The sequence below is a fragment of the Gopherus flavomarginatus genome, chromosome 4 (genome assembly GCF_025201925.1).
Source record: "Gopherus flavomarginatus isolate rGopFla2 chromosome 4, rGopFla2.mat.asm, whole genome shotgun sequence".
NCBI classification, from domain to species: Eukaryota; Metazoa; Chordata; order Testudines; family Testudinidae; genus Gopherus; species Gopherus flavomarginatus.
Window position 1 is genome coordinate 202,317,276 of NC_066620.1, and position 230,535 is coordinate 202,547,810.

General features: G+C 46.1%; 2 protein-coding genes and 1 non-coding gene across 8 annotated transcripts; 1 reads left to right on the plus strand and 2 right to left on the minus strand.

The window, feature by feature from the left end:
* The first annotated feature begins 86,929 nt into the window (after nt 1-86,929).
* Nucleotides 86,930-177,086, plus strand: ADGRF5 (adhesion G protein-coupled receptor F5). 6 transcript variants are annotated; one of them, XM_050950625.1, is made up of 19 exons: nt 86,930-87,147; nt 103,673-103,798; nt 127,520-127,649; nt 136,218-136,281; nt 139,812-139,982; nt 143,776-143,955; nt 144,375-144,587; nt 145,627-145,827; nt 150,815-150,976; nt 151,146-151,358; nt 152,470-152,682; nt 155,000-155,149; nt 156,197-156,402; nt 158,336-158,515; nt 159,649-161,046; nt 165,222-165,263; nt 165,363-165,422; nt 168,479-168,563; nt 175,080-177,086. In XM_050950625.1, exons 3-19 carry the CDS (start codon nt 127,545-127,547, stop codon nt 175,157-175,159), a joined length of 3,723 nt encoding a protein of 1,240 aa, XP_050806582.1. In that variant the 5' UTR covers nt 86,930-87,147; nt 103,673-103,798; nt 127,520-127,544; the 3' UTR covers nt 175,160-177,086. The 6 variants fall into 6 exon arrangements, 5 of the variants coding, with proteins under 5 accessions (XP_050806582.1, XP_050806584.1, XP_050806581.1 ...); XM_050950627.1 differs by lacking the exon at nt 86,930-87,147 and adding an exon at nt 98,085-98,121; XM_050950624.1 differs by lacking the exon at nt 86,930-87,147 and adding an exon at nt 103,448-103,578 and having other exon boundaries at nt 103,648-103,798.
* Nucleotides 177,087-194,934: 17,848 nt separating this feature from the next.
* Nucleotides 194,935-219,641, minus strand: MEP1A (meprin A subunit alpha). Its single transcript, XM_050950757.1, has 13 exons — nt 219,577-219,641; nt 219,416-219,469; nt 218,149-218,189; nt 217,963-218,038; nt 216,656-216,773; nt 210,735-210,910; nt 204,198-204,419; nt 203,353-203,502; nt 200,512-200,727; nt 198,033-198,506; nt 196,764-196,937; nt 195,748-195,952; nt 194,935-195,164 (listed from the first exon to the last, which is right to left on the minus strand). Exons 1-13 carry the CDS (start codon nt 219,620-219,622, stop codon nt 195,017-195,019), a joined length of 2,100 nt encoding a protein of 699 aa, XP_050806714.1. The 5' UTR covers nt 219,623-219,641; the 3' UTR covers nt 194,935-195,016.
* Nucleotides 214,070-214,189, minus strand: LOC127050404 (U5 spliceosomal RNA). Its single transcript, XR_007774216.1, has one exon. It is a non-coding gene; the product is annotated as a U5 spliceosomal RNA (small nuclear RNA).
* Nucleotides 219,642-230,535: the final 10,894 nt, after the last annotated feature.

Consider the following 230,535-nt stretch of genomic DNA (forward strand, 5'->3'; position numbering starts at 1 on the left):
TTCAGTTGGAGACACACTTAGTAGATCTTAATTATAGCACCATTTTACTTTATCACCTAAATTAGGTGCTCAGTATATACATGGAGTACTTTGAAAGCAGACTATCTGAGGACTTTCCCACAGTAAGATGAATGCTGGAAAACTGGGCATCTTTCCTTTCCAGTGGTATAAACCTCCCTATTTTTCTAACCTGACGAACCATAGGCCTGTCCAAAGTGCTGATCTGGTTATTTCCCAGCTCGACCAGTATAGGATCTCTGGGGAAATGGAACAAAGAGGAAACCCTTTTTTAGGCAGCCTTTTAAAAGTAGCTTAGAGCTGATCGAAGACTTGGATGGGTCAGTGGCCAGCGTAGACTTGTGGTAGGCAGTGTTCAATTTATCACACCATAGTGCGTGTGGGAGCTTCTGACTAAAACATCCCCAACTTTGTAGAGACAGTCTCAAGCAATTGGGTAGAACTGATTCGTTCATGACCTGGAGGCACACAGACCCCAAAATCCATATAAATGACACTGCCTGGCTGGAACTCTGTCATTTTATGGGGTACAGCTGATTCTGGGGCCTGTAAGTCAAGTACAGATATTTGGACATCAAAGGAGATGGGAAAGAAATCTGCTCACTGTTTCACTTAGAAATTTCACTACCCTGTATGGTCAAAGCTGTGGTTAAACCAGTGAAGCTTAGACAAAACTGAAATAGCAAAACAGCTGTCCGAAAACTGCTGCTGACAAGGAGAGCTTTGTGGCTTACCCCTCCCCGTTGATCTGCATCTGTACAAATTGAACAGGGTGGTTTTTACCAGAACAGAGGTGTGCATTTCAAATTGTGTTCCTTCCCTTTCACCCTTCAATCTTGAATTGCGTTACCTTAGTTGCCCAGTCTCTGTTGCATTTGAGATAGCACCAGGCCTGTACAGTGTAGTTATTCCTGTTGTGCCTACACATTTTGCCACTATTTTTCCTATTTAAAGTAACAGCCCAGGCGACAGCTTGTCAGTCTGCATGTACTCTTGATAGGTGTGTAATTTGTAATTGATACACCTGATCCGCTACTGAACACCACCCCCAGCAGAGGTAGGGGACACTGCCTCAGAGAAGCTAACAAACCAGTTGGGAGAATGCCCTGTTTGCAATCTAAGTGATGTAATTCTGTAGCTATGGCTACCAGCTTGATGAGGAATCTTTTAGGGGATCTTATGGGGGCAGGAGAGGGGGAATAAGGTGCATTCTAGTGCTGGATTGGTAGTCTTGGAGGCTGAAGCCCTCTGTCTAGCCACAGACCAGGTCCAAGGCACACAATGAGTGCAAACCTCCCTACACTGCTCTGCCAGTGGTGGTGGTATTTTGTGAAGGGTTGTGTACAGACTGAGGCCATGTCTACATCTAAAATTTTGCAGCGCTGTTTGTTACAGCTGTATTAGTACAGCTGTATAGGGCCAGCGCTGCAGAGTGGCCACACTTACAGCAACCAGCGCTGCAAGTGGTGTTAGATGTGGCCACACTGCAGCGCTGTTGGGCGGCTTCAAGGGGGGTTCGGGGAACGCGAGAGCAAACCGGGAAAGGAGACCAGCTTCGCCGCGGTTTGCTCTCGCGTTCCCCGAACCACCCTGCAAACCGCAGGGAAGGAGACCTGCTTGTTCGGGGAACGCGAGAGCAAACCGCGGCGAAGCTGGTCTCCTTTCCCGGTTTGCTCTCGCGTTCCCCGAACCACCCTGCAAACCGCAGGGAAGGAGACCTGCTTGCTCGGGGTTCGGGGAACGCGAGAGCAAACCGGGGAAGGAGACCAGCTTGATTACCAGAGGCTTCCTCAGGTATGCTGGGATACCTGCTTATTCCACGGAGGTCAAGAAAAGCGCTGGTAAGTGTCTATACTTGATTACCAGCGCTGGATCACCAGCGCTGGATCCTCTACACCCGAGACAAAACGGGAGTACGGCCAGCGCTGCAAACAGGGAGTTGCAGCGCTGGTGGTGCCCTGCAGATGTGTACACCTCCTAAGTTGCAGCGCTGTAACTCCCTCACCAGCGCTGCAACTTTCTGATGTAGACAAGCCCTGAGACTTAATGAGTCAATCAGGCCAACAGGGCCAGCTTTAGGAAGTGCAGTGCCCAATTCGAACAGTTTCGATGAGGCCCCAGCAGGGATGACTTTTTTAAAATAAAAAAAAACACGTGGGGCTTGTACTCACCGGGCAGTGTTCCGAGTCTTTGGCGGCACTTTGGCAGCGGGTCCTTCACTTACTCCAGGTCTTTGACAGCACTGAAGGACCCGCCGCCGAAGACCCAGAGCGAGCGAAGGACCTGCCGCTGAAGACCTGAAGCGCCGCCAGGTGAGTAAAAATTAAAAAGGTGCCCTTAGGCAGGGAGGGGATTCTCACTGGGCGCGAGGCCCTCTTAAGCATGGGGCCCGATTCAGGGGAATTGGTGGAGTGGGCCTAAAGCCTCATCTGAGACATCTAATTTGAAATGTTTGAACCACTTGCCTTGGGTAGGAAATCACCCTCCTAATAAATCCAGCCTTTAGGTTTCAGGCAGCTCCTACAACAGCTTTGCTTTCAAGTTAGTTGTCCTGTTGCCTTCCTCCCATCAAGTTCCATTAGTTTTTCCAAGTTCCTTAGGCCCTTTCCCTAGATGACTGACTCCACAGTTTAGGTGATGGGTATGATCTATATCGGGTTGGCAACCTTTCAGAAGTGCTGTGCCGAGTCTTCATTTATTCACTCTAATTTAAGGTTTCGTGTGCTAGTAATACATTTTAATGCTTTTAGAAGATCTTTCTACAAGTCTATAATATATAACCAAACTATTGTTGTATATAAAGTAAATTTTTTAAAATGTTTAGGAAGCTTCACTTAAAATTTAATGCAGAGCCCCCCCGACCAGTGGCAAGGACCCCAGGCAGTGTGAGTGCCACTGAAAATCAGCTCGCATGCTGCCTTCAGCACGTGTGCCATAGGTTGCCTACCCCTGATCTATGCCTTCACTTTCTCACTAGCTCAAGCTCTATTGGAGTTGTTTGTATTTACTTGGGCTGCCAGAAGCATTTATGGGAAACTCTTTGCTTCTGTATAGAGACTTCCATCAGAAGGTCTCTTAAGTATTTTTGCTTTTCCACTTAGTCCAGTAAACAAGACACCAAGAATTACAACTGAGCGTTTTAAAAAAAAAAAAAAAAAAAAAAAAATCTGAGCTGGTTGCACTAGGCAAGAGAGCAAGCAGCCTGTGAGCAGGATCATCCTCTGCTCACCTCCCATGATAAGGTTTTGCAGTCTGTAGCAGCCTTCTTGCCAGCCCACGCTATATACTTGTGTGACATTGTGGCTGGGTTATTGCATCACACCAAGCAGAGTTGGCAGCTCAACAGGTTAGGAGGCTGCAGTCGAAAGATATTCCAAACTGGTGATAACCTCACTGTTTGTTAGTGAAAACTGCTCTCCTAGTTTCAAGCCTCAGATAAGGACATTGACAAGTGGCCTTTTGTACCACACTAGTCTTTTGCAACAGTCCCACTGAAGATGGTGGTGCCTTGTGTACTGTCAGTCTTAGCACATCTGCCTCAGCCAATCAATGGGGTGTTGGTTTTGCTGGGATTTGATCTCCGGTAAAATTTTTAACAATGGCTAAGTGACTTCAAAGCCCGAGCTGGATTTTTAAAATGACTGAAGAGCCAAAGTCTCATTGAAAATCACTTAGGTGCTTTTGAAAACTTTACTCTCCAGATAGTTTTGCATCATCTGATTGTGAATTAGCTATGCCACAGTCTTGGGATACAGTGCAGAGTGTAGGGAGAACTATATATGGACAGTATTTGTGTGAATAATCCACTTGGCGATGAGCCTCTGATGTCACAAGACCATCTCTCGTCAAGCGGCACCAGAAGAGTCTCTGAACCATGAGCTCATATAGAACAATAGGGTACCCCAGATACCATCCTAATACAGGCCAACAGGCCACATCAGATGAGTATTGGATCTAGTTACATTCGGTTGTGGTTCAGATTAATCATCTGTGCAGTGCAATAGATGCCATTGGGCTAGTATCGGACACTGCTCACAGCTGGGGTACAGGATGTGCCAATTTTAGCCACTGTGATAAGTGCATCATTTATGACTCTCTCAAGGCCAGTCTTAGCTTCTTGATCATGTGCCATTTTCTGTTCTGTTTCTTTCTAGCTCCCCTGGCTTTGTATGAGAAACCCTGGGGCAACTGAAGCAGAACTGGGGTATCATCTGCAAGGTTTTAAAAGACAAATTCTGCTGCCAGGGTGTGGAAGGGCCATGGCAAGTTGGAGTAGGGAAGGCCTGAATTACTGTGAGGCTGACCAGCAATGAGGGGAACTCATTCTGGGCGAATTACTAGGACTGTTTAAATCAATCCCATTGAGTTGGTGCTCTGCTCAGGTTGTCCACTTGCTTGTTGATCATTGCTACCGTTGATGGCATAATGAGGGAGTTTCCAGGGTTACTGCTACCAAACGGGAAGGTGAAACACAAACAACAGAAGTCTAACAACTTAGTGATGTAAGAGCTGGTTAGTGGTGACAGCCTCTCTTTATAGTTACAGAACCAGGCTGGAGTACCAGGCTTTCCATTCACTTTCTTAAGAGAGAATTTGCACACACACACGTATGAAATCTGTTTACAATTTGTCTGACTATTGCCCTTGTATTTTCTTCCCTGCTTTAGGCCAGGTCTACGCTACAGAGTTAGGGTGACGTAAGGCAGCTTACATCAACCCAACTCTGTGAGCGTCTATACTACAATGTTGTGCCTGCCGCTGTAAGTTGCCCACTACGCTGACCTAATAACTCCCCCTCTGCAAGAGGCATAGCGCTTAGGTCGATGTATTTAGGGCGGCACACTCTGTCAGTGTAGACACTGCATTGACTGTTCTGGCTGTCCCGGGGCTGAGAATCCGGAGTTATGCCAGTGGGGCTAACAGCTGGGAGTTGTCAGCAGCTCCAGGCTGTCAGTGAACAATGCCCCACGCTGTCTGTTTAAAGTGGTGGAAGCGACCCTGGAGAGAATGTGCACTGCCCACGGAAGGAGCCTAGTGCAGCCATGAAAAATCAATTTTATTTTACTGCAGTGGCTGTGTCAACGTAACTTAAATGGACTTTATTTTTTAGTGTAGTATTGCCTTTAGTCACTCCAGGCCTTAATAATCATTGAGTGAAAGCTTCAAAAACATAAGTGATTTAGCTGCCAGATTTTTAAAAATATCTAGGTGCCTAAAGATGCAGGTAAGTGATGCAATGGGAGTTAAGTGTCCAGGCACATTTGAAAATCCCACTAGGGCCCAGATCTTCAAAGTTATTTAGGTGCCTAATTCCCATTCTCCTCTTGGAGCTGTTTCACTTCTTATAAATAAGTCCTTGGAGCAAGGACTTGAACTTGAATCTCCCACATCTCAGGTGAGTGCCCTAACCCCTGGGCTGAAAGTCACAAGGTGAGTGGAGCCTGCTGCTGCTGTTGTCATTTGTGAATTCAACCATTTTAAAATAATAAGGGGGGGAGAGAGAGATCCATTTCCAGTCAAATGGAACAGATTTTTTATTTCAATTGCCAAAACTTTGTTCGATGTTTGGGATTCAGTTCAACCGGAACCACATTTGTTTGTTTTTGGTTTTTTTCCCCTAGAGCTGGAAGCAAAATGGAAAATGGAAAAACAATCATTCACCCAGCTCTGTTGCCTTCTGTTAGGATATAGATATTCAGGCCTGTCTGCAAAGGCCTATACTTTAAGAATTTAGGTGTATTCTTATCAGAGGTATAAAAGAGAGAATCAAACTGACAGTCTGAGGCTTGGTTCTTCGGCTAAGCAGCAAAGGCAGCCATAAACTGGGAAGTGTATGGTCACATCCTCACATTCCAGACTAGTCACATTGAAATAAGGTGCTATTGGGGTGTTAGGAATATCAGGACAGGATTGTATTCCTATCACCTCCAGAGAAAGGGAAGAGCCTAGAAGATCTAAAAGGAAACTTAGGGTATGTCTACATCTACAATTTTGCAGCGCTGGTTGTTACAGCTGTATTAGTACAGCTGTATAGGGCCAGCGCTGCAGAGTGGCCACACTTACAGCAACCAGCGCTGCAAGTGGTGTTAGATGTGGCCACACTGCAGCGCTGTTGGGCGGCTTCAAGGGGGGTTCGGGGAACGCGAGAGCAAACCGCGGGCAAGCAGGTCTCCTTCCCCGGTTTGCTCCAGTGTTCCCCGAACCCCCGAGCAAGCAGGTCTCCTTCCCCGCGGTTTGCTCTCGCGTTCCCCGAACCTCCCTGCAAACCGCGGGGAAGGAGACCTGCTTGCTTGGGGGTTCGGGGAACGCAAGAGCAAACCGGGGAAGGAGACCTGCTTGCACGGGGGTTCGGGGAACGCGAGAGCAAACCGGGGAAGGAGACCTGCTTGCACGGGGGTTCGGGGAACGCGAGAGCAAACCGGGGAAGGAGACCTGCTTCCCCGCGGTTTGCTCTCGCGTTCCCCGAACCCCCCTGCAAACCGCAGGGAAGGAGACCTGCTTGCTCGGGGGTTCGGAGAACACCGGAGCAAACCGCGGGGAAGGAGACCTGCTTGATTACCAGAGAGGCTTCCTCAGGTATGCTGGGATACCTGCTTATTCCACGGAGGTCAAGAAAAGCGCTGGTAAGTGTCTACACTTGATTACCAGCGCTGGATCCTCTACACCCGAGACAAAACGGGAGTACGGCCAGCGCTGCAAACAAGGAGTTGCAGCGCTGGTGATGCCCTGCAGATGTGTACACCTCCTAAGTTGCAGCGCTGTAACCCCCTCACCAGCGCTGCAACTTTTTGATGTAGACAAGCCCTTAGTCTGATAGCATCCTGTCTGGCAAGAACTCACTTTATCAATAGACACAGCTGGAAAACGCTTATGTTTGTATAGATGTAGTTGTAAAATCCTCACTTCTGTATTGTTTTGTATGTTTATTTGCATGGTCTCTGTCTGGTTCTGTAATTGTTTCTGTCTGCTGTATAATTAATTTTGATAGGTGTAAACCAATGAAGGTAGTGGGATATAATTAGTTAAATAACCATGTTACAGTATGTTAGGATTGGTTAATTAAATTTCAGTAAAATGATTGGTTAAGGTATAGCTAAGCAAAACTCAGCTTTTACTATATAGTCTGCAGTCAATCAGGAAGTGTGGGGGTGGAGAAGTGGAATCATGTTTTGCTAAAGGGGGAAATGGGAACAGAAACAGGGACACAGACAAGGCTCTGTGGTGTCAGAGCTGGGAAGGGGAACACTAAGGAAGGGAACTGGAATCATGCTTGCTGGAAGTTCACCATAGTAAACATCGAATTGTTTGCGCCTTTGGACTTTGGGTATTGTTGCTCTCTGTTCATGCGAGAAGGACCAAGGAAATGAAAGGGTGAATAAGCCCCCTAACACCTTCTTTTCACTGCTCTCTGGCCACACCTGAGTGACTGATGAGTGACTGAGGATATGTCTATACTACCCGCCAGAGTGGCAGGCAGCAATCAATCTAGTGGGGCTCGATTTATCGCATCTAGTCTAGACGCAATAAATCAACCTCCAAACACTCTCCCGTCGACTCCTGTACTCCGCCACCATGAGAGCTGCAGAGAGTCGATGGGAGCGGCAGCAGTTGACTCACCACAGTGAAAACACCGCAGTGAGTAGATCTAAGTATGTCGACTTCAGCTATGTTATTCATGTAGCTGAAGTTAAGTAACTTAGATCGATCCCTCCCCCAGGGTAGACCAAGCCTCAGATGTTCAAAAAAGTGCCTGGGGAGCATGGCTCAGGGGAAGAGTGGAAGGCCATTTCTACATTGCCACTTACATCGGCAAAACTTATCTAGCTCAAGGGGGTGAAAAAAGCTACATCCCTGATCAACAAAAGTTTTACCAGCATAGGCACTCTTGTGCACAGTGCTATGTCGGTGGGCTGGTCCACACTGGGGGGGGAAATCGATCTTAGATACGCAACTTCAACTACGTGAATAACATAGCTGAAATCGAATATCTAAGATCGGATTACTCACCCATCCAGACGACGCGGGATCAATGTTCACGGCTCTCCGTGTCGATTCCGGAACTCCGTTGGGGTTGATGGAGTTCCGGAATCGATATAAGCACGCTCGGGGATCGATATATCGCGTCTAGATTAGACGTGATATATCGATCCCCGAGCAATCGATTTTAACCTGCCGATACGACGGGTAGTCTGGACGTACCCGGTGTGAGCTTCTACTGCTGACATAGCTACCGATGCTCGTTTACTGTGTCAACAGGAGAGCTCTCTCAGGTCAGCATGGAGTGGCTACGCGAGCGATCTTAGAGCAGCATAGCTGCACTGATACAGCTGTACCGCTGTAAGTTCGCTGGTGTAGACATAGTCTTAGGGTACGTCAACACTACCCGCCGGATTAGCGGGTAGTGATCAGTCTATCAGGGTTCAATTTTATTGCGTGAAGTATACCGCGATAAATCAATCTGCGATCGCTCTCCCCTCAACTGCTGAACTCCGGAAGCAAAGTCGACAGGGGAGCCGCGACCGTCGATCCCACGCTGTGAGGATGCGAAGTAAGTAATTCTAAGTCGATCTAAGATACATCAACTTCAGCTATGTGAATACATAGCTGAAGTTGCGTATCTTAGATCGATATCTCACACACACACACACACACACACACACACACACACACTGTAAACCAGGCCTTAGAGCTGGTACATAAGGTGCAGGAGCTAGACCTGATCCAAGGGGTTAGGCTGCATAATATAATAAAACAACCTTCAATCCCAGTCACTATCTTAAGGTAAATAACATTTGAAATGCGTCTGAGAGTTTAGAACCATGGGTCTCATTGATCCAAGTTTGGCTTGGAGCAGTTTAGCCTGAGAAGTGTGGTGATTTGTGTGTTTTTAATAGCGTTAGAGTTCTTTGTAACCGATTTGGTTTCACAATAATCAACAGCTCCCTAGGGCCTTGATTGCTGCCCTTTCATTCAGGCATGGGCTATAAAGCCAGTGTTCAGCCAACAGATTAATGTTTCGATGTCTTAAAGGCAAGGTGCACAGCAAAGCTGGAGCTCAGCTTTCTGTACTCCATGTTCTCACTGGCCAAGCGGTCGGAGCTATTCAACACAGCAATAAATCATTTACAAAAATGAAAGCTTAACCCTTTGTGAACTTGGTACTTTGTGTGACATCCAAATGCGTAATCTCCCATTGAACCCCATGCTACTTGTAATGTTACAGTGAACTTGGCCATACCAACAGAAATTCCGAGTGGATTTTAAAAAAGGATAGTTAGAACTTATTTTTCTGTTGAATGCCCTCTGATACATGGGTCTTTCAGCTGATAGTGGAAAAACCTGGATTTAACTCATGCTTGCTTTGCAGTTCTTCTTTAAAATGGAGCATTTTTAATACCTGGGGCCTGATATCCAGAATGGCTGAGCCCTTGTAGCTACATCTGGCTTCACTTGTCATTGTGGGTGCTCAGCACCTCAGAAAATCAGGCCCTGGGTTTCTAAAATCTCTTCTGTCATAGTCAAGGGGTTTTGGTGCCCCATCCTTGCCCTCCGTGGTGGCAAAATTGGAAGCACTCTAACAAGTCCTTGCTTGACTAAGGGTATGTCTACACTACCTGCCGGATCAGCGGTTAGTGATTGATCTACTGGGGATCGATGTATCGCCTCTCATCTAGACGCGATACATCGACCCCCGAACACGCTCCCCATTAACTCCGGAACTCCACCAGGGCGAGAGGCGGAAGCAAGTCAATCTAAGATACATCGACTTCAGCTAAGCTATTCTCGTAGCTGAAGTTGCATATCTTATATTGATTCCTCCTCCCCCTCCCTTCCAGTGTAGACCAGGCCTAATTGTCAAGGGTTTTACAAGGGAAATGAAACTCAACTTGACAGGAGTAGATCAGACTGGTAAGAGAGAGAGAGACTGTGGATGTGCTAATTAAGCAGGAAAGAGGAAGCATGGTTCTGAATCAGGAAGGCTGAGCAGGAAGAGAAAGACCAAGCAAGTAGTCATTCTTCTTCTAGTTACTGCTCATGTGTATTCCACAACAAGTGTGCGTGCTTGCCACGTGCACCGGTGCCGGAAGTTTTTCCCCTAGCAGTATCCATAGGGGAGTGCCCCTAGCAACCCTTGGAGTGACAGCTCCATGGTGTGGTATAAGGGGCACTGCGCACTCCCCCCAACCTCAGTTCCTTCTCACCCCCAGTGAAGGTGCATCGGAATTGCTCTGCTCCAACTTGTCTGCAGCTTTCCTCTTGAACTCTTTTTCGTTCATAGTTAGTAATACCTGTATTTGAAGTAGTTTAGATTAGCATTAGTTCAGTTTAGTGCGCCCAGGTCGGGGCGTGTCCCATGCCCCAGGCTTTGTCGTGTGACACTTGCAGGTGGCCAATGCCTGTGAGTGATCCACACACGGACTGTTTACACTGTCTGGGGGAAACGCATCTCAGCGATCGCTCAAGATTTGCAGATCTTTCAGGCATCAGACCAAGAAAGAAAGGGACATTTGGCTCTGAGCCATTCTGATGGAGTCGGTGTTGACCCTGACTCCGGTGCACCGCTCCGAGTCAGCACCGGGTACTGCGGTGTCAGTGCGTGGTGACTCTTTGGTGCCTTCCACCAGTCGGCACTGCTCCCCTCCGCGGGGCACACTAAGAAGGCTAAAACGAAGTCTTCTCCGCTGAGTCACTGGAGTAAGACCGGGGCAGAGACTAAACCCACGTTGGGCAGTTCTCAGTCCCTGAAGGCCTCCAGGCCTCCAACTCAGGTTGAACAGAGTAGCCCGGCACATTCGCTGCAGGCTTCCCCAGATGTCCGGGTGCCACACTGAAGGCCCTGCAAGCGGCCTGCGACATTGTCTCTGCAGGTGCCAGGGGCACTGCCACCGTTGGCTCCCCGGTCCAGAGGCAAGCCACTGCTTGGATCTCCGCAGTCGCATCCTGGTTGGTACCATTCACAGTCAAGGGAATGTTCCTGACACCATTCGTTGCTCAGCAACTGTTCCGTGTGTAGTCCACGCTGTTCACCGTCGACCCCCACCAGGTTGTCTGGATGGGTTCCAACTGACAGGGGTTCCAGGCACTATCGACCTCCCTTTCTCAGCCTCCCAGAAAGGAGTCGGTGAGCCACACCTCTTCGGTTCTGTGCCTGGAGGGTGACCAAGTGGGGGACCTCCGGTTCCAGTGCGTACGCAGAGTACCGCACCCACTTCCTCATCCTCCCCTGATGAGGCGATTATGGGCCCTCCTCCCTCTGTCCCGCAGGAGGACTCTAAAGCCCACCAGGAGCTATTGAAAAGCATGGCTTCAGGCCTCAACCTTCAGGCCAAGGAGGTGGTGGAACCCTTGGACTCCTTCTACGTCCTATCAGCCTCAGTACCAAGCAGGGTGGCCCTCCCACTCCACAAAGGGGTGGTAAAAATTTCAAACACCTTGTGGCAAACCCCGGCTTCCTTGCCACCCCATCTCTAAGAGGGCAGAATGGAAGTACTTTGTGCCCACCAAGGGGCATGAATACCTGTACACCCACCTTGCCCCCAGCTCCCTGGTGGTTGAGTCAGTCAACCACAGAGAGAGGCAGGGCCAACCAGCCCCTACTCTGAAAAATAAGTCCAGCCTCCTTGAGTCTATTTGAGAGAGAGAGGTTTATTCATCCTCGAGTTTCCAGTTAAGGGTGGGGAACTATCAGGCTCTCCTGGGTCAGTACGAGTTCAATTTGTGGGGCTCTCTACCCAAATTTGAGGACTACCTCCAGGAGCATGACAAGAAGGAGTTCAAAGCTCTGGTGGAGAAGGGTACAGCAGCTGCCAGGGCAACCCTGCAGGCAGTGTCAGATGCTGCAGGTACAGCTGCAAGGTCTATGGTCTTTGCAGTATCCATGAGGATCCATGGCTCCTGCTTTCAGGGCTGTGCAGTGAAGTGCAGAACTCATTGCAGGACCTCCCATTCGATGGCATGGATGTGAAATTGCATAGCCTGAAAGATTCCCGTATTGCACTTAAGACACTTAAGTCCAAGGCCAGGACCAAGTTTAAGCCTCAGCAGGCTCCCACCCAGGCCACCCACTCTAAATATGAGGCCTCTTATAAAAAGTCACTGGACTATAAGAAACACCCACAGAGGCAGTCCCAGTCTGCTCCCCAGCCTGGGTCCTCCAACGGTAAACGTCAGTTTTGAGGAGATGCCTGGGGGCAACCTACCAGTTCATACCAGGGATCCACCCTCAATAAAGCTTCCCTTCTCCAACTGGTTGTGTGCTTTATTCCTGGCATCGTTGCGGCTTACTTCAGACCGTTGGGTCCTCAACACCATCTTCTGGGGCTATCCCTTTCAATTTACCTCTACCCCGCCCAACCACCCTCCACCTCTTCCCCTCCTGGGGGACCCCTCTCACAAGGTCCTGCTCAAGCAGAAGGTGGGTGGCTCCTTGTCTTAGGAGCAGTAGAAGTGGTGCCAGTGGAGTCCTGCTATTTCTTTGTCCCGAAGGCCAAAGGGGGGCTCAGGCCCATCCTGGACATGTGAGGCCTGAACCAGTAAATGGTAAAGCTCAAGTTTTGCATGGTTTTTCTGGCCTCCATCATAGACTGTAAGACTCATAGACTTTAAGGTCAGAAGGGACCATTATGATCATCTAGTCTGAACCCCTTCCTGGATCCCGGAGACTGGTACGCTGCCCTTGATCTGGAGGATGTGTACTTCCACATTCACATATTCGAGGGTCACAGGTGCTTCCTCTGTTTCACGGTTGGGCAGGAGCACCACCAATTTACGGTCCTCCCATTTGGCCGGTCCACGGCTCCAAAGTGCATGTCTGTGGTGGCGGCCTACCTCAGATGTCGTGAGGTCCAGATCTTGCCCTATCTGGATGACTGGCTGGTCAAGGGCAGCTCCCTGTCACAAGTGTGGGATCACATGGTGCTCCTCCTGTCCACGTGCACCACTCTGGGCCTGTTGGTGAACGACACCAAGTCCCAGTACAGCACATAGAGTTTATTGGGGCAGTCCTGGATGTGACATTGGCCAGGGCCTCCCTCCCACTGGACAGATTTGAGACCCTGAAAGGGCTCATCAACACAGTCATAAGGTTTCCCGTGACCACAGCCAGAGTGTATCTCCAGCTCCTGGGTCACATGTTGGCGTGCACATACATGGTTTGCCACGCCAGACTCAGGATGAGGCCCCTGCAGCTCTGGTTGGCCTCGGTGTTTTCCCAGGCCAGAGACAGGATGGACAAAGTCCTCACTGTGCCCAAGACGGTGATCGCCTCCCCACAACGGTGGTCCTCCTGGGGAATATGCTCCGTGGGGTCCCGTTCGGGGCAGGCCCCCATCAGTGGAGCTGGTGTCCAAAGCATCTAACCTGGGATGGGGAGTGCATGTGGAGGACGTTCAGACCCAAGGTCTGTGGTCAGCGCAGGACCTTACCCTATATATAAACGTCAAGGAACTCAGGACGGTCCGGCTGGTGTGCATGGCCTTCTACTCGCACCTGGAGGGCAGAGTGGTCAGGGTTCTCATGGACAACAGAACCTCAACCTTTTACATCAATAGGTAATGTGGGGCCCACTCCTTGCCCTCTACCAGGAAGCTCTCAGGCTGTGGGACTTCTGTATAGCCCACAACATTTGCCTACAGGCCTACCACCTACCAGGCACCCAGAACTCGTGGACGGATTGCCTGAGCTGGGACTTCTCTCAGCACGAATGGTCTCTACACCCAGAGGTGCTGCACAGACTTTTCCAAATGTGGGGAATTCCCCAGGTGGACTGGTTCTCAACTCAGCAGAACTGGCGGTTTCCCCAGTTCTGCTATTGTGGGGGGCGGCTGGGAGTGGGCGCTATCTCCGATGCCTTCCTCCTATCCTGGTCGGGCCAGCTTCTCTATGCCTTCCCCCCAATCCCACCAATCGGCAAGGTCCTGGAAAAGATAAAGACAGACAGGGTCAGGTCCTCCTGATTGCCCCAGCGTGGCCCAGGCAACATTGGTATGGGATCCTCATGAGCATGGCAATCGCCCCGCCGTGGCCATTACCATCCTGCCTGGACCTGCTCTCCCAGGACCAGGGCCACCTCCTCCATCCCAACCTAGCAGCACTCCACTTCATGGCGTAGTTGCAAAGTGGTTAGGCTGGGAGGAAAGGACGCGCTCGGAAGCGGTTCAGCGCGTCCTCTTGGAAAACAGGCAATCCTCCACGCATTGAGCCTATGTGGCAAAGTGGTCTCAGTTTTCTTGGTGGGTGGCTGAGTGGGCATTTCCCTCGTGGCTGCCCTGATCCAGCTCATTTTAGACTACCTCCTTCACCTTAGAGCCCAAGGCCTGGTGTCCTTGTCCTTCAAGGTGCACTTGGCAGCCATATCAGCCTTTCACCCGCTGGCACTGAGGCACACGGTATTCTCCCATGCCATGACTGGCCTATTCCTTAAGAGACTAGATTGTCTCTTCCTGTACATTAGGCCCCCAGTCCTGCAGTGGGACCTGAACTTGGTGCTGGCCTGGTTGCTGGCTTCCCCCTTTGAGCTGCCAGCTACATGCTCCCGATCTCGTAGAAGGTAGCCTTCCTGGTGGCGATCATGTCAGCTAGACAGGTCTCAGAACTCAGGGCCCTGACCTCCGAGCCCCCATACACAGTGTGCCTTAAGGATAAAATCCAGCTCTGCCCACACCTTTCATTCCTCCCGAAGGTGGTCTTCACCTGCCACATGAGTCAGGACATTTTCCTGCCGGTCCTCTGCCCCAAAACTCCTCCGTCCAGTGAGGAGAGCCACCTCCACACTCTGGATGTGAGATGGGCTCTGGCCTTTTACCTGGAGCAGATTAAACCTTTCAGGAAGTCTTTGCAGCTGTTCATCGCCTCGGCCAAATGCATGAGGGATCGGCCGATCTCCACTCACTGGCTCTCCAACTGGACCACCTTGTGCATCCGTACCTGTTACGACCTAGCAGGATTCCCTCTGCTGTCAATTGTGAGGGTACACTCAACTAGAGCGCAAGACTTGTCGGCTGCCTTTTTAGCCCTTGTTCCCATTCAGGACATTCATAGAGCTGCCACGTGGTCTTTGGTTCACATGTTTACTTCGCATTATGTGATCGTCTCCCAGACCAGAGAAGACGCCGGGTTCGGCAGGGCTGTGCTCTGTCCCAAGAATTTGTGAACTCCTACCCACCTCCAAACAGGGCTGGCTTTAGCAAATGCGGGGCCCAATTCAAACATTTTCGGCGGGGCTCTGGCAGGGATGACTAAAAAAAAAAAAATGTAAAAAAAAGCCTTTCATTTCTTAGCAACTGGTTCCCTATAAAAAGTTCTGATTTAAGGGATGTACCACAGTATGTATTTTTTGTACCAATAGACTTACCATATGTCTGTATTTTCCTCCCCGATGGTGATTTAAGAACCAAAAAGCTTGACATGTCCAGGAAAATACGGATGTATGTTAACCCTACCTAAAGTTCTTTTTTAAAAAGATGGACCTGAACTAGAAATGAGCTCTGCTTCATGTGTGGGTCCCCGCCACTCCCTGGGGGTGTGCTAGGGTGACCAGATGTCCCGATTTTATAGGGACGTCCCGATTTTGGGGTCTTTTTCTTATATAGGATCCTATTACCCCCCACCCTCCATCCAGATTTTTCATACATGCTGTCTGGTCACCTTAGGGTGTGCACGTGTGTGGGTCCCAGCTGCTCCCTGCCCTCCTCATTGAAGCATGTGTGCAGGGTTACTGCCCTGGGAACTGCAGGGCACCAGGGGACATGGGGCTGGCTGGAAGCAGGGCAGGGGCTGACTGGAGGTAGGGTCTGGCTGCAGGCAGGGCAAGGAGTGCAGGGCTGGCTGGAGACAGGGGGGTGAGGGGTGGGGTGTCTGGCTTCAGGCAGGGCCACAGGGGGGTGCGGCATGGTTTGGCAGGGCTGGAGACAGAGGAGTGCGGGACTGGCTGGTTTCAGGCAAGGGCATGCAGCAGGGGTTGACTGGAGATAGGGCAGGGGGTGCAGCAGGGGCTGGCTGGAGACCGGTTGGTTGCAGACAGGGGGTGCGGGGCTGGCTGGAGATGAGCTGGTGTGGGCAAGGAAGGGAGTGCGGGGCTGGAAGCAGGGCAGGGGGTGTGGGGCTGGCTGGAGGCAGGGGTTGGCTGCGGGCATGGCAGACAGTGTGGGGCTAGCTGCAGGCAGGGGCTGATGCAGGCAGGGCAGGAAGTGCGGGGCTGGCTGGAGACGGGCTGGCTGTGGGCAGGGGGTGCAGGGCTGACTGCAGACAGGAGATGGTGCAGGTAGGGCAGGGGGTGCGGGGCTGGTGTGGGCAGGGGTGCAGGTACAGAGGGTACAGCCCACCCTGTATGGTCAGTGTCCCCTCCTCCTCCCTCCCCCACCAAGGTAGCAGCAGCAGCCTGGGGCTTGTGGGCTATTTAAAGGGCCTTGGACTCCCCTGCTTCTACCACCCTGGCCCTTTAAATAGCCGCAGGAGCGCTGGGGAAGCAGCGGGGCTCCAGTGGCTATTTAAAGGGCTGGGGCAGTAGAAGCAATGGGAGTCTCAGACTTTTTTCGTAGCCCCCAGAGCCCCACAGCCCTATCCCAGGGCTCCAGCAGTCGGGCTCTGGTGGCAATTTAAAGGGCCTGGGGCTCCACCCCCTGCTGGGAGCCCCAGGCCCTTTAAATTGCCCCCTGGGGAAGCTGGGCCACCCCGGTAGAGCGCACCAGCTCTTGCCGGTACACCGTAGTGGGGCTTGGGCGCAGAGCCCGATTCAGGGGAATTGGCTGAATTGGCCTAAAGCCAGCCCTGCTTCCAAAGATATAGCTTGGAATCACCTAGTGTTGAATACACATGAGCAATCACTCGAAGAAGAAAAAACACTTACCTTTTCCATAACTGGTGTTCTCAGAGATGTGTAGCTCATGTCTATTCCACATCCCGCCCCACTTCCCCTCTGTCGGAGTAGTCTGGCAAGAAGGAACTGAGGGTGAGGGAAGTGCGCAGCACCCCTTATACCATATCGTAGTGGTGACACTCCAGAGGTCGCTGGGGCACTCACCTACAAGTACTGCTAGGGGAAAAACTTCCGGCACCGGTGCACATGGCAGGCACGTACACCTGTTGTAGAATAGACATTAGCAACACATCTCGAACACCAGTTATGGAAAAGGGTAACTGTCTTTTTTGACAAGAGGTAAAGGAAACACTTTCTGTGCACATGAAGAATATGGTCAAGCTATCTGAACCTAAATCTGCATATATGGACTTGGAGACACATCACTAGGAATGACTGAACTCTTATGGAGACAAGTGTACTTTAATAGCATGCCTTCAGAGTTCTGTGCCAGGCGCTGTATGAAAACACATTGAGAGGCACACTTTACCCTGAAGACGTCACTCCCAAAATAAGACAGACACACACAAGGGAAGGGGAACAGAGGCACAGAGAGATCAAGTGAGTTGCTCGAAGTCACCCAGCAGGTCAGTGACTGAGCTGGGAATAGAACAGAATGGAATCCAGGTTTCCTAACTCACAGTCCAGTGCTCTACCCACTAGGATGCACTGCCAGTAGGCAGGGTCAATTGTACCTCCTAAGCAAGCTCCAAGAGAGAGAGTTACTTTTGGTTCCAATTTGTAAAGTCGCTTCTTTTTCCTTCTCTTGTGTGTTTGCCTTACATAACAAAGAGCATAAATGATTGAAAACAGACCTCCTTTGTGCCGTCACTGGAGATAAGGCAAACTGGTTTAACTGGGATAATGAAATCTGTGGCCTGGTAGAAAGAATAGCGTGAACATGACTGGAAGGAATGTGGCAACATGTGAGAGTTCTGGCCAGGTACAACTGCCTGAGGGTCGGTCATAGAGAGTTGAGGGCACAGACTGTCTTGGGAAACAAGTAGCATCCCTGCTGAACAGCGAACTCTTCCACTTTCTCCTTGAAACCGTAACATCTCTGCTGCCTTCTCATCATTCCCCAGGACTCTGAATGCTCTTGAATTAAGTGACACTTGCCCCGTGATAACCTTGTTCCAATTAAAAATCTCCAATTAGACATGGACCAGAGAAACAAGCTTTAGTCTGGGTCTGAGTGGCACCAAAGCACAGTGATTGCTGATTTGGGGCTTGAGGCCCAGTCTCTGATTTCAAGATGGTTGTGGTGAATAGTGTGTGCTTACTTCTTCTGTAATGATGTACAGATCATTCGCTGTCCTAATATACTTCCTGTATTTAAGCTCCCTCTCCAAGTTCCTTACATATGTGCAGGCATAAAAGAGCTGAGAACACACCTTTTATTGGACAAGCTCATGTTCTGTAGCTTTTTGGAGTTGTCTAATGTTCACTAGTGTCCTATGAACCCAGAGGCCAATGTAAAAACCTGTTAGTTTCGCAATCAGTAAAACAGCTGCTGACGTTCCATGGGAAACTGTGGTTTTAAAAACCTACCCTCACTGCTTCTTATATTGTCCCAAGGGGCCTTCCTCATTCTTCATTAATCAGGAGACTTGCATAAAGAAGAGGATGTTGGGTGTGGGGTGGGGAGGGGTGAGAAAATCTGTTGCTTATTCCCCACCCAAAGTCATAGATCTCTATGACATTGTCATAATCTCCACAGCAACTAATTGTGTTGTTACAAACAGGATTGTGATTTTGAGCAGGGAAACAGTGGTGAGGTGATGAATTCTTAACAAGGGCACTTGTTTCCATACAAGGCATTATCAGTTAAGCAAAAAGAAGAGAGAAACAATAGCTTCTCAACAGGATACTTGTGGACATTTGGAGAGCCATTGACTTGATGTTAATTTTATCAAGGCCCTGTGGCTAACAACTGGTATTAAAAATCCATCAGTAAGCCAATAGTAGTTCATAGGAAGATGGTCTTACATTTAAGGCATTGGACTGGGAGTCGGTAGATCAATGTTCAATTCCCTGGTCTGCCACAACCCACCTGTGGGAAATTGGGAAAATCACTTGATTTCTTTCTGCCTCCTTTGCCTATCTGTAAAATGGGGATAATTATACTTCCTTTCTTCTGCTCCTTGTCTGTTTATATTGTAAACTCTTCAGGGCAGGGTCTCTCTTACTGTATTTGTACAATGCACTGCACTTTAGGGTCCTGATCTCCACTGGGGTAGCTACGTGCTACTGTAATGCAAATAATAGTCATTAGTTTCAATTGCCATTATTGGGTAGGTACTAATGACTTTCAGTTATGTAACCATTCCACACAAGGGCTTAATTTTACAAGGTACTTAAGCCCACCCAGATCGTTTAGCACCTAGGGTGGTATTCACAAAGCTATTTAGGTGTCTTACTCCCATGGACTTCAATGGAAGTTAGGAGCTTAGATACCTTTAAGGATCTGGATCCCCACTCCCATTGAAATCAATCAGATTTAGGCACCAACTAGCTTAGAGGATCTGGGCCTGAGTGTCCCCAGTTTATGTTATCTTCATGTCTCTTTTTCTGTCCTCCTTGGCCTTCCTTGCTTTAGTGACATTGATGTGTGTGGAATGCAGGATGCTTAGCACCTTGCAGGACTGAACCCCAAGCATGTAAACTGGTTTTCATCCAGGCTGGTATTTGTCAGTAATTTACAAGATCTAGGGTATGTGTCCTCTACCCTGCATCTGGAGGTGCCGGTCCCTATACAGGCAGACAGACTTGTGCTAGCTCAGCGGGAGCGAGTGCATGAAAAACAGTGTGGGCATTGCAGCGTGGGCAGCAGGTCAGGCTAACTGCCTGTGCTGGGACCTGGGAAGTCAGGCAGACGTGGACTCAGGGCATGGCTACACTGGAGAGTTGCAGCACTGGTGATGGGGTTACAGCGCTGCAACTCACTCTGTGTCCACACTTGCAAAGCACGGCCAGCGCTGCAACTCCCTGGTTGCAGCACTGGCTGTACACCTGATTTGCTTGGGGTGCAGCGATTCCAGCGCTGCTGATGCAGCGCTGGTCATCTAGTGTAGCCGCCAACAGCGCTGTTATTGGCCTCCAGGGTATTAGGAGGTATCCCAGAATTCCTGTCCACAAAAAACCGGAATGGCTGAACTCCGATCTCCCCATAGCTACTTAGCTAAAAAACAAACACAGCTGCTCTTTGCTCCAGCGAGCGAGCGAGCGGAGGCAGGGGAATTGCTTTGGAATGTTCACAGCTGTTTGCTTGAGGAGAGAGTGGAGGGGTAGTGTTGAGCAGCTACTTATATGGTCTAAAGACTATTTAGGAGTGTATAATTTGCATTTAGTGAATAAGAGACAGGTGGGGGAAAGGTCAAAACTTTTAAAATGATTGAAGGTAGGCACTGTGTATCTTCCAGTCCTTAGAACTTGCAAGGCAGGGAGCTGAGAACAGTGTCAGCTCCAAAAATCCACTCTCTCTGTCTCCCCCACACTCCCTGTCACACTCCACCCCACCCCCCCCTCTTTTGAAAAACACGTTGCAGCCACTTGAACGCTGGGATAGCTGCCCACAATGCACCACTCCCAACAGCGCTGCAAATGCTGCAAATGTGGCCACACTGCAGCACTGGTAGCTATCAGTGTGGCCACACTGTAGCGCTTTCCCTACACAGCTGTAATTCCCAGCGCTGCACATCTCCAAGTGTAGCCTGACCTGTAGGGGAAAGACTTTGGTGTTAACATCTTAGGTGCACCATCTTGAAATGCCCAAACAACAACTGGGAATCCATCTTGGTGGCCCATCTTCCCCCTCCCCAGGTGTAGTTTCCTGCCCTTTCTACCGAAAGGCGGGAAACCAAGCAAGCCATGTGACCTATGATCTGCCCAGTAACAGTAGGGCATATAGGGGCCTGCACAGCAGAGGGTAGGGGCTGCCCTTCTGAGTGGCAGAGTCTGGAGGTGTTGCTGCTGCAACTGTTGGACAGCACAACAGACACCTCAGCTCTCTAGATTGCCTCAGAGGAGTACGCTGAGCATGCGTTCTTTCATCTGGTTGTGGAAAGGTGATTCTCACTTGCATGCAGAGAGTGTGTCACCGGCTGCCACTCTTCCACTGAGGACAAACACACCCACGACTCGCAGGGGGAGTACAAGCCGAGTCATCGCTGGGGTAGAGCTGTCATCACCTCATCCTCAGATCCACTCCTTACCTGCAGGTTCCTCCTCCTGGACAGAGTCCGGAGCTGTCCTGTCATCTTGAGTATCCCCAGAACTGCAAGACATTGTAGTGGTCCATTGATCCTCCATCCTCTTACCTGGGTCCCATCCTAGGGGAGGGAACTCACCCTCAGTCACAGTCAGCATACTGCCGGTCCTCTGCTTACCTTATATCACCTGTTGTGGGGGTCCTTGCCTTACCTGTGTTCTTTTTCACTTGCTTTACCTCTGGTTTACCTTGTTTAGAACTGTCAATGGCTTAATAAATACCTTGGTTGTTAACACCCACACATCCTAGTTGTTTGGTTTTTTTAAGGGACTAACAACAAACCCTGATGACAGATGTGGGTATGGGAACGTTCCTCTAGATTGGTTTCAACAGAGCCACTTCTTGTGCCAAGACAACCACCCTGCTATGTTTAGCATGCTCACGAGGCTGTCTACCCCAACTGGGAATCACACCTTTCAGCTGCAGTGTAGACATGCCCTGAGTGACCCACTCCCGCTAGGGGTGATCACTCCAGTAGTGGAGGAAGGGTCTGGGAATTGGCCAGAGAAGTATTTCTCAGGAGAAAGTGGAGCAAATGTTAGACAGTACGGGCTTCTTCTTATGCTGTCCTTAGCGCTGCTGAAATGTCGAAGTGAATGATGTAGGAAAATCATGTATCATTGCCACCTACACTAGGACAATGCAGGCCTTTGTCCCGTTCTAGTGGCTGATCCACACAAGAGGTTGGGGTCTAAAGCATCTAAATATCTTTGAGAGTCTAGGCCTTACTCCTTTAGTATTGAAGGTCCCAGGTGGGTTGGCCCACGCTGGGCTGATTTTACAGTCATGGTGGACAATGTCAAATTATGAAATTATGTTAAGGAATAAGGGGATCAGGCTCATTAGTTAGCCAGTGACTGTCCTTTCCCCGTCTCTGTGGTTCCTTGCCATTTCACTTGTCAAGTTTATATCCTTTGCAATGTCGGGTGAATTCACTGCTCCTGAGGCACTAATTTCATTAGCAGATGCAACTTCCAGTCACAGATCTGCTGATGGTCTTTGCTCCTGAACCACAAGCTTCCATTATGCCCGTCTGAGGGTGTCTTGCACAATCCTTGACTTGCCCTAAGCCGGTCTTCCCAGGCTTTTTGATGCAGACTTGAGCTGGTTGTGAATTTATCCATGAATCATCAAAATGCTTTTTCAGCTCCAGGAGATTTTTTTTTATATATATGTGCGAGAAAGAGACCAGCCTTAGAGCAGCCAATAGCCCAGTGGTTAGGGCAGTCATGTAAGATTTCAGAGAGGTGGGGTATCTGCAGTCATTCATCGAGTGTGAGGGCAATTTGAGTGGTTATACCAGAGCTAGCTTTAATTCAGATAGTGGAGTAGGTGAAGTGCAGCAGCACATGCTTCAGCATAGGCTACCCCCTTGAGTAATTACCCCGTGTTCCAGGTGGGATTGTGCAGCCCACCCTGAAGCACCTGCTGCTCCATTTTGGGTAGGTCTACATGAGCTTCAGTCCCACCTCTCACTTACAGTACAGACAGACCCCCAGGTTCGAGACCCTGCTCTGTGGATTCTCGCTGTACACCAGTGACTGTTTAATTATTTATGCCAAGTGGAACAGCTCCAACAGGGGAGAGGGAGAAAACGAGCCTGACTGATTTTATAGCCTGGTCGTTAGATTGTTTTTAGCCTTGAATGCCATTATGAGTCTGCTAATTATTCAATTTTGCTCTCTTTAAGCAAGTGAAAAGATGTGCTACTAAGGAAAATTATGGCTGCATACATGATGCTGCTGAGTCCCCTGGAAGCTTTAAGTGTGGGATCCACAACGGGACTAAGGCATAGCAATGCTCAGATACCTAGAAAATCACAGGCACAACGCTGCAATCCATAAAGCCCATTTAGGTGTGTAGGTTCCCTAGACAATGCACAAGGAGAGGTAGGTGCCTTCGAATCAGATCGCAAAAGGGAACCTATTAAGCTAGCCACTGGAAGAGGTCAATGAGAGGAGTGTGTTTTAACCCCAGCCCTCTCTGAGATAGGCACCTAGCTCTGCTTAACGAATAGCAACTCATGAACAGGCACCTGCTGCCTGACTCCATGGGGCTTAGGCATTTCTTGAGGGCCCCAGAGCACTCATGGAAAAAAAATAGGGGATGCTCATCATCCACCAGTAGCCCCATGGATCAGCTCCTGCCCCTCCTCCCCAGCAAGTCCCACCCCCCCAACGGATCAACTGTTTAGCAGCATGCAGGAGGTGCTGGGGGGAAGGGGCAGAGCGAGGGCGGGACGTGCTTGGGGGAGAGGGCAGAACAGCGCGGGAAGAGGCAGAGTGGGGGCAGGGGCTAGGGTGAAGTGGGTCAAGCAGCCTTGGGGAAATGAGAAAGTCAGCGCCTGTGCTTGAGGGAATGCGTTTGGTGCCTGCCTCATGCTACACAAAATTGGGGAGGGAGGGGCAGGCCCTTCCATCAGTTGAAGCCATTTCGCTGTGGATACATAATGAAAGCGTGATTGGAACAGAGGACAGGACCCTGGGTCTCCCACCTCCCAGAGGGGTGCCCTTACTGCCCTATCCACTGGACTACAGTCATTCCCACTCTCTTGCTCTTTTTCTCTAGCTCAATGGTTATTTAATGGTTTAGCCACAATGGAACAGCTGCAACAGGAGTGATCGAGCCCCTCCCCCTGCAACATCCCATAGTTTTCTGGTTAAAGGTCTCTCCTGAGAGGTAGGAGACCCTTGTTCAAACCCTTTCTTCCCCCTGTGGCAGAGAGGGGGGAGTTGAGACTCGGTCTCCCACATCTCAGGTGAGTGCTCTGACCACTGGGCTAACAGTTATAAGGCAGGCTCTGTCTCCAGCCAGAAATCAAATGGGGCCTGATCTGGTTGGTGTGCTCTGAAGCTTGAATGGCTATTCAACAGTCTCAATGTTGTGCTGATACAGTGGCTCTCAAAATTCTGTAATGGTGACCCCATTCACATAGTAAGCTTCTGAGTGTGACCCCTCCTTATAAATTAAAAACACATTTTTATATAGTTAACACCATTATAAATGCTGGAGGCAAAGCCTCGTTTGGGGTAGAGGCTGACAGCTCACGACCCCCCATGTAATAACTTCACGATCCCCTGAGGTGTCCCAACCCCCAGTATGAAAACCCCTGTGCTAATAGGTCTGGCAGGCTGAAAGCTTTTTCACTTTTAACTACTAGATTCTCTCCCAAGGAAGACTCACCAGGCTGCAGCAGCAGCAGCTGTGGGAGCCTGCAGGAAGGGTCAGAACAGAGATAGGAAAATCAGAAGGTTGGACACCAAGACCCAGTGGTGCCCCCACATTTTCAGGTGCCCTACGCAGTTTCCTACGTTGCCTATGCCTAAGGATGGCCCTGCCCCGCACATAAGACAGGCAGCTGAATGCCTGTCTTCCCCCGGTTCGTGATTCAGTCTGGGGCTAGGCGTCGGGACACCAAGAGGAAGGCATCAGTGCTCATGCTCAGAGGTTGAAACTTAGGCACTGAGTGAGTTTGGGCACCTACAAAGTTCAGCGGGAGATTTTTGGACCACAGCCAAAACTAGGACCTAGGTGCTTAAACCTGAGACTTACAAAAGCAGCAAAGAATCCTGTGGCATGCATCCGACAAAGTGGGTATTCACTCACGAAAGCTCATGCTCCAAAACATCTGTTAGTCTATAAGGTGCCACAGGACTCTTTGCTGCTTTTACAGATCCAGACTAATACGGCTACCCCTCTGATACTAAGACTTACAGTGTGTCTACACTGCAGTTAGACACCTGTGGCTGGCCTGGGCCAGCTGACTCAGGCTAAGGTGCTGTTTAATTGCAGTGTAGACATTTGGCTCGGGCTGCAGCCCAAACTCTGGGACCCCCGCATGGTCCTAGAGCAGAGGTGGGCAAACTATGGCCTGCAGGCCACATTCAGCCTGCGGGACCATCCTGTCAGCTCCTGGCCCAGGAGGCTCCCCCCGACCCCTCCCTTGCTGTCCCCCCCCAGCAGCTGCAGAGCCGGGCCTGACCCAGTGCTCTGTGCTGCGTGGCACAGCTGCCTGTCCTGGGGCAGGGGGTTGGATAGAGGGAAGGGGAGTTCGGGGTGGTGGTCAGGAGGAAGGCGTGTGCATAGGGGTCGGGGTGGTCAGAGGGCAAGGAACAGGGGGGTTGAATGGAAGCAGGGTTCGGGGGGGCAGTCAGAAAGGAGAGGAGGGGTTTGATGGGGTGTGGGTGTGCAGTTGGGGCAGAGGGTCTGGGAACGGTCAGGGAGAAGGGGTGGTTGGATGGGGCAGTGGTTCTGGGGGGGGCAGTCAGGAAGGAGGGAGGGTTGGATGGGGGGGAGGGTCCAGGAGCGGGCAATAGAGAGCAGGGGGGTTGGATGGGGCAGGGTTCCCCAGGGGGGTTAGATGGGGCAGGAGTCCCGGGGGGGCATCAGAAGGCTGGGCCATGCCTGGCTGTTTGGGAAGGCACAATCTTCTCTAACTGGCCCTCCACACAATTTCAGAAACCGGATGCGGCCCTTAGGCCAAAGAGTTTACCCGCCCCGTTCTAGAGCCCGGGCTTCAGTCTGAGCCCAAACATGTACCACTATTAAACAGCTCTGTAGCCTGAGCCCTGGGACCCTGAGCACGGGCCAGCTGCAGGTGTTTAATTGCTATGTAGACATACACCTTGGGTACCTTTATGGATCCCACCGCAAACTCTGTACCATTTGGGATACTTTAAAAGCATGCTCTGTCTTGCTCTTTTCCCCTGTCTTCCTGCCTTGCAAAAATGTTCTCCACAATGGGCAGCACAATTAAAATGGGATCCTCCTTAATGCAGCAGATTTGCTGGTGCAGTTGTCACCTACTGTAGTTAAAAATGTTTTCAGGCCACACTTGTCAGTAATTCATTGATTGCTGGAGGGCTTCTCAAGAAAAAAAAACAAAAACCACCCACCCCAAACAAACAACTCCCCCACTCCTCCCTAACTAGTCTTTCTTTTGTTCTTCTAAATTCAATTATTTAAAATGAAAAACACGAAGCCCAGAGCACAGCACAGACCCAGAACATTAAGAGATGTTTTTTAAAACTTGGCATCCCCTTTGGCGTCTGCAGTTTTACAAAAACAAATAATTACAGGATCAATCGACGGCCCTGATCCTACAAGCTGCTCCAGGCAGGTGGGGCCCAGTACCTCTCCGGTGCAGCTGTTTGCAGGGTCCAGGCCTTAGTTGTTGAAGCATCTAACAACCTGATAAGCAGGTAGGTTCAGGTGCTAAACATGGCTGCAAAATGACAAGCGCCAAAAGAGATTGAGATAAAGTGGGGTGAAAAACAAAGCTGTAGATATTAGAGATCATGTCAACCTTAGTAGCTTTTAAAATAGGCCAACCTTGAAAACTTCTATTTTTCTTTGCGGGTCTGAAGAGAACAGTTGTTTAGAGATAATTATTTTATTTTAAAAAACCAATTAATTGGTTCATCTGCGGTATCTGATGATCAGGCAAAGAACCACATCAATTCTCGTATTTGGGATGGTATTATAAAGCACCGGGGCCAAGATCCTCAAATATATTGATGTGCTGCTGGTTGATTTAAATGTGAGTCCCTTCAGTTCCCACTGAAGTCAATAAAACCCTCAGAACCACTGTTCTAATGTTCCCTTCTGGCCTTAAAATCCACGGCACTGCAAGTCTGTAAAGCAGGGGCAGACAAACTTTTTAGCCTGAGGGCCCCATCCAACCCCCCATCTCCTTCCTGACTGTGCCCCCAGGACCCCTGCCCCATCCAACCACTCCTTCTCCCTGTCCCCTGACTGCCCCCCGCTGCCCCATCCAACCCTCTCACTCCTTCCTGACTGCCCCCCCATTCAACCCCCCTGTTCCCTGCCCTCTGACCGCCCTGACCCCTATTCACACCGCTGCCCCCTGACCACGACCCTGAACTCCCCTGCCCTTTATCCAACCCCCTCTGCTCCCTGCCCCCTTACCGTACTGCCTGGAGCACCGGTAGCTGGCAGCGCTACAGCTGCGCCGCCCAGAGCAGCAGGACAGGCAGCCGCGCCACCTGGCTGGAGCCAGCCACACCACCGCGCAGCACAGAGCACCAGGTCAGGCCAGGGCTCTGCAGCTGCGCTGCCCCAGGAACTCACAGCCCCGCCACCCAGAGCATTGTGCCGGTGGTGGGGCGAGCTGAGGCTGCAGGGGAGAGGCTGAGGGCTAGCCTCCCAGGGCAGGAGCTCAGGGCTGGGCAGAAGGGGCCCACGGGCCGTAGTTTGCCCACCTCTGCTGTAAAGCCCTCAGACCTTGGGAGGTTCAATATGAGTGAACTAGGAATGGTTTGCTGCAGAGAAGAGGAATAGGTGCATCTGACATGTTAAGTAAGGCTAGGAGGGCAACAGTGCCTGGAGCAGAAACCCTGCTCAGCCCCAGTCTTGCGCTATCCCCATTATTTTCCATGTTCTTGCAGTTGTTGGGTTCTTGTAGGCAGGGCCGGTGCAAGGAATTTTCGCTCCCTAGGTGAAACTGGCACCTTGCACCCCACTCCCCCAAGCCCTGCGGCAGCTCCTCCCTGAGGCACCATTGAATCATAGAATCATAGGGTTGAAAGAGACCTCAGGAGATCATCAAGTCCAACCCCCTGCACAAAGCAGGACCAACACCAACTAAATCATCCCAGCCAGGGGTTTGTCAAGCTGGGCCCTAGAAACCTCTAAGGAAGAAGATTCCACCACCTCCCTAGGTAACCAATTCCAGTGCTTCACCACCCTCCTAGTGAAATAGTTTTTCCTAATATCCAACCTATACCTCCCCCACTGCAACTTGAGACCATTGCTTTGCGTTCTGTCATCTGCCACCATTGAGAACAGTCTAGCTCTAACGTCTTTGGAACCCCTTTCAGGTAGTTGAAGGCTACTATCAAATCCCCCCCTCACTCTTCTCTTCTCCAGACTAATTAAGCCCAGTTCCCTCAGCCTTTTCTTATAAGTCATGTGCTCCAGCCCCTAATCATTTTTGTTGCCCTCTGCTGAACTCTCTCCAATTTGTCCACATCCTTTCTGCAGTGGGGGGCCCAAAACTGGACACAGTACTCCAGATGTGGCCTCACCAGTGTTGAATAGAGGGGAATAATCACTTCCCTCGATCTGCTGGCAACACTCCTACTAATGCAGGCCAATATGCCGTTAGCCTTCTTGGCAACAAGGGCACACTGTTGACTCATGTCCTGCTTCTCATCCACTGTAATCCCCAGGTCCTTTTCTGCAGAACTGCTGTTTATCCAGTCAGTCCTCAGCCTGTAGCAGTGCATGGGATTCTTCCATCTGAAGTGCAGGACTTTGCACTTGTTCTTGTTGAACCTCATCAGATTTCTTTTGATCCAATCCTCCAATTTGTCTTGGTCACTCTTATTCCTACCCTCCAGCATATCTTCCTCTCCCCACAGCTTAGTATCATCTGTGAACTTGCTGAGGGTGCTGTCCATCCCATCATCCAGATCATTAATGAAGATGTTGAACAAAACTGGCTACAGGACCAACCCCTGGGGCACTCCACTTGATACCGGCTGCCAATTAGACAACAAGCCATTGATCACTACCCATTGAGCCTGACAATCTAGACAGCTTATAGTTCATTCATCCAATGCATACTTTTATAACTTGCTGGCAAGAATACTGTGGGAGACAGTATCAAAAGCTTTGCTAAAATCAAGATATATCACGTGCACCACTTTCTTCATATCCACAAAGCCAGTTATCTCATCATAGAAGTCAATCAGGTTGGTCAGGCATGACTTGCCCTTGGTGAATCCATGTTGACTGTTTCTGATCACCTTTCTCTCTTCCAAGTGCTTCAGAATGGATTCCTTGAGGACCTGCTCCATGATTTTTCCAGGGACTGAGGTGAGGCTGACCGGTCTGTAGTTCCCCGGATTCTTCTTCTTCCCTTTTTTAAAGATGGGCACTATATTCGCCTTTGTCCAATCATACGGGACCTCCCCTGATCACTACAAGTTTTCAAAGATAATGGCCAATGGCTCTGCAATCATATCAGCCAACTCCCTCAGCACCCTCAGCTGCATTAGATCCGGCCCCATGGACTTGCCCACATCCAGCTTTTCTAAATAGTCTTAACCTGTTCTTTCACCACTGAGGTCTGCTCACCTTCTCCCCATATTGTGCTGCCCAGTGCTTTCCCTTCATATTAGCCTCCCAGAGGATTCTGCCCATCAGTTCCCTGAGGGAGTCAAAGTCTGCTTTTCTGAAGTCCAGGGTCCGTATTCTGATGCTCTCCTTTCTTCCTTGTGTCAGGATCCTGAACTCGACCATCTCACGGTCACTCTTGCCCAGGTTGACAACCCCTTCTACTTTTCCTACCAATTTTTCCCTGTTTGTGAGCAGCAGGTCAAGAGGAGCACGGTCCCTAGTTGGTTCCTCCAGCACTTGCACCAGGAAGTTGTCCCGCACTCTCCAAAAACTTCCTGGATTGTCTCTGTACTGCTGTATTGCTCTCTCATCAGATGTCAGTCCCCCATGAGAACCAGGGCCTGCAATCTGGAAACTTCTGTTAGTTGTCCGCAGAAGGCCTCGTCTACCTCATCCTCCTGGTCTGGTGGTCTATAGCACACTCACCACATAACCCTTGTTGCTCTCACCTCCAAACTTAACCCAAAGACTCTCAACAGGCTTTTCTCCAGTTTCATACTGGAACTCTGAGCAATCATTCTGCTCTCTTACATACAGTGCAACTCCTCCACCTTTTCTCCCCAGCCTGTCCTTCCTGAACAGTTTAAACCCATCCATGACAGTGTTCTAGTCATGTGAGTTACTCCACCAAGTCTCTGTTATTCCAATCACATCATAGTTCTTTTACTGTGCTAGGCCTTCCAATTCTTCTTGCTTGTTTCCCAGGCTTCTTGCATTTGTGTACAGGCACCTAAGATAACTAGCTGATTGCCTTGCTTTCTCAGTATGAATCAGAAGGCTTCCCCTGTTGCACCCTCCTCCTTGTGTTTCCTCCCGGTATCCCACTTCCCACCAGGCTTAGGTCACCATCCCCCAGCAAACCTAGCTTAAAGCCCTCCTCGCTAGGTTAGCAAGCCTGTCTGCAAAGATGGTCTTCTCTCTCTTCATTAGGTGGATCTCATCTCTTCCTACAATCCTACCTCCTGGAACAAGATCCCATAGTGGAAGAATCCAAAGCCCTCTCTCTGATACCACCTCCGTAACCACGCATTTACCTCCACAATTTGATGCTCCCTACCCGACTGCAATTGGATTTCGAGGAGTTGTCCTTTAATGACATGTTTCAGAGTAGCAGCTGTGTTAGTCTGTATCCGCAAAAAGAACAGGAATACTTGTGGCACCTTAGAGACTAATGAATTTATTTGAGCATAAGCTTTCATGGGCTACAGCCCACGTCATCAGATGCAAGCAGTGGAAAATACAGGAGGAAGATATATATATATATATATATATACACACACACAGAGAGAACATTAAACAATGAGTGTTACCATACACACTCTAACGAGAGTGATCAGTTAAGGTGAGCTATTACCAGCAAGAGAGAAAAAAACTTTTTGTAGTGGTAATCAAAATGGTCCATTTGCAGCAGTTGACAAGAAGTTGTGAGGAACAGTGGGGGTGGGGGAGAATAAACATGGGGAAATAGTTTTACTTTGTGGTCCTTTAATGTGTCTTAAGGTGCACCTTGAAAAATGCAGACACACCAAATCAGGGTCCTCTCTTGACAATGTTGGCCTGAGTCCCACAACGAAATTCTGCAGCACACCTAGCTACAGAGCCCAGATCGCCTGACCATCCTGAGGCTTGTACTTTAGCTACAAGATCATCCTTCCTTGTAATCACTATCTTCTGCAGAGAAATCTCTCCCTCTTGCTATTCATTCCAGTTCTAAGTTCTTTTGGGCTCATGAGAGTTGATTTATTGCTGGTAGTTTTGATGGGAACCTACGGGTGGTTTGGAACTGAGTTTTCGTTAAAGAAAGATTGCAGGATCTTTAGCAGCTCCGCCTGTGAGCCTAGTCCTGCACTCCTTACAGAGGCCCTCATTGACTGCCTTGGGATGTTGCACCTGATTAAGGAACGCTGAGTGGATGGAGCCCTTTATGTTGAAATTTCCAACTTGGTCAACAAGTCCAACTTTGTCATCTTTTCCTACCTGGTAAAATCAATAGGATTTTCCTTCATAAATACCATTTAGCTCCCAGTGTCATTCATTCCTGCTGGGGCTCTGCAAATATATATCCAGGCAGCACTTTTGCAGGGCCACTTTTACTGCCTGTTTTGCAAGTAGGAAAACATTTTGTTGATTTGCCTCTGTTTTAGTTCACTTTCCCCCAAATCTAAAGCTGTTTTTTTTTAAATGAGGCCTTTAAGAAGTTCTAAGAGGTTTACAAATCCTAGCCATGTAAATATCGCAGGCAATACAATAATCATTACAACTTTGAGCTTTTGTTTAGAGAAACATTGTACAGTAATACAATCACTGGCTCTCTCTACTTAACCTGGGGCTGCTAATGGAGCAAAGTGTTTATGGTTTGTTTGTTCCAAAGTGGTGTTTGCACCCTTTTGGGGCATAGCTGTAAACACAATTAATACTTTGAGGATGGGGAACTAGGGTGAAAGTAACTCTGAAGACTTACCGGTCTGGGGCCACTGGTGGAAGGGGCAGGGTTGGGGGTCAGGGTCCCTCAGCCAACCCTTCCATGCTGCCTGGCCCACAGCACCTGGGGCACCAGCTGCCATTTAAAGGGCTCTTTTAAATCACCCAACTCAGGGCAGCTGCTCCTTTTGCTCCCGCCATCGGTGGCTGAGGGGGGCAAAAGGGGCAGCGATGTTAAAGCAGGTCCTTAAAGTGCAAATCAGCTGGGTACGGGGCCAGTACCGGCAGCCATTTTTTACTGGTATGCTGTACCGGCTCACTTTCACCCTTGGAGAATACACAAATCTTGCAACCACATGGAGATGACTTCAACACTGGGCAGAGTTGGAAGATAGAGATGACCCCCGCCCTCTCCTCCTCTCTTCCTCAGCACAATTTCAGATCTAGCTTAGGCAAGTTTGCAAAATGAAAGTGATTTATTTGGGGCAGCTCTCCATGTAACAGTGTTCTAGAGAGAAGCCTGAACTGCAGCATTAGAATCTAGTGTCTAGTCCAGTGCATGTCTGGGATCTCGGTCAGCTTGGGATAGAAACAAGAGCCAGATGCAAAGTTCAGTCCTGATCTGAACTGCCCAAAAGTCGGGAGGAGGTTTGACACGCAGGTGTTGCCATATTGGATCATACCCCCATATAGTCTAATATTCTCTCTGCGTCAATGACTAGTACCAGATGCTTTAGAGGAGGGTGCAAGAAATCCTTCAGCAGGCAGTTATGGGATTCTGGACTATGGCTTGGTTTGGTCCAATGGCTACATTCCAATTTTAAAGTCAGCAATAAGCCTGCTACCTGGGATCTTACTGTGCTAAGGATTTTTCACTGGAACTCCCCATTGAAATCAATGGGAGATTCTGCATAAAAATTGATAGTAGGATACAGCCCTGTGTAATTGTCATGACATTAACAGCGCTTACCAGGCAACTAAATGGCCATTTACCATGTAAGGAATATTGCTATGTGATATATGTTCCCTGTGTAACACAAAGCAATTGGCTTCTCTAATTAAGCAATAGCACTGGGTGATGCAGGCCATTTCCTGGGGATTAATGAGAGCAACTGTCAATTGCACAGCAGCTTAGCTTGTTTAATAGCAAAGGCAAAGATCTGCAGAGTCAAGTGCCAATGCTAAGCTGTTTCTGGGAGGAGCTGAGCAGTTCTCCTCAGATGCCTCCCGGTAGGAGCTGGATTCTCTGCAGGCTTGTTTAGTCCTTTCATCAATCATTCCACTAACAGGCAGTCAACCCGTGCACTGAGCCAAGCCAGCATCTGACAGCCCTCCTCAATTTGTTCAGCAAGCTTTTCTCAGAGCAATGGATGTGCAGTTGCTCTCGCTCCCTCCTGCACCATTATAATTAAAGATTTGGCACAGGGCCCTTCACTGGCCTTTCCCCAGAAAACACATCATGCTCTGTCTAGCAGTGAACGCTGAACTCAATTACTTTAATGCCCACAGTGCCTGCCCTGCTAAGATATTGGTCATTTGCTCCCCAGACAGCTGCGTGGGTAATGCCTGTCATATCTGGTGGCAGAGAGAATGTCTCGGTGGGAGATGGTTCTGGGAGATGGGAGTAATGATCTCAGGTTGCAGTGGGGGAGGTCTAGGTTGGATATTAGAAAACATTATTTCATTAGGAGGGTGGTGAAACTCTGGAATGGGTTATTTAGGGAGGTGGTAGAATCTCCTTCCTTAGGGGGTTTTAAGGTCAGGCTTGACGAAGCCCTGGCTGGGATGATTTAATTAGGGATTGGTCCAGCTTTGAGCAGGGGGTTGGACTAGATGACCTCCTGTGGTCTCTTCCAACCCCGATATTCTATGATTCTATAGCAAAGCACTCTCCACCCCAGCCCTGTGAACCTGGATGCTCCCTGCTGTGGCGTTATATGACTCAGCATAAAGTATGCTATTCCATTTTTATGATGATTAATCTTAGGCATCTGCTCAACACCAGATAGCACAGCCTCTGTGATGGAAAATATGAGAGAAACCTCTGACTCCCACTTCTATGCACACGGTCCCTGGACATTCCCTGGGAGGACGCAGACAGGTCAAATGAACAAGGGTTTGCCAGATTGTTGCATTTGCATCGCAGTAAATTCAGACCATTCCCACTAGCTTCACACTTTGCCTCGCCAAGATTTCAAAGGGGAACATCAGCTGCAGCCAAGGAAGCTTAAAAATCTCACCTGCTGCACAGCATAGATTCAGGGGATTAACATCACAGCCATGTACTTGTCAGACTGCAGGATTGCTGACCCCAAAATCAAGAGCTGGTTCCCATCCTAAATCATAAGATCAGTTAAAAAACATGCAGTTTAAAAAAAAAAATACATTGCGTCCTTGAAATTGACCTTCTGAGTTTTGAACCTTCAAAGGTCATGTCTTCAGGTTTTTCTTTGTAACCCCAAGTGCTAGGAAGTATTTTTATTTAATTGGAAGCTGAGAGTCTCATGAGATCACATGACATCAGAAGCTAGAGCAAGAAGGAAAACACCAGTTATCACAGGAGTGTCCAGTGCTGAGAGAGGGAGTTTTCTGAATAGTACAAAAACTTCGAAGTAGCAATTTGTTGAGCTTGACAAATGCATCTGACAGTCAGAGCCCTCACAGTGCTGTATAAAGGAGGATGTGTCTCACCATTCCCATTTGAACAGGTGGGGAAACTGAGAGGTGCAGTGACTTGCCCCCCAGCATCAGTGGGAGCCCTAGAAAAGAACGCCTGTCCTCTAACTCCCTGTACCCTGTCCGATGGGCCACACTGCAGGGTGGCTGGAACGCTCCAGCTCTGGGATTGTGTGGATTCCTGGCCTTTTGTAGATGGTAGGAAGAAGTCAATATTTTTCAGGGCAGCATTTGGAAACTATATGCACAGTGAAGATATAGTTTGTAGTAACTTCACTTCGAACTCCTGGTTGAGGTTGGCTAGGATGTTAGGGCCAGATTTGTAAAGGTTTTTTTAGGCCCAAGTTCCTAAGTCACTTTGAAAATGGGATGTAGCTATCTAAGGGCCTGTCTACACTTAAAAAGCTACAGCAGCACAGCTGCACTGCTGTAGCTTTTCATTGCAGACACTACCTATGCCAGAGGTGGGCAAGCTATGGCGGCCCGCGGGACCATCCTGCCTGGCCCCTGAGCTCCTGGCTGGGGAGGCTAGTCCCCGACCCCTCCTCCACTGTCCTCCCTCCCCCGCAGCCTCACCTCGCCACACCACCAGCGCTCTGGCCCGCCACGCCTGCTGGGCAGCACGGTTGGCCTGGCTGGCTCTGGCTGGGCGGTGGGGCTGCGAGCTTCTGCTGCTCTGAGCAGCATGGTAAGGGGGTGAGGGGTTCCGGGGAGCAGTCAGGGGACAGAAAGCATGGGGCGGTTGGATAGGGTGGAGGTCCTGGGGGGGCAGTCAGAGGACAGGGAGTGGGGGTGGATAAATGTGGGAGTCCTGGGGGAGCCAGTCTGAGGACAGGGATGTGGATAGGGGTCGGGGCAGTCAGGGGACGGGGAACAGGGGGGGTTGGATAGGCGTGGGAGTCCCAGGAGGGCTGTCAGGGGGTGTGGATAGGGGTCAGGGCAGTTAGGGGACAGGGAGTAGGGAAGTTGGATAGATGTGAGAGTCCTGAGGGGGCTGTCAGGGGGTAGGGGTGTGGATAGGGGTTAGGGCAGTCAGGGGACAGGGAGCGGGGGGTGGTTGGATAGGTGTGGGAGTCCCGGGGCAACCTGTCTGGGGGGGGTGGATGGAGTCAGGGAAGTCAGGGGACAGGGAGCAGGGTGGGTTGAATAGGGGGTGGGGTCTGGGGTGCAGAGGTCCCAGGAGGGGGCGGTCAGGGGACAAGGAGCAAGGGAGGTTGGATGGGTCAGGGGTTCTGAGGGGGGCAGTCAGGGGAAGGGAAGTGGGAGGGGGTGGAGAGGGGGCGGGGACCAGGCTGTTTGGGGAGGCACAGCCTTCCCTACCCGGCCCTCCATACAGTTTCCCAACGCCGATGTGGCCTTCAGGCCGAAAAGTTTGCCCACCCCTGACCTACGCCAACGGGATGGGTTCTGCCAGCGGCATAGGTAATCCACCTCCCCGAAAAGTAGTAGATAGATCGATGGAAGAATTCTTCCATCAAGCTAGCGTTGTCTACATGGGGATTTATGTTGGGTTAACAACGCTGCTCAAGGGTGTGGATTTTTCATGGCCCTGACCAGCATAGTTAAAATGACCTAATTTTCTAGTGTAGACCAAGCCTTGGTCACTTAGACCCAGATCCCTAATGGGAGTTAGGCACTGACATACCTTTGAGGATCTAGACTTTAGGCCTTTCCGTGCTGAGTGCTACAATCCCTAAATAACTTTAAAAATGTGAGCACTGGTGCCTGGTTCCTCCTGTTTTCCATATGACTCTGAGAAGTCCTTGTAGCTGAAATGTCAATTTCAGTCTCTGTTTCCAGCATGTATTTGATTAACCTCATTTTAACTGTACACGAAAGAAACTAATTACAATGTATTTTATTTTCCAAACCAGCCTTCCCACATAATGGCTTTTGCTAGAACCTTCAGACCTCAGTGGGGAAACCAGGAGGTTCCTGGACAAGATATTAATCTGACAGATTGGATTCCGCGGTGCTTGTACCTCTTTAGTAAGAGTGAGGTTGTCGTCCTTCAATATATTTTCATATGTAGGTGGGAACCTTCCATGGCCTAGTCTTCCCATTCCTTTTTATAAACAATAATAATACCTTGCTCTCATCATCACTAGAACTCAAAGTGTTTTACAAAAGAGACTGCTGTCATTATTCCCATTCTATAGATGGGACAACTGAGACCCAGAGAAGTGAAGTGACTTATCCAATGTCATACAGCTGGCTAGAGGTTAAGCTGGGAATAGAACCCTGATCATCTTAATCTCTAACCTCTCAACGTCACTGCCCCCCTTAGTAAAGCATAAAGGCCTTACCCAGCCTATGAAGCTATTAGTTGACTGTAGTTGAATGGGAGAGTGGTCTGGTGGCTACGGTACTGACTTAGGAGTCAAGAATCCTGAGCTCCTCTCCTGGTTCTGCTACAGACTCCCAGTATGAGACTTTAGGCAAGTAACTTACGCTCAAGAGCTGAGCTCCCCACCAGACACTATATGTGACAGATGGAAGCTGCTGGCTGCTAAGCGTGTTTTCAGGTATGGCCCTTTTTTAGGTCCCTAAATGGGAACTTAGATGCTTTGAAAATCTGGCCCCATTTGTGGGTCCTGAGCACTTGAAAATCTGCTCCTGAGTTCTTCTGAAAATCTGTCCCTTAACTGCTCCGTGCCTCAATTGCCCATCCATAAAATGGGGATTATACTGCCTTTCTCCACCTTTGTGTGTGTGTTGATTGTAAGCTCTTCAGGGCAGGGGCTCTTTCTCACTATGTTTATGTAGAGCACCTAGCACAATGGGGCCCCCATCTTGCTTGGGGCCTGTAGCTGGCACCAATAATATAAATAATGCACAATGGGCCAAATTTTCTTCCCACTTAAATTGGCAGTGATATCCAGGTAAGCCATTGGAGCTACATTAATACATAGCTGGTGTGAGAGAAGAATTGGACCCTATGGATCTAGTAGTCAGAAGGAAGCAGGATCAACCGAATTCTGGAACCTGGAAACAGACATTAGCTGTCCCTTCATTCATTGGGCACAGGTATAAGCTACAAAAGCAGCACCAATGTGACCCATGTACTAGACAGGAGCAGCTCTGTGCATAGCCCCTTCATGCAGTGTATCCCCCAAGTGCAGGAATATCTAGAACTGGTCAAAAATAGTTTTGGTTGTCTGGCCCTCCTCCCCTACTCCCCGGGAAATTTTGATTTTCAGGGAAATTTAACAAATGAAAAATTTTCTCTGAAAACTGAAATATTTTGATTTGGAAATACTGCTCTGATATCTTGTGGGAATTGTAGTTTGAGTGTCTTGTGCTCCCATTTTCCTCTATAGGCTGGACTCTGGCTCAGACTACATTTCCCATGATGCACCATGGTCTGCCCTTTGGAAGAGGGGAGATGTAGTCCAGCTGTGGAGCCCAGCCCATTGAGGAGAATTGGGACATAAGGCAACTGAACTACAATTACAACTCCCCTGAGGCACTTTATTTGCATGACTAAATCAAATATTTACCGTTTCAGGGCATTTCTTTTTTGAAAAGTAATCAACATTTTCCACAGAGAGAGACACTTTTTTACAAAAATTTTCATTTATTGAAAAACAATTTTGATGGAAAATTGGGGGCTTGAATAATTTTTTTTTTTTTTGGCAACCAGCCCAAGCAATGGCCTATGTTTGAATCAGCCTCTTTCCTGGATAACCTCCCTCCTTTCTTCTCATGCTACTTATTTCCCACAGCCTTCCATTGCTGATCTATGCTTTCTGCTCTCACTATAACACCTAGTCTTGTGTATCTCAGCCTTTAAATTCCTCAGGACATGGGGGCCCTTGTCTTCCTACATGAGTCTTTAAAGGGCCGTGCTCACTTATGGCATGAGATAATTAATGCCAGCAGCTCTAGTGTTTTTATGCTGCTGAGATCATATGTGCATGACCGTGCAGAATTTGGCTTGATCAGAATTTCTGATCACCTGCTCTGATGCATCTGAGACGCACTCCAGAGGCCCTGGACAGCACAAGATGCCAGATTTGTAAACTGAAACATAAGTATAGATGGCACATGCAGCAAAATCCAGTATCTGACCTAGATCCTCAGATAGTGTTCTCTGACACCGTTTCACTGACTTCTGTGGAACTCTACAGATTTACACCAGATGGGAACTTGGACCTCTGGCTTTTATTCAAAGCTTTGGATAAGAAAACACTTCCTTTGAGCAAGCTCCCATGAGGGTTAACCAGGCAGTGAACTGAGGTAGTAATCTTGAAAGTAAAAGCAAAACAAGGACTTTAGAGTTTCTGAAGAACACTTAGTTAATGATTGCTTCTGGGACTAATACACCTGGCATGTCACTGAATGAGACAACTGCATGGGAGTGTGATTACCAGGGAAGTTCCAGGAAACTGTAAAGAAAACAGAGGAGAGGAAGCTGCCTGAAACTCAGAGGAATGCCATTAGGAGGTACACAGAAAACCCCAGCTGCTGTCATGCTGTGCTGAGTGTTTATTTGCCAGACAGAAGATCGCACACTGGGGATGAGAATCTATGGCTAATCAGCCCTAGTGTGAAATAAAAGAAACAACACATGGGTCTACAACTTCAAATGTGACTTGTGATTTTTAAGTGTCTCTGTTTTTGAGTTTCACATCTCACCAGTCCTTTGAAAAACAAGACCCAATTAAGGGATCTCAGGTGGACCAGCCCAGGATGGAGGCACTCAAAATCACTCATTGCTTTTGAAAATCTTGACCTGGTGGGTTAGAAGCAAGTGCAGCCATGGATGATGGCAGTGTCCCCTGAATAATTCCCTCTGTGCTCTGTTCCTCTCTCTCTTTTAATTTAAATTGATGTAGGGCTGGTGACAGGTCATGGTTTGTGTAAATCCTGTGATGGTGAGTGGAGCCAACCAGACCGACCAAAGGCCTGTCCCCTCAGGAGAAGGAGGAGTCACAGATCCTGACAGCTCTTGGAGTTCAAGTCTCCTGCTTAGCCACAGCATAGGCTAAGACTGCTAGCTCTCCGAGCGAAGCCAGGCCCTATGCTCAACTCGATGGCATTTCTCTGCCTGTCAGTAACTTTGGAAAACCGCATCCAATCCATCTGGTGCCTCAGGATTCAGGCTGAGGCAGTGCCCCCCAGAAGCCTGGGGCAGGGGAGCAGAGTCACTGGATGTAAGGTTAGAGATTTGGGTTAGAGCGCCAGGCAGCTTCCTGGGCCTGCAGCACCGGATAGGCACTGTGTGGGCCCAATCTTAGTGCAAATCAGGCACTTGGAAGTCACTTCAGCTAGATCACCCCAGCTGAGCCCTCATCCCCCAACTCTGGCTGCTGCCCAACTCCAGTCTATCCCCTCCTGCCCCCAGACTGGCTCCCTCACTCCTCCCCAGCCAGCTCCTCCTCAGCCCGACTACTTCTCATCCCCCCCAGCTCCAGCAAGCCCTCTTGGCTAGGCCTCTCACCCCACTGCAGACAGGTGCTCTACAGCTGAGCTCCTCACTCCCTCCCTCATGCTAAGCCCTCACCCCCAACTCCAGCTGGGCCCTTCATCCCCCCCACACACATACAAAATGGATTTAGTGGAAATCAGGCTCTTCCAGTGTTCCAAGTTTCACCAAAATCAACAGGATTCGGACTGGAGGTGTGAGGCAAGGGTAGCGGGGGTGAGGGCCCGGCTGGCAGCACAACTCAGCCTGTGTAAGCAATGGAGCCTGCGATCCTCTATTAAAATACATTGTGGAGGAATAAAAAGCAGATGAGTGATTGAGAAAGACCTTTCACCTCGCTTAATAAAGCAGGTGGGGCAAGGGAAGTGAAAGATCCTGTTTGCAGGCGCAAATTGATGCCAAGTAATAAAAGTAACCACAAGTCTCTCCTCTGGCAGTGAGATTTTTTCCATAGCTGTTGCACCATAAAGGAGAGATTGTTTGCTTCTTAGGGTGAACCTGGCTGATGAGTCACCCAAAATAAATGAGCATTTGTTTGGTGGTTGCATTGGTGGTGCCTGGTTTACACATGACTAATGTTAAAGCATTTATTGCTGACAAAGCACCCTCTAATTATGGGAGGGGCAGCTCTGTTGATCAGCAATTATATTGTTCAGTCAAAGCACATGAAATCTTTGTACAAGCCTCACCTCTTGCATAACACTATAAAGCACATGGGATCCTGGGGCATCTGTTTGCTGGGGCCACATAAACACAGAGGCAAACTAGGTATGTGTCTAGGGCCCAAATTCATGGGGAGGGGCTCCCACATGAGTGGCACAGAGTTGGCAATGCCCGTTGGCCCCCTCACTTCTACAGTTCCAGCAGCCCTGGTCACAACCTCACTCACTCAAATTTGGCCTGGCTGCCTTTCTGCTGTGCCAGCAGGGAAGATGCTTTGCTCTTAAGCCACCCAGCTCTGGTCAGGGGGATGGGTCTGGGAGTCCCGCCCTTGCCCCTTTGTCATGTCCTGGCTCAATTCAGGTTCTCAAAGATGGGTGACCTGGCTCCCCCTGCTTAAAAAGTGTGTGTATGTGAGGGGAACTGGCCCTTTGGCTCCCCCGCATCCCCGGTGCCTATGGTTGTGACTCGGATGGGTTGGGCAGGGCAAGTTTGAGTGAGTGGGGTTGTAACCTGGTGCCCAGAGTCACAGTGCCTGTCATCTCAGAGGGGTGACTGGGCTTAACCTGAGTGGGCAATGCATTGGCCAACCCTCCTCTTCCTCACTGCTGCTGTGAGGCTGGCTCCAGCAGCAGGGCTGTGCCCCAGAGGCCTGCCCTGCTTGCCCCACTTCCAGCAGTCCCGTCCCCTCTGTTCTGCTCACAGGACTCTGCTCAGGGACAGCCTGAAGACCTGCTACACACAGGGAGAGCTGTAGTGAGTGCTTTCATGGGAGAGGTGGCCAGGAGAAGAGCAGCAGGGACAGTTCTGGGGCCAGATATGAAGGGGTTAATAGGGCAGTGTCCATGCAGCGAGAGCCTGTCACTGACTGACCTAGATCAGAGAGGGTTAACTAACTATATGCAACATCCCTACAGTGGTAGCTGAACTGCTTGGGTTGATAGATCACTAATGCAGCTGTGTCAGGCAGGTGTATTATAAATCCAGACCACAGCCGCATCTAATTTGGCAAGCCAGTAGAGGGGCCCAGAAGTGTATGTTTGCCTAGGGCCCAGTGACAGGTTTATCCAGCCTTGCAGTTCTCAACCTTGCAGATTAAACCACAAGGGAGCACACCAGATGCCATCATGTCATTGCTGGATATGACAGACAGCCATAGAAGTGGGACTTAAATGATGCATTTCACCCATGGGGAAGATCGTGAGTTACGATGCTGAGGAGAAGCTTGCATTGATTGTTTGCAGTGTTTTCAAGCAATGCTGCATATGCACTAGCATTTCAATCATGCTATGAATTTGCTTTCCAGTGCTACTAGGAGGTGTTCGGTGTTGATACTATAGCCTTTTTTGTAGCAGTGGTTTGCATGTGGTCTTTTCTGGGAAACATGCAGCTGAGAGATTGAAAAAATGTGCTTGGGACAGCTGGAGTTTCTCTGACCAACAAGATAAACCCAGCACAGTGCTAACTGGCAGTGTGTTCTATAGGTGTGACTCATTCATGTCATTCCCCAGCAAGTGTGTTAAGAGAAGGGAATGATTATCCAGGATCCCAGGGTAACTTTCCCTCGTGAAATCCCAGAATTTTAATTCTGAGATTTCAGGCAGCTGTTTTACATTTAAAGACACAATTTCAATATTCTTCTGAAAATGAAATGAGATATGTACTAGAGCCAATATAACCAGCCTTCTAAGTGCTTGTAGATTTCAAAAAGCTTTGTGGTCTAAATTCATTTGTCACCACTATAATCCTATATAGTTTAACCCTAGTCCTAATCAAACCACACTAAAAAAGACATTGGCAGCCTTGGTTTAAATTAAAATTGATCCCAAAGTTCTGGAATTGCTCTGAGACCTTATTACCTACAGCAAACACCAGCGATTCCCTAATTAAGACATAGACGTGATTATTGCAACCCAATTTACATAGCTTGACATCCGCTGTCAGAGCTCAGCTTGTGAACAGAAAGCCCACAGTTTGGATTCAATAAGATCTGAAGGAACTTTTGATCAGTTTCATGCAGGCAATTAGGAAAAAATTCTCTGAAGCTTTACTGTATTACAGACAAGCCCTGTTGTCAGTAAATGGTTTCAGTCTGACATGAGTCAGGCACTTTGCACGGTTGTGATTTGAAAATCATTAGCAGTAGTGAGCTGGAAATGTCTTGAGGATACGTCATCATGTGATGAACTAGCAAAGGTAGGTGACATTTTTAATGTCCCCTTTGATCCTGATGATTTGTGCAGAGACTTTCACTCAGTGTGAATTATAGCCCCACCAGCAATAACAAATGAGGACTATGACTCCCGTTTAGACACGAGTTGCTTTCTTCAGTGAGCTAATGCACAGAGTCTCCTGAAGCTAATGAAAGCTGGACTTGCTGTTTTAGCCAGGAACTTTTTTGTGGAACATATTTTCAGCCTTATAAAGCTTTTGGAATGAAGAATGTAATGAGCAAAAACAACAACAATCTTTCCCCAACTTGGGAAGGGAGAAGATCTGAAGATGTTATGAAACCTATTAGGGAGTTCATGATGATGATCTATTAACATGGAAGGTGCTCCGATACCATGATGATCGGTGTCAATACAAAGCCTGAAGACAGATAAGGCTGAGTCCTCTGGCACAGTGAGGAGTGAATTCTGTACTCATTAAACCTAGCTTATGCTTGTACAGATTTCTATGAGGAGATGGAGATCATCTCAAAGCACAGTCCTGAATGGAGTCCCTGCAGATCAGGTCTGAAGAACATTGTTGAGGCAGATGTATTCCTGGAGGTTTCATCACACAACATAATCTTTAGTCAAAGATTCATCTTTCATTCCTGTAAAAGCAGCAAAGAGTCCTGTGGCACCTTATAGACTAACAGACGTTTTGGAGCATGAGCTTTCGTGGATGAATACCCACTTCGTCAGATGCATGTAGTGGAAATTTCCAGGGGCAGGTATATATATATATATACAGGCAAACTAGAGATAATGAGGTAGTCCAGTCAGGGAGGATGAGGCCCTGTTCTAGCAGTTGAGGTGTGAAAACCAAGGGAGGAGAAACTGGTTCTGTAATTGGCAAGCCATTCACAGTCTTTGTTTAATCCTGAGCGGATGGTGTCAAATTTGCAGATGAACTGAAGCTCAGCAGTTTCTCTTTGAAGTCTGGTCCTGAAGTTTTTTTGCTGCAGGATGGCCACCTTAAGGTCTGCTATAGTGTGGCCAGGGAGGTGGAAGTGTTCTCCTACAGGTTTTTGTATATTGCCATTCCTAATATCTGATTTGTGTCCGTTTATCCTTTCCCGTAGTGAAAAGGATTTCATTCCTGGCGACTCTAGGACAATCCTGGAGCCACAGGCGCCGACTTTTCACACTGTCGGGGGGTGCTCGACTCCTGGCTCTGCCCGAGGCCCCACCCCCATTCCATCCCTTCTCCCAAGGCCCCACCCCCACTTGCCCCTTCCTGCCCTGTTCCACCCCCATCCCCGAGCAAGCCGAGTCCTTGATCCTCCCAGCCTCCCTGCATGCTGCGAAACAGCTGATGGCGGCAGGCTGTAGGCGCAGGGAGGGAGGGGAGAGGCACTGATCTGTGGGGCTGGCTGGCGGGCAGGAAGCACCTGGTGGGGAGGGGAAGCTGATAGGAGGCTCAGCACCCACCATTTTTTCCCCATGGGAGTTCCAGACCCAGGGCACCCACAGAGTCAGTACCTGTGCCTGGAGGATTGGCAGTGCTAGGCAGAGTGGAGAAGCTTGCATTGCTGTTACCTATGTCATAGCTGTTCTGTGGATAAAGAGGACATAATTTTCCATTGTCAGCCCCTTTGACCAGCACTAAATTTGGTTAATTAGTTTTTATGAAAAGTTTGATCTTTAATCAGTTTCCCTAGCCAGTTAGATGACAAGCTGCTGTTCTAATGCCCTCCAGTGCTATTTCATCCGTGGGAATAAAGTCCTGTTCTCTAGACAGTGACAAATTCTGGCATGAACATTTTGTTTCTTATTGTGAACCGATGACAGATGTTCCTTACTAGTGGTGTGTTGTTTTACAGCCTCTAGCATGCTTGTTGGCAATTTCAATGGAGAGGCCAGAGACTGACTAGGCCACACAGACTAAGCTAGCCTCCTTCCCTAGAAAAGGTCCTTCCAGATCAAGGAAAGATCAGGTACATCAAGAATGCAGCATGCTCTGCCCTGTTGTGTGGCCAGTTTCTAATGAGAACAGGCTGAGACACGGGATTTCCAGTTTGTGGGAGATTGCAACATTCCAGAATCTGGTTTTGTTCTGATTTGGGCTGAAACCACATTTTTCAAAATTGCCAACAAACTAGTAATAAATAAAAAATATATATATTTTTTTTAGAAACACGATGCATGGTGATTTGAAAACAAAATACACTCCCCAGGATAGGCTAGAGCGGGGTTCCCAGGGCCTCCGAGCTACATGGCAAGGATTCTGCAAGCCCTAGCAAAGTGGGGCTGCCCCTAAGCCACAGACCCTAGGGTCCCCAGCAGCCTGCCAGCCCCAGCAGCCTCAGGTTTCTGACAGAACCCTGCCTCTGATTTGATGAAAGTTCAGGTTCAATGAATTCCTGACCAGCTCTAATTCCAACATGTGCTGTTTTCTATGTCCCCTTACGCTATCTCGCACAGCCCCCTTCACTCGCATTACAGTTGCATTTTCCAGATTGCCAGGCCATTGAATCCCGAGAGGTCTATTGCACTCGGTGTGTGTAGTTTATGCAATAATTAGACAGATTTCAAGCTTCCATTCTAAACCCTTTTCTCAGATGCTCAGATCTTTTAAAAAGACAAATCTCTTTGAGGTTGAAATTTTTGCATGTTTGATCTCATCCCCATGCATGTGTGTGTAAACGCAGAGCAAAACACAACAGGTTTAATGGCCTGGTGAGCACAAAAAAAATCCATACATTCCTACTAGATGTTGTATCAGAAATTTTGCAGTCAGATCAGTTGTCTGAAGCTAGGAACTTAAAATTTGTCTTATGTTGTAGAGCTCCTTGAGACATGAAATTCAAAACAACTTTGCTACATATGCATTAGAAATTTTGTAATTTAAAAAAATGCCTGTCCAGGAAGAATATGTAAAAGATTCTCTCACGTAAGGATGGAATTTCTCTATATAAACATTAATCATTTTAAAGCTGCTATACCAATTTCATTCCGATGTGGCTCTATTTTGTAAATCTCTTTGAGATTTATAATTCAATCCTATGTGGAAAAAAGGCATTTTAGATTTAGAGTCAACAATGTTTAAATTCCACCAGTTGAAACTTACTTTATTTTTTAGATCAGTTCAAAGCTAGAGCAATTTCTAACGTTGAGTCGCTCTGAAGTGATTTAGCTTTTGAATTGATTTGAATTGGATCTGGATATTAAGTAGCTTAAACTGCTGTAAGGAGCTAGAGCGGGTTAAGCAGAATATTATGTTTCAGACTTTTGGTGAAGGACAACTGGATTCTGAGAGAATCAAGCTGAAGAGCTCTGTAGTAAGGAACTGACAAGCTTTGCTCTTCTTTCTAAACCCTTGGTTTTTTTCTCTTTTTCTGTTAAAAACACAAACAAACAAAACAGCAGGGAAATCAAATGCCCAAATCTAGTATTAATGCAACATTAAGGTTAAAAACAAACAAAAACCCCAGATCTCTCAGTGTTTAGAAAATCCCTAAAGACAAGCTTGCTCGGAAAACAACCTTGTTGCTTGTTGCTCTATAATACCTGATATTTTTGTTTTCCTTGTTCAGTATAAAACCCTTTAAATGACAGGTCTGCTCTGAAAACAAACTCTATACAAATTCCATATGGCTTCCTGGGTTCCTATGTTTTGATTATTTCAATATCAAATACACTCATGTTAAAACTGAAAAGATGAGTTTCTTTCTTCTGCCAAACCTGCAAACTCAGGCCTGGTCTACACACTGATTTGTACTGGTAGGGCTACATCAGTTAAGGATGTGATTTTTTTTTTTTTTCCCACTATAGTTATACTGGTACAAGCTGTAGTGTGGATATTATAGTGGTATCAAGGTCTCTTATACCAGTAGAGCTTATTTCCCTTCCAGAAGATCATTTATACCAGTACACCCTCATTCCACACTAAGCAGGATGTGCTGCAGCATAGTTAAAAGTTATACAACTTCTGTGTGTAGAGTAGACATAGCCTCAATCTGGAATTTGTCAAGCTTCTTTCCATCTTGTGCATGATCTCTGGTTTGGTATGGTTTAGTTTGCGGGTTTTTCAGGCTGAATTGGGCCCTCAGTTCCACCTGTGCAACTGCGTTGCCTTCAAAGGGTTTGCACAAGTGTAACAGATATTTCTGTAATTGGCACTAAGGCAGTGGTTCCCAAACTTAAACAACCTGTGAACACTTTGCACTAAAATGTCCAGTCTTTCAAATCCCCTCCTAAAAATGAATATTTCCAGGGATTTTCTCCTTTATCTGAGTATAAATTATAAAAGCAGTGATCTGGGAAATATAAAATTTGTTTTTATGACATGCATATTACACACTATTTATTAGTATTATTTATCATTACAGTACTTTTATTACATTATGAAAATGGCAACACTCTTCCAAGATCTCACTTTCGTAGCTTGTATTACTTTGAATAAGTCTGTTATAAGACAAGGCTCCTATCTTTCATAAAGGAGTAACAGACGTGAAACAGCATAAAGGTATTTAAGAAGCCAACTCAAAGAGTTCCTCCTACACAAGCATTCAGGTCTTGAGCAGTCCAGGCAAACAATGCACATTACAACAAAGCTTAAACTTGTTCTTCATAATAATTTTAAAAAACAATACTAGCTGCCTATTTAATTTTAAAAACAGGAAAAAATATCCCCCTCCCTTTCCATTTCTTATAAGGAGTCTTGAAGTTTAAATCTCCTCAGTGTGATACATATGCTTGCTTTGATCTGCTTAGCTCTTGGAGTCCAGGGGCTCTGGGCTGCTGGCCTTATGCTGCCCAGGATCCCTAGGGACAGCGCTGTCCGCAATTATGGAATTTTTTCCCAAGAACCCCTGGTAACATTTCACAAATCCCCAGGAGTTCACGAACCCCAGTTTGGGAACCACTGACCTAAGGGCTTGTCTACACTTGAAATGTTACGGCAGCGCCATTGCAGCACTATAGCTGCGCAGCTGTAGCACTTCAATGACAGGAGGTGTTCTCCCCTCGGCATAGGTAATCCACCTCCCTGAGAGACAGTAGCTAGGTCAACAGAAGAATTCCTCCATTGACCTACCCTTGTCTACGCTGGGGGTTATGTCGGCTTTACTGCTTTGCTCAGGGCTGTGGATTTTTCACATGGCTGCATCGACCTAACTTTTTAGTGTAGACCATGAGTAAACAATTCTGCTGGTGACAATGGTGGTGGAATACAGTCCCACTCTCTTTCTCTTAGGCCTGGTCCACATGGAAAAATTAGGTTGACACAGCTACAGTGCTCAGAAGTATGAACCCCCGCACTGCCCCCTGAGCGCTGGCAACCTAACTGCCAGGGTAGGTGCAGCTAGGTCGATGCTTCTGTCAATCTAATTACCTTTACTCAAGGAGGTGAGTTCCTACAGCGATGGCAAAACCCCTTCCATTGCTGCAGGCTGCATCTCCACTACATGGACATGCTCTGTAGCTATGGTGCTCTAGTCCCACTACTGCTAGCATGAGTAAAAAGCAGTGAGAATATCCGTTAATCACAAATGGGCTCAGTTTTGCCAGCTGTGATCACCCTGAAGCATAGTTAGCTGGGTGGTAATAGTAGGTCATCAACTTCGGTAGAATTGCTCACATAGGAATTGCTGTACTGGATCAGCAGTGCTCCGAATAGTCCAGGGGCTTGTCTCGGATACTCCAGAAGAAAGTTCCAGAACTCTATAGTGGACTGTAGTGTCTTGGCAGAATCAGGGCAATCATTCAACCAAAAATCTCAGGGGGCACACGATGGGATCCAATAAAAACTTCAAATTAATGATTTAATTAGCTGACAGAGTTCAGTGACAGCTGGGAATGTTTTTGTAGCACACTGGCTTAGTGCACGTGATTATATCGCCCTCTAGTGGAATGCAGTATCCCATGGTGTAGAACCTACCGTTTACACATGATGACGGAGTTACTCCTTTGGTTCAAATGCTGCTGCCTTCCGCTTTCAGTGCTGAAGATCTCAGGTCCCATCCCTTCAACACTGTATCTATATGTAAGTGTTAATGTCCCCCATTTATAAAGTCATGTCTTACTTCTCCCATCTCCCTCTTCCACTTCTACCACTTCCCTCATTCCCCAAAGAAAACCTGCCTTACTTCTCCTGGTCTCACTCCCCTCTCAATGTCTTCTCCTATGCAGGGTGCTCCCTCCTTAGCCCAGCGTGCAAGATTCCTAGTTTCTCTTCAAATCCCGCCCCAAACATTGCTTCTTCTGCAAAGCGCACCCAGAATCACCCGGGCCTTTATGCAGACATCATCCATCTCTTTCACTGTGGTTGCTGTTATTAACAGAGGGCCAAAGGTGGGAATCGGCCTGGACAATATGTTAAACACATTGAACAATCCATCTAAAGGCCTGATCCTGGAAGAGGCTGAGCTCCTGTTGATTTCCACAGAAACTGAGGGTGCCCATCATCTCCTAGAATCGGGCCTTCAAAGTGTAAATTGGCCCGGTGCAGAACAGAGCAGGGTATTATCTCATGGCTCAGGTGTTTTGTGGAACAGGCAGAGCTTGAAGAGTTTGTGGACAGAAGAAAAGGAAGCTGCTTGAGGAACATTAATTGGGAGGCTTTTACAAATACGAAAGGTGGCATGAAAGTAGGCACACACCGAACACAATACACCGGTGTTGTGAACAGATTCCAGTTTATTGAGGAGGCTGGTTCTGCAGCAATGAATTTGGTAGAAAGGAGGATGATGTCCGGCCAAAATTTTCCAAAGTAACCAAAGCTTTTGCATGCCTCAATTTTTGGGTGTCCAATCTGAGTAAGAGGCCTTGATTTTCAGAGGGCAGGTGATCAGCATTGTCTGAAAATCAGGTCTTTTAAATGTGCGCATCCAAAATTGAGGCATCCTCAGCCATTGAAAGTCTTGGCCTTAATTATGGGAATCCTAAGGCCTGATTTTCTGTGACTATGTACCTTGGGTGGACATTTACACCCACACATTCTGATCTGATAGCATTTTATGCCCACTTTGCACTGGTGTAATTGAAGACACAAAGCACAGGGCAATGGAGAAGTAGGCCCCTTTTTTCCTAAAGCAACTTACAAAGGAATGGTTTGTGTATGTTTAAATAAAAAAAGAATAATTTGAGTGTAAGAAACATGCTGGGCTTGACAGTATCACATACACAAATTCTGGCTTGCAAATCAGCTGCTGAGGAGATTGCATGAAAAGTTTACTTTCTGATTTTAGAACATGGTGCTTTTATCATTTTGAAAAAAGATGCTATTTAGGGAGATGGGGTAGATCTATGTCTAAATCATCAGGATGGAATATTTCATGTTCTCTCCATGTTCTTGGATGGGATTCATCCTTACTCAATTTTACTAGCCTCAGGTATAGTGTGACTGGGAGAGATGGTCAAATATTTAGTCACAGGAATAATCACAGAAGATGAACAATTGCAGAGAATTCCCTTCCCCGTTTTTTCCCCTGCTGCTTGGTAAACAACAGATCTGGCTTCAGCTTCACTGGTGTTTCTTTTTGTACCATTTTTTTGAAGGATCACTGCCCTCTGGAGGCTGAAACCAGAACAGCAAATGCACCAGAAAGAAAACAAGAGATGGACCAAAAGGCCAGTCCAGAATTTATTCATCTGAATTTTAGCATTTGTTTGTAAGTAACAGTTGAAATAAACAGAAATACAGATATCTTCTGGGTTCCAGAATGATTTCACTTTAAATGTTGCCATAGTGAGTGTCACGGAGTGTGGGGGAGTCCGGTCCGGCACCCCTGTTCCTGGGACCCACAGTGACTCTCAGCCAGCCAGTAAAACAGAAGGTTTATTGGACAACAGGAATGCAGGTTACAGCAGAGCTTGCAGGCACAGTCAGGACCCCTCAATCGAGTCCTTCTGGAGTTTCAGGGTGCTTGGGTCCAGCATAGGATCCCCTGAATTCCCCTCACCCAGCCCAAAACCGAAACTGAACTGCCCCTCCTCCAGCCAGCCGATTCCTTTGTCCAACTTCCCAGGCCAAGGTGCTAACCCCCTACCCCCTCCCTGGCTCAGGTTACAGGCTTAAAGATCCTGTCCCTCACCTAAAGACATCCCCAGCTCTCCCATCCCCCAGCTCTCCCATCCCCCACACTCCATCACATCTACTCCATCACATCTCTCCCCCCTTCGAGACTGAACTGGGCGGGGTCACTCTGCCCAGTGACCTGGGGAAGTTCAGGGCCCTCCTCTCCGGGACAACGCGTCCACTATCAGGTTGGCACTTCCCTTCACATGGACAACGTCCATGTCATAGTCCTGCAGGAGCAGGCTCCACCTCAGGAGCTTGGCGTTGGCTCCTTTCATCTGGTGCAGCCAGGTCAGGGGAGAGTGGTTGGTGTACATGGTGAAGCGTCGCCCAAAGAGATATGGCTCTAGCTTCTTAAGGGCCCACACCATGGCCAGGCATTCCTTCTCGATGGCCGCCTAGTTCTGCTCCCGGGGTAGCAACTTCTTGCTCAGGTACATGATGGGGTGTCTCTCCCCCTTTTCATCCTCCTGCATTAACACCGCCCCCAGTCCTGTGTCTGAGGCGTTGGTGAACACCGTAAAGGGCTTGTCAAAATCTGGGTTTGCCAGAACTGGGCCACTAACCAGAGCCTCCTTCAGCGCCCAGAGAGCCTGCTGGCACTGCTCAGTCCAGACCACCTTGTCTGGCTTCCCCCTCTTGCATAGCTCAGTGATGGGGGCGGCTATGGCACTAAAGTGGGGCACGAACCTTCAATAGTACCCCGCCATCACCTGCTTTTTGGTTTGGGGAGTGGGCCAGTCTCTGATCACCTCCACCTTGGCTGGTTCCGGCTTTAGGCAGCCGCTCCCCACCCGATGGCCCAGGTAAGATACTTCAGCCATCCCCACCTTGCACTTCTCAGCCTTTACGGTTAACCCAGCCTCCCGGAGTCGGTTCAGCACTTGTTTAACCTGGGACACGTGGTCCTCCCAGGTCTGGCTGAAGACGCAGATGTCGTCAATATATGCCACGGCAAAACTCTCCATCCCCCTCAGTAGCTGATCTACCAGGCGCTGGAAGGTGGCTGGCGCTCCCTTGAGGCCGAAGGGCAGGGTCAGAAACTCGTAGAGCCCCAGAGGGGTGATAAAGGCCGATTTCAGCCTGGCATCTGTGTCCAGCGGCACTTGCCAGTAGCCCTTTGTAAGATCCATAGTGGTGAGGTACAGAGCACCTCCCAGCTTGTCTAGGAGCTCGTCAGGCCTGGGCATGGGGTAGGCATCAGATACGGTGATGGCATTGAGCTTTTGATAGTCCACACAGAACCGGATTGACCCGTCCTTTTTGGGGACCAGCACCACTGGCGAGGCCCAAGGGCTGGAAGACGGCTGGATCACCCCCAAAGCCAGCATGTCCCTGATCTCTCTTTCTAGGTCCTGGGCAGTTTTCCCAGTGACCCGAAAAGGGGAGCATCTTATAGGAGGATGTGACCAGGTCTCCACCCGGTGGACAGTCAAATTAGTGCATCCAGGCTGGTTGGAAAACAGCTGTCGGTATAGATGCAGCACCCCTCTGATCTCAGCATGTTGGGCCAGGGTCAGCTGATCAAAGAGGGGAATCGCCTCCAGGGGGGAACCAGCTTTTGTCCCAGGGAATAGATCCACTAAGGGGTCATCTCTCTGCTCCTCCCAATGTCCACACACGGCCAACACCACATTCCCCCTGTCATAGTATGGCTTCATCATGTTCACATGGTACACCCGACGGTGATGTGCCCGGTTCGACAGCTTCACCACATAGTTTACCTCATTTAGTTGCTTGATAACCTTGACGGGCCCTTCCCAGGCAGCCTGGAGTTTGTTTTTCCTCACGGGGATGAGAACCATCACTTGATCCCCGGTGGTGAAGGCGCGGGCCCGTGCCGTGCGGTCATACCAGACCTTCTGCTTCCTCTGGGCTCGGGCCAGATTCTCCCTGGCCAGGCCCATGACCTCGGCCAGTCTTTCCCGGAAGGTCAGGACATACTCCACCACCGACTCTCCCTCAGGCGTGGCCTTCCCCTCCCATTCGTCTCTCATCAGGTCCAGGGGCCCCCTTACCCGCCTTCCATACCCGCCTTTCGAAAGGCAAAAACCCGGTAGATTCCTGGGGTACCTCCCTGTACACGAACAGCAGGTGAGGTAAGTACTTGTCCCAGTCCTGCGGGTGCTGGTTCATAAATGTTTTTAGCATCATCTTCAGCGATGATGGGGATGATACGCTGAGGCCCAGTTATGCCGGACCCCACATTTTTCCCACAAGCACCGGAGCAGGGCCGACATGAAGTTGGACCTCTGGTCCGTTAAGACTTCTTGGGGAACCCCACCCTGCTGAAAATTGTCAGCAGTGCATCTGCCATGGTGTCTGCTTCGATAGAGGACAAGGCCACCGCCTCGGGGTAGCGAGTGGCGAAATCCACCACCACCAGGATGTATTTCTTCCCCGACCGGGTCGTCTTGCTGCGGGGTCCCACTATGTCCATGGCCACCTTCTGGAAAGGTTCTTCAATGATGGGTAAAGGCCTCAAAGCCGCTTTCCCCTTGTCCCGGGCCTTGCCCATCCTCTGGCAGGGGTCACAGGATTGGCAGTACTGTCGGACATGGGTAAAGACCCCAGGCCAGTAAAAGTTCTGTAGCAGCCTCTGCCTGGTGTGCCGGATTCCCTGGTGCCCTGCGAGAGGGATGTCATGGGCCAGATACAGTAGTTGTGGCGAAACTTCTGGGGAACCACCAGCTGCCTCCTGATCCCCCATGACTCTACTTCCTGGGGTAGCCCATTCTCGGTACAGGAACCCCTTCTCCCACAGGAACCTCTCCTTGCAACCTCTCCTCATGGTCTGTACTGCACTGAGGTTAGCCCGGTCCCTGGGCTTCCGCAAGGAGGGATCTTTCTGCAACTCAGCCTGGAACTCAGCAGCTGGGACAGGGATGGGAACCTGCTCTCTCTCGCTGGCTGGGTCTGAGGCCGCAGCCTCTCTAAGCCGTGTCCCTGGGTGTTCCCCCCCACCAGGTTAGGGTCCTGCACCTCGGGCAGAATCCCTTCCCCGTTGTCGGGGCACAGTGCCCTTCGCTGACTCTGACTGCGAGTCACGACCAGGGCACTCTGGGTGTTACTTGGCCAGTCCTCGAGGTCCCCTCCCATTAACACGTCCATGGGCAAATGTGGGTGTACCCCCACGTCCATGGGGCCCTCCTTGGCCCCCCACTTCAGGTGTACCCTCGCCACAGGCACCTTGAATGGGGTCCCGCCCACGCCCATCAAGGTCAGGTAGGTGTCTGTCACCATCCCATCTGAGGCCACCACCTCGGGCCAGGCAAGCGTCACCTCTGCGCCCATGTCCCAGTACCCAGTGACCTTCCTCCCATCTACCTCCAGGGAAACAAGGCACTCTGTCCGGAGGGGAAGGCCTGCGCCCACCCTGTAAACCAAAAACCCAGAGCCTGGAGCATCCAGCTCCACAGAGGAGCTGACTTGGGGACCTCCTCTCTCCTTCACAGGTTGTACGCTGCTAGCCCCCCTTGACTGGGAACATTGCCCCTCCTCCGACTGGGTCTTTACCCAATCAACCCTCTGCGGGTTGGGTCTGCTCAGTCTGTCCCTGAGCTTGGGGCACTGGGCCCATATGTGGCCTCACTGGCCACAGTGATAGCAGCCCATGTCTCGTGGGTCCCCTCGAGTGGGTCGGGTGGACCTGACACTGGATGTTCCCCTTTGGTGGGGGTTCTCCATAGGCCCCCACTGGGAGGTCCCATGGTGACTCTCTCTCTGCGTTGAGGCAGGCCTACTCCTTCGAGACTCCTCCCTGTTGTCTCCTGCTCGACTGTCCACAAATTGGTCGGCCAGCTGGCCTGCGTGCTGTGGGTTCTCCGGCTTCTGGTCCATCAACCACAGCCTCAGGTCGGACGGGCACTGCTCATACAGGTGCTCTAGTATGAATAGGTCAAGCAGGTCCTCTTCAGTTTGGGCCCCAGCTGTCCACTTGCAGGCATACCTCTGCGCCCGGTTGACCAGTTGTAGGTATGTGACCTCACAGGTTTTACGCTGACTCCAGAACCTTTTCCAGTACATCTCAGGAGTCAGCCCAAACTCACGGAGCAGGGTCTGTTTGAACAGTTCGTAGTCCCCTGCCTCCGCCCCTTTCAGTCGGCTGTACACCTCCACGGCTGTAAGTCCAGTAAGGGAGTGAGAAATGAGATCCTGTCTGCAGGGTCAACCCTGTGCAGCTCGCAGGCATTCTCAAAGGCCGTCAGGAAGGTATCTGTGTCCTCCCCCTCCTTACGCCAGGCCAGCAAGCCTTTATCAAAGCTCTTTGTAGGCTTGGGTCTCCCCTCACTCACCGCAGCCGGGGCCCCACTGCTCGCCAGCCTTGCCAGCTCCAGCTCATGTTTATGCTGTTTCTCCTTCTCCTCCTGCTCAAGCTGGCGCTGGTTCACCTCATGTTTAAGCTGGATCTCCCGTTCCTTCAGTTCTTGCCTCCATAACTCGAGCTCTTCCCGTCTCAGCTTCCTGTCATATTCCAGCCGCATCCGCTCCACGGATGCCAAGCGCCACCGGGACGATCCCCTGCTGGGGGGTGAGCTTTGCTGGGAGGATCCCCTGCTGGCCAGGGGGGTCACGGTGCCCTCGGTATTTGCTGGGCTCCTCCCCGCCCTTCCCCTAGGCATAGGAAGGGGGGGTCTCGGGAAGCCCTCAGCCACCGGCTGACTACTCCCAGCTGGGACAGACACTGGTGCCTGCGCTGCATCTGCCCGGCTGCTTCCCTCAGAGACAGGGCTCCATTCATTCAAGGGGTCTCCCTCCTCCAGCCAAGCAATCAGCTGGTCTTTTGTGAGTCTCCCACTGCGCAGCCCCCTCTGCTTGCACAGCTCCACCAGGTTGCACTTGCGCCGCTTGGCATACATCTTCCTGCTGGCCACTCACAGGCAGGGGTGCTCGCCGCTCCCCACAGTTTCCAGGGAGACCTCCAGTGCACCAGCCCTTCTTGAGGTCACCATCTCTCTGCCAGGGTCGAGCTGCAGACTCCTCCGCCCCTGGGACCGCTCACTGCAATTCCCCGGGGGACCCTGTTACTGCAAAGTCCTGCTCACTGGGCACACACTCCCAGGGGTTAATCACCCCTACAATCGTTCCTTCGTTTTACTGCTCCCCAGTCACTTACTGCAGGAAGCACCGTCCACGGGGTGCAGTATCTCTCGCCGCTGCCACCAGTTGTCACGGAGTGTGGGGGAGTCCAGTCCGGCACCCTTCTTCCTGGGACCCACAGTGACTCTCAGCCAGCCAGTAAAACAGAAGGTTTATTGGACAACAGGAATGCAGGTTACAGCAGAGCTTGCAGGCACAGTCTGGACCCCTCAATCGAGTCCTTCTGGAGTTTCAGGGTGCTTGGGTCCAGGAATCCCCTGAATTCCCCTCACCCAGCCCCAAACCGAAACTGAACTGCCTCTCCTCCAGCTGGCCGATTCCTTTGTCCAGCTTCCCAGGCCCAGGTGCTAACCCCTCCCCCCTACCTGGCTCAGGTTACAGGCTTAAAGATCCTGTCCCTCACCTCAAGACATCCCCAGCTCTCCCATCCCCCACACAGACAGCCCCTACTCCATCACAGTGAGGTACTGTAACTGAGCAGAAAATAAACTGATTGACTCCTAGGAATACAGCTGTGCCCTTAGCGCAAATTTGTTCCCTGCTGAATATTCTCTAATCCAGTTATAAGTGAGGATCCTGGCACTTCCATTGGGAGGCAACTGCACTTGAAAAATGGCACTAAATGGACAGCAGTTCCTGAGTTTCTAGCTTTCTTCAGAATATGAAACTCCCTCTGTCATAAACAGATAGCTAAAGGTTAATGTTCTTTTACCTGTAAAGGGGTAACACCAGTAACCTGAAACCAGAGGACCAATCAGGAAACAAGACTTTTTCAAATCTGGGTGGAGGGAAGTTTGTGTGTGAGTTCTTTGTTCTTTGGCTTGTGTCTGTGCCCTCACAGCTATGAGAGTGATTTTTCTATTTCCAGCTTTCTAATCTTCTGTTTCCAAGTTGTAAGTACAAAGATAGTAAGACAATAAGGTTTATATTGTTTTCTTTTGTATTTACATGTGTATAGTTGCTGGAATGTGTTTAAATTGTATTCTTTTTTGGATAAGGCTGTTTATTCATTTTTTTCTTTTAAGCAAATGACCTGGTATTTGTCACCTTAATACAGAGAGACCATTTTTATGTATTTTTCTTTCTTTTATAAAGCTTTCTTTTTAAGACCTGTTGGAGTTTTTCTTTAGTGGGAACTCCAGGGAATTGAGTCTGCAGCTCACCAGGGAATTGGTGGGAGGAAGAAGTCAGGGGGAAAATCTCTTTGTGTTAGATTTACTAAGCCTGACTTTGCATACCCTCTGGGTAAGAGGGAAGGGAGATTAGCTATCTCGGTACTTGTGTTTTCCAGGACTGGAAACAGGGAGGGTGGAGTCCCTCTGTTTAGATTCATGAAGCTTGCTTCTGTATATCTCTCCAGGAACCCAGGGAGGGAACACCTGGAGGGGAGGAGAGGGAAGGGAAATGGTTTATTCCCCTCTGTTGTGAGACTCAAGGAATCTGAGTCTGGGGGTCCCCCAGGGAAGGTTTTGGGGAGACCACAGTGCGCCAGGCACTGTATAGATTCCTGGCTGGTGGCAGCTTTACCAGGTCCAAGCTGGTAACTAAGCTTGGAGGTTTTCATGCTAACACCCATATTTTGGACGCTAAGGTCCAGATCTGGGAAAAATGTTATGACACCCTCTCAAAATGATGAACTTGTTTGTAGAACTGGTTGGACAAATTCCACTGAAACCACAGTGGCATCAGAAGATGCAGGTCCAGCTAAACTGAAATGCTCTGTGGAGCAGGGCTGATTTTGTTGGATTTTTGTTTTGGAGGAAACCTGGGGGAAAAGCCCAATAATGTCAAACCACCTGTTTTGACATTTTTGGAACAAATTGTTTTGATTTTTGTTTTGAAGCCTTTTTCATTTTGCAGTTGATTTGATTTTGTGTTCGATAGTCAAATATAATTACAAAAATAAAAAGTTGACATTGAAAGGAAATGTTCGGAATGACCCAAATCTATTTTTTAGGGGAGCTTTTCTTTGTGGAAAATTTAGACATTTTCAGTTTTTTGTGTCTATTCATAAACAAAGCCAAATTCCCTGCAATCTTTTGGAAAATGGAACTTCTGTCCTCTGCACATCCTCACTCATTGTCTCACAAAATGGTTATTTTAATATTCAGATTCCCTTGTTGTTTGCAGTGTTATGCACACAGATGGAATGATGTTCTTATAGCCTCCTGTGTGACCTTTATGTGTTCATGTTAAGCAGAGCTGGGCCAGAGACGCAGCATTTAGATCTGGATTTGTTCTGATCCAGGGATTTGATCCAGGTGATTACAATTACAGAAATAACAGCTGTAATGAAAATGAGGTATGCAGTGATTTTTATTCCCCGGCTCGAGTCACCTCACCTGGGTCAGGATTATAAAGGTAAATGGTTCTAGTCGCTTCTGAGTGCAGTGGTAACTACTGCAGTGGCCAACTGTAACATTTGGATCTGGATCCTGGTTCTGATTTCAGTACCACTCCACACTGGGTCTGGCATTTTGTTTGAGACTCACATCAACCAAAATTATGTCCAAAGGTTCAGCAGTGGAGAAGGCTTCCTCCAATCAGGCAGTGACAAATGAGAGACTCACACAGCTGCTGCGGCTGCATCTCTGGCCTGGTGTTGTTTTATATGAATGAGCGCTGGTGAAAGAGAGGGGAACTCATTGCTTTGGTGCTGGGGCAAGTGGATGGTTCCTTGTCAAGACGAAATGTCCCTGAGCGTGGCACTCAGCAGATCCAGCTGGTGGAGGCTGAGGGGATCCCTTTCTATACGTTCTGATTGCTTGGGTTCACACCTTCTGAGAATTGTTTGATATGGCTCAAACCAGTAGTCCTCACCCCAAAGACCCCTGAACAGCAGGAAAGGCTGGATTTGGGTTTCCCTTGATTTAGTGTCAAAACCATAAATCATCCCAGGTTTGACTGCAAATTGGACTCAGCTCCATTCAAGAGGTTTTCAAGGTTCCCAGGAGCCTATCAGTGAGCCTGGCAGAGTTTTGAGTTTGTAACAAAGCTGAGTTCCACATGGTGCACAGGGCTTTACAGTATAGATTTTGCACAGCCCTAGACTAAGATACGCAGCTGATGTCTGCTTGTGAGCTGGGCACCAGCATGAACTTTGGTCTTCACCAACGGCAACTCAATTCACTTGCAGTGATCATACCATTGTGGCAGTTCAGGGGCTGGAGACTGGGAACGTGAGTGCCCATGCTGACTGTGCTCTATCATGGCTGGAGAGAGACGCTCCCAGCCTTCCAGGAACACAGATGTGCCAAAAGGGTCTGATACCTGGATATGCTCTGCTAGGGCAATTACAGCAGTTCTCTAAAGAAGACATAGTGGAAGGAGGCTAACTGGACACTCAGCTTCTTCCTCTGTGGAGGCTCAGGCCTGATCTGTATTACAAAGGTTGATGTAAGGCAGCTTACGTCAACCTAATGATGTCAGTGTACACACTACAGTCTTGCTCCCGCTGATGTAAGTGCCCTGTACCCCAGCATAATAACTCCACCTCCATAAGAGGCATAGGGCTTATGTTGGTGTAGTTAGGGGGACGCAGTGTCTGGTTAGACACTGTGAGTTACTTACCTCGGCTGTCATTCTTGTCAATTTCATGGCTTCCTGCTGGAGCCATGAAATTGACAAGAAAACTAGGTTCACAGCTTGGGCTGTCACTCTGGGGCAGATATGGGGGCTCCAGCTAGAGCCTGGCTTCCCCCTGGGCTTCCTGGTCCCAACTGGGCTGCTGCCTAGTCTCCTTGCTCTGAACCTGGCTGCCACCTGGGCTCCCCACTCCAAGCCAGGCTGCCACCCAGGCTCCTGGCTTCTGGCTCCAATCTGGGCTACTGTCTGGGCTCCTGGCTCCGCCAGGCTGCCACCAGGGCTCCCTGCCCCTTATGGAGAGCCCTGCTGCCCCCAGCATCTCGGATCCCTGCTTCCAGCCAGGCTGTTGCCTGGGCTCCCTGCTCTGATCCCGGCTGCCCCCAGTCTCCCGGCTCCCCCCGGGAGCCTGGCAGCTGCCTGGGCTCCAGATGCAGAGCTCCCCACCAGGAGCCCAAGGGACGTAGCCAGGCTCCCAGTGGGGAGCAGGGAGCCTGGGGGCAGCCGGGCTCCCAGCAGGCAACCGCACACCAAGCTGAGAGCCCATACTCTCAGCCCCACCCCCCCACCACTCTTAAGTTGGTGAAAGTGCTCCAGGTGAGGACACACCTCACTGAGAGAAGGAGGGTAGTGTGGACGTGAACCACCGCAGTAATTACTGCAGCGGCTGTAAGTCAATCTAACATAGGTCGAATTAAGTTAGATGGGTAGACATGCCTCTGAGCTGCCCAGTTCTCTGCTGCTCCTTGTGTGACGTTCCCTGCAAATTATTTAATGAATCTAATTAGCATAAAACCATGAACATCCATTAATGGACAAAAGCTCCTGCCTCAAGCCGTGGAAGGAGTAGGAGATGGTGCTGCATCTAACCTAGCAGCTGTGGTTAGAGTAAGTGGGAGAATGAGCTAAAATTCCCTAGGATATGTATGGGACCCTCCAGCAGCTGGGGCCAGATGGCCATCTCTTGAGAAAAATATACAGTGTTGGCAACTAAGCACCACATCACTTGCACAGGAGCCAGATTTGGTCCCATGAGGGGCATTTGCCTGTCTGGAACAGTTGGATTTGTCTAGGTACCTCCTGGCTTTCCCTTTCCTCTTTCCATTTCTTTTTTGTGCTCTGGTCAGTTCAGCTGAACTTTATGGCATGTCATCTGTCTCTCAGACAGCTCGTTCATCGCTGTTGCCATCTTGCAAAAAATACAAATAGTGCAAGATGTGCAAGGATCCTGCAAGGAACATGTCTGATTAAGGACATATCCTCTATAATGATCCTTTCATTATGAAGTCTCTGTGCATGAGTTTTCCAATCCCAGTATTATCCAGGCTTTTTTGCCACCATTATAGCCAATTCAAATAATAGATGTTAAGGCCAGAGAGGACCACCATGATCATCTTGTCTGACCTGCACAACACAAGCCATAGAACACCTGACCTATACAATACATGCATGCATAACACCTGACCTATACAATACAAGTCATAGAATTTCACCCCCTGATTTCTGCATTAAGCCCATAACCCAGGCTAGGCAGCTGGAGTTGCTTCAGCCTAGAAACACCTTGCCCTCCAAATGTCCAAGCAGCATAGAGATGCTTAGTTCCTTTGGCTTGTTTTTTTTTTTAATCCCCTCCTGCCATGCGCTTTGAGCTGCAAACTCTGCTGATGGGAGAAGTCCACTTTCATGACTCATCTTCACACTTAGGAGACCAGAACAATAAAAGTCCTTTTGTTGATGGTTTCTGAACCCAGATGTAGAGTGTTTCCAGCTGTAAGATGATCCAACGAGAGCTCGTCTGCTATCCATTGGTCTCCTCTGTTGGAAGGGGCATCACAATTTCTGTAGAAGAGCAGCTCTTCACACTGATTGATGTCTCTCTCCTGTATGGCGATTCATACAGTCATAGAGTCTCACAATAAAACCACTCAAATATTACATTACAATACAGAACACAGATGTTACAAGTATGATTAATGCATGCCTCATCTCAGAGCCATTCAATAGAGTCCAAACACTGCACATTTCTTATCATTCTAATACAGATTTTATTAATATTAATCCACAAACATGCCAGACAGATTCCAGCTATATGTTTGTCAGTGATCAGCTGAGATATGGGGACCTTGGCATGAGCTGGTGCCTGGTCTGCCAGCATCACATTCTGATTGACTTTTTAGAAAGTCCCCAATCTTGATTCATAGACTTCAGATGATGGAGAATTTCCTGCAAATTAAGCTAATTATTTCTTGTCCTCCCTTCTGTGGACATGGAGAACAATTAACCACAGTCCTCTTTATAACATCCCTTAACATATTGAAAGACTTATCAACCATATCAGTCTTATTTTCTCAAGACTAAACATGCCCAGTTTTTTTAACCTTGCCTCATAGGTCAGGTTTTCTAAACATTTTATCATTTTTGTTGCTCTTCTCTGGACTCTCTCCAATTTGTCCACTTCTTTCCTGAAGCGTGGTGCACAGAAATGGACACAGTACTCCAGCTGAGGCCTCATCAATGATGAGTAGAGTGGGACAATTCTGTGTCTTACATGCAACACTCCTGTTATGACACCCCTGAATGATATTAGCCCATTTTCCAACTCCACATTGTTGACTCATATTGACATTCTGATCCACTATCGCCTTCATCTTTTTCAGCAGTACTAGCCAGTTAAACCTCATTTTGTATTTGTGCATGTGACGGGGTGGACTAGGCCTAGGGACTCCTGCTGGAGTCCTCAGGGTCCTGCCACACCCTGTCCCAGAAAGGAGCAGAAGAGAAGTCCTCCAAGTGGCCTAGAGCAATTGCAAGGAAGTAGCCAATGAGAGAGGCTACAGACAGCGGCCAGTCAGGACCCAGCAGGGCCATATAAAAGGAGCTGCAGAACAGCACAGTAGTAGGCAGGGAATGGGGGAGCTAAGAGGGATGCTGGGACTGAGTAAGGACTGAGACCAGAGAGAACTGCAAGAAGACAGTGTCACCAGGGAAGAAGTCCTGGGGGTATGGACAAGTAAAAGATTATGCCCTGGAAGGGAGTTGTTCTGTTTTGCATATAGACAGTGTGTGTCTAGCCTGGAGGGCTGCGTCCTGAAAAAATCACCTGAGAAACCACTGGCAGGGCAACTATAAACTGAAAGACTGCAGACACATCTGACCAGAAGGGGGCACTTGTGAGAGGTGGGTGCCATGCTGTTACAGTGTATTTGATTTTTCCTTCCAAAGTATACTATTTTGTACTTTATTGAATTTCATCTTGTGAATTTCAGACTAATTTTCTAATTTGTTAAGGTTGTTTTGATTCTAATCCTGTCCTCCAAAGTGCTTGCAACTCCTCCTAGCTTGGTGTCACCCACAAATTTTATAAGCATACTCTCCACTCCATTATCCAAGTCATTAATAAAAATATTGAATAGTACTGGACTCAGGATGGATGCCTAAAGGACCCCAGTAGAGAGATCCTCCAATTTTGACAGTGAACTATTGATAACTAGACTTGAGTATGGTCTTTCAACCAATTATGTACCCCCTTATAGTAATTTCAGCTAGACCACATTTCCCTGGTTTGCTTATGAGAATGTCATGAGGGACATTCCTTACTAAGATATAGCTGAGTCATGTCTGCAGCTTTCCCCCATCCACTAGGCCAGTAACCCTATCAAAGAAGAAAATAAGTTTGGTTTGGCATTATTTGTTCTTGACAGATCCATGTTGGCTATTACTTAGTACCCTATTATCCTCAGGTGCTAACAAATTGATTGATTCATAATTTGTTGCTGTATCTTTCCAGGTATTGAAGTTAGGCTGACTGGTCTATAATTCCGTGTTTCCTCGTTGTTCCTATTTAAAGACAGGTATTATATTTGCCCTTCTCCAGTTCCGTGGAACCTCATCAGTCCTCCATGAGTTCTCAAAGATATTTGCTAAAGATTTCAAGATGGGTTCAGCTAGTTTCTTAAGTACCCTAGGTGAATTTCATCAGGCCCTGCGAGCTTGAATCCATGTAAATTATCTAAATATTCTTTAATGTATTCTTTCCCTGTTCTGGCTTGTGTTCTCTCCCCCTTGTCATATGAATTGTGCTAAGCATCTGGTTACTATTAATCAGTTTAGTGAAGTCTGGGACAGCCTTCTTGACATCACTTCTTACTAGCTCCCCTTCCCTGCTAAGTAGTGGACCTACACTTTTCTTAATCTTTCACTTGCTGCTAATGTATTTATAGAACTGCTTCTACTGTGCCTTTTATGTCTCTTGCTAGGTGTAAATCAGTTTGTGCTGATTTTGTGTTATTTTGTTTACCACACCCATTGGTGAATCTTGTGTCTATGACTATAGCTGGAAGGTCCAATGACAAGCTGGCCTAGTGGTCAGGTTATGGCCTTATGGGTTTTGCCAGACTAGTCAGGCTAGAGGGGGCCCTGGCTCCAGCCTCAATCATCCCTGCATGCTTCAGTTGCTCCCCCAGAGGTCCTGTCACTACAGAGAAGCTGGGGGTGGGGGTGACAAGTTTGGGGAACATAGGCCCACCAACTCCACTGGAACCTGACCCCAGGCTGCTTGGGGTTTATCAAAGCATCCGGTGCAGTTATAGAGCCACCGCAAACTATGTTTTCCCCAGGTCACTTCTTCCCAGTTCTGTAACTCTTATTGCGCAGTCTCTACATTTCTCTGGGTAATGGTCACAGGCCTGCTGGCACTTTCTGGATGTGCTCAGTTTCTATATGCTAGAACACTAAGTGTCTGGCCTGGGGGCGCTGAAAACAAGAGGGAAAAGTGCTGATGAGTTTGTCTAACTGCTGCCTCTGTTTGGGTTAGCCTTCCCCAACTGATATGGTCCCCAATTGGGGAACCATCGGGGCTGAGTTTGGGCTCAGGAGGGAACACAGACATCCCTCCCGTTCTTTCCATGCCTTCAGGCAGCTGATATGGTATATTTGGGTGGCTTTCCTAGTGGTGCTGGAACAATTTGTAGCATGGGGGTGCTGAGAGCCACTGAACAAAACTAAACCCTGTATATGATGGAAACCACTTCAAGCCAGGGGACGATGCCTCACCCCCAGTACCCTTAGTTCCAGCTCCCCTGGTCTTTTCTCTTTCTGGGCTGGTGAACTTTGTAATCTATTATTCCGACCTGTCTCACTATTTCAAAGGGCCCATGCCACTGGACCAACAGCTTGGATTCGGAGATAGGTGGAGCCCTGCAAATCTGCAGATAGCCACTTTACATCCGTGGTTATCCCGCATCCATGGGTGTGGTTGTACTGTTCACCATGTTTGCAGATCGCTGATTGCTTGCAGATATGAGATTCCTGCATCTACTTCAAAGAGACACAAAGCTTCCCTCCCGCAAAGAGAGAGAAGTGTGACACAGACCAACACACACAGCAAAGTCCACCTCCTCCCCATAGAAACTAAATATTCCCTCCCCCTCACCCCACTGTATACAGAGAAAGGAGAGGAGATAGATCAACATAGGCAGCAAAATCCCTCATGCTCTGATCACTGCTGTTCAAGCAGCCAAGCTATTTAGGAACCCTCTCCCAACTCTATTATGGCCATAATAGGTCAGTTGGAGAGGGAGGCAATGGTTTCTGCAGTCAGGAAGCCATAGCTGCAGACAGCTGCTTCCCTGCCTTCGAGCTCCTACTTCCAGAGAAAGTGGAAGTGCAAACAGTGAGCGTTGCATAACGAGAGGTATCTTGACACAGCTCTGCAACTGGGAACATATAACCTGGAAACCCATTTAATGGAGCAACTGTACCACGTCAGCCTAAGGGAAATGAAATCTCCATATAGCCCTGTGGTGCTTAATTTGTACTGAACAAGTGCTGAAGCTCAGTCCTGGCAAGTCCTGGCAAAAATTTAAGCCCTGGCTGGCTGGAAAGCCCCTTCACCCCCATCCTGCACCCCAATCCTATGTCCATGTGGGGAAACTGAGGTGGAGTCACAGAGCACCTGTTGCTACTTGCTCCCCCCTTTCCCCCACAGCCTTGCTAGCAGGATGCCCTGCCCTGCACTGTAGCCCTGCAATAGTACTCCCCTTGCATGCTTCTACAGGGAGAACAGACTCACTGTCCCTTGCACTATCTGGGCAATTTAGAATATCATCGGCTTCAGTTACCTCTTTATCAGCAGCTCACACTGGGTGATGCAGATAATCCCCTACCATAGGCAGGGGGGCTCTAATCAATTAAAAAACCCACGCAGCCTGCCAGAGAAACTATGGGAGAACAGCCACACTGGGTCAGGCCAAGGGTCCGTCTAGCCCAGTATCCTGTCTTCCGACAGTGGCCAGTGCCAGGTGCCCCAGAGGGAATGAACAAAACAGGTAATCATCAAGTGGTCCATCTCCTGTCACCTGCTTCCGGCAAACAGAGGCTAGTGACACCATGGGCATTAGTACTCAAGGCATTTTTTTTTCCTCAACATCATCAGTAACACATTGCACCACATGCAGCAGACAACTTTATTGATTGAGACCTCAGTGGGGCTTTAACTCAATGGAATATTGCAAACCACAACAGGAAGCATCGAGCAGGGAGACTGATAGTTACAGGACCAGGAGGTGAAGGCTCCCTTCTCAGCCCCTGACATCCCAGCTGTTGGGAAAAGACTGCAAACCCCGACTTGGGAGCACACGGCTAGTTTCTTCAACACACGAATTGCTACAGGGGAAAACCAACCCTCAGCCAAAGGGCTGGTGCAAAAAACCTGGGATTGCCGAGCACTAAGTGTGATGACTTTATAAGGCACAAGCAAACTAGGCAGCAGGCTTTTTTATTTTATAGATCAGTTTGTGACTTTTGAGCATTGACTTGAGACATTTATTTTATTATTATTGTATGTAAAAGGCTGTTTGTTCTGATGCCTGTTGTATAATCAGATAATAGCGTGTACATTTATTAAGCCGTATAGCTTTCTTATACTGTACACACACGCACACAGATAGATGCTCCTCCGGAGAGGCACAGTGAGGTAGCGTGCTGGTGCGGCCTGGATGCTGATACAGATAAGAGTTGGAGTGCAGATTACAGGTGGGATAGAAGTTGATTCTTGCAGATGCAGATTGGCTCAGAGTCCAAATTTTTGTATGCCTGCAGCGCTCCAGAGAGAGGTAGCAGGAGAAGTTCTCGGTCCCCCCACTGGAATTCTCAGACAGAGGTGTAACACCGACAGACCCCGGTTGCCAGCGGGCAGGATCGAACCTGGGACCTCTGGAGCTTAGTTCATGAGCATCTACCGCATGAGCTAAAAGCCAACTGCTGGTTAGCTAAGGCTGTAGAGCAGACCAGGGCCACCCAGAGGCTACAGGGGGTCTGGGGTCTTTGGCGGCAGGGGGCCCCCTCTTCGGCCGTAATTCAGAGGTGAGGGGTCCTTCCACTCTGGGACTTGCCACTGAAGTGCCCCAAAGACCCAGGGTGGGGGTCCCCCGCCGCCGAATTACCATCGAAGCAGGACCCGGCACTTCGGCAGTGAGTCCCGCTTTGGCAGTAATTCACCGGTGGGGGGGTCCTTCCGCCCCGGAGTGGAAGGACCCCCTGCCGCTGAATTGCTGCCGAAGACCCGGAGCAGAAGAAGCTCCGTGGGCCTGGGCCCCGCGAGAGTTTTCCGGGGCCCCTGGAGCAAGTGAAGGACCCCGCTCTGGGAGCCCCGAAAAACTCTCATGGGGGCCCCTGCGGGGACCAGGTCCTGGGGCAAATTGCCCCACTTGCTCCCCCCACCCCGCTTCTGGGCGGCCCTGGAGCAGACTCCTTAATCTCTCTAAGTGGTCTCAGATTCACTAGATGAGACAGAACACGACACCCAAGAGGAGTGCTGGTAACATAGGCATCCTTGTTCTAGTTCTTCTGTCACGTTGTGCCTTCAAGTTCTCCTTTGCAGACTTGCCCAGGGATTTTAGCTTCTCTCTGAATTGTAATACATACTGATTTGAGTTGTAGACTCCATTGCAGTGAGTGTGAAAATAGATGGAGCTCAGAATGATCTAGTACAGGGGTTCTCAAACTGGGGGTCGGTACCCCTCAAGGGGTCATGAGGTTATTACATGGGGAGTTGTGAGCTGTCACCCTCCACCCCAAACCCCACTTTGCCTCCAGCATTTATAATGGTGCTAAATATATTAAAAAGTGTGTTTAATTCATAAGGGGGGGTCGCACTCGGAGGCTTGCTATGTGAAAGGGGTCACCAGGATAAAAGTTTGAGAACCACTGATCTAGTAGCCAATAGCTGCAAATGGTGATCCATGTTTATCATTTTCTAGCATAGCACATTTGTACCACTAGGTGTCCCCTCCTGCCTATAGGACATGGATCAAACATGGGCACCAGCTTCATTATGATGAATGGCCCACCTTCCCCCCCTTAATTTTGAAGGCACTGAAGTATCACATTGTCCAATGATCAACTTGGAAGCTATGGAATTTGCATTCTGCTCATGCACAATTGTGGAAAAAGGGAGCAAGAGGTGAAATAATCCAATGGCAAAGTTGTGGGAAAACAGCAGAGAGTAGACGAGGAGTGGAGGGAGAGATTATGGGAAAATAGGTGCTCAGATGGGGGAGAGAAAGATTCTAATGAAAACATAAACACAGGTGGCCAGATTTTGGGGTCTTGGGTGTGTATAGCACAGAACACGAGAAGGAGGAAAGGCCCACTTTTGCCACCTTTACACTCCCTCACTCCAATCCTGTGGCTGTTTTAGCCCTTAGTGCAATTTAGAGTGACCTCAGGGCTGTTCAAAGTTGCACCCAGGTGCAACAGCCCCCAAGGGGCCAGTCCAGTAGCTGGAATGTCCCAGAATGCACTTCAGCCACACCCCTCATATTCTCTGCACAACTAAATAGGCTCAGAACCACGCAGGGATTTTCTTGACAGTTGTCCATGCCACCTTTTGGCAACCCCTAGCAGACAGAGGGGAGTAAAAGATCTGTCCCCAAATAGATACAACCCAGAAGACATTCAAGTCCTGTCTGTATTAGAGACATTTGCACTAGTGAAAGCTATTAGACCAGATCATTCTCACAATGTTTCATAGTGCAGATTACACGATAGCAGAGCAATGGCCTGTTTATCATGATCGCTGCTTACTACTGGCCTTACAGTAGTGCCCAGAGCTCCTGAGTGAGCCAGTGGGGCTCCTTTCTGCACTGTGCATGCTGAACAGAAGAAGCTATCACACAAGCCAACGGCTGGAAGCTGAAGCTAGACAAACTCAGCCTGGAAGTAGGGTGTAAATTTTTAACCATTGGAATCACTTCCCAAGGGGCATGGTGGATTCTCCATCACTGACAATTTTTAAATCAAGACTGGATGTTTTTCTAACAGAGCTGCTCTGGAAAATTAATCTGGGGAAGTTCTATGGCCTGTGTTATCCAGGAGGTCAGACTAGATCACTGGGGCCACTTCTGGCCTTGGTATCTATGAATCTGTGAACCTCCTCTCCCCGGTGCTCACTGGCTGTTTTGTGCAAACACCTCCACTCCGTTCCCCCATGGTCTCCAGCCCTCTCCTTGCCTTTGTCTTTCTAGCTAGCTAATCCCCTCCTAACATAACCACACCAAAAGAAGTTATATAGCTAGTCAAAAGCAACAACAACAAAAAAATCACACAACTCACATAGCCGTTTGCTGCCAACACTGATCTCTCTGCTTCCCCCCACTTTATATCTGTCTTGTCTGCATAGATTGTAAGTAATTCAGGCCAGGGTCTATCTCTCATTCTATGTTCGTGCAGTGCCTGGCACAGTGGAGTCCTGATCTCAGGTGGTCCCTCGTGCCCTGTAACCACATAACCCTCACTACAGACTCAGGTTCAGCTGAAGCTGCATCGGGCTTTATTCTGAGAGCACTACATAGCAGCTAGTGGTAAGGAGTCAGGCAGCCACTGCATTGAGCAGATACTGACTGGTACTTTCCGAGTTCTTATATAGTCAGCGTGGGCAGCCTCTGGTGGGAAACAACCAATGCGGGGAAGCTGTACTCATTCACTTGCAGGCTGCATGAATTCCTTGCACCTAGGCACCACTGTAATAAACCTGATGAATCATAATTGTGCTGCAACTGGATATATTCCTAGTGAGAAACAGTCTTTTCCCCAAAGAGCTGAGAATCTGAATAGACAAGACAGACCAAGGGCAGGAGAAGGGAAGTACTATTACCCCATTTCACAGACTGGGAATCTGAGGCACAGAAAGATTAGGTGCAGACATTCAGGTTCAGGCTGGAGTCCAGGTTCTAGGACCCTGCAAGGTGGAAGGATCCCAGAGCTCAGGCTGCAGCCCATGCCCAAATATCTACACCCCAATTAAACAACCTCTTAGCCTGAGGCCTGTGATTCTGAGTCAGCTGGCATGAGCAAGCTGCAGGTGTTTAATGGCAGTGTAGACCAACCCTAAGTGGCTTGCCTGAGGTCACACACAGAGTGCATGGCAGGTGGTTCTAAAGCTGATTTCAGATATGCCTGAGAAAGGAGGACTGGGGTCTGTCTAACCTGCAATTAAAAATGCAGAGCTGGCCTGTACCAGCTGACTCAGGCTCATGGAGCTCAGGCTAAGGGGCTGTTTAATTGCAGTGGGGATGTTTAGGCTCAGGCTGGACCAAGTCTCTAGGACCCTGTGAGCTGGGAGGATACCAGAGCCCAGGCTACAGCCCAAGAGGGAACATCTTCATTGCAGTTAAACAACCCCTTAGCCTGAGCCCCACAAGCCCAAGTCAGCTGACAAGAGTCAGCCATGAGTGTCTAATTGCAGTGTAGACAGCCTCTGTGGCTCAAATTCATCCCTGGTGTAGCTCTGTCTAAGTCTTACCCATATGCAAGTGTCAATATTAAATATGAACAGGTGTAAACATGAAATAGGAGACAAAATAGGAACAACGTAACTGTTGTATTGTTGCTGGAGATAGCCATATTGAAATCCACAAAATTCCAACTGGAAATAAGATGCAAATGATTAACAGTGAGTGTCACCAACCATTGGAGCAGACTTCCAAGGGATGTGGTAAATGTTCCATTACGTGGATTCTTTAAGCAGAACTGAATGTCTTGCTGCAAGAAATGCTCTTGCTCAATCTCAAATTTGTGGGCTCGATGATGGAATCCCTGATGGAAATTCTATGGGCTGTGCCATGTAAGAGGCCAGATCACAGGCTTCTGAATCTCTGAAAGTATTTTTGTCCATTCATGAATTGCCCATAAACATGGGTTTTGCTAATGTTTGATATCCAACATTGCTCGGCAAGTGGGTTTTTGACTAATCACAAACTCTTAGCAGCAAATGTGGCTCTGTAGAATAAGAGAATTTTCCCACTGAAAAAAATCATCCAAACCATCATTGGGAACTGCTGTAGAGAGCTGCATACAGGAAGTCTTTTGCATGACTAGTTTTATTGGTCCTAGAAAACCCAGGCACTATGCTACATATTCTTGAGTACCAGCAGATGCCACTCTAACTCTTGACAACTGTACAGCCACAGAGCACTCTCATAACAAATGTGCCCATTTTGTGACCCATATTCACGTGCAAGAATAAAGCTTTCCAAGCAAAGGAAGCAATGGAGCGGTGACTTCTGTGCACGGCAAACAGTGACAGGAGACAATTATCACCAGTGGAAAGTATCCTGGTCTGCTCCTTTATGGCTACAGAAAAGGGAGGAAAGGAGAACTCGTGGGTGCTAGAGCTGCTGGGGGGGGGGAATCAAATTTTATAACTTCACTTGTGAGGGGAAAGGTAACAAACTTCTCCTGCGAATGAGTGTGACAACTGTTTCCTGTTTTTCTAGCACGCCTAGTATGTGGTGCACAGCCACTGGCAGTGTCTGACATCCTCACTAACTGGAGCTAAAAGAAGCACACAGCACCGGCTTGTGTGCTTTTTCCAACACTGCTTCCGTAGTGGTGCTTGTCTGGAGTCATGGCTTGCTCATCCTCTAACCAGTTCACGTGACAGGATATCATGCAGATTCTCCCAAGTAGCAGTAATAAAATCCCTAGCTCTTATCTAGTGCTTAGCATCAGCAGACCTCAAAGCACTTTACAAAGGTTGTTACCCCCACGTTCCAGGGCACCCTCCTTTACCCAGTTTCTAGGGCTCAAGGCATAACCTGGTTGACTTAGGCATCTCCACCCTTTCCCAGTTCCTAGGGCTCAGGGCCACCCATACCATATTCCTAGGGCTCAGGGTGCAATCTGGTTCATTTAAGCACCCACCCTTACCCTTCCACGGGCTCCCTCAGGGTGTACTCTTCTACAGATTTGCAGGATCTTTTTACCAGTGAAAGAGCCTTACACAGTAATGTCCTTATCCTCTGTTTATTAATTACCAAGCAAAATACACAAACTGAGCATACAATGCTATGCTCGTCAATCCTGCTCACACAGGCACACTTCCCCTGTTCGCCAGAGGTCGGTCTTGTCTGGGTTCTGGTTGCTGCACATCATGGTCATGCAGAGGATTCTTAGCAGTTCTGATTTTAGGCTGTGTCTTGGGGTTGAGTTCTTCTTCCTTCAGGTCTTTCCTCCTTCTTCTTCTTCTTCTTCCCCCGTTAGGTCTCCTTTTTGGACCCCAGTTTAGACAGTGAAATTTGAGTCCTGCTTAGCTATATCTTAACCAATCATTTTACTAAAATATTCCAAAATAATTCTTTGGCCAATCCTAACATATTGCAAAATTCTTTAACCAATCATACCCCTCCATCTTAGTTGATTTGCATAACTAACAATCAAAGAACCAGAACAAGACCATACAGATGATCAATAGAGAAGCAGGAAGAATAAAGGCAAAACAATAGAAGTATCGATTTTACAAGCACAACTGTTAAGTGATTCTGTGCTAGCCAGCATGCCATCAAACCAAGTTTTCTTTAAACATCTTAAGAGATTCCTTGCTTATCTGGTGATGGTGGTTACTGTTAGGTGGAGCATCTTCTTGACAGGCCTGTATTGCATGGTTTTGATATAATTCAGAAGGAATCTGAGGATGTGACTTTCTGCTGCTTGGCTCATGGCTGCTGCTCTCCTAATATGGCTGCAGCAAAAGGCCTCAGACCTTCCAAGGTCAGTATCATTATTCCCATTTTACAGATGAGGACACAGAGCAGCAAAGTGACTTCCCCCGGTCAACCCGAAACAGTGCAGCAGAAATGGCATTAGAAACCCACACTGACACATTTCAGGAAATGGCCACTATTTCCTTGCTGACTTTCTGCCAGTAAAAACATGTCTGCTGATTGTGGGTCTATGGTCTGATATGGTACAGTTCAGCCTCTTAAGACTTTGGCAGTAACCTTTCTGCATTTGCTGTGGGCAGAGATGACCCATGCCTGCCGAGAACTGGGAGGAGAGAGTGAGGGCAGCCAGCTTCAGCAGTGTTACTGAGCATGCTCAGTCCATGTGAGCAGCAAACCTGGAGGGTGGGGCATGTGATCCCCACATGCCCCTTGGGGATTATGGGCCCCTGACTTGTGCTGATTAGTACCATTTCCTACATGGAGTTCCACTGGCTTCAGTGGGGTTACTCGAGGAGTAAAATATTGCCCTGTATGACAGCATCTGGCCCGCAGTCAATAGGAACAACTCCCTTCATTGCCAAAGCGTCTCTAATTTGCAAGTTCGTCATCGTCACAGCTGTAGATCCACAGAGCTCAGTTCTGCCATTAGCTCAACACGGCATCTCTGTGGCCTGATACTAGGGGTGAAATCCTCACCCCAGGGAAGCCAATAGCAAAACTCCCATAGGCATCAGCCACTGAGGCCAGGATTTCACTCTACAATTTCCTCTCTCTAGGGAGGATGAACAAATCCACCTGCAGGTCAGCTTTCAGGCACATAGGTCAGCTATATAGTCTCATCTTCTGAGCCAGCATGCGAGACAATAAGGAAGCCCTTCCACTATGGATTTTGGGGGGGAACAGACAGGAGAATGGAGGCGGGCAGGAGACAGGCTGGAAACAATGGAAAGGCAGTTGCTTTTTCACTGCTTTAAATGCCATTTGCTATGCAGATCTGCCTCATACACAAACTCACAAATGCATCACAGCCCTGGTGTATTTCTTATAGGGTTTGTTTACAAACACTGTGAAGCTGCCAGGGGTTAGGGACGTGATCTGATCATCTGAGTGCATGACAAGGATCCGGAAAGCCCTAGTTTCTGAGTCTGGCTTTCACACTGGTACCCTCTGTGCCACTGGGCAAGGCACTTAACCTTCCCGCCTCACTTCCCCATCTATAAATAAAATAATATAATAAAATAGTTATCTACCTGGTAGAAGGGTTGGGAGGATTATTTAGTTGATGGCCCTGATTCTCCTCTCACCAATTTGACACCAATGGCTGTCAAGGGACCTACTCCTGGTATAACTGAGAAGAGAATCAGGCCCATTTTCTGTGTAGCACTCTGAAGATGAACTATTTGGTATGATCATCACAACAGACCCCATTTGTTATTCATGGTCCTGTCCAGCATTAGTACTATTGGCTGAGTGTGAAGATATTGGATTCCCCTCTGTTTAGGTATTACTTGCTGTTAGCAAACTCAACAGTCAGTCCAGATGGCCAGCTATTATTCGCTAGTGGTTTATTCACTATATTTTCCCCCCCGACCAGCTGTTGACTAATGCCTCTGCAAATAGAATTTCGTCCATTTCCCCAGTTCTTTGTGCCATGTATTTATGATGATATGCAGACGCATAATGTTATTAACCCAAAGGAAAAAGAGGGAACGGGATAGAGACGGTAGATAGAGAAAAATGGGTGATGGGAAGCAAAGAAAATGGAAAAGAGAGGGGAAATTTATGGAAGAGTTCTATAGAATAAAACAATAAGTTTTCTATAGGTTTATTAACCACTCTATAGAACTGAATAGAAGATTTTATCCCTGATCTCTGATGATTTAAAAAAATGTATAAAAAGGATCTCATTTGCTATTAACTTGTGCTAGTTTTAAATGCAAATTCTAGAGGCACCTATACAATTCCTATCAAAACCCTCTTGGTTTTATCCCTATTAAGGTTGAGATTACCAAAGAAGCCAAAGAGAATTAAGTACTCATTCCAAATGGTTTTCTTTGAGATTTAGGCACCTCCCTCCATTAGAGCCCTCTGAAAAGCCCAGCCTAAATCCTCAAGGACTCAAGCATAAGGATGGAGACAGAGGAATAGTGATCACACCAAAGCTGGCACTCCATGTTCCTGCAGTGAAGATTCTAACCCCACCAGTATAACAGATTTAGCTATTTGCATTTGGGTATCTTGAAACCATGGACTACTAAGGTAGAGAGCAATTTGCTTCCCTCTGCCCGGTTCTTAAGGCCAGGTGGTGTGACAGCTCCTTGGTGTTTGACTTTTCATGGATTATGTCAATCAATCCACAATGTTAGAGACCGGTTGGCATCAAAATCCTCAAACATTCAGGGAACAGTCCCAGGGGATTTACATCATTCATCCCATAACCAGTTAGGGAAAGGACCATCACTCCAGAGCACCTGCTCCCTGATCTGTGGCCCCCGGGGAGAGAGAAATATCAACTGAGTAAGACAATGCTCGAACCTGGAAAAACATTTATTCTACAGGTCACATGATTTCTTGCTTTATAACCAGATATTTACATAGCCAAGTTCTTTGATGTCTTCTGCAGATTCTTCAGTGTCACAAAAGTCTGCAAAGGAGCCCGGTGATTCAAGCTTTAGGTATGTTGAATGGCCATTTACCTCCTCATAACAATCCCTACAATGATCTTTCCATCTTGGGTTTTTCCACAGTGCCATAATAAAGCCAGCATATGGGGTTCATTCTTACTTTTCTTTATAAAAAGTCAGTGTTGGGTAAAACTCTAGGAATTCGTACTTTCCACCACAAGGGGGCAGAGTCTCATCAAACTGGTATTCAGCTTTGGGGAGAGCTTTAAAATCACCAGGGTAAAAAAATGATCATTTATCCCACTGGTGAAACAGAAAAGAAAATGGTTGGTTGGTTTTATTTTGTTTTACCTGTAGCAGCTGGAATGACTATGATGGTGGGAGCTAGGGAGTTTTTGCTGGGTTCATGACAGTTTTGCAGGAGGTTAGTGACAGCCATTTGCTAGGAAGGCTTTCACCCCGTTGTAACTCTTTACACACAATAATAATTACTAATAACTGGACAGAAGGAAAGCAGCATGGAACGGTTGTGATAGAGAGGCTGCAAACACTGGAGCTATTAGCCTGTAAAGGAGAGCTGAATTGTGACTGACATAGTGAAAACTGAGCAGTGTTTCCTTTCATACTGACCCATTCTGTAAGAATAAGAAGTCATTTAGTGAAATTAATGATCAGTAAATATAAAACAAGGAAAAGAAATACTATTTCATGCAGCGTATGAATCAGGCCCTGGAATCCACTGCTGCTGGATTGGTTTAACAAGCCATATGGTAAGGTGGACAGTCATTTTATTATTAATGTTATTTTTAATATTTGTCTTATGCAGTCAGTACAGATGGCAGCATGATCCAGTGAATAAAGCCCAGGCCTGGGAGTCAGGCCACCTGCATTGTAGTCACCAGGTAAAGTGCTTATAACCAGGTCTTCAGAGGTGCTGACCTCCGCTGGTATCATAGGTCCTCAGAGCACCTCTGAAAGTTGGGCCACCAATTTCCTCCACTGGGAAAAGGAAAATAGTGATACAGTCCTTTGTGTTCTAAGCAAGTGCCAGAAAAACCATATTTCCTCTCACACAGAGGAAGAAATGGTTCCTGCTTACAATCTAAGGGCCCGCTCCAAAGGTCGTTGAAGTCAATGGGAGGCTTTCCATTGATTTCGGTGGCCTTTGTCTCCGACACTAAATTAGACACAGGTAACACAGTCCAAACTAGCATGAAACATAGGTTGGACATTACATTCCAAGTGGTGCAGGACCTTTATATAAAAGTGAATTCAGGCTGGAAAAGTTGATCTGGATCCAATTCTGAACACCCCAAGTCTGGGGTTGAGGGTGCATACCAGGTTTGGTGTAGGCCCATCTCTGCTCTCTAGTCACTTTGTTTTACCTAAGGGATGGATACACCCCACCACCAGTGACTCCACAAACTTTCCTTGCTCTGTAGAATAAACTTCAATGAACCACATTCAGGTTGTGAATATTTGGACTCCTCCCCATTTTCATGTGTCTGCACTTTTGGGTTCTGGCTGAGACCACAAATGAAAATGCTGAAATACAAAATCTCCAGACCAGTTTTGCAGGTTATGGTTGGATCAGATAGTTGCATATTGTTCAGGTAAGTGTCTGAAACGGTAGGAGTTTCCCAGCTGAATGCGGGCTCCCAGCCTCAGGAAAGTTGCCCGTCACTTTTTTTCTTTTTGGTTTTGGTTCTGGTTTTTTTCAAATTTGTTGCTTTCTCTTTCTTGTCAGTATGACCTACTAGTGAGTATCTGTTACAATTACTCAATTAGTGGTCACTCAATTACAGACCTCAAAGTCACAATACTCCAACAAAAAAACTTCAAAAACAGACTCCAGTGAGAAACTGCAGAATTGGAATTAATTTGCGAACTGGACACCATTAAATTAGGCTTGAATAAAGACTGGGAGTGGATGGCTCATTACACCAAGTAAAATCTATTTCCCCATGCTAATTTTTTCCCCTACTGTTACTCACACCTTCTTGTCAACTGTTGGAAATGGGCTATCCTGATTATCACTACAAAAGATTTTTTTTCTCCTGCTGATAATAGCCCATCTTAATTGATTACTCTTCTTACAGTTGGTATGGCAACACCCATTGTTTCATGGTGTGTGTGTGTGTGTGTGTGTGTGTGTGTGTATATATGTATACACACACACACAATGTATGTATATATCTTCCTACTGTATTTTCCACTCCATGCATCCAATGAAGTGGGTTTTAGCCCACGAAAGCTTATGCTCAAATAAATTTGTTAGTGTCTAAGGTGCCACAGGTACTCCTGTTCTTTATGCTGATACAGACTAACACAGCTGGTACTCTGAAGTCCTCCTCTGTGCCTGATCCACATAGGATGTGAATGTGCTATAGCATCAGCTGTGGTGTCCTGGCTCTTCAGCTCAAACCTTCATAGCTCGGCCTTTTCGTCCTTGAGGTTCCTGGTTCAATTCCCCCATGTGCTGGCCAACATGGTGGTCATCACATTAGCACATTCAAAGTTATTAGCCTTTTGTTCAATACCATCTGTATCTAGAAGAAAAGAAGTGGGGGAGCGGGACAAAAGCCAATGTACAGTACATATAAGGGCAGACGGCCAAAACTATTGGCATTGGCACCTGAAACCTTTCACTATTAGGGTCCAAACTCAGCCGGGACTCTGAGACTCGGTGCCTCAGGTTTTTTATTGCAGTGGAGACGTACCATTGTAGGCCATCTCCGCAAGGTGACCAAAGGCTGAATGGGTCCTAGAGAGTGAACTATAGACACCCTCTAGCCCTAGGTGCCTTCTCCAGGTTAACAGTGAAGGCTAGTGTGGGGGAAGCAAATGCTGCCACTGAGCGTGCTGACCCTATTCTGTGGCTAATCAGAGATCCATGCTGGTCTCAATCTGGCCCGTTTCACAGATCACTTTGCAAAACAATAACAATGTGTCTAGAGCAGAAAGCAAAGCTCCTTTGCGGGGGTATGGTTTGCATGACCCCTCTGATGGGCGACTGGCAGAGCTGTGATATGTGCCCTAGAATTATACAGCTGCATCCAATGAAGGTAAAATCAAGCAAGAGAGGTCAAGGAGGGTGTTGGGATTAAAAGCACCTTTGCTTATTCATTGTCTCTTGGTAATGAGACTTGAGGGAGAGTGTGTCTTCTTCTGTGTACGTAGAGCACAACAGCCAACGCGATATAAATAATAGCCAACATTATACAATGTAGAGAAATAAATTAAAAACCCAAGCTGGGCAGGGCAGTCAGTAGAGATGGGCCAGCAGAGTCATGCTCAGTTCTGCAGGGGCTGCCCGGAGTATGTGATTCGTGTGTGAGCCGCTCGTTACCTTTGCTATTGAAAATGAGGCCTGAATACATTGACAAGTTCTCTGTATTACTTATTCAGCATTCTGTACGATGGCTAGCTTGTTTCTGAGAAGCTCTGAAACTCGTTATGCTGCATATAGATGAATATGTTAAAGGAGCATCAGATGAAAAAGCCAAATTGGCTGAAAGCTTCACAGATGGGGACAATCAAAGGAAACGCGTGAGGTGGCTGCAGTTCCGCTTGGCAGAGGGAATTTCCATTACGGGATGTTTTGGCTTCTCAAGGTCAGAGGAAGGCCAGTTCACTAGATATTGGACATTGTTTGGCTCGGAATCAAAAATAAATACCAGGTTTTCTTCCAGCAAACATCCAGGGCCAGACACACCCTGTACTGTCCAGGCTGGGCACTGCTGAGACGAAGCAGAATCCCTTCTCCCAAAGTCACAGAAAGGCTGGGGAGCTGCTCCATAGTCTCCCTTCCAGCCTCATGGTGGCCAGGCCTGGTGTGACCACTAGACAGCCGCCTATGGCGCCAAGATTTGGGGGAGCCAAAAAGCAGCTGCTGCTTTCCTCTCACCCCCACCTGCTGCCGCTTCCGCTCTGCTCGGTGCGTAGCGTGTGGGGCAGGAGGAGGAGACAGCGGGTTCCTCCCCCAGCGGCCAGGCAGTCCAGGCTGACTGGACTCAGAAGACTAGAGGCAGCTTGTCCTGCTGGGGGTTTCTTGGTCCGTGCCTAGGTCAGGGCGGGGCACTCACTTGCACACCAGGACTCCCGGCGTGGAGCACTGGGGGCCAGGGCTGGGTCTCGGCAGGAAGCCAAGGGAAGAGGGGCGGGGCTTTGGCATTGGGAGACGGCAAGGTGCTGCGGAGGGGAGGTCCGTGCCCCACGGAGCTGGAGGGGGGCTGGCTGAGCTCCAACAGCTCAGGTCAGACTTCACACACGTGTGTCGGGCGCTGGTGGCATGTCTGGCTCCCCAGCCTGGCCCTTCTTACAGAAAAGATTCTGTAGGACTCCCTCGGGTGCTCTGCGGCCTCCATTGCCCTGGCACTGGTGGTTCCCTGGGGTGCTCCTGCTCTGCTGTTTAATTCTCAATATAGGGACGAACCACTAAAGCCCTGATCCTGCAAACACTTGAGCGCCTGCTTTATTTTAGACAGGAGAGTAAGTTTCCTGTCCTTGCCATCCATCACGGCACTGTTTGGGCTTTAAGTTAAGCATTAACATGTTTACAGCATCAAGGACCAGGTGAGGTTTGGAGAAATTGCTTTGTTCTAAAGCATTAAAGGAGAGTGGAGTGCTTCAGAGGAGCCAAATTAACTCCTTGTGTAACCTCATAGCTCGTAGTGTTGTACAATACTCAGTTTCTCAGCTCAAAGTCTCTTCTCCTTCTCCCCGTTTGTTTGTTTATTTCCTTGGATGCTGCCCCCCTCCTCTCCGCACCCCGGGAAAAAAGTACATTAATGAAATTGCTAACTGAAATAAAAGTCAAGAACAATTCCCATTGTGAGACGGTCACTTGCTCACATGTGGTATTTTGGATCACTCTTTGGGCAATTAAATATTTAACATCTTGGTTATAAGATCGGTACAATCTGGAACTATCATTTGCTGTTCAGTATTTTGCTTTTTTTCAAGAAAAACCCAAACTGATTTTTTTCCTTCTCACTAAAAAGTAATTTAAAATGAGATGAATTAGTTTTTTTCTGAAACCTTATGTTACTAATTTCATGGTCTTTGTATATTTTAAGCTTGCAACATTAATATTGCATTAAATATGAGTTTGCATGTTAATTTATGCTCCGGGGGGGCGCAAGGTGGAAGTTTAGCCTAGGGTGCAACAAATCCTTGCACCGGCCCTGATGGTGGCTGATGCCTCTGCCCACCCTATGTAGAAGGAAAACCTGAAGATTTCTGCGGTGAGACTTGTGGCTCTCTCACAGCTCACTCATTCCCATTATCCGCTCCCCACTGTGTGCGCCCAGGCAGTGAGCTTTTGGAGAGCTAAGTTACCAGCTGCACCGGGGTGCCCATCCCCACCCTTGGGTGGCCTCTAAAAATCTGTGCACAGATGACATCTAGAGTTGCTCCTCATTCACTCTGTGTGTGTGTGTGTGTGTGTGTGTGTGTGTGTGTGTGTGTGTGTGTAACAGTTCCATCGCCATAGGAAATGTTTTACCCTATGGTGCTACAGCAGCATGGCTGTGCCTCTGTAGTGCCGGTAGCGTAGAGGTGGCCTAGCTGTATCTTCACTTTATGTAAGAGCTACTCCATGTTGGAACCTATTTCCCATCATTTTTTCTGCAAGATCTGTGAGGCAGGGGCCTGTCTGATGGCTTTAGTTGTGTGGCCTCCATGCACTGTGGCAGTGTTGTACGAATATTATAGACACGATTGTGCGGCTCATGCTGGCGAGCCCTCGGACATAGTCCCTCGGAGTTTGCTCGTTTGAATAAGAGCTCGCGCTTGGAGCTAGATGAATGGTGTTCTGGGTTTTTGTTGTTTGCTGTTTTTTCAGGTTCGTGGCCAATCTAAAAAACTCAAAAAAGCATTGTTTCAAGTCAACCCAAAGTGACCATTTTTCCTCCCCAAAATGAAAAACCAAACACAAATTTTGTTCTGGGTTGAACGAAAATTTCATTCAGTTCAAAACAGTCTGAGTTTTGTTTTCAGGTGTCTCCAGGGGGTGTTTTGCTGGCATAGCCATGTCAGGGGTGTGCTTTTTTCACAGTGTTAGCCAATGTAGCTATGCCGGCACAACTTTGTGGTATAGACCTGACCTTAAAATGTCACCACATATGCCACCTGGCCACATAGGAATGACCTTTTTTCTACAGAACAGAGCAAATCAGATGCTTATTAAAATACAAATACATCCTTTTAAAAATAAAAGGCAACTTCATTGGGTTATAATGAGTGCTACAATCCCCCTGACTGACCCTGTAGCTCATTCCAACCAAGCTAATTCCAGCCATGTGTCTACCATGAAGATTTATTTCCAATACAGGGAAATCAGTTTGGTTACATAACAAAAATGACAGTGTTTTCTAAATGCAGAAGGAAGAAGGAAGCAAAAGAAATTCACAATAATGAAAGCAACCAAGCAGAAGGTTTAAGAGGATTAGTTGTCCATCAACCGGTAAATCAGCAGCTGTATGCAAAACTGAATTAAAAATAACTGCATGAGCTTCTTGTTTTCCAAAATGGTGTTTGCAATCTTCACGATATCTGCAATACAATAATGTCTGGAATCTGATGTCTGCTTAAAAATGTGAGGCACTTGCAACCCAGAGCAAATTGCCTCCTTGGCAACTCATTACATAAGAACCTAAGAACGGCCATCCTGGGTCAGACCAAAGGTCCATCTCTGTCTTCCAGCATCGGCCAATGCCAGGTGCCCCAGAGGGAATGAACAGAACAGGTAATCATCAAGTGATCCATCCCCTGTCGCTCATTCCCAGGTTCTGGTAAACAGAGCATAGGGACCCCACCCCTGCCCGTTTTGGCTAACTAAATAAGGCTGGATTAAAAAAAAAATTGGTAAAATTATTTTTAAGAGAAAATGGGATTTTTGACAAAACAACGGTAGCAAATGTATCCAACAACCAGTGATGGGACACTAGATGGGGAGGGCTCTGAATTGCTGAAGAAAATTGTTTCCCAGGTGTCTGGCTACTGGTTCTTGCCCACATGCTCAGGATCTAACTGATCACCATATTTGGGGTTGGGAGAAAGAATTTTCTGCCAGGTCAGATTGGCAGAGACGTTGGAGGTTCTTCACCTTCCTCTGCAGCATGGGACATGGGTCACTTGCAGGTTTAAACTAGTGTAAATGGTGGATTCTTAGTAACTTCAAGTCTTTTAAATCGTGATTTGAGGACATCAGTAACTTACCCAGAGGTTACGGGTCTATTACAGGAGTGGATGGGTGAGGCTCTGTGGCCTGCGATGTGCAGGAGGTCAGACTAAACGAGCATGATGGTCCCTTCTGGCCTCAAAGTCTATGATTCTGCTTTCCTCAAATTTTTTTGATGTTTTGTGTTGGAAAATGGAAAATTTTTCAGCCAACATTTTTCAGGTTTCAGCCAAAAATGTTCAGTTTTTTGAGTTTTTGAATTTTTGACAAATAGTTGAAATTTTCTGTTGAGCACTTGTTTTCATTGAAATTTTCCATAGTCAAAACCCCATTTTCTGAGCAGCTCTATTCTTGAAAACTGCTGTCCACTTGACTTAGTTTCCTGTTCTGTTCAAGTTTCACAGTGTAAGAACATTCAGAGCTCTGCGCACTTCAGAATGGCTGGCACTGTATTTAATTATGATTAGGGCCCCGTGTCTGTCACAGAGGTCAAGGAAGTCACGGATTCCATGACTTTCCATGACCTCTGACTTCTGCAGCGGCTGGTGTGGTTGAGCCCAGGGCCGCCCAAGCAGCTGGATCCTGCTGCTGCTGGAGTGGCCCCTGGTAGTAATCCTGGGGTGGCTGGAGCAGCCATAGTCCACTGGCGGCTGGCTGGCCAGGGCAGCCGTGGTCTGTGGCCCTCAGCAGTGGTCTCTGGGCTGCCAGTCGGAGCAACCACAGTACGTGTCCCCTGCCAGCTGGTGCTGCTGGCCCCGGGTGCCCCCAGCCCCTGGCACCTCCCCCCCACCCCAGCAGCCCTCCCCAGATATCCCCACCAGCAGCACCATGTTAAGAAAACACTTCAAGGAGAGCAAGGGAGACTTTGCCTGGCTTGCTCTGATTCCAGTACAGCCTGGTGTCAAGTGTCAGCGGGTAGCCATGTTAATCTGTATCTACAAAAACAGTGAGGAGTCTGGTGGCACCTTAAAGACTAACAGATTTATTTGGGCATAAGCTTTCATGGGTAAAAAACCCTACTTATTTTATACCCACAAAAGCTTATGCCCAAATAACTCTTGTTAGTCTTTAAGGTGCCACCAGACTCCTCATTGTTTCAATACAGCCTGATCTCTACTTACTACTGCAGATTGCAGCAGTGGAGCGAGTCAAAATGTTTTCACTGAAAGATGGTCCTGTTGGAATATGTGGTTTTGTCAAAATGGAGATTTTCCATGGGATTTCAGGAGCAACAACAAAATTCCATTTGGAAGAATCAAAACAAAAACTCAACTTTCGAATCAGTGTTTCAAAAAGGAAACAGAATTTGTTGTTTCAAAATGGTAAATTGTTTTCTTTAGATGGATGAACAGTTTCTGAACAGAAGGACATGATGGGAGCTGCAGTGTCCCACCACCTTCTGCCCATGGTGGCTAAGACCCCCACACTGCCCGTGGCAGCCGGGACATTGCTAGGTCCCACCATGGTGTCTGGGAGCTGCGGGGATTGGCGGGACCCTACAGCTCCCAGCTGCGGTGGGCTGAAGTCATGGAAATCTTTGGAAGTCACAGATTCCATGACTTCCATGACCTCAGTGACAAAATCATAGCTTTAGTTATCCTGAATCCCAAAGCAGTTCCCTTTTTTCTTTCCTAACAATCGTTTCTCTGGTAACTCCCTTTTGTTCCCTTAGAAGAGTGCAGATGCTTTAGGAAACTAAATGCAGATGCTGAGTGCCCAGGCATACATGGACAGGACTGAGAAGTGCACCAGGGTCACTCACCGGAATGCCATCTCAGCTACACACCTGACGTCAAATCCTAGCCCACTGAAGTCAATGGGAGTTTTGCCATTAACTTCAATGGGCTTGGATTTCACCTCAGTGTTGTAGACCTGGTAGAAAATTTTTCACACAAGAAACTTTGTCACAGTTTCTCATGCTGGCTGGAGTGGTCAGAGCCGTGAGTGTCAACTTCAGGGAAGACTGTCAAAAAGGCAAGGCAGTGACCCGAAATGGATTGTATAGTCTGTAATTAGATTTCATCAAACCAGTAACAAGTGTGAACTCTTCCAGCACTGTAACAGTTTTGCCATGGAGTCACAGACAGTCCCCTTAGGTACTCCGGTCTACCTTGCCACCCAGGCAAGCTGGGTTTAGTGAAAGCTGGTTGCTATACACCAAAGATCACCAAAAACTCAGGTTGCTTCCAGTCCCAAGAAACAGTCACTTACCTCAGGGTCAATTTGTACCTCAGATCTCACATCAAAGACAACACTTGCAGCCAATTCTATAGTAAATTAATAAAATTAACTAGGAAAAAGAAATAAGAGTTATTTACAGGTTAAAGCAGGCAGACATAGATATACTAATGAGTTACAGCCTATGGCTCCAAAAGGTGACAGAGTTGTAGCAATCTGTCAGCACTGAATGTCTCTTAGGGCTAAGCCAGGTTGACTTGGGGATCTCTGTTTCCTAGCTGCAGTCCTGTGACAGTCCAAAGAGCAAAGAGATGAAATGTCAGCTATTTTTATTTCCTTCTTTCAGAATTCAAGTTGATGAGGATAAGCTTTCTTGCACAGAGCACCTTTATGGGCGTGAGAGGGCCATTAACCAAGTCTTTGTATCATTATGTTAATTTTGATAGTCCTTCTTGATGGGTGGTTGACCATCCCTCCTGACTGGTTGACAGGTTCAGTGCAAGCAGTTTTATAGTTATAAAGCAAACTTACATATCACTTTATAGCATGGGGTACATCCATTACAAGGGAAATTGACCCATGCAGCAATTCACAAGCATTCCATAGAGTCATAAACACTGACATATTCGTAGAAGTCTAAAACCTTTCTTGAACAATGCTAACATACAGGTGAGCTGGCCTGGTTTCCAGCTATGAATTTGTCAGTGCTCAGCTGATACTTACAGCCTCGGCAAGGGCTGGCACTTGGTCTGCCAGCATCATACAGTTTTCTGCAGGAAAATGGTTGATTTCAAATGGAAAATTAAAAATGAATTTTTTCATTTTGAATTACCATTTTGAAACAAAACACAATTACTTCATTCGTCGCAACTTACAACAGTGTTTTGATTCAGTCTGTTTTTCCTTTTTTCAACTTTTGGATTTGGTTAGGGTCCCTCCCGCACCCACACTTTTTTCTCCCTTTTTAAAAACTCTTGCCCCAATTTTAACACTGGGGAAATTGGGGAGAAAGGGTTTTTCCTACTTTCATTTTTAAAAAACCTATTTACACACCCATTCTTACTGTTTTATAGCTTCTTCCCATTGGAAAACATTTTTAAAAGTATGAAAAGTGGGGTTTTCATTTTTTTAATCCTTTCTCCTCTTTTTTCCAGTGCAAACAGCCCAGCATGTGTACTGGATCAGGTCCTGCAAATTGAGCAGAGAAACTCTTCCCTTCCCCCTGTTTGTGCATTGCTCTAGGGCTTTGGCATCTGGACGCCTGGCATGAGGCTGCACTGTGCAAGCTCAGATGCAGGAATATAGGGAACTTTTACTGAAAAAAAATTTAAGGGCCAAGCAAGTTTAGGCACCTGCAGGGCCAGCTGAGGATGGGGGCTGTGAATCCCAGAGGGGCCTGATTTTGGGATTTAGGCCTCCAAAGTGGCAGTCAAGTGCCTGAGTCCTTTTGTGAATCTCGCCCTTGGGGTTGGTGATCATGCAAAGGACCCGTTCCTGTCAGGTGCTGAGCTCTGTAAGTGCCCAGCAAAGTCAGCAGGAACTGTTGATGCCGGGAGTACCAGTGGCTGAGTCCCAGACACAGCTTAATCAAATGGCCGAGTACCAAGTGCCGTTAACAGGGATTAAGCAAGCTGTTGTAGCTGTGTCAGTCCCGGGATATTAGCAAGACAAGGTGGGTGAGGTAACTTCGGTTGGTGAGAGAGACAAGCTTTCAAGCTTACCCAGAGCTCTTCTTGAGTTCTGGGGAACATATGCAGGCCACGTCAACACTATTAACTTATGTCCGTATAACTGTGTCACCCAGGGTATATGAAAAATCCATACCCTTGAGCGAGGCAGTTACACCAACCTAAGCCCTGGGGTGGACAGCACTATGTCGATGGGAGGGTGTCTTACCTCGACACAGCTACCACCACTCTCAGAAGGGTATTAACCACGCTGATGGGAGAAGCTCTTCCGCCAGCATAGTAGTGTCTTCACTGAGGGCTTCTCTCCACTTACCCGGGGATCCATGCGTGGCGATCGATCCACTGGCGGTTGATTTAGTGGGTCTAGTGAAGACCCACTAAACTGGCCACTGATCGTGCTCCCATCGACTCTGGTACTCCACCGGCACAAGAAACATAGGTTGACTCCAGCTACAGCTACGTTATTCACATAGCTGGAGTTGCATAACTTAGGTTGACTTAACCCTGTAGCATAGACCTGCCCTGAGGCGCTACAGCAGCTCAGCTGCAGCCTCGTAAGAGTAGATCTGACCTCAGGGTGTCACAGCTAAATGCAAGGTGGGATAGATTGTTTAGCATAAGTAGTTAACTCATTTCAAGGGACCACTCAAGGTAAAGTGACCTGCTAACACCCCTCCAGTCCGGGCAGAGAGGGGGAGGCTGCTGGGGGAATTGTTGGAGATTGTTGAGCGTGTCTGGAATCTCAAAGGGGGAGGGGCACAAATTCTTTTAATTATATAGAGATCAAGGTGATACATTCCTTCTAGTAAGTGCCTTGGGTGAAGGTGTTGGCATGTAAGCAGCCTGTGAAAGATTACTTCCCTCTCTCAATGGGAAACGAGCGAGACTTTGCCAAGTTGGCTAGGATTTCTGCAAACCAAACAACTCAGTGCTGCATTCCTAACCTCTCTTCTCCATCTGATTCTGCACCTCTGCCCCCAGCACCATTATCCAGGACGAGAGCAACCCTACAACAACAAAACAGCATGCACTCATGATGAAGAAGTGGGAAGGGGCGGTAAAATTCGGTGAAGAGCCTGTTTCAGTCAAAGGTGAGTAATACAAATAACAGTTTCAGAAAAAAATATACCTCAGCAGTTCCCCTATCAGGAAGGGCAGTTGGTAAAAAACATGTAGAGGAAATAGACACATTTCAGGAGCAGTGCAAGAAAGGAGGCAACGCAGTTTGCTCTGAGATGGATCTCGATTGACTCGTGTTTACGAAGGCCACAAAATCTCAGCCTCTCACACCTCCCTCCTCCCAGACTCTCCACCAAGCACTCCAAGGGTAATGTATGTGCTGCAGTCTGACACTCACGGCTGGCCTGTACCTGCTGACTCAGGCTCAAGGGGCTCAGGCTCTGGGGCTGTTTTAATTTGATGTATATGTTCAGAGTCAGGCTGCAGCCTGAGCTCTGGGACTCTCTCACCTCACAGAGTCCTCAGCCCAAGCCCTGTGAGCCTGAGTCAGCGGGCAAGGCCAGCCATGGGGGTCTAATGGCAGTGTAGACATACCTTAATAGGCACAGTCTGGCCCCCTAGAAGAAGGTGGCTTGGGTGAAGCTAAATCTAGATCAGGTCCACTTGAAGTTGACTCATGGTGTCTCTGGACAGTGCCAGTATCCAACAGAAAGCTAGAGCTGTGCACCTCCTGTCCTAGTGCAGACCTCCTCTCTGCCGAGGGGATGCAGGCTCCTATGTGTGTTCATACCAGTCACTGGGCTCAAAGGCGAATGGCCACTCTCTTTAACTCCACCTACTCCCACCCTGAATGTAAGTGAAGTCAATGGACCTGATTCTGCTCTCACTTGCACTAGTGTGTAAACGAGGAGTGAGTCCATTGCCTCCCATGGAATTACACTGGTGTGAAATTGGTGCCAATGAGAGAAGAATCAAGCCTCATGTTTTGAGAGTCCCGAAACCTCTTTTCAGGTAGATCTAGCAATGTTTTTAGCACTCCTTCTCCATGTCAGCTGATCCTGTTCAGCACAATTCCCCAAGCTGATAGCAGTGATTTTTATTTCATTGTACATAGCACCTTACTGATTTTTTTTCTTTCATTTTTGTGCTGATTATGAAGCAAGAAAGTCCGGTCTTGCACTAGTAAAATTGCCTGGTGTTCTGGTTCAATAATAACTGACCTAATGATTCAGCCCATAAACTGTATTTTCAGGCTATACTAATGTGATATGATATCAGGATTGTCAAGTCGTGTGTTCCCGTTTTTCTTGGAGGGCTTTGGGGATGTGCAGTTGGAACTTTTCATCTCTAGCTGTACTATAAATGGATTTTCTATAATCCTGCCAGATTGCCAGTCATCTGTCAAGTCTTCCAGGGCAGGCAAGATCAGAATTTCTATTGTAACAAACAAGTAAGAAAGATAACCCTGGAAAGCATACACACACTAATCCTGCAATGTGTAGCATGCCTGAGGAGTGCTGCACCTTCACAGTGACTCACTGGGGCAGAGCCTCAGCTGGTGTAAACCGTCAGAGCTCAATTAGAATCCATGGAGTTCTGACCATTTATATCAATTGAGGATCTGCTCTACTGACTTCAGCGCCAATGGCCCTGATCCTGCAAACCCTTATCCATGTGCTTAACTGTACTCCCAGGAACAGTCCTACAGACTTCCATGGAATTACTCCTGTGCAGAAAGTTAAGCACTTGTGTATGTGTTTGCAGGATTAGGCCCGATCCTCTACATTTCCAGCATTTTGCATACAGCATAATAAAGAAGAAAAGAATACCAGCCCGATATGTTTTTTTCCTCTGTCGGTCACCTCTAACTTTGCCCTTTAACCCAGTCCAGTCTTGCCAACTAAATGGCAGGTTTTAAATATTGACTTTTTGTTTTTGCTTCTCTTTGCCCTTCCTGGTGGTGGCTGGGGCCAAAAGTGTCAGAATACCATGTGAGAGGTGTTTGTTGTGCTATTTCCTGCCCAGTGAGATCTGCAAGATACTACCGTTCTCACAAAAGAGCCTCTGCTTGAGTGCCCCTTCCATTACCAGCTGCCAAACCTTCTCCCGCACTTGTGTCCAATCTCTCCTCAACCTCAAGGAAACAGGTGGTGAAGTGGATGGAGGCACTTAACTATCCTCCACAGGCAAAGAATCTATTCTCAGCTCTCAAGGAGGCTCACTGTGATACCTTGAGCAACTTAGGTCACTGCTCTGTGCCTCAGTTTCCCCATATGTAAAAGGAGTGTAAGCAGAGTCAGGATAAGCTCTACCCTGACATCTGGTGGAAAGAATGTCAGAGAGTGTATTTGCATAGGCACGCCTACCCTATCCCAGACTGCTGAGCGGTGGGACTGCTCGATGACAAATGACTCACCCTCAGTTGGGTGGTACTTGCTAGACAAGGGACATGGGTTCCAAAACCCAGTGAATGGAGAGAGGCTGGGGACAGGTGTCTGTGCCTGGTGGTGCAGTCTCCTTGTAGAGCCAGAAGCACCAGTTGCACCCCCTCCTCTCTCCACTGTGGAATGTCAGAGTTGATTTTTTTATTCCCTCAAGAATCTAAATACAGGTTCCTGAGCTGAATGCACTTTGGGCTAATGGTGCACTAGCAGTGGGGCTCCCTACTAAGAGCTGAGATCACTAAGAGTTGAAATCACAAAAAAGCTGAAATGACTGAGCTGAGAGCACTGTGCTAACTAGTGGGGGAGCCTGAAGATATGCTGTGGAACAGAGCAGCTGGCGGAGTGGAGCAGTTGCGGGGACGGCTGGAGTGGATCACGGGACAGCTGGTGGCAGCAGAGCGGCTAGCAGAGTGGAGTAGCTGTGGGACGGGTGGAGTGGCCCACAGAGTGAGCGGAGCCGAGCAGTTTTGCAGAGCAGCTCATGGAGCAGAGCAGCTGGTGGAGCGGAGCAGTTCCTGAGGACGGCTGGAGGAGCAGAGTGGAGCAGCTGGTAAAGCGGAGCAGTTCGTGGAGAAGGCGGAAGCCAAACCCACGGAGAGGCAGGGCAGTTGGCCCTGGACCACGTAAGGTGCCCCTTTCTACCCAGGCTGGGGGGAGGGACCTCTACAGATAGACTCTCGAACTCTGGGGTGGCATTGACCAGAGACTTTTGGGTTGTTGGACTTTGGGATGATTGGACTTAAAACCCTAAGCGGAAAAAGGACAGTGCCAAACGTACTTGGAGGTGGGTTTTTGTTTATGGTTTGTGTTATAACCCTGTTTGTGGTGTTTCTTCAATGGGATGCCGCATTGATTCCTTCCTTTATTAAAAAAGATTTTGCTACACTCAGACTCCGTGCTTGCGAGAGGGGAAGTATTGCCTCCTAGAGGCGCCCAGGGGGGTGTGGTATGTGAGTGTCCCAGGTCACTGGGTGGGGGCTCGAGCCAGTTATGCATTGTGTTACTGAAACGGAACCGCTGGATACTGAACCCGGCCCTTGTTGCTGCCAACTAGAGGGGCAGAAGGGTTACAGGAGGATCATGGTACTTAATTCATTTTGCAAGGCACGGAGGTACTCAGATATAAGGAATTATTTTTACTGGGGTCTAAAGCTCCCCCCCTCCGATTTTATAAATCATAACGATACAACCAATTTGGCATGCCCAAGAGATTTGAATAATTCGCTCCGAGATGCTTATTTCAGTGCAACCTTTTGTGGTTTAATGTATTGCTACTCTGCTTCCCGCAAGAAATGGACTGGAACCTGATGTGACTTGCCTCAGTGACAAAGCTGCTGTTCCTGTGAAGGGATTAAAACCAGTATAGTTGCATACCAATGGGCTGGTTTGGGTCCTGGTAGATGCTGGTGCTGACAGGCCTGCCGAAGAGAAATCATCTTTTTATTAAACTCATTGAGATATCCAAGCTAGTTATTGAGCTGATCCTTATCTGACCCTTTGCAATGCTGCCTGGGGAGGGCATTCAAAGTGCATCCTGCTCTTAAGGAAGTAAATGACTCCAACAGGAGCAGAACTTGTTACCTTCAGCAGTTCTACGCTCTGGAATGTAAATGAATACACAGATGTGTAGCTAAGGTCCTGTCTACATCATTACTTAGTGCATGGCAAGCTGCCTTGTTACTCTACAGCATACTAGCTTGCCACACATTTCTTCTTCTTGGACCTTGGTTACACTGGCGCTTTACAACCCTGCAACTTTCTCGTTCGGGGTGTGAAAAAACACACCCCTGAGCGCTGCAAGATACAGCGTTGTAAACCGCCAGTGTAAACAGTGCCGCAGAGCTGGGAGCGCGGCTCCCAGCGCTGCAAGCTAAACTCCATCAGGATGTGGAGTACATGCAGCGCTGGGAGAGCTCTCTCCCAACGCTGGCGCTGCAACCACACTCGCACTTCGAAGCGCTGCCACGGCAGCGCTTTAAAGTTTCAAGCATAGCCATACCCTCTGTGTATGTGCAATGTGCCTCAGGTAACACGTGACCAGGATTTATCACCAAATTTGGTCCGCTGGTTGGATCATTAGCTTCCCTGGCTGGGGCCAGTACTGACAGGGAGTGCAGCGTGAACACTGATCCATACCCCTGCAGATATCCAGGCACATAGCAGAACCTTTAATGCACAGTAGCAAGGTTCACTCAGCCAGTTAGTGTGTGTCAGGCTAGAGCAGTGCAGATTCACATCCCCGCTTACTGTTCACTCAGTCTTCATGTAGACAAGCCCTATCTCTCTTCTATAGTGTTTCCCTGGGGTGTACATAGTTAACACTACATGTAAGAACGGTAATACTGGGTCAGACCAATGGTCCATCTAGCCCAGTATCCTGTCTTCTGACAGTGGCCAATGCCAGGTGCTTCAGAGGGAATGAACAGAACAGGTACATCAAGTGATGCATCCCCTGTTGCCCATTCCCAGTTTCTGGCAAACAGAGGCTAGGGACACCATCCCTGCCCATCCTGGCTAATAGCCATTGATGGACCTCTCCTCCATGAACTTATCTAATTCTTTTTTGAACCCTATTATAGTCTTGGCCTTCACAACATCCTCTGGCAAGGAGTTCAACAGGTTGACTGTGCATCATGTGAAGAAATACTTCCTTTTGTTTGTTTTAAACCTGCTGCCTATTAATTTCATTCTTGTGTTATAAGAGAGTAAATAATACTTCCTTATTTATTTTCTCCACACCAGTCATGATTCTATAGACCTCAATCATATCCCCCCTTACTCATCTCTTTTCCAAGCTGAAGAGTCCCAGTCTTATTAATCTCTCCTCATACGGAAGCCATTCCATACCCCTAATAATTTTTATTGCCCTTTTCTGTACCTTTTCCATTCCAATATATCTTTTTTGAGATGGGGGCTACCAGAACTGCGCACAATATTCAAGATGTGGGCATACCATCATTTTATATGTATAGTTGAAGTTATGTTTTCCAATATGCATTGCTTTGTACTTAACACTGAATTTCGTTTGCCATTTTGTTGCCCAGTCACCCAGTTTTGTGAGATCCCTTTGTAAATCTTTGCAGTCAGCTTTGGACTTAACTATGCTGAATAGTTTTGTAGCATCTGAAAATTTTGCCATCTCAGTACTTACCCCTTTTTCCACATCATTTATGAATATGTTGAACAGTACTGGTCCCAGTACAGATGCCTCTCTATTCTGAAAACTGACCATTTATTCCTACCCTTTGTTTCCTATCTTTTAACCAGTTACCGACCCATGAAAGGACCTTCCCTTTTATCCCATGACTCCTTATTTTGCTTAAGAGCCTTTGATGAGGGACCTTGTCAAAGGCTTCCTGAAAATCTAAGTACAATATATCCACTGGATCACCATTGTCCACATGCTTGTTGACCTCCTCAAAGAATTCTAATATATTGGTGAGGCATGATTTCCATTTACAAAAACCATGTTGACTCTTCCCCAACAAATTGTGTTCATCTATGTGTCTGATAATTCTGTTCTTTACTATAGTTTCACCCAATTTGCCTGGTACTGAAGTTAGGTTTATTGGCCTGTAATTGCCAGGATCACCTGTGGAGTAGGTTGCCAGGCATCTGGTTTTCGACTGGAACACCTGGTTGAAAAGGGACCCTGGTGGCTCTGGTCGGCACTGCTGACTGGGCTGTTAGAAGTCCGGTCAGGAGTGCAGCGGGGACCTGGGGCTAAGGCAGGCTCCCTAACTGCCCTGGTTCCACGTGGCTCCTGGAAGCATCTGCCAGGTCCCTGTGACCCCTAGGCACAATGGCAGTCTGGGAGGCTCTGCATGCTGTCCCCACCCGAGTGCCAGGTCTGCAGCTCCCATTGGCCGGGCACTGTGACCAACGGGAGCTTCCGAGGGGGGGCACCTGCAGGTGCAAGGTCTGTGCATGGATCCTCCCTGGCTGCCTATGCACCTAGGGCCACAGGGACCTGTCGGCCACTCCTACGAGCAGTGGTAAGCATTGCTGGGACCCCACACCTCACACCCCATCCTGCACCTGAATCCTCTACCGATTATTAAGGTCCCTTCCAGTAACCAAATTCGCTCCCAGAGCCCACACCCCAACACCTGCCTCAGCTCTGAGATCTCTTCTCCACCCCAGAGCCCGTACCCCCAACTGGAGCCCTCACCCCCCACCCTGCACCCCAACTGCCCTCTCCTACATCCCAAATCCCTTATCCCTACCTAAGAGCCTGCACCCCCAGCCAAAGCCCTCACCCCTCTCCTGCATGCTAACCCCCTGCCCCAGCTCATTGAAAGTGAGTGAGGGTGGGGGGAGAGCAAGTGACAGAAGGAGGGGGGATGGAGGGGCGTGGGGCCTCGGAGAGGGAGCGGGGCAGGGACTGGGCCTCGGGGAAGGTGCGAGACGGGGGTGGGGCAAGGGTGTTCGGTTTTGTGCAATTAGAAAGTTGGCAACTCTATTGTGGAGCCTTTTTTAATAATCGGTGTTACATTAGCTATCTTCCAGTCATCTGCTCTAGAAGCTGATTTAAATGATAGGCTCATAGACTAAGGTCAGAAGGGACTGTTATGATCATCTAGTGTGACCTCCTGCACAATGCAGCCACAGAATCTCACCCATCCACTCCTGTAACAAACCCCTAACCTATGTCTGAGTTATTGAAGTCCTCAAATTGTGGTTTGAAGACCTCAAGCTGCACAGAATCCTCCAGCAAGTGATCCGTGCCCTATGCTGCAGAGGAAGGTGAAAAACCTCCAGGGCCTCTGCCAAACTACCCTGGAGGAAAATTCCTTCCCGACCCCAGATATGGCAATCAGTTAAACCTTGAGCTTGTGGGCAAGACTCTCCAGCCAGCACCCAGAAAAGAATTCTCTGTAGTAACTCAGATCCCACCCTATCTAACATCCCATCACAGACCACTGGGCATACTTATCTGCTGATAATCGAAGATCAATTGCTAAATTAATTGCCAAAAATTAGGCTATCCCATCATACCATCCCCTCCATAAATTTATCAAGCTTAGTCTTAAAACCAGATATGTCTTTTGCCCCCACTACTCCCCTTGGAAGGCTGTTCCAGAACTTCACTCCTCTAATGGTTTGAAACCTTTGTCTAATTTCAAGTCTAAACTTCCTAGTATCCAGTTTATATCTATTTGTTCTTGTGTCCAAGATAGGTCACATACCACAGTTAGTAGTTCTGCAATTTCACATTTGGGTTCCTTCAGAACTCTTGGGTGAATACCATCTCGTCCTGGTAAATTATAACTGTTTAATTTATCAATTTATTCTAAAAGCTCCACAATCAGGGACAGTTCCTCAGAATTGCTACCTAAAAAGAATGGCTCAGGTGTGGGCATCTCTCTCACATCCCCTGCAGTGAAGACTGCTGTGAAATATATCTTCTCCACAATGGCCTTATCCCCCGAGGATGAGGGGTTTCCTTGGGGCAGCAATAGTCTTAGAGTGATTCTATAGGTTGGTGATTAAGGCATTCATCTAGTCTCTGCTCTAATGAATATGAGGTAGGAGGCGGAGTACCTGGTTTGGGAATTGTGCTGGGGCTAAGGTGAGTTACATGCCAACTAGTTCAGTGTTATCAGGACCTGGGTACCTTTGTGCATGCCTGCAGGCAGAAATTTAGGGGACTTTGCCTGTGGAAACGTGGGCACCTACAGGATTACGCAGCAGTTGAGGGCCTTTTGAGGATCTAAATTTTGGACCTAGGCTACTAAAGTGGCAATATGGGACCTAAATCCCTTTTCTGGATCTAGCCCTTAGGATTCTAAATCCCATTGGCTTTCAGCACATTTGAGTTAAGTATGTTTGAAAATGTTGCCCCGGCAAAGGATGCCAAAACACTTTGCAAATATTTACTGGAGTACCTGAGGCCCAGTCTACACTGAGGGGGCGGGGCGGGAGGGAATCGATCTAAGATACTCAACTTCAGCTACGAGAATAGCATAGCTAAAGTCGACGTATTTCAGATCGACTTAGATTGATTGACTTCGCATCCTCCCAGCACTGGCTCGACGGCCACAGCTCCCTTGTCGACTCCACTTCCACCTCTCACCCTGGTGGAGTTCTGGAGTCGATGGGGAGTGTGTTTGATCTATCAGGGATCAATGTATCTTGTCTAGATGAGACACGATACATTGATCCCCAATAGATCAATCACTACCCGCTGATCCGGTGGGTAGTGTAGACATATCCTAAATCACTAAAATGCAGCCATATCTGGGCTGCAACACAGCTGTTAAACAGCACCTAGCAACACTTCAAGTTTCAAGTTTAATGCTAGGGCTAAGCAGCTGGACACCAGAGGTCCAAATATCCAAACGTATAAGGCGTGAATGATCACTGCAAGGTCACACAGATCACCCATATGAAAGATGTTGGTGTCGCGCTGCCTGTGCGACGTGTACACCAGTTCATTGCTGGCTGTCAGGGGAAGAACATCCACTTCTTCACTAGCTGCTGGATGGTGTTGTCTGCCTTGTTCAGAGGTACCTTCGTCATGGCAGATCCCCTCAGGATGAATGAAATATGGGGGATCTTCTGCCATGGTGCCAGTAGAGAGGAGTCAATCCTGGCCACATCTCATAGGATGTCCTCAATGATATCCTCAGGGTGTCTGCTGGATGCAGAAACCCCTGGGTGTGCTGAGATGTTGGTATGCTTGCCCCTCCTCAAGGAAGATTATGGGTCCATCTTAGATCTGAAACAGCATCATCTGGATCGAGTCACTTCTACTGCCATCAATATGCAGGCATGTGCACTTCCTAGCATTGAAGTGGAGTCCCATCCAGTTGGCAGCCTGGCTGATAATGTTGAGCATTTGTTGGAGACTCTCAGGGTTGTCTGCAATCAGGTCCAGATCATCTGCATAGGCCAGGATATTCACTCTATTGCTGTACAGGTCAAAATTACCTAGAGTGCTGGAGATAGCTCAAATGAGCAGCTCCATGGCTAAGTTGAAAATGATGGGGCTCAGGGGACAGCCTTGCTTCACACCACTATGGATAGGAATTTCAGACGTCTCTCCTTCCATGGAGCAGATGATGATGGTGCAGCCTTCATACAGTCCCGGATCAGTAGAAGGAAGTTTTCAGACATCCCATACTCTTGCAGGAATGCAAAAATTTGCTGGTGGGTCATGGATCCAAAAGCATTAGGCAGGTCGAGCAACACTATTGCACATTGCCTCAGTGCCCTCCTGGCCATGTGGATGGCAGGCTGAAGGACAAAAGTTGTGTTCATAGAATCCTTCGCATGACATGAAGCCCTTCTGGATGGAGCTGATGGCTCTTCTGTTCACCAACCAGTCTATAATCCTAGCCACAGGGCAGCTAGCATACAGTTTGTACATTGTGGAACAGAGAGAGATGGGTTTCCACTTGCTGGATGTCATAAACAGATAGCTAAGGGTTAATGTCTCTTTCACATGGAAAGGAGTAACCTGAAACACCTGACCAGAGGACCAATCAGGAAACAAGACTTTTTCAAATCTGGGGGGAAGGGAAGTTTGTGTGTGAGTTTTGTCCTTTGTCTGGTGTCTGACCCTCTCGGCTATGAGAGTGATTTTTCTGTCTCCTGCTTTCTAATCTTCTGTTTCCAAGTTGTGAGTACAAAGATCATAAAACAATAGGGGTTATTGTTTTTTTCTTTTGTATTTACATGTGTGTAGTTGCTGGAGTGTTTTGAATTTTGTTCTTTTGACTAAGGCTGTTTATTCATATTTCTTTTAAGCAATTGACCCTGTATTTGTCACCTTAATACAGAGAGACCATTTTTATGTATTTTTCTTTCTTTTACATAAAGATTTCTTTTTAAGACCTGTTGGAGTTTTTCTTTAGTGGGGAACTCCAGGGAATTGAGTCTGTAGCTCACCAGGGAATTGGTGGGAGGAAGAAGTCAGGGGGAAATCTGTGTGTGTTAGATTTACTAGCCTGACTTTGCATACCCTCTGGGTGAGGGAGGAAGAGGAGAGATTTGCTCTCGGTACTTGTGTTTTCCAGGACTGGAAATAGGGAGGGTGGAGTCCCTCTGTTTAGATTCACGGAGCTTGCTTCTGTATATCTCTCCAGGAACCCAGGGAGGGAACACCTGGAGGGGGGAAGGGAAATGGTTTATTCCCCTTTGTTGTGAGACTCAAGGAATTTGGGTCTTTGGGGTCCCCTGGGAAGGTTTTTGGGGGGACCAGAGTGCCCCAAAACACTCTAATTTTTTGGGTGGTGGCAGCTTTACCAGGTCCAAGCTGGTAACTAAGCTTGGAGGTTTTCATGCTAACACCCATATTTTGGACGCTAAGGTCCAAATCTGGGAATAAGTTATGACACTGGGGTTGTCCCCCTCACCCTTCTTGTAAACAAGCACCATCATAGACTTCTTCCAGGAGCTGGGAGTAAAGTGAAACTGTTTGCATTTGTTGAAAATGGCAGTTAACACCAGGCAACCCAGGTCTTGTTTTTTCAGGAAGTTATAGCGAATGCCATCTTTTCCTGGGGCTGTTGGTTTTGTCTTTTTAAGTCTGGTCATTACTTCCTGTGATGTAAAGTCTTGTTCCAGGTCCCCTGCATAGTCAACCTGGGGTAGAGGATGAAGGCATCCTGGACACTGCGCATCGTTCTGAGCTACACGGTCAAACACACCCTTGAAGTAAGAGAATAGTCTCAGATGGGATTGCGCAGTAATGTGAGGGCCTGTCGAGGATCTCTCTCATAGCCTTTGGGCGGTTTGACCAGTAGAGCTTCTGGATCCTGGGTGCTGCTGCTGGATCGTAACAATGACAGATATTGTTCTCCTGTCTTCTCTGATGCTGTTTTTGTTATGGCTCGATTCAGGAGTTATGTGAGCAGTCAGTGTGTTCTCCTGAGTTCCCTTCCTCCCAGATACAATTTCTGCAGATAGGTCCTTAGTGAGTCTGTCTACAAGGAGATCAAAGTCATCGGAGGCGACTGTCCTTGCCAACTCCTCCATCCAAGAGGCTTGCCATGGTGTGGCTGCCCTCACCGTTGGCTGCTGTGCTTCTGGCTGCTCAATCTCCACAGGCTCAGGCTCTAAAATTGCTGAAAATTGTCCTGTTGCCTCTTTTCTTCTTGGTGTTGAGAACTAAAGTGATTTGTAACCCAATACCAGCCAAAATGGATCACTTTGGCAACACAGCTGTGTTTGCTGTCTACCTCAGCAATGCAGGTGTGTTCATGTAAATACAGTTTTGTCCTGAAGTCTCTCCTTCCCCTTCCCTCCCCATCCCCAATCATCACTAGATGTCAGAGAATTCAAAAAAATTCCTTCTTATTGTCCTTGACTCTTCTGGCCATAAATTGTAGAAATTTGATAAGTGAAGCAAAGGACCACAATGCTGAGCTGCTAATTTATATTCATCACTATCAATTTCCCCTTTCTTCCATTTATGTATTAAGTTTTTATTTTTTTAAAGCTGCCTTGGTAATAGTAACCATAATATAATTAAATGTAATATCCCTGTGGCAGAAAAAACACCACAGCAGCCCAACACTGTAGCATTTAATTTCAGAAAGGGGAACTACACAAAAATGAGGAGGTTAGTTAAACAGAAATTAAAGGGTACAGTGCCAAAAGTTAATCTCTGCAAGCTGTATGGAAATTTTTACAGACACTATAATAGAGGCTCAACTTAAATGTATACTCCAAATTAAAAAAAACATAGTAAGAGAACCAAAAAAGAGCCACCATGGCTAAACAAAGTAAAAGAAGCAGTGAAAGGCAAAAAGGCCTCCTTTAAAAAGTGGAAGTTAAATCCTAGTGAGGAAAATAGAAAGGAGCATAAACACTGGCAAATGAAGAGTAAAAATATAGTTAGGAAGGACAAAAAAGAATTTGAGGAACAGTTAGCCAAAGATTCAAAAAGTAATAGCAAATTTGTTTTAAGTACATCAGAAGCAGGAAGCCTGCTAAACAGCTAGTGGGGCCACTGGGTGATCGAGGTGCTAAAGGAACACTCAAGGATAAGGCCATTGTGGAGAAACTAAATGAATTATTTGCATCAGTCTTCATGGCTGAGGATGTGAGGGAGATTCCCAAACCTGAGCCATTCTTTTTAGGTGACAGATCTGAGGAACTGTCCCAGATTGAGGTATCATTAGAGGAGGTTTTGGAAAAAAATTGATAAATTAACCAGCAATAAGTTACCAGGACCGGATAGTATTCACCCAAGAGTTCTGAAGGAACTCAAATGTGAAATTGCAGAACTACTAACTGTAGTCTGTAACCTATCATTTAAATCAGCTTCTGTACCAAATGACTGGAGGATAGCTAATAAGATGACAATTTTTAAAAAGGGCTCCAGAGGTGATCTCGGCAATTGCAGACCTGTAAGCCTGACTTCAGTACTGGGCAACTGATTGAAAATATAATAAAAAACAATATAGTCAGACATATATATATATGAACATAATTTGTTGAGGAAGAGTCAACATGGTTTTAGCAAAGGGAAATCATGCCTCACCAATCTACTAGAATTCTTTGAGGGGGTCAACAAGCATGTGGACATGAGGGATTCAGTGGATATAGTGTACTTAGATTTTCAGAAAGCCTTTGACAAGGTCCCTCACCAAAGGCTGTTATGCCAAGAAAGCTGCTACGGGATAAGAGGGAAGGTGCTCTCATGGATTTGTAACTGGTTAAAAGATAGGAAACAAAGAGTAGGTATAAATGGTCAGTTTTCAGAATGGAGAGAGGTAAATAGTGGTATCTCCCAGGGGTCTGTTCTGGGACCAGTCCTATTCAACATTCATAAATTATCTGGAAAAAAGGGTAAACAGTGAGGTGGCAAAATTTGCAACTACAAAATTACTAAAGATCATTAAGATCTAGGCAGACTGCGAAGAGCTACAAAAGGATCTCTCAAAAACTGGGTGACTGGGCAACAAAATGGCAGATGAAATTTAATGTTGATAAATGCAAAGTAATGCACATTGGAAAGCATAATCCCAACTATACATATAAAATGATGGGGTCTAAATTAGCTGTTACCACTCAAGGATGAGATCTTGGAGTCATTGTGGATAGTTTTCTGAAAACATCCACTCAAGGTGCAGCGTCAGTCAAAAAGGTGACCAGAATGTTGGGAAGAAAGGGATAGATAACAGGACAGGAAATATCATGTTGCCTCTATATAAATCCATGGTATGCCCACATTTTGAATACTGCATGCAGATGTGGTCGGCTATAGACAGCGGACTTACCCCTGCGGCGCCTCCTGCTGGTGACTTCTGGGAATTAGCTCATTCCAGCTCTGGAGCACCTTCTGCAGGATAGTGATCTGCCTGTCCTCTGGCCCCCATGTCCCTCATTGGACCTTGTGCCCTTTTACATGGGGTGCTGCCCCCTGGCAGTAACCCCTTTCTCTCTGGGTCTCCTGTCCCCAGGGAACCCGCACCCTCTATCCCCACCTTGCCTCAGTGTATGGCTACTGCCATTCATCATCTAGCCCCACGCCCTGGGGCAGACTGCAGTATCAGCCTACTCATCACTGGCAAGGAGGGTTTGGACCTGCTGCCTTGGCCTACCCCTGGGCTGCCCTCTGCAACCCCCAGTACCTATTAGCCCAATGCTAGGCCGCAGCCTGGGGCTTTCCAGGCTCAAGCTCCTCAGCTTCTCTGCCTTTCCCCAGCCCTGCTTCACTCAGGTACCTTATGTCCAGCTCCCTATAGCCAGGCCTATCTACCTCTATAGCTAGAGAGAGACTATTTAGGGCTTCTGGCTTCTCTGCCTCTTATAGGGGCTTGCTGGGCCTGATTGGAGCATGGCCACAGCTGAGTCTACTTTCCCCAATCAGCCCAGGCTTCTTACCCCACCCTGAAGGCTGCTTTCTCCAGCCACAGCTCCTTCCCAGGGCTGTTTTTAACCCCTTCAGTGCAGGAGCAGGGGTCCACCCTGCTACATCACCCCATCTCAAAAAGATATATTGGAATTGGAAAAGGTTCAGAAAAGTGCAACAAAAATTTGTAGGGGTATGGAATGGCTTCCGTATGAGGGGAGATTAATAAGGCTGGGACTTTTCAGCTTGGGAAAGATATGGCTAAGGGGAGATATGATTGAGGTCTAAAAAATCATGACTCGTGTAGAGAAAGTAGATAAAAAAGTGTTGTTTACTACTTCTCATAATACAAGAACTAGGGGTCACCAAATGAAATTAATAGACAGAAGGCTTAAAACAAATAAAAGGACGTATTTCTTCACACAACGCACAGTCAGCTTGTGGAACTGCTTGCCAGAGGATGTTGTGAAGGCCAAGCCAATAAGAGTTCAAAAAAGAAATAGATAAATTCATGGAGGATAGGTCCATCAATGGCTATTAGGGCTGATCTGCACTTAGGAGGAGGGTGTCGATGTAAGACACACAACTTCAGCTACGGGAACAGCGTAGCTGAAGTAGATGTATCTTATTTCGACTTGCCTCCCATCCTCACTGCGCGAGATCAATGGCCGCGGCTCCCCCGTCGACTCCGCTTCCGCCTCTCGCCCTGGTGGAGTTCCGGAGTTGACGGGAGCGAGTTCAGGGATCGATCGCTACCCACCGATCCAGCAGGTAGTCTGGACATACCCTTAGACAGGATGGGCAGGAATGGTGTCCTTAGCCTCTGTTTGCCAGAAGCTGGGAATGGGTGGCAGGGGATGGATCACTTGATGATGACCTGTTCTATGCATTCCCTCTGGGGCACCTGGCACTGGCCACTCTCAGAAGACAGGATACTGGGCTAGATGGACGCTTGGTCTGACTCAGTAGGGCCATTCTTATGTTCTTCTGCCTTCACTTCCCCTCTAAACCAGGTCATTTATTTTTAAGCCAGTACAGCCTTCTTCCTTGATTGTGGCTTTTGGAGAATCTAGTAAAGTGTTCTTAAATGATTCCCAATCATCATTCACATTTTTCTGATTATATTTTTCCTCCCAGCTGATTTGGCTTATAATTGTTTCCAGTTTTGTGCAATTGGCCCTATTAAAGCACTGTGTGTATCTATAGAGTTGGTCTGGACTTTATTCTGCTTGCAAATTATAAATGTGATCAAGTTATGATCACTTGTACCTAAGCTACCATTATTTTGTAGTCCTGTGATCAGTTCCTATCGATCTGTTAAGAGGGTAGAACAGCTTCAACAGGAAAGTTTGAGAGCTTCTCTCTCCTCCTCAGTCCAGAGTAGTTTACAGCCTGGTGGTTAGGGCACTCACTTACAAAGCAGGAGAGCTTGGTTCAAATCCCTAGTGCATATCAGATAGAGTAGGGATTTAAGCCCAGGTCTCCTTCATCATGGGTGAGTGTTCAACCACTGGGATTTTGGATGTAAGCAGGGCACCACTAGTGGCTAAAGAGCTGACCTGACTTAGGCGCTTGCCTCCAGGCAGGGGTTGCCAGCTGTGAAACCTGGGTGGAGGGAGGCATCTACCCCTGACTGACAGCTAGGCACCTATCTCAGTAGAGGGTGGGAATTATGCGACTCCCCCTCTCCTGCTCACAGGTGTCTCTCTCTCCCCTGGCATTCTAGGGGGTGCCCACCCCGGGAGCTGGGCATTCTACGAGGTAGCAGGATGCTCAAACATTTGGTGTTGCAACCCTGAGTCTAAGTCTCCTTTGGGGATGGAGGCCCCAAAGAGTCCAGGTCACATCTGACAATGGGGCTTTGTCTCCTAAGCCAGTCGCCTTTTCTATTTCATCCCCATAAACTATCAAAAAATGAAGCAACAGGTGAAATAGTGTTTGCTTTGTGTTGAAATTAAACCCTCCATCACTTCCATGGGGAACTCCCTGCTCCCCCTCCCCAGCCTCACATTTCCTCAAGCACAGGAAATCCCATGGAAAAGGTTTTCACTCTTACATTTCCCTGGGCTTCCTCCCTCTCTCCTGGCTAAATGCCATCTTAGTGTTTCAGACCAGCAGCAGCAGGAGAAGGCAACACACCTCTGCTCTCTAGACACCGTGAGAACTGAGACAGTGGGGAAAATCAGCCCTGCCCATATGGCAGAGAGCCAGTCAGTCCCGTGTGGTATTTACTGGAGTTCCACCCTGAAATATGAATGATGGGATAGATCCTCATTGGCCACAGAAAGGGGAAGTTGGGATCTTTGTTGGATGTTAGTTTGGTTTGTTCACTTAAATCCAAAGTCTCTTGCTCTGTGTGTGTCTCTGAAAATTGCGCTCAGGCTGTTCTATTATTTTTCCCAAAAGGTAAAAAACAGGTGTGTCTTCCTGATGTCGCTGAGCTATAGAGGATTCTGTGGGAAAACAAAGGACAGAGATTGAGGCTGAAGCTCACATTTGGCTCAGAGGAGCCTGTCACTTGCTTTCCTTCAGGTAAGGACTATTCATGTTGACTGTAACAACAGCCATTCCCCCTTATGCTGTGGAATCATTTGGTCAGGAAAGTTTTCAGGGCCTGACTCTAAGTTCATAGTGCAAACCTAAAATAACTCAGTCAGAGTCCATGGACCCTGTGCAGATTTACATTAGCATAACTGTCATAATAAATGTTTCATTTTAAGGTGATAAGATGACAGCTTCCAGCATGATATTTTCAGCTTGTGGAAGTGGGAACTACAGTATGTAACCTTCTGCTATGTCCTTTTGGGTAGGTTTTAACTGCGACTATGACTAAGCTAGATAAAATTCAGCGCATCAGAGATGGAGGTGATAGGAGGTGCTGTATTAAGGAGGCACTGGTTTTATGTAGGAAATAATATTAAACATGGTGCCTCTGAGAAACTGCAAGAACTATAAAAAGAGCTCGATTGTTCAGCCTGGTGATGACAAAATAATGTTCCCCTTGTGAAATCTCTCCTCTGGCTGGGGTTTGCAGTGTAGATAAATGTGACATATTCAATTCAGATTTATGCCATAATCATTTATTTTACACATGATCTCTTGCAGTCTGGCTCTGTCACTTTCACATTAGACCAAACAGGGTTTTAAAGGAGAAGGACCTTGGATATGAAGTGCAGTACAGGAGACCTTAGCATAGGACTTCCTTTGGGTTTCACAGTTATCTTTATTTCCCATCACTTTTTCTACCCTTTCTGAGTTTTTAGTAACTCATTTATCTGCCGTTAATTTGTATCCTGGCAAAGCAGCCATCACCTCTGTGTTGGCTTGTCATCAGTGTCAAGTTGTGAGTCAGTGGGAAAGCACAGATGCTTTCAGGGTAGATCACCTCCCTTTGACATGCACCTTGTGGAAGGATCTGATGATCCTGACTCCAACACTGTAGACTCATGTAAGCATTGATTCAGCAAAGATGAAACTCTCCGAGTGTGATTACATTTATGCAGCAGCATTATCTAGTGATTAGTCCAGGGGACTGGGAGTCAAAAGACGTGGATTTTATTCCTGGCTCTGTCACTGGGCTGTTATGTAACCCTGGGCATGTTGCAGCACCTCTGTGCCTCAGTTTCCTCATCAGTGAGAGAATAATGTTCAAGTATGTTTGTAAAGAGCATTTCAATTTTGGGAAGAAAGGTGACATATAACTGCAAAATATTATTATGAATTCTGTTTTTATCGTCATTTTAGCAGGTGAAACAAGTCTGTAACTATGGGAAAGCAGTGGGTCAGAACTATAAAGGAGATCAGTATTAATTTGTGGAAGGCTAGAATTTCTTTTGTTCTCTAGGTTACCTGTTGCTATTATACCCTAGAAGGTGCATTTTTCAATCCACAGATTTCCTGCTTAGCAAGAAACTTTTTCAACATTTTGTTCACTTTCATTATCTTGCAATGTTTTGTACCAAGCCCTGCAATGAAAAATGACATGAAGAAATTAGGGCCAGATCATCGGCTGGTGCAAATCAATGAAACTCCATTGAAGTGGACGGAGCAAAGCTGATTTAGCAGAGGACCTGGTCCTAGGAGTACAACTTACTGTGAATCTGGCATTTGTTGTTATCAAACTTCCCCAGATCTTATCCCCTGAGCTTGGCTCCTTTGATTCTGATAACAAATAAAAACCCCTTCTTGAAAAGGCTGAGCTGTAACTAAATATGTTTACCCTGGTCCCCTTACATTTGCTTATTGTTTTATCTTGTTATTTAAACACCCCTCCTCCTAGCTGAAAAAAGCAGTTTTTTAATGTCTGAATTAGAGGCTTGGGAAATTCCTCAATCAAGGCAGAGCTTCCTCTGATTGTTAAAAGCCTGAAGCTTTACTAGAGTACTCTGCACTCGTTAATCCATTCGCCTAGAGCAAGAAAAGCAGCCCAGCATCACGGCCTGTGGCTGACATCTCTGGTGCGCTGTAACCTAAGTGGATTGTAGTGAGGGAACATAGATGTGAAACATTTCAGTCAAAGCCACACCAGTATCTGGAACTATATTTCTCTTTGTAATGCAAAATTAAAATGATTGAAGGTAGTTCCTTGGCCTTAGGAGACCTCAGCACTTAGATTTAAGACCATAAGGGCCCATTATGATCATCTAGAGCAGTGGTCCCCAACCTTTTTGTGGCCAGTAGCACATTCGTGTTTTCAGAAGAGTGTGGCAGGCGTCAACAATTACTCACATACAGGGCCGGCTCCAGGCACCAGTAGAGCAAGCACGTGCCTGGGGCAGCACATGCTACGAGGAAGCATTCTGTCCATTCTGCAGGGTAGGAGCATTTTTATTTATTTTTAATTTTTTTAGCACCAGTTCTGGGCAGTGCGGAGAGAAGCCGAGAGGACAGAGAACACTGGCGCCCGCAGCCTGCAGCCCCAGAGTTCTCTGTCCCCAGTAGGCGCGGGGCCATGGCTTCTCTCCGCCTTAAGCCGCAGCCCCACACCTGCCAGGGACCAAGAACACCGGCACCTGCAGCCCCAGAGTTCTCTGTCCCCAGCAGACATGGGGCCCCGACTTCTCTCCCCTGCTGGGCACTAGGCAGATCCCGCACCTGCCAGGGACAGAGAACACCAGCACCCGCAACCTGCAGCCTGCAACCCCGGACTTCTCTGTCCCTGGCAGACGGGGGGCCGCAGCTTCTCTCCAGCTTAAGCCACAGCCCCCGTGCCTGCCGGGAACCAAGAACACCAACGCCTGCAGTCTGCAGCCCCAGAGAAGCCACAGCCCTGTGTCTGCCAGGGACCGACAACACCGGCACCCGCAGCCTGCAGCCCCGGAGTTCTCTGTCCCCAGCAGGCGCGGGGCTGCGGCTTCTCTCAGCTATGGAGAAAAGCCACGGCCCCGCGCCTGCCAGGGACAGAGAACACCGGTGCCCACAGCCTGTGGCCCCGGAGTTCTCTGTCTCCGGCAGGCGCTGGGCTGCAGATTCTCTCCCCTGCTGGGCACTAGGTGGGCGCACATAAATGCCCTGGCGGACGCAATGGTGCCCGCGGGCACTGCGTTGGGGACCACTGATCTAGAGTAACCTTCTGTACAGCACAGGAGATAGACGCTCACCCGGTTATCTCTGCATCAAGCCCATCACTCCTATTTGAGCTACAGCTGACCTGCCAACATCTGTAACAAATTCCTCCTCGAAGCCTTTCCCTGGCCCATCACAGCCACCATTTTACCAGCCGGAGAGATAGATCCCAGAGTGGTGCTGGGCCGCTGCTGAATAAGGAGAAGTGTTTTCTTCCACTCCCAGGCTCAGCTCGTTGCTTCCTTGTTTCACGTTAGCATGTTAAGGAATGTTCCTGTTAGGTAGAGCTTAAAGGTCACCTGGAGCTGGCAGTTCTCAGCATTCTCCCGCTCGGCTCTGTGTGGCACGGAAGTTGTAGCACATTGAGTTCCTGTCAGTCAGGTGCTTATATGGCCCCTGCAGGATCACAGTATGTGAGCGTCCAAACGTTGTGGGTTATCCTCCCGGCACCCCCTGTGAGCTGGGGACATACCAGTGCTCCCATTATGGATGAGGAACTGAGGGGCACCGAGAGAGTAGGTTGCCTGGCCACGGTCCCGCATGGAGGCTGTGGTGAAGCTGAGAATTGAAGATAGGTGCCCTGAGACCCCACCTAGGACTTCACCACAAAACCCTGTGTCTTCCCTTCTGCTAACCTAGCTCCCCGCAGAGGCGACTAATGCCAGCTCTGGCACAACAGCTCTGCGCTCTCGCATCCCACCGGGCAGTAACTTGAACTGCCAGGGGGGAAGAACCTCAGGAAGATGCCTGCTCTTTTTGCAAACACCTTTGTGCTAAATTGTGTCCCAGTCACGGCACTAGAGGGATGCACTCTCCGGGGCCCGGGGGAAGCAGATCTTGCCATACCTTTCAAAAAGTGCAATCCCCACCTCTGCAGCCATGCAGCTGCCAGCTGATGTGCAGGAAAGAACAAGGGCCATGGCCTTGCCCCTGAGCTAGTACACCCCTCCAGGGGTGGTTCCAGGCACCAGCATGCCAAACGAGTGCCTGGTGTGGCAAGCCACAGGGGGTGCGCTGCCGGTCGCCGCAAGGGCAGCAGGCAGGTTACCTTCGGCAGCATGCCTGCGTAGGGTCAGCTGGCCTTACGGCTTCAGTGGACCTCCCGCAGGCATGCCGCTGAATCCGCAGGACTGGGGCCCTCCTGCAGGCAAGCTGCCGAATGCAGCCTGCCTGCCGTGCTTGGGGCGGCAAAATACCTAGCGCCGCCCCTGCACCCCTCTCAGGCGGTAACCACTGCCAGCAGCACCAACTAGCTCCACATCCCTGCATGCTGCACCCAAATTGGCAGCGTACTGCATGGTGGATGCAGATGGGGTAAAAGAGCCTCCTGTCCTCCCTCCTCCCATTTGTGCAGCTGCACCAGACCAGTCAGTGATGAAAGCCCTGAGCTGTGACTCAGGAGAGCCAAGTTCCATATTTTGCCTCTGTCACAGAACTCTTGGGTACCCTTGGGCATGCCACTTCTCCTTTCTTTGCCTCAGCTCTCTGTCTGTGAAACCGCACTAAAGTTTCCTCCCTGCCACACATAGCTGGTGGTGGGAAGATAAATGAGTTCCTGTTTGGGAGGTGCTCTGTTCCTTTGCTGGGGAGGGTTGTATAAGTACCTTCTCCACAGAACCTCTTGCTAGCTGGATGGTTTTGCTTAATTTTTCTAGTTGCAGATGACATTGCCAGACCTGTCAATCGGCTTATAAGAGGGTTATGGAAGGTGGTAGGGGTGCAAGGCAAGTGCCAGGAACAGATCTCACTTCCCAATCTGCCTCTGGTGCTAAAACTTCTCTGGTTAGGAAGGGACAATTCTCCTGCTTAACCACTCAAATATATCCTGAGCTTCAAGACCAGAGAAGATCTTGTGGCACATTGGGTTTGCTGTAGCCCAGCAATGTCTGAGCTCCATTGATCCCCATTTAAATTTTACTGCAAAGCACTTATCTTAAAATACCTGCCAGAGAAGTTTAATAGAGTGGAATTCTAGTGTCCGATTTAGTATCCTAGGAAATTCTGCTGATAAAGCAGAGCTTCCTCTCATTGTTAAAATAGAAAGGAAAGACTTCACTGGCGTTCCTGCTTTAACTCAGTCCTACGGCACTAAATACAATAATAATATTTCACAAAGCTTCGCTACGTGCTTTATTGCAGGCTCTTCATTCAGCTGTCCCTTGCTTCTGAAATTGGCGTACGTGTCCTTCCGAGGCAAAGGAGCATCCTGTGGTTAAGCCATTGGACTATGATGCCAGAGCCTTGGATTCATTCCTGGCTCTGCCACAGCCTTCCTGTGTGGCCTTGGGCAAGTCATGAATCCCTGTGTGCCTCAGTTCCCTATCTGTGAAATAGAGCCAATAATGCTTTCTTTCCCATCTGTCCTGTCTTAGCTCTTTGGGAAAGGCACTGTCTCTTACTGTGTGTTTTTACAGTACCCAACACGCCATGGTCCTGATCTCAGTGTGGAGCCTTTACATGCATCTGTAATAGAGGAAAGAATCATTATTAGAGAAATGTATCACCAATGTCCCACTGCTGGTGACGCTGGCTGAGCTCCACCTGTGTTAGCTATTATTAATTATCAATAAGGCTGTGAGTTTGTCACGGAAATCACGGATTCTGTGACTTTCTATGACCTCTGTGACTTCTGCAGTGGCCGGTGCATCTGGCCCAGTGGTCGCCTGAGCAGCTCAGGCAGCCCCTGGAACAGTCGCACTGGTCGCTACTGGGCCAGTCTCAGACCACCGCACTGCCTCCCCACCCCCACCCAGCAGCAGCAGTAGGAGTTTGGGTGTGGGAGAGGGTGAGGGTTGGGGCACGGGTTGGGGTGAGGCAGGCTATGGGTGGTGCTTACCTCAGAGGGCTCCCCGGAAGTGGCGACATCCCCCATCCCTCAGCTCCTAGGCAGAGGCATGGCCAGACAACTCTGCCTGGGAACTGTGGCCAATGGGAGCTGCGGATCCGACCAGTGTGCACAGCTGCCTGGCCACACCTCTACCTAGCAGCTGAGGGAGGGGGATGTCACCCCTTCCAGGGAGGCGCAGAGACAGGTAGGGACCCTGCCATCCCTGCCAATTCTCTCACCTACCATTAGCAGCGGGTGGCCCGGGCTGCGCACCCCCACCCACTCCCACAGCACCAGCAGGGGGCCTGGGCCACCCCCTGAGCACCTGCAGCACCCCTGGGTTGCTCCTCCCGAGCACCCGCAGCACCCCTGGGCCATCCCCATCCCCAAGATTTAATCAGGGGTATATAGTACAAGTTACAGACAGGTCACGAGCCATGAATTTTTGTTTACTGCCCGTGACCCATCCATGACTTTTACTAAAAATACCCATGACTAAAACTTAGCCTTAATGATCATTATTACCGTAGCATGTAGGAGCCCCAGTCCCATTGTACTATGTGCTGTACTAACACTGAAGAAGATGGTCCCTGATCCAAGGACATTACAATCTAAGTATAAGACAAGAGAAAACAGATGGTGACCATGTGGGACAAGGAAACAATTGGACACTCTTGGGCAGCATGAGAGGCTGTGTCTCAACACAGCAACAGCCTGCTGGTGTCAAGTTTTTAGAGGAATTCCAGCAAAGGAGACTTTTAAGGAGGGTTTCAGAGGAGGAGACTGCACCAGCTTTGCAGATGCTTATGCGGCGCGTGAGAGGCAGCCAGGGCGAAAGCACATTGGTGTTTGGCTGAAAATTCTACAAGTGGATGGGGAGGCCGGCGTCATGGGCCAATAGGAGGCGGGAGCCAACCGCTCAGTACTGAATAAGAGACGATAACTAAAGTGGGGCTCCCTACTTAAGTGGCAGAGAAATCACACATTTTTCATGAGTTAGTCATGGCGTAAATAGCATATTTTGCAGATGTGATCATACAGTACATAAACAGCGTATTACTACTACGGTTACATTTGTAAGTCGCCCTGGATAAGGGAGTCTGCTGAATCAGGGGTTCTTAAACTTTTTTTTTTTGCTGGGATCCCCGTGGAAAATATTTCAGGCTGTCCCCCAAAAAGTGATGACCCCCCCCACGATACTACCCTTACTTCTTCAGAGCTGAGCGCCCAGACAGCTGCTGCCACTTTCTGGCTGCGCAGATCTGAAGGCAGGGCAGAAGTAAGGGTACCAATACCACCCCTCTACACACTTGGCTTGTGACCCCCCTTTTGGGTTGAGATCCCAAGTTTGAGAAACGCTGTGTACTTTTTAGGGCTGTCAATTAATCGCAGTTAACACCTGAGATTAACTGAAATCAAAATTAATGGTGAGGCAGGAGGTGTTGGCAGCAGGGGTGCAGGGGGGACTGAAGCTGCAGCCCTGCAGCTCTGGAGCAGCCCCAGTGCTCAGCTTCCAAGGTGGTGGGTGGGCTGGAGCCCCATTCACTAACCCTGAGAGCAGCTGGAGGCCTGCACCCCGATGGGGGCTGGAGCCCCGAGCCCCCAGCTCTGACCCTATGTTTGAAAATATAGAAAACCTCAAAATATTTAAATAAATGGTATTCAAATATTGTTTAACCATGGGATTAAAACTGCAATTAATCACAATTAAGTTTTTTAAACACTTGATGGCCTTAGTACTTTTGCATACTTTACCTCATTAGTATATAGGGTAAAAGCCCCCAGAACACCAGATTTCATGGGGGAGACCAGATTTGAGTCCATTTTTTACAGCCATGAATTTGATAGAGCCTTAGGAGGCCTTAGAATGAAGACAGGCAGCTTATGTCTGAAGTGCTGGAGGACTGGGAGCCAGTGGAGGGATGCAAAGAGTGAGGTGAGATGGGCAATGCGAGGACCCCTAGTGGTGCTGGACTATTGGCTCCCAGAACCGTTTTAAGCACTATGATCTTTAACCCTGTTCATAACCAGTCTAATTGCCGCCAGGCTTTACGTAGTGCCTACAGCCAGACGTCTGCGCCAGGGCTACCCAGTATCACTAACACAGGTGGAGTTGCACCAGTCTCAGCAGCAGGCAGCCTGAATGGAATGCTATCCCTTTACACCAGCGGAGGATCGAGCCCCACATAAGTGAAATGAGCAGTTCAGAGTCACTACTATGTTATTACAGTTTTACAACAGAGTAATGTCATTGGCTTGCTCTGTTCAGAGTCCAAGGACCCTGCTGACTTAAACCCTTTACAAAGAGCAAGTGTAACCCACTGGTGAGCATGTGTTAGAGGTCCCCACTCCACAGAGGACATGAATTGGTGTAGCCCCAGGTACAGCTGAAGCAGCTCTTGCATTTAGCTCTGGAGGTGCCTGGATCAATCATTGAGGTGATGGCCAAGATAATGATCTTCACACAAAAATGTTGCCTTTTGAACTCCTGCACTTTTACTGTCAACATGGTGCAGTAACGTGCGCTACAGGAGTGTGATTTCTAACACACACTAACATATTGAGCATTAATTGCTCCACCTAAACCCTGCTGGTGTGCACTAAACGTTCCCTAGTACTCCTTAATGTCATTCCTTTTCAAACAATATTACGTTAAAGAGCACTAGTGAAGGTTTAGTGCACACCAGCAGGGTCTACAGAGCCCAACTAGTGTCCAATATGTTAATGCACTTTAGAAATCCCACCACTGTAGCCCTCACCGCCATACTGTGTGGACATGCCTCATGTTCCGGAACCAGGGTTATTCTCTGTGGTGTTACTTTGGCATAAAATTAGAGTAACACAGTGGTGAATCACTAGCTAACCACCTTCCAAATGCCTATGACTAAAATGGAACCAACAGCTTTGATAGCATAAAAAGGTCATAAGAAAACAATAGCCTTGGCATAACCCACTGGAAATGCTGGGGCCGTATTCACCATATCCAAGATACTCTGTACTATTTCTGGCAGGACCTGAGTACGTGGAAGGCACTGAACGCTGTTTTGGACTTTTAATTCTGGTTGCTAGGTGTAACAGGCGGCTCCTTTGTGCAGGAATCTCCTTCACCTTCCAGAGTGGGTTATGTAAATACCAAGCCACTTCAGCCACTTCCTACAAAGCTAGCCAGAGGCAGCTGCATTTGTGTCATTTCAGCAGCTCCCGTGGCGATAACAGGAAAATAAATAGGAAGTTAAAAAGGCTCAACCAGCAGGAAGGATCCAGTCACTGGGCTTTCTAGGACTTCAATGTGTAGGAGTTGCTTGTGCCCGGACCACTATAGGGATGTGAGCCAACACCCATTGAAGTCAATGGACGTTTGACTTCAGTGGATGTTATGAGATTAGGGCCGTCGATGTGCACGTGATGGGAGAGAGTACGAGAGGTTCTCAAACTGCTTTGTGCTCATACACATGCTCCCAGTCTTTGCATGCCAGCCAACAGCTCTAGAAGCTCCAAAATGTTATAAGGAGGGGAAGAAAAAGTTCACGGTTGCATCTCTCCAATCACAATAGCCAGCAGAGAAGAGCCCGTGCCAAAGTAGGGTGACGTGCTCTTCTAGAGTGTTCCCAAACACATAGTGTTCAAATACCACGGTGAGGGGCAAGGTGTAAGAACCTCAGTAGGATAGAATAATGCCTGCCATTTCTCATCCTATTTTTGTTTGGTTTTCCCCCCCTTTGTTCCTTTTTTCACAGTCTCCTTCAGTGGAACATGAGCCCAATGACACAGACGTAGAGCTGCCTGGGAATTTTTCAACTAATTGTTTTTTCATCCAGAAATGCCAATTTGTCAAAATCAAAATTGTCTGTTGGAAAAGGTCAATTCTGATTAATTTCCTCTTGGGAGAAATTGAGAAAAAAGCTTCAGAATTGCCTAGATGGAAAGTTTTGACATTTTCCTAATGGAAAAGGTTTGGGTTTTGGATCAAAACTAATTTTATAGTTTAGAAATGTAAGGTAACTAATTTATAGTTAAAAATTAAAAAAAAATAAAAGTATCAAAATAAAATGTTTTGACAGCAAAATGAAATGGTTTACTAGGCCCAATCTGATTGCTGTATTTTTCAGTGTTGGCTCACTAACATTTTAAAGAATTTGACTTTTTCGCTTGATCTGGAATGGGAAATTTTGTCAGAAATCTCAAAAATCATTTCCTACCCAGCTCCATATGCAAGTTGAAGAGAAACTTTCCAAGCCACAGTATACACGCTGGGTTGAGAACTAGGCACACTCAGCTGCCTGTCCCTGCTAAGTAGCGCTATGAATACTGGGTCTGGGGAGCACCATGAATGGTCGTCATAGTCTTGTTTAATGGTCACCGTGCATATTCCTAAAGCACTGGGACCTGATTCCCCACTAGGTGTATAACAGCATAACTTCTCAGACTAAGGCCATTGTCTAAATTGCTGCTGTTCCACTGGCATAATTAACTAAATAACTAAATCATTTATAGTTCCACAGAGTTTAAGGCCAGAAGTGGTCTTAGATCATGTGGTCTGACTTCACAGGCCATTACATTTTACACTGGTATATGCCTATTAACCCCTATTAACTAGTGGAGATGCAATAAAATCGATCCCCAATCGCGCTCCCTGTCAACTCCGGAACTCCAGCTTGCAAGAGGTGGAAGCAGAGTCAACAGGGAAGTGGCAGCGGTTGACTCGCCGCCATCCTCACGGCCAGGTAGGTCAGCCTAAGATACACTGATTTCAGCTATGCTATTCACATAGCTGAAGTTGTGTATCTTAGGTCGACCCCTCCACCCTCCCCGCTAGTGTAGACCTGGGCTAAAGCATTTCAGACCTCAGGAGACAAAACTGTTCTGTGCCACAGGGAGAGACTGAGGTGCTGCCACTGTCCATGATCCGTGCAATGCCTGGGAATAGATTAGTTGAGCTATGCCCAGATGATCCCAGCAAAAGAACTGTGCTCCATGCTGCAGAGAAATACCGTAAGGTCCCTGCCAATCTGACCTTGGGCAAAATTCATTCAGACTGCTAGCAATCTGTCAGACTCTGAGCATGTGAGCAAGATGTACCAGCCAGGCATCTAGAAAGAGAATTCTCTGTGCCACCACAGAGCACTGGCCCACCCTGACCGGTGTCCCAGCTCCAGCTGGGGCAGCTCTGGGGCTTTAGAAGGGAGTGAAAACAAATCCAGCCCAATCCCCCTCCTACTCTACCCCACACACATAGGTTGTTGAATTTCTTCCAGAAACTGTGTTAAAGTAAATTATATCTAATCTCATCTTAAAACCTCCAAGTGATGATGACTCCACCTCCTTCTTGTTCAAATGTTTAATCTCTCTCACTGCTGAGCAACTGTGTCTTATTTCAAGGTTGAATTTATTTAACTTCAGCTTCCAGCTACTGTCTCTTGTTATGCCTTTGTCAACAGGGTTGAGATGCTCTTCTCCTCTGCCACCCCCACCCTGGCCCTGCCATCAGCTCTCTTTTCTATGTGTAAGAACCTACATATAGTGATCAAGTCACATCTCAGGCTTCTCATCAATGAGCTGAATGGCTTAAACTCCGTAAGCCTCACATGAAAAGCCTTGTTTTCCATCCCTCAGATCATTATTGTGGCCCTCCTTTGAACTTTTTCTAGTATTTCCACATCCTTCTTGAATTGTGGACACCAGGGCTGGCTACACTATTGTCTTATCAACAGTATATTGAGAGGCAAAGATCACTTCTCTACTTGGGTTACTAGGGAGGTAGTGGAATCTCCTTCCTTAGAGGTTTTTAAGGTCAGGCTTGACAAAGCCCTGGCTGAGATGATTTAGCTGAGGATTGGTCCTGCTTTGAGCAGGGGGTTGGACTAGATGACCTCCTGAGGTCCATTTCTGTACATCCAAGGATCACATTAGCCCTTTTTGTGACAGCATTGCGCTACAGAAGTGGTTCTCAAACTTTTGTACTGGTGACCCCTTTCACATAGCAAGCCTCTGAGTGCGACCCCCCTCCCCATAAATATATTAGATAGTGTTTTTTATTTAACGCCATTATAAATGCTGAAGGAAAAGCAGGGTTTGGGGTGGAGGCTGACAGCTCACAACCCCCCATGTAATAACCACACGAACCACTGAAGAGTCCCAACCCCCAGTTTGAGAACTCCTGAACTACAGGGCTGTGCAGACAACTTTCATTACACTGGCATAAAACTGAAAGAACAGAGGCATAATCAGATCCTGTATGCTCATTTTCAAAAAGTCAGAGCAGAAAAGTGCGTCACAGCCTGTTTTTTACCTCCTGAATCCTTATCACCAAGCGGTTGAGCCTGGAATCCTTGATTAATATTTGTTTACATTATGTTGGTCTCTAAAGTTATGAGATGCGTTATCTAAAGTCAGCACAGTTTCCCCCACCTACCCTTACAGAAAACTCACCCATAAATTATTGTTGTGCATGGGCGTGTTTCTTACGGTCATTGTGTGTTTTCTGTTTGAAACAAACATTGTCTGCTTACCAGTCATATTATACCCCTGTCAAAAGTCATGTTTTAGGTGATGAATAATCAAATGGAGGCAAAGCCAGTCCATATTGGCAGACAGGAAAGAACCGTAGACAGCAAAAGAAAGTTTGCACTTAAATTATGACTTTAGGCTCCAGAAATCTGGTCTCTTAGAACAAATGCACAGTTGATGCTGGTAGATTTAAAGACCTCAGACCAGATCCTAGTGTACCTCCACTGACACCAAATGACCTATGCAAAATTACACCAGCTATAAATCCGGTCCTTTAATCCAATGGCCAGTTACAGCAAGTGCTTGGCTACTAATCAATGTTTCAGTTCCCTGGCAAGTCCAAAATTAAAAAAAAAAAATTTGGGTCAACCTCAAACCAACATATTTTAAAAATTTTCAGTGAATAAAAAAATAGGAAGAAAATTCATTTCAGCTGAAATTTTTTGCCCCTCTCTAGTCACAATCCTTTGTGTAGTAAGGGCTAGATTTTAAAGGCATTTAGGTGCCTAGTGTGATTTTTTTAAATTAGCACCTCGGTGTCTAACTCCTCTTGATTTCAATTTCTAGGCGCGTTAGGTACCAAGGTATTGTTGAAACACCTTGTAGATGCCTATCTGAGGTTTAGGTACCTCGATGCCTTTAAAAAGCTGGACTTAATTCTCTAGCTTCTCCTAATTCCTCCCTCCCTGCTTTTCTTTCCTCTCAGGGGCTGGAACCATAGACTTTCCCGCATACATGGGAGAGAAAAAATAACTCAATAACTACCAGGGGCAATAGGCATGGCAGCCAATAGGCGCTTAGATACATGGTGATGAGTATCCCAGAAAATAAATGCACATCCTCATCGAAATCAGAACGTTGGCCACTGTTTGCATAGCTGAGACTGCTGGCGTAGGCGCAGAATGTTGGCAATCCCTACTGAAGTTGATGGGAGATGGATGAGGGCACTCGGTGCTTGTGGGAATGAGCTCATACGTTCCTGGGCTACTCAGACGCCACTAAAAACAATGAGGCATCCTGGTGGCACCTTAGAGTCTCACACGTTTATTTGGGCTTAAGCATTCGTGGGCTAAAACCCACTTCATCAGATGCATGGAGTGAAAAAAAACAGTAAGCAGAATATATATTATAACACATGATAAGATGGGAGTTGCCTTACCAAGTTGGGGGTCAGTACTAATGAGCCAATTCAATTCAGGTTGAAGTGGCTTGTTCTCAACAGTTGACAAGAAGGGGTGAATACCAAAGGAGGGGAAATTAGTTTTGTAGTGCTAACGAGGCCAATGCAGTCAAGGTGGCCCATTTCCAACAGCTGACAAGGAGGTGTGAGTATCAGCAGAGGGAAAATTACTTTTTCTAGTGACCCATCCACTCCCAGTTTTTATTCAGGCCCAATTTGATGGTGTTCAGTTTGCAAATTAATTCCAGCTATGCAGTTTCTTGTTGGAGTCTGTTTTGGAAGATTTTGTTGTTGAAGAATTGCCGCTTTTAAGTCTGTTATTGAGTGTCCAGGGAGATTGAAGTGTTCTTGGTGAGGAATAAGAGGTGGGGTAGGTCAGTGGGCTACACCCTCACTTTATCAGGTTATGATGGTCCACTGTGGGGATATAGGGTGTACGTGGAGGGGGTTCATGAAACAGTCACTCGCCACACAACCTCCACGTAAGCCCATCACAATCACAGTTCATGCATTCTTCTGGGTGCAAGGACTGCATGGAGTACTCCTGAAGGCATTCTGCATCCAAAAAAATAAAATTCTGTGCACAATATTTTAAAATTCTGCAAAATTTTGCAAAGTTTATTTGTCAAATGAATGTGGAGGCTCCAGCATGGCACTGGGGAGCACAGGCCATTGGCTGCACAAATGTGGGAGATCAGTCTGCAGCTCTACCCTGCTGGGACATGGAATCAGTGGTGAGGCTGCACCCAACCCTGACACAGTGCAAGGACTGGGCCTGCCCCAGAAACACCCCAGGGCCCTGCCCCTCTGTGCCAGATGCACCAGGAGTGGGCAGGCAGGCTCAGCAAGGCAGGATCCAAGTGTGGAGGGGCTTAGTGTGGGGGTATCCAGGTGTGGGTTGAAAGGGTTCTGTGTGGGGCAATCTGGATGCAGGAGGCTCAGTGGGTGATCCAGGTGCAGGGGAGAATCTGGATGCACAGGGGCTTGTTGGGGGGGTTTCTGGGTGCAAAGGTAATGGGACTCTGCAGGGGGGTCCAGGTGAAGGTGGTTGGGGCTCAGCAGGGTGGGGTCTGGATGTGGGGGGGATAGAGATCAGCAGGGGGCTCTGGTTGTGGGGAGTTCAGTGTGGGGGCTCTGGGTGTGGGACAAGTGGGGCTCAGTGGGGTGGGGATCCAGGTGCAGCTGGTTGAGACTCAGTGGGTTTGGGATCTGGGTGTGGATGGTTCATCAGGGTGGTCCAGGTGCAGGGGGAGTGGGGCTCATTGTGGGGGTGTCTGAATGCGGGGCAGGGTGAGACACGGTGGGAAGGTCTGAGTATGAGGGGTCTGAATGCATGGGAGTTGAGCAGATGGGGGTGCAGCTCCCTGTACAGGAATCCCTCCCCCTGAAGCTGAGGAGCGTTGGGTGCAGGAAACATGGGGGTGGGGGAAGTTTGCAGAGCTTCCCATAGCTGGGGGAGGAATCTGGGGGTGGGTCTGACCAGGTACTGGATGCTGTGCAGGGAAAGAGGAAGTCCCGTCCTCCCCAGCCCAGCCGGGACTGGCAGCTGAGTCTGGCACAGGGTACGAGCCACCAGCCAGGTCTTCCTCAGTCACACCTCCTCCCTCACAGAGATTTACCTCTCTGCCAGCTGCCCTGGGCACCCGAAACATACTGCTGGGGAGGGTCGCATGACCGCTCATGTGGCTTCCCTTTGTTTCCCCCTCAGAAAGTGGAGGGCCAAGCCCAGAGCCCCTCCCCGATTCTGCCCCTTATCCCACAGCCCTTCTCCCGTTCCAATCTCCATTCTGCCCCCACTCTGCCTCTTCTCCCAAGGCTCCGCCCCTTGCTCACTCCTTCCCCCTGCTCCGGTGCTGCGGCCCCGAGACCAGAAAAGCTCTGTGACCCCACCATATCCCTGGGGCTGCAGCAGGGAGCACGAGCTCCTCCAACCCTAGAGGCATGGTGAGGGAAGATTTTTCCAGGGGCCCCAAATCCTCCACTGCCCCTCCCCTCCTCCCCCACCCCCGTTGGCATGAGGTTTGAGGAGGCTTAGCCATTATGCACCACCCTTGGGGGCAAGCAATGGGGCGTCTCTCCCATGTATGGTACCCAAAGGTTCATGGGGAAAGCCATTCCCAACCTTACCAGTCTCTGGGCAACCACTTTGGCCAGTTCCTTAACTTCCTCTGCCCCGGCAACACTGCAGGCACAGTGGCCATGCTGCAATTCGCCCACCTGACCCTTCTGACTGGGCTCACAGAGCAGGCACGGCAGGTTACTATTGCTCCAGACAGTAAAACTGTCCCAGGTCTGCACAGTGGTGTAGGTAAGGGCTGTCAGCAGCACTATGTTCCCAAATGCCATGCTGAGCATTCGGTTCACTGTTAAGTCCCAACACCAGCAAACCATGAAACTAACACAGCTGGGCTCACCCGCTCCACACTGACTTGCTGCTATGTCACAGCCTCAGCCCCAGCCTTTCATCGGGCCTTCCATCGGGCCTTGCACCTTTTCAGTTTAAGCTCGTGAAGGCTGAGACTGCCACTTTATCTGTGTTTGTGCAGCACCCAGCACAACCGATTGTAATCTTTGGTCCTGTGACCCGTGCAGAAATGCTTACAGATAATACCAGCTGACTCAGAGACCAGGTTATCGCCTACTGACTTATTAACAACTCTTCCTGCAGCGCATAAAATTTCTGCTGGCTTCCTTCATCCAAATAGTGACCCAGCCAGATCTGTCTGAAGTTGTAAATTCTGGCATGATTACAGCCTCCGGTGATGCGATTGTAAATTATGAATGAGATGAGGAAAAAACACTTAGCAGTGTGATTAGGAGGCGTGGCTGGCCACCAGCCCTGACATTGTGTGTTGAATATGTACCCAATGCTTTGACATTGGATTTAACGGTGCAGTTTTTTCACAGGCGCTTATGAAATGAACTCGAAGTCCAGTTAACAAAGTTGCATTTTGTGTATACATTAGGCAGAGCTCTGTAAGCACCTGGCAGTTTGTTCCCTAAAAGCTTGAGCCCCTGAGAAGGCTGGGGTTAAACCATTGTTAAACTAGACTTTGACGACCGTGGTGCATCGCAACCTGCAATGATGTTGTGATATATCATGTACCTGTAAATATTCCTGTTACATATGGGGCTGCTTGAACTCTGTGAATCTCTGAAAAGCAACCAGCCTGCTGGCCTATCAGAGTAACTTTCATATTCTTTCCCCTTGGTGATTAAATCGAAGGCAGTAAATATCATTCCATTGCAATTTCATAAAGAAGAGCAGCCCGGGCCAGCTGGCCAGACCTCATTTTTGTCAGGTTAGTTACTACTTTCATGACACTTTGTTTAATCCAAACAAACAGTATGAGTAATGCTGGCAGAACAAGTTAAGCCACTTGCTGGACCAATGTGCAGAAAAGAGGCTGGAGACTTGGATCACGTGTAGGGAAAAAGTAATATACTTACTTGGTGAGAGGTAGCAGGAAACGACACCTTAAAATACCTAGCGTGTTGTCTCCTGTAACAGTGCCACTGAGGTTACTTTGAAAGGGAGTCCCAGCCACAAACCGCAGCCATTCTCCAGGCAGCAATGACAACCCGGCCAGTTCATTAAACATCCTGCATTGGGAGCAGGCAGTCAGCTAGTGGAAGAGAGAAAGACTTTTAAGATGGCATGAGTTGAATTCAGGGAGCTTTCCTCAGGGAAAATTGGGCAAATAAATGAGATTACACACCTGGGTTTCATTTACTGCCTTTTCATCTGCAAGAAACGTTAGGCTGGGTTTGTAAGAGGCACTTTAAAGACTCAGCGATGCTCTGAGAAACTCTCAGAAGTTGGGAATGAAGAAGAGCAGCTTTCAGCTCATGGAAAGCCAGACTATCCTCTCCCAGCTCAGGTTGGTTCCCCGGTGTATGTTTTCTACGGTTATTTTGTATCCTCGAGCCAAATTTGTTTTCAGCCAGTGATTTGACAGCAAACTCTCAAATGCTGTAGCGCAGGAGGCAGAGCTGGAAGCAAAGTTGGGTCTTTCTTGCTTTCTGAGCTGTTGCGGCTTAGAGATGTGTCGATGAAGGAGTACAGACACCTTGGAGTGAGGGCTGGCTGAATATTTCCCACTGAAACTTTTTTCAACCTAAAATTGGAGGTTTGCTCTAATGGGTGGAAACTGTCTGCTTTTCTTGAAAATGTTGGCTTATCGGTGGGGTGGTTGCTGAAAATCAAAAAAGAGCTCGGGTTTCTAGCTCTGGGTTTTGCAGTGAATAGCTGAAATGTTCTGCTGGGAATTCTGACAGAAGCAACTTTTTGGCTTGGCAGAAATTTTCTTCAGGAAAATAAGATCACTTTAGTTGCCTGCCTTCACAATCTGAGAAATGCAGAAAGAAAGTTTGTAGAGGAAGTAGGAAGGACTAGGGAATCCAAAATTAAAGTGATTAGAGATTGTTTAGAAGACCTTGCTTGAACTGCCTTTGGGGCAAAACTAAGCAGAGTTAGATCTAAACAACTCTGGGGGGTCAGGGACTGTCTGGGGTAGGGGAAAGAAGAAAGAAAGAAATTACTGATGTTTACCATGTTCTACCATCATGTTCTCAGTCTCCAAGGGTGTTAGTCTCTTTCACTATATTTGTCATGCTGACACAATGGCTCAGAAATATTTCATTACCTCTTTTCACTGTTTTTTTATAATGTCCATATAAAACACCATTGCTGCTGAGATAACTTAAAAGCTACCTTGAAACACAAACCTACAGGGGTATTACCAGAGACCCAACAGGCTGCTTGAGAGAGAAGCTTCATGTTCTGCAGAAATAATACTTTTGCGCTAAGTTTCATTTCATGCTATCTCAGCACAAAGGATCTGATGTGACAGGTGCCTTTTGCTGTAATAACCAATAGTGCAATTAACTTGCTTGTATACCATTTTCTTAATTTTTGCTTAATTTCAGATTTGGGTTAATCCCAGGAAATTTAGATCTATGTTTATTAATGACATGCTAGATAACGTAATGTATTGGAAGGAAACATTATAATAAAGAATATCAAAACAATGCATTCATTCAGCAGGAAAATAATCGTTCTTATTACTCATTCATATGCAAACAAGAAAGCATATGACAGTTCTTTGTACCATCCTGCTCTGAAACAAGATAAATTTAGAAACCTGTTTAGATATACTGTATAATTAAAATGTACACCTCAGTGTTTACCTAATACATAAATAAATATTTATGTTTTAGTAATAACACAATTAGTATCAGAGGGGTAGCCATGTTAGTCTGTATCCACAAAAACAATGAGGATTCCGGTGGCACCTTAAAGACGAACAGATTTATTTGGGCATAAGCTTTCGTGGGTAAACACTTCTTCAGATGCAATGCAATTAGTGCATGTCTCCTTTGGCCAACTACCAAAGGCACCTACTAAAGATACAGCTCATGGGACGTTTGCTCTGAGTTATGTGGCTGCCCCAATGATGTATTTGGGGAAAGAATCTGACCCATAGCGTTTGCAGTTACACACAAGATTGTGAATAGAGGAACGGGGAATGCAGAATTTCACAAGGCGCTGTCTATGCTCAGCGCAACCGCTATTTTTCATGATGGTCAGTATTGGTTCATTGTTTCCTCTCCCCATCTGTTTGCTTTATCCACCTATGGTTTGTTTCAACTGTAAGCTCTTCAGAGCACGGGATGTCTCTGTGTTATATGTTTCCATATCACATGGAGTCCTGACCTCTGGGTGCCACAACAATATAAATTATTAATTAGTAGTGGTAGTAGTAGTAATAATAGTAATAATAAATATTCTTCTCATCTATGCTTTGTGGATTTATGAATGTGCCTACAGTTAACGGCATAAATTTCCCCTATACTTCATAGATCTCAAAGAGTTTGGGCATATGGACTCATAGAATTTGCATGAAGACTACAGAGAGTCTTTCATAAAGTACCATAAAGCGTGCAAATATTTCCATGTGAATTTGTCTGGCCTGCAGCCACAGTGTGTGATGGGTCTGACAGTGGGAGATTACAAGCATTTTCCTAACATTTCATGAAGTGAGGTTTGTTAGTTAGCAAGGGGCACTCTTCCCCTGGAATCAGCATTGAACGGAGGTCCTGGCTTGGTATGAGGGATGCTGGTATCGGTGAACAGCATAAGGCACTGGGCTGTGCATTAATGATTTCCACAGGGTCTGGGGAGAAGGATCCACTCAGGACAGCAGCACCTCGCCATCCATAGGACAGAATGCCAAGTGGGTCCATATAATTGGGTATCACTGGCTCCACCTCTGTCTTACCAAAGTGCTCCCTTATGAGCTGTTCCAATAGAGTTACTCTGGATTTACACCAGCCTGACTGGCTCTCCTCCAACATCCATTTCCTCTGCGCCTGCCCTTACACGGAGGAGCATCTCAAGCAGAAATCCCATGACCAGCTTGACTTCCTACACTACAAATTCATTCTCTGCTCCTTCAGTTCTGCCATTTTCCTAGCTAAACAAGTCCACTTTGCCACCTTAATCAGATCTCATGCCTGCAATCCCAGCTGCCTTTTTACCATCTTTGACTCACTCCTCAAACCCTTTGTTCCTCCTGCCTCCACTTTCTCTCCACACAGGATCTCACCAATTTCTTCCACGAGAAAATGGGCAAAATAGGACACGATCTCCACCTCCCCTCACTTGCCCACCTTCCCCCTTCGCCTCCTACAACTCTTTCCTCTTTCTTCCCTGTTACAGACACAGAAGTTTCTTGGCTTTTCTCCTACTGTCCACGTGCCCCTGTGACCCCATCCCATCTCCTAATCTCCCCAATGCCCACTCATATCTGCTCCCATACTCTTTTCTGAAACTCTCACTCTTCCTTGGCTTTTCCCCTCCCCATACAAACATGCTGCAGTCCTCCCATCTTAACCCCTCTTGGCCCCCACTTGCCTCACCAACCACTTCCCCATCTCCCTTCTATCTCTGAGCTCATGGACTGCACTACTGGAGTTCTCCTCCAGTTCCATCCTAGACCCTCTCTAATGCAGCTTCTAACCCTAGCACTCCACTGAAACCGCTCTCACCAAAGGCTGTAATGACCTCTTCCTAGGTAAATCTCAGAACTAGTTCTCTACTCTCTTCCTCCTTGACCTGTCAGCCACTTCAACACAGTGGGCCATGGTCTTATTCTTGAAATCTTGTCCTCCTTTGGCTTTTGTGGCTCACACTTCGCTTAGTTCTCCTCTTACCTCTCTAATTGCTCCTTCAGCAAGTGCTTCAGAGGATCCCCCTCATCCTCCCCTCCAGCTTTCCTCAGGGCTCTGCCCTTGGTCCCTTATCTTCTCCATCTACAGCTTATATCTGAGCAATGTCATCCACAAACACAAACTGACCTGCCCTCTCTGTGCTGAAAACTCACAGATCTACCTCTGTACTTCAGGCCTGCCTCCTTCTGTCCAAACTAAAGCCTCAGCTAGTCTCTCTGACTTCTCCTCCTGGATGTCAGATCAAGCTCAACATGGCTAAAACAGAGCTCATAATCTTTCTCCCCAAACCCTCCCTCATCCTTCTTTCTCAAGCCCTATGGACAGCATCACTATCCTGCCTGTCATTCGGGCCCATCACTTGGGCCGCATCTTCAGTTCAGATCTCTGTCATGATACCCAGGCTATGTCTAAATCTTCTTTCTGCATAACATCACCAAGATACAGCCTGTCCTATCCATCCACACAGCTCACACTGTCCTCCAGGCTCTCGTCATCTGACACTGCAATTAGTGCCCCCTCCTTCCCTCTGGCCTTGACAAATGCAATCTTGCCCCTCTCACATCCACTCAGAAGGCTGCTACAAGGATCATTTGACCTGATACTTTGACCATGTCTCCCCTCTCTTTGCATCCTTCTGCTGGTTGGCCTTTTCTATTGGGTCAGACATAACCTACTTGACTTCACTTTCAGGGCTCCACCCTCACAGCCCGTCCTTACCCTACCAACCATCTCTCATTTGCTATGGAAATGTCAGCTCCCACTGCCAATCAGCCCATGATGCCAATGTCCATTGCCCACTTATTAAATTATCAAACAAGTGCCTTCGTACTTGCTCCCACGCTGCCTCTCCCACTTGGGAGAGGCGCCCTGTAAATGTCAGCAAAGCGATCTCATTATCTACCCTTAATTCGCTCCTCAAAAATCTCTTTTGCCATGATGCTAACAACGGCTAAACTGCTAGTGTGCAGAAACTCCTGCCTGTCATGCTAACTAGTGCTATCTCTTTGTTTCCTTGGGCTTCCCCATCGGGCTCTATGTATTTGTTGTCTCTTTTCTTATACTTTAGATTGCAAGTCCCTTGGAGACTGTCTTTTTGTTCTCTGTTTGTACAGGACTTTGCACAATGGGCCCCTGGTCCCTGACTGGGGTTCATAGGTACTACCAGCGGTGTATTAATGCCTAGGCTGACAAGGCCTAGGGTGGCAAATTTGAAGGAGTGGCAAATTTGAGCACCCGCGGAGAAGCTCCCCTGCTCCAGCTCGCCGCCTCTGCAAGCGTGCCGCCGCGTCCTGTTTCTCTCCCCTCCCTCCCAGCGCATGAGCCACGAAACAGCTGTTTCATGGAGAAGGGAGGGAGGGGGAAGGAGAGGGAACACGATGAACTGGGGGGAGAGGTGGGTCCAGGGCGGGGATTTGGGGAAGTGATCCAATAAGGGCAGGGACAGGGTGGAGCTGGGGCGGGACTTTGGGCAGGACATTGGGGAATGGGGGCGGGGAAAGGGTGGAGTCGGGGTGGGGCCCGGGGCAGGCAGGGAGACAATTATTTCAGGGCCTAGGAGTGGCAAAGTCATTAATCCGCCACTGGGTACTACAGTAATGCAAATAGTAAATAACAACAAAAAAGAGCAGAATTTGGCCCAATAGCTCCAAACGAGTTATGATTACACTGATTCTCCTCTTGCTTACTCCAGCGTAGAGCAGGAGTGACTTCAGTGGCGTTACTATAGATGTATACTGGTGTAAGCAAGAAAATAAGCTGCTCATTTTTTTTTCATAGAAAAGCTTTTTTTTCCCTTATGAAAAAGAGCCTTTAGAAGGAAACAAACATTTGTACAAAAAAAATTCCTCCACGTTTTCCAATGATTTGATTAAATGAACCCAACATACTTGGTGTTCGAAATCTGAAAAATTGCTGGGTTTTAATTTTTGTATCTTCATTCACCTCCTGTCCCTTTTTACTGGGAGTAAGTTTTGTTCCTGCCCCTCACAATGGCGTCCTTCTCTGTTTTACAAATGTGTATCCCCGTGGATAGCTTCTCCAGGAAAGCAGGCTCCTTTCCTCCTTGTCTAGGAAGAGGATCCGGAAACATGCCGCGTTGAAAGCGGTGCATTGGCCTTACATTCATCCTTTACACTAGCTTGAAGCCGACACCTTTTAGAAACTCTTCGCTGTTCCTGAACATTATTGTTACTATTAGAGTAATGCCTAGAGGCTCCATTGTGCTAGGTGCTGTACACACATACGCAGTAAGAAACAGTCTCTGCCCTGGTGAACTTACAGTCTAAATAAACAAGACAATGAGTGGGAGATGAAACGGAAGCAAAACAAGAGGTGAGGTGACTCAGTCAAGAGTGCACAGCAGAGTCAGGCATAGAACCCAGCACTCTTAAGTCCCACTCAACTGCCCTAGCCACGAGATTAGTCTAGTCTCAACAAGCTAGTAACTGCAATGCTGATCATGAGAATGGCACTCATAGCACATTGCTGGTAAAAACCAGACGCTCCGTCTTGTCCTGGGACTGAAACCTCTTTGGGGCAGGGACCATTGTGTACAGCACCTGCCAGTCCCTGAACGGCACCTCTAGGTGCTCCCGAGTATGTAGAACAGCAATGAAAGGAATCCTTTTCTCTCCCTTGGCAGGTAGCAGAGCTCACACATTTCAGGGGAAAGTACTACAAGCACACAAAAAAAGCCAGGAAGCCTTTTAGGACCAGGATACCCTGGGAAAGGGAGTTGAAGGACAAAGTCATGTGGTAGCAGAGAAAAAGAAAGTACATCATATAAATAAATATTTCCCCTTCATTGTGGCTTGTTGCTCACCTAGCACTACAGTGACCATAATTTGACTGAAAATAGTGCTTTTCAATGGGGTTTATTAATGATTTTCACTATATAAATCAATAGAAAAATTTCTAACCTTTTGCTATATTTTTCCTTCAGGTTCTGCAATAAAATATTGGGTGAAATGCCGTCCCTGGGCATGACAGTCTTCTGCTTTCTGCTTCTAATTGTCACCACATCTACCCATGCTTTGATGGAAGTTAATTTTGACCCATTCGTCTATCTCTCAGTAAGTAACTTTCAACTTTTATGGTGGTTTTCAGTTGGTTTATAATGACGCCTAACTCTACGATAACCAGATGTCTCGATTTTATAGGGACAGTCCTGATTTTGGGGGTCTTTTTCTTATATAGGCTCCTATTACCCCCCGACCTTGTCCCGATTTTTCACATTTGCTGTCTGGTCACCCTACCTAACTCTTATATAGCACTTTTCCTTCCATCAGCCTCAAAGGAGATCAGTGTCATTATGACTTGCCCAAAGTCAACCAGGAGACCCAGGATCTGAACATAGGTCTCCTATTGTGCCCTGTCCACTGGGTCAAATGAGAACAACTTGAGGAGCTGCTGGATTTTGCAATGTAGCCATCCTTTATAAATGCATAGACAGCTAAATGTCCTGCTCCACTGACTGCAGAAATAACCCACAGCAACCAGTAAGTGCAGCCGAAACTCAACGCATTCAGCGTAAACTGAGCAAGACGTCATATTTCCTGCCTTCTTACCATGTCAGGCTATTGGCGGCTTAGTTAGCTTGGTTTAAATGCTCGCCCTGTGGGCTATGCTTGGGTGGGAATTTTGTCAATAGTTGTGTGTGTGACGAGTTGGATCACAAAAAGCCTCTGGGAGCTGCCACCCGATGTGCGAAGACTACTTCCACCCGTGCCTTCCCTGCCAGTTCAGGACTCCAGCATCCTGTCTTGCTGAGCCAGACACTCCTGTCTGCTCCAACAAAGGCCCAGGGTCTGAATTACTTACCCCAAAGCTGCAGGTTTACCTGAAAGCAGCAAAAAGAAGTGTTCCTGTCTTTAATACTCAGATGCCCGACTCCCTATGGAGTCTAAACCCAAATAAATCCGTTTTACCCTGTATGAAGCTTATTTAATTAATAAGTAAAAAGTGATTTTATTAAATACAGAAAGTAGGATTTAAGTGGTTCCAAGTAGTAATAGACAGAACAAAGTAAGTCACCAAACAAAATAAAATAAAAAGCGAAAATCTGTGTCTAGTCAAACTGAATACAGATAATCTCACCCTTAGAAACGCTTCATTAATTTTTTACCTCAAACTGGACACCTTCCAGGCCTGGGCACAATTCTTTCCCCTGGCAAAGCTCTTGTTCCAGCTCAGGTAGTAGCTAGGGGATTCTTCATGATGGCTCCTCCACTTTGTTCTGTTCCACCCCTTTATATATCTTTTGCATAAGGCTGGAATCCTTTGTCCCCCTCCGGGTTCCCCCCCATCCTTCTCAATGGAAAGACACCAGGTTAAAGATGGATTCCAGTTCAGGTGACATGATCACATGTCGCTGCAAGACTTCATTGCCCACTTGCCAGCACACGGGTACACAGGAAGACTTACAGGTAAAACACAGCCATCTGCAGACAATTGTCCTGGTTAATGGAAGTCATCAAGATTCCAAACCACCATTAATGGCCCACACTTTGCATATTTACAATAGGCCCTCAGAGTTATATTTCATATTTCTAGTTTCAGATACAGGCATGGTACATTTATACAAATAGGATGATCACACTCAGTAGATTATAAGCTTTGTAATACCTTACAAGAACCCTATTGCATGAAGCATATTCCAGTTACATCATATTCACTCATTAGCATATTTTTATAAAACCATATAGACTGCAACGTCACAGTGTAGACAAAAATCTGGCTCCCAGTACCCTGAGAGCAGGCACTGGGGTAATGTCTGGACAAAAGCGTCAGCTGCTATGATAATGGCGTCTCCTGTTTAAAACAGAGCTGGGACTCAGATCTAGGTTCAATTTTCACCTCTTCCATCGTCTTCCTGTGCAAAATGTCTTTTCACTGTACCTCATTTCCCACCTGGCAAATAGGGATAATATTTATTATGGTAGCACCTACAGGCCCCCAGTGTGCTAAGTGCTGGACATACACGTGGTAGCAGACAGCCCCCACCCCGAAGGGCTTACAGTCTAAATAGACAAGACAAAGGGTGGGAGGAGAAACCGTGAAGTGAAAAGTCTTACCCCAGGTCCCACAACTGGTCAGTGTAGGGAGAAGGACTATAACCCATGTTTGCCAACTCCCAGTCCAGTATGCTAATCCTTAGACCTCGTAATACTTCCTTTCTTGTTTTTTGGCTGTAAGCTCTTTAAGGCAGACACTGCCTCTTGCTCTGTGTGTATCTACAGAGCCTAGAACAATGGGGTCCTGATCTCCACTGGGGCCTCAACATACAACTGCACTAGAAATAAATAATAAGATGAAGATAGCCTGCAGGGAGAAGTGGTTGTGGCCCCACTGTAGGGTTCTTGGGCAATAGACCCCACACACACACCTCGCAGCACACATTCTTGTGCAGATCCTCATCATGGAGCACAATTCAGCACCACACACAGGGCACAAAAGCCCCTTGTATCGGGCCTTAACTTCCAGATCTTCTACATGCAATGGGAACCTCGCATTCCCACTGTGTTTCGGAGTGTGAGTGCCTATAGAGAGGATTTGTTCTTCAGTGGAGCAGATTTAAGGAGGGAGAGAGAGCTCTCCACCCCCTTTGCACCACTGAGATGGACTTTGCACTAGTACTAAATACAATGGAGCAGAGAGGAACCTAGAGGAACAAGACAGAGGAGGGGCCAATGGCTAGAACCAGTGTTGGGGAATCTCTGCATAAAGCAGTTATCATAGGCAGCTGTTGGTGGACTGGGCTGGGACATCAATTTTCTCCCCCTTATTTCCCCACACTAAATCTGTTTACTTGGCCTTAGTGTGATGAGGAGTGATTTTCACCCTGTCTGTACTAGCGGCTTTACTGAGTTAATAGGTTGCCCAAGATCAGGAGCTAAAGGCATCAGCTCTCTCATTCCACCAGCACCTCACTTCCTACAACTGATGACTAACAGGGAGAAGGTACCTCTTTTTGTTTTGTTTTTGCAGGCTGTTACTTAACCACAATGCTTTGGGTGGAGAGCGTATATTGAACAAAAATATCTGATATCCTAGGTTATGTTCACAGCATACACACAAAGAAGATAGATAAAAACCATACAGTGTTCCTTCAGGAAGGTTGCGATGTAACACTGCTTTACTTTTTAGAATTCAGAACCCTAAGACAAGAACCTCAAAACAGAGAGAGACAAAACTGCCAGCTCCCTAAAGCAGAGAGGCCCAACTCAACTCACCTTGCTCCAGCCTGGCTTTCTGCATAGGACATAGATCACACACTTTCCTTGGGGGCAAGTAGGACCAGGCAACCCTTTAGGATTTAATGTGACAGCTTGTATTTTTTACCCTCTTTTAAATACATCACCTCTAACATTTATATAGTATCTACAATTCAGAAGGGTCCCAAAATGCTTTGCAAACAAACCAACTTCACCAGTTCCTGAATTGCAGCCACCTCTTGGTGCAACGTGGCAGTTGTTTAATAGTGCACAGCAAAACAACAATCGTTTCGGAGAAAAACTTAAGACTTCTTCCTACAGCTTCAAACTGAGGGAGGAAGTGGACTTAGGTAAGCATCATGTAACTGTTTAAGCAGAAATTTGGCCAGGAGAAAGGCTCACATCCCTACTTGTGCAGCAACATATGCACTGGGAATCTTTACAATGAGAACTGATGTAATCTGAGGAGGAAGCAGCTCTAATCACACACCACATGGTTCCTTTGTGTGATGAAGTGTCTTAAGGGGTGCCAAGCTATTCACCAGCTCTGTAAATAAAGGTTTGAATTAAGTTCCACAAACTGGCAAAGATGCAAACTTCCTGCCTCTGTATTGCCACTTTTTTTTTCGCCCATCACTAAGAATGGTGCCAGTGCATTCTAGGGTATGATATAAAAATAACACATGCTCTACTCTACTTGGCAGACCCCTGTATGAACTCGGCTGCTCTATGTCCCTTGTGCCATCATGCCCCTGTCTAAAGCATGCTAGTAATGGCCTGTGAAATAGGTGGCTGATCTGCTACCTAAACGGAAGCAAAGAGTTTTCAATTGACTGGGATGCCACCAGTCCTTCACCTGAGGGGGATCCAGAGAGAGCTGATAAAACCCTACACTCCTGCTATTGGGCTGGGGGAAACTGGACCCCCAGATTTAAAAAAAATTCAGCTAAGTGCCCATATCCTTAGCTCCAGTTCCCTCTCCCTGTCCCCCACTGGGCTCCTCAGACCGTGGCTGACATTCCTGTTTCAAGGCATGTCTACACTACAAAATTAAGTCAACTTAAGTCGACATACAGCCACCGCAGTAGTTAAATCAGTTGTGCGTGTTGGCACAGCATGTCCTCACTAGTAGCACTTCCATCAATGCTGAGAGCAGTGCACCCTGGGTAGCTATCCCACAGTGCAACTTGCCAGAATCTAGTACTGGGTGTTACGGGAAGGGCTTTCAGTGCCTCATGGGGGCAAAACATTCCTGCAGGGGTGACTGGGAACATGGAGTGAATGTCCCAGAATGCAGTTTTCTCTACATCCCGTAATATTTCATGCCTGTTTTCAAAAGCCTAATATAGCCATGCATCTGCCATCTCTGGACAAGCATGGATCCCGCACAGCTCTGCACTATTGTGGTGAGCGTGGCAAACACAACACACCTGATCCTGCAGTATTTCCAGAGCCACTACAGGAGCCGCCGCATGGAATATGGCAACTTCCTTTCAAGTAGCTGGAAGCCATGGAAACAAACAATTCCTGGTTGCTGTTGGCAGTCACAGAACAGAAGAACATGGTGGAGTGCCGTTTCTGGTCCTGAGAAACAAGCACTGACTGATGGGATTGCATCGTTGTGCAGGTATGGGCTGATGAGCAGTGGCTGCAGAACTTTTGTATGTGCCAGGCCAGTTTCCAGCAATTTTGGGAGGAGCTCTGCTTAGCCCTGCAGCACAGCGATACCAAAATAAGAGCTGCATCGACAGTGGAGAAGTGAGTGGCGATCGCTGTGTGGAAGCTGGCAACACCAGACTGCTACAGTTGAGTCGTGAATCAATTTGTAGTTGGGAAATCCACCTGGGGGGCTGCTTTGATCCAAGTCTGCAAGACAATTGATTGCCTTCTGCTAAGATTGCCTCCTGCAATCATTCTATGATTCTAAGAAGGACTCTGACTCTGGGCAATGTGCAGAAGATACTGGATGGTTTTGCGGCAATAGGGGTTCCTTAACTGCAGTGGTGCGCTAGATGGCATGCATATCCCTATCTTGGCACCAGACCACCTTGCCACAGAATACATAAACAGAAAAGGATACTTTTCTATGGTGTTGCAAGGATTGGTAGATCACTGGGGATGTTTTTACAGACATCAACATGGAATGGACCGGGAAGGTGCGTGATGCACGTATCTTTAAAAATACAGTCCTGTTCAGAAATCTGCAAGCAGACAGTTTCTTTCCAGACCACAAAAATCACCATTGGAAATGTTGAAATGCCCACGGTGATCCTGGGAGATCCAGCCTATCCCTGACTCTCATGGCTCATGAAGACACCTGCCCAGCAGCAAGAAACATTTCAATAATCAGCTCAGCAGGTGCAGAATGATGGTTGATGTGCCTTTGGCCATTTGAAGGGGCATTGGAGCAGTCTACTCACTAGGTTAGACTGCAGTGAAAAAAATATTCCCATGATTATAGCTGCCTGCTGTGTGCTTCATAATATCTGGGGAACAAAGGGAGAGAATTTTCCGCCGCATGGAGGGTGGAAGTGAATCAGCTGTCTGTTGATTTTGAGCAGCCAGATACCAGGACTATAAGAAGAACTTGACAGGGAGCTTACGGCTCAGGGAGGCTTTGAAAGACTGTTTTAATAATGCCCCCACCCCCAGCAATGTATGTTGCTTTCCTGTGTTGTGCCTGCCACTGTGTTTTTGGCACCCTGGTCTGAACCATGCTGTGAGTGGAGTAATGTAACCTTGCAAATGCACCACTTTCTATGATCTCTGAATGATATACCCCCCCAAACCTCTACAGGCCACTCCCTTCCTGGAGCCAGGGAGAGAACCTAGGAGTCCGAACTGACAGACACCCCCATTCTCTAAGCCCCATTCCCTTGCCAGAGCCAGACAAGTCTCTGTCCCCGCAAGCGGCATGAGTAGGCAGTGGGAGGGAGCTCACACTAGAGATGTTGCATGCTCCTGAGTTGCAGCCTCTGGGTGCTCAGTGCTGGTCTCCTCTGGCCTGACACAGCTCCTTGGCTTTCACCTGGCACTGCTGCAGGTCTCTCTTGCAGCCCTTCTCTTCCTGCAACCCAAGAGATCTGCTTGTAAATGTCCACATTTCTACAGCTAGATCTGAGCTGGGCCTGCTCAGGCTCTTATCCCCACAGACACGGGCGATTCACCACCTCCTGTGTACTCTAGGCTAGAGCGCATTTGGAGCATGGACCTGGCATGCTCAGTTGGTCAGTTGCTAGATGAGCTCTCCACACCAACCAAACAGGAAATGAAAATTAAAAAATTAGCAGTCCTGTAAGGAGGGAGAGGCTTGTTCCTGTGTACCTGGTTGCTGGGCAGAGGAGTTGAAAATGGCAACCAGAGCAGTCACAATGGATCATTGTGAGACGCCTCGTGGAGTGCACTTAAATCGATGCAAGCAATACAGTGTCTACTCTGCCATTGCTTTGACCTAACTACGTCGGCATAAATGCCATGCCTGTCACAGAGGTGGAGTTATTAAGGGTATGTCTACACTAGAAACATAAGCTGACCTATATTAGGTTGACTTACAGCCACTGCAGTAATTACTGCAATGGTGCTTGTGAACACTGCCCTCCTTGGGTCAGCGGAGCGCATCCTCTCCAGGGGCACTTCTGCCATCCTAAGAGGGACAATGTGGAGAGCTGAGTGGCTGGTCTCTCAGCTCTGTTGTCAGCCCCGCTGCCCAACAGGCTCACAGGCTCCCAGTGGACTGCCCCTCCTCCCTCACATTCCCTGCTGGGAGCAGGGAAAGCCACCCTGAGCTTCTCGCCCCCAGAAAGCATGGTTCAACTGCTCTGGCTACCCCTTGCCTCCCCACCTTCTCTCTGGGGAGCAGGGCAGCATTGGCAATTTCACAGCTTCGTTCCTTATGTTGACCTAACTGCATAGTGTAGACCAGCTCTCAGTCAGCATAGCAGGAGAGTTACAATGGCAGGAAGGACCTTGTAGTGTAGACCCTGACATTTTTAGGTCAACGTAGGCTGTCTTATGTCGACCTAATCTATAGTGTAGACCAGGCCTCAGAGGTCCTACAGCAAGGTCAGTCCTAGACCAAATCCACAGCCTTTGGGAGACTCAGGTGGGAGGACCTCACAGGCAGTGTCTTCTCGCTAGATCCACATGCTCCCCATCAGCTTAGACAAATGACTGTATGTGTGTCAAACGCTCTTGGCCAAATGTTGACGGGGCATGGAGCAAGAGATAGGGTGGTGCAGTGGTTAGGACTCGAGCCTGGGACTTGGGAGAAGCGGTATTCAGTTCCCTACTCTACCAGAGGCTTCCAGTGTGACCTTGTTTAAGTCACTTAGTGTCTCTGTGCCTCCACTCCCCACTGTTAAAATGCTGCTACCTTATGGGTTGTTGTGAAGAGAAATCCATTAAAGATTGGGCAGTGCTCAGATACCAGGGCCATAGAAGAACCTTAGATAGATAAGTGGTGTGGTTTATTTTGAAGTTCTGTATCTTTAGGTTGACATCTTTCATCCAATTTTGTCCCTAGAGTGTGAGTACAGCGTTCCCTGGTGTTCTGCTTTCACAGAGCTTCCAGGTGATGGACAGGAGCTGGTTTGAGCTGATCTGTAGAAAACATGAGGTGGGATTCTGTGGGTTGGTTTTCTCTCATTGTCTGACAGGCTGGAGGCTCTCAGGTTGCAAAACAACAACTGGTTACTCATAGTTGCAATATCCCTTTAATAAACATTTCCATTGATAGGGCACATATAATTATGAGCCCAATCCTCCTTGTAGTGAGGCCAACGAGTTTTTCCATCAATTTTAATGAGAGCGGGAGCAAGCCTACCCACATTGACCTTTTAATACACAGTATTACTTTGCTGTCAGAAATCATGATGACCAAAAATGATCTAAGATTTACCTACAAAAAATGGGTTAAATTATCATAAGAGTCAAATTAATGGAACCTTCAATATAATCACATAGTGAGTAACAGCATGATCTTATTACTGTAACCCTTGTCACTCCTTGCCCCATCTCCCCGATTGTGTCTTACTGTCATTGGTCACGTCATGTTTAAAATTAGATAGTGAACTCTTTGAGACGGATAATTTCCATGTATCCATTCTATAAAGTATGTAGGGTTCATTTGGACTCAGGCGGCTTAGAGGCTTTGTGCTGGGCCTCTGCGGAGGAGTGAATTTCACCCTGGGACACACTTACGGGGAGCGTACAAGTAATCAAGAAGAAGAAGAAGAAAATAAATAGATGTCAGTGCATTAGCATGAAATCATTGGCTGCTTTTGACCTGTGTAAGCATGTGGAAAAAGATGATGGACCAAACTCTTAGCTGTGCGATCTGGCGGAGTTCCATTGTCTTCTCAGTTTTCACCAGCTCAGGTATAATAAATAAATTAATGTAAAGCTTATACAACTGCTTTCTTTTTTCAGCCTGACGGTGAAAATGGAACAGAAGAGAACGTCCCAACAGAGCTGCACAGGCAGAAGCGACAGGGTATGTCAGCACTGGCATTACAGCAGGTTTCCTTCAGGTAGCAGGGGAACAGGTCTCTTGGGTCATTCCTAGACATAGCGAGTGGCAATGATCAAGCCTGTGAATCATTGTGGTGCAAACCTGTGGCCAATCACAGATGAAAGTGTCTGAACACATTTTACTATGTAGTTCCTCCCCCGAGGAATGGCTTATGCCACCTCCCTTTTCTATCCTTGGTCACTCAATGTATATCTCCACTGCACACTAAGGGTATGTCTATGCTACAGCCCTAAGTCGACTTATGTTAGGTTGACTTATAGCCACCACACTAATTAATTGATATCCACGTTCCCCTCCTCGTGTCGCTGGGCGTGTCCGCATTAGGAGCGTGTCCACCAACTGAAGAGAGGCAGTGTGGGGGGCTGAGAGCTCTCCGTGTAGTTCCTTGCCCGGAGCCCAGCTGCCCCCCTGGCTCTCAGCTCCCCACTGGTAGGGGTGGGAGGCAGTCGCCTAGGCTTCTCACCTCCCCACCCCCAGCTGCCACTGTGTCTCTGCCGATGCTTCTGTGTTGCTGCTACTTCAGTGCCACCACTGGCTATGTACTGTGTCTCTGCTGCCACTCTGCTGCCACTGCTGGCCACCATCTCTCTCTGACGTTTCTCTGCTGTCCCCAGCCACTGCCGCTGGCTACTCCTGCAACATCAGGTTCTGAGGTTCCACCACTTCACCCAGCTCTTAGAGACTGCAGCAGATAGAGGGGAGTCTCACAGCCACTGCAGTCTCTATGTTGTCTTTCATTGTCCCCACTCAGAGTATAAGGCTTAGGTTTTACACCGACTCAGACATGACATCAGCTCTAGGAATAACAGCCAGGAAGAAAGACTCTCCACTGAGCCTAATCTACTCTGTCATTAAATATTGAAGAGAGGCAGGTCCATTGGTGTCTAGATGTCCTTAGGCAGCCACTGCCCAACCAGATAGAACCAGCTGTCCCTATCTGCTCTCATTTTGTTACTGGGATTTGGCACCCCTAACCCACCCGCTTAGACAGTTCAGTTCAGTTTAGGGTGACTCCCTCTGTCAGTGCATGCTAAGCACAGTTCTGCAGCTCTTACTCATACAATAAGGATAATGATATTTCATTACTCTTGCATTACAATTTAAATTTTTTTTATTAAAGCTAATGTTAAAATTATCGAATACACAGATTATAGGGAAAGCGTCTGTACATCTGGATATAATGCTTACATTGTCAAAAAGTGCAAAGTTTGGTTTAAAAGTCATAAAATACATATAATACATAATCTGCAATATCCCAAATTTAGGTTAATACATTTAATAATACAGTTTAGATACTGTCTTAGCATCCAAATATTCGGGTAAATCATCCATAAAAGGTTATACTAAGAGTAGCTTATGAAAAGCAAATCTAGCAATGCGTGTAGATTGTGCCTCAGTAACTGAGAATTTAGGATAGGCTGTGTCATAACCTATTCCCAGATTTGGACCTTAGCGTCCAAAATATGGGGGTTAGCATGAAAACCTCCAAGCTTAGTTACCAGCTTGGACCTGGTAAAGCTGCCACCACCCAAAAAATTAGAGTGTTTTGGGGCACTCTGGTCCCCCCAAAAACCTTCCCTGGGGACCCCAAGACCCAAATTCCTTGAGTCTCACAACAAAGGGGAATTAACCATTTCCCTTCCCTTCTCCCTTCCAGGTGTTCTCTCCCTGGGTTCCTGGAGAGATACACAGAAGCAAGCTCCGTTCTCTGCTTAAAAGCCCCTAGCAGAGAAAAGAAAAATATAATATTCCTACTGGCTTCTGGATTCTATCTTTCCCACCGCTGCCACCATGTCATAACCTATTCCCAGATTTGGACCTTAGCGTCCAAAATATGGGGGTTAGCATGAAAACCTCCAAGCTTAGTTACCAGCTTGGACCTGGTAAAGATGCCACCACCCAAAAAATTAGAGTGTTTTGGGGCACTCTGGTCCCCCCAAAAACCTTCCCTGGGGACCCCAAGACCCAAATTCCTTGAGTCTCACAACAAAGGGGAATAAACCATTTCCCTTCCCTTCTCTCTTCCAGGTGTTCCCTCCCTGGGTTCCTGGAGAGATACACAGAAGCAAGCTCCGTGAATTTAAACAGAGGGATACCACCCTCTCTATTTCCAGTCCTGAAAAACACAAGCACCGAGAGAGAGCCAAGCTCCCCCCCCCAACCCTCCTCCTTCACCCAGAGGGAATGCAAAGTCAGGCTTGTAAATCTAACACACACAGATATCCCCCTGACTTCTTCCTCTGACCAATTCCCTGGTGAGCACAGACTCAATTCCCTGGAGTTCCCCACTAAAGAAAAACTCCCAACAGGTCTTAAAAAGAAAGCTTTATGTAAAAAGAAAGAAAAATACATAAAAATGGTCTCTCTGTATTAAGGTGACAAATACAGGGTCAATTGCTTAAAAAAAATATGAATAAACAGCCTTATTCAAAAAGAATACAATTTAAAACACTCCAGCAACTACACACATGTAAATACAAAATAAAAAAACATATAAATTACTGTCTTATCTTTTTTGTACTTACAACTGGGAAACAGAAGATTAGAAAAGCAGGAAACAGAAATCCTCTCATAGTCGAGAGAGAGACAGGCACAAGACCAGAACAAAGGACTCACACACAAACTTCCCTCCACCCAGATTTGAAAAAGTCTTGCTTCCTGATTGGTCCTCTGATCAGGTGTTTCAGGTTACTTCTTTCCAGGTGAAAGAGACATTAACCCTTAGCTATCTGTTTATGACAGGCTGTCCCTCAGTAACTACAACCCACCAGAGAGGTATTTCAGTTACTTTCCCAACTTCACTTCTCAGTAGTACTCCAGCTCTTCTCTCCTGGTATTGCTGATGTCTGGTGATGTGTTCTAAATAGATGTCTCTTGACCACCTGATGGTGTCCAATACCATGAGTCATATGATACTAGAGTGATTTGTAACCCCAAACCAACCAAAATTGATTGTTTTGGCAAAGCAGCACCATCGCACTGTGCATCTAGGCATGTCTTTGCAAACGCAGTCTGCTCTTGAAGTCTTTTCCCCCGGTGTGTCACTAGCTGTCAGGGAAGTGCTCATTCAGACCCTGCTTACACAACTATATAAGTCAAGTAAATGGTTTGAGAGAAAGAACGAACCCCTTTACAGATCTGGGCCAATGGATATTCAGCTGGGATGGATACGATTGTTGAGTCAAAGCGGAGAGACAGCTTTAACTCCCTTCACTCTGATAGATTTCAAACCACTGAGTGGGTTTCCTGTTACTCTCTCCTCCTTTGATTGCCCACTCAGAAGCAACGATTTGACCCTCTGTCAGAAGTGCAGGCAGATAGGACAGGCACATGGAACAGAGCTGCTGAGTAAGAAGGGCCAATATTACACTTATTTGCCTCAGTACAACCTCTCATTAGCTCTTGTTGAATAGCTATAGAAGCACAGATGCTAGTCTGGAACTCTTCAGTTATTATAATAATCCTAACACAACCATCCTTTTTCTTTTCAGTCGCTACATTTGGCCTTTCCCCTATGGAATACAAGATTGACATTGAGATCAGTTATACAGATCCATCTCTCTTGGAAGCCATCAAAGATTATTTCAAGAATCTTAGTTTTCCAGTCATAGTAAACACCTTAGATGCAGCAATGAACATTTCAAGCCTCAATGTTACTACAGGTGAGTCGGTTGCTCTTCTGATGTTCTGCACGATGCAGTGGCTTGTCAATAATTTGATTGATTGCTATGTGAAAGCAATGAACTCGTAATGTTGATAGACCCTGCTTGTCGGCAGGCGGGATTGAACCTGAGACCTCTGAAGCTTAGTATATGAGCCTCTTCTGCATGAACTGAAAGCCACATGGCTCTTAGCTGAGGCCGTAGCAGACTCATCAGTCTCTAGCTGTGCTAGTTGCCACTAGAGGGGGACAAAGCACCACACCAAGCAGGCCTGGATTACAAATCCAGGGCTGTCTCTGTTACCTAGGCTAGCATCAATTTCCAGAGTGTTGCACTGTGGGTAGCTATCCTATAGCTATCCCATAGTTCCTGCAGTCTCCCCCACCCATTGGAATTCTGGGTTGAGATCACAATGCATGATGGGGCAAAAGCAGTGTCGTGAGTGATTCTGGGTAAATGTCATCAGTCAATCCTTTCTCGGTGAAAGCAACAGCAGACAATCATTTCGCGCCCTTTTTCCCTGGATTGCACTGGCAGACGCCATAGCACAGCAACCATGGAGCCCGTTCAGGCTTTTTTCACAGTCACCATATGTCTACTGGATGCTGCTGATAGACGCAGTACTGCAGTGCTATACAGCAGTATCCCCTTGCCTTGGCAAGTTAGCAGAGATGGTTACCAGTCATATTATACTGTCTGCTGCGTTGCAAGTTGGCAGTGATGGTTACCAGTCATATTGTACCGTCTGCTGCTGCCATGGATGCTCCTGGCTGGCCTCGGTGAGGTTCGCCGGGGGCGCGTAGACAAAAATGGGAATGACTTCCCAGGTCATTCCCTTCTTTATGTTTTGTCTAAAGGTAGAGTCAGTCCTGCTTAGAATATCAGGCAAGTCTACTAAAGAACCAGAGAGGCAAACGGCTGCTCCAGGTCAGAGCCCCAGACATGCCACAGAAATTATGAGCTGCATGCCATTCTAGGGGGTGCCCGTGCAACAACCCCACCCGTTGCTTCCCTCCTCCCCCACCCATCCTAGGCTACCATTGCAGTTATCCTCCCATTTGTGAGATGAAGTAATAAAGAATGCAGGAATAAGAAACAACACTGACTTTATTGAGATAAAATAGGGGAGAGGCAGCCTCCAGCTGCTATGATAGTCCAGGCAGGATTAAATCTCCAGGAGACAAAGCTTAAAGAAGACTAGGAGTCATTCCCATTTTTGCCCAGGCCCCCCCAGCCAACCTCACCGAGGCTAGCCAGGAGCACTCACGGGATGATGATGATGACGGATACCAGTCATATTGTGCCATCTGCCATCAGGAAGGGAAGGCAATGGGATGCTGCTGTGTAACGCTGCAGCACCACGTCTGCCAGCAGCATCCAGTAGACATACGGTGACATTGAAAAAAGGTGAGAAATGATTTTTTTTCCCTTTTCTTTCATGGGGGGAAGGGAGGAGGATTGATGACATATACCCTGAACCACCCGCGACAATGTTTTTGACCCTTCAGGCATTGGGAGCTGAGCCAAGATGCAAATGGTTTTCATAGACTGTGGGAACTGTGGGATAGCTAAAGTCCTCAGTCCTCCCCTCCTTCCTCCGTGAGCGTCCATTTGATTCTTTGGCTTTCCGTTACACTTGTCACGCAGCACTGTGTTGAGTCCCTGCTGTGGCCTCTGTCTATCATAGCCTTGGAGATTTTTTCAAATGCTTTGGCATTTCATCTTTTGGAACAGAGTTCTGATAGAACAGATTCATCTCCCCATACAGAGATCAGCTTCAGTATCTCCTGCACGGTCCATGCTGGAGTTCTTTTTTCATTCTGGGACTGCATGGTCACCTGTGCTGATCAGTGCTCCATGCTGGGCAAACAGGAAATGAAATTCAAAAGTTCGCAGGGCTTTTTGTGTCTACCTGGCCAGTGCATCCGAGTTCAGATTGCTGTCCTGAGCGGTCACAATGGTGCACTGTGGGATAGCTCCCAGAGGCCAATACTGTCGAATTGCGGCCACACTAACCCTAATCCGAAATGGCAATACCGATTTCAGTGCTACTCCCTTCATCGAGGAGGAGTACAGATATAGGTATTAAGAGCCCTTTATATCGATATAAAGGGCTTCGTTGTGTGGACAGGTGCAGGGTTAATTTGGTTTAATACTGCTAAATTCGATATAAACTCGTAGTGTAGACCAGGTCTGAGTGGGAAGGATCCAGCAAGACAGAAAAATTCATAGATAACAGCACTTTCTGGTCTTTGCATTCCACACCTCTCCTTCTTACAAAACACTGACATTAGGAGAGGCCTGAATGCTCCTCTGTGCCGTAGGAAGAGAGGGAGCCTGAGAAACCCTGTGCTAAAACCTTCTGCTATGGCTTTAATACCACAATAATAATAGCAGTCTGATTTACTTTTATGTTTCAGAAAGCTGCAGCGCCAATTTTCAAAGTGTTTACTTCCCTCTAACGACATTTGGAACATAAATCACTCTGAGAGGCTATGCTTTGTCCCTAGCATGTGGACACACATTTCATGGGCTAATTTTCTTTCCAATGTGATTCCAAGGGACATTATTAAAGAGCAAAGAATTGAAGAACCTTTATTTTCCCACTAGTTGTTATACAAAATTGCAGCTATATAGTATTTTCAATAGTTAAAATATGAAACAAAATATAAACACCACGTGTATTTACAATAGTTCAGGACCTGATTTTTTTTTTATTTAAATCTCTGATCCAGGAGCAGTGGAATGCTGTGTGTACTGGTTCTAAACACGTATGTTCATCTTTCCAAGTGTTTGTCCATGAGCTAGTTTATTCAAAACATTTTGTCAATACTTCATGCTATGTCACTGAAAGTTAACTTTGATTTAGTCTCATAAACAGTAAGAAAATGGGTTTATGTTGTTCGAAAACTAAGACTTAAGATTTTAGATGATATGAAGTATATTTGTCTACAGCATTTTTCTGATAGTGCCCTTTGAAATGCCCTTGCATTCTAAAGTTCAAGGTAGAGATCAGAATCGTATCATTTTATGGTTCAATATCTCACTAGAAACAAACACTACAAAACGTTATTGAAACCAGTCTAGAAGATATACGGTGTTTGTTTTTAGCCCAGGTAGTTTGTGAAATATCTGACCATAAAACTATCATTGCTCTCATAGATGAGCAGGGCTATTTCAACACATTGATCCAAGACTAAACACAACAGATCCAAGAGTTTGGAACAGGGTAATTTTCAGTCCATGCTGTATATTTAAAAGAAAACTCTTAGGCTTGGTCTACGCTGGAGAGGATCGATCTAAGTCATGCAACTTCAGCTACATGAATAAGTCGATGTACTTAGAGCTACTCACCACTGTGAGTAGACAGCTGATGCCCTCCCGTCGACCCTGCCTGCACCTCTCTCTGCGGTGGAGTATCGGAGTCAACAGGAGAGTGCTCGGTGGTCGATTTATCACATCTAGACTAGACGCGATAAGTTGACCCCCTCTAGATCGATTGCTGTCCACCTATCCAGCAGGTAATATAGACAAGCCTTAGAGTAATGAATCAAACTTAGCGTGTAATGACCGTATCACCACCTCTTATTTAGCTGCTCATGATTCATATAACAGGATTCTCAGGGCATTAGATACTCAGGCTTATATCTTGCTAGCGAACATTTAAGATGCACAGCATATTATATACACTTTTGCATACACATCCAGTAGGGTAAATATACTTAAGGGAACCATGCTGTGCAAAATATTATGAATAACGCACCATTAACACAGACTTTTTATTTTACACTAGTATGCAGTCTCACCAGTAATAATGAGACCCATTGTTCTTGTGAAAGTGGGTACAGATGGCCAGCTGCAGCATGCAGTGCCAATTCAATCTGTCCTAGTACCATCCCAACACAAGAGGAGATCTGTGACTGTATCACACAGGTGCCTTCTCAAGGACTCTATTGTCAGCTTCAGTCTGAAGGTAAGTTGTGCTTAGTAGCATATAGTATGAAGTTTAATCGGGAGAGAGAGAGTGATCTTTACACATCAGTGGGGCTGGCTAAAATGTGATCCATGGACCAAGCACAATATGTTGGGGCCTACTGTAGCTGTTATTTTTAATAGGAAAGTGCGTCTTGCTAATTACATCTCCCAGCATGCAAAACTCCATCTTGATCCAAGTGGCCCCATTCAGATCATGGTGCAATCTTGCCAACACTCATGATTTTTTCATTAATCTCAGGCTGATGCCCTGCTCCCCAGAGGTGGCTGCATATCATTGACATTGAATGTGTATAATTTGTGAAATGCTTAGGATTCCTTTGAGATGGGAGGTACCAGGTAAACGTCAGCTGAAGTAATAAAATAAATAATACTGCAGGTTTCTCTTTGCCTTTCCAGATCAAACCAACTTCTCTGTGTCCCCTGAGGACATTTTCCAGGGGGATACAGTAAAAATGAAGTGTGTGATACAGTTGGATACAGGGAATGTGACCTGGTATCATTCTGGACATGTAATCTTGAATAGAGGCCGGCATTCAATATCTACAATAATTATAGAAAAAACTACAACGTCAATTCTGAAAATTACCAGTGTTACACAGGATGATACCGGTACGATTGAGTCTGTATATGCAAGTGTATTGTTTGTAATTGACAAAGGAACAAAGAAGAATGCAATGATTCTATTTATTTAAAACAGAAGGTCAAATGCACCTTTCCCCCTCATCATCTTTCTCTGACTTTCTTTAATGAATCAGCTTCTGAATGGTGATGCCAGCATAGTGTATTTATTATATTATAATAAAAAGTAACAGCTTAGAGTTCCATAGCAAATTAAATGTTTGGAGAGCCCTTTGAAATGAGGTGATATATTAGAGCTTAGTATTAAGGAGCCAGGTAACATGGACTGGACTGGGAGTTAAGAACCATGAGTTCTATTCCCAGCTCTGACACTGATCTACTATGTGACCTTGGTCAGGCAACTTCACATCATCTGTAAAAGGGGGTAATGTGAGATCTCTAGATGAAAACAGCCAAGTATTATTACACAGCACTTTATATCCGAGAGAAGGGAGGGGCTGGACCTAATCAGAGATACAGGCAATGCAGATGATTTTTGCAGCAGTAGTTTGGCTGGTGGGAGTTCAGGAAGCCAGAGAAGATGAGGTGTCAGTGGTTAAGGCAAGAGGTGTGTTGGGCTGATACAAAGGGCTTGGCAGTGGGAACAGTAGGGAGCAGGTAGATTTTGGAGAAGCAGCTGAGGAAAATACAGCACTATTTATTGGGGGAAAGGAGAGAAAGGAGTAAGATATGATGCCACGGCAGCAAGCTTGAAGGACACAGTGAGGAGTGAAATTGCCAGCAATGATAAAGAAAAGAGGCAGAGGGATAGGCTTGGGAGCACTGGTACTAGCTACATGGTATAAGAGGTACTTGCAGTACTTCATTGTTCTCCTTAAAGTGCCATTGTTCCAATGGGCCTATGACACATACCACCAGCAGTGGAACCATGACAGTGGCCAGCAAAAAAAGGGCTAAAGAGATTAAGCTATTACTGGGCTAGGGGTTGACTAGCTGAATTTATTTTTCATTGCTTTGGGGGATTAAGGCAGAATGAGTTCTCAGCAGTAATACTGTATTTCCTTTCCAGGTCCTTATACTTGCGTTTTCATAGACAGCAGTGTGAGCTCCACATTGGAATTTAAAGCAACACGCAATGTAACAGTAGCTCCAATAAACATCATGCAATCAGGAGACACTGAGGTTATATGTGATGGTACCAAAGTATCGCTGAGCTGCTGCATTGATGGAAATATACAATACTTTAATACTACCTGGAGACCAAATACAGGCCAGTTTTTTCTAAATTTCTCCTCCTAATTTGCAGGCATATGCAGCTGTTTCATGCACAAATGGGCCAGATCCTCAGGGACTCCCCAAATGCTTAGACCACAAGTCAGCGGGTGCTGTGCCAAGCCAAGATAAAATTCCCACTAGCACTGTCTTAGTGCTACTGTAGCCATTGCCATGCACTGTTAGAGCTGAGTGGGGGCTGCTCTAACTTCTGCCATCCCATAACTGCCACAGAGGGCTGGAAATCTATCCCAGGATCAGCACAGCATGCTGATATCTAGTCATCTTTCAGAAAGTGCATCTTCCCCTTTTCCTGCTTTGTTGATAGCAAGCTGAGTATGAGGTGTATAAGTCCCTATACTGGTCGTCCACAACTTCAGGGTAACCCTTATATTGAGAGTACCTTCCATGGGCCACGTACTCACCTTTGGTAAGTGAAATGTGTGGTCCAAAACAGCTGCAGCACAGCTAAAGATTGGGGCCAAAACCCCACATGCAAGTTTGAACTGTCCCATGCAAAATGAATCATGCTTGATATTAAAGTTCCATTTCAAATGGATTTATAAATAATGAATAGATGTATATAGCACATGCATGCTACAGACATCAGCAGAACATGGTAGAGTTTTTATAAGCACATCAGTAGATGGTGTTATAGATGGTTGTAAGTCTTAAGCAACCAGTTGCCCTTTTGGACTCTATAACAACCTATAGCAAAGGAGTAACTACTTATTAAAACACCTATTAAACATTTACTAGCCTTTTATTAACTGTATATAAATGGAACTTTAATATGAAGTATGACTGCAAACTGAGTAACTGCACAAAGGTACATAAGAACAGCCATACTGGGTCAGACCAAAGATCCATCTAGCCCACTATCCTGTCTTCCAACAGTTGCAAATGCCAAGTGCCCCAGAGGGAATGAACAGAACAGGTAATCATCAAGTGATCCATCCCGTCACCCATTCCCAGCTTCTGGCAAACAGAGGCTAGGGACACCATCCCCACCCATCCTGGCTAATAGCCATTGATGGACCTATCCTACATGAATTTATCTAGTTCTTTTTTTTTCTTAACCCTGTTATAGTCTTTGCCTTCACAACATCCTCTGGCAAGGAGTTCCAAAGGTTGACTGTGCATTGTGTGAAAAAATACTTCCTTTCGTTTGTTTTAAACCTGCTGCCTGTTAATTTCATTTGGTGACCCCTAGTTCTTGTGTTATGAGAAGGAGTAAATACAGTGGCATAGCCAGGTGGAGGGAATGGGGAGCAATCAGAAAAAAAGGCACCACCCGCTATGGCGCTTTTACTCATCCAGCGGCGCTTTTGCTGACAGGGCGGCGCTCCAGGTCTTCGGCGGCAGGCCCTTCAGTAGCTCCAGGTGTCTTTGGCGGCACTGAAGGACCCGCCACCGAAATGCCGCTGAAGCCCCATGGAGCGAGTGAAGGTCCCGCCGCCAAAGACCGCACCACAGCGGGTGGCGCGTTTTTTTGTAAGTGAGTTAAAAAGGCGCCACTTTGGGGGAATGTGCTCAGGGGGAGCAGCCGCCCTCCCTGTTCCCCCCCAACTACGCCACTGAGTAAATAACACTTCCTTATTTACTTTCTCCACACCAGTTATGATTTTATAGACCTCCCTTAGTCGTCTTTTTTCCCAAGCTGAAAAGTCCCAATCTTATTAAACTCTCCTCATATGGCAGATGCTCCAGACCGCTAATCATTTTTGTTGCCCTTTTTGAACCTTTTCCAAGTCCAATATTTTTATTTATTTATGTTTGAGATGGGGCGACCACATCTCCATGCAGTATTCAAGATGTGGGCATACCATGGATTTTTTATAGAGGCTATATGATATTTTCTGTCTTATTATCTATCCCTTAATGATTCCCAACATTGTTAGCTTTTTTGACTATTGCTTCTCACTGAGTGGATGTTTTCAGAGAACTATCCACAATGACTCCAAGATCTCTTTCTTGAGTGGTAACAGCTAATTTAGACCCCACCATTTTATATGTATAGGTGGGATTATGTTTTGCATTTATCAACATTACATTTCATCTGCCATTTTGTTGCCCAGTCATCCAGTTCTGAGAGATCCTTTTGTAGCTTTTGCAGTCTGCCTGGAACTTAACTATCTTGAGTAGTTTTGTATCATCTGCAAATTTTGCCACCTCACTGTTTACCCCTTTTTCCAGATCAATATAAATACACTATATCCACTGGATTCCCCATGTCCACATGCCTGTTAACCCCCTCAAAGAATTGCACTTGGATCCAGGGATTTATGCACTCGTGAATTACTCAGACATACAGCGTGAAATCCTGGCCCACTGAAACCAGGATTTTTGCCTTTGACTTCAGTGAGGTCAGGATTTCGACCATGAGTCTTGCTTGCACAACAGATGCACACTCAGATTTTGTGGGTGTGATTTAGATAGGCAGTTTTGGTAAATTTGCCCCATTATGTCTAACCCTCCTCTCTTGACACCCAAAATACAGTTACAGGGTGGCCCTTAAAAATGTTAGTTTCCTCTAAGATAAATAGATGAGTTTAATATTTGTGGTATCTCTTTGTACTTTCCACTGCTCACTGTAAGAAACGCCTTGAATCTGCCAATACTGAGATTATCTGACTCCAAATACTTCTCTCAGGCCTGAATCTGAAACTGTTACTCACAGTGATTTGTCCTCACTCACCCAAACAGTGCTATTGGACTCAGTGGGGCTACTCATGAGAGTATGTGCTGCTCAACAGGAGTAAAGATTATAGAACTGGCCAATGGGTGTCTTAGGGTACGTCTACACTACAGGATTATTCCGATTTTACATAAACCGGTTTTGTAAAACAGATTGTATAAAGTCGAGTGCACACAACCACACAAAGCACAATAATTCAGTTGTGTGTGTCCATGTACCGAGGCTAGCGCCGATTTCTGGAGCGTTGCACTGTGGGTAGCTATCCCGTAGCTATCCCATAGTTCCCACAGTAGCCCCCACCCATTGGAATTCTGGGTTGAGATTCCAACGCATGATGGTGCAAAAACAGTGTCACGGGTGATTCTGGGTAAATGTAAATTCCTCCATGAATGCAACAGCAGACAATCATTTTGCGCCCTTTTTCCCTGGATTGCACTGGCAGACGCCATAGCATGGCAACCATGGAGCCCGTTTTGCTTTTGTCACTGTCACCGTATGTGTAGTGGATGCTGCTGACAGAGGTGGTACTGCAGCGCTACATAGCAGCATTCATTTGCCTTTGCAAGGTAGCAGAGACCGTTACCAGTCATTCTGTACTGTCTGCTTTGCTACTGTAAATTGGCGATGAGATGATAGTTATCAGTCATTCTGTACTGTCTGCTGCTATCATGGGTGCTCCTGGCTGACCTTTGCTGAGATCAGCCGGAGGCACAAAGACAAAAATGGGAATGACCCCCCGGGTCATTCCCTCCTTTATTTTGTATCTAAAAATAGAGTCAGTCCTGCCTAGAATATGCGGCAAGTGTACTACAGAACCAGTGTATCAGAGAACCAGAAAGCACAGCCGCTCCGTGTCAGATCCCACAGAAATGATGAGCTGCATGCCATTCTAGGGGGTGCCCCTGCAACAACCCCACCCGTTGCTTCCCTCCTCCCCCAACCTTTCTGGGCTACCGTTGCAGGGTCCCCCCTTTTGTGTGATGAAGTAATAAAGAATGGAGGAATAAGAAACACTGACTTTTTAGTGAGATAACATGAAGGGGAGGCAGCCTCCAGCTGCTATGATAGTCCAGGCAGTACAGAATCTTTTCTTTAGACATGAAAGGAGGGGGCTGATGGAGTTCAGCCCCCAGTTGCTATGATGAGGACGATTATCAGCCGTTCTGTACCATCTGCCGGGAATAACTGGAAATCATTCCTATTTTTACCCAGGCGCCCCCGGCCAACCTCACCTGAGGCCAGCCAGGAGCACTCACGGGCTGATGATGAGGACGGCTACCAGTCCTACTGCACTGTACAGTCTGCCATCAGGGAAAAGAGAGGAGAGGATGCTACTGTTCAGTGCCCCAGCACCGTGTCTACCAGCAGCATGCAGTAGACATACGGTGACATTGAAAAAAGTCAAGAAATGATTTTTTTCCCTTTTCTTTCACAGGCGGGGAGGGGGAGTAAATTGACAAGATATACCCTGAACCACCCCGGACAATGTGTTTGACCCTACAGGCATTGGGAGCTCAGCCAAGAATGCAAATGCTTTTCAGGGACTGTGGGATAGCTGAAGTCCTCAGTCCCCCCCCCCCTTCCTCTATGAGCGTCCATTTGATTCTTTGGCTTTCCACTACGCTTGTCACACAGCACTGTTCTGTGGACTCTGTATCATAGCCTGGAGATTTTTTTCAAATGCTTTGGCATTTCGTCTTCTGTTACGGAGCTCTGCTAGAACAGATTTGTCTCCCCATACAGTGATCAGATCCAGTATCTCCCGTACGGCCCATGCTGGAGCTCTTTTTGGATTTGGGACTGCATGGCCACCCGTGCTGATCAGAGCGCCACGCTGGGCAAACAGGAAATGCAATTCAAAAGTTCACGGGGCTTTTCCTGTTTACCTGGCCAGTGCATCCAAGTTCAGATTGCTTTCCAGAGTGGTCACTGTGGTGCACTGTGGGATACCGCCCGGAGGCCAAAACCGTCGATTTGCAGCCACACTAACCCTAATCCTATATGGTAATACCGATTTCAGCGCTACTCCTCTCGTCGGGGAGGAGTATAGAAACCAGTTTAAAGAGCCCTTTATATCGATATAAAGGGCCTCGTTGTGTGGACGGGTGCAGTGTTAAATCGGTTTAACGCTGCTAAAATCGGTATAAACGCCTAGTGTAGACCAGGCCTTAGGTAATTGCCAAGTGCACTTTGGCCCAATCCTGAAGTCCTTCCTAGGCCACTGTGAGTTTTGCCCACATAAAGACAGACAGTAGTGACAGCCCTGGGATTGTTTATTTCAATACAGGAACCGCCAGTTTAACTCCAAACTGTGCTGAGTACACTCTCCAAGCCAGTCATTCTCAGTGCCCAAACCCATCTGATAGTGAGATAACGTACACGTGTGAGCTGAGCACGGGGAATGGCGCCATCAGAAGTAAAACCATCAACGTGACATATTTACAAATAGGTAAGGAGCCTTTGCAGAATGCTGATAGAATCTGATTGCACATAGCTGAGTGTAAGTGCCTTGGGCAGGGACTGTGTCTCCATTCTCTCCACATGGCTCCCTGCCTACCTATTGTGCCACATGCAAATGACAAATAACAATCATATGTTGTTTATCTTATATTTTTCAGCAAAGCCAGAAATATTTCCAAGTACAAAAGCACAAGTTTCTGAGGGACACAATTTTACTCTAATATGCACCAGCGATGTGAGCAATTGCGATAATGTCACCTGGAAAATCCAGTCTCAAATGATAGATTCTCGGCTATACAGCTGCAAGGTGGAATCCCCAAGCAAAGCCAGGTCCATACTCACAGTGAACTCTGCCACTCAGGCCTGGAATGGTAAGTGAAGGCATCACCTCACAGTGTGTTTCAGTCAGAATGACAAGGTAGGTGATATTACCCAGGGCTGCCCAGGGTGGTGGTGGGGGGAAAGTGGGGCAATTTGCCCCAGGCCTAGGGCCCAGCAGGGGCCCCCACGAGAGTTTTTCAGGGCCCCTGGAGTGGGGTCCTTCACTCGCTTCAGAGGCCCTGGAAAACTCTTGTGGGGTCCGGGCCCTGGAGCTTCTTCTACTCCCTGTCTTCACTGGCGGGGGGTCCTTCTGCTCTGGGGCGGAAGGACCCCCCGCCACCGAATTACCGCCGAAGCGGGACCCGCCGCCGAAGTGCAGCCGGGTCTTCGGCGGTAATTCAGCGGCGGGCGGTCTTTCAGTTCCAAGACACACCACCGAAGTGCCCCGAAGACCCGCGGCCCTGGAATCCTCTGGGCGGCCCCGACATCGGAACTTCACCTAAGCCCCCATCCGGTAAGACACTTAAACACATGCACAGCTTTCATCACACAAGTGCTCCCATTTAAGTCAATAGAACAGGGGCTGGAACTTGCATCTCCCTGGTGGATGACTTAACCAGCCGGCTCTAGGGTCAGTCTCATGGTCTCTCCAGCACAATTAATATTTAAGTATTTCCTACAGAGTGGAACAGCTTCAACAAGAGAGCTGGAGAGACCCTAACCCCAGAGGTTAGGACACTCAGGCGAGAGGTAAGAGACCTGGGTCCAAGTCCCTCCTCCAAAGCAGGCAGAGTGGGGATTTGAATCTGTCTTTTGCATCCTTCGTGAGTACTCCAAGTAGTGCATATAAAGGGAGCACCATCAGCTCCTTCTTCAGCTGTGTTTTGTGCAGTGCACAATCCAGCGGGCATCTACTAACCTGGCTGTTGTGCTTGAGTGCTTGCAGGGATGCTCCTGATCTGGGCCATTGTTTTACCTTTCCTGCTCAGTGTCTTTAGCAATCCCTTTTGATCTATCTCCATAGCAAGCAAGCCTCCATAAACAACCACACAGAGACATCTACCATATTTATAAAGATGTAATACAGGTATTTTACCAGTTCATCACAGTCTGCTTTCCATGGCTTTCAACTGAGGCCTGGTTTTGTTTCATTGCTTTCAGGCACCTATACTTGCACATCATTTCAGAAGTCTTTGTCAAGTTCTTCTAGTACAACAGTTGAGATTGTTCCTCTGCCTCTGAAACAGAATATTGTACTGGATCCCATTCAAGGATTTATACAATGCAATGTACCTCAGGTGCTAAAGTGCTGCATAAATGGAGCAGAAAACTATGACGTTACATTCACAGTTCAACAAACGGAATGTAAGAGTGGTAAGGAAGTCGATACTTTACTCTGAAAATGGTATTGAATGTATGGATAATTGTGGACATCCCCCCCATAAGATTCATTTCTTCTATGATGCCCACAATTAGTGAGCAAATAATTGTAAGTATTTATTAAAATGTGCAGTCTCATTACTGTAATCCAGGCTCTTCCTATCCTTGTGCTTTGTTGCCCTTAATCATTACATCATGTTTAATTTGGGATTGTCACCATTTTGAACCCAAGATCTTTCTGTTCATGCTGTAGTGCAAGTTGCGCACTCTCATAATTTAGTCTTAAAAAGTCTGACCCTGATCCCATTGGAATTAATGGAAGTTTTGCCATTTACTTCCATGAGTGTAGGATCAGATCCAAAATGTGGTTACGTTAAAGTCCTATAGCAGAGGTCGGCGACCTTTGGCACGCAGCCCATCAGTAATCCACTGGTGGGCCACGAGACATTTTGTTTACATTGACTGTCCGCAGGCACGGCCCCCACCACAGCTCCCAGTGGCCACGGTTTGCCGTTCCCAGCCAATGGGAGCTGCGGGAAGCGGCGAGCCACAGGGATGTGCCAATCCCTGTGCTACAGGTACTCACTGGCATTCTGTCTTTACTTTCTACCAGTGATTTTCATATCAGGTTTGGTCAGTTTGCCATTTTCTAGCCATTCATTTAATTTTATATTCGAAATTTAGGGTAATATTTTTCATGTGGGTCCGTGTAACTGATGCATAGCCATGATTCAGGTTGATATGATAGCCATCCCCAAGCATTTCAAATGCGTAAATACCAAGGAAAGAGACGTTGTTAAGGTAGGCTCAAGTGTGTAGGAGTAATAGCCCTGAAACTAAGCAAAAGCATATTTAAGATGAGTAAGAGGAAACATTTCCTGTTAGTGATGTCTACTAAACCGTTGAACAGTCTCTCAAAGCAAGTGGTGAAAACTCCACAACTTGAGTAATTTCAAACCAAATGGGATAAAACTTTCAAGAATACAACGTAAGGAACTATCCCATATTCACCAAGAATATGAACAAAAGGACTTTTTCAGTGTGGTTCTAGGTCTTTGAATTTAGTGCAGTTCTACATTCTATCAATTATTTAGCACATTGTTGAAGTTCCCGAGTGGCTCAAAAAAGTAACAAATTTCATGAGATTATAAAAGAGAGAGGAATAACCCTCTAATTATGCAAATACAGTGCATTCTGTTTGCATCAGTCAGCAGTTGTCAGGAATTTGTGCTCTGCTTATAGCTAAAATAAGCAAGAACAGAAATGTAATAAAGTCAAAGATTTAATTAATTTGACTAAAAATATCCCCTCAGCAATTCAGCTAGTCGGTTATTGGAGACAGACATTCAGATTAATTTAACATCACTGTGGATGGGCTTTGAGGGGAATTGCATCTAACCTTCCTTGGCTAGAAGAAGACTAATGGACACAGTGTGCTCGCCTGAGGTTTCTGGGAGGGAGTGTAAAGGAGTAGGAGACGGGAGGATCATTAGGTTTGTGAGTAGGATGCAGAGAACAACACAGGAGAGATTACTGTTGAAGACCCTTGGGATGACTGAAAGATAAACTGAGGTCAGTGCAGAACCTGAGAGTCACCAGATGAAGAGTTAAAAATCCTAACCTAAACTGAAAGTCTTCAGCAGAAGCATGGAGAGCAGAAATGAAAGAGGTGCTCGAAAGTGGCTACCCCAGCCACTGTTGCTGCACCATAAAGGACTTTGGGGAAAGTTGCTCTCATAGCGGAAGGCCAGAAGGATGGTTAAAGTATGTCTGTAGACAGAAGAGACAACCTAAGAAGGTAGCAAGGAATGAGCATAAGCAGCAGAAGATCATACACGTGAACAGTAGGAGACTGTCCCTAGAGGGGCTGAGAGAGCTGTTCTTTAAGAGGCTGAGAAAGGAGGTTTTCACAAGCACTTCCTGTTCTACTCTAGCTACAGAACCAAACTATCACATTCACGGGCGGTGGGTGAACCCGCCCCCATTCAGGGAGGCTAGTCTCCAGGCCCTGCCCTTTCTGCCCAAAGCCCCGCATGCCAGGGACAGCCGGAGGAACCCCAGCTGGTCCAACCCCTGGGCTGGCCCTGGTCACCGCAGCCCTTGGCCACCAGCCCGATCCCCGAGCTCCAGTTCTCCAGCTGGAGCTGAGTCCCCACCAGCATCAGGGAAGAGTGGGGAATGAAGGCGGGGTCTCGGGGTGGAGCGTGGGAGGGGGGCGGCACAACCTGGGTTAGGGGAGGCTTAGCCTCCACTGGTCTTCGATACCTGCCATCCATGATTACATTAACACACCTAAAATCTTTCTTTGCAGTGAAAAACACACAAGGAAACCTAGTGTGCTACACGTGCAATTACACAGAAAGGTGCAGCTCAAAGTCAAATGTCGTAGCATATTGTACCTTTGTTAACCGCATTCAGGATAAGGTCATAAGTTCACTTATGAATCTAAGTATTATACTAGGTAAGAAGAAATCTTGGTAATTATATACAGCAATTGAATGTACAACCCTAATGTATTTGCCAAATCAAAGGACATGTATTGTATCAGTGAGGCTGCTTAAATGCAGCAGCATGTGCTGTGGTTAGATCTGGTTGGTAATTTTCTATCTAAATGGTTTTTGATAGAAAATATGGTTGTCATTAGAAAAGTCAATTTTGCTGAAATTTTAACAAAGAGAAGGCTAAGGCATGACTTAATTACAGTCTATCAGAACCTACATGGGGAACAAATATTTAATAATGAACTCTTCAATCTCGCAGAGAAAAGTATAACATGACCCAATGTTTGGAAGGTACAGCTAGACAAATTCAGACTGGAAATAAGGTGTAAATTTTTAAACAATGAGAGTAATTAACCACTGGAAGAACTGAGCAAGGGTCATGGTGGATGCTCCATCACTGACAATTTGTGATTAATTTTTATCCCATACAACAGCAAATCTTTGAGTGCTTTTGCAGGCAAACAGCCTCCCAAAACTTATATCCAAGGGAGGGTTATAATTAAGGATCAGCCCAAACCAAAATGCTGTATCGAAACACCTCTTAATTTGGGATAGGTCAGCTGTGGCCACAAATGTTTCAAACCTGAGCCCATGTCTGCTAATAAGTTTGTCCTTGCTTGTACTGTGCTTTGAAAATTTTGTGATTGTTTTAGGAAGAAGGATGTTCTTGTGGTTAAGGTCCTAGGTCTAGGATGAAGATCTTGGCTCTATTCTCATTTTTGCCACAGGATTCTTGTAAATTACCTTGGGTAAATTACTCAGTGCTGAGTTTTCCATCCTGGAGATAAGAGGACTTTTCTGTCTCCAAAGCACTGCAAGGTTTCATTCAGTAATGCTTGTGAGGCATGCAGATACAATGCTACAGTGAGGAGTGCCAGGGAAATATGTGTGTGTGGATAGATAGACAGACAGACAGACAGAAGGAAAATTATCTGTAATAAGGAAAATACAGAGAAATTAGAGAATTCTATTCCCTGTCATCCATTTATTTCTTTTTCTTAATGCAGGAAATAAAGTTACGTGCTCAGGCAGCATTGGTGTGGGGCAGCAAGGAGCACAGATAACAAAACCATGCCCAGCCTCTCAAGGTGTGAATGGCATGAGCACCACCATTAGAGGGACTGTAATCTATGTGTGTAACAACACCAACTGGGAGGTTGCTAGAAACAGCTGCATATCTGACCAAATAAACATGCTGCTCGATAGTGCTGAGGTAACAACTTTGTGTTCCTTTCATGCTTTTTCAGTAGTTTTTAATAAAGAATAGACAGTGCTTTCAAATTGTTTCTATTGCTCAGAATGCTTTAACCATTTAAAAAGATATTCAATACTGGAAAAAATGCAACTGTTCAATTACAAGTGCTTTTAAAGCTAGGTAATAAACCCTTTGTTCCATGGGCTACGGGGAGCTATGAGTGCGGCAGAGTAATTTAGAACATCCTGGTGCAGCGCTTATCAAGCCAACCGAAGGAACAGGGTTGTGAGGCATTGAAAATTCTATTACAATCTAAAGCAAAGAAAATCTTGCCCCCTCACGCTCTACACACCCTTAGCCTGCAGGGTCCACTATTCTCTGTCAACCTCTCAAAACACACACACACGCACAAATAAATTATAGAGGCTGAGCGCTGTTATTGTAGATGCACATTTTGTGCTTGTTTCCATAGTAAATATAAGGGGGTAGTGCAAATATTTGATTAGGAATAAAGGGTTACCAACCTGAGAAGGTGGAGAAACATCGGCTTAGTCTGCATGATACTTACCTACTGTGCAGACATTACTGTTCAGGTCATTCTGACTAGGCATATAGGCCCTGGTTCCGGAAAGCATTCCCCACTCAGAACAGCACTTAAGCACATGCATACTTTTAAGCACATACTTAAGCCCCATTGGAGTCAATGAGACTTAAGCACATCTTTAAAGGTATGCATGTGTTTAAGTTCTGTCCTGAATCAAGGCTTTATCCCATACTCATCATCGCAATGTGTGTGCTATACCACACCTAACCAACCTGGGGACCATAAGTACAGACTTATACCACTTGTCTTAAAGGTGAATAACTCTTAGATGTTAGAAGTAGTAGGACTTTTATCTGCCATAGGTGAGTGTATATAGTACACATACCATGACTAGCTCTGAATGGAGCATTCATGGCACTCCACTGCCAGAGGGAGGTTCACCACAACACAGAGCCTTCACAGGAAGTAAGGAGAAATTATGACAAAGTCAAATAGACAGGCCTCTCTCCAGAGCTGTCCAACACTAACACAACACTTGCTTCTTGCCTCTGGTTCTACTGTAGTGCTGCCTATCCATCAGTGAGCATTGCTGGCTTGCAACTCCCAGGAGCATGTTCCTGCCCTCTGTTCATACTGCAGTGGCTGGATGGTGACCATCACTCTGTCCTGTCCTGGCCTTTACACTGCTCATTAACAGTGGTCCTCTATCTGCAGACACACCCCACACATATGACTGCTCTTCAAAGGTAGCTCCAGAGCAGGGGTCGGCAACCTTTCAGCAATGGTGTGCCGAGTCTTCATTTATTCACTCTGATTTAAGGTTTCACGTGCCGGTCATACATTTTAATGTTTTTAGAAGGTCTCTTTCTATAAGTCTATAATATATAACTAAACTATTGTTGTGTGTAAAGTAAATAAGGTTTTTAAAATGTTTAAGAAGTTTCATTTAAAATTAAATTAAAATGCAGAGCTCCCTGACCAGTGGCCGGGACCCAGGCAATGTGAGTGCCACTGAAAATCAGTTTGTGTGCTGCCTTCGGCACCTGTGCCATAGGTTGCCTACCCCTGCTCCAGAGCGTAAGCCATCCCTTGCTGTCAGCTAGTCACTGGCTTGGAATAATTCCCACAGCATGGAGTCTGGCTGAGTGGTTGGTAGGACCACTCCCATTTTTGCTTTTGTCATAACCCCATTTCTGATCTGCACTGTCCATTGGATACAAACAGTCCTGCTGCTGCATCCTTTGTCTTCCCTTCTAAAAATCACCTGCCATCACCCTGTTCCTCTGTCCAACTAGACCGATGTGGGAGTTACACATCTTTCCCTATGTATTCTTTGTGTATCTTGACTGAAGATCAAGCCCCAGGTGCATTGCATATATGTAACATCATGTTTAATTTCCATTCTAGTCTTTGGTGTATGATCCACAGGCAGAAGAACAGCTACCCACATATCTTGAGATTCTTCATAATACTACACTAAAGGAACAACGAGAAATAAACACTTCACCTGCAAACCTGGTGGCACTAATTACCATTCTGGATTTGGTTTCAAATATCCCAACAGATGCAAAGCCACGCACAATGGAAGTAAGTTACAGTTAAGCCTTATAGAAGCTGGATGGCTCTTTGGCCTTTGCAGCAGATGGGAATATACTCCCTGATTGGTTAGTACGTGGACTAGGGAGGAGTTGAGGGAGTGATAAGGTAAGAGGAAGTAAGAACAAAGATACAGATGAAAGGCCTTGAAGGTGAAGACCAGGAGCTTTGCTTTTATATGAAAAGATTCACAAAAGGGTGACATGTTTGGAGCAATAGAGAGAGGACGATTATTATCTGTACGGCATCTAGAAGTGTGCTAATAACTTTACAGAACATAGAAGACAGTCTCTAACACAGGGCATCTGGTCCTCATTTTAGACATGATACACAAGTGAGTCTGATAAACGGTAGGGATAGAGGAGAAAAGGAGGAGTACAGAGGTTACGGTGGTATGGTCATACAGTTACTCAAATCAAGATGGTTCCCCTAGGTTTATAAAGGAAGGACTTGGGAGATTGTTTCTTTAATAAATTATGGTGTTTATAGAGGGGTTATGAGTTATCTGGAGGATTAATGAAACCAAGATGATGGAAATGGGGGGAGGCAGCTGAGGTGAAGAGTGTGTGTGAATGGCAGAGGTGTGTGTTGAGGAATGATGGGTTAGAAGCAGGTACGGGAAAAAGGAGGAGGATAAATGTGGAGGGGTTGTTATGATGAGGTAAGGGAAACGAATTGGCAATAAAAACAGGTATATTGCAAGAGATGAACAAGGAATGGACAGGAAAAGGAATTAGAGAGGACAGGGCTGATTTTTAGTAATATAACTAGCTGGAAGAAATGGCAAGTTTCAGCATGAGACTTGCTGATTTACACCAGCTAAGTGGACTGGATGTTTGAGCAGAAGGGAGACTGGAGTCAGAGATAACACAGAGGATGCAAACCTGGGAGCCAGGACTGGAGCCAGGCAAAAGTGTAGCAGTATTAGAAGGAAAGATGAGCACCTCTGCTTTCAGTGACCCAGACTTGAGATGGGACATCCAGGGGGAAAGGTCTGAGGGGTTGTTTGAGACTGGGCAAAAGGAGAGAGGCCAGGCTAAAAAGATAAATTTCAGATGTTATTGTTGATAGTAGCAATGATTGTAAAGAACTTCATTAATACCAGATGTTTGTCTTTATTACAGAATTTCTTCTCTACAGTGAACACTATTGTCAACAATTCCACAATACTTGCCTGGAAAGATCTGAACAATCAGCAAACAGGGAACAGTTCTCGTTTACTGGATTCAGTGGAGAAATTTTCCCGGTCCCTCCGGCCAACTAATAATCCCATTCCTTCGATCACCACCACCAACGTTCAGCTGCAAGGTATAGTTATCACAGAAAATAGCACGTGGGACTATAATAAGAGCTTTACTTTCTCCAATTCAGGAAACCTCAGCGGCAATGTGCTAATTAATAGAAATAACATTAAGAACTTGACAGAAAAGTTGACCATCATCACCGTGGCTTTCTCAACCCTCAGATATATTCTGCCCAACCCCAATGAGACAGTTAAGGATGTGAATGGCTTGGTGATGATGACAACAACAAACAGCATGGGCCCTCAGGTCTTAGAGATCTCTCTGACATTTGCCAAAAGCAATTCTTCCCTGAAAGAGCCCCAGTGTGTCTTCTGGAACTTCTCTCACTCTGCTGCTGTAGGAGGATGGGATGACACTGGTTGTCACCCAAAGGATGAAGGAGACAATGTCATTTGCACCTGCAATCACTTGACTTCGTTCTCAATTCTGATGTCATTCGACCGGGGGTCCTCCCCTTCTGGAGCCGAACTGCAGTCACTAGATTACATTACCTACATTGGCCTGAGCATTTCCATAGTGAGCTTGATGATCTGCATATTAACTGAATCCCTGGTATGGAAATATGTGACCAAAAACAGAACCTCCTACATGCGTCACATCTGTATATTGAACATAGCTGTGTCTCTTCTGCTTGCAGACAGCTGGTTCATTGTCACTGCCTTCATACAAGACAAAAAGGAGCTAGTGAATGGGAATGTCTGCATAGCTGCCACCTTTTTCATCCACTTGTTCTACCTCAGTCTCTTTTTCTGGATGCTTGCCCTGGGCCTCATGATCTTCTATCGCCTTGTCTTCATTTTACATGACACTAGCAAGACCATCCAGAAAGCTGTAGCATTCTCTTTGGGATATGGGTGCCCTCTTATTATATCAGTCATCACCATAGCTGTCACTCAGCCTCATAACACTTACATGAGGGAAAATGCCTGCTGGCTCAACTGGGAGAAAAGCAAAGCTCTCCTTGCCTTCATTATACCCGCGCTGATCATTGTGGCTGTGAATTCAATCATTGCTGTTGTAATCCTAGTCAAAATACTAAGGCCTGCCATTGGGGAGAAGCCAAGCAAGCAGGAGAGGAGCTCCTTGATTCAAGCCATCAAAAATGTTGCCACTCTGACGCCGCTATTTGGCCTTACCTGGGGATTTGGAGTCGCAACCCTTAGCAATGGCAGCCCAATAGTATTCCATATACTATTTACTCTCCTCAATGCTTTCCAAGTAAGTATCATGTATGCACTGCTTTATTTTTCATGACCACTTAACACAGACTCATAGAAGAAGAAGACTGGAAGGACTAAGATGCTCACGCCCGTGAAATTACAGTAAATAGATTATATCAGAGGGGTAGCCGTGTTAGTCTGGAGCTGTAAAAAGCAACAAAGAGTCCGGTGGCACCTTATAGACTAACAGACATATTGAAGCATAAGCTTTCGTGAGTGAATACTCACTTCATCAGATGCATGTAGTGGAAATTTCCAGAGGCAGGTATAAATATGCAGGCAAGAATCATTCTAGACATAACAAGGTTAGTTCAATCAGGGAGGATGAGGCCCTCTTCTAGCAGTTGAAGTGTGAATACCCAGGGAGGAGAAACTGCTTTTGTAGTTGGCTAACCATTCACAGTCTTTGTTTAATCCTGAGCTAATGGTGTCAAATTTGCAAATGAACTGAAGCTCAGCAGTTTCTCTTTGAAGTCTGGTCCTGAAGTTTTTTTGCTGCAGGATGGTTACCTTTAAATCAGCTATTGTGTGTCCAGGGAGATTGAAGTGTTCTCCTCTAGGTTTTTTATATATTGCCATTCCTAATATCTGACTTGTGTCCGTTTATCCTTTTACATAGGGACTGTCCTGTTTGGCCAACATACATAGTAGAGAGGCATTGCTGGCACATGATGGCATATATTACATTGGTGGTTGTGCAGGTGAAGGAACCGGTGATGTTGTGGCTGATCTGGTTAGGTCTTGTGATGGTGTCGCTGGTGTAGATATGAGGGCAGAGTTGGCATCGAGGTTTGTTGCATGGATTGGTTCCTGAGTTAGAATTACTATGGTGCAGTGTGTGGTTGCTGGTGAGAATATGCTTAAGGTTGGTGGGTTGTCTGTGGGTGAGGACTGGCGTGCCTCCCAAGGCCTGTGAAAGAGAGGGATCATTGTCCAGGGCGGGTTGTAGATCACTGATGATGCATTAGAGAGGTTTTAGCTGAGGACTGTAGGTGATGGTCAGTGGAGTTCTGTTGGTTTCTTTCTTGAGCTTATCTTGCAGCAGGAGGCTTCTGGTTACACTTCTGGCTCTGTTGATTTGTTTCCTTATTTCCTTGTGCGGGTATCGTAGTTTTGAGAATGCTTGGTGAAGACTTTGTAGGTGTTGGTCTCTGTCTGAAGGGTTGGAACAAATGTGTTTGTACCTCAGCACTTGGCTGCAGATGATGGATTGTGTAGTGTGCCCGGGGTGGAAGCTGGAGGCATGAAGGTAGGCATAGCGGTCGATAGGTTTTCAGTATAGGGTGGTGTTAACAGGACCGTCACTTATTTGTACTGTGGTGTCTAGGAAGTGGACCTCCCGTGTAGATTGCCACTGGTCTGGAGGTATATATTGTCACCAAATTTGAAATAATTGTGCGTGAGGATAAAGTCACATGACTCAGCAACCTTGGTATTACCATGTCCCATTGATTATCATCATTCCACCAAGTTTCTGTGATGCCTGTTATATCAATATCCTCATTTAATACCAGAGACTCAAGTTCACCCATCTTAGTATTTAGAATTCTTGCGTTAAGTACACAAGCGCTGATAAAATGTATCAGTAGTTAGTTGTTGGCCTTCATATGATGTAATTGAATGAGACTCTTTTTCATTTGACTGTTTCTCTTCAATTTCTACCTGTATTTTATCAACTTCTATCCTCTCCTCTTATCTAGGATATAGAGCATGCCCTTTAATAAATCCTCCCTAACTGGTAGCTGAGCTCTGTGACTTTATACTCACACACAATTATTTCAAATTTGGTGACAATATATACCTCCAGTTCAGTGGCACCGCTATGGGCACCCGCATGGCCCCACAATATGCCAACATTTTTATGGCTGACCTGGAACAACGCTTCCTCAGCTCTCGTCCACTCACGCCCCTTCTCCACCTACGCTACATTGACGACATCTTCATCATCTGGACCTATGGGAAGGAGACTCTGGAAGAATTCCACCACGATTTCAACAGCTTCCACCCCACCATCAACCTCAGCCTGGACCAATATATGTCCACAAAAAAACTTCAGGACCAGTCTTCAAAGAGAAACTGCTGAGCTTCAGTTCATTTGCAAATTTGACACCATCAGCTCAGGATTAAACAAAGAGTGCGAATGGCTAGCCAACTACAAAAGCAGTTTCTCCTCCCTTGGTGTTCACACCTCAACTGCTAGAAGAGGGCCTCATCCTCCCTGATTGAACTAACCTTGTTATGTCTAGACTGATTCTTGCCTGCATATTTATACCTGCCTCTGGAAATTTCCACTACATGCATCCAACGAAGTGGGTATTCACTCACAAAAGCTTATGCTCCAAGGCGTCTGTTAGTCTATAAGGTGCCACTGGACTTTTTGTCAATAAACAGATTGTGTTTCTTACTGATTGGTCACAGATGAAGGTGACACCCCTACTCCCAAGGTCTTTGCCAATAAGTTGTGAAGCAATTCTTTCCCCAAATTATCCAAACAGCTCTACTTTGTGCATGGGATCAAGATTCACTATGGTTAAGGATGTATTCCCATTTATTATGTATCCTGAGCTACCATCAGATTCTGTTTCCTCCAGTGATACTTTAGCAGGTTATCGCTTCCAAATAATTAGGGATTGTAGGACGGCAGTCCAGATCTAAGGCATCAAAGACACAATAAATTGATAAGAAATACTAATAAGTGGGAAGTAAACAACTGAAATGGACCAACCCACCTGACTGACTGTTTTCTGCCAATCATGAGTGAAAATTTTTACTTGCAGAATGAGTTCTAATCATTAATGAAGTAACCTGGGAGTATGGACTCCTGGATTCTAGTCCTCTCTCTGTTTTTCATTCTGCCCAGGGCTTTCAGGGTCTATAGCTCCATGGCATCCCATCACGCAGACTGCTCTAGAGCAGGACCATATTCCCTTTCACTGAGAATTTTGAAATTTTTGGTTTTTTTGCAGATGAGAAAAAAAACCAACAAATTCTGAAATATCAAATTCTCCGTAAAATGGAATTACCTTTCTCTACCCAGCTCTGTTAACAAATAATAGTTCATATGTGTAAACCACTCAGATTCCCTGCGTGAAATGCCTTTCAAATTGAAAACAACTATCAGAATTATTGTGTCACTAAGGTACGGGTTTGGGGGGGAAAAGGAAACTTTTGGGAAAAAATATTGGGGGTTTTCTTCCCCATTTTTTTGCCCTGTATGGAAAAATTGCATATTTTGGGAAAAATTGAAAAGGAACTGTTATATAAAATATTTCAGTGAATTAATTTTTAGAGTAATGTTTAAAATAATATTACTGCTGCCCTTCTGGCCTTCAAAATATTTTCTAATAATAATTAATAAGTATTTTAAATGAACAAAATGTTTCTCTAGGCAAAAAAATGCACCTAAATACCTGAGAGTAAAGCTGCAGCTCATCCTTAATGCTAGACGTATTTGTCCTTATTATCTGAATCAAAACAATAGAATTTATACTTCTTTATTTCATAAATATACCAAACAGTAGTTTTTATGTGCTAACTAAATTATGCAGAATACATTTCTCATTCTTAAAGAAGTTAATCAAGTTTAGTTTTGATAAGCAACTAACTACTGCAGATATTTCAATTTTTCACAAAATTTCATTTCTTTTGTGAAACAAAAAGAGAAAAAAATGTGTTTTCCCCTCATCTTCAAAATTTTACATCCCTAGTCACTTTGCATATTACTTTTTGACAGCAACATTTTAACCACACAGTAACAGCCTGGGGAAGAATGGCAGTCAATATTGTGGAAAATTGAATAAGCACTAATGCATTATAGAACAGGGCATTTAACTGGTCACCATCTTCTCATGCAGTACCCAGGAACAATGGGATGATTTAAAGACACAATAACATCCATAACCTGGAAATTCTTGTCTGTTGGTTTGCGTCACGTCTGTGAGCTGAATTATTATTACTATCTATATTACAGCAATGCCTAGAGGACCTCAAACAAGATCAGGACCCCGTTGTGCTAGGTTCTGTACAAACACATAGCAAGAAATGGTTCCTGCCCTGAAGAGCTTATAGTTTAAATAGTCAAGACAGACAAATGGTGGAAGAGGAATGCTCTAGTGTGGTTAAATGTGGACAAACTAAATATATTGTATATATTTAAATATCATATTTTTATAGGGATTATTCATTCTGGTGTTTGGAACTCTCAGGGACAAGAAGGTAAGAATTCAACTAATGTCTTACACCTGATACAAAGATATGCTTAGTATTTGAATTGTCTGCATGGATTTACTGATTTACTTTGCTTGCAAACCACAGGTAGTAGAAGCCTTGCTGAACAAATATTCACTTGGAAGATGGAGTACGCAGCAAACAAAGGTTAATCCTCTCTAAGAATGGATTTCATAGTTACTTTATTAATACTCTGCGGTGCCTCAGATGTATATTTAGTCAAACGTATTTTATACTCATACTTATTTACTAGAACTGCTCAAAAAAGAAAAGAGTTGGGAGAAATGAATATTTTTTAAATCTCCCCCTTTTTCAAAATTCAAAATATTTTGACCTATAGTTGGTCGAAAATGGGGGAGGTGGTGTTATGAAAATTGAATCAATATTTTTACTTTAAAAATTATATTCAAAATTTCTTTGAAACTTTGAAATTTGGTTGATTTTTTTTGAAATTCAAAACATTTCAACCAGCTCCACTATTGACACACACAGGGCCATAGAAACAAATGGGGAGCCTGATTGTGGGGGAAGTGCCCACTGACTACAAACAGGAAGGGATAGAAATTCACATGCTTCTGGGCATGACAGCTTCAAAGGGCACGTGTTAGCAGGGTTCACAATAGCAGTCTAAAAATAGCCGTGTAGATGTTGCTTTGACAGTGCAGCTCAGGCTGGAGCTCCAGGCTCTCATGCCCACCCCTTCCAACCTCCTCCCCTCCAGGCTTGAGAGCCTTTGCTCCAGCCCAAGCTGTGAGGTTTACACAGCTATGAGAGCCCCACTAGCATGAGTCTGTGTGCCTGGGCTGGGAGGGTCGCTCCCAGATGCAATGTAGACATGTCCTGTCTACATCCAGAGACAGATTTATCCCATAATTTCCAACTGCAGGGTTTCCTCCACCTCTCTCTGTAGCATCTGGTTACTGGACTAGATGGACCACGGGTCTGATCCAGTATGGCCATTCCTATGGCCCTGACATTTTTAAATGGTTAATTCATAGAAATATGGGCCTATAAGAGACAATGGAGTTTATGCACAGAAGAATGAGTTATAGCTGTCATGAAGCCACTGCTGCAGTTGATACGAATTAGCACCCTTGCTGGCAGGCACATTAGAATCCCAGGATGAAATACACTTGCAGTCCCAGAGCTGATACCTCCACATAAAGGTTTAAGGCGCTTTGTCTAGACAGTTCAGGAGAGCTTGCACTGTGCCTGCCTGTGCTGTACTTATTCTGTGGGTTGACAGAGGACTTCACCAACACACCTTCACTATGGACTCTTTGTAAAGAGCGTGTCTGCCTCCTGTCAGGCTGGGAACATTTCCACACAGCTTTTTAAAAAAACAGGTCATCGTTCATGTGCTACTTGCTAATCTGCAGCCACTGGTTGGGTTGTTGATATGAATGGGTAATAGTGTTCAATCGGAAGCTCATCCAGTGCTCCACTCCAATCAGAAATGAGCAGCCTAACTAAAATTGCACACTCCTTACTCACTCCTGATTCAGGAAAAGCTCCCACTGGGCCAACTCAAGCTCCCAGCAACATCAATGGAAGTTGCAGCCTTCAGGATTTTGGCCTCTTTCAATGTGAGTTTTGCCAATAAGGGGAGAGTAAGCAAAGCAGATCAGGCCCTGTGTGACCATCCTTCTTAAAAATAATTAATTCACATTCATCTTCCTTGATCACCTTATGGACTTGTGTTTCAAATCTATTAAATTGCATCCTTTCTTCCACAGTCATTCAGTCTGACGAAGCTTATAAAAACACTATCACATTTAATAGGGAATGAGGACGCTGCTATAGAAAGTTTAAACCGATCTATTGCAGAGATCTCATTAAATTCTATAGGCTTTTACGGTGTTTCTATTGAACCCCTTTTTATCTCTGGAGAACCCTGTTGGTTCCAGTCCTATAGAATGCTACGGGACTTTTCCATAAAGGAAATGTCCTTCATCTTCAGCAAGCTAAACTCATTTTCTCCCTGCCCCTCTGTAAAATATCAATTGTTTTATAGTTTGTGTTCCACCTGCCCTCTGGTGGATGGAATCAGACTTGCTGAAATGCTTGTAGTAATCTCATCTGCTGAGAAAGATGTCAGATATAGGGCTATTGGCCATGCTAATGGGAATTCTCATTGAGCTCAAGTGGCAGAAGCCCTGTGCTGTCTGGAGTGAAAGGTCCTGTAGTCTAACCCCATATATCATATGCACCATTTAGGCAGAGGCTATTTGTGGCTGTGTCTTGTACTTTATTTTAAATTTAATCTGTCTGCTTCTCTCTTGTCCACGATCGTTACCATAAATGTACATATTCCTGGCTGGAGAATTTGCCAGACAAATAATAGAGTCACAGCACACACATAAACAATTCAGTCTAAAACCACAATCCAGTCCAAACAGAGCAAGCCACAAGAAAGCAAACACCAAGAGAAGTGAAGGCTCTAATTTGTGCTGATAGGTTGAATGCTACTGGATGCCTCAATAGCATCATTATTCCCTCTGCAATAGATTGCTTCAAAGCAGTGATGCTCAACTTTTCCAGACTATACCCATTTCAGGAGTCTGATTTGTCTTGTGTACCCCACAAGCTTCACCTCACTTAAAAACGACTTGCTTACAAAATCAAACATAAAACTACAAAAGCGTTACACTGTTAATGACAAGTTGCTGACTTTCTCATTTTACCATCACTATAAAATAAATTGATTGGAATATAAATATTGTACTTACATTTCAGTGTATGGCATATAGAGCAGTATAGTGTCTGCATGAAATTTTAGTTTGTATGGACTTCGCTAGTGCTTTTTATGTAGCCAGTTGTAAAACTAGGCAAGTATCTAGATAAGTTGATGTAAGGCCTGGAAGATCACTGGGTACCCACCGGGATACGTGTACCCCTGGTGAAGAATAGGGTGACCAGATGTCATGATTTTATAGGGACAGTCCTGGTTTTGGGGTCTTTTTCTTATATAGATAGGCTCCTACTACCCCACACACACCCCGTCCCAGTTTTCCACATTTGCTGTCTGGTCACCCTCGTTGAGAACCACTGGTTTAAAAGGCCCCTTTATCTAGCCTGCCCAATACCCCATTTATATGCCACGTGTGTGCTCCACTGAACAGCATTCTATTCACACAATCTCTTAAAATGTAGCTGCAGAAAATGTTCCTGACTTTTAACTAAAACCAGTTTCCATCTTACAGTCAACGTCCTTGGGTGATTCTGCCCCTGCGTTCTCGATGAGCTGTCCATTCTCAGGAGCACTAAACAACTTATCTGGCAAAGCAGGTATGTGACAATGGGTACGTGATAACAAGGACAATAGACAGGATTTTTTTTTTATCCTTTCAAGTCCTTTTCTATTTAAGTTTGTTTAAAAATTGATTAGATTAGGTTTTTCTAAAAAAAAAAATCAGTCATCTCCAGCAGTTCATGGCCTTCAGAGACCAAGTATGGGCTCTTGAGACCAGAGTGACTGATCTGAAGAAGTTAAGGAGACAGAAATACATAGAGGAGACTTTCCAGGACGCACTACAACAGTCCTACCCCCAGTCTGACACCTGTGCTGTTGAGAAGAATGAAAGTCTTGTGGAAGGAGAACATCAAGCTGGAGCAGAGAGAAATGATCCTGTAGTTGGGACCATCCTTCCAGGTGATGCCATGGTATCTTCTCACACCGAGGATACCCTTCCTGGGGAGGGGACCTCTGTTATTAGGAAGAGACAGGCAACAGTAATGGGGGATTTGATTTTAGAAATATAGGTAGTTGGGTTTGTGATGACTGGGAAAGCCTCATGGTGTGAAGGTTGCAGACCTCTCACACCTGTGAGGTGTGAAGGTTGCAGACCTCTCAACACATAGAGACAGACTTATGTGCAGTGCTGGGGAGAAGCCAGTGGTTCTGGTACAGGTAGGTACAAATGACATAGGGAAAGTAAGAGAGAGGTCACTGGGGCCAAATTTAGGCTGCCAGGTAAGAGATTAAAGTCCAGGACCTCCATGGAAACATTCTCTGAAATGCTTCCAGTTCTATGCATAAGGCCACTTAGACCGGCAGAACCACAAGCTCTCAATTGTCTGGTGGAAGAATTTAGGTTTATTAGGAACTGGAGAACCTTTTGGGAAAGGAGGCGCCTATACAGGAATGATGGGCTCCAACTAAACCAATTGCTGGCATGTAAAATTGAAAAGGTCATAGAGAGGTTTTTACAGTAAGGCCTGAGGGAAAGCCGACAGGTGCAGAAAAGCACACGGTTCAGACAGACACATCCCTTAGGGGAGGATTTATTAAAGGGGATCTTATCTATATCCTAGACAAGAGGAGAGGATAGAAGTTGATAAAATACAGGTAGAAATTGAAGAGAAACAGTCAAATGAAAAAGAGTCTCATTCAATTACATCACAAGAAGGTCGACAACTAACTACTGATAAATTTTATAAGTGCTTGTGTACATTGCAAGAAGTCTAAATACTAAGATGGGTGAACTTGAGTGCCTGGTATTAAATGAGAATATTCATAAAACAGGCATCACAGAAAGTTGGTGGAATGATGATAATCAATGGGACATGGTAATACCAAGGTACAAAATATTTAGGAACGACAGAGTAGGTTTCACTGATGGGGGAGTGGCACTATAGGTGAAAAAACAGAGTCAAACATAATAAAGTTTTTAAATGAACCAAACAGTACTATGGAATCTCTATGGATAGAAATTCCATGCTTGAATAATAAGACTATAGCAGTAGGAATGTACTACCAACCACCTAACCAGGACAGTGATCGTGATTGTGAAATGCTCAGGAAGATTAGAGAGGCTGCAAAAACAGAAAACCCGATAATATTGAGGATTTCAACTATTCCTATTTGTCTGTGTGTAATGGTGCTTAAGTGGGTCATAATTGAGAAAGCCAGATTCAAGACAAACTGCTGAGAAATAGGGCAAACAAAACCCAAAACTGATAGTTATTCTTGTGTAAGATATGCCAAATCAGCCACAACATTAAGCTCCTGTTTCACAACACTGGCTAACAAGAAAACATAAAGGCAGTTTCCTCAGCCAGTCCAGTTCTTATATCACCACCAAAAACACTGGATTCAGAGATGAGTGGTTCTTTACAACCAGTCTCATCAAATAATAGGTTCTTCTGATCCCAAAGGACCAGCCACAGATTCAGATCAATATATAACTTAGATTTTACCCAAAAGTCAAACTAGTGCCAATCCTTTAGTATCTAAAATCTAAAGGTTTATTCAAAGAAAAAAAGAAAGGTGAGAGATAAAATTGGTTAAAGGAATCAATTACATACAGTAATGGCAAAGTTCTTTGTTTAAGATTGTACCAGTGATGGAATAAACTGCTGGCTTAGGTCAAGTCACTGGAATACATCCACAGCTTGGATGGGTCATTCAGGCCATTGTTCAGAGCTTCAGTTTGTAGCAAAATTCCTCCAGAGGTAAGAAGCAGGATTGAAGACAAAATGCAGGTGTTTCCGGGGCCTTTTATAGCTTTTGCCCTGTGGAGGGCATCCCATTGTTCTTACTGTGGAAAATTACAACAAGATGGAGTTTGAAGTCACATGAGCAAGTCACATGTCCATGCATTTTGCCTAGTCACAGCAGGAAATTTCATTAAGTGTAGATAGGCATCTCCCGCGGTTCATTGTCAGTTAAATGTTTTTTGATGGGCTACTCAATTTGAATAGTTCCTCCAAGATGTGCTGGCTAATTACTTCATGGGATTACCTCAGGAGCAAATATTTGAAATCCAAGTATAGAGCCAAAACCTATAACTTCACATACAAAAATGATACATCCAGATAGCATAATCATAACCAGCAAATCATAACCTTTTCATAGACAACTCATTTGACAAATTTTGTTGCCACCACTGTTATATATTTGCAGCAAATCTTATACAATGATCTATATGGTCATATTGTAATCAGATAACGTCACACTGTGTGTGTTACCTCAGGGTGGGATGCAGAGATTAAATTTCTAGACATCATTAATGACTGCTTCTTCAAGCAGCTGGTCCAGGACCTCATAAGGGGAGAGGCAATTCTTGATTTAGTCCTACGTGACTCACGGTATCTGATCCAAGAGGTGAATATAGCTGAACTGTTTGGTAATAGCAACCCTAATGTAATTAAATTTAACCTCCTTATAGGGGAGAAATACCAAAGAAAACCACCACAGTAGCATCTTACTTCAAAAAGGAGAATTATACAAAAATGAGGAGGTTAGTTAAACAAATATTAAAAGGAACAGTTACAAGAGTGAAATGCCTGCAAGCTGCATGGAAACTTTTAAAAAACACCATAATAGCGATATTAAATTAAATAGCAAAGAATCCTGTGGCACCTTATAGACTAAAAGACGTTTTGGAGCATGAGCTTTCGTGGGTGAATACCCACTTCGTCAGATGCATATAGTGGAAATTTCCAGGGGCAGGTATATATATGCAGGCAAGCTAGAGATAATGAGGTTAGTTCAATCAGCGAGGATGAGGCCCTATTCTAGCCGTTGAGGTGTGAAAACCAAGGGAGGAGAAACTGGTTTTGTAGTTGGCAAGCCATTCACAGTCTTTGTTTAATCCTGTGCTGATGGTGTCAAATTTGCAGATGAACTGAAGCTCAGCAGTTTCTCTTTGAAGTCTGGTCCTGAAGTTTTTTTGCTGCAGGAGCCTCCTACTGCAAGACAAACCCAAGAAAGAAACCGACAGCCGCCTACTGCAAGACAAACCCAAGAAAGAAACCAACAGGACTCCACTGGCCATCACATACAGTCCCCAGCTAAAACCCCTCCAACACATCATCAGGGATCTACAACCCATCCTGGACAATGATCCCACACTTTCACAGGCCTTGGGTGGCAGGCCAGTCCTCGCCCACAGGCAACCTGCCAACCTGAAACATATTCTCACGAGTAACTGCACACCGCACCATAGTAACTCTAGCTCAGGAACCAATCCATGCAACAAACCTCGATGCCAACTCTGCCCACATATCTACACCAGCGACACCATCACAGGACCTAACCAGATCAGCCATACCGTCACCGGTTCTTTCACCTGCATGTCCACCAATGTAATATATGCCATCATATGAGTCTATATGCCAGCAATGCCCCTCTGCTATGTACATCGGCCAAACTGGACAGTCGCTACGGAAAAGGATAAATGGACACAAATCAGATATTAGGAATGGCAATATACAAAAACCTGTAGGAGAACACTTCAACCTCCCTGGCCACACAATAGCAGACCTTAAGGTGGCCATCCTGCAGCAAAAAAACTTCAGGACCAGACTCAAAGAGAAACTGCTGAGCTTCAGTTCATCTGCAAATTTGACACCATCAGCTCAGGATTAAACAAAGACTGTGAATGGCTTGCCAACTACAAAACCAGTTTCTCCTCCTTTGGTTTTCACACTTCAACTGCTAGAATAGGGCCTCATCCTCCCTGATTGAACTAACCTCATTATCTCTAGCTTGCCTGCATATATATACCTGCCCCTGGAAATTTCCACTATATGCATCTGACGAAGTGAGTATTCACCCACGAAAGCTCATGCTCCAAAACGTCTTTTAGTCTATAAGGTGCCACAGGATTCTTTGCTGCTTTTACAGATCCAGACTAACACGGCTACCCCTCTGATATTAAATTAAATGTGTACTCCAAATAAAAAAAACAACTGTAAGAGTACCAAAAAATGTCACTATGAGTAAAACAATAGAGTAAATGAGGTCGCTAGAGACAAAAAGACATCCTTTAAAAATGTTGGAAGTCAAACCCTACAAAGGAACTAAAAAGGAGCATAGTCAAGTGTAAAAATATAGTTAGGCAGACCCGAAAACAAGTTGAAGAGCAACAAGGAAAAGACACAAAAACTAGTTGCAATAATTTTTTTAAGTACATCAGAACAGGAAGCCTGCCAAACAGTCAGTGGAGCCACTGGATAATTGAGGTGCTAAAGGAGCACTCAAGGAAGACAAGGCCATTGCAGACAAGTTAAACGAATTCTTTGCATTGGTCTTCACTGCAGAGGATGTGAGGGAGATTCCCACACCTGAACCATTTTATTTAGGTGACCAATCTGAGGAACTGTCCCAGATTGAGGAGTCAATACAAGAACAAACTGATAAATTATACAGTAATAATTTGCCAGGACGAGATAGTATACACCCATGAGTTCTGAAGGAACTCTAATCTGAAATTGCAGAACTATTAATTTTGGTATGTAACCTATTGCTTAAATCAGCCTCTGCAACAGATGGTAGTGGGTAGCTAATGTAAAGCTGAATTTTTTTAAAAGGCTTTAGAGGCAATCCTGGCAATTACAGGCCAGTAAGCCTAAATTCAGTATCAGCCAAATGGGTTGAAACGGTAGTTAAGAACAGAATTATCAGACACATAGATGAATATGATATGTTGGGGAAAAGTCAACACAGCTTTTATAAAGAGAAATCATACCTCACCAAACTATTACAATTCTTGCATGGGTCAACAAATGTGTGGACAAGGGTGAACCAGTGGACAGAGTGTACTTAGACTCCGAGAAACCCTTTGACAAGGTCCCTCACCAAAAGCTCTTAAGCAAAGTAAGCAGTCATGGGATAAGAGAGAAGGTCCTCTCATGGATCAGTAGCTGATTATAAGACAGGAAACAAAGAGTAGGAATAAATGGTTAGTTTTCACAGTGCAGGTAGGTAAATAGCAGGCCTCCCCGAAGATCTGTACTGGGATCAGTGCTGTTCAACATATTAATAAATGATCTGGAAAAATGGGTAAATACTGAGGTGGCAAAGTTTGTAGATGATACAAAATCATCTACAGGATACTGGGCTAGATGGACCATTGGTCTGACCCAGCATGGCCATTCTTGTGTTCATGAAGTGGTGCAATTAGTATAGTTCTGAGCTACACTGCACCACCTAGGACTGAGGAGATCTGAGCTGTTGCTTGAAAGCAGCACCTGTTGGCATAGGGTAGCTGTTTTACTAAGGCGAACTTATTAATTGATACTCAGGAAGGTATTGTTCTAAATTAAACTCAGAATAACTTGGTCCCTATAGGTGTGATCTTTTTAATCCAACTATAGCTCAGAGGAGATGAGGAAAGGTTTGTGCTGAAAGCAGCAAATGAGGGATCTTAATAGATACCAAACAATTATGTTTTAAAAGTGTCTTTTTAACCACATATTGGGGCAAAATCTAGTGCCAGAACCTACTGAAGCCAAAAAGATTGCATCAGTACAACCAAACAGAATTTGTCCTATATTTTTTAAAAGCCATGCCACGATTTTCCCAAATGGATATTTAAAGTTATACTCCCACATTTGTATTCAGGCACCTCATTAAGTAGCCTGATTGCATTCTATGGGAGCTGCTGGGTGCTCAGCACTTTGAAAATCGAGTCACTTATTTAGCTACCTAAGTATTCGTATAGGGAAACACTGATCTAGACCTACCTGAATATGAGTATGAGTTTATCATTGGGCCCCCACTTTAGCATCCAGGCCCCAGTCAGCTTGCAGAGGCATAACGGAGAGCAGAATTTACATCAGCGTCTGGAACTCCATCATGGAATTCAGGTGTCACTTTCAAACAATCTAATCTAATGCAAATCAGCGTAATCTGTCTGTGTTAGCATCTGATACAAATCACAAGTCATGTTGTTTTTGTGGTCTGTGATGTAGCCACAGTCCAGATGGAATCCTTGTTATGGATAGATGGATCTGTGGAACATAGAACCAGTACAGTGTGTCTTCAACTCCAAAACATGGTTTTTTTTTTCTTTTCAGGAAAATACACAATTTCTTCCACAGAAGCAACAACTTCGTTTAGTGAGCGCACCTCCAACACATATTCTGTGTTTCATTGATGTGTTGCAAATGTTGAACCAAGAATATGTGAAGGGTCCTGGGTCTTTTTGTGAGCCATACGTCAAAAGAATGAAAAAATACTCTATGAATCATAGAGAAGTGGACATCACCCAGACTGCGCTGTGCCTTGGCGTGTTCTTTAACAAGCATCCCTTCTACTTAACCCGTATGGAAGTTTCATGATGTGGAACGTTAAAGAGACCACTAATGCTAAAAAAATGTTAAAAATATTCCTCATGGGCTCCCCTTGATCTCAGTGACAGTTGAAGGCTGTCAGCATCAACGTGGAGGTGCTCAGCACTGCACAGAATTGAGCCATGACACTACATGATAATAGACTTCACATGGTCTTAATAATTTCACTTTTCCAATTTTCTGAATGATGCCAAATGCATAAATATATACACAAGTGCATCCCAGCCCATCCTCTCCCTCCTACTCACTCCTGTAGGGGACAGGTGGTTTAGTAGTCTAAATTTCTTGCTTGAGTTATCTAGACTTCCTGGAATGACAGGTTCAAACCCCAGATGGGTTAGCTCAGAGTGCTGACCTTCTGAGACCTGGAGTATCCTGATGATTACTACAGGTAGGTCTGTCAGAGATGTGACTTAAAAACCTAAGTGTTTCTTAGGCCTGGTCTACACTACGCGTTTATACCGATTTTAGCAGCGTTAAACCAATTTAACGCTGCACCCATCCACACAACGAGGCCCTTTATATCGATATAAAGGGCTCTTTAAACCGGTTTCTGTACTCCTCCCCAACGAGAGGACTAGCGCTGACATCGGTACTACCATATCGGATTAGGTTTAGTGTGGCCGCAAATAGACGGTATTGGTCTCCGGGCAGTATCCCACAGTGCACCACTGTGACCACTCTGGAAAGCAATCTGAACTCGGATGCACTGGCCAGGTAGACAGGAAAAGCCCCATGAACTTTTGATTTTCATTTCCTGTTCGCCCAGCATGGAGCTCTGATCAGCACGGGTGGCGATGCAGTCCCAAATCCAAAAAGAACTCCAGCATGAGCCGTACGGGAGATACTGGATCTGATCACTGTATGGGGAGACAAATCTGTTCTATCAGAGCTCCGTAACAGAAGACGAAATGCCAAAGCATTTAAAAAAAATCTCCAGGCTATGATACAGAGTCCACAGAACAGTGCTGTGTGACAAGCATAACGGAAAGCCAAAGAATCAAATGGACGCTCATGCAGGAAGGGAGGGGGAACTGACGACTCCAGCTATCCCACAGTCCCCGCAGTCTCCGAAAAGCATTTGCATTCTTGGCTGAGCTCCCAATGCCTGTAGGGTCAAACACATTGTCCGGCGTGGTTCAGGGTATATCTCGTCAATTTACTCCCCCTCCCTGCCCATGAAAGAAAAAGGAAAAAAATCGTTTCTTGACTTTTTTCAATGTCACTGTATGTCTACTGCATGCTGCTGGTAGACACAGTGCTGGGGCACTGAACAGTAGCATCCTCTCCCCTCTCTTCCCCGGTGGTAGACAGTACAGTGCAGTAGGACTGGTAGCCTTCCTCATCATCAGCCCGTGAGTGCTCCTGGCTGGCCTCAGGTGAGGTCGGCCGGGGACGCCTGGGTAAAAATAGGAATGACTCCCAGTTATTCTTGGCAGATGGTACAGAACGGCTGGTAACTGTCCTCATCATAGCAACTGGGGGCTGAACTCCATCAGCCCCCCCCCTTTCATGTCTAAAGAAAAGATTCTGTACTGCCTGGACTATCATAGCAGCGGGATGCTGGGCTCCTCTCCCCCATACCGTTTAATGTCCTGCCTGGACTATCATAGCAGCTGGAGGCTGCCTCCCCCTCATTTTATCTCACTAAAAAGTCAGTGTTTCTTATTCTTCCATTCTTTATTACTTCATCACACAAAAGGGGGGACCCTGCAACGGTAGCCCAGAAGGGTTGGGGGAGCAGAGAAGCAACAGGTGGGATTGTTGCAGGGGCACCCCTTAGAATGGCATGCAGCTCATTATTTCTGTGAGATCTGACACGGAGAGGCTGTGCTCTCTGGTTCTCTAGTACACTTGCCCCATATTCTAGGCAGGACTAACTCTATTTTTAGATACAACATAAAGGAGAGAATGACCCGGGGAGTCATTCCCATTTTTGTCTTTGCACCCCCGGCCGACCTCAGCAAAAGTCAGCCAGGAGCACCCATGACAGCAGCAGACGGTACAGAACAACTGATAACCGTCATCTCATCACCAATTTACAATGGCACAGTAGATGGTACAGAATGACTGGTAACCATCTCTGCTAACTTGCAAAGGCAAATGAATGCTGCTGTGAAGCACTGCAGTACTGCCTCTGTCAGCGGCATCCAGTACACATACGGTGACAGTGACACAAGACAAAATGGGCTCCATGGTTGCCATGCTATGGCGTCTGCCAGTGCAATCCAGGGGAAAAGGGCACGAAATGATTGTCTGCCGTTGCTTTCATGGAGGAAGGAATGAGTGACGACATTTACCCAGAATCACCCTCGACACTATGTGCATTGGGATCTCAGCCCAGAATTGCAATGGGTGGGGGCAACTGCGTGAACTATGGGATAGCTACGGGATAGCTACCCACAGTGCAACGCTCCAGAAATCGATGCTAGCCTCGGTACATGGACTCACACCACCGAATTATTGTGCTTTGTGTGGTCGCATGCACTCAACTTTATACAGTCTGTTTTACAAAACCGGTTTATGTAAAATCTGAATATTCCTGTAGTGTAGACATACCCTTACCGTGGTTTAACACTGAAGGCCCCCTATGGGACTTTTGTAAGAACACGATGGCTTACATTATATCTCTAGCTAAAATTCCCCCTTCCTCATGGGTATATAATGTGTTAGGAGATGGTTGGTTGCTGCACTCCACCCCACAGGTGGCTGTATTCATATGATGTATGTAAGCACTCAGTGATCTTCCATTGACCACAATGGTAGGCCCAAACTCGGAGGGCTTGCAGGATCAGTATTACCATAAAACACTTTGAGTGCCAGGCAGGATGAAATGTGTGTAAATTATTATCACAGTGCTGAATTTGTAGCTTCACAATTGTTTCCATGGCTGCAGATTTTGATGTCTTAAACCAGGATTACGAGAGTTGCCTGCAAAACACTCATGGCCAAAGACAACGTTATTTGCAATAAAAGGAACTCTTCATGCAAAATTTGGCAGAAGGTATTCTCAAATTCACCCAGTTCTGGATTCACTACCATTAACAGTAGGTGCAACTCCATTTTGCCTCAGTGGAATTAGGCCCACGTACGCATGTGGCAAATTTGGTCCTGTGACTGCACTGTAGGATGAAACCTGTGTTGTGGGGAGAGAGATGTCACTGTTACACAGGGGCGTGGGATGGTAACAGAAGGGAAATAGAGACGTATTGGTCAAGCAAATTCTTTATACCCACAGCAATTTATTTTTGCTTTAAAGTCTCCTCCAGTATGAAAGTTCTTCTTTGAAATGACCTCCTTATTCTCAGATCTTAGAATAGGTGTGAAGTATTGTAAGTGAGTTGTAGCTTCAATGGCTAACAGGAAATGGATCCTGCATTAATGAGAACACTGCTGTGTGCTTGCCAAATTATTCCAGCCTCATAATGAGGACAAAGACCCTACTTCAGAGAAGTCCATCCCTATGCTGCTAAAACACAGAGCATGTGCTTCATTTCAGGTGCTTTCTTCAGTCTCATTGACATCAATGTGTTTCAGGGCTTTGCTGAGCAGGGACAGATTGAAATACATGCTTCAGGGCTTTGCTGAAAAGGGACCTAATGGGGAATATGTAACAAGCACATCTCCAGCACAAGGATGTGGGCTAAGACTGCAGTCAAGATTCTCAGCCCTGCCTAAGTTCCCTAAAGCTGCCTCAAACAGACAGCTGAGCCCTCCTCCTATGCAAGAGCAGTGCCAGGTCGTGGACCAGGTGAAAGCATCAGCTCTGGCCTGTTGTGCTAAATTCGTGACATTGAACTGCTGTCAATAACCACATCCACCTTTAGGTGTGCCCCTCGCCAGTTCCCCTGCAGCATCACTGCAAGGTGGATTGTCCTCTGGGAATGGGACTTTATAGCAGATCCCAATGCCCTCATCTCTCTGAGTGTGCGAGAGCAGCTGCCTGTGCCTGATTAAGCATGGGGTCAAAATGCTTTTTCACTGATTAATGGTCCAGGACCTTTGGGAAGCTGGAGTGGAGGGAACGATTCTGATTTGCACTACATGGCTGTGCAAGGGGGAAAAGGGGTTGTGAGATCTCCCTTTGGCCCGTGTATGGGCTGCTTGGACTCTGGGGCCAAATGCATAAGATCAAGCAGTATTACTCTCTCCCTCCTTTTCTGGAGCAGGTGGCCTCAAATGCTCAGAGCCTTGGTTCCGCCGCTCCAACTTGCTGGCCACAGAACTAGCATACGGAGGGTGGCAAAGGAGGGAACTGGGACTCAAAGGGGAATCCTTTGACACAGTGGTCCCCAGTGCTACCTGTGTATGCCTAAAGTGCAGACTTAGCCTATCATCTGTAAAATGCTTTGAGATCCTGCAGTATGAAAGGTGCTACATCACATTCAACAAATGTCAGCCTTATAGCTGCGATTGCAGATATTCCCCTACATAGAATTGACCTGCAGAATTAGTATTTGCTCAACAATTCTGGAGTTTATACACTGTAAAATTCACATTTCATTGCTGTGAACTGTGAAAACTGTTGTGTCATGATTTCTTCACAGAGCCGTCCAGAGGATTCAGAGGGCCTGGGACAAAGCAATTTGGGGGCCCCCTTCCATAAAAAAAAAGTTGCAATATTATAGAATACTATATTCTTGTGGGGTCCCCTGCGGGGCCCGGGGCCTGGGGCAAATTGTCCCCCCTGGGCAGCCCTGTTTCTTCATGACACTGTCATGTACTAGCCACCTAAGCTTAGAGTAGGTTTGTTACATTGCCCCAAGGAAGATACATTTATGCAACAGCTGCATTTTAGAAAGGTAAGTTTGTCAAGAAAAATAAAACCCATGTTTAGCAGTCACACAGTCTCTTAAGGACTGACATAAGCTAACAGGTTGTTATTTAAACAACATTATCTACCATCTGTCTGGATAATCCAGCTTTCTTTCCCTAGATGGGGATTCGGAATTCAAAAATGTACAATAAAGTATATTCAAAATCTAGGGGAAATTTCCTTAACCACCTCCCATTCCATTGCTTAAAAGATTTTGCTTTGGGTCAAATTCCGGTAATTCCTGTGCAGCTTCTTTCAGTGTTATTTTACAACTCTTCCTTTTTAAAAGAAGTAATTGTTAATGTCTTCCATTTGTAGGATACTGTCTATAGTACTTTACAAATGAGAGCACTTTATTTTTGTAGTATGATTTTCTCCCTAATACAGTAACTCCTCACTTAAAGTCATCCCGGTTAACATTGTTTCGTTGTTAGTTGCTGATCAATTAGGGAACATGCTCGTTTAAAGTTGTGCAATGCTCCCTTATAATGTTGTTTGGCAGCTGCCTGCTTTGTCCACTGCTTGCAGGAAGAGCAGCCCATTGCAGCTAGCTGGTGGGGACTTGGAACCAGAGTGGACTGGCAGCCGTCTCCCTGCTCCCCTAAGTTCCCTGTGTCGCAGTCACCCAGCAGGCTATCAATTGCCAGGCAGTTCAGCTGTCCCTCCCCCCACCTCACCCCCACTGTCATGTGCTGCTCCTGCCCTCTGCCTTGGAGCTGCTCCCAGGAGTCTTCTGCTTGCTGTTCAGGGTGGTGGTGAAGAGTGGTGCTAATGTCAGGGTGTCCCCCTCCCCCCTGCTTCTGTACCCCCATCTTCTGTACCTTATCTCCACAGGGAGGGGGAACACTACAGGGCTCAGGACTGAGAGTGCTTGCTGGCAGCAGTTGCTGTCTCAACGTGCTAATCTACTTAAAAAAGCAATGCATTTAGAGTAGAGTCAGCCTACTTAAAGGAGCAATGCACATCTCTCTTTCTCACACACAGGGTGTGTGTCTCTGTCTCTGTCTGCCATGCTGTCTCCCCTCCCTCCATGTGTGCTGCTTTGTAGAGTATGAAGCGACATTAACTACATGTTAGCCCTTGAGTGGTAATTCATCATTTAGCAGTAAGACATTCCCTGGGAAATATCCCACCCTCTGACTTCACCACCTCAACCAAGCTTCACACTCATCATTGCTGTGTACAATGTTAAATTGTTTAAAACTTATACTGTGTACATGTGTGTACACACACACACATATATATATATATATATATATATATATACACACACACTATAGTCTTTTCTCTGGCAAAAAAAAATTCCCTGGAACCTAACCCCCCTATTTACATTAATTCTTATGGGGAAATTTGATTCACTTAACATCATTTTGCTTAAAGTAGCATTTTTCAGGAACAAAACTACAACATTAAGCGAGGAGTTACTGTATCTAGTTTATATCTCAAAAGTATAGAAGAACGAGAATGCAGCCTTGCTTTCTGTACACATCTATATCTTGCAATGTTAATTGTTAATAAAATCTGCTTGCATAGAGCTCAAAGGAGACAGACGTGTGTTGTCCTGTAACTTTCAGCATCATAAAATAAAATGTAAACTATTGTCAGGAAAGCATTGGTCTATGTTTGTAACTCAAGGAAAATGCGTGTTATTTAAACATGGCAGCTGTCAGGGCTACTAGGTGAACTGTGCCTTTGAGCCCTTTTAGTTCCTCTTGAGTGTGCCCCATAGATGACAGACGTGGTTCCTTGTATTTCTCTCTGGGTAGAACCACACAGTCCAATCACTCTCAGACTGGATCTCTGGGCTGCAGCCCCTCTGGTTCCCAACCCTGTTAACAAACCAGGCCCAACTCAGTTTTGGCCCCTGTAAGAGTTTCCCTTCAGGAGCCAGTAACAACATCCGTTTGCAGTGACACCGAACCAGCAGCAAAGATTTATTCATTCATTCCTCAAAGGTACAAAGCATTTAGGAAACTCGATCAATACAAGAAAAGGCTTAGACACAGACTTCCTTTCCTCTGCTTAGCCTCTCTCTAGCCACAGCTCAGGGAGGTCCAGTTTATTCCCATCTCTGAGCTGTGAAAGCCAGCCGCTCCTGCTCACAACATGCTCCCCGTGTTCCAAGGGAGGTGTCAGCTTTCATCTACTGATACCTCACCTTCCTCCCCAAGGTCAGATTTTTGTAGATTTAGGATCCTTTGATCCCAGACTCAGCCTTGGACAGCAAGCCTGGATGGAGCCGGATGGGGGCTATTCCCCAATAAACTGCTCTTCCACTGTTTCCTCCTGGACTCCCATCTGTGTTATTGTTTCATTTTTCAGTGGGCTTCTCCTTCAACAGCCTCCTGTGATTTAACTCCTGGCATTCAAGCAGGTGAGTCTCAAACATAACCTGAGGGGCACTGGCTACTTATCAAAAATGCTACATGTAATGCCCTGATTCTCCACAACTGTCTGACGTTATTGGTCCACAACTCTGCAGTGTACAGTTCAGCGGCATTTGGATCCAGGGTTTTGGTTCAGGACCATTTCTAGGGGTTGGATGGAAGCCTTGAGTGAGTCCTATTCCTCATGCTGCATAAATAGGATCCTAGTAGGTAGCAATGGGAAATACACCCAGATCTTTGAATCTCTCTCTCTCTCTCTCTCTAAGATAGGCTATAAATCCTGCTCTGCAGAGCGATGTAAGCTGATGAGATAACTCAGCAGTTTGCAGCAGGGACTACCTTAAGCCAGACAAATATAACCAACAAACCCCTCCCAAGCCTGAGATTCATTCATACCCGGGGGGAACCTGTGTGTGGAGCCCTGCCTCCCGCAGCCATTTCACCTCTCCCCACCACAACAGCCTGATCCTGAGCAAGGGCGGGGCAAGGGGGCGCAGCCAGAATTAACCCTTTATTTACTGGAGACTTTGTGTCACTCCGGTACCCTCTCACAAAGACATATTAGATTGAGACCACATTGGATCCTTTCCAGTCATGGGAGGCAAGTTTGTAGAAATTTTGGTGGTGCCCAGAACCCACCCCCCCAACTCCGCCCCCTCAAACTCCGCCTCCACCTGCCTAAGGCTCTGGGCAGGGTTTCAGGGGGGAGGTCTGGAGTGCAGGTCCTGGGCTGGGGGTTAGGGTGCAGGAGGGGTGCAGGCTTTGGGAAGGAGTTTGGGTGCTGGGTGCAGGCTCCGGGCTGGGGCACGGAGTGGGTGTGCAGGAGGGGGTGAGGGCTGCAGGCTTTGGGATGGAGTTTGGGTGCAGGCTCTGGGCTGGTGGTGGGGGTGTAGGAAGGGGTGAGGGGTGCAGGCTCTGGGAGGGAGTTTGGTGCTGGGTGCAGGGTCTGGGCTAGGGCAGGGGGTGGGTGTGCAGGAGGGGGTGGGGGTGCAGGCTTTGGGATGGAGTTTGGGTGCAGGCTCGGCTGGGGGGGATGTAGGAAGGGGGAGGTGGTGCACGCTGGGGCAGAGGATCAGGCTGCAGGGGAATGAGGGTTGGGGCTGAGGATGAGGGGTTCATGATGCAGGGAGGCTCAGAGCTGGGGCAGAGGCTCAAGGTATGGGGGGATGAGGGCTCTGTCTGGGGATGAGGATTAGGGTGCAGGGGGATGAGGGTTGAGGCTGAGGATGAGGGTTTGGGGCGTTGGAAAGGCTCAGGGCTAGGGCAAAAGAGCAGGGTAAGGGCAGCCTGCCTTGCCATTTGCAGATGGCATGCGCTAGGACCCTGGGGCAGCAGACAGCAGTTCTGCCGGGAGCCGATCTGGGAGCAGGCAGGGACGCGGCGGAGGGGAGACGCAGGAGGAGGGGTGGAAGGCAGAGGCCGGGACCCGCTCCAGGCAGGGATGTGGCAGGGCAGGGCAGTGGGGGGGAGACCTGCGGGGGGTGGGGCCCAATCCGGGCAGGGCCAGGGGAGAGACCCAGCTCCATATTGCTGGAGCAGGGCACCCAACCCTGAATATTCCTGGAGCCTGGGCACCTCGAGCCCATATAACTCACCGCCTATGTTTCCAGTGTGACTGGTTAATGGCTGATGCTAGTGTACATAACGGCAGGTAGAGAGTGTGGATCGTAAGAACCACCCTGCCTCAGAGTTGTTTGGGCTGATACCATAATGCTTGCCTGGCGGATTGGGGAGGGGAAGCAGAGTTTGCTCAGAAAGATTTCCTCTCAATATGGGCTGTAAAGGAAGCTTTCAGCTCTGAAATAGGTTTAAAAAGAGCTGCAGTTCGGATTCAACAGCACGGACATCTCAAAAGATTCTGCCTCCTCCAAAATAAACAGGACAATCGGATCCTTCTGAGTTTTCGATCTGCACTGGACTCAGAACCACAGGAGAAGGAAGGTGCTGGTGCCCCCTCACACTTCTAGGGAGCTTCTGGCACTCATGTGTAAGGCTCCCCAAACGGAAGACTCATACGCCACCTATGCAGACAACCATGAGTGTCTTGGAGAAGCCTGAGACAAAAATGCCTGGATGAACAACAAGAAGCAGGATGAGGAGGGAGAACAGGTGTTGTGCAGCTTTCAAAGGCAAGCCTGGGAACTTAAATTCATAACTCTACTAAACACCAAACCCATAGACTACACAGAGACATTGGTTTTCAGGCTTATTACAACAATTTAACACATCACACTGCCTACTACCCATATTTACCCATTTCGAACCCTTTATGCATAACAATCTACCCCCCAGTTGCCCGCTTTGTTTCAGTTGACCACCTCCAACATGTAATACCCTTTCTGCTTAACAATCTGTCTCTACTTCTATTTAGAAGAGACACTTTGCTTCCTTCCCCAGACCTGTGTAGATGCAAAGCTTGTACCTTCCACCAGCAGATGTTGGCCCAGTAAAAGATATTACCTCAGCTACCTTGTCACTTTCACGGAAAAATAGCCCTTTCTGTTAATATACTCCGTGATAAGGTGGGTTGCGTGCCAGCTGTCACCACAATGCTGTATGAGAATGCCATTGCTGCAAATCCATCCATTATTTCTTGCCCATTGCCAAGAGTCACAGTTTTGCATAGCAGAAGACAATTAGTGGCCCCACATTTGCATGACAACAGCCCTCAGTGTGCCTCTTCCTTCCAACTCCAAAGTGATTTCCCACTATCCAGAAGCAATCCGGCACTGTAAGCTTCTAGAGTGCAGTCCCCACTCACTTCTCCCATCAACGCAGCTCTCATTCTGGTGTCCCTGTGCTGGAGTAAGCTCAACACACAGGTCCTGGAATGGGGCCTTTCGCATCTGAAACGTCTTCAGCCACTGCTTGTCATCTCAATCTTACATTGCGATGAAAGCCTACCAGTCCGTGTTCATTTCTCAGGCCCAGAAGTAGCGCTCGACCAGCTGCAACTGTTCCGTGAACACCAACACTACCAACAACCTTGAGTTGTTTTTCCACTATGCCCCTCAGCAAACTGTCCTCAAAGATATCCTCATGGCCCTAGTTGTAATGGTTCTTCTTGCAATATTCATGAGAACGGTGCATACCTCTGCAGATTCCTTGTTCTGTCAGAGATGACAGAGACTGAAAAGTGCCATGCGGATTTATGGGTATTTAAAAAAAAAAAGGATATGGATGGTATTATGGGATGGAGAAAGTTGACCTCCTAGCTTCCAGAGATCCCAGGGCAAGTCATTACTATCCCATAAAACGTTATGAAAGTGCCCCAAAAAGTATTACACCAGATGCTGGTGCATGGCCCACTGAGATACCTGTGTGCAGTGCACGATGCTTTACATTGACACCTGCTGAGTATGTGGTTCCAACACAAGCAACCAAGTATGCATGTGCCCAAGTGGTAGCTATATTCTCATATAACTTGTGTCAGCCTTGATTTGTAGTGCAGGTATGACCTAAGACCAAGCAGTTGCTGAATCAGGTTACAGATGGGATCCTATCTCTCTGAGCCATGTGTAATATCCTGCCTGATCAGCAGCTCTATGTGACATATCAGGAAGTTACTGATCACGTAGACTTTGTCCACAGTAGAACTTTATACATAGCTTATCTCCTTCAAGCTGCTTTAAAAGTTATCATAGATCACACCCGCTTTATTAAGTCTGATAGTGTAACAGCAAGAACTCATTTTCCCCATCACCATTTCAATTAAACAAGATTTTTATCAACATTACTAAAGAGTGTCTTCCCACAACTCAGTGAACTATTGGTCTGGAGCAGTAGCTTTCTGTCTCACTTCTGTGTGCGTTAATTTTTGCCTTAGCCTTCCTAAACTTCAGGGGCTCAGATCCTTGTTAGGGAGTGTTAGGGGCTTGCCCTTCACCCCTCCCCTGGTTCTTGTCAAACAGACAGAGTTCAGAAGACCAGAAGTGTGAAGTTCAGGCAATTAGATGTTTACTGGGATTAGTTTCAAGCAAGCATATCCATAGCTCTGACGCTGCAGAGCCTTTACCAGTGTCCCCGTTCCTACCTCCTCTTTCTTAACAGGCATAATTATACCTGTAGTACACACTGTTGGTCCCACTCCTTACAATTTATGATCATGTTCCATTTTGGAGGATCATGACTCTGGGGCTTTGGTACCACCTCTTTTGTATCCCTTGGGAAGGGTAAGGAGTGAGGTTGTGCTTCGGTCAAGGACAGGCATTTCTTTGGCTTTTGGTGTTTCTTATACCTCCCCTCCCATCCTCCTCGCCCCTCCAGACTGGTTGCTTGATCTTATCATGGGAGAGGAGTTGAGGCAGGATTGTTCTTCAAGCATACGTTCATATATTAAACTCCCACTCTACCCAGTAACACTTAAGCTCTACTATTCCTTCACTTTTCTGATTATAATTGTAATCCTTCTGCCCCTCTGAATTGGCAGCAACAAGGGCCAGGTTCAGTATCCAGGGGTTCCGTTTCAGTAACACAATGCATAACCGGCTCAAGCCTCCACCCAGTGACCTGGGACAATTACATACCACACCCCCCTGGGCACCTCTAGGAGGCAATACTTCCCCTCTCTCAAGCACGGAGTCTGAGTGTAGCAAAATCTTTTTAATAAAGGAAGGAAACAATGGGGCATCCCACTGGAGAAACACCACAAACAGGATTAAAACACAAACCATAAACAAACAAAAAAACCCCCACCCCCAGGTATGTTTGGCAATGTCCTTTTCCCCTTAGGGTCTTAAGTCCAATCACCCCAAAGTCCAACAACCCAAAAGTCTCTGGTCAGTGCCACCCCAGAATTCGAGAGTTTATCTGCAGAGTTTTACCCCCCCCAGCCTGAGTGGAAAGGGGGGGAAGTCCACACAGGGTGTTAAGGGGTACCTTACATGGGCCAGGGCCAACTGCTCCACCTCTCCATGGAGTTCTGTTGCAGCCTTCACCACGACCAGCTCCACCACACCAGCTGTGCCGCTCCTCCAGCTGTCCCTGCAAACCGCTTCACTCCACCCACTGTTCCATGGGCTGCTCCAACACACAGCAAACTGCTCTGCTCTGCCAGCTGCTTAACAATAGGTCTTCAGGCTCCCCCACTAGTTAATACAGCACTCCATGATCTCAATTCAGCTCTCTCAGTGATTTCAGCTCTTAGTAGGGGAGCCCTGGTGCTAGTGCACCATTGGCCCAACATGAATTCAGCTCAGCAGTCTCTAGATGGACTCCTAACAGAATCAAAAATTAGCTCTACTCTTTAACATTGGAGAGAGGAGACTGTGCAACTGGTGTTCCAGGCCCTCAAAAGGCACCCATACCACCAGGTGTACACACACCAGTCCCCCACCACTCTCAATTCATGGTGTTTTGGAACTCATGTCCCATGTTTAGCAAGTACCACCCAACTGAGGTTGAGTCATTTCTGTCACAAAGCAGTCCCCCAGTTCCCCATTCACACAATCAGGGTGACAAACTTTTTTTTTCCTGCCCCACTAACAAAGAAATTGGGGATCCCAGAGCTGTTAAAATCACTATCCCAAGCTGCTGTGGGGTTATGCTAAGTGGTGGGGGGTGGATGCCAATGCAAATTCTTGACGTTCTTTCCACACTCTACAATTCACCACCAGATGTCAGGGTAGCGCTCATCCTGACTCTCCTTACATAATAACAAACCCATCTGCTTGGGCAGAAGCAACATACGGTGTCTTTGTTCTTTGCTCACACTTATTAGTAAGGATAAAAGAATATGAAAAAAAGAAAGTCAAACCCGGTCAGGCTAACAAGCAGGTCTGTATACTAACGGGGGGTCTCTTTATTTGGCTTACGTAGCAAAAATTTCCCATCACAGCTATCACTTCCTTGGTGCTAGCAACAGTGGGAGCACTCATGTAAACAGGTCCCCGGGCAACCATGATAATCGTAAGCCTCAGAGCAGGTCTACTTGACATACTGGTTAAAAAGCTTGCCTATAACAATGCTTACACCACTGCAGCAGAGCCATTGATAGCAATGGGGGAAAACTTTTGACTTCACCGTTACTTTTATCAGTGTGGAAGAAACAGTTAAAAGGAATGAAAACAGAGGCCAAATCACCTTGATTATAGGCTACTTGTTAAGTTTCTAGGCCCTTTCCCAAGGGAGTGTCCATGGATATACTTGTTAACATAAGGGTACCAGAAAAAAGCAGGTTAATGTCATGAAATGCCCTGGCTCTCAGGCCAATGGTTATTAGTTTACGTGCATTGTTCCACACTAAACATTTCACTTTGAGGCTCTGAAAGTTGTCGGTAACAAGTGCCTGCCAGTTCAGCAGCTGAAGCAAAAGGCAGAGTTCACAGCACAGGTCCTGATCCTCAAGCAGGGCTGAGCTGCTCTCGGTGTAGGACCCCGAGACAGGTGGCAAAGGTGGTTGAACACCATTTTTGTCCTCCCCATGAGCTCTTCGGCTATCAAGGGCTAATTTGAGCCTCGGTATGAATTCAAGCACTGTGACAGAATGTACCCCTGGATCCTCACCCTACACACTATTATAATAATCTTTGTACAAAGTATGTTTTGTAAAGTATCATTGGAAAACTCAGAATTTGCTGGTATTGTCCTGGCAAAATATGTGTGGGGCAACATTGTATGTGAAGTTATAACATGCCACTGTCTGGTGTTAGTAACACACGTTCCAATCCCCACAGCCCTATCCAAACAGAGGCCAGCAAACAGGTCTGTCCTAAACAAAGGAATCTGTGTTCTGCAACCTTGGGTGCCTTACAGTGACTTTGTAGTTAATAAACTTATTTTGCTGTTTTATCTAATCCAGTGTCTTTAAATGAAGGGTCTGAATAATTATTTGAGCTAAACTGGCATATTAGTCCCTTTAAAGAATAACAGACTTAAATATTTTGTCCTGTCCAGGAGAGGTCTGGGCAGAGCAGGACATACATTTTGGGGGTGTGGGGGGGGAGTGTTGAGGTCACCCTGCAGTATAACCCAGGCTGGTGACAACCAGAGTATGAGTGATGAGTGGCTGGCAGGCTTAAGCTACAAACAGAACTCAGGATGTGGCTGACATGCGAGAAGGCTGTTTGTGAGCAGCCCAAGTGGGAGCTACTCGAGGAAGTCACTGTCAGGCACTCAAGGTTGCAGGGAAGGGATGACACAGCTGCTTATTAGTCTGGACTGCACCTTGCTATGTCACAAGCACCCTTCGGGCTTGTTATCCACTATCAAATGTCCAGAAGGCTTTATGCTAACCATAAACCAAACTCCCAGTGTGTTTTGCACTCATGTCAGGCTTCCAGTGAACCGTGTACGACCTCTGTTCTTGGTTTCTGTAGGAACAGATACAAATAATTGATGCAGGTGCTAGAAATCACTGGGGAACTAGATAAGAGAAAGGAAAATAAAGGTCTGTAATAAGATAGTGAAATCTGGTATAAACATGAGTCAAAATGAGCTCAGACCCTTGGAACAGTGAAAATGTAAGCTGCAAACCTGTTCCCAGATTGGGTCAAGTATTACCCCTTTCTGTGTAGTGCTGATCTATTTTGGGTTAATGAACCGATTGAGCAGTCATCTGATGGCTCATTGATCAGTAATTTAAATCAAACCCTCCAGAGAATGCTCTAACTTACTCCATCTTGTAATGGTCCTCAAGGAATCACTGGAACACAGTGCATGCTGGCCAAGTTCCCACCCCAACATAACACTCACTTGCTCCCTAGATGAGGTGACTGGAAAAGTGTGGTGCAGTACAGAATAAGTTAGAGTTCTTTTGCATTGCTAGAGTGTTTCCAAAGGGCTGTATTGCAGGCCTGGAACATGACCTGACACCTTACACCTCCCCTCTTATGAAAATGGGACAGAATGCAAAGCATAGAGGAGCCTCAAATTTCCTTCTAAGGTTACCATTTAAATTACACTTTGCCTACCAGAGAAAACAAGCAAGCAAACCTGCTGCCCTGCCTCCTTCCAACTCCAACCAATGTAATGGTCTCTGTCCAGTTCCCAAGTTTCCAAACTGGAAAGCACTGTCATTGGCTGGTCACATATGGAGGACATGATGCTGCTGCTAGCTATGGGTGGGAGCCACAGCCTTACAAAAATTAATCCTTTTAAAGGCTGTCATGTGTACCATAACTTACAAAATTCCCAGTACAATGATGCGACCCAAAGGCCTAGGTACCAATGAAATCACACTCATGGCAGTACTTAAATGGAACATCACTAGTGTTACTTCCTAGGCCTTTATGCTGGCTCTCTGCATGGGGTGAATTTCACCTGAGTGTATTGATCAGGGAGGTAGGAGAAAGTGAGGGAACAAAAAGAGAAAAGAAATCTTTGCAGAGGAAGAGGATCCCTAGAGCAACACCACAAGGGGCCCTCAAATGGATGCAGGCCCTGAATGAAATAGCAGCAACTCCTCACATCATACTTGCAGGCAGTTTTAAAAAGAAACAGCTTCTCATAATTTGCAGGCTAAGGAGAGCTTTTCAGTTCTAAAAGATTTGCTAGAAATGCCATGGTATATAGTTTTATTAGTCTGTGAGGGTTTGCCTTTTATTCAAAGAAATAACGAGTCGTTTCTTAAGTAGCTCTTAATATTTTATCCTAGGTGGACTCAATCATCTAACGTTAGGAGTTGACAAGTGGTAATTGCATGTGTATATTATCATAAGGTATAATCTCAGGCCCAGTTGGATAGCCAATGGTGAAAAGTCTGTTAAAACAATATTTGTTTTGATTTAATTCCAAACCAAGAGAGTAAGATTCATAGATCCATAGATTCTAGGACTGGCAGGGACCTTGAGAGGTCATCTAGTCCAGTCCCCTGCCCTCATGGCAGTGCCAAATACTGTCTAGACCATCTCGGATAGACATTTATCTAACCTACTCTTAAATATCTCCAGAGATGGAGATTCCACAGCCTCCCTAGGCAATTTGTTCCAGTGTTTAACCACCCTGACAGTTAGGAACTTTTTCCTAATGTCCAACCTAAACCTCCCTTGCTGCAGTTTAAGCCCATTGCTTCTTGTTCTATCCTTAGAGGCTAAGGTGAACAAGTTTTCTCCCTCCTCCTGATAACACTCTTTTACATACCTGAAAAAGTTAGATAGCGGGAAAATAAGGAACAATTATATTTTATTACATGATCTGTTTTTCATACCAGGGATTATATTTAATCTCTTAACTTCTACATACGCTCGCAGTCTTCCCCACCAACACTTCTTGATAATGCCCTAATCACATACATGTGGTTCTTTAAGTAGCCAGTCTTCATGTACAGGACCAATTTCTGCTCTCTCTTACACTGCAGTAAACTCCAGGTTGAAAGCAAGTTCAACAGAGTAGAATCTGGTCCACCTCATACAACCCACTGCTCACATAGTAGTTGTGCTTGCTTGTGATGGGAGACATTCACCTCTCATGAGCCACCTGTTGGCTGGGTGTGATGCTGCAATCTTTGTTCTTGTGGAGCCGCCCATAGGTTGTCAACCTCAATAGGCAGGTCTTCAGTGGCTCACCTCCCCAGCTAAGTCACACAGTCAACAATAGATAAACCCCGTCTGAGGTAGTCAAGTCCAAATCAAAACACAAACAAAAGTCTTCCAATCCCTGGCTCAAACTGAACTCAGCCCCTCCTTTCTGAGGGCACCTTCCCTCTTCAGACACTCTTGGGCTCCTCTAAATTCAGCCTTCTGAAGGAAACTTATCCCCTTCTCCAGTCTTAGTAAAGAGTACCCCTGGAACTGTCGGTCTACCCTCACCAGGGCCTTCAGCTCTGTCTCTGGGCCCTTTTAAATCTAGCCCCTTTTCTTGGGCTTTTAAACTAGCCGTGTTCCCTTTCTGGGGCTTAGGCCACTCCAGCACCAGCTGTTGGGAGGACTCAGGTCCCCCAGTCGTTTGGGTCCCAACCCTGGGACCCTATATACATCAGACACATATTGTTTCCTTTACTTACATGCTGCTACATTCCCTGGGCCTCTTCACCTCTGTCCACTACCCTAGGGCTAGAGATCTCAGTCATCTTGCTCCCAGATTTAACAAATACAGCCCATCAAACTCCCTTTGGCCAGAGCAGAGCCACCTTCCTCTCCTACTGGCTCCAGCCAGGAACTGACGTGCTCAGCCCCTGCAGCTCCTTTTATCTGAGCCTGCTGGGCACTGATTGGCTGTTTCTATGTAGCCGCTCTAGGCAGGCCTGGCGGACGCACCTTCACGGCTCCTTACCTGTGGTGGGAAGTGGCAGCCCCCTGAAGCCTCCAGAAGGGGGCCCCGAAGGGTCAGGTACACCCAGTGATGAGCTGCCAAAATATTAACAACTGGTTCCCTCCCGCTTACCCCAGGAGGAGGTCTTGCCCCCCCACCCCTCCAGGACTCCTGCCCCATCCACCCCCCTTCCCTATCCCCTAACTGCCCCCTGCCGCCACATCCAACCCCGCCACTCATTCCTGATGGACCCCCGGAACCCCTGCCCCAGCCAACCACCCCTTCTCTCTGTCCTCTGACTGCCCCTGGAATCCCTACCCCTGACTGCCCCCCACCACCCCATCCAACCCCTGATCCTTCCTGACTGCCCCCCCCGGACCTTTGTCCCCACCTTTGCCCCCACTCTTCCCTGCCCTCTGACCGCCCCGACACTAATCCACCACCCCAACTCCTCTGCCCTCTATCCAACACCCCCTCCCTGCTCCCTGCCCCCTTACTGTGCTGCCTGGAGGTCGGGGCCGGGCCAGAGCCGCTCGGCCGGGGTTGGGACTGGAGCTGCTCAACTGGGGCCAGGCCGGAGCTGGGGCACCAGCCTGGCGAAGGTCGGGGCCGGGGCTGGGGTCAGGGGCCAGGCCGGAGCTGTCTGGCACCTGGAGCCCTCCTCATGCGCCCGCCTGCCCCAGCTCACCTGTGGGAAGCCGCTGCTTCCTTCTCAGCCCTCCCAGGCTTCCCGCGCAAACACCTGATTCGCGGGAAGCCCAGAAGGGGGAGGAGAAGCCAGGGGAGTGTTCAGGGGAGGAGGCAGAGGCGGAGTGAGGTGAGCTGGGGCCAGGGGAAGGGCAGGGAGCTGCTGGAGCTTTTGTTAAATTTAAAAGCCCTTTTCAAACCAGTTGTCCCTTGCGGGACAACTGGTTCTAAAAGGGCTTCTAAATTTAACAACTGGTTCCTATGAACCGGTGGAAACCAGCTCCAGCTCACCACTGGGTACACCCCATCACAATGGTCCATTTCCCCTTAGCTACAGTTACTCTTTCAGGTGTCCGATAAATATTAGGTGGCATCATTCCAATTGCTATTGTCTGAGCTTCCATTGTCTTGAAAAGTTCTGTATTCTGCCTACATGAAATTGATTTTGGATGAAACTTGGGAAATAAAGTCTCAGATGTGGAAAATAACTGGAACCCCACCTGATAATATATGATCCTGGTAAGCACTGAGCACTTCCTACCACCATCAATAGGAACTAAGGATGTTCAGCATTCACCAGATTCACTCAGCACCTCCCAGGATCAGGACCCACAGTCTCCTTTATAAAACATTCCCACCCCTCTGCCCTGAGTCCCTGTTCCATGAGACAGTGACTTTGTTGTGTATTTCCATGTGCATTTGAATTTAGCACTAAGCACTGAAAGGCCAAATCCATCCCTATTGTAATTCTGTTGATGTTTTAATGCTGTGTTTTGCTCGTTAAGGCCTGATCCAATGCTCACTAAAGTTATTGAGAGTTTTTCCTTTGCTTTCAATGGGCATTGGATTGGGCCCACAGAGCAGACCAGCACTGAAATATTGGATAACTCCATATGGAAAGGTCCTATAGCATTTACTAGAAAATAACTAGGATTTAATATAAAATTATATCCTTCATATAGAATCCATAGGATGGTTCAAAGATTCATAGAAAGGAGCTTATGTTCTATTACATGCTGTTTGCCAGCCTCTCAGCTGGTCTCAATCATCATAGCTCCATAGAAATCAGTGGAGCTACATCAATTTACACCAGCTGAGGATTTAGGCCAATACGTTTTTAGAGTAATTGCTATCGAGGTTTATTATATTTCTAAAGAAGCCCATTGGGTCTGTTCCTGTTGAATTCGATGGGCTTTTTCCATAAGGGAATTTCTCTCAATCATTAAAGAAGTTCTTCCAGTTACTTTATGTGAGTTTGGACATTGGCTATTTTCCACTGGTTAGATCAAATGCATGGGATCTCTTCATTCCTGCTTGTCTTAGAATAAACAACAGTCTGATAAAAGGACACGCAGAAAAGATTTTCCAGGTTGTTCTCATATTATAAACTTTTATTAAACAGAAGTTCTAGGTGAGGGCTCTTTAAATTCTATGCCCTGCAGAGCAAAAGCATTGTCACTGAGATTTTAGTAGAACATTTCTATATCCATATCTTGAGAGTTTCTACATATTTTATTCCTGCATCTGTTTTCATTATAAACCAGATGCTCCCAAGCTCCAAGAAAATCATCAAGCTGAAGCATTTATCTTCTAGTTAGCATGGAAACAATTACGATAATTACTACTACTGTTCCGGCAGCTCCACCAACCACCATTCCAAGGAAATTCCCATGGACCTGTGCCACCTGGCATCTCTCACCTGCATAGAAGAAGCTGTTGCCTGAAGGACACCTGGGAATAAAAGGCAACAAATGTAAAGGCTTGGCAGGTATTTTCCTGCCCTGCAGGACCTTTGCAAGATCATCCATCTACATTCAGAACTCCTGAAAGAACTAAGGAGCCTGTCTGCTGTAGATTGAGGACTCTTTGGTTTGACAGAGGATGTTCCATCTAGACACAACCCTGAGCAGGGTCCATCCCATCCCAGAGCTGAGAAGGAGAGTGAGCTCAAGGAGGCTTTCCCCCCAACTCCCCACAAGATGCCTGAGTTGCATGGGGCAGTTCCCAATAGAAGGGCTTGGGCCAAGTTTCCCACATCATCCTCACTTCCTTTAGGGCAATTTACATCCCTTGGGAGCATCCACAGAGGGAGCAGTTTCTGCACTACCCTGAGGACTGCTGTAAAGAGAATTCCCAAAGGCTGAGCAAATGAGTACTGTGTTCCCATCACTGTGCCTGACAATGTGGAGGATTTGATATTTAATGTCTGTAGTGGTGAACTGAGAGTTTTAGCTTCTCATGAGCTGAATGTTTATTAGATGCATCAGCTAGTGCATGAGAAATTGGCGGTTGGCAAAAAAGGGGCCCGTGGTACCTGCAGCTTGCTTTTCCTTTCACATTCACACAGACTCCATCATTGTGGCAAGGATTTGGGTCACATGGGTCTCTCATGTAGGATGACCAGTCTTCAAGGTGGCCAGTGTCCAGGGCTGATCTCCTCTGACTTTCAAGAATGAGGCCTTTGGTGATAGATTGGGCTGGTTTAATAGGGACTTCAGTCTTTCTGAGATAGGTTAGATCTTTTAAAAAGGAAATAAAGAGAGACACAGTGGTTAATAGCGACTGACATTTTTATACATTGTACTTTTCATCCCAAAGGATCTCAGCATTGGCATATTATCTCTCCTTGCCCCACGTAGGGAGCTCTCACTGATATTGGAGGAAGCTCTGCATGTATAAAAAGAGGAGAACATGCCCTTGCTATATATATTGATATATATAAATATAAATGCATATATACATTTCTATACATATACATACACGTACACATTTACATACATACACATATATATAGAACCTGTGCCTTTTGAATAGCCTGAAAATTCCCCAGTGCCTAATAAAATGAAACTTCTCCTGCTTATGCCATCTTGGCATCCATGTATTAGAACCCTGAAGTTTCCCCTTTTAGCTAGCCCTGTGTAAGGACATTACACAGAAAGTTACCACAGAAGCCTTGCAATGAAGTAATTTGCCAAGTAATCTCAATTATTGGTGAAGTGATTCCTATGTGTGTTAGTGGTGGGTTCAGACTGCAAAATGTGGATCTGGATTTCAAAAATTTCAGGCTCTAAGGTTCTATTTACATTATATAATGAACCAAACTCAACACCTTTAAAAATCTGGCCCAGCAAAATAGAAGCGGCTCAGAGATTGATGACAATCATTATTGGAATACCCATCTGAATTGACATTGAAAGAAGAACCTGTTCAGTTTGATTTAGTTGGGAGTTGGTCCTGCTTTGAGCAGGGGGTTAGACTAGATGACTTCCTCAGGTCTCTTCCAACCCTAATTGTCTATGATTCTATGAAGAGAAAGAAAAGATTCTGTACCTTTAAATTCTGCAAAAATAATGAGGTCATCGTTTTTCAGGAAATTCCTCTGTTTCAGCTGTTTGTGAGAGATGAAATTACTCCATCCCCAGTCTAAGCTTCTATTACAGTTGCATGAAGGGTCGAATGTTCCAACCACAGATGGTTTATCCCATATTGAAGTATCATTTTTATCTGCAAAATAATGTGATTATGCATGACTTGGTTTTAATCAGCAAAAAGCCTAGAACCAAAAGCTATTCATCAAGAGATGTTAAAGCTTTACAAGGACTTTTTCTGCATTAATAAACTAGTGGTGAAGTCATGCCACAAAGTCAGATTTAGATTCTGAATACCTGTGTGAGAGTTTAGAGGTTCTGGATTTTATCAATCATTATTGTTCTGTGAAAAAACTTTGTTATTAAAAACATTAATATAGAAAAGATCATACTGAGAAAGGCATGGCGAGATGAGGACTCAGCTCTTGGGGTTTTACTTTGACAAACTCTTTTTTCTTCGTATTAATTTGTATTGTAATATCACACAGGAGTTCTAATCATGGACCAGGACCCCACTGTGCTGCCTCTTCCCCAAATAATTTATAATCTAAGTGTAAGGCAAGAGGCAATAGATGAAGACAGAGATATGGATGGGGGATTACCGGATATGATTTAGATGGTAATAACTTAGAACTCCCACAGATTTCCAACTACTTTGCTCATTAAATAAACTGCTTTGGGTGACAATCTAAATGCAACCAAGCTGTCCATATTCAAGGTCTCCAAACCGCAAAATCTGCATGTTCAGTTGGTCAGGCGCATCACGGGAAGGTGATGCTCTTGTGGCGTTGCAATGTCACATTGTGACACACCACTCATCAGATCATGTCACTGGCTTTGAAGTGTTCTGATCTCCCTGAACCCATTCTAAGAACACAGGCAGAATTCTGGGACTTGACTTCATTTTGAAGAACTTTATATTTAGAATCAGACTCATATCTCTGGGCTCATTTGCTCCTATAATAATAAATAATAATTATTAATAAACACCTAACACTTATAAAGCACATTTTTATCCCAGGTGAGCTTGTATCACTAGTCTCATTTTACAGATAAGGAGCCTGAGGCACAGAAAAGGGAAGGGACTTGCCCAAGGTCACCCAACAAAGTAATAGAAGAGCTGGGAATGGAAATTAGGCCTCCTGACTCCAAGTCCCATGCCCTCTCCACTGGATCACACTCCCTCTCTCGTGCATGCTGTTTCAGTCATTTTCATGCAGAAGCCACTTACTCGGCAAAACCTGGCTCTTGTCTGTCGTGAAGCTCCTGCTCGAGGACATCCTATTCCTGATGTCGGGGTGTTGGTCTAGCACTGTCATAATAGCTTGTCTGTTCTCAGCAGGCCATTGCAGAACATCATCATTCTCTCCACTGCACAAGTGAAAAGAAATGCGGGTGTAATTTGGAAAGTAGGAATTAGATGTGCCATGAGGATACAAAGTTATTCCATAGCCATAGCCCTCAGGGCTATAAAACCGGGGACTACGCATCACAGAGCCTGAAACAGAAGTCTGGAGAATGCGGGTGAAGTTCCGAATGAGCCATACAGCACCAGGGCACGGTGTCTCAGTTAGGGTGATATCATCAATAAAAATTCCACCAGATGAGCTGCTGTGACTGCCCCTGAGTCCTTGGAAGACGTATCTAAACTTCTCTTGAACGTTGAGGGTCACATGGGCAATTTTCCAATTGTGGTCGCTATCTCCTATGGGAAGAAACGAGAACCAGGGACACAATTAATAACAATATACCATAGGCTTGGTCTACATTACAGAGTTAGGTCCGCACAAGGTGGCTTACATTCACCTAATAACGTCAGTGTCTACACTAGAATGCTGCTTCCGCTGAAGTAAGTGGCCCACTATGCCAACATCATAACTCCACCTCAACAAGAGGCATAGCACTTATGTCGATGTGGTAAGGACCCCACCCCTGCCCTATCACTGACCGCCCAAATTGTCAGCCGCCTCCTCCCCCACCCTGGTGTGACAGCCTGAGCTGTCAGCCAGGCATGTGGCGCACCTGGTCCCCGGCTGACAGCTCGGGCTGTCAGTGCCAGAGCAGTGGGGCCGCCACCCATGAGCCAGGCCTCCGCCTGACAGCTAGGGCTATCAGCGCTGGGGTGGGGGAGAGCCATTTGTGAGTCTGGCTGCCAGACTCCAGCTGTCAGTGTCCCACAATGCCCCACTTCAGTCAATGGATGATCCTGGTGAGGACACCCATCACTGACAGAAGGAGTAAATGTGGACATGAATTACAGTGGTGTCTGTACATTGACTTAAGTCAACTTAGTTTTGTAGCATAGACAAGTCTTTAGTAGCACATTTATTGTTATCCAACCACTTATTTAAACTGCTTACTAAGACATGTGGATTTCCCCATAACCCTGAAGGGTGGAGATCTCAGGTTGTTATTATTACAATTATACATTTATATTTTAGTATCACCAGAGGCCAGCTAGACCAGGGGCCCATTGTGCTAGGTGCTGTACAAATATTTAGTAAATGGCAGTCTCTAACCCAAAGAGCTTACACTTTTAAAGACAAAAGATATAAGAGGTCAATGAGACAAACAAAAGGCTCAGGGAGTCTGGCACCAGCTGTCCCAATATCACCCTGATTTTGCCATTTTCATCCTGAAAATCCCACCTGCAGGAAATTCATAGATCCCCAAAACTCCTTGGGTTTTGCCACCACAACAGAACCATTTCACGGTAGCTGAGTTTATGCTGTTGAGCAAACCCACAAAGGTGGCAACTCTCATCAATGTTTGGTTTTCCATTTTTTTAACTTGGTCTAAAGTAATCTCAAAATAAACCATCAGGGTCAGATCCTTCCTTCCTTGAAGTGACTCAATGGCAGTCGTTAGAGTGACATAGGGGCTGAATATTGCCCTTTCTGTTGTAGGAGAGCCAGATTCTGATACCTTTACTCATACTGAACAGCACATGACTCCTTGAGAAGTCCAATTGATTTCTACATGTCAGATGCATTGAAATCAGTGGGATTGCTCATGAAGTCAGGGATTATTTAGTATGATTGACATAGTATCAGAATCTGGACTACTAGGTCTCTGAATGTGTGGTGCATATTGAGATCATTTGTTGGCTACCCCTTCACCCTTCCCTATTATTCCATGGTGACCCCAGGGTGCTCAGTACGTTCTCTGTTCAGACACAAGTTTAAAGTTTGATGTCAAAAGCACTTGTATTAAATGGTGCCACTTAAATTCAGTGACTCATTGGAACTATGTTCCACTGGCAAGCAAAGAGGAGTTGATGAATTTTCTGCATGGAAAATGCTCTAGAAGCAAATATAAGTGCAAGATGTCAGGAATGAAAGCTCTTATTTGCATTAACAATGCCGGAGATCATTGCTCCTATTTGCATGAGCACAGTGATTAGTTACCTCTCATGGTGCAAATGTAAATCTTTTACAGGCCTGCTTTGCTCTTACCCAAAGCATCAAAATTGTGACATATGTTGCTTGGGACCATCCGAATTTCACTATCCAGGGCTTGTAAACAGCCATCCACGTAGTAAGTATGTTGTGCTCAGATACCAGAATGCCTACCTGGATAGCAAGATGCTGACCTGATTGGTTTGGGAAAACTCCCATCTTTCTGAACCAGTTTGTCTCATTTCTGAACACACTATGATATCCCCTCACTCACCCCAATTTTTTGTAGTTGTCTAATATTTTCAAACATACCTTGAAAGGTTTTGACTTTAACCAGTGTGTTAACAGTCCCGGTGCCATTGTCCTTTCTAACCCAGATGACAAGCTTGTCCAAGGGGCTTCCGGAGATCTTATAGAAAAACTGGAGACACAGCTGAGTTCTCTTTGGGTAAAGGATCCGGGATTCTAGGAGAGCCATATCTTCTGCCTGGCCAGAGCTAGTGTTGAAATACATGAAAGAACCAGCATCTACAGAGAAAGTGAGCATCAGTTATTGCCTCTTCTTAATCTTTCTGCCTGCTGCATATGACTGGTGGTGGCATAAATGTATGTGCAGTGCAGAAGAAACAGCTGCATGTATAGTTAGTGGTGCTTTTCTTAAAGCCTCACAACACCACTGTCTTTTTAGGTATTGTCTCATATCCCCAGGTCACCAACAGGGAAACTGAAGCATGGAGAGGCTACACAGAAGACTCAGGAATAGTATCCTGGGCTTGGCCCCAGTCTCTCTCTAGCCACTACACTGTACTGTCACACAGCCAAAGTCCCTTTAGTTACACCTGTGAAATAAAAAATGCGAGTGTGACATTCTGGGGATCACACAGACAGGAAAAAGGTTCTATCACTGCCTGCCTTGTAACTTTGTGTGCCTTAATGATATGCTGCTATAGCTCTGACACCAGCAGCCAGCCTTCAAGCATAAAGGGCTTCCACCCACCTAGTTACTCCTTTTAGGGTGACCCCAATAGCCCTTCTGCGTCCAAGTCTCCCCATGTCTATCTCCTGAGTTCTTAACTACCAGACACTTGGACTTTTCCTTTTGGGATCGTCATCCCAGAAGGAGTGCAACCTGCCCCTAGTCAGCAGAAAACTGCTTAAGGTAAAAAAAAAAAGTGTATTTAATGGAAAAATCAGATTCAAAGATGAAATCATAAGGAAAAGCAAACACATATGAGTAACACAGAAATTAACCATACAGATGCAACCTCAGACTTTACACTTTAATATTAGCTAAATCTCCTTCTCTAACACAAGATACCTACTGCCACTGAACAGTTTCCCAGCATGCCCTCTGTCCTAGAAGAGATCCAGTGTTTAAGAAACAGCACCCTGCTTAGATGCTGGCCCTCAGTTTCTGGATAGCTTGCACTTCAAACTCCTTCCCTTTTAACTCGAGGGGTTTGCAGTTTTTTTCCTCTTTCTTCCAGGCTATGGGAATTCATGGTTACAGAGAGTGGGGAAACTCCCTCCTGCCTTAGTTCACCAACCATTATCTTTCCCTGGGTTGCATAATGCCAGGTGCTTGGAGTTTGTTTCATGTAAACAGCTAGCCTGGAAGGTGCCCTACCTGCCTGCCTGGTGGGAGGTAACACTGCAGTTGCACCTTTGTTACAAGTACAATGTTCTACACATATCTCCACACATACATTCATAGCCATAACCATCTGAAGAAGTGGGGTTTTACCCACGAAAGCTTATGTCCAAATAAATCTGTTAGTCTTTAAGGTGCCACCGGACTCCTCACTGATCTCCTAATGACCACCAAGTTTGGGACATCACATGCTTTCATGAAAGACCGTACTTATTCTACAGCTCTTCTCTGCAACATTGTGTAGAACCTGTAGATTCAATTGCTTATCCCTTGGGGTTCAGACCACCTGTTCTCTCCTGGGGGGGGCCTGGACTTTTATTGTCACAGGAGGGGAAAGAATTCAAAGGGCCTGCAGGATGTTCTACTGGTGACCTTTGGATTGCTTCCAAGTATCATTTCCCATTCCTAGTTAAAATTGTACCTGATCCTGTGTAACCATTCCTGAGAGAGAGTGAATCTCCATGTCTTCTTCACTTTAGTGGCTGGTCCACGTAAGGGGATAAGAATGTGCCACCACAGCCAGTAAATGGAATTACTCCTTTAGCTCAAATGATAGTGGCTCATGCTAAGAGTCATTATACCTGCACTTCTTATTTAGGCAAAAGTCCCACTGAAGTCACATTTTCCCAAAGTCTGAGGGAGTTCTGCCTGACTAAGTAGTGGAAAATCAGGTCCTTAGCTGTCAAACAAGCCTTTGGGAATTTCTCTTTAATTTGTGAGCAAATGCTTCCAGGACTGACACCGCCGGGCTCTGTCACTGGCTCATACTAGGGACTGACCTGCATTTTTTTTGTGATTCTACTAGTTTGAAAAACAGAAAACTGGGGATTTTGTGTAAAATTATCATTAAACACTTGAATAGAAGGACCTTAAAATCATATGTTGTTTGATTCTTTAGGAAATCAAATATTGGTCTAAGACTGTTCCAGCCCCAACATGCCTCATGCTTCATTTATGTTTCAAAGGTAACAGTTACCAGAGATTTGTGTGCAACTCTTTAGTCTTATGTTGTGCTAAAATCATTGTTAATCAAACCGCGGCAGGCATGGCAGGTCACATTCCAGCATATATTTATTATGCCTCTAGTTAAACCATAATACATGTTCTTTGTCCTCTTCTATATTGCTGAGCTGGTCTAGAGAATATAGTGTATGTTGCAAAAAGGTTCTGATTTGGCACTGGTAATATCAGCACCTTTGTTCCTCATTATCAAAAGAAAGCACATTGCCAAAGGACTGTGAAAAGGGAAAAGGGTGCCAGCGTGGCCAGAGTCATAACAAACAAGCCTTCTTTCGAACGGTATCCTCAAAGATAGTTCTTTTCCTGGCTTTGAAGTACCTTTCAGTTTGATCAGCTGCCAAGATTTTCCAAGCATGGCTGCAATGTTAGCTTCTCTCCAAAGCAGTCTTTAAAACACAGCTGTCACCCTCGCTAAGGCATGAACCAAGTGACTTTTGGGGTCCCTAAGTTTTACTCGGGTACACATTTATTTTTTATTTTACCTTTGCAGCGTCCGAGGAGCGTGTGGTCTTCTTCTCCTGTGAGGCTGCTCTTCTTATGGATCCAGTCTGCATCATCTCTGGTGCCCTGAACCATGCCACAGATATTGGCAAACTCAAAAGCACACTGGTCCAAAAGGGTGTGAGTGGAAGCTGGAAGAACATGCATATAGTTAAATCCAAAGAAGCCTCTAGTAAATAAAATGTGTTTTAAGGAAGACTGGGATAAGGTTGTTCAAATTGTTTTTCCCTTCTGTATGCTTTTCCTGACGGATACATTTCTATGGAACACATCATACAGCACATATACAATCCTGCAACCTTTACCCTCCCTGATTAGTCAAAATGATTCCCTAGGGAGCTATTACACAACTTCTTGGTTCCTGAAGGTAGCAAATAAAATCAGCTGTCCATGACAGATGCCCAGCCTGACAGTTGGCTGATTTCTTGGAGCTGTCACAACCGAGGTGACCCTCAAGCAAGAATCTGAAGGAGGAGAAGGTTAATTCATTGACGGGGATCCCTGAATAAGCACAGCATGGAAGGAAGCATAGAACTGGATGAGTTTAAGTCTTTCATTCACTTACTGAACTGCTTCAAAAGAAGTAATGGCTAGAGACCTAGAGAGGGATTGGGATGGGGAAAATAACCTGCTCCACACATCACCCATCCCCATTAGCACTCCAGTAAGGTAAACCGAGGACAAGTTTTCTATAGTTCCTCCCTGTCTGGATCTCTCGTCTTTTTATTTATTTATTTATTTAGACATGAAAATTAAGGGGGAGAAAAGAAATCCTGTTAAAGTCCCAAAACGCGGCAAACTTGACAATGGCTCAGTGTGGACTTACTGCAGTTGTACATGCGATTCAGTCTTTCTAAGTCAACGGTGCTGAAATCCAAGCGCTGCCCAATAATGTCATTAAATGCTGGTATCTTCGCAGTGATTGTTGGGACACCCTCATTTTTGTTAAATGATAATGGCTCGTAATGCATTACTGATTCATAATCGTAAGGGGTGTTCAGGTCAGAGATTAACATGTCATCGTACTTAACAAAGTTGTGAGATTGGCCTGGTGAAAGAACAAATGAGTGATTCATTCTTAAAATGGTTAGAATCCTTCCCAAGGCAAAAATGTCCCTGGGATGGACATACTAAAGCTCAGAAGTTACAACATATTAATGCAGAACGGAATCAGTATGGTGGCTTCAAAGACAAGTACCATATGGTTAGAATTAGAATCTTACGTTATTGGTTTATGAAGCAATTTTGACAACAAAGTCCTCTTATTTTAGATCCCCGTTTTCATTTCATGTGTCTTCTGCTACTGCACATTTAAATAACTGCCAGCTGCAGCTTTTGAGTGCTATCACTCGTGAAGGCAAATGATGGAATTTCCATGCATGAAATATATTTGCGCTTGACTGTCACTCATCTTGCACCTATAGAGCATAAGAGCCAACTTCTGCCCTAACTCACTTATGTAAACTAGTTTCATGAGAGCAGAGTCTGAACTTGGGCATATGCCTGCATGCGCTAGTAACAGTGATCAGAAATGGTGCACGTATATATAAGGCCATGTTTTGAAAAAGTGGTTCTGAATGTTTTTTCCTTTTCTGAAGGTCCTCAGGCATCTCCTTGTTTCAGTCTCATTTGCTTCCCTTCTCTGCCTCCTTTATGACTCACATTACAGTTTGTCTTCTTCTAGCTATGGCCTCGATCCTGCAAAGTGTGAAACTCTCTGGCTCCAGTCCAGCAAAGCATGCATGTAATTGCTCAATTTTATTCATGGGAGTGAATCTATTGACCTCAGTGGGACTACTCACACACTTAAAAGTTAAGTCCAAGTATAAGTGCTTTGCAAGAATTGGGACCAGATTGCTCAGCACCTTGCAGGATTAAGCCCTAAGGAATGATGAGCAGGCTTCATTCTGGAGCCTTTAATTACTGAGGCAAATGTTTGCCTGGGCATTTGGCTCACTGTAGAACAACCCGGGATATTTCTCCTCAGTAGGGAGATGCATGCAACATGCATCCTTAGTGTGTAGAGTGCTCCCAGTTTCTGCTGGCGTGCTGGACAAAAGCCATCTTCCATTTAGAGCTGAGTGAAAATGCTGTTTTGCCACACTAGATATTATAACATTTGCTGCAATTTTATCCATTTTCAATTCCCTATGACACTAAAACGGCAATTTGGCTGCAGAAGCACATGAAATTGTAACATTTCCATTGTTTTCCTGTAAATAATGTTGCTATAAAAAAGGAAAGACCTATTTTTACAAAGAAAAATAGCCCCTATTTAGTGCAAATAATTCACAGAAGGGACCAGATTCAAGCTTGCAAAGTCTGAGAGAAAGAGAAAAAAAATTAACGTTTCAAATTATACCGTGAATGTTTTGGCTGTTTCTCACTGCTATTAAAATTCTTATTCTCCTCAATTAGAAATAGCATGTGGTTGCACTGAATGAACCATTATTACTAAATAGCCTCAGTTGTACTATTTCCCAGTGTAGCTTATTGGGGTAGCAGCTACATGCTCAACACAACGGTCTGGGATTCAGAGCTGAGGATTGTTTGGAAGTTTATGTTTATTTCCTTTTAGAGATTTGAATTGAGACTTTGGATATGGCTACACTTGCAGCTGTACAGCGCTGGGAGTTAAACCTGTCTTTGTACAGCTGAGTAGGGAAAGCGCTGCAGTCTGTCCACACTGCCAGCTGCCAGCGCACTGTCCTGGCCACACTTGCAGCTGCATTGGGAGCGGTCCATTATGGGAAGCTATCCCAGCACTCAAGTGGCTGCAACATGCTTTTCAAAAGGGTGGAGTGTGACAGGAAGCATGGGAAAGAAAGAGTGGGTTTTTGGGGGTGCTGAGAGTGTGTCAGCATACTGCCTCCTAAGTTCCAACCCCCCTCCCTCCTCCACCCCTCTCTCACTCACTGAAGCAAACAGCAGCTGTGTGTTTTTTTTTCTCATAGACCAGATAAGCAGCCGCTTGTGGAAGTGGACCCCAACCCCCTCATCCCACAGCACCCACCCCGCCTCTCTCTTCAAGCAAACACTAGCTGTGTGCATTCCAAAGGGAGCTCCCCTGCCCGCCTGCCTCTCACTCATTCAAAGCAAACAGTAGCTGTGTTTGTTTTTTTGACAAGCAGCCCCCGAAACAGAGCTTTGAAAGGGCACTTCCCTGTCCAGAGTTCACAACAAAACAAAGAGAGGAAGCTTCAGTTAAAAGGATTATGGGGAGTTTCCAGAGGTCAATCACTGCATAATAATGTTACTCCCTGTTTACACTGGAGCACCAGCATCTCAGCCACTCCGCAACAGCAGTTATTCCTCTCAGGGAGGTGGAGTACCAGCAGCGCTGTAACCAAGGGGGCACAGCGCCATACGTGCCTTGCCAGTGTGGATGGGGAGTGAGGCACAGTGCTGTGGGTGGCTTTATTGTGCTGTAACTCTCAAGTGTAGCCAAGACCTTTGACTGGATTAATTATCAGAAAGGATGTCACTCCTCCCAGTGTAGCACTATAGCTTTTTACAGCCCAGAGGAAGGTATCCACGCAGAAGATCCGTTATAACTTTCAGATGAAGATCCGTTCTAAAAAGAGCACTGCACTAGCTGCCAATAAAAGGAGCAGCTGGCAGGTTGTGCAAATCCAACCTTTGCTGACACCTATTGCCAGTGATTCAGAGCCAGAGACGATCCAGTCTTTATGCAAATGCAAGATATGAGGAGGGCATGTGGACAGGGCTGGCTCTATCATTTTTGCCGCCTCAACCAAAAAAAAAAAAAAAAGTTGCCCGGACTGTGCTGCCCCAAGAATGGATGGAATGCCGCCCCTTAGCATGAGCCACCCCAGACACATGCTTCCTCCGCTGGTGCCTGGAGCTGGCCCTGCATGTGTAACCTTCCGCTGTATCCTCCATGCAGTGCCCAGCTGGAGTTTCAGTCTCTCAACTCCCCTAAGAAACTTTAAGAGGTGTTTTCCCTCAGCAAGGCCTGCAGGATTTATCTCAGTGGGAAGTGGGATCTATAGCTTGTAATGACACCTGCAGAACATCGTACCTGCAGTAAAGTTGCGCTAACGTGCACTTACTATATTTTTTCCTTTTTTGCATTAGGCAGGAGAATGTTAAAATGCTCCCAGTCAATTACCACTTTATTAGATGTGTCATATTTGGGTTGGGGTCAGGCAGAGAGGGGTGTTATTGATCTTATGAAAAGAATAAAGAAAACTGATGACTGGATGTCTCCAGGGATCAAGAAGGCTAATGTGTTTAATGCCTATTTTGCTTCAGTCTTCACTAAAAATGTTAATGATGATCCAATAATCAACACAATTAATATTGCCAACAAGAGGGAAGGAATGCAAGCCAAATTAGGGAAAGAACAGATTAAAGACTATTCCGCTAAATTAGATGTATTCAAGTAAGCAGAGACTGATGAAACTCATCCTAAGGTACTTAAGGAACTAGCTGAAGCAATCTCAGAACCATTAGCCATTATCTTCAAGAGCTCATGAAGGATGGATGAGGTCCCAGAGGACTGGAGAAGGGCAAACATAGCTTTTGTCTTTAAAAAGGGGAACAAAGAGGACTCAGGAAATTATAGACTAGTCAGCCTAACTTTGATACCTGGCAAGATACTGGAACAAATAATTAATCAATAAATTTGTAAGCACCTGAAGAAGAATTGGATTTTAAGGAATAGCCAGCATGGATTTTTCAAAAATAAATCATGCCAAACCAACCTAATTTGCTTTTTTCACAGGGTTACTGGCCTAGTGGATGGGGGGAAGCAGTAGCTATGACATCTCTTGATTTAATAAGATTTTTGACATAATCCCACATGACATTCTCATAAGCAAAACAGGGAAATGTGGTCTAAATTAAATTAGCATAAAATGGGCACACAACCAGTTGAAGACCATAGTGGAAGAGTAGCTATCCCTGGTGTGCTGTCAGACTGGGAGGACATATCTAGTGGGGTCCCACAGGATTCAGTCCTGAGTCCTGTACTATTCAATACTTCCTTTACTGACTTAGATAATGGAGTGGAGAGTATGCTTATAAAATCTGTGGCTGACACCAAGATGGGAGGGCTTGCACACACTTTGAAGGACAGGATTAGAATTGAAAATGACTTTGACAAATTGGAGATTTGGTTTGAACTCAACAAGATGAAGGTCAATAAAGATAAGTGCAAAGTACTATACTTAGGAAGGAAAATTCAAGGTAATTGTTATGCACATGCACAAAATGGTGGTTAGGTGCCAGTACTGCTGAAAAGGCTCTAGGGGTTATAGTTGATCACAAATTGCTTTGAGCAGGGGTTTGGACTAGATGACCTCCTGAGGTCTCTTCCAGCCCTAATCTTCTGTGATTCTATGAATGAGAGTCAGTGTAATGCAGTTGCCAAAAAGGCTAATATCATTCTGAGGTGTATTAACAGGAGCGTCATATGTAAGACAAGGGAAATAACTGTCCTGCTCTACATGGCACTGGTGAGGCCTCAGGCAGAGTAGAGTCCAATTCTGAGTGCCACACTTTAGGAAAGATGTGGATAAATTGGAAAAGTCCAGAGAAGAGCAACAAAAATTATAAAAGGTTTGGAGAACCTGACCTATGAGGAAAGATTAAAAGAACCGGGCATGTTTACTCTTGAGAAAAGAAGACTAAGGTGCAAACCTAGTAACAATCTTCAAATATGTTAAGGGCTGTTATAAAAAGGGCGGTGATCAGTTGTTCTCCTTGTTCACTAAAGGTAGGACAAGAAGCAATGGGCTTAATCTGCACCAAGAAACATTTAGGTTAGATACTAGGAAAAACTTTCTAACTATAAGGATATTTTAAGTTCTGGAAAAGGCCTCCAAGGGAGGCTGTGGAATTGCCATCACTGGCAGTGTTTAAGAACAGGTTGAACAAACACCTGCCAGCGATGGTCTAGGACTTGGTCCTGCCTCAGCACAGGGGACTGCATTAAAGGATTTCTCAAGGTCCCTTCCAGCCCTACCTTTCTGTGATTCCATTGGTAATGGGTTGTGGAGCCTTTCAACACATCTGAAAAATGAGGATAATTGTATTCTCTGGTCTGTCTTCTCTATTGTAAAGATCAGAGACTGTTTCTTACTATGTGTTTGTTCAGCATCTAGCACAGTGGAACCCCAAACTCACCTGAGGCATGTAGGCTCTATATTTAATATTAATTAATTATTATTATTATTATTATATTATGCTGCCTGTTCAAATCCAGCCCAAGTTAAAAGCAACTAAAATTATTGCCATCTGATGACCATTTGGTGACCTAAGTGAGGTGAGTTGTTCTTAGTTCAGTTTAATGGTGAAAAACATGATGTATAAAGCCCCCAACAACAGTTGGCTGCCCCAGTCATGCTGGCAGTCCCAACACAGTTGTTAAGGAAGGAATGGGATGGACGTTCAACTCCTCTCTCACTTCTAGAGACCTTTCTGCCACCACCTGGGTTAGACACATGTTGGGGCAGCGCTGAGTGAGCATACACTACTGTTACCTATTCCATACAAAATGACACGTATTCAGCCTGGAGGACAGAAGAGAGTATTTTTACCATCAGTTAATTAGATAACTGAATTATTCTGGTACATTTTCTTTCTGTTTGTCTTGCATTTATTTAGTGCTTGTGAAAGGTGGTGGGTGGATAGCCCTGGCGATTGAAATCACATATACCATGAAACAATGCTGCAAGCTTCCCTATACATTCCCACCAATGTACCTCAACACCGAGCAAAAATAACCACCACTAAGAGTAAAAGAGTGGCTCATGGTCTTGGTGCTGAGACTAGCAATAAGGTTGCCAATGGAGGTGACATCTGTTACATGGTCACATGGGACAGGTTATTGTTGGACCTCAGTTCTTCCATTCTTCTACTTATGTGTGCGTTCTCCTTTCCTTACTATAATTTATATCACATTAACGTCTAGCACTAGGACCACAATGTGCTAAGTACTGTATAACTCCATAGTAAAACACTGCCCCAACCCCAAAGAGCTTCTCATTCAAAAAGAGAATGCAGAGAAATAAGGAGAAGGAAAGCAGAGGTGAAGTGACTTGTTTAAGGGCTTCTGACATCTAGGCCAGTCCCTTGTTCACTAGGCAATGCTGCCTTTCTGATCTGCGTTATCCTCAGGAAAAAAAGCAGAGCAGAGATAAAATGATGTCAAACTACCTACTACATCTAAATGTGCACAAGTATCAGCTTTTAGAGATGCCCAATGCTGCACCCTCAACTCTCATCTGGCTCTAAAATTCCATGTCAGGAGGCTTTAAAACCTAGTGTATTAGTGAGAAAAATAATATATTTTCTGTCTCTGTACTTCCTAAAATCTGTATTGCCATTTAAAGCTGACCTGGAAGAATTTCATCCCACCAGATGTCCACGTAATCATCCCGGTCTGTCCTTGACTGTTCATGATAAAATCCCATTGCATGTAAGAGCTCATGTTCTACAATAGCTTTATAGTCACATCCCTGCCCAATGGAAAGGTTTTGTCCAGTCTGTCGGTCACCCACCATGGACCAGCACCTGAGAAAGAGAGAGAGATTGCACAGTCATATAACCATAAAAGTGTAGGACTGCAAGGCACCTCAAGAGGTCATCTAGTCTAGTCCCCTGCACTCAAGGTAGGACTAAGTAAAACTAGACCATTCCTGACAGGTATTTGTCTAACCTGTTCTTAAAAACCTCCAATGACAAAGATTCCATAACCTACCTAGGTAATTTGTTCCAGCACTTAACTACCGTGACAGTTAGGAAGTTTTTCATAATGTCCAACCTAAACTATCCTTTCTACAATTTAAGCCCATTGTTTCTTGTCCTATCCTCAGAGGTTAAGAACAACAATTTTTCACTCTCCTCCTTGTAACAACCTTTTATGTACTTGAAAACTGGTATCATGTTCCCCTACAGTCTTCTACATTTGAGGGTGCTAAAGGAGTTGGCGGATGTGACTGCAGATGAGGCAGTGAGTTATATGGACCTGTGGTGCGCATGCTCCAGCAATATTCAGGGCACAGGGACCCGGCTTCACCAACTTTCAAGGCCAAGTCCTCCTCCCTGTGGCCTGTTGCCCCCATGCACCTCCTCCAAGCATCCCTGCCTGTGCCCTGGGCAGCAGGCAGCTGCCCCCTGTAGCTCCACACTGTGCTCTGCCAATTACCAGCAGCCGCAGGATCCTAGCACCCCACACCACTAGCGCCAGGACAGATTGACCCAGGTTTATCCTGCCCCATGCTGGGTGAGGGGTAGCCCCATTCTCCACTCCCAGTGAGGCTATAGCGAGGGGCAGCAGCAGGGGAGGAAGTGCACAAGTTATGGCAGCTCCCTCGCCCTGCACCCACCACAAGGGAAGCAAGAGGGCTTCCTGGACCCGTGAGGGGCTCTAGAAGCACCTGCAGTGACAGCGGTGTGAGGTGAGTGTGCTGCCAGCAGGGGAGAGTACTGTAGGGAGTCTCTGGCCCCTCTCCAGCAGGTGGCAGCCTGCCTGCAGCCCAAACTCCTCCTCCCCAGCCCTGCCCCACCCCAGAACCTGCGGCCCCAGCCAAAGCCCTTTGCTAAAAAAACTTCAGGACCAGACTTCAAAGAGAAACTGCTGAGCTTCAGTTCATCTGCAAATTTGACACCATCAGCTCAGGATTAAACAAAGACTGTGAATGGCTTGCCAATTACAGAACCAGTTTCTCCTCCCTTGCTATAAAATATTATATATATATATATATATATATATATAAAATACATACCTGCCCCTGGAAATTTCCACCACGAAGTGGGTATTCACCCATGAAAGCTCATGCTTCAATATGTCTGTTAGTCTATAAGGTGCCACAGGACTCTTTGCTGCTTTTACAGATCCAAACAAACACAGCTACCCCTCTGATACATGTTCCCCAAAGATAATGAAAATAGAAGTTTCCATCCAACACATTACTGGCATGAAATCCCCAATGGTGACAAAGTGGAGAGGCCATGGCTTATGTTCTCAAAAACCCAGAATTCTGCATACTGTTTTGGTTGCAAACTCTTCCAGTCTAATGTTCCAGCTACATTGGGTTCTACAGGAATAAAGGACTGGAAAAATCTGACTAGAAATATGGCATGCCAAGAGAAGGCAGCAAATCACCAGAGAGCATTCCATAGGTGGAAAGAGCTTGAGATGAGACTAAGGTTAAAGACCACCATAGATGATCAGCATCAAGAGAAGATTGCATCAGAGTCTCTTTTCTGGCAAAATGTTCTGAAAAGGCTCATTGCCATTGTGGGAATGCTTGCTACCCAAAACCTAGCACTGGGTGGCACTTCTGATCAGCTGTATGTGCCAAACAATGGAAACTTCCTTACAATGGGGGAGCTGATGGCTGGGTTTGATGCTGTACTCCATGAGCATCTAAGAAGAGTCACCACCCAAGAAATGTACACACACCACTACCTTGGGAAAGCAATTCAAAATGAGATCATACAGTTACTGGCAACAAAAGTCAAACAGAAGATTGTGGCAGATCTGAAGTCAGCAAGATATTACACTGTTATTCTGGACTGCACACTTGACATCAGCCATATGGAACAAATGACTTTAATGGTGCATTTTGTAACAACAACAGAACCTAGTGAAAATGTCACTGCAATGGTGACTGTCAGAGAGCATTTTCGAGAATGTATTGACATTGATGATGCTACAGGAGCTGGTATGACAAATGTGCTTCTTAAAAAGCTGGAAGAAACGGGAATTGCGATAGCTGACATGAGAGGTCAGGGCCAGGGCCGGCTCCAGGCCCCAGAGCGCCAAGCGCATGCTTGGGGCGGCATGCCGGGGAGGAGCTCTGCCGGTTGCCGGGAGGGTGGTAGGCAGCTCCGGTGGACCTCCCACAGGCGTCCCTGTGGAGGGTCCGCTGGAACCGTGGGACCGGTGGACCCTCCGCAGGGATGCCTGCGGGAGATCCATCGGAGCCGCGGGACCGGTGAGCAGCAGAGCGCCCCCTGCAGCGTGCCGCCGTGCTTGGGGCAGCTAAATGGCTAGAGCCGGCCCTGGTCAGGGCTGCGATAATGGTGCCAACGTGAGAGGAAAGAACAGAGGAGTGCAGACATGGATCTGAGAGTTAAACCCACAAGCTTTTTTTGTCCCATGCAGTTCTCGTTCATTGAACTTGGTGGTCAGTGATGCAGCATCAGCTTCTAGTGAGGCTGCTGAATTTTTAATGTAATTCAAAGCATCTATGTATTTTTCTCTGCATTAACTCATGGATGGCAAATTTTTGAAGCAATATCTGGGAACATCCTCTCTGACACTGAAACCACTGAGTGCCACACGATGGGAAAGTCGAGTGGCGGTGATAAAGCCTATCAAACACCAAACTGGGAAGATGATGCCATAGTTGCCATTATGGAGGATAATGCCATGACAGGAACTGTTCGTGGGAGAGCAGTGGCAGAGGGAAATGGAATCAGCAGAGACACACATAACTTCACATTTCTCTGTGGCTCAGTGTTGTGGCATGACATACTTGTTGAAATAAATGTAAGCAAGAGACTCCAAGGTGTTGACCTTGATATATCTGGAGCAATGGAACAACTGGACAAAGCAAAGTCCATTGACCAGTCTTACCGGTCAGATGAGGGATTTCGAAATGTTCTGAAGAGCACACAGAAGTTGGCAGAGGAACTTCACACTGAAGCTATTTTCCCACCCATTCAAGAATACAAGAGTCACTGAAGAAGACATTTTGATTACGAGACATGGGATAATCCCACCACAGAAATCTTTAGCAAAAGGCAAAAGATTTATACGAACTGAAAAGAAAGATAGACCCCAAACAATTCAAAGTTGAATTCTTTAACCAGGTGCTAGATTGTGCAATACAGTCAGTTGAAGAATGTTTCATGCAACTCAAGGAACGCAGCAGTATATTTGGGACATTGTATGATATTCCAAAACTCCTCTGTTACGTGTCTGGATGCTCTGCAAGGACGAGGCCCACACACATAGGTGAGTTACTTGGCTTTAATGAAGGTTAAGTGACACACCCGCAACGGGGACTCCACGCATTGCTGCCACTGGCTTGGGGAGTCCAACACCCGAAAAGCTCGGTCAGGTGCGAAGTCCAACGCGCAAGCCCCAGCCCACAGCAATTATAGTATCATGCTAATATCATGCAAAGCAGCCTCTACATATGCAATGGGGGACTTTCCAACAGCAATGGCCTCCTCCCCTGGCCTCGGGCCAGGGACTTTCCGCAGTTCCCCAAAACACTGGGGCTTCCCACACAGGGCAGTTCTAACCGGTTATAAGCAGCAGCTGCTAGCAATTTATGTCCTCTAACAACCTCTCCTTGAGAAAGCGCAGGCCCTAGCTAGACCGTAACAATATCTTCCGGGGTCCGCTACACTCCTCACTATACCTGAAGAAGACCTACACCAGCAATGCAGGGCACTAGAGACAGTGTGGACACATGATGATACAAGCAATATTGATGCAAGTGATTTAGGTGATGAACTGAAAGCCCTTTCAAGATACATTTCAGCAGGATCAACTCCAAAGCCTGTTCTGGAATATATGTGCACAAATAAGATGACCATCCTCTTTCCAAATGCTTTTGTTGCTCTGCGCATACTTCTAACAATTCCTGTAAAAGTTGCCAGTGGAGAATGCAGCTGAAGTTAATAACACATCTATGTTCCACAATGACACAGGAGAGGCTGGTCGGTCTTGCAACCATCTCAACAGAGCATGAGCTGGCCCAGACTGTGGACCTTCAGGAAGCCGTTCAAATCTTTGCAACCAAGAAGGCATGGAAAGCGCCACTTTGATTATTCAAACAGATAAAAATGACACTGTTTACTATGCAGACAAGAAAAGTTACATTTGCTGTTCAGGAGTTTGAAGGTTAAGTGTTACTTAACATTTTTGAACAAGGCATTTTAAGTTGTTAGTTCTCCTTTATTGGGATAGGTTGCAGAGCAGTACCGTGAGAGGAGAAGAACAGGAAGAAGGCAGAATTGAGACCATTCAAAGTTTTGGCCCAAAGGGGCATGGGGGTGTCATTTGAACTCCCCACCTCCAGTGCCAAAAGAATAGGGGTGAGTCCCTGACCGCCTTGGCTGCTACCCATCGATGGACCTATCCTTCATGAACGTATCTAATTCTTTTTTGAACCCAGTTATGCTTTTGGCCTTCACAACGTCCCCTGGCCATGAGATCCACAGGTTGACTGCGTGCTGTGTGAAGAAGTACTTCCTTTTGTTTGAAATTATCATCAAGTTACCCCTAGTTCTTATGCTATGTAAAGGTATAATTGATGCTTTCCTATTCACTTTCTCCACACCATTCATGATTGTATAGGCCTCTATCATACCCCCCAACCCCCCCACACACACCTTAGTTATCTCCTGCCTAAGATGAACAGTCTGAATCTTTTTAATCTCTCCTCCTGTGGTCTCATCTTGGGTGCCATTTTGCAATGAAACACATGGCTAGATTGGAATATACATACAGACACCACCCTCATCAGTGAAGACTGAACCTTCCAGCTCTTGTGATAAAGAAGAATTTGTCACTAGAGGGATTTAGGATGAGGAGCACTTAAAAATCTAATGAGGGATTATGTAATACACTGGCCTAGTGTTGGACACCATATTTCCCTCTAATGTTATAGCGGCACAATGTGCTGGGATCTGAGCTATTGACTTCAGTTTCTTGCACTTGGGCCAGCAGGAGTTAAGAGTGTTGCAGAGGCAACATGCTCAGCATCTAAGCATCTAAATGTTACTACTTTATGTCATTCACTAGTGACTTCTCTGGATGATTCAGAACGGGCCCTGATGGGATCCAGAAAGAGTATCTTCAGTCTGGACGATAAATGAGCCAAGGCAGAGTGGAGGACAGGGGAAAATATAATAATCTTTATGACTCTGAAAAGGCCTTTAAGAAACCCTGAGAAAAAAGAAACATATATAAGTGATATATTTGATAAGATTCTTATCTTTTTCTAGTTATCGCCTTTGTACTCAATGATCTGGGGATAGTTTATACACAGGAAATAAAAACTGCGTTTCAGTAACTTAAGCTTTTATGGCATCTTTTCTTCCAAAGATTTCAAAGCCCAAATTCTGCCTTCCAACACCCCTGCAAAATAGGTAAGGAGTGTACAGAGGGACCACTTCACCCACCACTGAAATGGAAACATCTTTTGGGAAGAAGGTGGTGGCTGTTTAAGAGTGTGCAGAAAATCTACACAAAGAAAATTAAACAAGAATTTAGGAGGTCTTCGTAATACTTGCCCATTAGATTTTTGAAATCGTATATAGGAGCTCTCTCCTTCGTATGGCTTGAAATCCACACAAGACTTAAGACGGAACATTTCAAACACTTCAAGTATGATTCCCTTGGCATTCAGATCTGGAAAATATATTTCAAAAAGTACCTTTAATATATTGTAGATCACTTGTTTGTGGAGATAAGCTATATGCTGTACATGCATTATGCTATATCGCAGTGTACCGATGAGCCACTCACCGCTGTGGCACCTCCTGTTGGTCATCCTGGGAATTAGCTCTGTTTCCAGCTCCGGAGTGCCCTCTGCAGGCTGGTGTCTCGCCTGTCGCTGGCCTCCACGTCCCTCTCGGAGCCCAGTGCCCCTTCTCTAGGGTTCTGCCCCCTGCAGTACCCCCCGCCAGTCTCTGGGTCTCCCCTCCCAGGGGAACCCTTAACCCTCTATCCCCAGCTCATCTCAGTCTATGGCTACTGCCAGTCACCATCTAGCCCCTGCTCACTGAGGCAGACTGCAATGTACAAGCCATTCATCATTGGCAAAGAGGGGTTTTGGACCTGCTGCCTTTGCCTACCCTGGGCTGCACCTCTGCAACCCCAATACCCTTCCTGGCCTTTAGCAAGGCCTGCAGCCTGGGGGTTTTCCAGGATGGTGCTTCCAAGCTCCTCTCACCTTCTGCCAGCCCTGCTACACTCCAGGTACCTTGCTCAGCTCCCCAGCAGCGAGGCCCGTCTCTCAACAGCTAGAGAGAGACTCTTTGAACTCCTGGCTCACAGCCTTTTATAAGACCAGCTGTGGCCTGATTAGGGTGTGTCCCCAGCTGAGGCTGTTTCCCCAATCAGCCCAGCCTTTAGCTCGCAGCCCAAGCCCTTTTCCAGGGCTGGCTGTAACTAAGATGACCAGATGAGATGAAGAAAATATCGGGACACATATGCGGGGGGTGTCCACCGGCAGAGCAAAATATCGAGACAAATTGATTGGTCGAGATGTGGGACAACCACCCAAATATAGGGAAGGTCCTGATTTTATCGGGATGTCTGGTCACCCTAGCTGTAACCCTTTCAGGCTCGGAGCAGGTGACCACCCTGCTACACACAGTAAGACACAAACACTTTAAATTACATTTTTGGCTATATCTTTGTGATGGCGTGGAATTTGATCTTAGTGTAATTGGTGGGCCTGCTTATTAATGGATTTTGAAAAGCTTTGAATGGCATAGTGTCATTTCTGTTAGGGTCAAATTCTGGTATCCTGTTAACTCCAGTGAGACCAGGATTTGGCCCTAAAATTTGAAGAGTAAAATATAGTCTGCTTTACCTAGGTCATCACTCAGAATATAGGGAATAGGGAATGTCCATCTGTAGATCTCATTTCTCAGTGCATTACGGGCAGTCTGTGGAAAACAGAAGGAAAGATTAATCCCCCCTGGAATAGGGAAGAGGGCTAATAGTACTGCAAATATGACGACTATGAATTATGTCCATGCATTTACAAAATACTTACTGGCAGTAAGATATCCCCCTGAAAGAGGTTCAGGCCAGCAGCTGCAAAGCAATTTAGGAACAGATTATTTAAATTAAATCTCAAATTTTATATCCTGAAAAATGCTGAGTTTATGGAACCATGGAATTTTCAAGGCCACAAGTTAACATTTATGGATAATTATTAAGGGCCTGTTTCTAGTCTCACTGAAGTAATGGATCTGTCCCTAAATTAACAGCAGATGCTGTTACCTAATTCGACAACTTACTAAAAAGCATGTTATGAGAGGTTTACTCTGCCTTATGGCTGTCTATGCTCCAATGTCTTTGCCTCACTATAATCATAGCTTCATAAATTTTAAGTTTAGAGGAAACTATTCTAATTATTCCAATCATCAAGTCTGACCTCCTGTATAACACAGGCCATAGGATTTCACCCCATGATTCCTGCATCAAGCCGATAACTTGTGTCTGAGTTAAGGCATCTCTTTTAGAAAGAGATCTAGTTCTGATATAAAGTCTTTAAGTGATGGAGAATCCACTATATCCTTAGGTAAGCTGCTCCAATGATAAGAATAGAATAGAATATGAGTATATATATTTATCAATATATTTGTATATATAACAATATATATTTTATTTATATATCAAAATCAGATTACAAAAAAATAGAAAATTAAATGAGGTGGGTTTATTTTGTTGTGTGTTTTTCCATGTAATTTCTATACAGTTCAGACAGAAACACAGTAAAGCCACTAAATTACTGCCCACTCTCTAGAACGAGCTGTTATGGCAGGGGACCGTGTGCGCTAACTGGCTTCTAAAGCTATTCCTAATTGGAACCCCATTCTGGGCCATACCGTCAATTGGAACAGTATCATTCACTTCAATGTAAATTCCCCTCAGCTGTAGACCTGGCCCAATAGCCCTCAGTCTTCAGGAGTGAAAGACTCTCACCCTATTGGATGTTCATTAACACCACAGAATTACCACACAGGTCAGTATGACCTGTGGTTTTCATCCAGGAGAAGCCCAAGGCTTGGACAGCAGGATTGCTGCAGGGCTAAGATTCAGGAATACTGGTGATGCAGGAGGATGTTCAGTCCCAGTCTGCCTTCGCTATGTTTGTTTATGATATGACTGCCTGCCCTGCCTGAGCATATCACCCAGTTTTTCAAAAAAAAATGACCAAAAAAAAATTAAAAGCTTCTAAATATTAGAAGGTTGCACCAGGATTTTGCTTACAGCCATCTCAAAAAAACTACTTGGGAATTAGAAATGCAACCCACCTAAATTTATTGCTGGAATGTCCTCCCTCAATTCACCAGCATCAGCATCACGTGCTGTAAGAAAACCAAATTAAGAAGAAAAACATTATGCATCCCCCACTTCACCCACAGAAAATAAAAGAAAATATCTCAACACTAGAAATAGTTTACTGAGTCCTTACCATCTCCCTTTGGAGGGTGTCTAACCTGAAAGACAGTAAAATACATGTTATACAAGAGGTATAACATGCTGAAAGAGAAGATCTGGCCATACAAGAGTTAGACTTACCGAGAATGTAGTGCAATAGGCAAAACATAATATGAGACACAGGCATGGGAAGAAGTAAGTGGAAACCATTCTTGTAGCGAAGAGAGAAAACGGGGCATTTACAATTTGCAACGCTTACAATTGATAGAGCAGTTCCTTGAACTTCGCACTTAGCATCGTGAAAGAAACTTTGAACCCAACATTTTTACCAGGGGAGTTATTATTAAAATAGTAAGTATTTTTTTCAGTTGCAAGAGATATCATTATCATTGTTTACCTAAGTCCATTTACCAGAACTTGTAACTGAGCAGCCTGATATCTTTCTGTCTTCATTTCAAAAGCTGACGGGCCAGACCCCGACCTCAGGTACTACTTCCAGGTCTGAATTTGGCCCAGAGATTAAGGAAGTTATTTCCATTGCTGACAGGGCCAACTCTAGGCACCAGCCAACCAAGCACGTGCTTGGGGCGGCACGACTCCAGAGGCGGCATTGCGGCATTCCAGGGGTGGCATTTTTTTGCTTCAGCAGTTCGCTCTTAGAGGTTTTTGTTTGTTTTTTTTTTTTGCATTGGCTGTTGCACTCTTGGAGGTTGTTGTTTGTTTGTTTTTTGCTTGGGACAGCAAAAAACTAAAGCCAGTCAATTCTAATTTCAGTTACTCTAGCACAGGGTTTCTCAAACAGGGGTTGCCGCTTGTGTAGGGTAAGCCCCTGGCGGGCCGGGCTGGTGTGTTTACCTGCCCCATCCGCAGGTCCAGCCGATCGCAGCTCCCACTGGCCATGGATCGCTGCTCCAGGGAGCTGCTGGAAGAACAATTATCCTGAAAAGATACACAGATTCACTGTTAACATTTTGGATTATAAAGGAAAGTGCTTATATGGCCACCTCATGATATACTAACTTAATACACTACAAAAAGTAATTTTCCCTCTGTTGATATTCACCCCTTCTTGTCAGCTGTTGGGAATAGCCCACATCCACCTTGACTGAATTGGCCTCATTAGCACTGACCCCCCACTTGATAAGGCAACTCCCATCTTTTCATGTGCTGTATATTTGTACCTGCTTACTGTATTTTTCACTCCATGCATCCGATGAAGTGGGTTATAGCCCATGAAAGCTTATGCCCAAATAAATTTGTTAGTCTCTAAGGTGCCACAAGGACTCCTCGTTGTTTTAACTTAATACAATTTATTTTGTATAGCATTTTTCATACAAACTGCATCCCCAAATATTAGTATGGCTCAGGAAGTAGAGACAGAGTCAAATACAACCTTCCATTTCAACTCCCGTTGAAGCCAATGTACAGGTGTAACTTTGGCTGCCAAGTCTAATGAAATCTTATCATTCATAATTGCTTTTTCCACAAAAGTAAAACCAGAAGTCCCCCCTAAATCAAACCATCTCAGCAATGTTGAACTGAGTCCTGAAATGGATGAGGGTCAGGAGGAGGGCTGTCAGTGAGTTGTTTAAGCAAATGAGTAGTGTGGTTGTATGTTTGAGTACATGGGTAGCAGCATTCTTTATCTTACACGTTTTGGAGAGCTGGGGTTAGAGGAAGCTAGCCTAGAGGAATCTGCAATAGTCAAGATGAAGGAAAATGAAACCATGGGATGAGAATCTCAGCAGAAGTATTGAGTGGGCTCAATATTGCATGGGTGGGGATAGGTAGATGTACAGATCGGGGAGGAGTTTGGATTCAAGGATGTCGCCAGTATTATGCACAGTAGAGATCAACGGGAAGACTGAATCATGGAGGAAGGCACAGTTCTGCTTGGAGATGTTCCTCATGTCTATGAGAAGCATTTTCAGTTTTTTGAGACACTTAAACAGTTTGAGATGAAGCTACTTGTTTATTTTGCCAAATCCACCAGAAAAGCTCAGTTTAAGTTGTTCAACTGAAAATGTGCTGATGTCATGGAACACAATTGTTGTTTAAATCAAACAGTTTATATTGTCTGTAGTGGATGATTTTTTGTTTACAGTTTTTGTGAATAGAGTCGGTGCATTTCAAGGATACACTGGGACTTCAGATTTCATCCAAGGGATGAGATCTGTAAGAAAAGATGTTTCAAGAAATGAATGCAGTATATACAATACTTCTGTGTGCACGCAAACTGTCAACAGGCTGAGTCAAGTGCAAACTATGGAATGAATTTGTAATCCCTCTGTTTAGTTCCACGCAGAAGGTAATTAAATGTCTCAATGGGATGCTCTAATCAGCATTTAAGGCCGGATCCCGCTCACATAGATATCAATGGGAAGACTCACACTGACTTCCAGAGGAGCTGGGTCAAGCCTTCGGAATTTAACTGTAGAGTTCACACATGCCTAAAATGGGTATTTATGCTCGTTGGTGCCAATATGAACATCCACATGGAGGCTATGGCCATTCCATGAAGGTAACACATTTGAGGTCTACAAATGAAACTCTGAACTGGCTCCTAGATGGAGAGTAACTCCAGTCCTCCTAGTACTGCTGTTAATTTCTTAAATATCAACTTGATTGGCAGGTCTACGCTAGCAAGTTTTGCTGGCATATCTATGTTAGTTGGGGTGTGACTTTTCGCCAGAATAGTTATGCCAATAAAAGCTCTAATGTAGACGCAGTTATATCAGTATAAAAGTGCTGATATCAGTATCGCTTACGTTGGTTGGGGAACCAGAATAAACAATACAGTTATATCCATATAAGGGTGTTTATCCTGGTGTCAATATTAAGAGGGTTGTACCAGTTCAACTATACTGGAATGGTTAAATAGGCAAAACCCTCCTAGTGAAGACTAGGCCTTTCAATAGGGCCCTGATTCAGAGCTCACTTCCATTAGTGTCAAACTAGTGCAAGCCCTCTGGCTTTAATAAAGCTACTCCCATTAATGACTGGTGCAAGTGAGTAAGGTCACAAATAATATTCTTATCATTAAAGCTGGAACAACTATTGAGTGCCTCATATAACCAAGGTAAAAGCTGGAGCATTCTGCTCGCTGGGAAAGTAAAATTTACCTTTGTGTTTTTTATTAGGTAATCTCAAGTCATGGGTCTTTGATTCTTACTCTGAGTGAAATGCCAGCACTCAATCTCACAGTGACCCAAACAACACTTTTCCTGGTTCTTTATTAGAAAAATCAGTTATTTAATCTTCATATTTCCAATTCGTGGCCAGAACAAAAACACCCCAATCTACTTTATCTACTGCCACAGGTGTGTCCTTTGGACCTGGCCTTATCTGAGTATGTGAACTTAAACAACATTCTTCTCAGGATTTATTCCTGAACTACTGCAATATGATTGTGAATCCTTCCATCATTGCCTGCTTCACATCACAGACAGGGTCAGGTTCACTGCTGGCATGAGTGGCCCAAATCCAGCATGTCAGAGGAAATATGGCTGCTCTTTCCAGCAGTGAATATTGCTCTTTGAATGGAGAGAACTAAATAGCTAAAAGGGGTTGAGAGAAATGTCTGATGAATGGTATGACGGCTTGGGTCACAGAAACCCTCTCGGGAAATGCCACCCGATGTGCTGGGACTACCTCTGAGCCCATGTTCCCTGGCAGCGTGGGACTTCAGTACCTTGCCTGATTGTGCCAGACATGCTAGCCTGCTGCAAACACAGACCCAGGTCTGAACCACATCCCCCAAAAGCTGCAGGCTTAACTGTCTCCAACACCCAGATACCCAGTTCCCAGTGGGATCCAGACCCCAAATAAATCCATTTTACTCCGTATAAAGCTTATACAGAGTAAACTCATTAATTGTTTGCCCTCTATAACACCAATAGAGAGATATGCATAGCTGTTTGCTCCCCCAGGAATTAATTACTTGCTCTGGGTTAATTAATAATTAAAACGTGATTTTATTAAATATAAAAAGTAGGATTTAAGTGGTTCCAAGTAATAACAGACAGAACAAAGTAAATTACCAAGCAAAATAAAACACACAAGTCTAAGCCTAATGCAGTAAGAAGCTAACTGCAGGTAAATCTTACCTGCAGAAATGTTCCAAGAAGCTTCTTTCACAGACTAGACTTTCTCCTAGTCTGGGTCCTGCAATCACTCACACCCCTGTAGTTACTATCCTTTGTTCCAGTTTCTTTCAGGCATCCTTTTGGGGTAGAGGCTATCTGTTGAGCCAGCTGAAGACAAAATGGATGGGTTTCCCAGGGCCTTATATAGTCTTTCTTGTGGGTGGAAACCCCTTGCCTTTTCCTATGCAGAATCCCAGCTACAAGATGGAGTTTTGGAATCACATGGGCAAGTCACATGTTCATGCATGACTCAGTTCTTTACAGGCTGACACCATTGCATAAATGTTAGTCTGAACCTTCCCAGGAAAGCTCGGATGTGGATTAGCATCTATCAAGGTCCATTGTTAGCCAAGTACTCCCAATTACTTGAACAACCCCTTCACCCTATGTTAACCAAATCTACCTTATGTGCTTCCTACAGCAAACACTTTAAATACACGCATAGAGCCAACACTCATAACTTCAGATATAAAAAGGATACATGCATACAAATAGGATGAATACATCCAGTTGAACATAACCTTTGCAAAGACATGCTACATGGCATACCTTGCATAAAACATATTCCAGTTATGTCATATTTACACTCATAAGCATATTTCTATAAAGCATATGGGGTGCAAGGTCACAAATGAATTAGTCAACCCTTTTCTCATTCCCTTGGATTTATTGCTCTACAGTTAGCTACTCTCCATCTGTAATACAGCCCAGGTTCATAACTCATGAACTTGGGCTGATGTTCATTTTCCCAGAAATGCACAAAGCCAAAATGTTCACAGTGTGCTAGCTGTTTCTATTCATAGAATCATAGACTATCAGGGTTGCAAGGGACCTCAGAAGGTCATCTAGTCCAACCCCCTGCTCAAACCAGGACCAATCCCCAGACAGATTTTTGCCCCAGATCCGTAAACGGCCCCCTCAAGGATTGAATTCACAGCCCTGGGTTTAGCAGGCCAAGGCTCAAACCACTGAGCTGCATTGAGTGGTTACACTGTTTTATGGCTGTTATTAAAACTAATGGAAGGGATGAACTGGGAGGGCCAGGAGAAAAGTAAGCAGCATGTAAACCTTTTGCATCTAGGGCCGCAGTTTGAATACGATTCATGTCAGTAATGATCAAAAGTTATTCCTTTTTAGGGGCCTGTATGAAAAGAGTTGGTCCTTCCAGAACAGGTTTAGCAACTCATTGTGGGAGAGGTCTGAGCTACTGCTACCTGCTTCAGTTTCCAGGGCTCTCAAAACACAAAGGCTAAATACACATTCCAATAAAATATGTTCAGCAACTGTATCCTTGTAACTCGTCCAAACTTCAGAGCACAAGGGATTTTCAATCCCTGCATTATTGCTAATAGTTATTACTCATGTTTAGGGGAATTTCAGCTAGGACATGGAATTAGATTGCCCATAAATGCACTTTACTTATCTGTGTATCTAGTTCTTATAAAATGATGATCAGTCGATGCAATTTTGTCTATGATTGACTCTCAGCTTGAAGAACTGGTAAGCCTTTTGGACATTCCTGGAAAAAAAAGCGGGAATGCTTTAAACATTATATATATTTTTAAAATCTGTCATTCTAGTTTAACATTCTTGCTACAGGGGGTCCCCAGTATACGTCTCCCCCTTATCTGTCATTTAACGTATCCGTCATTCATCAATAGGGGACCATATTTCAATTCATGTCGGTCCTGATCTGCATAAGCGTCTCTTCACCTTTTGCATGGCTTTTCTTTGGGTGTTTTCCCCAGCATTCAGGAGGATCTGGGAGGGAAGGGAAGGAGCGGGGATGGGGCATGCTCAGAGGATGGAGCAGAACTGGGCAGGAAGAAGTGGGGCAGGAATGGAGGGGGCTTGGAAGAGGTGGGGCGGCCCATTATTTCTTATGGGGAAAATTTCCCCAGTATCTGTCATTTCAGTATCCGTCGCCCTTTTCAAGAACACAACCCCAAAGTATACCAGGGACCCACTGTATTGTGAGTTTAATTCTTTATCTTCATTTCAAAAGACCGGGGACCATTTCCCTGGATAACATAAGATGGACTATTACATTTACTTCAGTGGTGCTACATTGATTTATACCAGCTGAAGATCCACTTGACAGTGTAAAGAACGTTACTACTGTGTAATTCAGCAGTAACTGAATCACTACCACATGCAAGCTGCACAAATATGGAGTGTATCTAACACAAACAATAGATTGCCACCACACGAAGAGCCTTGTTAGCCAAGCTATCACTCAGGATGCAGGGATGGGAAATTTCCATCTACATGAGTAGTTTTTCAGTGAGCATTTCTCTCTGGCTGTTATGAAAAAATATGTGGATTTACTTAACATTTTAAAATGTGTGCCACAATCTCCCCAAAGCATAATGAGATCAACTACATGTTTCAACACGATAATATTACCTTCAAAAAAACTGCCTTCCTGTAGCTGAAAAAAGATAAACCACAGTTTACAGTCAGCCAATGCAATAATACATTTTATCAAGAATTTCAGTTATACTTTTACCAAACCCCGGCCCTGTATGTGGGCACCCCATAAACCTCAGAACTGGATTTGACCATTGCAGCTCAGGTCTGTCTCTCTACCTACTCTAACGGTACAGAAATGTATAATACATAAGAATCGTCACACCAAACTGCAGTAAGCTGTCTCCGGCAATGGCTAAATACCAGATGCTTAACAGAAGGAGTAAAATCTCCATAACAGACAATTACTCAGCACCTGCCCATGGACGAAGTTTCTTCCCTAACCTCCAGGGTGTTAGTGGTTGGCTTGTGTCCTGAAGCAGGAGGGTTTATATCCTGCACACCTTTTTATGCAATCCAATGTAACTAGGGATGTTCTAGTCAACTATACAAATAGCTAATTGTTTTAAACATTGTCACTTTACTCTGGTCATTCAGATCAGCACTTACGCATACAAATGCCTGTTTTATGCACCACCAGTATAAGCTCTGGATAGCCTACTAAGGCATCCAAAACCTGGCCCTATAGATATGCCTCCTAAAGGTTTTCTTTCTTCATTTAATGTCAAATATACAATCCAAACTGTGAAATGGTCACCATCAAACTGACTTTTAAGATAGCTTTTAAATAGGGCTGTCAAGCAATTAAAAATATTAATTATGTTTAATCATGTGATTAATCATGCTGTTAAACAATAATAGAACATTATTTATATAAATATTTTTGGATGTTTTCCACATTTTCAAATATGTTAATTTCAATACAACACATAATACAAAGTGTATAGTGCTCACTTCATATTTATTTTTATTATAAATATTTGCACTGTAAAAATAAAAGAAATGGTAGTTTTCAATTCACTGAATACAAGTACTGTAGTGCAATCTCTTTATCATGAAAGTTAAACTTACAAATGAGAATTATGTACAAAAACTAACGGGATTCAAAAATAAAACAATGTAAAACTTTACAGCCTACAAGTCTACTCAGACTTACTTCTTGTTCAGCCAATCGCTCAGACAAACAAGTTTGTTTACATTTGCAGGAGATAATTCTGCCTTCTTCTTGTTTACAATGTCACCTGAAAGTGAGAACAGGTGTTCCCATGGCACTGTTGTAGTCCATGTTGCAAGATATTTACATGCCAGATGTGCTAAAGATACATATGCCCTTTCATGCTTCCACCACCATTCCAGAGGACATGCATCCATGCTAATAACAAGTTCTACTCAATAACAATCCAAAGCAGTGCAGACCAATGCATGTTCATTTTCATCATCTGAGCCAGATGCCACCAGCAGAAGGATTATTTTCTTTTTTGGTGGTTCGGATTCTGTAGTTTCCACATCAGAGCGTTGCTCTTTTAAGCCTTCTAAAAACATGCTCCACACCTCATCCCTCTCAGATTTAGGACATCACTTGTTCAGATTCTTAAACCGTGGGTCGAGTGCTGTAGCTATCTTTAGAAATCCCAGCTTGGCACCTTCTCTGTGTTTTGTCAAATCTGCAGTGAAAGTGTTCTTAAAATGAACAACATGCTGGGTCATCATCTGAGACTGCTACATTATGAAATATATGGCAGACTACAGATAAAGCACAGAGCAGGATACATACAATGCTCCCCTAGAGAGTTCAGTCACAAGTTTAATTAACGCATTGTTTTTTTAAAGAGCGTCATCAGCATGGAAGCATGTCCTCAGGAATGGTGGACAAAGCATGAAAGGGCATATGTTTAGCATATCTGGCAGGGAAATAACTTGCAATGCTGGCTACAGAAGTGCCCTGTGAATCTCTGTTCTCACTTTTAGAAGAGTTTGTAAATAACCGGGCAGCATTATGTCCCGTAAATGTAAACAAACTTGTTTCTCTTAGCGATTGGCTGAACAAGTAGGACTGAGTGGACTTGTAGGCTCTAAAGTTTAAAATTGATTTGTTTTTGAGTGCAGTTATGTAACAAAAAAATCTACATTTATAGAAAGGCACACTTTCACAATAAAGAGATTTCACTACAATACTTGTATGAGGTGAATTTAAAAATACGATTTCTTTTGTTTATCATTTGTACAGTGCAAATATTTGTAATAAAATAATAAAAAGCGAGCAATGTGTATTTTGTATTCTGTGTTGTAATTGAAATCAATATATTTGAAAATGTAGAAAAACGCCAAAAATATTTAATAAATTCCAATTGGTATTCTATTGTTTAACAATACGATTAAAACAGCGATTAATTATGATTAATTTTTTTAATAGCAATTAATTTTTTAAGTTAATCGCATGACTTAGCACTACTTTTAAAATGTTCACCTCGATAAACAAAATATCACAAGAGAGGACAGTAAGAATTAGCACAACGTCCTCCATCAGTAAGGAAACCAGGCACACCACAAAAGATAGATAGCAAGTGATGGCAGGAAATGGAAAATCTCTCCCACAATAAGAGTGTGAGCAAAGTCCCAATGCAAGGTTGAAGATATTTAAGCTGCAGAAAGATTCCTGCCTATATCTCTGTCAAAGGAGAGACTAATACCAAGTAACTTGCTAAAGATACATGTAAGTGTAAAATTCATGAATCAAACAGATGTTAAATTAGATTGACCCCCCTGAGGTTCCCCTACCATTTCATTCTGCAGGACACTTTGGAACAGAGGACCCCTTGCTTGGACTACCCACATGACTATTTCTCCAATCCTCTGGCTGTGGTTTCCTTCTGTGGATATCTAGGAACAGACCACTAATTGCCTAGGAGTACTCTTAGGGAAGCAAACTTTACGATGTGATGGGCTCCCTGCTTGGTTATCCTTGGAGGGCTTCCGATTGCCTTTTAAACTCTTCTTTGCACCACCACCTCCCTCTCAACCCCTCCTCCCTCCTCTCCTCCCAGCTCTACATCCTCCTTACTGGCTCTCCCTCACAGTGACTGAAAGTTCAGTTCTTCTCCTTTCTCCACTGAGGTAGCCAATAAGCATCGCACACATTTTCACCTCCTTTGCAGGACCTACTTCGTCCATGTTACATGTGGGATTTTCCTATGTACTGGGGGAGCTGTCTGTCACCTCCCTGGCTGCAGGTTTTGCTGGTCCCAAAAGTAAGCTCTGATCTAATGTTAGTTTTCATCACACTGCCATATTACTTTTATTCCCCCCCCCACACACACATACCCTTTTTGCTTACCTGCATTTATTTCCGCGATATTGCTTTTCAGCTGTGTTACAAATTATCAAATGAATCAACACATGTATGTTACTATCAAGATGTCAGTGAACCTTTGCAGAATGATACTGCTTGTACTGCTCCCAGCCTAGTAAGTAAAACCCAACCATTTTCCTTTAGGCCTATGTGCATAACCATTTCATTATTACCCTTATCTTCAGTGGAGTTTCTGATCTCAAACCTAAAAAGCCAATTTCAAAACCAAGGGAACAGTGAAATCTTGCCCTGACCTTGAGCCCAAAAATAGACAAAAGGATGAGAATACCATAAAGGTGGAGGTGCAGGTATCCACAGCTGCCAGACACAACAGCCTAAAGGAGTCCATTGTACAAGATCAGCCGGTTTTGTATACGCTGGTATACCACTCTGTCAATGACGGTCTCAGAAACCACTAGTAAACATCAAAAGTACTGCACTTTGTACAGAAAATTGGGTTCTTCTTGTATCAGATGCAGCCATAAACCAACTTACTGATTAAGCTGCCTTCTCATTTCATAACCATCCCTAAATTGAGACCCAAAGAGAGTTATTTAATAGTGCCCCAAATTCTTCAGGATAAGCTCGCTCTTTTTTTCATTCCATGTACTCTCCAGTCCCCATTCTGGCATAAGGAAAAACATGGCTGCTAAGAATGGAGGCATCACCGACTGGATGCTCACAGGTCTGCAGCTTAAATGGATAAATCACTTGAGAGGGTCAGAAAATGGGTATTTTTCCCTGGGAGCATTTTGGCAAGACAAAACATTTTTGTTTTCATCAAAATTTTCAGTGTAAAGTGTCACTTTTTCTTCCAAAAAATAAAAACGATTTCGCTTTTGGCAACCAAAGTGCAACTGCACCTGACACTCACCTGCTTGTTCTGAGACCCATAAATTGTCATATGGGGTAACACGTATGTTCTTAGGAAAGCAGTTCAATTGTCTGAAATCACCCAAGTATGTAGTTATAAGTAGATACATATTAGCTGTGTCTTGTGGAGTTCAATGGCTGCAATAATTCATATGGAGTCACCAGTCAGCCATGGTCATCTTTTTTTGCAAATGGAAACCCTTTGAAAAAAATTTAGATGCAGACAAAAGATGAAGAGGACATTGGCCTTGTTAGACACAGAGGGCCAAATCCTTTAAGTCAATGGAACTACACCCTTACAGAAACCTATGCTGCT

Excerpts from the sequence above, each read along its gene's own strand:
- MEP1A (XM_050950757.1), bottom strand. The coding sequence starts at position 219,622 with ATGTATTTTACTGTCTTTCAGGTTAGACACCCTCCAAAGGGAGATG. Across the intron at positions 198,507-200,511 it reads TAAAGTCAAAACCTTTCAAG|GAGATAGCGACCACAATTGG; the intron begins GTATGTTTGAAA and ends TTCTTCCCATAG. Across the intron at positions 195,165-195,747 it reads AAAGGAAAAGCAAGCTGCAG|GTGTCCTTCAGGCAACAGCT; the intron begins GTACCACGGGCC and ends TTTTATTCCCAG.
- ADGRF5 (XM_050950622.1), top strand. The coding sequence starts at position 121,171 with ATGAAGAAGAGCAGCTTTCAGCTCATGGAAAGCCAGACTATCCTCTCC. Across the intron at positions 144,588-145,626 it reads TGTTACACAGGATGATACCG|GTCCTTATACTTGCGTTTTC; the intron begins GTACGATTGAGT and ends TTTCCTTTCCAG. Across the intron at positions 151,359-152,469 it reads TGCCACTCAGGCCTGGAATG|GCACCTATACTTGCACATCA; the intron begins GTAAGTGAAGGC and ends CATTGCTTTCAG.